General features: G+C 50.3%; 79 protein-coding genes and 3 non-coding genes across 82 annotated transcripts; 42 read left to right on the top strand and 40 right to left on the bottom strand.

Annotated features, from left to right (window-relative positions):
* Positions 1-1,375: 1,375 nt before the first annotated feature.
* On the bottom strand, positions 1,376-3,792 carry BCR38DRAFT_115445 (P-loop containing nucleoside triphosphate hydrolase protein). The gene is made up of 7 exons (XM_040853419.1): positions 3,147-3,792; positions 2,930-2,997; positions 2,627-2,822; positions 2,314-2,575; positions 2,161-2,238; positions 1,986-2,096; positions 1,376-1,928 (listed from the first exon to the last, which is right to left on the bottom strand). The coding sequence occupies exons 1-7, from the start codon at positions 3,508-3,510 to the stop codon at positions 1,439-1,441; spliced, it is 1,569 nt and encodes a 522-aa protein (XP_040710222.1). The 5' UTR covers positions 3,511-3,792; the 3' UTR covers positions 1,376-1,438.
* A 123-nt stretch (positions 3,793-3,915) lies between these two features.
* On the top strand, positions 3,916-5,307 carry BCR38DRAFT_355761 (Brix domain-containing protein; the record flags this gene model as incomplete). Its single annotated transcript, XM_040856975.1, has 1 exon — positions 3,916-5,307. One exon carries the CDS (start codon positions 3,916-3,918, stop codon positions 5,305-5,307), a length of 1,392 nt encoding a protein of 463 aa, XP_040710221.1.
* A 2,496-nt stretch (positions 5,308-7,803) lies between these two features.
* On the top strand, positions 7,804-8,820 carry BCR38DRAFT_461601 (mitochondrial carrier domain-containing protein; the record flags this gene model as incomplete). The annotated part of the gene is made up of 2 exons (XM_040862545.1): positions 7,804-7,908; positions 7,969-8,820. 2 exons carry the CDS (start codon positions 7,804-7,806, stop codon positions 8,818-8,820), a joined length of 957 nt encoding a protein of 318 aa, XP_040710220.1.
* Positions 8,821-9,895: 1,075 nt separating this feature from the next.
* BCR38DRAFT_450810 (uncharacterized protein) lies at positions 9,896-10,750 on the bottom strand. The gene is made up of 2 exons (XM_040861409.1): positions 10,396-10,750; positions 9,896-10,339 (listed from the first exon to the last, which is right to left on the bottom strand). Exons 1-2 carry the CDS (start codon positions 10,712-10,714, stop codon positions 10,170-10,172), a joined length of 489 nt encoding a protein of 162 aa, XP_040710219.1. The 5' UTR covers positions 10,715-10,750; the 3' UTR covers positions 9,896-10,169.
* A 2,255-nt stretch (positions 10,751-13,005) lies between these two features.
* BCR38DRAFT_450805 (necrosis inducing protein-domain-containing protein) lies at positions 13,006-14,228 on the top strand. Its single transcript, XM_040861408.1, has one exon. The coding sequence runs from the start codon at positions 13,129-13,131 to the stop codon at positions 13,954-13,956; it is 828 nt and encodes a 275-aa protein (XP_040710218.1). The 5' UTR covers positions 13,006-13,128; the 3' UTR covers positions 13,957-14,228.
* Positions 14,229-14,439: 211 nt separating this feature from the next.
* On the top strand, positions 14,440-16,376 carry BCR38DRAFT_379230 (pectate lyase C). Its single transcript, XM_040857384.1, has 6 exons — positions 14,440-14,828; positions 14,887-15,031; positions 15,088-15,190; positions 15,247-15,506; positions 15,566-15,713; positions 15,770-16,376. The coding sequence occupies exons 1-6, from the start codon at positions 14,674-14,676 to the stop codon at positions 16,237-16,239; spliced, it is 1,281 nt and encodes a 426-aa protein (XP_040710217.1). The 5' UTR covers positions 14,440-14,673; the 3' UTR covers positions 16,240-16,376.
* Positions 16,377-18,852: 2,476 nt separating this feature from the next.
* BCR38DRAFT_450794 (Lipocalin-like domain-containing protein) lies at positions 18,853-19,699 on the top strand. Its single transcript, XM_040861407.1, has one exon. The coding sequence runs from the start codon at positions 18,964-18,966 to the stop codon at positions 19,519-19,521; it is 558 nt and encodes a 185-aa protein (XP_040710216.1). The 5' UTR covers positions 18,853-18,963; the 3' UTR covers positions 19,522-19,699.
* A 234-nt stretch (positions 19,700-19,933) lies between these two features.
* BCR38DRAFT_490526 (kinase-like domain-containing protein) lies at positions 19,934-21,240 on the bottom strand (the record flags this gene model as incomplete). The annotated part of the gene is made up of 2 exons (XM_040864532.1): positions 19,934-19,990; positions 20,047-21,240. The coding sequence occupies 2 exons, from the start codon at positions 21,238-21,240 to the stop codon at positions 19,934-19,936; spliced, it is 1,251 nt and encodes a 416-aa protein (XP_040710215.1).
* Positions 21,241-25,768: 4,528 nt separating this feature from the next.
* Positions 25,769-27,355, top strand: BCR38DRAFT_450791 (uncharacterized protein; the record flags this gene model as incomplete). Its single annotated transcript, XM_040861406.1, has 1 exon — positions 25,769-27,355. A coding segment is annotated over exon 1 (908 nt), but the record flags the coding sequence as incomplete, so codon positions are not given.
* A 398-nt stretch (positions 27,356-27,753) lies between these two features.
* Positions 27,754-28,410, top strand: BCR38DRAFT_478679 (uncharacterized protein). The gene is made up of 2 exons (XM_040863116.1): positions 27,754-28,085; positions 28,115-28,410. The coding sequence occupies exons 1-2, from the start codon at positions 27,838-27,840 to the stop codon at positions 28,329-28,331; spliced, it is 465 nt and encodes a 154-aa protein (XP_040710213.1). The 5' UTR covers positions 27,754-27,837; the 3' UTR covers positions 28,332-28,410.
* A 2,333-nt stretch (positions 28,411-30,743) lies between these two features.
* Positions 30,744-31,802, bottom strand: BCR38DRAFT_461598 (pectate lyase A precursor; the record flags this gene model as incomplete). The annotated part of the gene is made up of 1 exon (XM_040862544.1): positions 30,744-31,802. The coding sequence occupies one exon, from the start codon at positions 31,800-31,802 to the stop codon at positions 30,744-30,746; it is 1,059 nt and encodes a 352-aa protein (XP_040710212.1).
* A 4,645-nt stretch (positions 31,803-36,447) lies between these two features.
* Positions 36,448-38,881, top strand: BCR38DRAFT_504973 (dipeptidyl-peptidase V; the record flags this gene model as incomplete). Its single annotated transcript, XM_040864910.1, has 4 exons — positions 36,448-36,576; positions 36,639-37,061; positions 37,128-38,308; positions 38,365-38,881. The coding sequence occupies 4 exons, from the start codon at positions 36,448-36,450 to the stop codon at positions 38,786-38,788; spliced, it is 2,157 nt and encodes a 718-aa protein (XP_040710211.1). The 3' UTR covers positions 38,789-38,881.
* On the top strand, positions 38,750-39,315 carry BCR38DRAFT_115282 (uncharacterized protein). Its single transcript, XM_040853418.1, has 2 exons — positions 38,750-38,853; positions 38,909-39,315. The coding sequence occupies exons 1-2, from the start codon at positions 38,851-38,853 to the stop codon at positions 39,227-39,229; spliced, it is 324 nt and encodes a 107-aa protein (XP_040710210.1). The 5' UTR covers positions 38,750-38,850; the 3' UTR covers positions 39,230-39,315.
* A 421-nt stretch (positions 39,316-39,736) lies between these two features.
* On the top strand, positions 39,737-41,460 carry BCR38DRAFT_478675 (aspartic peptidase domain-containing protein). Its single transcript, XM_040863115.1, has 2 exons — positions 39,737-40,607; positions 40,667-41,460. The coding sequence occupies exons 1-2, from the start codon at positions 40,004-40,006 to the stop codon at positions 41,209-41,211; spliced, it is 1,149 nt and encodes a 382-aa protein (XP_040710209.1). The 5' UTR covers positions 39,737-40,003; the 3' UTR covers positions 41,212-41,460.
* Positions 41,461-44,572: 3,112 nt separating this feature from the next.
* Positions 44,573-45,049, top strand: BCR38DRAFT_490518 (uncharacterized protein; the record flags this gene model as incomplete). Its single annotated transcript, XM_040864531.1, has 2 exons — positions 44,573-44,797; positions 44,870-45,049. 2 exons carry the CDS (start codon positions 44,573-44,575, stop codon positions 45,047-45,049), a joined length of 405 nt encoding a protein of 134 aa, XP_040710208.1.
* Positions 45,050-46,083: 1,034 nt separating this feature from the next.
* BCR38DRAFT_115130 (uncharacterized protein) lies at positions 46,084-47,076 on the bottom strand. The gene is made up of 2 exons (XM_040853416.1): positions 46,727-47,076; positions 46,084-46,600 (listed from the first exon to the last, which is right to left on the bottom strand). The coding sequence occupies exons 1-2, from the start codon at positions 46,962-46,964 to the stop codon at positions 46,323-46,325; spliced, it is 516 nt and encodes a 171-aa protein (XP_040710207.1). The 5' UTR covers positions 46,965-47,076; the 3' UTR covers positions 46,084-46,322.
* BCR38DRAFT_115241 (uncharacterized protein) lies at positions 47,077-48,240 on the top strand. Its single transcript, XM_040853417.1, has 2 exons — positions 47,077-48,132; positions 48,198-48,240. Exon 1 carries the CDS (start codon positions 47,189-47,191, stop codon positions 47,783-47,785), a length of 597 nt encoding a protein of 198 aa, XP_040710206.1. The 5' UTR covers positions 47,077-47,188; the 3' UTR covers positions 47,786-48,132; positions 48,198-48,240.
* Positions 48,241-50,998: 2,758 nt separating this feature from the next.
* BCR38DRAFT_355499 (uncharacterized protein) lies at positions 50,999-53,857 on the top strand (the record flags this gene model as incomplete). Its single annotated transcript, XM_040856954.1, has 2 exons — positions 50,999-51,196; positions 51,380-53,857. 2 exons carry the CDS (start codon positions 50,999-51,001, stop codon positions 53,855-53,857), a joined length of 2,676 nt encoding a protein of 891 aa, XP_040710205.1.
* A 2,254-nt stretch (positions 53,858-56,111) lies between these two features.
* On the bottom strand, positions 56,112-57,247 carry BCR38DRAFT_115101 (uncharacterized protein). Its single transcript, XM_040853415.1, has one exon. It carries the CDS (start codon positions 56,951-56,953, stop codon positions 56,180-56,182), a length of 774 nt encoding a protein of 257 aa, XP_040710204.1. The 5' UTR covers positions 56,954-57,247; the 3' UTR covers positions 56,112-56,179.
* An 803-nt stretch (positions 57,248-58,050) lies between these two features.
* BCR38DRAFT_414376 (ubiquitin-conjugating enzyme/RWD-like protein) lies at positions 58,051-58,736 on the bottom strand (the record flags this gene model as incomplete). The annotated part of the gene is made up of 2 exons (XM_040858928.1): positions 58,051-58,644; positions 58,710-58,736. 2 exons carry the CDS (start codon positions 58,734-58,736, stop codon positions 58,051-58,053), a joined length of 621 nt encoding a protein of 206 aa, XP_040710203.1.
* Positions 58,737-65,635: 6,899 nt separating this feature from the next.
* On the top strand, positions 65,636-66,718 carry BCR38DRAFT_450752 (uncharacterized protein). The gene has a single exon (XM_040861405.1). It carries the CDS (start codon positions 65,714-65,716, stop codon positions 66,434-66,436), a length of 723 nt encoding a protein of 240 aa, XP_040710202.1. The 5' UTR covers positions 65,636-65,713; the 3' UTR covers positions 66,437-66,718.
* Positions 66,719-67,691: 973 nt separating this feature from the next.
* Positions 67,692-69,224, top strand: BCR38DRAFT_450749 (uncharacterized protein; the record flags this gene model as incomplete). The annotated part of the gene is made up of 1 exon (XM_040861404.1): positions 67,692-69,224. A coding segment is annotated over exon 1 (642 nt), but the record flags the coding sequence as incomplete, so codon positions are not given.
* A 142-nt stretch (positions 69,225-69,366) lies between these two features.
* Positions 69,367-71,525, bottom strand: BCR38DRAFT_355564 (major facilitator superfamily domain-containing protein; the record flags this gene model as incomplete). Its single annotated transcript, XM_040856959.1, has 5 exons — positions 69,367-69,968; positions 70,051-70,490; positions 70,612-70,832; positions 70,912-71,109; positions 71,157-71,525. 5 exons carry the CDS (start codon positions 71,523-71,525, stop codon positions 69,367-69,369), a joined length of 1,830 nt encoding a protein of 609 aa, XP_040710200.1.
* Positions 71,526-74,039: 2,514 nt separating this feature from the next.
* On the bottom strand, positions 74,040-75,996 carry BCR38DRAFT_450741 (uncharacterized protein). Its single transcript, XM_040861403.1, has one exon. It carries the CDS (start codon positions 75,654-75,656, stop codon positions 74,328-74,330), a length of 1,329 nt encoding a protein of 442 aa, XP_040710199.1. The 5' UTR covers positions 75,657-75,996; the 3' UTR covers positions 74,040-74,327.
* Positions 75,997-77,023: 1,027 nt separating this feature from the next.
* On the bottom strand, positions 77,024-77,798 carry BCR38DRAFT_490509 (uncharacterized protein; the record flags this gene model as incomplete). The annotated part of the gene is made up of 2 exons (XM_040864530.1): positions 77,024-77,290; positions 77,487-77,798. 2 exons carry the CDS (start codon positions 77,796-77,798, stop codon positions 77,024-77,026), a joined length of 579 nt encoding a protein of 192 aa, XP_040710198.1.
* Positions 77,799-79,563: 1,765 nt separating this feature from the next.
* On the bottom strand, positions 79,564-80,628 carry BCR38DRAFT_461591 (transcription factor; the record flags this gene model as incomplete). The annotated part of the gene is made up of 1 exon (XM_040862543.1): positions 79,564-80,628. The coding sequence occupies one exon, from the start codon at positions 80,626-80,628 to the stop codon at positions 79,564-79,566; it is 1,065 nt and encodes a 354-aa protein (XP_040710197.1).
* A 3,364-nt stretch (positions 80,629-83,992) lies between these two features.
* On the bottom strand, positions 83,993-85,307 carry BCR38DRAFT_450738 (uncharacterized protein). Its single transcript, XM_040861402.1, has one exon. It carries the CDS (start codon positions 84,925-84,927, stop codon positions 84,250-84,252), a length of 678 nt encoding a protein of 225 aa, XP_040710196.1. The 5' UTR covers positions 84,928-85,307; the 3' UTR covers positions 83,993-84,249.
* Positions 85,308-85,792: 485 nt separating this feature from the next.
* On the bottom strand, positions 85,793-87,330 carry BCR38DRAFT_355630 (CoA-transferase family III; the record flags this gene model as incomplete). Its single annotated transcript, XM_040856965.1, has 4 exons — positions 85,793-86,298; positions 86,360-86,991; positions 87,043-87,074; positions 87,169-87,330. 4 exons carry the CDS (start codon positions 87,328-87,330, stop codon positions 85,793-85,795), a joined length of 1,332 nt encoding a protein of 443 aa, XP_040710195.1.
* Positions 87,331-89,951: 2,621 nt separating this feature from the next.
* On the top strand, positions 89,952-91,300 carry BCR38DRAFT_114902 (glycosyl hydrolase family 61-domain-containing protein). Its single transcript, XM_040853414.1, has 2 exons — positions 89,952-90,146; positions 90,194-91,300. The coding sequence occupies exons 1-2, from the start codon at positions 90,014-90,016 to the stop codon at positions 90,994-90,996; spliced, it is 936 nt and encodes a 311-aa protein (XP_040710194.1). The 5' UTR covers positions 89,952-90,013; the 3' UTR covers positions 90,997-91,300.
* Positions 91,301-91,501: 201 nt separating this feature from the next.
* BCR38DRAFT_355781 (major facilitator superfamily domain-containing protein) lies at positions 91,502-92,713 on the bottom strand (the record flags this gene model as incomplete). Its single annotated transcript, XM_040856980.1, has 1 exon — positions 91,502-92,713. A coding segment is annotated over one exon (1,212 nt), but the record flags the coding sequence as incomplete, so codon positions are not given.
* Positions 92,714-93,692: 979 nt separating this feature from the next.
* BCR38DRAFT_355607 (uncharacterized protein) lies at positions 93,693-93,851 on the top strand (the record flags this gene model as incomplete). Its single annotated transcript, XM_040856963.1, has 1 exon — positions 93,693-93,851. One exon carries the CDS (start codon positions 93,693-93,695, stop codon positions 93,849-93,851), a length of 159 nt encoding a protein of 52 aa, XP_040710192.1.
* Positions 93,852-95,055: 1,204 nt separating this feature from the next.
* Positions 95,056-97,281, top strand: BCR38DRAFT_450731 (fungal-specific transcription factor domain-containing protein). The gene has a single exon (XM_040861401.1). The coding sequence runs from the start codon at positions 95,217-95,219 to the stop codon at positions 97,017-97,019; it is 1,803 nt and encodes a 600-aa protein (XP_040710191.1). The 5' UTR covers positions 95,056-95,216; the 3' UTR covers positions 97,020-97,281.
* Positions 97,282-97,340: 59 nt separating this feature from the next.
* Positions 97,341-98,786, bottom strand: BCR38DRAFT_450729 (uncharacterized protein). The gene is made up of 2 exons (XM_040861400.1): positions 97,757-98,786; positions 97,341-97,675 (listed from the first exon to the last, which is right to left on the bottom strand). Exons 1-2 carry the CDS (start codon positions 98,389-98,391, stop codon positions 97,513-97,515), a joined length of 798 nt encoding a protein of 265 aa, XP_040710190.1. The 5' UTR covers positions 98,392-98,786; the 3' UTR covers positions 97,341-97,512.
* A 617-nt stretch (positions 98,787-99,403) lies between these two features.
* On the top strand, positions 99,404-100,399 carry BCR38DRAFT_355736 (putative aromatic ring-opening dioxygenase LigB subunit; the record flags this gene model as incomplete). The annotated part of the gene is made up of 3 exons (XM_040856973.1): positions 99,404-99,803; positions 99,881-100,082; positions 100,150-100,399. The coding sequence occupies 3 exons, from the start codon at positions 99,404-99,406 to the stop codon at positions 100,397-100,399; spliced, it is 852 nt and encodes a 283-aa protein (XP_040710189.1).
* A 450-nt stretch (positions 100,400-100,849) lies between these two features.
* On the bottom strand, positions 100,850-106,418 carry BCR38DRAFT_504917 (polyketide synthase; the record flags this gene model as incomplete). The annotated part of the gene is made up of 4 exons (XM_040864908.1): positions 100,850-102,179; positions 102,255-105,677; positions 105,733-106,036; positions 106,099-106,418. 4 exons carry the CDS (start codon positions 106,416-106,418, stop codon positions 101,316-101,318), a joined length of 4,911 nt encoding a protein of 1,636 aa, XP_040710188.1. The 3' UTR covers positions 100,850-101,315.
* Positions 106,419-107,722: 1,304 nt separating this feature from the next.
* BCR38DRAFT_490499 (S-adenosyl-L-methionine-dependent methyltransferase) lies at positions 107,723-109,192 on the top strand (the record flags this gene model as incomplete). Its single annotated transcript, XM_040864529.1, has 6 exons — positions 107,723-107,853; positions 107,913-107,922; positions 107,979-108,102; positions 108,169-108,292; positions 108,356-108,795; positions 108,879-109,192. The coding sequence occupies 6 exons, from the start codon at positions 107,723-107,725 to the stop codon at positions 109,190-109,192; spliced, it is 1,143 nt and encodes a 380-aa protein (XP_040710187.1).
* A 2,057-nt stretch (positions 109,193-111,249) lies between these two features.
* BCR38DRAFT_414361 (uncharacterized protein) lies at positions 111,250-112,563 on the top strand (the record flags this gene model as incomplete). Its single annotated transcript, XM_040858927.1, has 2 exons — positions 111,250-112,243; positions 112,301-112,563. 2 exons carry the CDS (start codon positions 111,250-111,252, stop codon positions 112,561-112,563), a joined length of 1,257 nt encoding a protein of 418 aa, XP_040710186.1.
* A 3,784-nt stretch (positions 112,564-116,347) lies between these two features.
* Positions 116,348-117,888, bottom strand: BCR38DRAFT_461582 (uncharacterized protein; the record flags this gene model as incomplete). The annotated part of the gene is made up of 4 exons (XM_040862542.1): positions 116,348-116,502; positions 116,558-117,370; positions 117,433-117,592; positions 117,865-117,888. The coding sequence occupies 4 exons, from the start codon at positions 117,886-117,888 to the stop codon at positions 116,348-116,350; spliced, it is 1,152 nt and encodes a 383-aa protein (XP_040710185.1).
* Positions 117,889-119,350: 1,462 nt separating this feature from the next.
* Positions 119,351-120,896, bottom strand: BCR38DRAFT_114860 (uncharacterized protein). Its single transcript, XM_040853413.1, has one exon. The coding sequence runs from the start codon at positions 120,768-120,770 to the stop codon at positions 119,421-119,423; it is 1,350 nt and encodes a 449-aa protein (XP_040710184.1). The 5' UTR covers positions 120,771-120,896; the 3' UTR covers positions 119,351-119,420.
* A 2,384-nt stretch (positions 120,897-123,280) lies between these two features.
* Positions 123,281-124,406, bottom strand: BCR38DRAFT_528410 (Cupredoxin). The gene is made up of 2 exons (XM_040865428.1): positions 124,026-124,406; positions 123,281-123,899 (listed from the first exon to the last, which is right to left on the bottom strand). The coding sequence occupies exons 1-2, from the start codon at positions 124,266-124,268 to the stop codon at positions 123,501-123,503; spliced, it is 642 nt and encodes a 213-aa protein (XP_040710183.1). The 5' UTR covers positions 124,269-124,406; the 3' UTR covers positions 123,281-123,500.
* A 1,044-nt stretch (positions 124,407-125,450) lies between these two features.
* BCR38DRAFT_315905 (mitochondrial import inner membrane translocase subunit Tim54) lies at positions 125,451-126,674 on the top strand (the record flags this gene model as incomplete). Its single annotated transcript, XM_040854700.1, has 1 exon — positions 125,451-126,674. A coding segment is annotated over one exon (1,224 nt), but the record flags the coding sequence as incomplete, so codon positions are not given.
* A 311-nt stretch (positions 126,675-126,985) lies between these two features.
* On the bottom strand, positions 126,986-128,297 carry BCR38DRAFT_114789 (N-terminal domain of NEFA-interacting nuclear protein NIP30-domain-containing protein). Its single transcript, XM_040853411.1, has one exon. It carries the CDS (start codon positions 128,113-128,115, stop codon positions 127,252-127,254), a length of 864 nt encoding a protein of 287 aa, XP_040710181.1. The 5' UTR covers positions 128,116-128,297; the 3' UTR covers positions 126,986-127,251.
* Positions 128,298-128,635: 338 nt separating this feature from the next.
* Positions 128,636-130,936, bottom strand: BCR38DRAFT_114826 (major facilitator superfamily domain-containing protein). The gene is made up of 5 exons (XM_040853412.1): positions 130,272-130,936; positions 130,110-130,223; positions 129,297-130,049; positions 129,022-129,239; positions 128,636-128,833 (listed from the first exon to the last, which is right to left on the bottom strand). Exons 1-5 carry the CDS (start codon positions 130,639-130,641, stop codon positions 128,762-128,764), a joined length of 1,527 nt encoding a protein of 508 aa, XP_040710180.1. The 5' UTR covers positions 130,642-130,936; the 3' UTR covers positions 128,636-128,761.
* BCR38DRAFT_t358 lies at positions 130,798-130,900 on the top strand. The gene has a single exon. It is a non-coding gene; the product is annotated as a tRNA-Thr (tRNA).
* Positions 130,937-135,274: 4,338 nt separating the features above from the next.
* Positions 135,275-138,137, bottom strand: BCR38DRAFT_504889 (glycoside hydrolase superfamily; the record flags this gene model as incomplete). Its single annotated transcript, XM_040864907.1, has 8 exons — positions 137,966-138,137; positions 137,826-137,908; positions 137,610-137,773; positions 137,421-137,554; positions 137,150-137,351; positions 136,970-137,099; positions 136,744-136,910; positions 135,275-136,673 (listed from the first exon to the last, which is right to left on the bottom strand). Exons 1-8 carry the CDS (start codon positions 138,090-138,092, stop codon positions 135,275-135,277), a joined length of 2,406 nt encoding a protein of 801 aa, XP_040710179.1. The 5' UTR covers positions 138,093-138,137.
* Positions 138,138-144,427: 6,290 nt separating this feature from the next.
* BCR38DRAFT_t359 lies at positions 144,428-144,530 on the top strand. Its single transcript has one exon. It is a non-coding gene; the product is annotated as a tRNA-Thr (tRNA).
* A 6,344-nt stretch (positions 144,531-150,874) lies between these two features.
* Positions 150,875-151,972, top strand: BCR38DRAFT_355580 (uncharacterized protein; the record flags this gene model as incomplete). Its single annotated transcript, XM_040856962.1, has 2 exons — positions 150,875-151,111; positions 151,208-151,972. 2 exons carry the CDS (start codon positions 150,875-150,877, stop codon positions 151,970-151,972), a joined length of 1,002 nt encoding a protein of 333 aa, XP_040710178.1.
* A 2,403-nt stretch (positions 151,973-154,375) lies between these two features.
* Positions 154,376-155,876, top strand: BCR38DRAFT_355505 (ZIP zinc transporter-domain-containing protein; the record flags this gene model as incomplete). The annotated part of the gene is made up of 3 exons (XM_040856955.1): positions 154,376-155,342; positions 155,428-155,527; positions 155,618-155,876. 3 exons carry the CDS (start codon positions 154,376-154,378, stop codon positions 155,874-155,876), a joined length of 1,326 nt encoding a protein of 441 aa, XP_040710177.1.
* A 1,178-nt stretch (positions 155,877-157,054) lies between these two features.
* Positions 157,055-157,547, top strand: BCR38DRAFT_450709 (uncharacterized protein). Its single transcript, XM_040861399.1, has one exon. It carries the CDS (start codon positions 157,092-157,094, stop codon positions 157,302-157,304), a length of 213 nt encoding a protein of 70 aa, XP_040710176.1. The 5' UTR covers positions 157,055-157,091; the 3' UTR covers positions 157,305-157,547.
* A 248-nt stretch (positions 157,548-157,795) lies between these two features.
* On the top strand, positions 157,796-158,921 carry BCR38DRAFT_450708 (uncharacterized protein). The gene has a single exon (XM_040861398.1). The coding sequence runs from the start codon at positions 158,115-158,117 to the stop codon at positions 158,628-158,630; it is 516 nt and encodes a 171-aa protein (XP_040710175.1). The 5' UTR covers positions 157,796-158,114; the 3' UTR covers positions 158,631-158,921.
* Positions 158,922-163,449: 4,528 nt separating this feature from the next.
* Positions 163,450-164,041, bottom strand: BCR38DRAFT_414351 (uncharacterized protein; the record flags this gene model as incomplete). The annotated part of the gene is made up of 2 exons (XM_040858926.1): positions 163,450-163,947; positions 164,012-164,041. The coding sequence occupies 2 exons, from the start codon at positions 164,039-164,041 to the stop codon at positions 163,450-163,452; spliced, it is 528 nt and encodes a 175-aa protein (XP_040710174.1).
* A 2,241-nt stretch (positions 164,042-166,282) lies between these two features.
* BCR38DRAFT_414350 (uncharacterized protein) lies at positions 166,283-167,732 on the bottom strand (the record flags this gene model as incomplete). The annotated part of the gene is made up of 3 exons (XM_040858925.1): positions 166,283-166,462; positions 166,785-167,654; positions 167,721-167,732. The coding sequence occupies 3 exons, from the start codon at positions 167,730-167,732 to the stop codon at positions 166,283-166,285; spliced, it is 1,062 nt and encodes a 353-aa protein (XP_040710173.1).
* Positions 167,733-168,917: 1,185 nt separating this feature from the next.
* On the bottom strand, positions 168,918-170,424 carry BCR38DRAFT_490485 (uncharacterized protein; the record flags this gene model as incomplete). The annotated part of the gene is made up of 2 exons (XM_040864528.1): positions 168,918-170,019; positions 170,117-170,424. The coding sequence occupies 2 exons, from the start codon at positions 170,422-170,424 to the stop codon at positions 168,918-168,920; spliced, it is 1,410 nt and encodes a 469-aa protein (XP_040710172.1).
* Positions 170,425-173,270: 2,846 nt separating this feature from the next.
* On the bottom strand, positions 173,271-173,373 carry BCR38DRAFT_t357. The gene has a single exon. It is a non-coding gene; the product is annotated as a tRNA-Thr (tRNA).
* Positions 173,374-175,584: 2,211 nt separating this feature from the next.
* Positions 175,585-176,891, bottom strand: BCR38DRAFT_355652 (heterokaryon incompatibility protein-domain-containing protein; the record flags this gene model as incomplete). The annotated part of the gene is made up of 2 exons (XM_040856967.1): positions 175,585-176,335; positions 176,395-176,891. Coding segments are annotated over 2 exons (1,248 nt in total), but the record flags the coding sequence as incomplete, so codon positions are not given.
* A 6,787-nt stretch (positions 176,892-183,678) lies between these two features.
* Positions 183,679-184,316, bottom strand: BCR38DRAFT_114640 (uncharacterized protein). The gene has a single exon (XM_040853410.1). The coding sequence runs from the start codon at positions 184,128-184,130 to the stop codon at positions 183,765-183,767; it is 366 nt and encodes a 121-aa protein (XP_040710170.1). The 5' UTR covers positions 184,131-184,316; the 3' UTR covers positions 183,679-183,764.
* BCR38DRAFT_490482 (Serine/threonine-protein kinase cot-1) lies at positions 184,127-186,172 on the bottom strand (the record flags this gene model as incomplete). The annotated part of the gene is made up of 3 exons (XM_040864527.1): positions 184,127-184,427; positions 184,492-184,965; positions 185,028-186,172. The coding sequence occupies 3 exons, from the start codon at positions 186,170-186,172 to the stop codon at positions 184,127-184,129; spliced, it is 1,920 nt and encodes a 639-aa protein (XP_040710169.1).
* Positions 186,173-187,884: 1,712 nt separating this feature from the next.
* On the bottom strand, positions 187,885-188,974 carry BCR38DRAFT_114536 (uncharacterized protein). The gene is made up of 2 exons (XM_040853409.1): positions 188,624-188,974; positions 187,885-188,571 (listed from the first exon to the last, which is right to left on the bottom strand). The coding sequence occupies exons 1-2, from the start codon at positions 188,838-188,840 to the stop codon at positions 188,132-188,134; spliced, it is 657 nt and encodes a 218-aa protein (XP_040710168.1). The 5' UTR covers positions 188,841-188,974; the 3' UTR covers positions 187,885-188,131.
* Positions 188,975-190,448: 1,474 nt separating this feature from the next.
* BCR38DRAFT_114451 (putative aldehyde reductase) lies at positions 190,449-192,518 on the top strand. The gene is made up of 11 exons (XM_040853408.1): positions 190,449-190,675; positions 190,748-190,835; positions 190,895-190,908; positions 190,964-191,045; positions 191,105-191,124; positions 191,177-191,249; positions 191,310-191,439; positions 191,495-191,691; positions 191,756-191,853; positions 191,906-192,072; positions 192,135-192,518. Exons 1-11 carry the CDS (start codon positions 190,629-190,631, stop codon positions 192,212-192,214), a joined length of 996 nt encoding a protein of 331 aa, XP_040710167.1. The 5' UTR covers positions 190,449-190,628; the 3' UTR covers positions 192,215-192,518.
* A 9-nt stretch (positions 192,519-192,527) lies between these two features.
* On the top strand, positions 192,528-194,108 carry BCR38DRAFT_450659 (D-isomer specific 2-hydroxyacid dehydrogenase). The gene has a single exon (XM_040861397.1). The coding sequence runs from the start codon at positions 192,840-192,842 to the stop codon at positions 193,782-193,784; it is 945 nt and encodes a 314-aa protein (XP_040710166.1). The 5' UTR covers positions 192,528-192,839; the 3' UTR covers positions 193,785-194,108.
* A 2,658-nt stretch (positions 194,109-196,766) lies between these two features.
* On the bottom strand, positions 196,767-198,088 carry BCR38DRAFT_114420 (uncharacterized protein). The gene has a single exon (XM_040853407.1). The coding sequence runs from the start codon at positions 197,964-197,966 to the stop codon at positions 197,226-197,228; it is 741 nt and encodes a 246-aa protein (XP_040710165.1). The 5' UTR covers positions 197,967-198,088; the 3' UTR covers positions 196,767-197,225.
* Positions 198,089-199,077: 989 nt separating this feature from the next.
* Positions 199,078-199,803, top strand: BCR38DRAFT_414341 (uncharacterized protein; the record flags this gene model as incomplete). Its single annotated transcript, XM_040858924.1, has 2 exons — positions 199,078-199,164; positions 199,426-199,803. 2 exons carry the CDS (start codon positions 199,078-199,080, stop codon positions 199,801-199,803), a joined length of 465 nt encoding a protein of 154 aa, XP_040710164.1.
* An 878-nt stretch (positions 199,804-200,681) lies between these two features.
* Positions 200,682-202,622, top strand: BCR38DRAFT_450651 (uncharacterized protein). The gene is made up of 9 exons (XM_040861396.1): positions 200,682-200,849; positions 200,902-200,931; positions 200,987-201,200; positions 201,258-201,373; positions 201,428-201,563; positions 201,618-201,645; positions 201,697-201,790; positions 201,888-202,027; positions 202,106-202,622. Exons 1-9 carry the CDS (start codon positions 200,786-200,788, stop codon positions 202,196-202,198), a joined length of 915 nt encoding a protein of 304 aa, XP_040710163.1. The 5' UTR covers positions 200,682-200,785; the 3' UTR covers positions 202,199-202,622.
* Positions 202,623-202,626: 4 nt separating this feature from the next.
* BCR38DRAFT_490476 (cora-like Mg2+ transporter protein-domain-containing protein) lies at positions 202,627-203,612 on the bottom strand (the record flags this gene model as incomplete). Its single annotated transcript, XM_040864526.1, has 4 exons — positions 202,627-202,672; positions 202,727-202,890; positions 202,957-203,247; positions 203,307-203,612. 4 exons carry the CDS (start codon positions 203,610-203,612, stop codon positions 202,627-202,629), a joined length of 807 nt encoding a protein of 268 aa, XP_040710162.1.
* Positions 203,613-205,202: 1,590 nt separating this feature from the next.
* BCR38DRAFT_450646 (cholinesterase) lies at positions 205,203-207,461 on the top strand. The gene is made up of 7 exons (XM_040861395.1): positions 205,203-205,523; positions 205,579-205,675; positions 205,733-205,822; positions 205,869-205,995; positions 206,058-206,551; positions 206,620-206,844; positions 206,910-207,461. Exons 1-7 carry the CDS (start codon positions 205,257-205,259, stop codon positions 207,140-207,142), a joined length of 1,533 nt encoding a protein of 510 aa, XP_040710161.1. The 5' UTR covers positions 205,203-205,256; the 3' UTR covers positions 207,143-207,461.
* Positions 207,462-207,521: 60 nt separating this feature from the next.
* BCR38DRAFT_504835 (Alpha/Beta hydrolase protein) lies at positions 207,522-208,246 on the top strand (the record flags this gene model as incomplete). The annotated part of the gene is made up of 1 exon (XM_040864906.1): positions 207,522-208,246. Exon 1 carries the CDS (start codon positions 207,662-207,664, stop codon positions 208,244-208,246), a length of 585 nt encoding a protein of 194 aa, XP_040710160.1. The 5' UTR covers positions 207,522-207,661.
* Positions 208,247-209,603: 1,357 nt separating this feature from the next.
* Positions 209,604-210,178, top strand: BCR38DRAFT_450627 (uncharacterized protein). Its single transcript, XM_040861394.1, has one exon. It carries the CDS (start codon positions 209,757-209,759, stop codon positions 210,015-210,017), a length of 261 nt encoding a protein of 86 aa, XP_040710159.1. The 5' UTR covers positions 209,604-209,756; the 3' UTR covers positions 210,018-210,178.
* A 4,874-nt stretch (positions 210,179-215,052) lies between these two features.
* On the bottom strand, positions 215,053-215,682 carry BCR38DRAFT_355773 (uncharacterized protein; the record flags this gene model as incomplete). The annotated part of the gene is made up of 1 exon (XM_040856977.1): positions 215,053-215,682. A coding segment is annotated over one exon (630 nt), but the record flags the coding sequence as incomplete, so codon positions are not given.
* Positions 215,683-219,849: 4,167 nt separating this feature from the next.
* On the top strand, positions 219,850-221,275 carry BCR38DRAFT_402198 (uncharacterized protein). The gene has a single exon (XM_040857767.1). The coding sequence runs from the start codon at positions 220,324-220,326 to the stop codon at positions 220,810-220,812; it is 489 nt and encodes a 162-aa protein (XP_040710157.1). The 5' UTR covers positions 219,850-220,323; the 3' UTR covers positions 220,813-221,275.
* A 1,872-nt stretch (positions 221,276-223,147) lies between these two features.
* On the bottom strand, positions 223,148-223,790 carry BCR38DRAFT_490470 (uncharacterized protein; the record flags this gene model as incomplete). Its single annotated transcript, XM_040864525.1, has 2 exons — positions 223,148-223,641; positions 223,730-223,790. 2 exons carry the CDS (start codon positions 223,788-223,790, stop codon positions 223,148-223,150), a joined length of 555 nt encoding a protein of 184 aa, XP_040710156.1.
* Positions 223,791-226,528: 2,738 nt separating this feature from the next.
* Positions 226,529-227,012, bottom strand: BCR38DRAFT_114313 (uncharacterized protein). Its single transcript, XM_040853406.1, has one exon. It carries the CDS (start codon positions 226,812-226,814, stop codon positions 226,560-226,562), a length of 255 nt encoding a protein of 84 aa, XP_040710155.1. The 5' UTR covers positions 226,815-227,012; the 3' UTR covers positions 226,529-226,559.
* Positions 227,013-228,267: 1,255 nt separating this feature from the next.
* Positions 228,268-229,899, top strand: BCR38DRAFT_355764 (chromatin remodelling complex Rsc7/Swp82 subunit-domain-containing protein; the record flags this gene model as incomplete). The annotated part of the gene is made up of 2 exons (XM_040856976.1): positions 228,268-229,376; positions 229,428-229,899. The coding sequence occupies 2 exons, from the start codon at positions 228,268-228,270 to the stop codon at positions 229,897-229,899; spliced, it is 1,581 nt and encodes a 526-aa protein (XP_040710154.1).
* Positions 229,900-240,963: 11,064 nt separating this feature from the next.
* Positions 240,964-241,941, top strand: BCR38DRAFT_461567 (uncharacterized protein; the record flags this gene model as incomplete). Its single annotated transcript, XM_040862541.1, has 1 exon — positions 240,964-241,941. One exon carries the CDS (start codon positions 240,964-240,966, stop codon positions 241,939-241,941), a length of 978 nt encoding a protein of 325 aa, XP_040710153.1.
* Positions 241,942-245,687: 3,746 nt separating this feature from the next.
* On the bottom strand, positions 245,688-246,767 carry BCR38DRAFT_355566 (2-dehydropantoate 2-reductase; the record flags this gene model as incomplete). Its single annotated transcript, XM_040856960.1, has 2 exons — positions 245,688-246,529; positions 246,584-246,767. 2 exons carry the CDS (start codon positions 246,765-246,767, stop codon positions 245,688-245,690), a joined length of 1,026 nt encoding a protein of 341 aa, XP_040710152.1.
* Positions 246,632-247,437, bottom strand: BCR38DRAFT_114156 (uncharacterized protein). The gene is made up of 2 exons (XM_040853405.1): positions 247,323-247,437; positions 246,632-247,264 (listed from the first exon to the last, which is right to left on the bottom strand). The coding sequence occupies exons 1-2, from the start codon at positions 247,325-247,327 to the stop codon at positions 246,853-246,855; spliced, it is 417 nt and encodes a 138-aa protein (XP_040710151.1). The 5' UTR covers positions 247,328-247,437; the 3' UTR covers positions 246,632-246,852.
* BCR38DRAFT_114152 (uncharacterized protein) lies at positions 247,276-249,443 on the top strand. The gene is made up of 3 exons (XM_040853404.1): positions 247,276-247,450; positions 247,520-248,603; positions 248,657-249,443. The coding sequence occupies exons 2-3, from the start codon at positions 247,611-247,613 to the stop codon at positions 249,167-249,169; spliced, it is 1,506 nt and encodes a 501-aa protein (XP_040710150.1). The 5' UTR covers positions 247,276-247,450; positions 247,520-247,610; the 3' UTR covers positions 249,170-249,443.
* BCR38DRAFT_504820 (uncharacterized protein) lies at positions 249,444-250,340 on the bottom strand. Its single transcript, XM_040864905.1, has one exon. The coding sequence runs from the start codon at positions 250,140-250,142 to the stop codon at positions 249,858-249,860; it is 285 nt and encodes a 94-aa protein (XP_040710149.1). The 5' UTR covers positions 250,143-250,340; the 3' UTR covers positions 249,444-249,857.
* A 738-nt stretch (positions 250,341-251,078) lies between these two features.
* Positions 251,079-252,635, top strand: BCR38DRAFT_461565 (cytochrome P450; the record flags this gene model as incomplete). Its single annotated transcript, XM_040862540.1, has 6 exons — positions 251,079-251,162; positions 251,232-251,327; positions 251,376-251,494; positions 251,531-251,873; positions 251,920-252,053; positions 252,128-252,635. 6 exons carry the CDS (start codon positions 251,079-251,081, stop codon positions 252,633-252,635), a joined length of 1,284 nt encoding a protein of 427 aa, XP_040710148.1.
* A 4,786-nt stretch (positions 252,636-257,421) lies between these two features.
* Positions 257,422-258,758, bottom strand: BCR38DRAFT_355684 (isoprenoid synthase domain-containing protein; the record flags this gene model as incomplete). The annotated part of the gene is made up of 5 exons (XM_040856968.1): positions 257,422-257,724; positions 257,784-257,817; positions 257,875-257,964; positions 258,040-258,477; positions 258,544-258,758. 5 exons carry the CDS (start codon positions 258,756-258,758, stop codon positions 257,422-257,424), a joined length of 1,080 nt encoding a protein of 359 aa, XP_040710147.1.
* Positions 258,759-259,315: 557 nt separating this feature from the next.
* Positions 259,316-260,596, top strand: BCR38DRAFT_379134 (S-adenosyl-L-methionine-dependent methyltransferase). Its single transcript, XM_040857383.1, has one exon. The coding sequence runs from the start codon at positions 259,395-259,397 to the stop codon at positions 260,400-260,402; it is 1,008 nt and encodes a 335-aa protein (XP_040710146.1). The 5' UTR covers positions 259,316-259,394; the 3' UTR covers positions 260,403-260,596.
* A 743-nt stretch (positions 260,597-261,339) lies between these two features.
* On the top strand, positions 261,340-263,638 carry BCR38DRAFT_450595 (heterokaryon incompatibility Het-C). The gene has a single exon (XM_040861393.1). The coding sequence runs from the start codon at positions 261,504-261,506 to the stop codon at positions 263,523-263,525; it is 2,022 nt and encodes a 673-aa protein (XP_040710145.1). The 5' UTR covers positions 261,340-261,503; the 3' UTR covers positions 263,526-263,638.
* A 547-nt stretch (positions 263,639-264,185) lies between these two features.
* On the bottom strand, positions 264,186-265,910 carry BCR38DRAFT_355639 (amino acid permease/ SLC12A domain-containing protein; the record flags this gene model as incomplete). The annotated part of the gene is made up of 2 exons (XM_040856966.1): positions 264,186-265,353; positions 265,462-265,910. 2 exons carry the CDS (start codon positions 265,908-265,910, stop codon positions 264,186-264,188), a joined length of 1,617 nt encoding a protein of 538 aa, XP_040710144.1.
* Positions 265,911-266,266: the final 356 nt, after the last annotated feature.

The following is a 266,266-nucleotide window of genomic DNA, read 5'->3' as shown; positions in this document are numbered from 1 at the left end:
GACGACAGGCGTTTCCTGTCATCGATTCCCTATTATTCGTCTTGTCCCAAGTTCACTCCGTCCATGTGGTTGGCCGGAAGCTGCGGTGTATTTCCCTGGAGCTCTTTGCTGCCAGCAGCTTTCTCAGGCCGCCGGTATCAATATCCAAATAGGCTTCGTTTCAACGCCCTCATCCATCCAAATAAAGATGAAAACACCAATTGATAGTACCAACCCAAGAAAAATCTCAATACTTCAACTTCTGCCCGTGGGGCGAGGCACCGCTCATTTTTACCTATCTAAGACCCTTCTGGTTACAGTACAATCCTAAGAGGACTCCCGAGAGATGATCACATTCAACGAAAAGATCATTTACCGTTACAGACCATTATCCCACGCCAAAAGTGAAGTCGACGTCGGTTCCAGCATTGTTGATGGTATCTTATTAAGGCTCCTTACTCATACACAGGACAACGGACGAAATGCTCGCCTTTGAAGATATTCCCTCTTTATCTGACTGGTGTCATCTCTCATTAGATGAAAGCCTCCGGGCTCGATATCCGCCTTAGTGCCCGACTCTCCAGGATCATCTTATTGGCTTCGTGTCAATTTTCAAAGTCCAACCTTGACATCCGTAAGACTTATAAGATTTCCTGTGATACATAGCCGGCGTCTTTCACATAAAAATGTCTGTCATATATTCTCTTTTCATTTTTCTGTGGCTGCTGATGGTAGGCACAACAGTCACCAGGAGGATTGAGACCTTGAATATACCCATTGTGTATGGGGTGAGAGGTAAGTGTGCAAAGAAGAGGAGCAACTGCAACTTTTCTGGTGACTGAACGCTTTTCTTGAAACAAGTTCAAGCGCATTTAATTGTGTTGGGTGGACCAGGTCGTGCCCAAGCCGCTGCTATGATTGTAAGCCCTGCCTTCCACTGCAGCCTTCTAGTTTCTTCCCTCTATCACCACCGCGGCCAATATATGCTATATTGCCCACAGTTTGCTATAATTCAGATGTCTCTCAATTCGGGGGTGCATTTTTATTGACACGTATGCCGCTAGAGGTGTGGCTCCTCGCATATAGATGTCGATCTTCTGTCACTACCACTCTCAAGCAGACATCCCCTTCCCTCAGCCAGTGATGATCGTTTGATTTATACAACCTTCAATGCGGTAAGTGTTATATAAAGTATCTGCTTTCTCGAATCTTAATTTAGTTGGTGACCATTCTCCTTAGGCTAGGTTCGTGCGATTCACCTAATGTTACTCTTCTGGATCTTAGATGTATTCATCTCTTTGAACGAGAGCACCGTACTGTAGTGCGTTTTCCCATTAGATGACCTTCCTGTGAGCTAGCGTCATGAATACATTTAAGTCTCGAATAATCGAATCAAGCAAGGTATAAACTGACTTCCATTATACTACCTCATAACACTGTTTCAGCGCACATAGTTCAACTAGCCCTCTTCTGTATCCATGTGATCGCGTCCCCTCTTACCATTCTTGGGCTGGAACTTGCCCTTGCCTCTCAGGGTGGCACCTCTGTTTCCACGGTCTTCGATCAGCGTCTTCATCTCGTTCCGCGCATGCCGTTGGGCTTCCTCTACTCTCGACTTGAATACCATCACTTCATCCTTGTCCGTCTGGTACTCCTCCTGCTTCTTACCCAACGCGGCCTCGATGCGGAGCCAAATTTCCAGGTCGTACTGGGTAACCAGACTGATGGCCCTTCCGGACTTTCCTGCTCGGGCGGTACGACCCACACGATGGATATAAGTTTTGCTGTCCTGTGGTAAGTCGTAGTTGAAAACAACATCGACCTTCGGGATATCCAGACCACGGGCAGCAACATCTGTGGCCACCAAGATGTCTCGGCTTCCGGCTTTGAACTTGCTTAGGGCGCCTAGACGTGCTGATTGCGAGAGTTGGCCGTGAAGTGGGATGGCCCTAGTCGCGCTTAGCACACATTTACTGCAGAGCTAGGCAACTGAATCAAATACTCACCCAAATCCGAGCCCTCTCAATAAGATCGCTATTCTTTGGGTTTCCCAAACTGTTCTAGTGAAACAAATGGCGCTCTGACCCGCGAATTCATTGGTCAAGAAAATGAGGTACCTAGACACACAATGTTAGCAAACACTTGAACATTTGCCTTTGGGGTTTGATCGTAGAGTCTTACGTGTCTTTGTGGATATGCGGGATGAACAGGTAGTTCTGCAGCAGTGTCGACACGGTCTGATACTTGTTGGTTGTAATGCTATTCAGCAGTCAGCAATCGATCTCCAAGCACGCGAGCAATAAGTCGGGGGCGAAGGAGGGTGGTGGAACTGACCTGACTTTCAGCGGATCGCGCAAACTAGCACGCTGGAGACTCTCAATCTTGTTCGACATAGTAGCTGAAAACAAGTATGTGCGTCTCTCTCGCGGCACAAACTTAAGGATCTTGTCGAGAATGGGGCCGAAATCCAAATCCAGCAGTCTGTCTGCCTCGTCCATCACCAGGTATTTCAGCTGGCGCAAACTAAATCCCTTGGTTTTTTCGAGATGGTCAAGCAAACGACCCGGCGTGGCCACGATGATATGCGGCTTTTTGGCTTTTGAGAGTTAGCTGCCACCGTGCTCGTCCAACCGGAAGAAATACAAACCTAAAGCAATTGATTGTGATACCATGTCTAGACCACCTACAATGACAGCACATCGTACTGAGATGAGGGAGCCCAGAGCTTCAAAGGCTTGACCAATCTGCGCGGCCAATTCACGCGTCGGGGCGAGTACAAGGCCAAACAGTGGTTGGGGTTTGGCCAGCAGCTCTTGAAGAATTGGAAGGGCGAACGCAGCGGTCTGCAAGAAGCAATCAATCAGTTCTTGATGTTCTAGAAGGTGTCGGATTGAGGCAGTCATATATCATGTGTTGAATGTATACGGCCAGAAAGATTCGTTATGCGTACCTTTCCAGATCCTGTCTCTGCCAGACCGATAATATCACGCCCTTGGAGAGCCAACGGGATAGACTTCGCTGTTCAACGGCATCAGCAATCGCTTCCGGGCAAGGCGCCAGGAGAAAGGCTTTGGTTCTTGTCCCGCGAGCTTGAAGGCTTCGCACAACGGCGCGGGGCCACTTATGCTCGTGGGCAGACCTGGGGAAGGGTACTTGAAAGCACGAACCCTGGATGGGTGTTGGTTGCGTGTAGCCTAACGATTCGCAAGCATCGCAAAGAGCCTCGACGACCCCAAGCTCCTTGAACGTTTTAGGGACTTCCTCCTCTGTTTCTTCAGAAGCCGCGGCGTCGCCATGTTTTGCGTCGCTCCTAGGATCGTCTTGCGTAGTTGGTTCTGTGGGCTCTTCATCATCACTCGCGTCTGAGTTGGCAGACTCTTGGTGTTCGCCTTTGGACGATTCGCTGTCGCTCTCAGGCTCTACGGGGACCACTTTCTTCTGGATCTTTGCTGCCTTGAGCTTCGGCTTTGGCGCATTCATCTGGAACTTCGGCGCATCGCTCGACAGCTTTCTTCGCTTGACGGACGACATGTTGGCTGCTTGGAGGGTTGGCGGGGTCAAGTTGCAATTGAAGAGGATCGCGCAAACGGGGATGTCGATATGCACAAAGATGCTCTCAATGGAATTTCAGGATCCTGGAGTTTTGTGTGCCTTTTGGTAGACTCTGAGTGACTGAAGCAAGCGTCCTTTTAGCAGAAGGATTGGGCCAGAGATCGAGGGACTGATTCTAATACAGGTGAAGCTTCAAGGAAAATTTGACCGCCTTCAAGGCTTATCGGGCTAAGCGGCTCTTTATCTCACCCAAAACTTTTTTTCTGCCATTACAGCGGGGAGCGTGCCTGGCCTTCCCTGAAAATTTCCAGAGCTGTTGACAGCTTGAAAGAAACATCGAAGGTATTGCCAATTCAAAGTAATCGCCCAATTGACACGCGCAAAATGGCGAAACGAAGAACAAAGAAGCGCACCCATGTTGGTGCCAGCAACCCCGAGACCAATGCCCCGGGCCATGCGACCGCCAAAAATCCCAAGAGCATGGTGATCCGTATCGGCGCAGGCGAGGTTGGCTCCAATGTCAGTCAATTGGCAAAGGATGTCCGTCAAGTCATGGAACCTGGTACCGCAACTCGATTAAAGGAGCGCCGTGCGAACCGCCTACGAGACTACGTTACAATGACCGGCCCATTGGGCGTCACCCACCTGATGCTCTTTTCGCGTTCCGAGACGGGCAACACGAACCTGCGCATGTGTCTGGCGCCGCGAGGCCCGACCCTGCATTTCCGAGTCGAGAAGTACTCTCTGTGCAAAGACGTCAGGAGGGCGCAACGGCATCCCAAGGGCGGCGGAAAGGAGTTCATCACGCCGCCGTTGCTGGTCATGAACAACTTCTCCACGCCCGGCGCCGACGCCAACTCCAAGGTGCCGAAACACCTGGAGAGTCTCACTACCACCATCTTCCAGTCGCTGTTCCCACCAATTAACCCAACGACCACCCCGCTGAAATCGATACGACGAGTCCTGCTCCTGAACAGAGAACCCGCAAAGGACAAGGACGATGGGTCCTTTGTCATAAACTTCCGACACTATGCCATTACCACCAAAACCGCTGGCGTGTCCAAGCCTCTGAGGCGACTAAATGCTGCTGAGAAGCTGATCGGTGCCAAGAAGTCACGGAAAGGTGGTGTGCCGAATCTGAGTAAGCTGGAGGATATTTCCGACTTCATGATTGGCGGCGAGGGGGGTGATGGGTACATGACGGATGGCACGAGTGGCAGCGAGATGGACACGGATGCTGAGGTTGAGGTTCTCGATAACGCACCAAGGAAAGTGCTATCATCCAAAGCGCGGGCTGCCGCTCTTCAAGCACAGAATGGAGAGGGAAACGACGACGTGACCGACAAAGTGGAGCGCCGCGCCGTGAAACTGATTGAGCTGGGTCCGCGCATGAAGCTGCGCATGATGAAGGTCGAGGAAGGCATGTGTTCGGGCAAAACGATGTGGCATGAAACCATCACGAAAACCAAATCGGAGGAACAAGAGTTGGAGAGGAGGTGGGAGAAGAAGCTGCAAGAGAAGGAAGCAAGAAGGAAAGAGCAGAAGGCCAATGTCGAGAGGAAGAAGAAGGAACGTGCTGCCAGTGGCGCGAAAAAACAAGATGACGAAGAAGATGAGATGGACCTCGACGGCAATAATAGTGATCTGTTTGACGAAATGATGGAAGATGGGTTCGACAGTGAAGGGCTGGAGGGGGATGCTGAGGAGGCCATCATGGCTCAGTCGGCAAAGGGACGCTTAGAAGAGGAGCAATGGGAAGATGAAGATGACGAATAGCTTGGAGGTCTGTTGAAGTGGATCCCGTGATCCCAAAATCGCTGTATCAAGAGGCGTTAGGCGTGTATAGGGATACATTATTCGAATCTGTGAATATACCTCTGATCATCCTTGGCACTGGACGCCGGGACTAATGAATATGATGCAATTTTCGCAGCCTCAACCATTCAAATACTCCGCTTTATCTTATCATGCCTACAGTATACATACTTTCTCCACAACGATCCTCCATAAGAACCTTGAAACCTCATGCCTCCAATGCCTCCTCGTCCAGATCCGACGATAGTACTTTTGGGTGAGTATCGCAACATGTCTAACCTGCCACGGCTATGTTTCCCTATCAGCCGGAATATATCATTCGGCATCTTTTGGGCGTCACTTGATGCTGCTCTTCGTTTCTATCGAGATTTTCTGCCAGATCCATCGTTGCCTGTTGATATGAGTGGCACAAGGCCACAATTTCAAAATTTCTTCCCAATTTTCTGGACTTGTTTTCTTTGAAGTACCACTACTTTGATCTTACGTAGGCTATTTCCCAGTCTGTGGACACCTACTGAGCTCATTGGATTTTGTCAATATGGGTGAACAAAGGTTCTGTGATTTGTTGATTCATTTATCATATCTCACTGTAGGAATCAAATCCGCCACTAATATAGCATTATTATGATCATAGATATGCCTTAACTCTTGCACATGAGCCACATCACAGTCGTCATCCACCCAGTTTTCATGTCGGCCGTCTCCTTGGCTCTCAACTACGGAGGCGCAGATACGACTTGGATGGGTTATTTCCGGCTTATGTTCTTCTGTCCCGGTTTCATCCCACTGGCTCTTGTTGGCTCTCGTTTTTACAATGGCTAGGCAGACTCGGCTGGCAGCCATTATGTTCCCGATCCTTGGCCTCTTTACGGTTCTGACAGTCTGGCTGACCATGGCCCACTCGTTGTACGGAAATATCACCCTAGCCACAATAGAAGCCAGCTTGCCAGCTCCTTACAGCGTAATTGAGCCATTCTTCTCCCCTGCTCTATATTGGTTACAATATCTTAGGACAATCAATACACTTGCGATTGGAGGAGTTCCTTCGCATTGAAGTAACGGACAAAGCACAACTATAACATCTTAAGTTATGTAACTGATGTGGGAGTTGATTCTCAGGATACTGGTATTGCTCGGTGAAATATCATGGCATTCCAGTAGGAGAAACATGAGTTTATATGGTTTACCATCACTCTATCCTAAAGCATAATCTCAGATCTTTGTTTATATAGAATATTGGCGGGAATTTATCAGTTGGCTAGCTTCCTTTGTACTTGTCAACCAACATGTATGGGATGAGTCCACACGCGCAAAACACAAGTTCAAGTAACACAAAGGCTCGACTTAGTATCGTGTACTTATTAATACTCTTCTAGTGCTCATACCATCATCCCATCTCCGCATCAGTCACTATCGGTTCTGTTGGTGTGGTGAAGACGCGCCATTCCATTGTCATCACTCCTTGTTTGGTATTGGCAGACCGGGAAGACATGTGTCCAGAAAAGTTCGCGACGCCTCATTAGTCCAAGGCACTTTGGTACATATTCTTAATAGCCTCAGATCGAAAGGTGAATATGCAATGGCTCCGGGTGATGCCTACGAGCACAGGGTATCTTAGTCTGCATAGAACGTGTACTCACCTCCAAACATGGTATTGACCCAACTGAAAATCTTGAGGTAGCTTCAACTGATTCTGTTTTCTCATTGTCTAGATTACAAGTCATTGCAGCTTTGAAGAAAAGATCGAAGGGGCCCTACACAGTAGGATGGGCTGTCCAAAGAATCAGACGATCTCCTGAGCTAACATGGTTCATGCCTGCAAGCTTTTCCAGGCTTCAGGTGGGAAAGTCAGATTTCGCCGAAGCGAACTTCAACACATTTATGGACAGCCTTCTTGTCGGCCATTCGCGGTGCGGTCTAGTCACGAGGCCCTATAAATCATGGTTCCTAGTGTCGTTAGCGGGATGCTCGGAATGACGTCACGATTTGCGAATGGTTGAGCTCAACCTAACAAGAGTCGAAATGTCGCGCCGTACTTGGCTTCATAAATTCAAGAATTCAAAAATATTGCAATTGGTTCTTAGGCATCTTCTTGTACCTGCTAGTTCTGCTTTCAGCTTTTTCAGCTCATATTGTCCGATTTCGTAAGATACCAGTCAGAACAGAATCGACACTTGGACACAGCAATCCATCGACCGACGTCACTGGTCAGAGGTGTGCCAAGATTTTGGAAACAACCATCAACCATACAATACAGGAAGCTGCTTTCTGCACACTTGTATAGTTTCTCTCAAGCTCATTTTGAGATCCACAAGACGCGTCTTGCACCACTGGTTAAAGGGTTGCTGAGTCGGGACTCGTTACGAGGACCGAGGTACAACGTCCATCGTCAACGGACGAACTAGGGTCTCATCTAATAACAGCTGCTCTCGAGAGCACCCAGAAACAACCCACATCATGGCGAAAAGATCTCAAGAAGAGAAGATCACTCCTGACTTTAGCATCTCCGACTATGCCAAGTTCTTCGGCGCCGGCGCCCTAGCAGCGACAGCCACCCATGGTGTACGTCCCCCTATCCTCCTCCTCTAATCCTCAGCAACTTCGCCACTAACCACCCTACAGGCCGCTACACCCATTGACGTAGTTAAAACCCGCATCCAGGTTGACGATGCCCTTAAAGGCTATAACATGTTCCGCGCGGCGCGACAAATCATCGCCGGCGAAGGCGCCGGAGCTCTGCTCACCGGCTTCGGCCCAACGGCCGTAGGCTACCTGGTGCAAGGCGGTGGAAAGTTCACCGGGTACGAGTTCTTCAAGAAGCAGTTCATCGAGATGACGGGGTCAACTGAGAAGGCCGTTGAGCACCGCACCGCCATTTACCTGGGAGCCAGCGCGACAGCTGAGTTCTTCGCTGATATTGCCCTTTGTCCTCTCGAGGCGACGCGCATTCGGCTCGTGTCGCAGCGGAACTTCGCCTCTGGTCTGGGATCCGGATTCATGAAGTTGGTGAGAGAAGAAGGGTTGAGGGGTTTCTACTCTGGATTCGTGCCATTGCTGTTCAAGCAGGTCCCGTACGCCGTGGGACAGTTCTCCGTGCACGAGGCGGCGAATGAGATCATATTCCGGGCCATGGGCCCCGAGAGGAAGGCAAAGCTGACACATTTAGAGAATACGGGGGTGGAGCTAACGTCTGGTATGGTGGCGGGTGTTGCGGCGGCGGTCTTGTCGCACCCGGCGGATACGCTGCTATCAGCTATCAATAAGGGGGCGGGAGATAAGAGCCAGAGCACGACTAGTCGAATGTTTACGCTTGCGCGCGAGTTTGGGCCCAAGAGGTTGTTTACTGCTGGCTTGGGACCTCGTATTGTCATGACGTGTGGACTTGTTGCCGGGCAGTTCGTCATCTATGCGCAGTGCAAGACTTTGGTGGGCGCTGCTCCGGGGATTGAAATTCATAAGGAGAAGAGCCTGTAATAACTAGATAGAGGGTTACCTATGGTTTACAGATCGGGATGTAACAATTAGAGAGGACAGAATGATACCATAGAGCTCACATAAATATAGATGCTTGGTTTCGTACGAATTTCTAACCTTACCTGGTAAATCGGCGAGCACATGATGTACCTATTTCGGCTTCACTTAAACCTGCCACTACTATGCTCTCCTTACTTTGATTCAAAATCGACGAAGAGCCTTTATGGAGACTGGGAATGGGTTGACTGGCTCGACGCTGTGAAGTCAACTCCAAGCAGATTGAACGTTTATTTGCAAGGCCAAGGACCTGTACCTATCACACTTCAATGCCAAGACTGCAACATATAATTAATTCGCTGGAATATGTTTACGTGAGGCTGTGAAGATGACATTATCAACTCCGCTCTCCTCTTGTCTTTCGCTAACAGACAAGACACAGTGCAACTGAGGCGGATGCGAATGCCGCACGGGTGCACGAGGGCCAAAATGCACCATTCAAGTGCGGCATCGTCAGGGGTTCATAAGAAGACTGGTGAATTGATTCACACAAAGCTCTGTCTGAATGCGATTTACCGCGGTAGGCTGTCAGAGGACGAAGATTCATCGACTGCTTCGCTAGTTGTCTTGAGCTTTGCAGTAGCCAGCCAATATCTCGAACGGACATCATCACCACGGCCGGAGGTGAGTTCCCACGGGAAACAAACAACAAGGTTGAAATTAGCCAATTGAGGAGGAGTTGTTGTAGCGTTGTTATACACAGTCGCTGCTGCAGGAGATTCTTAGTTTTATGTTAACAGCCCGCACCTGCGACGATGTCATCATGGCTGATAATAAGGTCGTTCTCCTAAAGTTATGTTTTCGTCTCTTGTTTGCCTCTTTCTTCTCACTGTTAAGTGTTCTGCAAACTGGCCTAGGTGGAAAAATGGAGGAATATGTGATAATAAGTGTAAACTACAACTGCAGCCAGCAGAATGGGCATGGATGGACAAGTGACTCAGTCGAGTTTGGTTTTTCTGACTATCGCATGTCGGGTAGTGGACGACGCTTGAGATTAGTCACAGGAAGAACTTTGGGATGCGAGTAATTATAAATTTACGATTTCTCCAGTAGTTATTTAACAACTATGCAGATGCACCTCCAGCAATAAATATGTTCTCGCCCTTCCGATAGATTGGTCCAGATGTGACGGGCTCCTATGAACCCGTGCGCTCAGTCCCATCAACAGTCTTATGCAAGCGAACCACCCTCCAATGATATCTTCCAACTCCTTCAGTAACCAAATAACGCCAAAAGACAAAGGCAATTAAGATGTAGCCCCGCGAATGCATTTTTTCCAGGGTTTGACCACTCTATCCGAGGAGGTTCAACATGGTCTTGCGTGGGTCGCCCATCGTCTCGACTTTCAAGTCCCGTTTCCTCGCTGCCTCGACCTCAGGCGTGTTTTGCTGGGCGAAGATGCGGTCCATGGAGCTGGATTCATGGCGAAGTTGCGAGCGAACATAGCTGACCACGCCGTATACTATAAGTCAATGTTAATGGTGATGCTCTCTCTAGTAAGTGGGGTGTTTGGCCTACCAGCTCCTACAACAACGACACCAGGGAAAAATCGTGTCATTTGAGCAGTAGTAGCTCGGGGCAGTGCCTTGGCCGGGGTGACCCTAGAGGCGGTCTGCATGAAGCGGCGTTGTGCTGCGAGTCTGGACATGGCCATTGTGGAAGGTTGCATAATGACGATGAGGGTGAAGGTGGCTCTGGTTGGTCGAGCAAAGTAAATTGTTGATTGGCTGGTGTTTGGATGTGGTGGAAAAGCTTTCGAGTTTGGGATGTTTCGCTTTGGTGCTGATGCTGTGGAACTCTGGAGTAACTCGAGATAGAGATGCCAAACACGAAACATATAAACCCATTGCCTCAGCTATTGATCAACCCTGGTTGACTGCCAAATCGCTGCGACACCCATTGGCCCAACCGAGAAATTCCGCCTGCAATGCGAGTTCTCGTGTGGGGTGATATCCGGGGTTGACAGTGGCGCCATGTTGCACTGACGGGCGCCTCCGATCTGGTGATTTTTGGGCGGATTCAGACGGAGTACGCCAACATTGGGCGCCGACAGGGGTATAAGCAAGCCCAAAAGGGAACTGCGTCGAAAACCAACCGGCCAATTGAGGCCTGGTCATTCGCATCGTCGTTTACCGACGGAGATTCTGGGGATTAGCGACAAATCTTTCTGCCCCAGATTCCAATTCGCGTTCGATGATCGACTTCGAGACCCTGAATCTGGATTAGTGTGGGCTGAGCTTCCATCGGTGCACACCCGAAGGATTGGGAAACAGCTCAGCGCCGGCCTCCTGGCGGGCCAGGCCATTATGGCTGGTCAGCTCCGAACACCGTCAGCTTAAGCCTTGTGGACATCATTACCTACCCACGTGAATTATTCGGGTGCCTTCTGACCACCTAATCCAGTCATCGAGTCTCGACCCTTGAGCCGCTCAGCGCACGACATGGGGAAATTGGATCATCGGCCGCAGGTTTGTGTGAAAGTCTGCTAACTTCGACAGGAACTGTTTGCGCATTCCATTTCAGGCAGCTTTGCTTCGCAACGGACGTTTGTGGCCGACGTTCAGTCTTGCACCAAAATCATGCGCAAAGAGAGCATGCCTTCCAGCGCGGTCGACAGAACAGCGACGTGGATCCAAAAATGGCGCCATCGACGACTCCACTTGCCACGATCGCACTCTGAACCAGAGGGTATGAGGAGAATTCGACCAACATTTCCTAGACCAAGAATCGCCATTGATTCCAGCTGCCCGGCCCCATGTCCCACGTACGCATCGAGGAGAAACAGGAACCAACAGAAAGACGGAGTCGATTCACAAGAAGTGCGAATCTGACGGTCTTGCAAGATTCAGTGTGTACTTGATAGCAGCGTCCTGTAAATCAGCGAAAGAAAATAACAAGTCGATCGTCTTGTAGGTTCGACCTTTCAAAGCGGTGCACTCGATCAAAGCTGATTCGCAGTTCTTGCGCCGCTTTCTCGGAAGCATCGCTCTCGTCTGGGGTATGACGTGAAACCCCCAGTGGTATTCCCTCCGAGAACTGCGATCCTTGAGAAGAAACAAACCATTCTTGCCGACACACAAGATACTTAGCGGTCGCCGCTCATGTGTCAAGTCGCCAACTTCCGGATCCCCGCCGAACTCATCCCCCAACTTCACACTCGGATAACTGTCAAACCATTGCGGTAGAGTCACATATTCATGGCCGTGATTCATATCGTTTACACTTTGCTCAGACGCGAAACAGCAAAAATGGAACACTGAATCCCCGTCAGTGACTAAGTTGGACGCTCTTGTGTTTCTTGTTCTTTATGGCACCATCAGAGTCATTTGACCCAGCCAGCTTCTCCTTTGACAGAGATACTCTACCAAAGCGCACCTGTTAAGCCAAATAGTATATCCGGGATCTCCATTGGAGGTAGCTTGATGGATGCTCTCAGGATTCAGTTCGGTAGTCAACATTAACCCCCTCCATATGGACCTCTCCGTTGTCTAAGCTAAGCTTGGAAAGTCGATTCCTTGATGCATGTGGTGGAATCGAATGACAAAGCTCAGACAGGCCTTACCTTCATGATATGTGGACAGTGGCATCGATTCTAATTGCAACGTGCCTCCTTAGACTCACTTGAGCACTATGTGGAGACATGGATTTATCCTATGAGATTCATAATTTGTTCGCAGTGATACGCACGGAAATTACGACAAACGATATTCAGCGACGTGGCCTTTCTTCCTTCGGTCCACCTTCATCTCAGTTTTCGATTCCACAGTATAGCAAGACCAACAACTCGCGTAAATTTTGAGTTAGTGGCGAAAAAAAGCTTGTATACTTGTTGGGTTTGGCTGGCATTTGACAGGAGACGTGCATGGTTGGTATGTGCAAACGGCATGTTGTTTGGTTGGTCCTTTTTCCTGTTGGCCTCGGACTACTTATGCAGCCGTGCTGTACTAGAGGAATTGGGCGAATGTCACCAAGAGCCTTCAATATGCATAATTACAAAGCTATCTGTTGAAGAACAATTTGTCAGTAAGGAGCTGACCATTTCCGACGTAGCGTTGCAGACTTGCGAAAGTGGACAGAACAAACTCAACCAAAGGACAAAAAAGTGTACAGTATGGACTTTATTAAGATGTATTCAGAGTATTCTCTTCAGTATATTATTCCGTGTCCGCATTCTTCAATGCCAAACATCGGCCTCTAAAAATCGCGCTTGATTGCTGAAAGGTTTTCCATGTTGCTATTCCACAACTTCACATGGCTCCGTGGATAATCATCCTCATGGCCCTGTGGCCACTCACCCTCATCGGCCTCGCACCCAAGGCTTATGCCTTACCACTGGGTCTGTACCACGACCTCCTAAAACGTGAAGAGCCCCCCAAGGCTCTTGGATCCCACTCAGAAGCAGACTATCTCCGGTGGCAGCCCTCCCTCGACTTCGACACCGACAGCTGCTACAATGTTCCTGCCATTGACACGAATGGAAATCTAGCCCAGGGCCTCCCCGTACGCAACACCTGCAACGAGTGCGACTGCCGTGAAATGTCCGACCTGGACAACAACAATGTGTATGTGCGTAAGCGCTGCAACCACGGCTGGTGCGTATACCTATACGACTACTACTTCGAAAAGGACGTCGCCGGAGGAGGGAAGGGCGACGGTGGGCACCGACACGAGTGGGAGCACATTGCGGTTTTTGTCGACGTAGGCTCTCAGGGGGACACACCTAGGCTGGACATGGTGGCCGCCTCGAGACATGGGGGGTATGAGACTAGAGTAGCCGGGGATGTGCGCATGGATAGGACGCATCCCAAGATTGTGTATCATAAGGAGAGGGAGGGGACGCATTGCTTTCGGTTTGCGACGGAGGAGGATGAGAGAATCGAGAATCACGCGCGCCGTTGGTTTAGGGGAGACGTGGTTGCGTATGATATGTGGCCGAGTAGGCAGCTTAGGGACAAGCTGATGACGTATGAGTGGGAAGGGCCGGCGACTATGGCTATTAATGATGTAAATTTTAAGAAGGACATCGAAGTGGCGAGGAATGGAGGTGCCCCTGGGTTTGACAGCAACGTCGACCAGTGACCCCAACTTAACTAGGGAAGAAGGAGAAGCAGAGGCAGTGAAATAGGGGTTAGGTAATTTGGATAGATCGCTGTGGGCATAACACCTCCCTCTGGCTTACATGCATGGAAGAACTTTTCTCGCGTGCAAAGGCGTTTCAACGAACCATAGTCGCACCTTCACGGCGTCCTCATATGTAGCCGATATTTTGTAGTCAATCCATTCCATCACATCCGAAGTCTCTTACGATCTCAGACTAGTCGATTGCCAGGGGAATTATGGGTTGGATTGTGTTATGAACTGTACGAACACGATCTCCGTTCTGGCCTATGTGACATTTAAACTCGTACGACCGACCAGGACCAGGACCAGGACCCGTCCCTCAACCCTTCATCCCGCTTCTGCGGGCCACATCCCATGAACCGATCGACACGGCCCCGCAATTACCCCCGGGCGATGTTACCGAATTAGACCATGGAATGGTTCCAACATCCAATCGGGACCGCCCTTCATCGTGAAACAATTTTTCCATCACTTATATCAGCCAAGGCTATATCAAGATACTACCAGGAACGTCGTTTTTGCGGGGTTTCAGTTATAGTTGCTAGGTTCACCCCGTGTTAAGTTGTGCTGTGCATCTGGATTTAAAGGCACTACGGTCCCATGGCGAAATTCCCGGACTCTCTCGTAGTCGTTCACTTCTGATTTCCATCTCCCTCGCCCTGCAACGAAGCGACAATGCGTTTCTTCCAGTTCTTGACAGCAGCGTCGCTGGCAGCGCTTAGCAGCCTGCCAAGCGTCTCGGCACTCCTTGCCTTCCCTGGCGCTGAGGGTTTCGGACGAAATGCGGTCGGTGGAAGGACGGGATCAGTGTACCATGTCACAAATCTGGAGTAAGGCGGCGTACCCCGATGCGAATCTAGAAAAGGGGTGCTAACATGCGACACTAAGCGATGAAGGCACTGGATCTCTCCGCGATGCCGTGTCGACAACTAACCGCATTGTGGTTTTCGACGTGGGCGGCACCATCAATATCACGGATCGGATTGTTGTCTCAAAGAATATCTACATTGCCGGGCAGACCGCCCCTGGTGACGTGAGTAGTCTACAACCACCGGTTTCATCGAAGTGTATTACTTACACTATGTGCAGGGCATCACAGTCTATGGCAACGGATTGTCATTCTCCAACGCTGATAACACCATTGTGCGATACATTCGCCTTCGCATGGGAAAGGGCGGTGATTCTGGCAAAGGTAAATGAATCCATGCCACATGTTGCCTGAAATTAGTACGCTAATTCTAAGCTCAGATGGCGTCACAATCGCGGAGGGAGAGAACATGATCTTCGACCATGTCTCGGTTACCTGGGGGCGCGACGAGACATTCTCCATCAACGGCGATGTATACAACGTCACAATCCAGAACTCGATCATTGGCCAGGGCTTGGAGACGCATTCGTGCGGTGGGTTGATGCAGAGTGACTATGGCATCAGTCTGTTCCGAAACTTGTATATCGACAACAAGACTCGGAATCCCAAGGTGAAGGGCACGAACGACTTTCAGAACAATGTGCGTCCCCCTTTCTAAACGCTTGGTTCGGCGAATATTCCTTACTGACAACGAGCCAGGTTGTTTATAACTGGGGTGGAGGCGGTGGTTACATCGCAGGAGACAGCGCGGGCGAGAGTTTCGCGAACATCATCAACAACTACTTCATTTCCGGCCCCAGCACGAGCGTGACAGCTTTTACCCGCGGCAACGAAAACTTCCACGGCTGTACGCATAAACCCTTTGTAACCGCTTCCTTTCTATGCGCTAACTATCCCTTGCAGACGTCTCCAACAACTTGTACGACAGCGACCGCGACGGCATCCTCAACGGCGTCGTCCTCTGCGTTGCCACCACCTGCTACAGCCCCATGGACATCGTCACCACCCAATACGACTACCCCACCCCGACTAAGCTTCTCACCCCTGACGACGCACTGACCTACGTGCTCGCCAACGCGGGCAACACCTTTCCCTCCCGCGACGCTGTCGACGCGAGACTTGTGGATGAAGTCAAGAGCTATGGAAAGACGGGCGAGCTGATCAGCGACGAGACGGTCAGCCCTATGAACGGGCCGGGATATATCGCCGGCGGCACTGCGCCGACTGACACGGATGGGGATGGGATCCCGGATGAGTGGGAGACCGCGAATGGACTGGATGCGAGTGACGCGAGTGATGCTATGGCGATTGGAAGTACCGGGTATGCGAATATTGAGGTTTATGTCAATTCGCTTGTACCCTCTACTTACTAGGCGCGATGTGTTGGCGCAGTGACTTTAGGGAAATAAACCCATGCCATGTTGCAGCGGATAGAAACATGCAAAATATGCGGCCGTCTTCCCAAGTTCAGCCCGTCATTGATCTCGCAGTTGCGGTTAATACCCACGAGGTTCTCATAATATTGATTAGAAAATACCGGGTTCTGGCTCAATCAATTGTCAATGATATGTTCTTGGATGGTTGCCAGGATTGTGTCCATTGTGACGGTTGTCACGTGATTGACCTACACTGGTCTGAACAGATTGATAAGTGGTTGTAGATATCAAAGTCAGGGACTTTGGTATTGGTCTCTTTTGGTGAAGACATCTGGTAAGGTGGTGTAGTGGCAAGGATTGCAACCCCTAGCACGGCGTGACATCCATGGGCCTGGACGCCTGAATCCATATAAGGCGGACACGACGGCTGAAAATATGATGTACCCAAGAGAATTACGGTATGGATGGAATGATTTCTGTCTAGACTATCACAACCCTGCTCTTCATGTACCATGGGCATATCGTCACTGGGTTACTATAATCGATCCCCGGAAGACTCAAAGTAGTAAGCCGAGGGTCCTTGACACAGCTGCTGGCAACAGGCTCAGTGTCGTCTTACTTCTCGTTTCATCTGAGTTAAAATATTGCGAAGAGGAGATGAATATAATCCCATTGACCAATGATTTAATCGCAGAAGCCACGTTGGTGTGTACTTGTGAAGTTGCGTATCACGTGGTTGGCTGTAGTTTTTAGTTCTTCCCAGTCTTCGGAGGCAACCCTCCCTAATGCCGTAAGTACACTTATATGTATAGCTCTAAAGACGTTGCTCAAGGCCTACCACTTATCTCTTTGCAACTTGGAAAAACTAAATCATTTGCAAGAATATCCTTATACCAAATAAAGTCGAAAGTGAGCGACGTAAAACTGTTAAAAACAAAAAGCACCGCAACATTTTATGTATCCTCTCAAGTTCCTGGAGCTGCCGCGTAACGTGTAAGAGTTATTGAGCCTGTGGATATCGTCCGTGCTCGCTAGCATCTTCTTCCTGTCAGATAGGACACCTGGTTCCTAGGTTCAGAAATAATATGGCACTAGAGAAGACTAGTGTCACTTGAAGTTCAGACGGCGAAATGAACCCCTCTTCCCGAAAGTAACTCCGAAGTTACGGTCCACTTAGGGGTCAGACACCTGAACAATGCACCTCCGACATTTTCCGAAAGAATCCATAAAAGGCAGAGCAACGGGAGTTCGCGAGAATAGAACACGGACAAAAAAGACCTCATTCATATACAATCTTACGCACTGCTGACTACTCGATTGGACACACGTGATATTCGACACTTCCCACTAATTCTGGCCTCGAATATCCTAAGCGAACCCGCTTGGTTGTTTTCCTCTGGTGGCGGTTCTGCTACTTCTCGTAAAGCTTTCTCTGTTTTTGAGAGATTATCTTTCCCGGTTCGATACTTCTAGACTGCTCAACAAGATCCTGAAGCCTGCTCTTAGGGGGTGGATTTTCGGCTTTGACATGGCGACTCACCAGACTTGGGGCTATTGCAGGTGTTTTTGTTTCGATTCAACTCAGACTTCTCTGATGTACAACTGCATTTCTTGATAATGTACTTTATATTATTTCCCTGATCCTTCTCAGTTGCGAAGCTTATGTATAATTCGAAGGTTCCTTTTCCAACACTCCAAGATACATAGAGTCGAATATCATACTAGTATCGATAGCGCATCGACAATTATGCCGTTCTTTATAGGACCGAGCCTTCATCGTCACCAGCCTCTAAACTTTCCACCATTATCTAGTCGCAAGCCTCAATCGACCCATGACTGCCTAATTCTTATATACTGGGTACCCCGGGCTACACATCATCATAAAGTGATGCCAGTCACTCTTCAAATCAACGCCCAACCACTCGATCCCATCGAACCTCTGCAGCATCGTGACTGACACATATCCCGCCTCAGTCCAAGCGAACTGCGGACTAAAACAGATGCGCAGCCCACCGTTAAATGGGACATATAGCCGCGACAAACCGGGACAGCTCGTCTCTCCCCGCTCCAGCATCAACTGATCAGCGTCCTGCCCCCAAGCACAGAGACGGGCTGGTGCCATCGAGGAAAAACCTGTCGGCAGCGTCGTGTCACGGTCCCCTCACCGCGAGTTGAAAAGGACATCGGAGTGGAGGCATAGGTGATCATTCATGAGTCCTGTATGCCGGTTGGGTTTCGCAAATCCGATGCGCTTGGTGGATGTCCGGAACTTGCAGGTCGGGAACGAGTACAAATAAATACCAAATGTCTTCAGGATGTACTTTTGCATCTTTGTGGACGCGTGAGGCTGGTAGGTCTAAAAGTAGAAACCCACGATCGTCAGAAGCCCTGTCGTTGCCCATACTGATCATTAGGGGAATTGAAGTGAGTGCGTCTAAATTCTTTGATATTTGGTGCAGTATTACACTCATAGTATGTACCTCTATTATGTTGAACAAGAATAAGAGGGGGTTATGCGGCTTTTCCATATCTTGCGTAAGCGGCTTGTTCCGGGATTTTCCATGAACAGAGTGGAAATGGTTGTCCCGTTTATTAGTTACACACACACACTCCTCTCCCGGGAAAAAAGAAACGAGGCGGCCGGTATCTACTGCGCCATTGGCGTCAACATGCAGACAAGGGGGGTGTGATGTCGTCACTATAAATATCACCAATCCATTCATGAGCAGACGGGATCAGGTTCCCTTTTGCAATATATTCCCGAAGCAAAAGATAAGCACCATGGTCTCAACCCGCACCATATCCCTCTTCACCGGTGCCTTTACCCTCCTCAACATAACTCGTACTGAAAACGGCGCCATCATTAACGACAACACCGGCGGCAGCCATCCCACGGGCATCATCACGTACAGCACGAACGGCTACGTGTCTGTTCTAATCCACGCCACGGAGCCGGAATGGAGGCCCGAAAGTCTCAATATGCTCGACCAAGACGAGCGGTTTGATTCGCAGTGGGCGCTTGTGGGCAAGCACTCGGGTGCATACTCGGGGCCCTTTGGATTTGATGAAGCTGCGATGGTTGATGAGAACAATGGGGTTGTACTGCATGGGCCGCTGACGGCGGCAAGCTTGCCGGCAAATATTGGGAGGGTGCAGAGGAGGGAATTTGCGTTTAGTGAGGATGAGCAGTATTTGAACCTGGTGGGGACGTTAGGGGTGGGGGTTGTGGATAGTCTGTGGTGGAGGAGGATTGGAAGGAGGAACGTCACGTTTGCATAGTTGACGGTTTAGTTTGGGGTATGCTTCCGAACGTCTCAGTTTTTCTTAGGTTCACTGATGTACATTCGTCAATCAATTTTTACATGCTCGTTAAAGGTGAATAGCACTGACTGAGAGGAAGCTCCTGGAGTCTCTGGGAGGGTTCAATTTGAGCAGTGCATATATCTATAATTCCCGGAGCTATCGGTTCTTGTGATGTATATGACGTGCTCCCGATAAGTTGCCCATTTCCTTAATGCTTGGCACGCTTAATTTCAGGCATACTCGGGTTCTCCAATTTCTCTATTTCCGATTCATCAGAGTTCGTCGAGGCTTTCCTCTTGCTACCCTCAGATCCAGTTGATTCTGAAAGCGCTGTGTCATCCACCTCAATCGCACTCCCCGTACTCCAAATTCCAGGCCCATAGACCTCTTAGTAGGGTGGTCGCTCCCAGGAGAATATATCTTGACTCTCCTTGTAGTACGGCATCTGTTTATTGTAGGTCAACCAGCTTGAAAGCCATGCTTCAGAATTCAGCTACTCACGTCAGCGAAGTTGCTCTCCTTGGCTTCAGCATATTCTTCCGCATCCCCGAATATCTCCTCCTCGACCTCGAGATAGTCATTCTCAAACTTGGGCCATTCAGGCACCAGCCTCTCCGGAATCTGTTGGTGGCTTCGCCGTGTGATCCACTGCTCAATGTGTTTTTGGATAGAAGCGGGCGTGCATGACATGCCCCTCCGCTCAATCCACTTCTTGGGCCGAGCATTGGGCTCATTGAATCTCCTCTGGTAGTCGTGCGTCACAATTTCGTAGGCGGTCCAAAACACCTTGTCCAGATCTTCCTGGATGCTTTCCTCGGTGGCTACTTTTGCCAGACCAAAGTCAATGAGCTGGATGCTGTCCGTGGTCGTGTCGATCAGGATATTCGAAGGCCGTATGTTTCCATGTGCGACGCCCGCCGAGAAATGAAGGAAGTCCAGCGTGTCAGTAAGTTGTTTGAGGTACTTCAGTTTGAAGGACTGCTTTTGACCCTTGGCCAGATCGGCTCCGTCTATGTATTTGGGTTGGATGTATTTTGCAGTGAACCCCAGGATACGGGATGTGTTTCTGAGTACCAGTCGGTCCATTTTACGGATATGCTCGTGAGGCGGCAGACACTGAAGGAAGTGCATCTCATTCCATAGATCCTCGGCTCTGTAGTTGAGCAGCGCGTACTTGAAAATCACCTTCGATCCTCCTGCTGAGTTCTTACTTCCATCGTCACCAGGGTTTCCACAATTTTGAGGGTTACTTGGATTCTCGTCACCGGCAGGCCATTGCATAAGATCAAAGAACGGCGCTAGCCGATCGACCTCTTTCAATGCCGATATTCCAACTGTTTGCTGGCCCGCCAAGGTAGGCGCTGAGGAGAATAGCGGCATACGGATATCGGAAGCCTTGTCAAGCCCCGCCATGGTAAGGGGACTCGGAGGTCTTGAAGAAAAGCCCCAGACATCGCCGTCTTCATCAACACTTATGGTTACGGTATTCGGCTGCACTTCGTCAAGATTGTTGATTATCGCTGCCTGGGTGCGCATCACGTCCGTTTCGTGATCAGTCAGGTACTTACTCGGCCCCAGTACGTACCATTCGCGGCGTCGGTCCGTGTCAATGACGGTGCAACGTTCTTCGCCGTCGCCATGCATGGGGTAACTTATCGTACTCGCCGTCCAGAATCTGCCATTTGGGTGGATCATGGTTGCAGGAGCTATTGATAGAGACGAGACCCAAAAGAGAAAGAAAAAGGCGTTAAATAGGTAAAGGTATTTGAGTATTTATCTTCGGAGCTAGCCTTGCTCGCTGGATATCTGGGGTCTTTACGTTGTGCTTCAGCCGAAGCTATTGTAAAACTTGGTGTGGACAAAGATGAAATGTCGGAGGGTGAAGAAATCGATGTCTCGGTAAACGAATGCGAGTTAACACTCGAACAAAGAGACTACCGCATTCGACAGGACTCTACACTATGCATTTTGTTTTAAATGAGTGCTAACTCTTTCTTCGAAATATAACAAGGTAAATGCAAATAGAACGAGGCTATACAGCTTTCAACCAGAATAGGCAAGGCCGCACATTTGATACTCTTCAAAGAACCAGAACAGTATAGATGCGACATAGATTTCTATGCCCGCAAATATGGGAGCTCAAAACACTACGCGCTACCTGTTACCTTCGACGACTTCGTTGTGTACGCTTCTGACAGAATTGTTGGACCAAATTGACCGTCAAAAGACGAGGGACCCACTCGCTGTAGAATGAGGTATTTTTGGTAGTTATAAGGTCTGACAAGAATCTCCTTGCCGACAAAGTACGATAACCGCGAGACTAGCGGAATCATACTGAACCCGTGCTGTAAAATGAATCTGATTCAGTCAGCTCAGCAACCAGCACCAGAATTGATGATTCCAAACAGGGGAAGACATTATGCTCGGGAAAGACCACTGACTCCGGATGAAAGTCCCTGCGGCTGTGGCAACCTCGCACTGATATCTGCCAGATGCAAAGGAGAGCATGTTTTTGAGCGCTTCAGGAGGAGGTGTGGTAAGACTAAAGACAAGAAAGGCTCCGAAATAAACTGCCCTAGTACGCCCAAGAACATCATATTGATCAAAGAGGTGCGGGTGGATGCCCGCTGCAAGGAGTGCATCGGAACCCCAGTAGAGCTCGCGTAGGAGAAGAAGAGGAGGGAGGTTAGAATTGAGGAAAGAGAGCAGAACAAGGAAAAACGGCAAAAGGTGAAAGTGGCAGACGATGAGGAGCCAGAGTTGGCAACGTCTCGACAACCTGTGATCGAGGTGTTGGATTCGAGACCACGGGGTTCTGGAGTTCAGTACCAGGTCACTATGTCGTCCGGTGACACAAGTTGGCTCATCTCTTGGGATGATCGTATGCCTAGAGATATGTTACGGAAGTGGCATGACGACAACCCAGGAAGACCCCGCGGGAGAGATGTCTGACTGAAGTCATCGCAGGAAGTATTAGCACACAGACTAGATATGTGGTTGATTGCGGGCAGATGTTCTGTAATAGCGAGATTACTTACGCACGTTGCACACATTTCCACATCAAAGAAATAAGCTTAGCTTGCCTGAAGCGACATTTGTCTCATTTGAACAAGTCGTATTGTATAAAAGTTGCCCTGACGCGAATAGCCCACCTCGATTTGCCATTGGTAAGAAATGTGACTCTTGAAGTGATGAGAAGATCCATCAAAATTGCTGGGTCCAGTCAGATCTTTGCGCCCTTCGACCACCCAAGCTGAGAGCTTCCACTTCAAGGAGCTGGGCTAAAACACATTTTTACATCCTCATACGGAATATACCGGATCTCAGAAAAACAGGGTTTGAAGATTACATGAAAGTATGCTGGGGATATCAATAAGGTAGGCTCGCGGTGTTCGCAACTAGTGTACTTTTACTAGGATAAGTAGGGAAAAGAGAAGAGTAGGAAAGGGAGTCTAGGAATGCTAGCATCTTCTAGTGCGGTGCCGCAATCGGGAATACTGGCCTGAAATTGGCCTCTGACCACATTAAACCGCAATGGCTCTAGCCCCGTAACAGTATTACCTCTGGTATTTCGATCTTTTCATAGTACTACATAACTCCTCCTACTACCGACCTTCCTTCTTGAACGCTATCCGAGAGATTTCGTAAGTTAGCTTGTCATATTTTCTTCTACAATTATAAGTATGGTTGAATTATATACTTCATACTAATTTATCGCGAGGGTTCGAGGCTTCCTTCGTCGTGAAATTAGAGGATAGCCTACACTTCCTATAAATATCTTGTGTGTGGCTGGGTCTTCGACTAAGAATGTCTACTCGCCCGTTTTCGATAATCCTAGGCTTGTGACTCACATCTCACAGTTAGGGTTCGATAAGAAGAACAGGTATACTGCATCTTGAGATAAAACAGCCCTATACAATTGTGTTTGAGAACCTGTTTGATGCGTGCACCTAGGGGGGAGGATGCTATAATGCAGCAGTGCGCAACGTTATAGTATCTGATTGAATGGGATTCACCTAACCAGTGGGTCCCCCTACCTTTTGGTATCACTGTTGTATTGACTGTGATATACGGGATTCGGAGAAGCTATAGCTAAAAGGCCTCTTGTGGCTACTAAAATCTATAGTCCGTGTCCTAAAGCTGCACGGTCCACCATACTACACTTGTTGTGGAGCACAAAGGCGGCACAATATTCCATATATCTGTGGTAAGCTGTGGCCTCACGTACAGAGGGATACAAGGTAGGCAGTCACGAATTGTAGTATTTAGGGATCCCTCAGGGCCAAATTGAGATTGGGCCTCTACGCAGCTTCGTCGTACCAGTACAGCCCCCGCTGATTGGAATCCGACAATATATAACATACTCCTAGCGCAATCTAGTCTAGCCACATATGCAAGACTGTCCTAACCTAGCATCAAAAGCAAGGCTTCCCACATACTACCAGATTTATATAAAGGCCAAAAAAAAGATGGTTTTTTTTTCTATGATGGTTACTTCTGGTTTTGGGGCGGGGTTTTGTAGCCCTGTACTTGGCCGTACCTTCCCACCTATACTGAGCATTGTGAAGCGGCGGACGGACAAAAAGGAGGGACTACGTCATTAACTGCTGCCGCTCACCAGCCTGAACGAGGGTATCATCGGCTGGGAGAGTCAGGATTATCCCCAGATGCCCTGAAATTTCCCAGGACGGCACAAGTGAATGTGAGTTGGGCTCTTGTCCGCCATTACCCTGCTGACTCCCTTCGCGTCCTTGATTTTCTCCCCTGCCACTGCGAAGTTAGTCGAAGAGTTCGACAACGACAACGTCATTGTCGGATCCATGACAGTCAGCATATACTTACTTGGATACGTCGTCGGCCCGGTATTTATCGCCCCTCCTCTGTCGAAGATATAAGGGCGCAAGCCTGTCTTGGGCATGTCCAATTTGTGTTTCTGTCTTGGCAGATCGGGTGTGCCTTGGCTCCTTGAGGTTCTCATTGTGGCTCAATTCTTCCGCGGTGTCGGTGGTGCTGGCTGTTGGGTAGGTGTACTCCGTCCTGCCTTATTTAGATTAGCCGACTGATCCTAACCTATACTATCGGGGGCAGCATCATTAGCGATCTGTTCCGCCCCGACCAACGTACCTTCGCTATAGGCATATGGAATATTGGCCCTCGCTTGGTAATTCGCCATTGTACCACATATTCATGTTATGTCATGACGTGCCATGCCGGGCCATGCCGTGCCGTGCCGCGACATGCTATCCTGAAATGAAACTACCTATTGCTAACTCTCAACAAGATCCCACCGTCGTTCCCCTACTCGGCGGGTTTTGGGCCGATACTATTGGGTGATGTTTCGACTTCGGATTGTTTTGGCCGTTGCTGCTGTCGTCGCAGTACTCATTGAAGTGCTAAACAAGGAAACGGCACAACGGCAAACGGTACACCTCCGGAAAGAACTTAGCCGATATGGCCTGGAGAGCTGCGACGACGATTCGGGCAACCGAAGCACAACCCTGGTTATCCTTAACGGGTTAAACAGGCCGCTGGAGCTGATGTACTTTCTTCTCTCATGTTGTTCCTCTCCTGTACATCGCGTTCGTATTTGAAGTCGTCTAGCTGCTCTACGCGACGATCCCAACTGTTTTCGAGGAAACACACAGATTCGACCTCGGTAAATCAGTGCTTGTATACCACTCCCTGGGCCTGGGAAATGTCCTCGGATGGCTAGTAGTCACCCTGCTTTCGGATAAGACTATCATCCGACTTGCAGAGTCCAATGACGGCGTTTCGGAGCCTGAGATGCGCCTCACCATAAGGATATGCTCGGGGGTTTGCCTTCCAATCACTCTATTCTGGCACGGTCGACGCTCCTTCTTCATACTGGATGTCCTCGGTTCGCCTGCCTGAAGTCCTGAAACTCATAGTGAGCCAACTGAACTTCGGTTGAGGCGGGTGATTCAAACGAGATCGAAACACGGAAAGAACGATTAAAGGGGAGCTGCACATCGCCATGATCTGAGTTTAGTGAATACCAAACAACAGCCTTCTTTTTAAGCTGGTTGCTTGTGCTCATTTGACAAATTGCAGCGCAGGTGAGGTGCTCCGTTTGTAGGCTGCAAACGGAGTCTAATTGCAGCGGGCCATTCAGCGAAAGAACAGTGGCTGGTGCCGTGCCGTGGCTGGTGTTACGGCTGAAGTCTCCACCTCCCAATTTTAAAAGGGGTCAACCCTGCACCAACGACAACTCAATCTTCATGTGACCCAATATTGAAATTGCGAGCTCGCTGCTGAGCCAGCAATGGCAGAAAGCTATCGCCCCTTGCTGAGTTCTCTCATCGATATCAACATCTTCTCATTACTCCGAGAACCGACGACATCAACCCAATTCTCCTTCTGATCTACGAAGGGTTACCAACAGCCCTGTACTCGATAGGTGGCTGCTGGCGACCCTCATGATTCTGAGTGATTGACAGCGATTGAGTTTCACGTCACTTGCGAGCTGCATACCGGACGGACCGTTGGACGCCGCATCGCAACACACCCACATGCGAGTCATCGTACCGGAGCCCGCGTCTCGCTCATCCAATGATGGATTCGTACATGAACACACCAAGTCCGTCCCCGCCGTCGGGAGGCCGGGCGCCTCATCAACGACACAAGCCGCAGCAGACCTCGCTGGGCTCGCTCTACGATGCCCTGGCCGACATGGACGAGACGCAGCTAGACTACCTCATTCAGGAAATGAACCACACCGCCCCGCAGAACTTCGCCGTCTCCCAGGCTGTCTCGGCCTTCGAGGCCGAAAATCCCACTCATTCCCTCAAGGAGGCTAGGAAGAGCATGCTGCCCCCCACTATGGAGCGACAGCCATCCAGCAAGTCGCTACGCGGCAAGCTGAGGGTGCAGACCATGTTCAGGAAGTCATCGCTGAGGCATTCACAACAGCCGCAACCGCAACCGCAGCGGATGTCAAGTCAGGCCAACAGCACCAAATCCGAGAGTGACCATGATGGCCACAGCGCCAGCACGGTTCAGACCCCGCCCAGTGGACCCAAAAGGACCCCCACGTACAGGCGGATCGAGCGGCCGGACTTCAAACTCCCGCCGGGCATCACCATCGGGGACCTGCTCCTTCTCCTGCAAGCGGAGTTCATGATAAGTGCTTCAAACTCACAGCACCTCTCTCCCTCGCCGTCGTCACGGCCGGAGTTTTCACTTTCGCCTTCGCCCGTGACGCCGAGCTCGCCTGGCCGGATACGCAGACATCGCTCGAAATTGGACTTGGCGCTGGAGGCGGAGCGCTCAGCGTCAGGTGCGGAGGAAATTGCGCTGGGGATGTTGGAACCGAGGCCGTTGACGCCGGCTTGCAGGGCGTCGAGTAGTGCGAGGGATAGCCCGGTTACGTCGATGCTGGATATGGGGATTTTGAGCGACATGCCGCCGCCGGCGCCTTCGATGCTGATGGAGGGGATTTTTGAGGTTTTGGATAATAAGTAGGGGAAGTGTAGATGCACAAGGGGACATTTGGATGGCTCGAGATGTAGAGAACAGGATTTGTCTATCGGCTTGGAGGAATGGATTTAATTGCATATAGCGAACACTCTTTGTATATACTTGGTTGGGTCAGTAAGCGTGAGGCGGATTTTGGTCTTATTACCCTTTGATGCGGTCAGCAGTGCAAAAAAATGGGCAATACATGTCCTATATCCGTTCCATGGGACTAATGCAAGCATTAGACGTGAGGAAGGCTGGATGAAAATCCCCCAAGTTTCCTCGACAAATCATTCAAGGTCATCTTCGCTGTCCCAGAATAGACTAATTGAGCATGATAGTTCCATTATCATAAGATGAACGCTTGATTGGCGACTTGGTATCGCTCCCATGTCGCATATTTCCTGGCTCCTAGCTTGTCTCATATGCCGTGATCCCGACAGCTACCATACTCCCGGGCGCACTATCCATCATCTGACAAAGCCCGGCATATACCATGGAGCGCGATTCAAACCCAGGGGTTCGGTGAGTAATGACTGAGTACTTTTTTCGTAGCCTCGTTTGGAATCGACTAGATCCAATCTAATTTAGTTTCTCGCTCTCCAATATGGTTCTGTCATCTTGGTTACCCCAACACTCAAAACCTGCGCTCGAGAGACCTTATAGGGCGATCTTGTGCGACTCTTCATTTTATCAATCACGCAGTAGTGTCTACTGGTGCACTCCCCATCCCGGCAGACTTCACATTTTTTCACTCCGTAAAAGCAGCACCAAGGACAGTCAAACAGGACATGAGAAGCGCAACACGGAACTTCCATGCCAAGGCATCATTCTACGCAACGTTCACATCGTCCTCGTAGCGGGCAGGCACGACACCACGTACACGGCGGTAGTACCGGCAGCGACGACTTTGGAGTCGACATCCTCGATGTCGAGTTCAGCACATTATCCCCCGTGCTAGATAGCACAGCCGGCCCGAAATTCTGGAAGAAAATCATCATAGCCAGACCCATCGGCACGCCCTGCAGCGGCAACGCCGTCTGGGCCGCGATCTGCAGAAGCTGGTACACGCACCCACTCTGAAGCCGTGTAGGATCTGGTCCCCGACCCGCTTTCCCTTGTCGGTGTCTGGCGTCAGCGTGGTGACCAATACAGATGAGCACGATACAGGCATGGACGAAGGGCATGTAGTGGCCAAGTTTACGGACAAGACCGCCGACCAAGATGACGCTCGCCACGTTGGAGAGAATGAGGGGGGTGCGGGAGATGGCTGGGTCGAGGGGGGACATATCCCTGTTGCTTGTAAGTAAACGGGGATAAATCAGATCTGCAGAAAGCAACTGGAACAGAGGCGGAAGGTCAAGACGCTCGAGGACCAAATTGTGCGTTGGGTGCCGATACGGGGAGGGTCGGTTGTGCCGCCCCACAGATATACCATGTCAGTCAATATCAGAGACGAGCCATGCAGATTTGGGGAAGGAAATGCACATATCTGAAGAGCTCTGAGCACAGTTACCTGCCAAGCGGCTCGCTACACATTCCAAGAAGTCAGGCTGTAGTGGTTGGCGCATATTGTCAGCATATGCTACAGGATTCTTGATATGTATGTCTGGTCGGGACCTACCGGAACCATACCACCCAGTATCCTACAAACCATGGAACTCGTCCGAAATACGAGGGATGGCCGTGGCGAAGGTAGCGATACATAGGGCGAATATGGTGAGGGTGAGGCCAAGCTGGAAAAGTGGGACGACGGGGCACCGATGTTCGAGGGTGACTCGGAAGATGGACCTCAAGCCATGGGTTTGATTTGATGCCCCTGTTGGGCGTGCTCTTGCGTGGGTGGAGCGAATGAATGATGGTTCCGATAAAATCTTGAGATATTCAGCTAGAGAGCGATATGAACAGCCTAGAGTCCATTTTGCAAGAGTCATCGAATTGCAGTAAGTACTATATGTGTGACAGTGAACATTGCTTGGGATGACTTAAGTAGTACAGCTTCAAGAAGCACCTCTTCACACCGACGGGTCCACACAATCCCTGTGCAAATAGAAAAGGGGCGCGTTCCAGATGTTACACCGCTGCACCCCGGATTGTTTATCAACATTTGGCTTGTTGAGCCTTTGCCCCGCTGGAATGTGCTCGTATGCTGCTGTTTCGACATAACGGCCTATCATCGTCCGCCATTTGTAGCCGATGTCTATCCCCGTTGGCCGATGGGGCCAGACCAGCCATGCTTCCTGCATCGCATTACCATTGGACACATCAAGTCAAGCAAATTGTTTGAGCTGTCTGTCTTGTGGATGGGATCGAAAGAGTACCATTGGACATATTGCAAGCTATAACAAAGCATTGAATTGAATGCGTCCTCCCTCCCTCCCCGGAATCTCAAAGAGCGCAACAGGCTATAAGGGCCTTTAAGTACATGAAGTCATGCAACGATCCCAGGGTACGCACTGCATCAGAGCAGATAGGACAGAGTAATCAGTTTGGCTGAAGATACCGGAAGATCCGATCAATTAGTTGTTGCAGCCAAGAAAGCTATAATATAGTCGTTGGACACCCAAAGACCCAGAAAAGGGCTGGTGTAATCCGACAAATACAGATACATAACTCATGATGTTGGAGTTCACATCTAACGAAGATGTTTTTTTCTGCGCCGAGTTAGCAGGAATTTCACTCCCGAAGTTTCAACTAAACGCGGCAGGTTTCTACCTAAGCAGCATTCTTCTTGTGACTCACGTTGCCAGAATAGCCTGCGACGACGTTTCTCGAGGGAAGGCTTCTAGTAGATGTCGAATGGAAGTAGATATCTAGATTCCAACCGAAATTGCATACTTCTAAAGAAGGCAGAATATGTACGTAGCAGTTCTTCCGCATAATACGACCAACATCGGACTTGTTGTATTGACAGAAAGTGCAGAGCATCAAGTTTCACCTTCCATACAAAAGTTCAGCCCCGTTCGTCAGAGTTTCTTTTCTCACTATGTTCCCTAATAGCAATCAGCAAGATCCGACCCTAACTGTGCTCGAGTGCTGGCTCTGAAGCCACGCATCTAGACTGGTGTAGAGACTCTTTACACTATTGGCACTAGAAGGTCATTATTGTTGTGATGGATCCGAGGCTTGGCCGGCGATAGGCTTGAGAGTGACGACGAGGTCGCCGACGGCCCCATTTCGTACAGTTAATATCAGCCAGTGTCAATCAGTGCAAACCAACCATTTTGCCTACTATATAATTTTCCACCAATCCGGGGGTGCTGGTGTGGTTGGTTGGGTTGAGCCGACCCTGGGACCTCAGTGCCCTATCCGTATGCTGAAGTTTTAGCTTAGTTAGCGCTTGTGCATGGTTCACCCGGATTATGTAAGGTCAAGTCCATAATATTAGGCTGACCAAATACGAATAGTTGACCCCTTGGCTCAGGCTCAGCTTGAACTACATAAGCAATGGTCATTGGGCATAATACAATACATCAAGTCAGATAGTAAAGAGCAAGTCGTAACGGAGCAGTAAATTTTGAGTTAAACTATACGGAAAACCCAGCGTATATACAAGAATAAAATTGTTTTCCCTCCTCCAGCCTGATGAGTTCTGACACGACCAACAGCACACACAACCTGCAGCCGTCATTGTACGACGATATCTCAATCGGCGGGCAATGCCAGACGTCATTGGTTCAAGAGTGAGCACCTACCCTTCACTCGGAAGGGTAAGAACCTCTTTATAAGGTCTGGCCAGCGGTGGTGGGGATGGTGCTGGCAAGCGCATCAGAGCCAAGGGGCTCAATGGTGTCGTAGGGGAAGTCGCTGAGGGAGATGGTTCCCTCAGGAGCAGAGTTGGAACTACTACCAAGGTCAACATCGTCAACGACGGCGTAACCGGTCTCGTCGGAGTCCTCAAAGGTGATGGCCTCATCGGCAGAGTCAGCGAAAGCGGAACTCTCGACGTAGACCTCGGTGCCCATGCGAGTGTTGATACCGGTGGTCAAGATACCCTCGTAGTAGTTGTTGATGATGTGGGCGGTGGCGAAGCGGAGCGAGGGGCAGCGGCTGTTGATGTTGCTCCAGTAGTTGTTGGCGTAAGTGATGTGGAAGGTGCCAGTGTCCTCGTCGGCGTTGCTGTCGGAGTGGCCGACCAACGATGCCTTCCAGTGGTCGTGGAAGTAGGTGTTGGAGATGGTGACCCATTCGGAGGCGTGGGTGACGTCGACGAGACCGTCGTAATCATCCTTGCCGGCGCTGAGGTCGCCAGACACGTCGCAGTGGTCAACCCAGACGTTGGTGGAGGCCTGGATGCCGATGGCGTCGCCGTTGTCGGCAGGCACCTTGGCGATCTTCAGGTTGCGCATGATGACGTTGGACACCTCGCTGATATAGAAGCCAACGCCCGTGATGGAGCTGCCCGACTCGCCGTAGATGGTCTTGTCGCTGCCGACGCGGATCTGGGCGGATCCGGAGATCTCGCCTGAGACGATGATGGTGTAGGCCTCGTCAGCCTCGGCGTACTCGGTCAGGCTGTCGAGATCGGTGACAGTGACGGTCGTTCCGGCGGCTCCACCGGTGGTGCCGCCATTCTGGGTGCAGTAACCGACGTCGCAGGCGTCAGTGGCAGAGCCAGTGGAAGACCCAGAGGTAGACCCAGAGGTAGAGCCAGAGTCAGAGCTAGTGGAATTGCCACTGCTGGCGCTGCTACTGTCACTGCTACTGCTGCCACTGAGGCAGACGGGGGAGGCGGAGGCAATAGTCGCCAACAGCGCTGTGGCAGCAATGGTGAACTTCATCTTGAATGTAGGTAAGGAAGGGATGGGCGACTGGCGCTAGTGTGGAATAGAAGCTGATGAGCAGGTAGTACAAACAAGAAAAATAAAAAGAACAGGTGCTGTCACTTAGAAAGAGTGTAGAGACGCAAGCTGAAGAACGAAAGACTCTATTGTCAGTCGATGGAAATCCCGAGTCTTATAACCACGACTTGGCTCCCCGCGTATGCTAGCCTCCTCATCGGCAATCCTGCATATTTCTCCGGAGGGGCACCTCGAATAGGGTGTCACCAATAGAGTGCCATCTTGATTACCGGGAGGGCTCGTGGATAGTTGCTGGAGTCCGCAAACTTCTTCGATGCCTGCTCCCCGTGAGCAAGGAGGGCCGCGTCAGTAAAAACTTTCCTCAAATCGCATCGTCAGCTCTGGCCAGCCCTGTCCCAACAGTGGACCTCACTATCAGATTTCATTTAGTGGCTACACGGTGGCGCTAACATCCCAGATGTCGTCGGGCGACTCTGCGGCTCTTTGCCCATAGTCACGCAAAAATGGGTAGGTCCTTGCGTGATCGTGGACTAGATCCCATTCCAGATAGATTAACAGAGCCTGTTAAGCTTGGCGCCAAGAGCTTAAACGGACGTCGAATGAAGGGGGATCGTGGCGCGTCATAGGCCCCGTGAATTGATTTCATCTTGGCAGTGGATGTCGGCGTGTGTTTCGATTGGATGCTGTGACTCCCCATGGGTGTACCTGCGCGGAATAAATAACTTTTGTGGGGTTCTAAGTGATTGAAACAACCCCCCTTAATACTCTAGGATATGCGTAAGAAAGCACCAAACCGGCTACGCGGTGGTCCTCTAGGCCCCTCTGGGCCTGTTGAATGCAGGTTATGGTAACCTCGAAGTCGCGCTGAGTAGCAAACGATGTACGAAGTGCTCAGACGGGCATGCTATATTCGTCGCAAGCCACACGTCATGAGAGCTCACGGCGCCGAATCATGTCACCGTCAAACAGAAGATGGATGGGACTATGCGTGCAATCCAGAATGTTACAAGTTGTTCCGCTGGTCTCGCTGCTACGTATTGGAAGGGCTAACTAGCGCAGGGCAGTTCATCAACAAGCCCAAAGTGGCTCCAGGACTTCTCATCTGTCATCAATCCAAACTCCGCATCTAGATCATGGTAAAGCCGACCGATACGATAGGGTTACATGAATTGCTTGGAATTGACATCATGTGCCCGGCCGGAAGCCCAACAGGGTTCCTACATCCTGAACTCCTCACTTTTGGCGACGCGGACAACATGCCGTGCATGGAATGCACCCGTCACTTGCACATTCATCCTATGACGAAGGTCACAACTCGTCTAACCACGACTTCGTCTGATGTCTTGGTACCCGACAGGAGATCGTTTTCATCCGATCTTTGGCTCCGCCCACAAAAAACCTTCAACCCGAATAGTTGGGCCCAATGCTGGACGCGTATCAATATGTGGATCGCCGTTATGATCTGGAACGACTATCCCTACCGTCCTTCGGATAAGGATTCCGTTGATACTATTCTGAACTTGGATCCAGTTCCAGGTACAGTGGGGAACGGTAAAATGAGCAATCATATATCAGGACCAGTCGACGATTTTTCAAGCGCAATGAGAGATGCAGTTGACTACTTTAAGAAAGACTCCGGAAATCAGTATCCATTCATTCCTAATTTGTTTGGAGTGAGGCCACGTACAAGGATTTTGGCTATGGTGTCGTGTAGCGCTTTGTAGTCTCTGGCGAGATACCGGTATGGAGCTTCTAGAACCAAAAGTACAGGCATGTATTATTTGCCAGTTTCTGGGCAGGAAATCGGGGACGCATACAACTACTTGTAGCCCGACCTTTTCTCTTGAAATTCATCGCTTTTCACTTATTGAAGATGGGCCTGTAAAATCCAACTTGGGCGCGGTAAACCCCAGTGCACCATCACTTATATTGCAGCTGAGGTCAACCTTATGTTAAGGGACAGGACCATCAACACTGCGAGTATCGTATTACTCCAGCAGCTAATCAGGAGGTAAAAACCCCATTATGACTGAAAGCTTTGTTGGCGGCCAGATGCCGTGGAAAACCTATTCTATTTGGACGTGGTGTTGTCGCTGCCAGTCTACCAATGTAGAAATGCGCGCTGTTTGAACTTGATTTGTCGATACTGATGCATCTACATTTCATCTGAAACTGCAATGATTAGTGTATTCCCTTGCCATTATGAAGTGTGCGCTAAATGCCGTAATGGCAGGAGCAGCTCAGCGCCACTACTGAAGCCTTTCCCGACAAGAAGAAGCTATCAAACTGGCAAAAGGCAAGCTTCATCTCCTCCTTGCCCTGGAAGAAACCACACTTTTACCAATACGGTCTTTCGCAACGGTTCGAGAAAGCATCCCATTAGGCCGTTCACGGAAGCACAATCTGTCCCTAGGGATCCTGAAGAAGGAGCTCTACCGTACCGTAAGTCACGATGTGTAAGTCATGATGTGTCACCACAGCTTAGGCTTTGTCAATTTCTAATATTTCTAACCATAATTGATTTAGCTGAAACACGTGATCAAGGGGTTCAAGCCAGTGATATTTCAGAGAGCGGTCTTGAGGTGCAGCACGAATTCACCGAGATACAGCTCGTCTGCATGTTCTTCGCCATGCAGAAGTTGGCGTGTGAGTCGAGAATACCGTGTGCTTCCGGAATTGATATCTGATCACTTCGTGATAGATGCACCTGCGAGCAGTGAGCAAGCTCAACAAGAGATGAGGTCGCGCCGAGTTTGGGCCACGCCACACATTAGCAGAATGGTACAATAGCAATGCCTTGCGGCAGAGATGGTGACATTCTGGGATGATTCGACTGCTTAGCTAATAGCTCAGTCAAACATCGTCTAGAGGGGGTAGAGAATGTTATGGCCTAGATACTCGTTTTCTTATGTTTTCATTATACTCGACTATTAACTAATCCGACAAGTTATCCCCAAATTTCGTAGTCCTCTTAAACTGTTTACTTAACAGATAACGTAAATAATAAGCAAGCGACGTGCTTAAACCTAAACCATATGACTAGAATCGTAATAATTTGACCACGGCATAAATTGTCAATCAAAAGCAATCTCAATCTTCTTCTTCAGACGTATCTGTATCGAGTGCACAAGTACGTGTAGGAAGTTGTAGCCGGTATGGAGGGATAGAAGGAAGGCAGGCAGGCAGGCACGGATTGTAGTATTTAGGGACCCCTCAGACGCTAACTTGGGAGTGGTTCCCCAAGCGCCTTTATCATACCAATGCAGCCCCTGGTATTGGAATCCAACAGTTCGTACCCTATAACGCTTTTCTTCTACTTTAAGTCTCGTCGCGCTCTCCTATTTTCATCTTCTTCATGGTGTCCCTACTTCTGAGCATCCTTGATTCGCTACTCGAAATCATCGGCAGTATATTCCACCGGACCAGGCATTTTGTGTGAGGATGTAGAATAATTGCAAAGTGAATGAGTGACGCATTATTGTTGTGGCCGTATAATCTTCCGACAAATTAGAGGTGCATATAAGAAGGTGGTCAATGCGGTTAAGACTTGTCGAGATTCGTGGGCCTTTAACCATCAGGTAGGAAATACGGCTGTATAAACCCTAGGGTCTGTCTATGTCTTTTAGTAGAGAACAAGTATAAGAAGAAGATATTACTTTATATCTGTAGCTGACAGGTTGAAGCCACAGGACATGTGCCACAATAGATCTGGACCCTAATATTTACGGTGTTCACCGTAATAACCTTTAGCGATCGTCGCACAACCGGTTGACCGGCTTCGAATGTAGGCTACCCGGGGTTATAGCAGGTTATATCTTGCAGTTTTTCTTGGCTGCTTACGCCTATCGCAGAAGCTACTGGAAACGGCAGCTAACAACGACATAGACAGGTATTGAATCGTGATGTATTTTACGTGGTGGGTTAAATGGGTTGTATCTTCCAAGCTCTGCAGGAAAGGTCCGGAGCTAAGCGGCTGGTAATCTCAGCCACTCCACACTAATGGCCATTTTCCCACGACCCCTGTATCTAATAATATGCACCTACCTGCTTTCACCAACCACCTGCCTGTCCTTGGTTGACATGTAAGCACCAACAATAATTGACTTCATGTCACACTGGATTGCCAAGCTCTCGAGCTGTCAGCTCGGAATAAGGTGTAAACACCGATTCCCTATTCGGTACGATACAGAACTACGGGGAGAATTCGCCTACGGTGCAGCGTGACGATCGCAAGGGGCCTTCCAAGAAAAGCTGGGTTCTGAGCTACTCCAAAAAGATGAGCTCACGAGCATCGAGGTGAGCGAACGGCACAGCCGCATGCATATACTTCTAAACGACGGGAAAACAGTGACCCCACCGTTGACTCGGACAATGAGACTGGCGTACGATTGTGTGACGGGTTAATTCACCCAAACGAGCAGGTCGCAACGGAATGCAGGCTTGGCCAACGAAGAGCGGAGAATGGCGCAACGCGAAATCGCGCTTGCTGCCTACAAGAATGCAAGGCGTTCAAGAAGTTAATAAAACCGCAACCGCGGCGCACTCTTCTCCTTGTCCCCTTGTGAATGCACTCTTCAGCCGTCATTCAACTTTTGCTCAAGTCAGTTGAAGTCTGCATCTCAAGATGAGGCGATTCCAAACTCAGACGTGGGCAGTCGCGGCCTTGACAGCCCTATGTGGCGTGACGGCAATCACGCCAGAGGGGATGCTGGCGGCGAATCGATACTCGGATGCACTGCCTAACCCAAGTGGCGTTCGTAGCCCAATTTCCTCAAGTCTTTGCTGCAACCACAAAACTAACCTTCTCCATGACAGGACTTTGCGCTATTCACAGCGACAAACTACTCGTTTGAAACTGGCGAGGCATCCACCGTATGGAACCGGCTTGATCTTGAGTCGGGAGACATTTCTGTCTGGTATGCTGGGGATGACATCTCGGAAATTGTGTTTGTCGGTTCCAAGCCTACCAGCCTCCTCTACATCAATGGCACCAATGAGGAGGAGGATGGCGGCATCAGCATCTATTTCGCCGATGCGGAGTCAATTGAGGGTGCCACTTTGATCGCATCCTTGCCAGCGCCGTACTCCGGTCTGAAGGCTGTGCTCACGTCAGACGGGAACATCCGGTTTTTGGTGTACTCGCTGGCGTACCCGAATGGGACTGCGTACAATGAAGCCCTTGCCACCGAGCCTGCGAGCTCTGCGAGGATCTATTCCCAGATTTATGTTCGGCATTGGGTGAGTTTATTCAAGCCGAAACTGGACAATCCATTCAAAGCAAACGGCAGCTAATGGAACCGCCAGGATGCTTACCGCACCGAGAGGCTGAACGCTGTCTTCGGCGGCACTCTGAAGAACAACAACGGGTCGTACTCTTTCGACGGCCAGCTTACTAACTACGTGACTGGCATCCACAACGTCACGTACGCCGAGAGCCCACTCGACCTCAATGGAGCCGACGACTACGACCTGTCTCCGGACGGCAGCAAAGTTGCCTTCTTGACCAAGGACGTCAACTTGCCTCTGGCTAACTTCACCAGCAGTCAGATCTACCTGGTCGACTTCGAAGGCACTGCCTCGGATGCCGTGCCCATCAACCCGCGAGACCCCAATGGCCCCTACCCCGATGCCCAGGGCGCTTCTTCGGCCCCCAAGTTCTCCCCCTCCAGTGAACAGATCGCCTACTTCCAGATGAACGGCATCTACTACGAGTCTGACCGTACCATCTTGTACGTGGCCAGCACCGACGCCGCCGACTTCAACGTGACTCGTCTAGCCGGGGACTGGGACCGATCGCCCGACACCGCGAAGTGGGCATCAGACTCATCCACTATCTACGTTTCCGCGCCCGACCTAGGCCGCGAGCGCATCTTCCCTATTCCCCTTTCGGCAGATGACTCCTACGTGCCTAAGAATATCACCGACGAGGGCGTTGCCGCCGGCTTTTACGTCCTGCCCAACTCCAACATTCTCGTCTCCGACTCCAAGATCTGGACCAGCCGCGATATCTACACCGTGACCCCGACGGGGGAAGTCGATACCATCTACTTCCAAGCCAACAAAGTCGACCCCGAACTCGCAGGCCTAAGCCCCGAGGACGTGTCTGAGTTCTACTACAAATCTAACACGTCCGAGATTGAGCAGCAGGCCTGGATTGTGTATCCGGCAGGGTTTGACGAAAGCAAGACGTACCCGCTTGCCTTCATCACGCACGGTGGTCCCCAGGGCGCGCACTTCAACAGCTGGTCAACGAGGTGGAATTTTAAGGTCTGGGCCGATCAGGGTTATGTGGTCATCGCGCCCAATCCGACGGCGTCGAGTGGCTGGGGGCAGAATTTGACGGATGCGATTCAGGGGCAGTGGGGGTCGTATCCGTATTGGGATGTGGTCCATGCGTGGCAGTATGTGAATGATACGCTGAAGTATGTTGATACCGCTAAGGGAATCCATGCGGGTGCTTCGTTTGGAGGGTACATGTCGAATTGGTAAGCTTTCTTTCCTTTCCTTTTCTTCTCGTTGGCCGTTCTGACAACCAAAATAGGATTCAAGGCCACGAAATGGGCCGCTGGTTCCAAGCCATCGTCACCCACGACGGCTCGACCTCGACGCTGAACCAGTGGGCTAGCGAGGAGCTCTGGTTCATGGAACACGACTTCCATGGCGTCTTCAACGAGTCCAGCCTGTCCCCGGGCTCGCCTTACTACGACTGGAACCCCATCCTGTACGTGGACAACTGGCAAACGCCACATTTCGTCGTCCACAACGACCTCGACTTCCGTCTTCCCGTCAGTGAGGGAATCTTGCTCTTCAACCTGTTACAAGTGAAGGGCGTGCCATCCAAGTTTTTGAATTTCCCGGATGAGAACCACTGGGTTTTGAACCGGGAGAACAGCAGGGTTTGGCATGAGGAGATCTTCAAGTGGATCAATTATTACAGTGGCATTAGCAATGCTACTAACGTATAACCCCATCTTTCCGGCCACCCACCTTTCCGTAGTGGTGTTGAGAGAACTTATAGGTGCTAGAGATGGTCAGTAAACGTATGTCATAATTCCGTTGCACGTATGTAACCGAGACATTCGAAGCTGGCCTTTTTACAGCGTTACAGAGGGGCTTTCCCCCTTTTGTTAGTCTATTGTAAGCAGATTTTCATGTGCCGATGTTGGACAGTAGTTTATGGAGTGATTATGAGGTGTAAAGTGTTGACGCGCCACATCGTACCCGTCTTTGACGACAGTTATTCCAACCCTTGCTTCGCCCAGGAATACCAAACATCACAAATTAGTTCTCAAGTAGGACTATTCAGAATAGTACCGATAACAGCAAAGTTTCCCACGCAAAATTCATGGCTACTATGCGATACTTATCTATCACCATGTATTGGGCCTTTCGAGTACGAAATATAGTTCGTGGACTGCTTGCTACTCGGGAAAGGGGGCCAAGATTTCAGCTTCTCAATTATCCAAGCTTACAAACCAGTACACATGCTAAGCGTCAACCAAAGACATAAATCGCAATTCATTGGCCAAATGCTGTTGCATTACAAGTACTCGTGTTCTCATGGGGCTAATTTCAGCCTCACGGGGTGCCCTTATTTATGTTAGCCGCTTACTGCGGCACCTGAAGACGACATGCATATGCTTCTGCTGTAACCAGTCCATATCTTCATGAGGTTCGGAAGCATGATACAATGAATTCTGAAAGTAGTTATCTTACTACTTTGCTAGAGATTAGTGGGCGTTATGTCCTTGGGCTCCTGAACCTTGACTTCCAACTAGAGGCAGGAAAGGCTTTCTCCACTCTGATGGGTGGCCAAAAGCCGGCTATTGCGAGAGAATTCCAGTATCCCTAACGGTGGCATTGGACCAAACTCAAAATACTGGAATCGCGCACCGTAACGTTCTTTGCAGCCAGGTTCGATAACCTTTACCAAATATTTCAATGGAGATGGGAATCTTCGAGTCTCGTATATTACTTTCGCCAATAGGGTACCTCCGACTACCAAACTTGTTATTAACTTAAAGAATCTTTCCACATATAAAAGGTAGCACTCTTTGCGAAACAAGCTCATTATCGGTTACAACTTCACCGAATAATATCTAAATTATCTCGATCCGACACTGCGTCGAGCAAGCAAGCAATTCCTATTACTATCTAAACCCAACTTTCACACGAAAATTATGGCAGGCTACTTTGTTATTGCACTGGCCGCCCTCGCCATCCTAGCTCCTGCGGCATCAACTGCACCCCAAGTCGAATCCTTCGCCCCGCTTCAGCTGGACCGCCTCAATGACACCGTAACGATATCCCCGGTGCTGAACGGCTACGAATTTACGGAGCACACGATACTTGTGAGCATCGGCAATCCTCCCCAGGTCTTGAACATGAAACTCAGCACAACTCACGCCGACTTTCGAGTGTACAGCGATGCCATGCCCAAATATCTGGTTAGCCATCATAAGCTTTATAATCCCGATGACAGTAAGAGCGCCGAGTGGATTGAGGGTGCCTACTGGAACGACTCAAAACGAGGTGGTCCTGTTTATCGCGACAGTGTTGAGGTGGGCCAACTTATCACGCCGCACCAGGTCGTACAAACGGTGAGGGAAATTGTTTTGACGGAAAAAAGCCTACGGCCCGATCGCGAAGGACACGAAGGCGAACTGGGACTCGCCTTCGGCAGCCGCAACCTCGTGGAGCCCGTAAAGCAGAAGACATGGTTGGAAAACATGACTGGAGATTTGGAAGCCCCGACATTTACGGTGGAACTCTACCACGAAAGACGTCAGTTTGACCCCTTGGCGTGTTTTTCACTACGTAAGATTTGCTAAATATCGCCACAGCGGGAAGATTTACATTTGGCGCCATGAAAACACCGTCGTATATAAACGGCATCACCTACACTGCGGTCGACAACGAGGCGGGATTATGGGGTTTTACCACCACGGGTTGGGCTATCGGTGACGGTATCGTCTACAGGAATGAAGATATACCCGCTATTATCGCCCTGGGTAGTCCGTTCACCATGATGCCCGAAGGGATCGTCCGCCGGTACTGGGAAAACGTTGATGGTGCAAAGCGGGTCGGCCCGGACAAGCATCACTTTCCCCTGGACACGGATGTGTGGATTTACCCTTGCAATTCGGAACTTCCCGACTTTTTCTATGGTGTTGAGGACATCAAAATCCACGTTCCCAACTATTTGATTGGCATGAAGTTCAAGCGGGACCACACCACTGAATGCGTCGGCGCGCTGCAGTCCCATCGGGACGATAAGACTGTAGTCCTCGGAGACTCATTCTTGAAGCCAGCTTTCGTCGTCTTCGACGCTGCCAACCCTCCACGCATTGGTTTTGCCCCAAAGGACGCTGTAAACCGTGCCACATGAGTGGAATAATATGGGATACATTCGATATTCCAGTGTATACCACGTGCAACTCGTAGTAATACCACCTGATTGCAGCTATGTCATTTCTTTGTTATGTAATTAGGGTTTTGGAGGGACCAAGGCGGTGATGAAAATGGCAATAGCAGTTTGTCTTGTGGCTTTTCCGAGGAGTGACGAGGGTTGAAGGTCTTGTTCTTATCACACAACATAGACACCTGACGAAGACAACCCTAGGGATATAGAATACTCACCATATGTCAGAACAAACCTCCTTTATATCATGATGTACCATGTGTTAAGCCGTCTTCTATCATCGACAAAGCCAGTAAATGCAACGCAATGGCGTCCTAGCCGACTTGGCCATCGTATATTGACCATACCAGGACCCGCTAGTATATGTGTTTTGGATGTGTCATGATTATGACTTTTAACAACTCTAATAGTGTTATATTGCACATGTGGAAGCTTTTCCATAGCCCGAAACTTTCAGCTCAATTTGTGATTAAGTGTGTGGGCTTGGCCCCTGAGTAGTGTTGGTGAAGACTTTAGTGAAGTAAGAATTTATTTACAAAGCAATCTTCAATACATCATATAACGTATCCCATAAGCAAGTTGGACACTTTTTCTTAGCACCGCGCGAACTACATCTCAACTAACATCCTTACACACACCGGGATAGGATCAAATTAGAAAGAAAGCGATATAATTCTAGCGTGTCAGGCGCTTCAATCGCAACCCGAATCAAGTATCCGACGCACTGACTGACTGACTGTATGATGTCCCTCGTATAACTCTAGCTAACCGAAAACGCGGAATACTACCTCGACGCGATACTCGATAATCTATTTACAATCTTTCGGAATTAGGAGATTCGGCGGTCGTACGATATATACTTACCTTATACTTCGAAGGGCTGATTAAGAGCTAAGCCGTCGTTAGAGGACTAAAAACCGATAGCTATAAGATAGAGCATCTCTTAGTTCACGAGACGCTTGGGACTTCTAGTCTTAACGGGAGATTAAACTGTAGCTACAGAATAATATACGTGTAAGTCGTTGTATGAGAACGGCCGAACCACGCTGACGGCGCTATAGGATCTGCGGAGAGCCCAGAAATATTGCTCGTGCTTATTATAATGAAGAGGCGTACGAGGAAGAGGATTCCGATTGGTTTAAATTGAGTTTTTGGTTGTACTTAAGTTATTGAAGTTGTTCGTACGGTGCCAAGACAATGTAGCCAACTTGATTAACGTCCCACACCCACATCCGGGACACCCCCACATGTGGGACGCCTAAAAATGATGCTGTATATTATAACCATTGACTTCAACCTTTTTTACACTTATTCTGATGCGACTACAATACAGCTTTCACCATCACTAGGGTTTTCAGACTCTCTAGACTCATCTGTACTACCCTCAATTTCACCAGCCTCGATTTGAGCCTTCCGAATAGCCTTGATATTAGTAAACTTCGAATTAGGGCTCATCTTGACCTTCCTCCGCTTCCTAGCCCTACTAGCCTCAAGCTCTGCCTCTATTGCCTCAATCTTTTGCTGTGCGACAGCTAACTGGTAGTCCTTCTCATAAAAGCCCTTTTGAACTTTCCGAAAGAGTAGCCGCTGGGTATTTGGATCATTATCAAGCTTGCTGAATAAGCTGAGTTGATCTTGGAGCTCATCTCTCCTCTTAGGCGTTGACCAGGCTACTGCTGATGCCTCTAACGCCCAGTCCTGACTACTAGAGTGCCCTTTGCAAGTCTGACTAGGCTGTTTGATTGGTGCTGACGTATTCTCAAGGAGCAGGGGGCTCATAAGGGGTCTAGCTATGCTCGAAGGCCAGAGACCAGTATATTTCCATCCACTGATAATGTTCTTGATGGTCAATGCTGCTAAACGTGCCTTTCTATAGCAGAGGAGAAAGTTTCTCTTCCCTACGACAGTAGTAGTATCCCATTGGTTAAGGTAACCAAGCTCTTTCTTATAGGCTGCCTTGAGGGATCCAAAGACTGACTGATCGAGAGGCTGGAGAACGTGGGATGTGTGTGGCGGTAAGAAAAGCAAGTGTATCTTGTTTATGAAGCAGAGGTACATAAAATCTGTCGTTTCGTGGCTACTATGCCCATCTAGGATAAGTAACCTAGTCTCTTCAGGGTCCTCTGGTTGAGTCAAAGAAATAAAGATCTTTTGTAGCCACTCAATAGCCGTAGAGTCTGACGTCCACCCATTCTCTGTTGCTGTAAACCTCCAGGCTTCGTATGGAGTCAAGTCTAGAGGAAACCACTGCTGCTGTACAGACTTCCCCTTGTATATCACAAGTGGGGGTAGTGCAGTACCAGTCGCAGAGATACACTCTATAAGAGATGTCCAAGCTCGAGATCCAGGCTGTTTCTTCCGTATAGAACGAGTCTCAGATGATCCTAGAACAAGACAATTTGATCCTCTACCTTCTAGAATACCTTGTCTCATCCATATTGTATCGATTCGAGGCCTTAATAGCTTTGATCTCAGGGATAGCGAGGTATTTGAACCATTGCCTGATCACATTAGCTGAGGCTCCATTAATACGCTGGGAATCGATAGCTCTGTTTCTCCGGACCTTGACTGAAGGATTCCTCTTGATAAAAGCCTGGACCCAGTTCTTTCCAAGTGGTTCGGTGTCTCTGTGGATCTGTAGGATACGCTCGGCGAAGTCTTTGAGCTGTTGATGGGTTGGTGGGAGGCCTAGGGCAGTCTGGAATCGAATCCATTCAGCCAGATGAGATTACTGGGCTGGAGAGAGCCTCTGGTAGTCAGCGAAGGCTATATCTCTTGACTGGGCTCCCTGAATCCGTCGTGAAAGAGTAGACCTTGGGACACCATGCTCATATGCTGCTTTTCGGAGGCTTTGACCGGTAGCTATTGCTTGAAGAGCTCGATAAATATCATCTTCGGTATATTGACTCATATTAGTGTAAAGAAGACGTACATAAAATTTTGTAACGATTGAATCGATATTTGTAAAGAAAAAAGAGGTTGAAGTTAGAGGCTAGCGGTGTTGATAAGGCATTTTTGGGTGTCCCACATGTGGGGGTGTCCCGGATCTGGGTGTGGGACGTTATGGGGTATGGGTACGCTAAATATGCTTCCAGTAATATATATGGTCTGGACTTTTTGAACTACAACAACATACCCTGCGACGGCAAAACAATACGACGTTCTCTGAAGTTGCTCCCTCCCATGCCGGCCATCTCCGACCAGTCCATTTCTCATCTGTCAAAACAAGTAATACACCACGCCAAATAAGCTGATAGGACCTACCCAAGCATCTCAAGCCTCTACTAAAACATGCTTAAGTCTTCTTCTGCCTTGAAGAACAGCCACCATGGAAATTCACCGTAGCGCCATGGCGTTCCTCAAAGAGGACGGCAAAATGGTCTGCCCCTACAAGCCTCATCGTGAAGACGAATACGAGAACTTCGACGCAACCACGCAATGTAGCACACGAAACCTAGCCAGCCGCAACCTCGCCGAGCTGGACGACGTCCTCTGGCCAGCTTACCGCCCCAGCCTCACCCAAGCCCCTGATTCGCTTCCGCCCAACTCGTACGTCAAATTGCCTAAATTGGATACCTGCCAAGACAACTCACCGGACTAGACGCGCCACAATCTAAAGTGAAAGGAAGTGCAGGTCGGCGAGGTGCTGAGGAAGAACCCGCAGCCGAATATCGTACGGTACTTGGGCTGTGTCGTCAAGGGAGGCAAGATCCGGGGTCCCCTTCTCGCCAAGTACGCCGAAATGCTCTACGAGCGGTGGCGTACAGAGCTTGCGCTGCCTCTCGGCATGGAGGTGTATCGCTAGGGCATCGAAAATGGAATCAGAAACTTGCGGGGCTGGATCTGTCGCACGACGATCCGAATCCCAACAATGTGATATTCGAGGGGGACCCGCTCGTGATCGTTGACTTGAACGCGTGCGTGCCGGAAGGGGAGGAATTGGGAAAGGGGGGTGTGTCGATTTCTTGGACGGACCGGAACGGCCATGGCTCGTTCGAATTGTTGAAAGCCGGGAGAGGCATTACATGGTGTTGGAGGTTCTGCGCTACCGGCTGTCTCGTGAATCTGAGTTGGGCGGTGGTGGGAAAGCAGACGAGGAACGAAACGAAAAAGGTGGCAAGGAGAATATGAAGTCATAAATTGCTGCTTGAGTTGAATTGCCCGCGTCGCAAGTGCAAGAACACCTCAAGCTCAATCATCTCAATCCGACCCAGTCCTCGTCTACGGTCAACTGCCGCAGTCCGTCCACCTATCGTGATTGACCACCCGTCAGACCTATCAATCCAACGCTCAAAATCTCAAACCCTCTCCTCCGCCCTATAAGGATCCAAATCTGCATCCACTTTCATGAGTGGATCCCTCTCAGACAGGTCGCCGCATCCACTCATCCCATCATCGGGCCGCCACAAGGCCGCATTACGTTCGTCGCCCCCCCCACAGAGCTTATTAGTGGCCAACCAACCATAGAGAGAACAACACTTGCAGAGGAAGAGGTCGATTCGACGACGCAGCACTGTGACGAGTGCGTGGGGATGTAAATGTGGGGTTTGAGTTGCAAGTGGTCGTAGAAAAGAGAGGGGCAATGTAGCCAGCCCACACATAAAAGGGGAGACCAGACCCGCGATGATTAATTGAGAATTGGTTCGAGTGAACCAACTTCAACGTCTGAATACATGGCCCCTTGAGCGGCAGCTTATGCTTTCTCGTAGCTCGATGAGTCTCACGGTGCAATGTATTAAGCTCTTGTGGTCTGTTCCTGTCTCCATCAGTGTCGACTGTGAAGCAGCATTGTGATGGTATGTATGATTGATTAACTTGTTGAACACTACTATCAGCCGCATCTAGCGGCGTCCCCTTTTATACCCGTCCGTTTGCCGTCGCCAACACACTATCTGGGAAACGATAGCTCTATGTTCTTGAAGCAGAATCAATGGGTGTAGATGACGGTATAGGAAATTCCACCAAGGAGGAGCAAATCATGGGTAAGACGGCATAGACCTCTACGCACGGCGAAGATTGATAGTGTGTTGGAGCTAGAAGGAAGTTGACAAGATGAAGGAGAAATGTTGTGTGATGCGTCACTCCTCATCGTCGCCGCCGAGGCCACTAGCAATGACCTCGTCGGCTATCTTCTCCTCGGCGACAGGGGCTGCGACCTTCACCTTGATAGACTCATCGGCGCCCTCTTCTTCGGGCTCGCCCTCATCATCAAAGCCATCTTCTTCTTCTTCGCCTTCGCCCTCAGCCTCCTCATCGAACTCCTCTTCCTCCCCATCTTCCTCGCCGTCGTCGACTGCGGGGACAGGGTCGGCGGGGGCCTCGACTATCTTTCGCTTCTTGGATGGAGGAGCTTTGTCTGCTGGCTGCTGTCAGTCCATGGATGATTGACCAACGGCTGTAGAATGGGGCATCCGAAGAACGAAAGTGATGTCGGTTGATTGAGTCCGGCATTTGAGCATCGAGCTGCTGGTACATGACTGACCTTCGACGCCATTGGTTCCCTCTTCCTCTGGATCAGCTTCTTCGTCGTACTCCTCATCGTCGTCGTCGCCTTCTTCCTCTCCGTCTTCCTCGTCTGAGATGTATCTATGTGCATCATTAACAAGTGTCATTGGCATCGCCTTAGGACTCTGTGAGTGACAAGCCGATGAACATGCTCGCGCTATGGGAGGCGATCCTTTGCGACCAAGGAACTGGCAATGCGCTACTGTGAGGTGCATGGCCTGTGTTGGCGCATTGAATGCGATACCTGGTCAGATCGAGCTGGACACACCATCACTCGATGGCAAGAGTGGCAGAAAGGAGGAATGCGGATGCTGGACGGCACTTACTCCTCTTCCTCCTCGCTTTCGTCACTGGGAAGGGCAACGAGCTCGTCCTCGTCTTGCTTTCTCTTGCGCGATGACATGGCTGGAACAGGTTTTGGCGGTGCAAATCGAGGTCAATGGGGCTTCAGGGGTGTGATTTTCGCGGGCGAGGGAGAGAAAAGCGATCAGTGTCGTTCCCTGGAGGATGTGTGAGGGAGAGAGAAAGTAAGGGGGAAGGGAAAAGCTGGGGGGAACGTTGGGTGTTGCGCTTGAGAACGGCTACTGAGGAAGGGGGGAAGGGCCAAAGGTGGGAGCGAGAGGTCCGTAAGCTGGGAGCTGGCCAGCAAAGAGAGGGGGCGGAGGGGAGCTCTAAGCTTGCTTGCGTGCGACGTCCGCCCATTGTGCTGGTTGCTGCTCCTCGCTCGTCCAGCTGGCAGCGAGCACGACTGGGGGAAGTAGGCTGGCAGGGTGGGCCTCCCTCTTGTCATTGTGGGTCGCGCTGGGAGAACCACCAAGCTGCGGGTGATGAGTGTGGTACTCGGATCACTTGCTGGCCAAAGCTGCGATCTGGGCCGAGAAGCTTCATCGGGAATAGACACGAAATGACGATGGCTGGTTGGCTGTCTCTGCGGGAAGCGAAGAGCTCAGACCTTCCCACGAGCTTATCCCTGCAGGACGCAGCTCGCAGCAGCCTTGCCCTGAAAAGGGATCCCAAAAAGGAAAATCGAGCTTGACGAGCTCTGGGTTTGCGCCAAAAAATCGGGGATAGTCGAATCCGATCCATCACGTGAAGAGTCGTGGGCGAAGGTGAGGGGGAGCGGTGGGGTTTCTTCCTCTAAAATGATGGCCGTCATCACAACTGGAAAAAGCAAACGGCGCAACGGCATGCTCGCAAGCGTGCCCTTCGCATCATCCCTTCCCTTCCCGTGCCGTCGTCGATCACCAATCCGCAACCAACCCCCAGCCTAGTGAAGGCAGCCCTATTTGCACAGTCGTCGTGCGAATGAGGATTCACGATGGAGTGCGTCCATAATCATCAGAGGCCTGCTTGTTTTAGCAAACGGAACAAGAGGCCGTGGAAGTAAGTAGTTTGCAGTACATCACAGCGGGGAGATTTCCCAGACTGCGGGTAGATTTCAACCGGAGTGACTATTATCCTAGATAGTGAGCAACGAGCGGCGTTTTCGACAACTTTGATAACGACTCGGCCGCATGCAGAGACAAGTATATGCTACTCGTCGTCTGCATCGGCAAAGCAGTCGCTAAGACGAAGGACCAAATGATTGCTTATACAGCGATCAAGAGGATCGCGGGCATATGGGAGGATGAGCGGAAATAGCGTCTCCAGGCGCGTCGCGTAGAAGCAACCACGCGTACCAACAAACCTGGCAGCGATGTTGCACCAGCACCGAAACTTAAAAACCAACCTTCGGGGGTTGCCCCGAGCATGGGACGTAACTCTGATGATGCTGTGAAGCGCGTCTGGTGAGGGGAAAGGCGATGGAAATGAGATGACCGAAAATGAAAGAATATTGGAGAGTGAGGGCCTTTTAACGACGATGCAATTGGCATCGCCAATTTACCAGGCAGACAGATACCTCTGAGTAGCAGCTGCACGACAGGAGAGAATTTGCAGCATAATCGCACTGGTGTATGAGTCTCTCTCGACGTGAGACTTTCTGCGCAGCTGTTTGGCTGGGCTTCCTGCTTGGGAGATGTGCAGCTCCAGAGCGATTAAGGGCGTAGGCATCTGTTTGGCAAGGCTGGCTTGCTGATCAATATCTAGGTCCAAGGTCATGGTTTCTTGGCCCGAAGATATCGGGTATCGCTTGTGAGGCGGGTGCAGCTGACAACCAACGTTGGACTTGGGCATGACTGACTCGTCGACGATAAGAGAGCTGAAAATGAGAGAACATAGTCGACACTTACCGTTGCAAACAGAGACAGACCGCTCTGTGTTGTGGTCAGGACTGCCTGTTTTTGGTAACAAAATCATCGAGATCTGTTGACAGCAGAATTGTGAAAAGAGATGAGGATGCGACATGCACAGAAATCCGAAATTCTAAAAATGCCCCAAATCTCGTTGGGAAGGAAGGAATGCAACCCCATTTGTAAGAACTAGACCCCAAATGGCCTTGTGGGCGCTAGCGACTGCCCCGAACCCCGAACCAACCCCTTGAACCACGGCAGTGGACCACCAAGTTAGAATTTGGGCATGGATGCTATCAGGCCTTGTCAACGATTATAGCATTGAACGGTCTTGTTGGTAGATGCTCAACCCAATAAAGCCAGTGACGGGAGGGTCGGTAATGATGACTGTGCATTTGCTGACAGATGAGACTCCTTTAAAGTACCGTTGCAATGTGGGCTATTGTTCTTGTCTGATGTAAATGGAAATGAATTGGGACGCTGAAGATTGGACCTGCGGACTGCTGAGGAGAGCTGTCACAAAATTGACATCATCGTGGAGCAAGGGGTGTGGTAGAACTATTGATTTGTTCCTGGTGCCTTCCTTTCGGTTTCCTCTTTTGGCCCGTCTCGACCAATAACACAGCCGACTGGACACGCACAAGGGGCGGATGGACGAGCCGAGCGTGACATCCCAATCCGTCTCATGTCCGCTCAGGCACCACAGCGGCCCATTCCAATCCAATTTCAGCACTTTGCAGCGATTCGTCCACGGACTATCGTGCCATTGTCAAATTGTAATTTCGAGTGAGTCGGCTGAGCTCAGCACAGCCAAAACTAAGCTTGCAGGTTGACATCGACCTGGTGTCCAACTGGTGTCCAACTACCAAAACTGCCAACAAATAGGGCTGCTCATAGTGTTCATAGGGTCCCTCCGCGTGTGCCTCAAAGTGTTTTCACTTGACCACTATCCAAATGCACTGCTCTATTGTATAGCTGCGAGATACATGGTAGCGCTGTCTCATAGTCTGAACTTCTGTTGGCTGTGGCTGAAGCCGGGAAGTCCGGACTGCGTCAACGGCTATCTTTCTGCCCCCTCTCAACTCATACACGACCCTGAGGAGGCCGGCCGTTGAAACAGACGCCGTGGTTGTAATTCGGTGGAACCTGCCCAGTCCAGTTGCTCAGCAACTTTGTGTTCCGAACGGCGCTCGTCATCCCTCAAGCCGCAAGGTATGCAGCGAGACCATCACAACGTATGCATATCGACCTGCATCCTCTATCCTCTATCACGCAGGTGAAGACATATTACCGTACGAGGATTGGCCAGCTCGCATATGCAATCCCGAAGTCAGACGATAGCGCCCTTGTAGGTGCCGCATGCAATTCTGGGGCGGTATGATCCATTGCCCTGCAGGACATTCGGCTGCACGATTCTAAAGCTGCATTGGCGCATTCTGGCAATCCAGGTTCTCTCCTTTCCCAGAGCTCTCTAACGTCCGTCTTGAGGGTCCCAGCAGATCCAATTCAACGCGAGCCGTACACCTCGCCTCATGTTCACGCTATCTTGTATTGCTATCTGGGATTACAGCAATTGCCGTTAAAATTCCGACTGTCCGTCTATCTGTCTACCTAATATTTCGCTCGACACCAGCACTTTCGTCTGCACCCGCGTATATAAAGCGGGCACTGGCGGCGGCCGTCTAGCGTCCGTCCAGGCGTTTCGCCAAGCAATTACAGCAGGGAATCTGTGCTGTGCTGCGAATTTTGGGAGGTGACGGGCCACGGCCCCGCCAGCAGAGAATTTCCCGCTAAGTACTTCGTACCTGCCTTCGATTGCTCCGTCCCCACTGTCTTCCCGCTTGGGGTGAAAGTCAAGACTCGGGCCTTGTCACTTGTGGATGTCAGCTTGAATTGGATTGAACGTGTCTCTCATTGTCTTGACCGTCCTTTCAACGTGGCCTATATCTGAAGCTGTTTTTTTGTTCCTTTACGAACCTGATGCCGCCATGGCACAAGCAATGGCCCCGTCGGACGAGATGGAAGGAGGGCCATTGTCAGGGCCGTCAGGGACGTCAGTATTCGAGGGGGATCCCGGCCAGTTTTCTGCTGCAACGTCTGTTCGCGGGCCAAGTGTCAGACGAGAACGGAGCTTGAAGTTCAGGGAGTTTGGGCTCTATGCCTCAAGAGTACGCACACAGACACCAACGTCGTCGCAGCCCTCGACCCCCGTGACAGTTACCAGCCCAATGTCAGACCTCCCCAGTCCCGTCGATGAGGAGGAGGATCAAGAATACCAAGAATACCCAACATCATTACATCCACCATCTCGACACTCACCTTTGCGTCCGCAACAACATCCTAATTTCTACCGTCCCGGCTCCTCGGCCACCACCGATCTCGACACACCCTCGGCCCAGTACGACTTCGGTCCCCAGCCACCGCCCACGCCGCTCTCACCCGTCGCTCCCCGCTGGGCATCTCTCGCCAACAGCTCGACTAATCTCTACGACAAAAGGTCTGCTTCCCCTGCAAACCTCCAATTGCCATTGACGGCTACGACTGCCCACTTCCCTGCACCAATAAATTCACACGGGGAACGCAGCCATAGCATTGATTCCGAAACCTCGGAAATCAGAGATGATTGCCCGCCATTGAGCCCAATGATCAACATGAATTCAATTGAGAGTCGGCATGTTGTCGGCGACCCGATGTTGGTGGACAACTTCTCGAGGCCGCGGAAGCCAAGCCTCAGCCTGAAGCAATCATACCCCGAATCCCTCCGATCTCGATATCCTACAAACACGGCGTCTACAATCTCCGACCCGACCCAAACCGACACCTCTCACAACCCACATCTCCTGTGGCCTCGTGAACGAAATCACTCTATCTCCTCCAACCGGTCCGCCGCCACATTCGCATCCCTTCCCGTCCGCCCTTCGCCCGACCTCCACTCGCGCGATAGCGTCCGCGGCAGGAGTCGACAAGCAAACCCATCCCTTACCCGACCACCCTTGACCTATGAAAATGGCGCCTCTTTGACACGAAACCCCCTACGGAAAATGGCATCAGCCGAAGACCAGCTAAGATCCAGCTACCGCTCCCAGCTGTCGGCATCGACGGCCCCAGGAACCCAAACAACCGAGAGGAGTAGCTTGATGACCAAGACCAGCTCCATTACTTCGATATACGGGCAATTGGACGACGGCCTCAGCGTTGACGATGTTATGGGCATGTACGCTAAGGGGTTTCGCGACGACTCGCCCGCACCGGGTGAGCATCACCACGACGATTCGAGACCAGCGACCGCCTGCTCAGAACGCAGCCGCAGGAGGAGCGCCATGCTAGAGGCCATGACGGACGCTCTACCAATTCCCGGCGCCAGTACCAGAGCCCCGCAAGTTGGTCCGGCTCCTAGCCCCAATGCGGCGGTGCGCGATTCAGTTGCCGTGTTTCGCAACTCGGTTATCTCCACATCGCCTGCCATAGAAATCAACGCTGACATCGCCCATGGAACAAAACACGACTCAGGCAAGCTACTAGACAACCACGACGACGATATTCCCATGTCGAGGCCGCGAAGGCAGTTTACGCATCTGACAACCGACACGGACATGAACGACGACACGCGAGATCGATACGGTTTCCGCAAAGAGAACCAGTATGTTACGAAAGAGCAGTACGACAGTTGGAACAGTGGCTACACAGATTACATGGCACGGAGGAGGAAGAAATGGACAGCTTTCCTCAAAGAGAGCGGGCTCATGACAGACGATCCAAATCGATTCCCCCAGCGATCAGCAAAGACGAAACGCTTTGTTCGCAAAGGCATCCCCCCGGAATGGAGAGGTGCGGCATGGTTCTACTACGCAGGTGGCCCCGCCATCGTGGCCAAGCACGCAGGAGTCTACGACAGCCTATTGAAGGCCGAGGCCAAAGACGTCGACGACGAAGCCATTGAGCGAGATTTACACCGCACCTTCCCCGACAACATCAAATTTCGATCTGGGAAGCCATCCCAGGCACCGCCGAGCCGAAACAGCCAGCAGACCGTGACGGAGCCGATGGGCAACGCAGCTCGACCCGACGAAACCCCCATGATATCCTCACTTCGTCGCGTTCTCCACGCTTTCTCCATCTACAACCCCCGCATTGGCTACTGTCAGTCTCTCAACTTCCTGGCCGGTCTGCTACTCCTGTTCGTCGAGTCAGAAGAACATGCGTTCTGGTTACTTAACATCATAACCCGTGTGTATCTTCCTGGTACGCACGAGCTGAGTCTAGAAGGTGCCAACGTCGACCTGGGCGTGCTAATGGAAGCTTTGCGCGATGCGATGCCCGCTGTCTGGACTAAGATCGGAGGGGAATTGGACGGATCAGACGCAGCCAGACCCAAACGCAGAGCCCGCGGCAAAAACCGTGTTGCCGAACTGGGACAGCGGCTCCCCCCCATCACGTTATGCATGACGGCCTGGTTCATGTCGTGTTTTATCGGAACATTGCCTATCGAGACCACGCTGCGTGTTTGGGACATCTTCTTTTACGAGGGTAGTAAGACGCTGTTCCGCATCGCGCTGGCCATTTTCAAGACAAGCGAGCAAGAGATCAGGAACGTGGGCGATCCTATGGAGATCTTCCAGGTCGTGCAGACGATTCCCAGGAGGATGATTGACGCCAATGCGCTGATGGAGGCGTGCTTCAAGAGACGAAATGGCTTTGGCCACTTGAGCCAGGAGGAGGTGGAGAAGAAACGAGATGAGCGGAGGAGTGCCGTCAAAATTGAGCGCGAACGTGTGGCATCGGGGCTAGGATCAAGTGACGAGGCATCGGACGTCAAGAGGAAAGGTACCCTGTTCGGACGGCGGAGAGAGAAATCGAGGGGGGACGAAACGCCTTGATGCCTTGTCGGGAGTGGAGTATGCCCGGTTCTGAAGCACGAATCACTATTTGTTCCAACCACCAACCCATTCACGTCCAAGTTCCAAGCGCCCTACCACGCGACTCCCGGCACGCGCTACCCACCCTACGGCACCTACAGGGACACACCACTGGGCATGAGCACATATCGCCTCCTCCATGGCCGGCGCGGCCGGCACCTGCGCCGCCTCGAAAAGTACAACACCATATAATGACGAATAATGACCCGAGCTTCCTTTTTGACGGCCGAAACAACTTTGTAACTAGACTAGATGGCTAACACTAAAATGGGCAAGAAGAAAGAGTATCTGGGTAGATCATAAAATGCGCATCAATGCAAGCATACTACATATAAACCTTACACATGGACTTGGATGAGGCTGTCACGTGATGTGAGACGCGATGAGCGAGCGTGTAGAGTTGACAAAACCGAGAGATGTGGTCATTTTCTTAACCAGAAGTTGTCCTTGTAGCGTCGAAGATAGATCGAATCGAAAGCAGCTGGATTTCGTCATAAAGACCCTCTAGTAGAAACTAGGCTGGCATGGCTGTCGTGGTTGTGCTTGGCTTTGGCTAAAGATCGTGCATGGTACATCTCGGGTCGTTGCACACCAGTCATTCAGCAGAGAAGTACTCAAGGTCAAGATGACTGGCAGGCTACGGACGTCGACGATGGCCAGTAAACACCTCCAGATGTGGGTTGGCATCTCTTGGGGGAAGAGCTTCTTGGATCTGGACTGGCCGAAGGGGATATTTCTAAATTGACGGTGAATGGAAGGGATACTTGATGTAAAATACTAAAGACTGGAGAGCCAGTCAGTTGGCTCATTGGAGATTCAACTCATTAATTAGAACCAGTCTACATGGCACTATGGCAATGGCGGTGTTTATCCTTCCTGTAATACTTAACTGATCTCTGTGGGATTGAGCGCCATGGTTATGCCCTAGGCCGAAGGCGGTGTAGCGGCAATTGCACAAATGGGGTCAAAACCCTTCCTCATAGATAAAATAGCTACACAGAAGACACAACAAGAGCAGATAGATAGATCAATCAAGACAGGATCTACGCAGAGTCATCAATAGAGGATTGAATCCCTCAATCTCTATAAATTAACAGTTACAACTAATGACCCCCTTGAGGACCACATTTTCAAGTTAATATCCTATGCGTTTGCAAACTCGACCCTCAGGGACGTAGTAATAAGCTCCTCCACATGTTTTAGTGAAATTCCACCCTGACTAACTACCCTGGCGGTCCAGGCTAGGATGATCAAGCCGGTAAAAAAGGGGACCACTTTATGGGGACGCTTAGATAAGACGGGTATTCTAAATAGAGCAACTGATGGTCAATCGGCGCTAAAAGTAAAATGTTACTATTCCACGCCACTCCATCCCCAGCTACAATGACGTCTTGTCAGGACAGATCCGAAGTTTACATCCAATAGTATGACAAAGGGGCAATAAGGCCTACAGCTTCCCCAGGTGTTTGCGCCTGCGCTCGGAACAACACCTACAAAGCACTTGTAGAAGCGGACGGGACACTGAATCGACGCCATGGCTGCGAATGACCTCGATGATATCGTGGCCGAAGGCCTTAGTACCGCTAACACCGTGGGCCGTCCGTACAGTGACGGGCTTAGACCTGCCTGTCGTAATGCTTACTCTAAAACTCACCGGAATAGACTGGAAGGTTGTTTGGAAATCAGAAGTATAGGTAAATTACTCTTATAGTGGTACTATCTCAACTCTAGGCGCCATGGAGAAACAAGGCTAGCAAGATATTTCGTGATTCTCTCATACCACTCCAGCCCTACTTCATGAGAGACCAAAGCATCGATTCAACCGAATCAACGGGCATTCGCCAAATAGCATACTACTGAAGAGAGGAACAAGGAGTCCTGGTTCCGGGCCTAGTCCGTTTGCCACGACGGAAATACGCCGTTCACAGCGACGCGATGATCCATAGACTAAGATGCTTGATTTATGTCGATCATTTCTACTGAGCCGAGTGGACAATATATTGCTCTTCAGGCAACTGATGGAGTTCTCATTCATGGATGGCGTGGTAACGTGAACTGGTCCCTTTATTCTTCATGGCATTGAGCCATCTAGCCGAACTCTAAAATTCCGTTTCTTCAGTATACATCTGAATCACTCTACTTTATAAACACGGCTATCTTATGTCACAAGTATTCATATCCCATGGCATAAGCAAGCTGTAATTCCTGTATTGTGGCCAAGCCATCATATACGTAGCCCTTTCTATTGTTATGCAAGTCCCCCCTTCGATCCTTCCTTCCAACTCAAGTTCGTTCCTTACTTAACTTCTCCATATCCGAAACACTAGTCACCTCAATCGCCGGAACCCCAGCAACGGCCGTGCCGGTCGACTTCACACAGGGCGCCTCCAAGCCAGAACCTCCGTAATTCTCCAACGCGGGACCGTCTTCAAATCCCGCCAAAGCGCCCGAAGCGAGCGCCGGGCCGTCCTCTCTGTCGTGTGGCCCCTTCGAGGCGGCGCCGCCTCCGCTTCGCCGAAACGGCTTCTTCAGCTTATCGCGGACGCTGCCTCTCAACGTGGTTGCCGGAGCCGCGCAGGCCAGGGCCGACATAACGTGATCCGGGGTGCCTTGGATCCGGGCTTGGTCTCTTTGCTGTTGTTTGAAGGTTTTGTTGGGGTTGTTATTATTAGCGGCATTGCGGCTGGCGAGGTGGTTCAGCTTGGATTTGACTTTGGCCCAGAGGGCTTTGGCGCGGTAGTTCTTGGTTGGGGGTCGTTCAGAAGGGCCTGGCATGGTGTAGGCTGGAGGGGGTCCCTTGCTTTCGATGGCAGAGTGCTCGGTGGGCTCCATTGTCATGTAGGAGTCGCTGGAATTTGCTCCATGGTTGTTGTGCTGCACCGGACTCAGAAATGAGGATCCGCCGGTCTGGTTCGAGGGGTTGCCGTTTGGGGACGAAGCTTCGTCATTCTGAACCGAGTCGGCAGGAGGGTCGCCATTCTGGGAAGGAGATGGGTTATTGGATCCGTTCAATTTGTCATTGGGGTGCCACTCGGAGGACAAAGCCGAGGCGAGCATGGTGGATGAGGGGGGAGTTTGCGTGTCTACTTCCGTGATCGCGAAGTACGTTGATGATTCTGTGATGCTGATCCTGTGTGATGTAGATGAATGCTGATGAGAGAGCAACGATGATGATGTAGCAAGCTGATGGATGGTATCGACCAAAAAAAGCGAGAATACGATTGCTCAACGATTAAGTGAAGAATGAAACAGAGAAGATGGAGATTTGGCGAGAGCCCACAGGTCGTCTGCGTGGGCTGGTCCCTGGCCATGACGATGGGTTGCGACTGCTTGCCTTGAGCGCTTGAGCTGGTACACGTGAGAACAGCCAGAAGGAATCCGATATACGGAAGCTACTCCGATGAAGCCTGCTACGAAATAAGCAAGCGAGACTGGACTGTAGATGGCATAGCAGACATTATTACAGGATACCATGGGGTAACATGGGATAAGTTCGATCGTACGTGGTACGTCCCATGAATGAATGACCAAGATCAGTCATTCTATGAAGTCCCAGGGGAATAAACTGCTACAATGCAATGCATTACACTGGCTTAATAGACAATAGGTGACGGGCTAGGAGCTTACCTGTAAGTAGGGTTGTTGATGAATGGAGTGATGCTGAGCTGCTAGGTGTTCGTATGGTCTGTGTGACGACGCCTGCCAGTCTCAGTAGTCACAGCGAACCACCGTGGCAGCCAAGACTGGTATCTTAACCAATGAAAGAGTCAAGAGGCCCAATTACATCCGAAACTGTCGAGTTGACTTGTCCTAAGGCCCTATCCATGAATGTTGATGAAAAATGCGGTTGATGATGGCCAATCCTTCTCATTGACACGGGCGTTGGGGACCAGAGCCTATGCCAGAACTCTCTGTATGCCCCCATACTTGGCGTGCCTTCCTCGGTGCGATTGTTCCAACCCCTTACGCGCAATTCTCAACGTCTGCCATGAAAAGATAACTTTCAGATGCCCTTTATTCCAGTTTCTATCCCATGGTATCAAATGCAACTTGTGCGATGTTGCCCCCGTTCAGTACAATCAATTTAGAGATTCCCTGCCATGTACGCCACCTACGCCAGCCGGCCGATCCATCATCGGAGGTTGTTTCCATACTCAAACCTTGGACGGGGCGTTCTTCAGAGTCTCCTTCTTTGTGGTGGTCTTTGAAGAGTTCTCCTTCAAAGTGTCCTTCGCGTATCGCTGCACATAGCTCTTGGCGTTCTTCTCAAACTCGGCCCGGTTGTTCTTGTATTCTTCGGCGATGCGCGTCTCGAGGGGGTCGTCGGGGTTGGGTTCGATCAGCAGCTGTCGCACCGCCTCTAGTACACCCTTGATCTTGCTGGCGGGCTTCCAGACGTCCGTCTTGATGAGCGAGAGGCAGATGTCGCCCGTGTTGTCGTTGGTCACGTTGGGATGGTAGATGCGCGTCGTGAAGTTGATCTTGGGCGGCTTGAAAGGGTAACCACCAGTACCGCTGGGAGCGGAACCTTCAGGCAGCTCCATCTTCAGCTTGAAAATACCACCCTCGTAAACTGTGTTGGCAGGACCCTCAATCCAGATATCCCACCTGTACATGTTGCTATTGTCGGCCTTGGCCCAAATGCCCTCCATCGTGGTCGGGGGGAGGATGGCCGCTCCGTCCTGCAACTTGACCTTCGACATGTCCTTGCCCTCGGGCGGCGGAGGACCCTGGCATTCAGTGAGCTCCTAGAAGCTAGATTAGTGGTCATGAGAGGGCAGAATTGAGACAGGATTGGAAAGGCGCAAGCTACCTTGCTGACTCTCCTTATGCCAGACATGATGTAGGGTGTGGAAGTGGATCGAGACGTCGGTTGGGATGGATGAGATAACCTTTCTTGTTGATAATACCTTTAGGTGGAGCCGGGCAGAAGTACCATATGTTGGATGGAAGGAGCAGGGCAACTTAATGATGGGAAAGTCATGTCGGTGCAGTCTTGGAGTGACGATGTCTCAGGCAGGAGCACGCGGCACACGGGTCTAGTGTGGGGCAAAGCTACCCCGCCGCCATCAAGGTTGCCGGTCGTCGGATGGCTCTTGCCGCTGTTAAACTTGGTGGAGTATGTCTGCGAGAACCAATCATTTTCTTGTATTAATTGGTGGGATCCAACATTTAGAGTTGAGTGTAACCTGCATCTACATCTACACCACGCCAGGCATCAGCTTGTTAGCATGGGAGATGCCTCTCGTTTAGAGATTGATCAATACACACACATTCTATGGGGCTTTAAGTACCTCCTTCTCTGGACAAGGGAATTATGACCTCTAGCGCAATAAAAATCCAGTAACAAACCAAGCATTGTGGGGGCTATCAGTTGCTAACAATCAGCGTGCCTGGAGAGGTGTAGGTCAACCTATCCTGGAAGTACCTTTGAAGTACCTCCTCTGAAACTCCGTGTCTCTGTCTCCAGCTGAATGGGCGTATGTTGTTGCAAACCATCATGCCAAACCACACTGGTCTGACTCAACACGCATGTCTTGCCAATCTGCAGCTCTTCCAAAGGGGAAAAAGCCATTGTTTAAGCACATAAAGATGAACTTGTTGGAGAGCCAGTCAGTTTCAGAATTCCCCCATACTGTAACATGTTCATCACCGGGGCACACTGGAGTACTGGAAACTTCCCAAACCTAGGATAATGCGACACATCGGTTGTCATCGTGTGGAATCAAAGATAATGAAATCTGTGTTGCTTTGATCAGTTGGTCTGTTGATCAGATCAGATTTGGCTGAGCACGAGGCAAGCAATAGTTGTGTTCTGAACCCTGAATGCCTGAGGCACTGGAGAACGACCAATGTAGCCAATGAATACAGCGTTCCGGCCCTACGTTATGTGCGTCCACCCATGATAAGGGACGACAATTGGAGTGGCGAGATAAAAAATTGAAAGGGTATAATAAGGTCTTGCAGTTTTTGTAATTATTGCCTTGCGGCTGAATTCTTGCGGCTAGCGTAAGGGACGAGACATTCGATTTGTGGGATACTGCCTCGGGAGCTTGCCTCCTGTTATATGACAAGAAGGCTACCTCATTCCTGGCAAGTATTGATCTGTCTCCTATGATCGATGCCGACAAGCCGTTGAAGTATACATGCGCTCGACTCTCATCTAGGGGCCAGGCTATTGTCGCATTCGCTGACGGTAGTCAGGCGTGGGAAGTAGCTCTGGAACTTGAACACTGGTTATAGGGTTCGGCTGCTACAGAACCTTTAGTTAACTAGTAAAACCTAAGCTATGGAGCCGTCTACATCAGGGAGCATTTGGGCTCGGGGATACTCTAAGACCATGATGTACGATTAATTGAAACCCCTTCTAGTGCCCGATCTGTTACTGGAGGCCAGTTATTCCGCGCTCATCTTAATGAGTTTACAGTGCTGGCTGTTTCCAGGTACTCTCATCATGCAACGAAGGCGCCTGGAGGTGAAGATGACATGATCATTTTCTGAAGCACTGGAGGTGGGCAGCAGCAACTGAAAGCATGCTCCCAGGACATACGGCGGACACGTTCGGATTGGACTTCTCAGCTGATGGATGCTGGATTACCGATCCCGATTGGCCGTCGGCGGCGATGCCATAGCATTCGGGGCTGACTCTACCTAGTTGATCATAGGTTGTGACTGCCACCATATTGTTTCAGTTTGGGATACCGCCTCTGCACAGCTTGTTAGGTCCTTTGGTCCGGGTCATGACTATTTCATATCCTCGAAAGCAACATCGTCGGATGCAACAACACTTGCCATTTTGGGTACAAAAGAGAAACAAAGCCGCGACTCAACAATATGGGGCGTCCGTGGATTCGAACCGACCCTTACGCGACGTTGTTAAGACAAACATGATCAAATAGGCAGAAGAAAGATGAAGCCACTTGAAGCTGAGCCCACCGTGCCGGTTTCTCTATGAAATTAGCGCCGGGCGGATTACCTGTTTCGACGGCTCGAGGGTTATCCATATACCGGTGGAGTTCCAGCCCAAATTATTTGACTGTAATGAGTTCCCCCTGATTTCGGCTCATGACACCGCGGGACGGGGCGATAGGGTTGAAAGGGTCGTTTGGGTCAATATCAATTGCGGGTGCGAGGAATCGGCAATCAGCAGACGAGTTGTTCGTTGGTCCTTTCTTAAAAACTCTAGGTCAATACTAGGGATATTTTCACCCTTACTGCTTCAATAGGGCCCTTAACTAGGCTACTGTAGAAACTGCCCCTATTTAAGAAGAAACATCCAAGCTTCGTAACACTTCTCTCCTGCATAAATGTGTATTTTAAGTGGGAAACACCTAAATTTGCCTTAGAAAATGCCTACTAGCCGTAGAGAACAGGCCCGGACTCTAGGTGCAGCGGGATCGTATTTAATTACGTCGATATAGTACGTTGGATCTACTGCAGGTAACCTGTTATTAAGATATTTTATTTCGTTTGTGACATATCTGGTTCTTTAAGCTTTGTTAGTTCTGCGTTGTAGTACCCTATTAGCCTCTTGAATATCCCAAGCGAACGGTGTTAACAACAAAGACTCACAACTCATCATACTGCAGCAGAGACTACCAGCTATGGTTGTAGGCTGGACTGGCGTAGAGTGACGCCTCTCCTGCTATATTGTGATAGTGATGACACTGGTAAGAATGAAGTACATAGACTTCTACCCCCCTCTGAGAACCCTATTTTTGCAATTTTATCCTTCATATCAAGCATCAACGTCAACATATAGATCTTGCGTGAAGGCCGAAAATAGATGTTTTCTTTTTCCCTCTTGCCTGATGGCTACTTCTGGCTTGATGCGGGGTTTTGTAGGCCTCCGACCTTGCCCTTGGCCGTACCTTCCCATCTCATGTAAACTTATCCTTGGACGTAGCAACAACATAACCAACTCATTCCTGACTGCGCAAAACTTTTCAGACACTATCTGTTGGTTTCCAGGCCGTGATGAATCCATCCGATCGTTATGATTTCACCCATAAACTACCGTAAACGTGAGTTGGTTTCATTCTTCTTGGAAAAGCTGGAAGTTTTCTTGAAGTAGATTTTGTTTATGAGGAATAATTAAGTACGCATTCTGGTTATCTTCCTTAGGGGGGTGACGTTTATACTAATGTAGCGTTTACAGCTATTAGCTTCATTGTAAACAACAGGTGCTATAATACCTAATCTGAAACAACAAACTGAATAACGTACCCCACAAGCAAGTTGGCCACACAAGCAAGTTGGCCACTTTTTCTTGGCACCGTATGAATAACTTCAATAACTTAACTAAACTAAAAAATAATAACTCAAACTAATCGGAATCCTCTTCCTCGTACGTATCTTTATCATTCTCACAAGTACGAGCATTATGTCCGGGCTCTCCGCAGATCCTACAGCGCCGTCGGCGTGGTTCGGTCGGTCTCGTACGACGACGACTTACACGTATATTATCCTGTAGCTGCTGTTCAATATCCCGTTGAGACTATAAGTCCTGAGCGTCTCGTAAACTAAGAGATCCTCCATCTTGTAGCTGTCGATTTTTAATCCTTCGACGACGGCTTAGCTCTTGATTAGCCTTCCGAAGTGCAGTGACCTCATCCTCAAGTAAAACTAACCGGTGCATAACAGCCGTCGCACCACGTGAAAATTGGTCAATAGCCGTAAGTATTGTCGTCGGGGAGCTATTCTGATGCTGTACGATTCTGTTTTTAACGTATTCAGACTGGGATTGCGCCTCGGTTGAGTTATTTGGAGTCTTTGATTCCTAGATTAAGGGGGCGCCAGACGAGCTCCCAGGAGGTGTAGGCGTATGTAGCTTAATATCCAGCTGTGAAATCACATATCCCGGGTCGTACGGAATAAGTCCTGTCCCCCTGAAACCTGCCTGGATATTCGACTTAGTTATAGTCGTACGATACGCCCTATAGAATGCCGAAAAGAAATCCTCCTTCGAGATATGGGTTATATGCGCCCGTATTAGGTCTTCAATTTCTTTGCCGTACGACCTTTTCAAAGCCCTAAAACAGCCTACATCGAGAGGCTGGAGCTTATGTGACGAATGAGCAGGCATACTAAGTGTAATAATAGTATGCTCTTTGCAATATAGCTCGAAGTCAGTCGAGTGGTGGCTCTCATGCCCGTCGAGGATAAGAAGACGATAAACACCCTTCGTACCATCCTTCGTATAGCGATCAAAGTGCTGAATCCAGTCTACGCCTCGCTCATTTATTGTCCAACCGTTTTTGGTTACAGCGATTACCCAGTCGGACGGGAATGGGCTATTCTCGTACCAGGATAAGAGGTGGTTTTGACCCGCGACAATAATATACGGCGGGATAGCCCAGCCGGACGAATTGATACCCTGGATTACTGTAGCCCATTCTCGATTGCCTTGATGGACTGTACGAGGCCTTCCGCGTCGTTCGGCACTTGTAACTACCATCTCGGATGAGATTAAGCCCATCGCGAACCCTGTCTCGTCGAAGTTATAGATATCCGCCTCTTGGATACCATATTTCGCAATTGTATTTCGTACGAGCGTAAACCACGCGCGATACGCGTCAGGGTCTTTGCAATAGGCTCGTTGGTAGTCTATTCTTCGATTAAAACGCGTCCGAAGGTTTGGTTGTCGTCGTAGGAAGTTCGAGGCCCAGTTGACGCCGACGCGTCCAGCGCCACGGTCACGGAGCAGTCGGTTAGCCATAGCTTCAACACCATGGAGCCGGGGAGGAAATGATCGCGAATCTAGGTCAAGTATATATTGTACGACCGCTAACTCTTCTGATTCCGTAAGCTTATGACTAGATTGTCGAGTATCGCGTCGAGATAGTAGTCCGCGTTTTCGGTTAGCTAGAGTTGTACGAGGGACATTGTAGAGTTAGGCAGCGCGTCGGATGCTTAATTAGGGTTTCGATTGAAGCGCCTGACACGCTAGAATCATGTCGCTTTCTTTCCAATTCGATCCCATCTTGGTATGTGTAAAGATGCTAATTAAAAGGTTGTTCGTACGGTGCCAAGAAAAAGTGGCCAACTTGCTTGTGGGGTACGTTAGTCAATCATATAACCGAGACAACTAGGACATGTACAGATCTGCGAACAAACCCCGCGTCTTCTCACTGACTTGTAGGACGAGGAACAAGACATAGGAGCACGCAAATAGTTTAGTTACACTACATCAAAATTGAGACGGTCCTTTAAGACATACGGGCAATACGGCGGTAAAGGCAAGGAGGGCGCTTCTAGAGAAACCCTCGTCGAAATACCGGAAGGTCTGTTCTAGTTGTCCCGATATGTATGTTAGCGTTCCCATTCTCGTGGCGCTGATCATCGTAGCTTGTCCTGGAGATGTGAGTAACCAACCCCTTCAAATTTCACATTATCCACCCATCCCCGTCGAAACTAACTTACCGTCCATATATTAGTCATCACGTACACCGGCCGGGATTTCCTCCAAGAGGGCACAGAAACATTCTACCGGATCTAAGAAAGCGCGGGCATGGATGCCTTGCATAACAACACCCACTTCAAGGGCGGTGCTATCCAACTCCGACGTGTCGTGCGAGTGGCGCGACAGCAGCCAGGAAGACTACAACTCTGGGCGCTCTGCCCAGCCATGGGCTGGGTCGACCAGCTGTTCCAGGTGCAAAGCTATGAGGAGAGCCTCAATGAGGGGTATTTCGATGTTGACGAGCGCACCAAGTTTTAGCATGACGATCCGAGGTGGATGTCGTTCCAGGTCGTAAATCTTACAGTTGAAAGCCAATGCCAATGCTTATAGGTGTATTGGGAAGTGAATGCGCCATTTGCATAAAATATCCCGGTCAGCCACCCTCATAGGTGGATTTATTTCCTTTCTTGGTAAAATCGGTCAATAAGGGGGCGCAAGCGGCTGTTACGGGTAGAAACAAAGGACGATGCGTTCTGCGGTTAAAACACTAACTTCCTCTTTCTCTTCTATACTTCCGTTGAAATGAGGAATAGACTCAACATTATCCACATATATGGGTGCAACTCGTCGATCGGCTCATTAAAAGGGGCGGTGTGAGTAGTATGAGGGCCCAAGATATTACTTCAGCAGTAGCTGCTCCGATAGTTCAAGTTTAGGTCTACAATAGCGGTCTTCTTTTTTCACACCGATTTACGGTTACTTTCTGTGATACTTAGAAATCTATTGCTTTTTGACACCTTGTCCTATGATGAGCACATCGCTGAAGAGCTTGACAAGCTGAAAATATTGAGGGCGTTTTGAGATGCCCTACGGATATTCTAGATGTTCGGGTAGCAACTGTGGCTTTTGGCTGCAAATACCACAACACAGGTGCAGAGATCGTTCGGACCTACACCACAATTGGCACCCCGGGGCTGCAAACATTACATAGAGCTTTTGAGAGTGCTCGTCCGATCTTTGCGCTGTCCTTGGCTGGAACTGGTCAGCAACGAGGAGCGTTTTGCGTCATGGGAGCTTGGACACCTACACTACCTTCGGAGGAAAGAATCGTGTGATGGAAGACATGAAGGTATTCGGTTCTACTGAATGTCCAACTCTACCGGATCCGAATCTGCGACAGAAGCTGTATTGGCCAAGCTCGAGCACAGACTTCATCGCCAGGTAGGTGGTGACGAAACTAAGACCAATGAAACAGCGTCCGAACAACGAAACTCTGAAATACGCATAGATGAGAGTACTATCAAAACAGAAATCTTTATTATGATATCAATCGATTCCTTTATTTACACTTCTAGTTATTCTTCGAAACCCAGTCTAAATCAATATCCACACGAAAGCCAGCAAACAAATCCAAAATGTTGCCAGCAACTGATAACCATCCATTCCTAAAATACTCAGACGACGACCCAACAATAGACGAGGCCAACTGTTCCTACCAATATGGTAGGGATCGTACTGAATTCTTCAAGCACCGCTGGAGCTCAATGTCCCCTCTCTTGTCCCATTCCCTCGTCTTCATCCTCAGCTCCTTTCTCTGGATCCTAGTCATCATCTTCACCACACCCAGCTGTTCTGCAAACCACCCAACTCCTAGCCAGCCAGCCACCAATTCACCCTCAACCCCCCACAACCTAACCACCCACGCCCACCTTACCACCTGCGGCAACTCGACCGCAGAAGCCCGCGCCGCTGGCTGCAAATACGACATCCTAATCAACAATTGGGTTCACCCCGCGTGCATCGACCAAGAGTCCATCGATGAATACCAGGAAGACGGGACGTGGCAGGGGTACACGGACTTGAACCGTACGCAACAGCTGCCGAGCATCGAGGCCATGTCCGAGGTGGACTTTTACTACACGTCCACGCGGGATCACATTGTTCACTGTAACATGTTGTGGCGGAAGCAATTCAAGGCGTTTTTTGACGAGAAGAGCTTTGATGCCGTCATTGGGAGTTTTGGGCATACGGAGCATTGCTCGCAGTTTCTGATTGATGTCACCGATAAGTATGCGGAGCTTTGGGAGGAGCCGATTAGGACTGAGGTGGGGTTTTCGGGGTGTTGGGTTAGAGATTGAAGATTTCAATAGAGAGTTGCGGAGGTGAATTTACGTACATAGTGGAGATCGTTTTGTTTTTCTTCGTGTCTGGATGTGAGCGAGTGACAATTAATCCATTATTCACACCTGACTCTAACCAACTCTGCTCCATGAAATTTGTCTTTCAATATGCACCAAAGGGTACATATAAAACGGGTCGCATTCAGGTGGGTATACATCCGACGTAAAAAGGTTGCCATGAACGAATACGTAATTAATGGCAGTAGCCATGCACTATATTGAAAGGCGTAGGTATTTACGTCCGTTCGTGTCACTCATATTCTAGGGGAGAGACCCCCACAAATAACACTGGTGTTTTCAATATGCTTTCGTATACCACAATGTAGAAACCTTAACTTGGGAGCTCAGCCCTCGAGCCCTGCTTATTACTAACCTCGCGACCTCCATGTTAACGACTACAGGACCGCAAGATGGCCCAATGAAACCATAGCTAGGAGAATTGCAACGAAACTTGTTGTTGAGTATGTTGCTCACATGTCGACCCGTTGTTTTGATGTAGATTTCTGCGTAGTGTGTGGGAAACCGTCGTCCACCTTGGTCCCTGACTCAGCTTGAACCTGACGTACATTCTAAACAGGATGCTGTTACCCGAGTAAGGTGGGCCATGCGATTGCACCTCGGCCTGTGGCCATCAGGTGGCGTTCAGGACTAACTTTGATGTTGTATATCACCGTGGCCCGTGTAACGACTGGGAGTTGAGACACTATTTCCCCCTGGGCCCTCACCCCCTCCCCAGAAGTGACAACGCCAACAACCACTTAAGCAACCTGCATAAGCAAGCTGACCATCGTAACCACTGCGCAGAGTTATTAAGTCGTGTAGCCGGATATGTTTAACTATTGAAGTCATACAGTAACCGCGCATTACTGTGGAGCTCCGCATACTTCTAGGTGCTTCCAGCGGTCTGTTAGTTGACAAGCAGTTTCTGCGTCCGCTGGGAGAGGGCTTCGATCGTGATGTTGGTATGCCATCCGAGCAATTGGATTGCCCCTGATAGGGCGAGTCAAACTGGAAAAACACCTTGGTGTCATGAATTTTCACATGTCATCAAGACCTCTGGCTCTGAATTCTCCACATCTAGTTGTGTCGTGTCCCTTATTTGAGCTACATAGGAAAATGTAGGGTCAATTGCTGGGGTTCGGCGAGAGTCGGAACCCCATGCTGCATGGGGGTCGCCCAGGTTTCCCCAAGCCAACCCGGTCATTTCCGATCATACGACTTTCAGCCCCTTGATTCGATTTTTCCACGCCATTCGGAGCCCGCCTACGACCACCGGAACAGCGCAACGACCACCGGAACAGCGCATCGACCGTCGGACAAGCCCTGCGAAGTGTAATGGCTCGAGACAACCTGGACGAGTAGGTTTCGGGCGAGTTAGGCTGACGGCTCCAGCTGCTTTGGGTCAGACAACTAATTTCCATCTTTCTCGTACAGAGCTTCTTCATCAGGCCACCTGAAAATTCCGAGGGCCATAATCCGGGAGGTATTACTATGTGGTCAATTCTTGGCTTGAGTTTATATACGCTGAAGCCCAGCACTCAATCGAGACCATCTGGATTCATCATCAGACAGCACAGTCACAGCCAATAGCAACGCACAAAGCAGCACATCCTCCAATCACATTCATATTCGAACACAATCGCAACCATGCAAGGCGACATCTTCCATCTCGACCAACTTGCCCTCCAGTCCAAACCGGTCGCAAAACCTGCCGCCATGAAACCCAAAGCCAGCGACAATGACTACAAGAAATCCAATACTCCTCAGGTCGCCATCTACAATGAAGACGATCTCTCAGAGCTCCTCTACGTTGAGTCTATGCACCCGGCCGACCACGCCGGCATCATCATGATCAACGACGTCTCGGCGCATCGCCACTCGCCCCAGCCCACTTTTGAGCCACTGACCCCCATATCCACGGGTTCGCACACCCCGCTCTCAGAAAGCAACTCCACTTCCTCTTCCTCGTTCGACCTCAGCGACTGCGAGATGGAGAGCTACCTGTTCGACCCGCCGCATAAGCATAATCACCACCATGAGGAGCACAAGGTGGCCATTTGCGGCGAGGAGGTCGACTTTCCTGTTTTCTTGGGACGCCAGGACGATGGTAGGATTACCAGCAGTCCGAGGACTACGCACCAAAGTACGCAGACGACAGGGCAGGAGACGAAGAAAGCCATTAAGTTTGTCATGCCTGAGTACCACGTTGGCGCGATAGAGGGGCCGTTGATGTCGTGGTGGCCGGCGCCAATGGACTTGTTGGAGCATGAGTGGATCGAACGGTTTTACGAGTAGAAGACGGAAATCCGCATAACATGTACCAAAATGATGTATGATCAGTCTATTTGGAGGACGGCGTACATGGCGTTCTGGGTATCGGGCATGGGAACGGGATCCAATGGTATACTGGGAAAAGTTTTGGTGTAGTCTAGCATTGGATATTCCCACGGCATAGCTTCGCATCTCGCATCTGTCAAGGAGAAGGTTAGGTTAACAACCCAACACATACAAAATTACTAAACAAAACTTCAGTCTATGTTTGTCTTGTCCAAGTAGGAAATACACCTAGCTCACAGATCCCATGTGTGGATATTTTCGACGGCATGCTTTTACTAAGCGAACAAGTCGGGGACTGGCCTGTAAGTGGAGATTTATATGAAGGCCAAAAAAGGATGTTTTTTTTCTTTTATGATGGTTACTTCTGGTTTTGGGGCGGGGTTTTGTAGCCCTGTACTTGGCCGTACCTTCCCACCTAGTGGTAGCTGTGCAGATGAACAGAGTATTCTATCCCCCCCACCCCCAATAAAGGATCGTGTACGGATTTAAGTGTTTGTATATAACCGAAGACTTCATTTTTTCCCTTCCCGGAGACGAGCCGTCTGTCAAACTCAAGCAGCACCACCCAAATCCTTGACAGCGTTCGGATTCAGCCTCGCAAAAGGCATGAACAAGCTTACCACAAAAGAAACGCCCACCGAGCCAATGCCCATACCGAGAGCGATCCGAATGCCATGCATGTACGCCAGCAGAACCCCGGGCAAATCCGCGCTAAATACTTCCCTAATCATTGTAACACCCGTCGCCAGCAAATCCGATGGACTCACAGCCGGCGCCGTAATCTGCACCCTCTGAATCAAACCATTCGCAAAAGCGACCTGAGCAGCCGAGACAAAAAAAGCCCCACCGATGGTCTGGAAAAACAGCAAGATGGCCGTGACAGAACTCAAGTCCGACGGGTCAACACTGGCCTGACCGATTATAATGGGGATCTGTAGGCCCGTGCCGAAGCCCGCACCAGCAACGACTTGGTAGCCGATCCATTTCCCGGAGCTGGTACCGATGTCCAGGGTGAAGAGCAGACCCGAGCCGACCATGCCGATGGCCGCGCTGACGAACATCATGGGGGCGGCGATGCCGGTGGCGCTTATGAAGAAACCTGCGCCAATAGCGGCTAGGGTCACGGAGAGGATGAGGGGAAGGTTGCGGATGCCTGTTGGTCACCTGGTATAAGCACGGCATCGGTGGAGCTTCCCGCGAGCCATGCCAGGAACTAGGGGCTGGTATCAACTCACCTGAATCCGTAGGACTAACCCCATCAATAGCCTGGAAATACAACGGCAGGTAATAAATCAACACAAAATAGGCCCCATCGAACCACAAAATGTATATGGACGGCACGAAAACATTTCGCTTCCCGAATAGTCGGGGCGCAATCATGGACCGCTCGCCCTGGGTGTATTCCCAGATTCCAAAGAGAATGAGAATAACGCCGAAGCCGACGAGCAGGCCGATGACGTCGGGCGAGTTCCACGGCTTTGTTTGCCCGCCCCACTGCAGGGCGAGGATGTACGAGATCACGGCGCCCATCATGATGCAGGCGCCCACAATGTCCATCTGCAGGATCTTCTCGAGTAAGGTGGCTTCCTGGGGGCGGGCTGCCGAGGGCGTTTTGAAAAAGAGGAAGATGGCGAGGACCGAAACGCCGCCGATGGGAAGGTTGACGTAGAAACACCTGGCAGACAGTCAGTTTTCGTCTGAGTAGGACGAGTGAGGATGTCAAGTCATGTGTGGTAAGTCAGATTATGCGTGAGGTGTGCTCAGTGGAGCCCGAAGGGGGGAATGGGTTGACTGACCATCGCCAACTGACCTTGTCAGCAAATGCACCTCCCAGTAGCGGCCCAATGACACTTGCAATACCATACGACGCGCCCAGAATCCCCGTAAACACAGGCCTCTTCATCGGCTCAGTCGAAAACCCCACAATGGTATAACAACCAGACCCAATGCCGGCAGCCCCTATTCCCGCAATGGCGCGGCCGACGATGAGAGCCGTCGATGTGGGAGCAGCACCACACTGCGAAACAGGGAAGGGGAATTGTTAGTGCCAGCAGAATTGGGCCAAGGGATCAACTATATTGGAGGTTAAAACGTACAATCAGACTCCCCAGCTCGAACATGCCGATGGAGAGGAGGAAACTCGTTTTCAAGGGGAAGTACTTGTAGGCCTTGCCCCAGGTCGACTGGAAGCCACCGGTGGTCATAAAGAACGCGGCGCTGTACCAGGACACGTCGGCTAGGCCGTGAAACTCGTCTGTAATTTTGGGAATTGCTGTGGCGACGATGGTCCGCAACTCGTGTTAGGCACGTTTAAGTCAGGGGTAGGGGCGGACGGGCTCACCATGTCTAGGGAAACGAGGAAAATACTGAGGACTAACGCGACAACGACCATATACAGGCGGAAGCCGCTGGGGTATTCGTCTGCACTTGCAGCCTCACCCGGCGCTTCATCTCCATCCTCGGGGTTTGATGATTTCAGTCCTTGTTCACCAGTGGATTTCGATTCTCGGATCGCCTTCTCATAAGCCGACTCGGAAGAGTCAACGAAAGTGTCTACGTTTTGGTCCGTCACGTCCAGTTCGGCGGTTCTTGTACTTTCCGTGTCAGATATCAACGCCGGCTGTTGAAGGATGTCAATTTGGGACTCGTGCAGCTCCGCGAGAATGCCAGAAGCATCGCTGCGACGGTCTCCTCGGTAGAATTCCAGCATGGACGGTATTTCCAGGCGATACGGCGGCAGCTGTAAATTTAGCGTGTACCGGTTGCTGTCAAGCCTGGCCATTTGTTCGCGACGGAGGACTGAAGAGCTGCGCCGTATTGATGCCATCGTGAGTGATCGTTTCTATGTGGTACTACTTTGCCAAACGTAGTTCTACAAGAAAACTCGACCAATGGCATTAACAACATTTGCATGGGGACCTATCTTATTTTTAATGGCATAGAACAGATGGATTTGGTGTTGGCCCGCGGGCTGGAGCAGGCAGGCTCCTGTTCCAACACAGAAACGCCATGTGCATGTTAGTGCTACCCATGAGGGCGAAGCAAGCACGATCATGTCATGCTCGTCCATATGCGAATTTAGAAAAAAAGCGGAACCTCGTCATACATGGGGCTAACCGCCAGGATCCCGACGCCTTTCAGCCCACGAGAACTTCCAATGTCCTTCTGGGCTATGGGGAGTTGGCTGCGAGACGAGTGGGCGTGTATCCGAGACCATGGGTTTTCGGGATTTTAATTTGACTAAACGTAGACATGGTGTCGGTGCGCCAAACGTATGACAAGAAACTCAAGACTGTGGGATCAGATTAGACAGCGTAACGATGATTTGGCTTCGGTGAAGCAAGTATAAGCTGTGTATCTCCCGATGCCTGCTCGGGAACGTCCGCGATCCTCAATTTTATAGTCGAGAAACCTTGTCGCGCTCGGGTGGTCCAATAGGAGGTTCATCCGGAACGGGAGCGGTTGATATGCACATACCGAAACCTACTTCTCGCGACTTGAGAACCACGCGGTCGGGTTGGATGTAACAGTCCGAGAGCGATGGCCCTGTCGATTATTAAGTTCGAAGGGAGATAAGCTTACGATGGTGACGACGTGGACAGCCAGACAATCTGGGACGAAATTCTCAGATGCGCTGATCCTTGTGGGCGTGACTCTATCTCACCCCATACTTGATCAACTTCGAGAGAGGGCCCACGAGAGCTCCCGCCTCGGCCCTAGGCCCCATAGTCTGCTGCGTATTTTTTAAGAGCCGACGCAGTGCATCTGTCAAGTTCGGGGAATTCCGAAATTGTGCAACATGCTGCACGGCATTTGCACGGCAGCTCCGCTGGTAGATCTACAACGTCGATGTGTCATTTCGATCTCACAATCCATTGCACTCGGAATGTCGCCGCATGCGGAATATGCTTGCGTCACCAGATGAATATAAGGGACCCTAGTCTCGAAATCCCATCCCATCTTTAGTGTTGCGCGGAAGGTAGAGTGACCGCAAGGAAGACCGCGGTCGTTAGAGACATACACGCAAAGTTTGCGTCGCGAACGCAAAGTGCAAGCTGTGGAAAGCTCTGAGATCTACCGATTATATCTCATGTAATCGCGGCTAGACAGGGCACATTTTGTCACGAATGGCGAGCTGCTATACTTCTCGTAGATCCCCATGGTGGTCAGACTGTGGCCCACCATGTCAGCACAGTGGTCGTGCAAACCATCTGCCAGCTGATAATTCGTGCTTACTAGAGAATCAGCTTAGATATCAGTGTTGTCTAGATGCTGTTATCGCATCCTGCTTATCGTAACGCAGCTAATTATATGGTGCTTCTGATTTTATTTAGTGAGAAGAGACAACGCCCGTGGTAACTAAGCTAACAATGCATATATCTCTGTGACACACACCCCTATCATGGCGACAAGTTGCGACGTGCTTTTATTAAAGTACCTCAAGTATAGGTTACACAAGTACAAACTAGGTTCCGGCTGTAGTAGTATCCAACAGCCTGTTACTAGCTATACGCTCAGAAATCCTTCTCCAAGAAAATCCTTTGCGTCGATCCAAATGTCAGTGGGGGCTAGAAATACATACTATAGAATCTCACCTCTCCGTCCATTTGTTCCTACTGCGAATTCCAAATCAAACCTCCATATCAGCCACGCCGAGATGATATGTCATTGGCACAGCCGAGGACTTTTCCTATGCACCCTAATGGCTAGTGTCACATGACTGGAACGCGTCCTTTACATTCTCGGCGTACTTCATGAGCCTTATCCCAACAATGTCCGAGTATGGCAACTCTCGGCGTCTTTGAAGTGGTTTCCTCATTCAACAACTGGGTGACTGGGTCATCGAAATAGCAGTGCGGCGGAAAGTCACAGACGACGGATGACATAATTGCATGGCCTCATCAAACTTGGGTTGGGCGTATTTCATCTCAGATGCTGCAGACCAGAGACTATGAGCACTAAATCTTCGATCGTGACGTAAATATCACCATCCGTTGGTGCCTTCCAGGGCTTGTTATGGCGTAGCACGAAGGACGCGTAGTTTATGCGATTCCTCTCTGAGATTGTCAAACGCTCCTTAAACATGTCTGCGATCTTGCAAATTTGGATTTTTTCGGCTTGCTTGCAACACTTTTGGTGAGTAACCTTTTGCGCCAGAACCCCATCCATGGAGGCTAAGGAGGCTAGGACGGACAGGGAAATGTATTATACGCAAGGATAAACGGTTCGTCATGTCGAAGAAGAAGCGCATGCAGATAACGGTTAACATAGTCTGTAGGTACGTTCGATTTCTCCGTCCTGTTCCGAGGACCAAGTTTCTCCTGAGACACCTAGAGACAGACGAAGCGTCTCACCCGTATTGCGATATGCTAGTTATGTTGATTAAGTGGACCATGACCGGGTTAGATCCCTTCTACGAGAGTATGATGTAACAAGAGCAAGCTGTAAGCTCCTCCAGGTGCCCTTCTATTTGGTAGGGCAACCGTCCGTCTAATGCCAAATAGTCAAATCCTTACGTTCTCCTCCAGAACTTGCGTACAGCCCAGCCAATCTGGATGTAAACCCAGAAGTAGCTATACACAAGCGCAACAACCGGCGCCGATCCCAGAAGTCTCACGAAGAAGGAGGGGCTGTCACCTGCTATGGTTTTCAGCATATCGCTGAAGAGTCCAAGCGGTGCATTAGGCCCCAACATGGCGTCCCGGTAGAGTATAGTCTTTGCCTGCAGCTTCTCAGCTCTGGGAAACATCAACTTCTCATAGCGCAGGACCGCTTCATCGAGCGTGAGGTCATCGTTCGGTTCCTGGCTCTTCTCGATTAATTCAGCCAGTTCGAGTGAATCCTTCATCGCCTTGTTGACACCCTCTCCACTAAACGGTGTTGTGAGACTCGCCGCATCTCCTATCAGCGTGAACCCCTTTTGGTGGTCCCACTTAGAACCGACAGGTAATTCGTACAGCGTCATATGCATCAACGAATCCAGGTCCCCGTGTCTGAACGGCTCCGTCATCTCTGGCGCCCACGTCGCGAACCTCTCCAAGATTTTCTCTCTCGTCCCTTCCTTTCCCAACTTGTTCAGAGTCTCCTGGGCCTCGGTCTCAGGGCAATAGGACCAACTCCGAACCCTGATGCTCCCGTCTCCCAGCCGCTGCGCATTCAATGACTTCCGATCTGATAGGCCGATGAACATACCCTGCCCTACCATCTTATCAACATGCGGACAAGTCTTTGTTGGCTCAAAGATGGCCACCTCGTATCCACTCACACCCGAGTACCTCGGCGTCACATGCGGCATCAACCGTTGCCGAACTCTACTCCACGCCCCGTCCGCACCAACAATCAAATCAAACGGTCCTTCCTCCTCCGCGCCTTCAGCCTTGACCTCACCACCGTTCCCCTCAGCCAAGACATCAAGTCTTACCTTCCCATCATCCGTCACCGTCCTAACCTTCCTCCCCCAGTTAATCCAACAGCCCGGCACTGCGTCCAACAGTATCTTCCGTAACCAGACCCGATCAATCTCGGGTCTGTCCTGCAGCGTCGACGTAACGCGTTTATGCACCAACTCCGTCGCATTTTTGTCCATCAAAATTACCTCTTGGCCGTCGTAGCGAGCGTGCTTCTGGAATTCGTCCCAAAGACCGCATTTCTTAATCGCGGCGAGACCCGTGTGGGTATGCAGGTCCAACGTGCCGCCTTGTTCTCGGCGCGAGGCAGGAGAAAGGTCACGCTCCAAGAGAGTTACTTCGAGCTTGAGGCCTGAGACATGGAGGAGGCGGGCGAGCGTCAGGCCTGCGGGGCCGGCGCCGACGATGGCGATTTTGGGGACGACGGAGGTCATGGCTGTGACAGCTTGTGGTGTGGGTATTACGTTCTGTGACTGCTAACTTCCTGAAACATTCAGGTTGATCGCTGGTTCAAGATCTGCAAATGCTGTCCATCATTCCGTGAAAACGTTTGGCTTAAATAGATTTTGGTCTGGAGGTGGTTCAATCCACCATCCCTTTTCTTCTACTGAGGCTTGTTAGTGCGGGACGGAGACGGTCCGGTCTTACAACACATATATTGACAGTAATATGTACGTAAGCGATGCCATACTGTTGTGACGACTTGAATCAATGCGTGGGTTAAACAGAATATTGACAGCAGGTGGTTCAATACACCATCCACTTTTCTTCTGCTGATGCCTCATAGTGCGGGACGGAGATCGTCCGGTCTTACTACTACGTACACACATATTGTCAATATGTACATAAGCGAGATAAAACTGTCGTGACACCATGAATGAACGCTCGGATCGTTCTGGATTCGACGCTAAACGCGCCATGCAAATGAGTCCAGTCCTGCTCAGGTAGCAAGCAGCGGTTCGGCCCCGAACTCGGGCTTAGAAATGCCGAAGTCACACGTCGACGGAGTTGGCGTGCCCGCTGGCCTTTCCCCCAGCATAGTGAGCAGATTTTCAGGATCAGGACTCCATAATCTCAGTGCGACATCTTCATAAAACGTCTCTGTATTGCTACATGATAACCATATCAAACGCCTCGGGTTCATATGTAAAAGTACAGCACCTGATCCCAAATCACGACACCACCAAATAAAACGCCGCACCTCTACACCGACTCAAACCTACCTTTAGAATATCCGGGTAACTTATCAGCACTACTATAATAGTATGCAGTATGATGGGATAAACGTGTCGATCAATATAGGCTTATCCGATATTCCAGTGTATTAAACTTGACATAAAGTAGTCATTCCGGCTGGCTGGTACTGGAATATGCTAGGATGAAATAATGCCAACGGTGTGCGCTATGCATCCCATACCAGTTTGACGATCGTCAATCCTGCGGATTTTGCATTTCATGAAGATACCACCTCTTCAAGAAGTTACTTGTATTCTCGAATGATGCTATCGCAGAAGCACGCTGCCTTTCCTGGGGCGTTTGTCCTTTGGTTATTGTACCATTACCACGGTCGTGAAACTAATCACCAAAGGCATCACACACTTGCAGATTCGGTATTACAGACCGCATTACTTTTGGTTGTGACCTTGATTAGGACCTATCTCATCAGACAGAATTGAATCTGTTGATATCGTTATATATGCAAGCCTGTCCTCTAGTCTTCATATGTCCGTTGATTTAGGCATCGATCACATCAGTTGCCCTGACCTACCTTGCGAGCTTGAATTCTCTTCACTTCGGCCGTCTAGAAAGCTTTTGTAGTCAAGGTCTCGCGTTCCTCATCGCATCCGGCTTGCTTGTGGGCCTGTTCTGGTCCTCGAGACTGGCGCTCAAGCTTTTCCAAGGGGTCATTAATGCGTTCAGTCTCCATCGGGTCTGGTGATTCCTCGGATATCTCTCTTCCCTCATCTCCATCAATGACGTCGGACCAACTACCAGAAACCGTGTGGATAAAGGTGGCCGGCCCGCCATGGCCATCTCTATCCAGAAGCTCCACTGATACGTTGTTGAGCTGGACACTGTGTCTTTGCGAAACCCGTTCCACAGCACCCTAACCTCGCCGCTGAAGTGAAATTGCCATGTGCTGGTCCAATTGATGGAGGCGCTCCAACTCGCAGCGGGCCAAATATTGAAGGCAGCGAGCTCTAGCATTTGCGACGTTGCACTGATCCGTGGATCGTAGGACTGGTATTCTCTTGGCCGCTTACCAGCATCTTCCAGGAGGCCCTACAATGCACCGATGTATCCGTCCTCAGCGATGAGGTCGGAGGGAGGTTGAGATTTTGTAGATTTTCCGGGGTTGGCGGGTGTATAGGAGGCACAGCGGTCCAAGATGGCTTGAAGAAGTGCGTGGCGTCGACTACGTAGCTGACGGCGAGCGCCTCCAGATGGTAGCTCTGCCGCGCCAACTGCCGGCGAACTGCGCGTTTGCTTCTTTTCTCGTCCCAGATATCGGTGGTAGAGTTCAAGGCGTCGCAATGTTCAAATATGCCAATCCTTTTGAACGAGCTGGGCCACATGTCAAGGTTATGGTTATGGGACCAAACCTACGCTCCGTATTGGATGCGGACATATCAGGGTCACTGACACACTAGAGACTTCGAAGATCCAACAATGGCTGATATATCATAAATGTCACAGTCAAACCTGAAGGTCCTTCTGACTATCTATATAAGCTTTAGCTCTTCTTCCTTCCATACAAACAATACAGTTAGCAGTCATTCATTCCTTCATTTATACAACCATATTAGAATGTATAAGGCAAGGTGTAGGACTGTTATTCAGTTGACTTCAAGCCTCAACTCATCAAGTCGCCCGTCAACTCCTTCATTTCATTCCCCTGATAGCAATCAGGACACTTGGGCATCAAATACTTAGCTCTAGACTCAGAATAGAGCCGTTTCTCGCCAATACCCGTCTGGAGTTCCACTGATTTAAAATAGATTTTCAGCTGCAGGGAAGAAAACCTTATGGTTTCTGTCAAATCTATCCCTTTCTCCGATTAAACTAGAGACATCATCTAAAGAAGAGTCGATATAATCGAAGGTATAATTTCGTTCTGCCGATGGCGGGACCTCATTGCGTAAGAGAAACTTGAGTGCCTCTTGACGGATTGTGTCGTCGTGGAATAGCTGTTCAAATTCTACGAGGCTACGCGACGTCACTTCCAGAGCCAGTGCCAGAATATGGGAGATGATAGCGACAATGAAGACTCTTTGTCAATTATGCTCATCATATTCGGATTTGACCGAGAATGACATGTCCGTAATCACGTCCAAGCCCCATAGCAGTCACAAACTACAGATTTATTGGAGAGGTACTAGCAATTTGGTGCAGATTACAGGTATTCGGAAGTACCGTCAAAAATGACAAATAGATGACCGGTTGTTTTTAGGCTTGACGTGTAGCTGGCCTGGTTAGGTACAAATCTACTCCGGATCTAAGAACTATAATAGAGTTGCTTGGATATTGGAAAAAACTTCAGTATGATCTCGGTGCTTAAGGCACCCAGGTTTTAGAACACGAACAAGGAGGTGGCAGAATACATGGCGCATTAAGGGCGTGATAATATGGGCTCATAGGTAAGCATGATACCTATGCACTTTTGTCACAACATTGTGGTCCACAGGAATAACGTAGAGGCCACAGTATGCATCTATATTACGCCGTTGTAACGCACGGGAATATTGTGGAAGCTGGGGGTATCATGATGTCTATTATTCTACGGTAACATCTCCAATCCTGCACACTGATTAGCGACTTCAACCAATGTAGGTTACCTTCAACACAGGAGTTCACAATGGATCAAAGGCAGTTGAGTCACAACACGAGGTACTGCAAGACCAACCAAGATGTCAATGATGCGCTGAAATTGCATCTACGACTCGTGAACCAGTTGCAAAGTCATCGCCAAGAACTGACCAAAGCCTGCCATTTGGCCGACTTTGACTCGCAGAACCAAAATGCCATCAGGCTAAAACCATGCCTGCCATGAACGCCTGTGTATATCGACTTTCCCTGCCAGCCCTAGAAATCAATGTCGTCAAATTCGGATTCGCTGAGTATGAATACAGGTTTTTGATGTAAGAATGTTGATATGGGGTATCGAAAGTTGAGGTATGGTGTCAACCTGAAGTATGCGTCGCTTTATCTTTCAAGAGCACAGTTTTTGTCTTCCGAGGGCCAAAGGATACTCCATGACCGTGCGCTGTCTTCCAAGAGCATCTAGACCCAACCGCGGCGTAGTTGTGCAACTTTCTTCGGCTGCAAAGGTCCCAACTTTCCCTAGTTGTTTGGGAGCCTGCTCATATCACCAGCGATCTTGCCTGTGAGCCAGGCCTGCTCGATGAGGGCATTGCGCTCAGCGAGCAAGAACCGGTAGGCTGTTTTGATGGTACCATCGCTCACACCGGCCACCAGAGCGATCTCCTTGGTGTTCTTGGGCTCGCCAATGAGGTGAGATGCCATGTAGATGCAGGCGGCGGCGACAGAGAGGGGAGAGCGACCAGCCAGATCCTTGATAGAAGAGCTCTTCTCGGCCAAGGTCTTGGAGATCTTCTCCATGCGATGGGGGTTTGTGAATCCGAGCTGAGCGGAGAAGCGTCCGCAAAGCTCGCCAGCACTGGTAGATCCGGTTCCGTTGTCCATGGGCTGTAGAGACAAGCCGGCAGTATTTCTCTCCTGGATGGTCTGCAAGAATTTCTCCAGCTGTTTGAAGGTACGACCAATCTCCTTCTTGGGGACGCGGGTGAGTTGGAAGATCTCCTTGAAGGTTCGGGACTGGTTGGCCTGGCGACAGGCAATGAAGATGCAGGCGGCGATGACGGACTCCTGGGGCTTGCTCTTGAAAAGCTTGGCATCATCGGTCAGCTTAAAGATGTGCTTGGCTCGGTCTTGGGCGTCCTTGTTGATCTGCATGGCGTCGCAGAGTGTGGTGATCTCGCGGTAGGCTGAAAGCAGAGTCTTGGTGGCCTTGTCGTTCTGCGTGCGGTTCTGGGCGCGCTGGAGTTCTCTGGCGCGCGATCCTTCTCCAAATCCGATGGTCGTCTCGAGCTGCGAGCCGTTCAACAGCGGGTTCATCGAGTCACCGACACGAGAAGGGTCGTCATTGCCTTGATCGTCGTTCGCAAAGGTACGCCATTCGGATCGAGTGTCGATGATGCGATCGCCTAGGACAAGGCCACAATCGCCGCAGACCATGTCGCCTGAAGAGAACTCCTCGACGATGGTAGGGGGAGTGACGCGACAGTCTGGGCACATAAGCACCTCGTTCAAATTCTCCTTGTACACCTCTTTTGCGGCACCAGCGGCACCAGCAGCACCGGGGACACCATGGGAACCGCCCGACATAGCGGCAAGGATGTCGCCCTCGCTCGTTGTCGTCGAGGGCGCCATAGTTGCACGAATGACAATGGCTGACGTTGAGGTTGACAAGGACAGAATTGCGCTGGAACTTGAGATGCACGAGCGACTGATGTACAGGTAAGTGATAAGTGGGGGCCCCGCCAACGCTAAATCGAAAAATCTTAGTCAGCAGAGTTTTCACCGATTGTGCTAGACTCACCATCGCAACTGCTCTCTATGGAGATTATATAGGGGAGGGTGTCTAAAGGAAAGACGATCGAACGCAGGGTATGAAATTAGATAGAAAATACTGCCAAATAGTACCGAATTAAGCATGAATTAGTAGTTACTTGTTGCTGGGGGACTTTAGGAAGAGAGGTGGTTGTGTTTGGGTGCGACTGCTCAACCGGAGGGCTTCTGGGCGTTATTATTCCACGGCTCTTTGTGCTAAAAACTTTGCTGCTTTCCTCAAGTCACCTTTCCTTGTTGATGGGAGTCAATACTGCCTTCGCCGGCTGTACAGACCGCAACTTCGCGCTCAGACCAAGATATATCTTATTTTTTATTTCACTATTTGGGTCTCTATCGCATTGAGCAATCCCGTCAACTGCGGACGGAACCGTCAAAACGCATCGCTATGGCGCTGGCTTCTACCATATGATCTCTGATGTCCTATGATGATAGAGAGACGGCCATGCACATTGCCCATCAATGCCGTCACTCCGACTTTTATTATAGTGTTTCCTGCCGAAGTCAGACACCAAGAGTAGTCGGACAACACTACCTTCGACTTGCCTTCGAATCGCACCCTTTCTTGTGCTAACCAATCGCAGTCGTCAATTTCGAAGTTACTCATATTCGGAATTCGGACAATAAATCGCGACAGGGAATACCACATTCAGGAGGCGAAGGAAGTCGTATAATCGGGCGGTTCTGTGCGGAAAGCGGCCCAATCGAACGGCGTTGTTCCTTCTACCCTGTAAGACCGCGTCTGTAGCACGAAAGAACGGTACCAAGTCTACCAAACTGAGTAAAAACCATGCCCTAATTAAGAGCGTTTTATAGTATATTATTTGCTATTGCCCTCGCGGACGGCAGATCTTGCTAAGGATCTTGTTGTCTGTCTCCGTCATCTTCACCTTGAACCTGCGGGCACCCACTGCCCGTCGTCAAAATTTATAGTCCGTAAAACTATAGCTAGGTTCCGCGTGTGTCAACTGCTCTACCTTTGAGGGTAGAACGGTAGCTGGGTCTGTGTTAACAGGTAAGTCCTGCTATGAGCTGTCTGAGCAATAGGCGTCTGTCGGAGCTGGGTGCCTATGGAAAACCGAATTGTATGTATAAAGTCGAAGCTGATGGTAAGGATTGATAGGCATTACTAATGGGTTAGATTGATCCTTAGCTTGATCACCGAAGTAGAGACATACCTGGGGACGTTGTCACTTGTATATCCATCCTCTCCTTTACTGATTCTCCGGGATCACTCCTAGATCGTTTCTAGTGTAGTGATCCCTTGGTGAGGCTTACGCTTGGATTATAAGTCTTCGTCTCACCCTTGGATTATTGATTTCTCGTGATCTATTACATGACCTCGAATTCCGATATCAGAGCTGCCCGCTTTTCTGCTTTATCCCGATCGTAACGTTCCTTTCGTTTCTGTTGTTCTTTCTAGTTTCTCTTGCGTTTACGCTTGATAGGGGTTAGATAGGGTGCTGGCTAATGTCCAGCTCCTTCTGATACTAGCTGGGTTGTCTTGTAAGAGTTGTCGTATCCAGATCGGGACATAGTTCTTCCTTTTCGTAGCAGACTCGATGCAGGTCTGCCAATGGACCTGTTAGGCTGTGTTGAACCAAAGGTTCGAACACCGCGGTATAGGTATTTAGCCACTCGATTTAGTAAATACAACTGAGTCCGTTGGTAATGCTAGGGTAAAAAGATAACTAAAGGCCTGTTGTAACGAAACCTCTAATAGTCTAGCTGCGTAAACCACTAAAGAGTCTGTAAGGGTTTGTGCTAGTAAGTACGTCCTGCTACGGAGTCCTTTAGCAATAATATCGGGGTCTGACGTATGGAGTATAGTGCTTTGGGGTAACTGAAGTATTCGAGTAGGGTAACTGGGAATAGAGTCGTCAAGGCAGTTTGCCTCACCAATGGGTTAGATTGATGCTTAGATTGATCACTGAAGTAGAGACTGTCTATCTATGAAATGCCTGGGAGTCCTGTCCCTTATATATCCATTCCCTCCTTCACTGATAACTGGGGCCATTAGATCCTTCATGGAGACTATTGGTCCTAACTGGATATTTTGGATCATTCCATATCCAAATGATCCTTTGATTGATTGATTGATTGATTGAAATTTAACGTGAATGATCCTTTGGATATGTTGGATCATTTCATATCCAAATTATCCACCCTTGTAAGTCACGTGACTTGTGATCCTTGCACTAGCTGGCTCCTCCTGCAGCTAGCTGTCAGGATACTGAACGCAGGACACCGGTAGGCCGCCGGAGGGGTGTTTCGGACAAAAGACTCCCGAGTCATGATTACAATCTATGTGAAGCTTTGGGATGACGAGAGTCAAGATCCTCGGCATCGCCGACCCTGCTGTTATGCCGAGTCCAAGCGGCGGCCTAGCTATCTGTCACGGGATTTCAAGTGCAAAGTGAAGGACGAGAGTGCTCAAGCGAAACAAGCTGCTAGTCACCAGGTAGGTACCAATAGCGTAGTATAGGGGACTCAATAACGACAAGTTAATCGCTGCCCTCTCTAAAAGAAGAGGGTCACAGCAGCCTAGTTATACATTTCCGACCCCTGTCCAGGCCAAGCCACTGTGGCTTATTTGCACCTGACACTATCTATATAAGGACCATCTCGAAGTAGGATAGGGAAGGAGTAGAGATCAATGCATCATCGTGGGCACCCCTACCTGAGACCACCAGTGACCACCCGGTGCTACGTAGGAGGGACGCCCGTTACTCCCCATCACTCTGTACTATTGCCTTCGGCCTAGCCGTACCCTGACACTAGCCACTCCTGTGTGACTTTCCCCTCCTTCTTTGTCCTGTATCCACTGGGCCTGCCATCGGGCCTGTTGCATTGGTTAGAATCGTAGATTCGTAACACCTGTCTAGAATTTTAGATAGCCAGAATATATCGCGGTTATGACATATTTCGGCACACAAAGAACGCAAATAGTATATATTTAACTAAGAACACTGCTCGTTTATAGGTTGCTTTATAATACTATCTTCTATACTATTAAATGTTTTCTATAAGCACTAAAATAAGCAAGTATATTTCTAAATAGACTTATATTACTCAACAAACGGGTCGGAAGAAGCTATTTATAGAACTTAAGGCTATTTGAAGCAAAGTAACTTTTATTTAGGAGCAAATTAGGAAGAATAGAGAGGTTAAATACAGAAGAAACCGCTAGATTATAGCATTATAGCTATGGTTGTGCTTATTATAGCGACTTGTACTTGTGGACAAACTTCGGCAGGAAATGCTACGTTGGTGATTGCGCGATCTTATTGAGCGAGAAAGAACGCCCTTAGTTCCTGGAATGAGCCGGTGCAGCTCGCCAATTCCCGTTACATGATGAATCAGGAAAAAACCAACCAGTCAGCGCGCGTGAGCAGGCGATTCGTCTGCAGGTCGTCCGTACTGCGGTGGCGCCGGCGGTAGTGGCAACCGCGGTGACGACCTGCCCGGAGCCACCATCGTTGCCGGCGATGGACCCCGAGATTGCTGAGGTATTGCAAGCTGCTCCAATGGCGGCGACAATGCTGGGTGCCCTTGTCCAAGCGAGTTCGTCCTCTGCTTCCTCACCCGAGCCTCCCACTCCTTCCAATCCTCGTTGAGTCCCCCCGTTTCTCCTTCAGCTTCTTCCGCCGGGATATCATCAAGTAGATGGGAATTCCGCGGGCTGTTGAGGATGCGCGAGCTGCCGATGCTGTATGATGATGCGCGACTGGCTAGCGACTTGCGGATCATGACGGATCGCTCCAGCTCTTCTGCCTCTGCTTGATCGGCTGCGCTGGGTTTCCGTCGTCGAAAGCCTTCTCGCCGGATTGCCATTGGGTCTGCTTGTGCTTCCAGTTCTCGCGCGCGCCGCCGTTTCCTTGCGAAGTACAGCGCGACGAAGACGACGAGGATGACCACTAAGAAGACACCGATGATGATGAGGATCATCATCCAGGGATTCAATGGCACGGCCATCTCATTCCTGGCTTGGAGGACATGCGTGCGTTTGTCTTGCGGTGCAAAGAGATCGTACCTCCTGCCAACTGCTGGCGCCATGATAGTTTATGGGGGGCAGGCAATGCTATTGAATTCAAGACTACAGGTATGATTGTTAACTTGGGACAACAACCCAAAATAAGAAGACTTGAGCAGAGCGTAAAGCATTCATCACGAACAGGTGGGTTCTTTTCGTGCTTAATATCTCACTACCCCACCTCGTACGCTGCAGACAATTCCACTCGTTGAGCCTACCTCGAGTTGCATTGTCTCTCGAACTGCAGTTGGGGTGAGCACCAAGATCTGTTGCGTTGCTATTATTGGCGCAACATCAATTAAAACATTCGCGGCACCTGCGAGACTCCGTCAAGTGTGGTAGTATCGGAACGAAAATGGCATTTGGGACTGTCTGCGGCTAGGCAGACATGACTAGGATATTGTCAGCTCGCATCACCAGTCTCCCACACCACACCCAGACAATGTATTCGTATTGCGGGACTAGTTCACCGAAAGCCGGCGCTGCGCTCAGTTGAGTGTAACCCCAGGTGGGCAAGGGACCCGGGACTATGTGGAATTGCTGCTGGTGCAAAGGTTTCCGCTGCATAAAATACCCATGCTGTCTGGATTTGCGAGCGCCCCGTTCCGTCCATGTCGATTGCCAACTACGGAGGGGCGCAGTACGGCACTGCAGCTAATTTGGACCTAACAACTGCAAATATTGGCATGTCATGGGTTGTTCTTCGTACAAACACTAGAGCATCTTAGGAGTAAACTTAGTAAGCTTTACACATTCAAGATGCCGTTCGAGAATGGCGCCTTGCCAACATCACCGGCGCCCCAACTTGAATGTAACTTGGGGGCAGGAATAGGGCACTCTTTTACCGTTTTGACGTCCGCCTCCCGTCGCCTTCTCGATATCAACAAACTACCTGACGGTGCCTTTCTGCTTGAGCGTCTCAATTTGAGCAGGATCCAACCCCAAGACGCCACCCAGGACCTCGTCTGTGTGCTGCCCCAACGTCGGCGGCACACTGCGAATGCTCGGTTTGCTGTCGCTGTACTTGACCGGATGATTGACCATCTTGATCGGACCACACTCAGTATGATCCATCTCAACCACCATATTCCGCGCTTTCGTGTGCTCGTGGTTCAGCGTCTCCTGGACGTCGTTGACAGCCGCATACGGCATGCCCTTACCCTCAAAGACATCCAGCCACTCTTGTGTCGTCTTCTGCCTGGTGAGCGCCTCGATCTTATCCTCGAGCTCGACACGGTTTGCCACACGTTGCGCATTGATGGCGAATTTGGGGTTCGTCTTCCAGTCTGGCCGACCGACGCCGTCGCACAGGATCCCGAAGAGACGATCATTGCCCCCACCAAGCAAGACATCACCATCCTTTGTCTTGAATGACTTATAAGGCACGATCGACGCTACCTTCATCAGCCATTTGGCCACAGTAATATGTGAAAACAAGTTGATCAGGTAACTTACGATGTGCCGTGCCCCATCTCCCCGAATCCTTCTCCCCGCTAACCAAACAGCTACTTGCAATATTGGCCAGGGTCGCCGTCTGGCAATCACTCAACGCGACGTCAATCCATTGCCCCTTCCCCGTTTTCGCCCGGGCCAACAGCGCGGCCATGATGCTATTACTCGTATACAGCCCCGTCGTCAAGTCCGTGACCGCCACGCCGACCTTGACGGGAGGCCCGTCGCGCGATCCCGTAATGTGCATCAGGCCAAATTCAGCCTCGACCATCACGTCGTAGCCGGCCCTGCTGCTGTAAGGACCGGTTTGCCCGTAGCCTGTAATGCTCGCGTAGATCAACTTGGGGTTGAGTTTGTGCATTGATTCAAAGTCCAGGCCGTACTTCTTCAACGAGCCCGGGAGGTAGTTTTCCACGAGGATGTCACATTTCTCTGCAAGCTTGTACAGAAGGGCCACGCCTTCTGGGTCTTGGAATGAGAGGCCTACAGACTTCTTGTTACGGTTTACAGCGAAGAAGTATGCTGATTCTCCGGGGCCATTGAGCTTCGAATCCGAGTTGTACGTCGCATATGGAGGACCCCAGGCGCGCGTGTCATCGCCTCGTGTGGGATGTTCTATCTTAATTACTTCTGCGCTGAGTGGTCTTAGCTATTGTGGAATTGACGGGGTACATGTTCTGGCTTACCCCAGATCTCCCAAGATTTGTGTGCAATATGGCTGAAGCAGTGTCAGTTGAAGGGCTCCTCCCAAGTCCGAAAAATACACCCTCGGAACGAGGCATTTGGTGACTCTCAGCTATCCATGAACTTACACCAGCTAAAACTCGTGTCATGTCAAGCACACGGTACCCCGCCAAAGGAAGCTTGTCCGTCGCGGTCGCTGTGGAGTACGAGTGCCGTATCACCTCAGCACGGTAAGCACTTATCCTTCGTGAAACACCATGGCTCGTACAAGCCAGTGTGCGGGCGAACATATTGGGGATCGGCAACATGATCAATCCTGATGGATATTACGACTTCGGGCCCGAAGAAGTGACGTCAAGGGAAATAGACCGAGGTTAAGCGCACTTCGACGGATGAGGAACAACCCGACGAGGAATAATATAGCGAGGAGTGCGAAATTAAGACACGAGAGGTTGGAGGTAGAACTTTACGCAACGAAAAGACAAAAAGAGCAGAGATGAGTGAGGCCATCGCGGATGTAGGTTTCAGCAACGTGGTTACGAATACCTAAAACCCATTCTCTTCCCCGCGAACGCCGAGAAACGGATACTATTCCCGTTAGATCTTAGCGGCACGGCAGACTGGGGTGGTGGTGGAGAGCAGATTTGATTCTCTTGATGGGGTATTTTGCAGCTTCCAAACCTCTAACGTAGTCCACGGTCCAATTGCACACTTTGGCAGACCTTATACGACAATGTATAAGTTAATTCAACCACAACGCCTATCATCAATTGAAACTACTCAGAATCGTTATCTTCAGACGTCTCTACATCATTTCCACCACCAATTTGACGAAATTCGTCATGTAACTGCCCATCAACCTCTCGTTGAGACTGTAGGTCCTGTCCAGCTTGTATACGAAGTGACCCTCCACTCTGTAGCTGTTTTTTCTTCGCACGGCGACGTCGACTTAAGGTCTCATTTGCCTTTCGAAGTGATTCGACCTCGCCTTCTAAAAGGGCAAGCCGATGCATAACCTTCGTTATACCTCGCGCAATCCGATCTATTCCAGCAAAAATTGACGTTGGTGAGCTATTTTGATGTCGTACAATCCTATTTTTCACATAATCGGTTTGTGATTGGGCTTCGGTTGGGTTGTTCGGAGTCTTTGATTCCCAAGGGACGGGGAGACCAGCCGAGCTACCCGGAGGTGTTGGCGTATATAATTTCACATCGAGCTGTGATATGACATAATCTGCATCGTACGGAACTATTCCTACCCCTCGGAAACCTCCTTGGATATTTGAAACCGTGAAAGTTGCGTTGTACGCGTTTAAAAACGCCGGTAAAAAGTCTTCTTTCGAGATATGACTTATATGTGCTCGCATGAGATCTTCGATTTCTTTTCCGTACGCTCTTTTTAACCCGCGAAAACAACCAACATCAAGAGGCTGGAGCTTATGCGACGAATGAGGAGGCATACAAAGCGTGACGATATTGTTAGCTTTGCAATATACCTCGAAATCGGTCGAGTGATGGCTTTCGTGACCGTCGAGGATCAATAGGCGATGAGTACCTTTCGTACGAGACTTGGTGTGATGATCGAAGTGCTTTATCCAATATTCACCTCTCGTTCGTAGTCCAGCCATTTTGAGTAACTGCGATAACCCAATCAGGCGATAATGGGCTGTTTTCGTACCATGACGAGAGGTGGGTTTTGCCGGCGAAAATGATGTACGGAGGGAGGGCATAATCGGACGACCCAACACCTTGAATAACTGTAACCCATTCCCGATTTCCTTTCTGGGCTGCTCTAGGCCTTCCGCGCCGATCAGAAGTCGTCACGACCATTTCGGACGAGATTTGGCCCATCACAAAACCGGTCTCGTCGAAGTTGTAGATATCCTCCTCCTGGATCGCGTATTTCGCAGAGGACTCTCTGATATTCGATCCTTCGATTTAAACGCGTCCGGAGGTCTGAGATTTATATGAAGGCCAAAAAAAGATGTTTTTGTTTCTTCCTTTATGATGGTTACTTCTGGTTTTGGGGCGGGGTTTTGTAGCCCTGTACTTGGCCGTACCTTCCCACCTGTCTGGTTGTCGTCTTACGAAGCTCGAGGCCCAGTTGACGCCGACGCGTCCCGCGTCGCGACTTCGAAGTAATCGGTTGGCCATATCTTCAACACCACTCAATTGGGGAGGAAATGCTCGCGAATCTAGGTCGGTTATATGTCGTACGATTGCCTCTTCTTCGGAAGGAGTCGACTTTTGCGTTGGCGATCGCGTAATCGCTCGAGCGGTTTTACCGTCGCGTCGATACGCAAGGGTTCTAAAAGGTACGTTATAGATCTGGCCAGCGCGACGTACACTTAATTTTGGATCAGATTGAAGCGCATGTAATGCTAGAATCATATCACTTTCATTCCAAGAACCAAACATAGTTATGTGGTGAAAAACCGCAGGTCAAAGTGGTAGCGTACGAAAATCTGCCGAAGTGTGCAATTGGACCGTGGACTACGTTATTGAGAAAGCAATCGTAAAGACTCCAAAAGCAGAAAGAAGTTCTTCAAGCAGAAGCCATGCTATTAGGATGAAGTGCATAGGGAAACGAAACGAAGTCAAGCGATGAGGAAGCCTTTTTTTTTTTTTTTTTTTGAACATGGACCATAGCTTGGTAGTTTTAACATGTCCGAACCATTAGCAAATGTTATCCATAGGTTGCTTCAACGGCAGGCTAGCAGCCTCTTAAATTCAATAGTGCATAATCCTACGACCACTTCTTCGTTGGATCTGTGGTCCACCACCATGCGTTCTCCTGTAATTAGATTTGGCGACCGGAGTTCACTGTGAAATGTGACATTGACAATGATATCGTTGAACCGGTCAACTGTGGTTCCAAAAGTTGCCGGCAAATGTGCCCAACTACTCGCCACGAACCCAACAAATGGTCGGTCCCTGCATTTACCCTAATTACTCGGTGAGTTGACTTCCCAAATGGGATCAAACTTTTATATTGGTAGCTTCCGAGTATGCAAGACGCAGATCTCTCGTTTGTTTTTACAGTCTAGGCTCTCTACCCGAAAAGCTTCTGGTGGATATAAACGCAGTTGTTCGTCCTTAGCTACTTGTAAGTAATACGAAGACTAGGACTGAACGCTCGTATTGAACACTCAGACCACCACAGCGCTTCCATGAACGTCATCAAGATGAAGAAACTCCTGTCTCTCCCTACCCTCCTCGCGACCATCACAGTCCCAGTCCTAGCCCACTGGAATTATGACACCCTCATCGTAAACGACACCCCCATCGGCTCCCCCTACCAGTACATCCGCCGCACCAACAACTCCAACAGCCCCCTCGTGCTCGTAAACTCAACCGACATGCGGTGCAACTCTGGGGCCTCCTCGGGCATCACCACAAACACATCCACGTACCACGTCGCCGCGGGCTCCGAGGTCGGTTTCGGCATAGCCTCTACCTTCGGTCACCCCGGCCCGCAACAAGTCTACCTTTCCCCCGTGCCCGCCGGCCTCACCGCAGCAGATTACGATGGCTCAGGTGAATGGGTCAAGATATACGCCGCCACTACACAAGCAAATACCACGCTGGGGCCGCAGGGCTTGGTCTGGGCTACGCATAATGTGCATTCGTTCCGATTTACGCTGCCGGCTGAGACGCCGGCCGGGGAATATTTGCTACGCGCAGAGGGTTTGGCGTTGCATGCGGCCCATAAGCTGGATTGTGCGCAGTTTTATGTTGGGTGTGCACAGATTCGGGTCACCGGGGACGGGAAGGGAGTGTTGGGGCCGCTGGTAAGGATTCCGGGGGTGTATAATGACACCGAACCTGGGGTGCTGATTCCGGAGTTTTGGTCGTATATGACGAATTATACGCTGCCCGGGCCGGAGTTGTGGCCCGAAGGAATGGAAGTGCAGCATATGGTGAAACAGTTGTCGAGTAATCAGAATAAGGGATGAGGAGGAACCGATGACGGTCATGGGGACATCAATGATGTAAATGTGGCGAACTGCGAAAAGCTCTGAGCCGAATGGTCTTGTTATGAGAAACAATTTCCAGTCTAGGAAAGGAAAACCAAACTGATGTGAACCGGTGCATTGGTACAGGAAGCGACCGCAGGTGCTGCATTAGTCCTGAGAGCAAATCGGCAATACCTCTCTATGGTACAAAGTCTTCGACAAATCCGGTCTAACTTGAGTCCGATATGCTAGCTTTGTAGGACGATGAAGTTGTGTGGTGATCATAGAGGTCCCTAAACTTATGGAGCCTATGGATTGTCTACTCTGTTGGTACACCAAATGTCAGATCACAGAGAGAACCTACAGGAAAGGATGTTGCGGATTTGTGAATTGATCGCATGCGTCATCGTCTTCCGCGTTCATAGCCTCTGTGGACTTCCATACCAAACAGTAGCGCGTCTCTGATGCGGCGAACGAGCCAGAATGCATACACAGAACGGCGCTATCACACCAAATGCAGCAACCCCATCCACTTCCACACTATGCCCCAACCCCCAAACACAGACGAGAGCCCCGTGAAAATAATAAGCGGCCCATAAGTCGTCGCATACCCAAACCCACCAATTGCCGCCCTACTCCCCGACTTCAGCAACGGCACGCCCGCCAACCCTCCACTCACATACCCAACCCCTCTAGCACCATTCAACAGGCCATACACCATCCCCGTATCAATCGCCTCATTCCTTTGCGAAGCTTCACGTTCAAGCTCATTAATGACCCCTCCCCACGTGGCGCTGTATCCGCCGGCGAAGAAACCAAAGGTAATGGAGAACAACACCAGCAATGCCATGCTGCCCTGCGACGTGAGGCCCCAGATCAGAAAAGCGGAGAGGGCCGAGCTGACGGCTGAGATGGCGGTCACGGTCGTGGCGGAGAGGGGGAAGTGCTTGTTGTCGCTAAGATAGCCGAAGAAGGAACTGGATGCGATGCCAGGGATGTTGAAGACGGTGAGTAAGAGGGTGGCCGACGTTTGAGAGAGGAGAGTGACGTCGTGGGCGTACTGGTTAAGGTAGGTCTGTGGTATGCCGTAGCCGCAGCTTTGCAAGATAATAGCCGTGCTGTAGATGTAGAAGCTCTGATGTTTGAGGAACTCCCAAGGGTTCTTGCGGGCTCGGTGGGTGCTTGTGGACAGGAGGATGCTGGAGGGGTGAGTGGGTATTAGAAAGATGGCGGGGATGCTGGTGCCGGTTGCGATGGCGGCCCAGACTTGCAAAGTGGTGCGGAAGCCGTAGCGGTTGAGAAGCACGCGGACTAGGAACGGACAAGCTGATCCGACGATATTCTTGCACGACAGGGAGACGCCGTATGTTACGGCTCGATTGCTCGTCTTGAACCATTCGCCAAGCGATAGTGTCGTTGGACTGTAGATTAGCGCACACCCCAGCGCTGCCATGACACCTTGTGTTGCCACCAAGTGCCACACATGGGTACTGAAGGATGAAAGGACGAAGCTGATGCATGTCAGCGCAGCCCCGCATAGAGCCGCCATCCTACGTCTGTGAGCCCATCGTCTGGTGAATAGCGCGAAGAGCAAGGGCATGGATAGGTACATGACGCCATTCGTGGTCGTCCCGATGATACCGGTTACTTCGCGGCCACCTTGCAGCGTCCAGTTATCAAAGTAGTATTCTTGGAAGACGCCGTAACTCATGGCAAAGTCTGTGTATCAGTAAGTAAGTAGAAGTGTATTGATTAGCATGGTGGGGATCATGTACCCCAGATGGGCATCTGCAGTATCGCTGAGCCCAAGAGAACGCATGCTCTCTTTCGATTGGATCCCCACTGCCTTGAGACGGCTTCGTCGAGATTGTGTGCATCTTGTTCAATGTTTTGGGGCTCTTGCTCGCCGATCTCTGATAGGGAGAAATTTCCATTTCGAGTCATGGTAAATTATATCCAATTTGACTTAGTAGAAGAGTCATGAAGTCGTTCTTCAGGTCAAGTTGGATGTATTAGTTCCTAGGAAGCGAGGTTCGAAGGAGGTAAATGTGAACTTATGCCCCGCGTGCGGAGAATATCGACGATCTTCACCCTCTCCGACAAGAGCTGACCTCTGTTGACTTGATGATTCGAGCAGCAGGTGTTTAAGGATAACAGGATATTTGGTTGAGAGAACATGTAGCGCCGGGATCGGCATGTTGAACTACGAAAGGGCGCGCATGTGCCCTTCATTAAGGTTGGACGTGAGGGTCGATGCTCATGAGGTTGCTGCTCGTTTCTGGCTTACACCTTTATCGGGGTTACGAGCCGTGTTGATTAACATTGAAAGACTAAGCACTTGGCGTATCGAACGCCCACTCGATGTTTTAGCTCTGATGACAGAAAGGTTTTGTGATCATGAATTCCCATGCCGATGCAAGAATTGAGTGCTTCCCAGTCACTGTCCGCACTTGTAGTATCCACGAACAAGTCGGCGGTTAGTTTACTTTCCCAGCATGTTAACGTCAACGAAGAAAAATCCGTTAGGCTAGAATTTATCCGGCTGAGCGAAGGTCTACGTTGCCTCTGACTAGAATGGCCTCGTGTGAATGTAAGAAGGATGCTGCCGAACACATCAGCAACGAAAGAGACAATAAAAGCATCGACAAAGCATTAAGAAATATAGACCATTTAGTACACCCCGTCAAAACTTCAAAATGCCCGTTTGGCAAGTCTTGCACCCCAACACTGTTCTCACAGACGCCACCAAAAAGGCATCCCTGGACAAAGACATCACGGCTCTATATACCAATGGTGGACTGCCAGCCTTCTATGTGAGTGTCTACTTCCACAGCCTTTCAGGAAGCGACATCTAGCACGGTGGGGAGCTCCTCGAGGCCGATATCCTCGACCAAGAGCAATGCACAAGTCCGTTTATTCACTTCTCCAGTGACCATCGGGTTGTTCATATCAATGATGTTCAAATTGGTGCGCCAAAGTAGACTGTGAACCGTATACGACGGATAAGGGGTACGATTGGGAATTGCATAAAGACAGTACCTAACCCTCGGGCACTTTGGAAGTTCAATAGGCTGTATGCCCCGCCATGGAAGAGTGAGGCGGAGAAGAACTGGTTTGACCAAGGGAAGCCGTCGAAGTGGTAGGAGGAGGAGATTTCGGTTGATGGCATCTGATTTTTAAGTTGTGGGATAAGGTGTTTGAACCATGGGTAGTATGGAGCCCATTTACTCCCTAGGTCTGATCACAAAGCCTGGATTCCAGTCTTTTCAATTTCATCAATTGTCACCTAAGTACAAGCATGGATATACATATACAACAGGCCAGCCATATTTTCCACCCAAGTTCATTAAAAAACAGCAACTACCACTGTTCTTGCTCTTGATTAGTTGGGATAATCATACTGCTATTTGGCATGCGACTTTTGCCGCAATACCGACCTATGCATCCTTCAAGAAATTTTGTTCGGCTCAAGTGCCCGCTAAGAGTTCTTATTAATCTGTTCGATCATTTTCGCACTTTAGAGACTCTGCTCGCAATTTTCGCCTATGTTTGCATTCTCAGCTATCCTTAGCTAAGAAAATCTCTTCATCCTCTTCAACTCCTTGTGATATTGCACCGTATTCCAACAAAACCTGCCGCTGTGTGTGTCGGAAACTGTAGATAACTTTCAGCATATCCGTCGCGAGTGGCTCATAGTACTGGACCCGTGAAACCATACTAGCTTCGTCCTTCAGGAACCAATGTGCTAGGTCGATTGGACAGATGCTCTCGCAGAACAGCGGCCATGGGCTCTCGTAATCCTCATCTCCTGTTTAATTCGGATCCGCGCCGGCGTCTAATAACAACCGAAGCATCCTTTCGCATCCAGTGACGACACAATACTGGAGTGCTGTTCTAAAAACATCGATACAGTTCAGATTAATTACTGCTTGTACGAGTCGTCTGGGATGGGCTGGGTTCGTCATCGTCTTCTGGGCAATGGTGGAGTATATAAGTAATTTAAATTGTACGTCGAACTTGAAGGTAATCTAAACTCGGCGTTAAGTCTGCTTACGGCCTTGCTTATATAATCATAGGTGAAAAAAGACACCGCAGGTTGTACGACCTACGTCCGTACATCCCGCGTGTCCGGCGAGGCTACAGGATGAAACGATCCGCCTTGAGCAACTCTAGAGACCCTAATTTATTCTTACTATTTGGCAGTCGTGTTGCGTAATATCATGAGTATGGACTACTATTATCGTCCTCGTCACATGAAGATCTCCAATGGCTGTTGGACCTGCCGACTCCGGCGCAAAAAGTGCGATGAGAATCACCCCACATGTCATGTCTGTCTCGCACTCCACATCACCTGCTACTTTGACAAGGCGAAGCCGGAGTGGATGGATGGCGGCGCCCGACAGGAGGAGATGGCCGAGCGGCTCAAGCGCGAGGTGAAGGAAAAGGCCCCCCGCCGACGAGGGGAGCGCGCGGTCCAAGACTCTGGCGACCGTGGCTTAGAGACGGAAGCCGATCTATCCATGGCAAACCCGGACAACGACATCCACAACGATGTGATACAAGTGGAAATTGAGCCGAGCCCCGGCTTCAAAGTCACATCCGCTACTATCAAGCTCCCGCAGCGCGGGGCTGATTGCAAGCTTAAGCAGGCGCGCGAGAGCATAGCCTTCGGCAGGTCTGACACTATCCTCCTCACGTTCTATCTCCAACACTTGTTCCCCTTCTTGTTTCCGTTCTACCAGCCCTCCCTCCTCCACCAAGGCGGACGGGCATGGGTCTTGGAGATGATGATCAGCAGCCCAGTAGTGCGCCAGGCCACGCTATGCCAGAGCTCGTACTTCTTCTCTCTGGCGCAGGGAATGGCCAACTGGGAGGCGGTTCTCGCGCAGACCCGGGGCGCCTTTGGGATACTGAGGCAGTCGCTGCAGGTCATCGACGGCTCGGGCAACATCACCGAGCATCTGCACGGCGCCGTGCGCATCATGGCGGGCATCATGCAAGTGCAACGGTTCGAGATTGCCGTTCTGAGCTTCAACAACTGCCAGGCGCACCTCAACGCAGCGCTGGCCCTTTTCCGACAACTCCTCGACAGCGGCAGTACTGGCGCTGTCGGACTTACGACCAGTTTCAATACGAACTTCAATGACGTTCTCTGTCGCCTAGGGCCATCGTCGTGGATTCTGTCTGGTCAGGATATCGAAGTCCCGAGCGCTGAGCAGGCCGCCTTCCGCTTCTCGTCCGCGCTTTTGATCTTTGATGACATTATTGCCAGCACGGTACTACAGGAGCAACCCAGGCTCTACGATTATTATCGCAGTCTTCTGGGTACTGTCGACAGCATCTACGAGCCCCCCATCAATCTCGAGGCTGTCGTAGGGTGTCAAAATTGGGTATTGCTGCAGATCGCCGACATCGCCGTGCTGGACGCATGGAAGCAGAGATGCAAAGGGGCCGGGAATCTCGACGTTATGGAGCTGGTCCGCCGCGCCACGGCCATCAAGGACTCATTGGAAATCCATCTCACGCGGCTTGAGACTGATCCAGTCGTTCTGAGCGGTGCTGGTAACAACAAGGGCAGCAGCCTGCTGGATGTCTTCACAGCTGGCAGCGACGATCCAGGAACACCCGCCAGCCAGAGGTCCTTGGTCACCCGCGTCTGGGCTCATGCAGCGCTCGTCTATCTATTCGTAGTCGTGTCCGGATGGCAGCCCGCAAGCGCCGACATCCGTTACCACGTTTCTCGCATCATCGAGCTGCTGACGCGTCAGATATCGCCGCCGGCGTTGCTGCGGACAATGGTGTGGCCCTTCTGCGTGGCGGGCTGCCTTGCGGAACCGGCGCAGGAAGCCCATTTACGTGCCATAGTAGAGGTTCTACAGCCGCCCAGCGTCTTCGGCACGGCACGCAAGGCGCTTGAGATCATGGAGAAAGTGTGGCGAAGCCGGGACGCTGGAGGAGACCTTGCGAGTCACGACCTCGCTACGTGCTTTAGGAGCCAAGGGGATCTGGTGTTGCTTGTCTAGAAGGCAAGACATGTGGCATGTGGAAGTTGGGGGGGACGGGGTTCGGGCACGTCTCGTGTAGAACAAAACTTGGGAAGACACCTCTTCTGGAGGGCAAATGAGAAAACACCTCTGTTGTATTTACGGTCTATTAGACATGATATTGGGATTTTACAGATGAATCCTTGCGAATGATGTTGGACCTTCAAGGCTACTACATCAAGACTGCTAGTCTTGGAGGGACATATGGCCACGCACCGTACGTTATGGGCCAATATGACCACCACCCATCGAACCACACAAGGCCTGCCTGTGGGACGGGCATCAGTCATTACTGTCTATATAAGGCCCTTATGGCCGCCGTTCACTTCATTCAGGACTCTCTAGAGATCATGACACATTCAATACAAGACCATTTGCCCACAATCCAACAAATGGCATTGAATTTGTATTCAATGCTTTGCTAATAATTGCGCACTCTTTCATCCCAGATTACAGTTCCAAGCTGGAAAGTTTACTTGAATGAGACATAGCCCTTGTCCTTCACGAAAGTGGCCTGCCACGGCACATTCTCCGGATGGCTGGCCAACTGCGGGTAGAAATCGCCATGAGCGGGGCCGTCGAGCGCCATCCCCTTGAGCTTGCCGTCTGCGTGGCGCTCATCGGCATAGAAGAACCTGGGGCGAGCCGGACATATTAGAAACAAACAGGGTGTGCGGCGCTTGTTTTTTGTTTCAAAAAACATTGGAAATACTTACCGGAAGCCCTTGGCCGCGTACGTGGTGTCGGCAAGGCCGACCCAGTAGGCCGAGGCCGACTTGCCGATGCCCAAGTTCTGCATCAGCGGCACGGGGATGACGGCTTGGTTCAAAATGTTGCCCGTGTAGATGAATGTCTTCTTTGTATCAGCGGGCAGCGTCTCCCAGGCCTTGACAGCCTGCTGGGCGGCGACGTAAGGGCTGACGACGTTGACGTTTAAGTCCGATACAACGCTGTCGGCCGAGATGGAAAGGACGGACTCCTTATCGGGAGGAGGCGACAGTGCTGAAGCGTTGTAGATGACGACGCTGGGAGCGCTGCCGAGCTCGCTGTTGACTGTATCGAACAGGGCTGGGATCGAGTCGGGCTTGGTGAAGTCCGCCTTGAGGGCGAGGTATCCTTTGTCGTTCTTGGAGCCGGTCCCGCTCCGTGACACCACAGCAACTTTGTAGCCACTGCTGGCGAACTTGTCAGCGACCGAGGCGCCAGTTCTGGGCCCAGCTCCGAGGATTAGTACGATAGGGGCCATTGTGCGTGTGATATTGGGTTCAATGGCAGATGTGGACTTGGACTGTTTGGGTTTGGGACCACAGATGCAATGAGCTATGGAATGGAATATGTTGGAAGAAGGCATCTTGGAGCCGAAGATACCTTTCTATTTATACCGAGTGAAGCCTCCGGAAGGCTCGGGGTCAAATATTAATATATAAGCGGAGTCTACAATTACCCATTCACCAGACTTTTGGTCCTACCAGCATTCTTCGTGGATTTGTAATCGAACTCTTTGTTTGCACCTGCACAATAGCATCGCATCGATCAACGACCAATCAGTATATGCGGCTTAATTGCCAGAAACTGGTCAATAGTCTATTAGGACCCACAAGACCAGCGCGCGACGATCACCAACCCCCCCTGCACCCCAGGCCGCGCGCGATGAGCCCGGCAATTATGCAGCTTACAACGCGCTTACACCGCGCGCAATGAGCCCTCACCCTGCAGATGGTACACAGGCCAGGCGCCGCGCGGGGCCCGGTGGCACTTGGATTGGATACGATCAACGTCACAGTTGCTCACGCAATCAATGTACAACTTTGCAACGGACAACTTTGGAACGGAAAGGGGAGACATGTGTGGAAGCGGCGTTCCTGTACGAGGGAACGGGCGTTTCTGGGTGGCCAATATTCAAGCCTGAGCACATGCAGAGAAACCCTCTACCGCTTTTCCTACATGTAGTTGAATTCGGCCGCGCGTGGGAATGGCTTCCTATCTGCAAGACGTTGCTTTTCGCGAATATCGAACACAGGCCCCAACGATTCGCCCCGAACCTCCATTTCGACATTTTTCTGGGATCCCAGCTTCCTCTGTACGTTTGGCCATGGGTTTATCAGCTCGTACGTGCCCAAATGATTGCAGCCATTGATAAGGCTGCATCCCCAAGACCCCGGTTGGTCCTTCCAAGTTTCCAATAGGCGAGGAGATCAAAGCAAAGCTGTAAATACGAAGTAATGCGCGCCATGTACACGGTGCCGCTATCTCAACGTCCAGTTATCCGTTCAAGGTACATATACTTTGCCGTTCTCCTTGGGTGCCTTTCCATCCCGCTCGTCTACCGGGCTGCCCAGCCGTACACGAAATCTGCAGGCATCATGTCTAATTCATCCTCTCCAAACAATCCCTCGCGGATGCCCGTCTACTTCCTCGGCATCGGCGGGCCCAACTTCATGGAAGCCACGGATCACCCCGCCTATGCGAAACTGGGTGAAGTCGGGCGCGAGATCACGACAAAAGTCAAACCCAAGGCCGTGGTCGTCTTTTCCGCCCACTGGCAAGAAGGCCCGAGCAAGATCGGGATCAATGTCGCCGAGAAGACGGATCTCATCTATGATTTCTACGGCTTCCCGCCGCACTACTACGAATACGACTATCCGAACAAGGGAAGCCCCGCTGTTGCCGAAAGGGTCATCGAGAAGCTTGCGGCTGTCGGCATTGAGTTTGAGAAAGTCAAGCGAGGCCTTGACCACGGCGTCTGGGCGGGTTTCATGGTTGGTAAGTGTATTTCCCATGTATCTTGGTCGTGTCATATTCTCAGCGTTTTGTTTCTGATACACTGACTGTGCAAACAGCTTTTGACCCCAAAAAGAACCCATTGAATGTACCAATCGTACAAGTTTCGCTGTTCAACAACGAAGACCACGATCAACATTATCGTATGGGGCAGGCACTGGAGAGCCTGCGAGATGAAGGCGTTCTCATCATCGGCGCGGAAATGGCTGTTCACAATCTTCGTGATTTTCGGGCCACAAGGGCAACCGGCCAGACACAGCCGTAAGTATATCCTGCCCCGGCTGGGAAATAACGAGTCGATTGTTATTCTCTGCTTATGCTTGTCCAGTTACGTCTTCACCTTTGACGAGGCACTGAAAGAGGCTGCCACCGCAAAGCCAGACGAGCGTCGAGCTAAGATGACGGCATTGATGAGGCGCACTGACGCCAGAAAGGCGCACCCGACCTTGGAGCATATTCTTCCGATCCATATCTGTGCGGGTGCTGCAGGCTCGGACCTTGGCGAACGAATTTGGACTTTTCCTGAGTTGAGTTTGAGTTGGGCACAGTATCGGTTTGGGGATGTTGCATCGGGGTAGAGTGGTATTGAACCCGAGTAATTCAGCTGGACAGAGGAGGGAGATGTTTTTCCACTTTAAGAAACATAGCTATGTAGTAAAGACGTATAATCAGACCTTGAACAGCCATAAGAGGCGTGCGTAGCTCGATTATGAACAGCTACCAAGTATGAGACTAAATACACCCAAAAGGTTTTGAGAGAAGGTCAAGTCAGAGGTCAAACAGGAGGATGAGCTAGGTCATCAGCATCTATTCAGCTCAAGTATCTTTTGCGCAGTCAAAATCGGCAGGTGATTCGAAATACTGCCAGGGCGTTCCGTCAGCTTTCTGTCAGATAGGTGGCCAGGGTGCAGCAAATGGCCATTGAAAGCACAGGTTGAACTGTTTGTATTGAAATCTCTGATTTTCCTAATTTGTCATATATGCGTTGGAACTTTTGGTCAGTAACAGGATGCGAGCATGTCGAAGACGCTTTTCGCAAAGCCCTCTCGCATTCCTTCAAAGGCCAACACAAAGGCAAATGCATTGTTGAAGTACGAATATTCCAGGCAGGCAAGCCAACCAATCGATTGTACCACCTCAGGGTGGTAGCAGAGGACCACGGCTTTTGCCTAAATCAATGAAGCAATTTCTTCAAGTCTTTGATGGTGGCCACTTCCAAAAAGAAGGCATCCCTGATCTCGATGCCCAGTTCCTCCCGAAGTCTCTGGGACATGACAAGGGACATGAGTGAGTCTAGCCCCAGGTCTGTGATCTTGGCCTCATCCACGAGCAGCCCGATATCGACAGCGAGTTCCTCGGCGATCAGGACAAGGGCGCGGGACGTGATGTCGTCTGATGCTGATGCTGATGCTGCTGCAGGCAAGCCTCGCGAGTCCTGCTCGGAGTAAGGCGTGGATTCTCCAGTCGTCTGCGAGTCCTGACCGCCGCACGAAACTACAACGAGTGAGGAGCTTCCCGGGCTGGGCGGCGTGAAATCAGGCGCGGCGGGACGTTTTGGTGCGAGAAATTCGGGTTTCGCAGCGGTCGCTGGGACCGCTGCTGCTGTTGTTTTCGCCAGAGCACTGCTTGCATCAGGAGCTCTGAAGAAGCGGTTGACACGTCGCCGGCGTATGAGTGGCCGTCAACAGGCACCATGCGCACATAGGCCAAGTACCGGCCGCCGGCCGCCAGCGGTCTGGCGAAGCGCATCGACTTCCAGCTCGGCGTGATGAAGAAGTTGTTGGTGTTGTCGAAGTGAGTGCCGCCGTTGAGGATGAAGCCCGACAGCGAAACGAGGCCGTCGATGAAGTGCGGCGGCACGGTCCAGGCCCCGCTGGCGTCGGCGGGAAACACCACCTCGGCCACAGCCTCGTCCTCGTTGAGGATCACCGACTGCATCGTCTGGTACAGCTTGCTGTAGCCGACAAGCTTCCCGAAGAGACTGTAAGCGAGGTCCGTCGTCAGCTTGCTGGCCCTTCCGGCGGCCGCCATATCATTGAGCGCGTCTATGCGACTCGACACCAGCTTTACGTTGCGCGCCCACGTGGATAGCCAGGACGAGGGTTCCTCGTAGAGGACGGTGGCGTGGCAGTACCACAGCTCCTTGGCAGGGTTAAACCACTTGACTTGCACTTCCATCTTGTCCAGGTCGGCCTCGGCGGCGACTAGGATGGGCTGGGCGTCGCTCGTTCTTTGGAGCTTGACGACGGGCTCGTGGTACTCAAAATCAGCGATATTGATGCCGAGAGAGGCCGAGCCTGGTAGCATTTGGGAGATGATCCGGCTTGCTAGTGTGAATGCCATGTCAGCGTGGAGGAACTGCATATGTGGTGTTAGAACAATGCCCGTTCGAAGATTTTGGTGACGTTTCAGAGATTTTCAGAATGAACTTACAGAAGAAGCAACTCCATAGCCATTCATGGCATGTCCATCTACCACGCCCTCGAGTGACGGGTCGGTAATACTGGTTTCGGCCGACAGCTTTGCCTTGGACCGGCTGTATTCTTCTGATATAAGCCGGTGGATGCTAGACGTTTGGAACCGATTTGCGCCCAGTGTGGGTTCAGGCTCAGGTGCGGATCTTCCCTTGGTTAGATTCCAGTCTCCACGGTATTGGATCCAGTAATTCTTATTGTTCCATGCGTAAGTTGGGGCGTCGACTAGTCGGAGCGCTCCGGCCAGCTCGAAGGGCCGGTGGTATTCGTTCCAGTCAACATCCATGCCGGCACTGTACAGGGCACTGAGAGTCTTGGCCAGGTTCGTCCAGTTGTCGCTATCTCGGTGCAGACTCGAGACTACCAGTCGGGTCGAGGGCAGCGTCCGGGTTATGAAACCAGTGCAGGTGGGATGGTGTCCCACCTCGAGCCAGATGGTGGGGTTGGACACGATGCCAGACTCCCACGCAGCCTTGAGCGCGCCGGCGAAATCCACGGTTTCTCGCGTCGCAGCAGCCAGATATGATACATCGACCACGTCATTCTGGTTCAGCACACCGGCGTGCCGAGGTGAAATGATGGGAATGCTAGGCTTCTTGCAAACCACCGCCTGCGTCTGCGTAACGAATTCGTCCAGGAGAGCATCCATCTGGCTGGTGTGGTAGGCGTGTGCGACATCCAGTTTCACGCTCCTGTGGCCAGCTAGGGCCAGAGCGTCTGAAAGGGCAGCAATGTCTGCGAGCTTGCCGCCGACAACTGTTTCATTGGGTCCGTTGATACAGGCAACCTCAAACGGAACGTCGCCTGCCGCTTGCGCGACATTTGCCACGGATGTTCGGACTGACAACATCCCGTGAGTGTTGGATGTACACGTAGAAGTCAGCAGCATGGCACGTGTGCCGACGAGGAACACGGCAGTGCTATCGGACAGAACCCCGGCCACAGCCAGTGCAGCGTATTCTCCCAGGCTGTGGCCTAGGACGACGCTTGGCTTGACACCAAGTGACGTCCATAGTCGTGCCAGAGCAATCTCCACGCACACTATTGCCAGATGCATGGAAACAGTCGAGACATCTTCAGGACGGCAGGTCCCCATGATAATGGACAGGAACGAGACGAAGTTCTGTCGTCGTGCCAGACTGTCGAGTTGGTCGAGCTGCTGGCGGAACAGGGGAGAATCTCGATACAATTGTGCGCCAATGCCAATATAGAACGTGCCCTGTCCCGTGAAGGCAAACACCACGGGGGCTTGCTTCCCGAAATGTGGCGCCTGGTCCAGCGATGTTACAAGGTGAGGTCGAAGTACGTCGATAGCTTCAACCCGCGAGGAAGCTAGAACGGAGACGCGGTAGTTATAGTGATTCCTCCGGCCTGACAGCGTATATGCCAAGTCCGCGATGGAGATATCCTCTCGTGCTTCCATGTAGTCCACGAGACGTTTGATATTTTCGTGGAGGGAAAAGGCCGTCTTTGCCGAGATGGTGAGGACCTGTGTCTGTCGCGTGTCCTCGCCCTTCCTCGGCCGCGGCGTCGCCTCTTGCACGATGATGGACGTGTTTCCGCCTGCGGCTCCAAAGTTGTTCACCATGGCCAGCCTCGTCCGGTTCTTGTCCGGTGCCCAGGAAGCGGCCGTGAATGGAATGAGCACGTTTCTCTTGTCCAGATCCCGCGGCAAAGCTGGATTGAGCCGCGTCTTAACCCCAACGTGAGGAGGTATGATGCCTTTCTGGAGGACTAGCATGGTCTTGACAAAGGCCATGATGCCAGCAGCTGCCTCCCCGTGGCCCACATTGGATTTGACAGTTCCAATATGGAGAGGCTTGTCCCGTGGTCGGACGTGGCCCTGGTCAGCGCTGGGAGCAAAGACGCTCGTGACCGATCTCATCTCGGTGCCATCGCCTGCCTGAGTTCCCGTGCCATGCATTTCGACATAGCCGACAGCAAGGGGACTAATTCCAGCACGTCTCACGACCTGGTTGTACAGATGCGCCTGCGCCACATCGTGTGGATGTGTAATGGACACGGCCTCGGCCGAATGATCCGTGGCCGCAGACAGAACCACGCCAAGAATGTTGTCGTTGTCGGCCTCGGCGTCCTCCAGCCGCTTCAGAACCACGCTACCGACGCCATCTGCACGGCAGTAGCCATCCGCTCCCTCATCCCACGTTTTGCAGTTTCCGGTGGGGGACAGGAAGTGGCCGTTGCTCAGCCCAGCGTACACATCCGAGTTTGTGAGGATGTTGAGACCGCCGGTGATAGCCATGTCGACATCCCCACTCCATAGCGAGGTGCACGCGGCTTGTATCGCCGCCAAGCTGGATGAGCAGGCCGTATCGACGCTGAAACTCGGTCCCCAGAATTTGAAGAAGTAGTTAATGCGGCCGGGGGCAAAAGCTCGACACCCCCCGGGAATGAAATAAGTGCCCACGTCTTGTCCCGAGTTGACCTCACGATAGTCGTCGCTGGCATGTCCGTAGAATGTGCCGACACGCCGCGCATGTATACCCCGGCGATGCACGTAGCCCGAGCTCTCAAGAGCCTCGTAGGCTGTCACCAGGGCAAGGCGATGCATTGGGTCTGTTTGCTCGACCTCTCGCGGCGACATGCCGAAGAACATGGCGTCGAACAGGCCCGGATTGTCCACGAAGCAGCCGTAGGACGTTCCAGACGTGTTGGGCCTTTTGCCCGTCGGGTCGACGTGGGTCTCGATGTTGAACCGATCGGGCGGGATGTGACTGTGGACGTCTCGCCCCTGCGCCAACAATGCCCAGAACTTTTCCGTGTCGTCGGAACCTCCCGGAAACCGACACGCCATGCCCACGACGGCAATCTTGGACGACCTGGCGTCCCGGGGCTGGCTCGTCCCGAGCGGGAGGTTCATGACTGCCGTCATCATGTCTTGGGTCGAGTGTGTTGCGGTGGGAATCTCGACTCGCCAGTGGTCGAGGAGGCTCTCAACGTAGTGTGACGGCTGGATGGAGATCAGGTGGGTGGATTCGGGCGACTGCTGGCTCAATAACTGGGTGATGCCGTCAATGGTCTTGTCCCAGCGAATTATCTGCGTCAGCATCTCCTCCATGATTTGCTTGAGCAGCGACGTGGCGTTTGTGGGCTCAAGCGGTTGCCCGGTGACAGGGGAGAATAAAGGGAGATGCAGCTGGTGTGCTTGATCGATCTTGGGCACGATCTGCTGCACATGCTCTGTGCCGTAAATTGTGCCCTGGTGCCACATTCCCTGGACCTTCTTCATCGGCACGTTTCTCGTGTGCCGGAAGAAGTCAGACTCGGAGAAGAGGGCTCGGAGAGTCGACGGCGGGCCGCCGATGCTGACGGACTTGCCGTCGACGTTGAACACTGCCGCCATGCTTGTCTCAGGGTATGCCTAGGGAGACGTGTGTGTTAGAATATCATCATTGTAAGGATGCGTCTTGACTTACCTTCTCCGCATTGAAACGAGCAACTGCTTGGGTAGCTTCCTTGTCGTCGACTCCATATGAGCAGTATATCCAGGCACCGTCGGCATTAATCTCATCTGGCGAGACTTCTAGCGACCGGCAAACCTGATCGACGATCAGTCCAAATCGGAACGCGACCCTGGTGATGTCCTCGGCGATGCTTGGGATCATGGTCACGCTGGGTGAAAGCCCAATGGCTGCCGCCGAGAGCAGGCCCGGACCTCTTGCAATGAGAGACGCATTCGACGCTTGGAAATTGTACTCAAGCGGATAAACTTCGTGGTATCTTCAATGAATTGGTAAGTCATCTTCGTCTGGAGACCTTTGTGTATGCTTGAGGGTACCTACGCAATGAAGCTGCCCAACTGAAATACGAGGACCAACACCCGCTCAATGGCTCCGCCGAGCGGTGACTTCCTCAGTTGGAAGACATGATCAGTCAAGTCGAGGACGCTCTCAAAGGTGGGTATCAGATCCCTCTGGGTCCGACTCAGCCGGGTGCATTCCTCTCTCAATGCTGAGGTGACCGAGGTAAGGAAAGAAGCTAGGATGGGGTGGTTCTTCTCATTGCTGAGGAGGTGTAACTTTCTGAACAAATCCCGTTGGTCGCCCTCTGGGTCTCCCTGGGGGATCTCACCTGAAAAGTAGAGAACCTTTGCCCGTGTCATGTTAGTTAGGTAAGCAAAAGCGGTTTTGTTATTTTCTGAGAGTTTAACACTGTGATGAACACACAGTAGGGATGACAGATTTATGTTTATTTTGAAGTCTTTATGGACAATATTTACATGAGCGTTGATTATGCACTCATGTGCCTATATCTGTTTTGTAGAAGCCCCTGGCCTCGGCTTGATCCATGATCCTGGACACCCTTTCAAGCAAAACTTCGGCGGCGCATGTTACGTACCTTAGGTACATAGATTGCTAATCCAGAACTGCATCGACGATCTCCCTATGGCAAAGAGCGCCTTTCGGCTTCCAGAGCATTACATGGTACTAGTCCCACATGCAGAACGGGAGACTGAGTCAGATTTAGTTGATTCGCGCTTACTGACTTACAATTCAAGCCCTCTATCGGCGGTAGGTATTCTCAACGAAAGAGGGTTGGTGGGGGGTGAGGTTTGCCAGAATAATAACCTGTATCATCAATGGCGTTTATTAGATTGTAGTGTTCCCTCGCTCACTGCACATCCAGTCGGACTCAAAAGACAAATATAGTTCTCAAAGCCATAGTATACCCCCGGAATAAGGTAGTCAGGGTACCATCATTAAGCACACCTTTCGTGGTTGGCACCGATAGGCAATTATTCTTAGCCTTGCTCCATATCCTATTGCTTCTTATATAACTCTAGCCTGCAGTGTTATTAAAATCTATGGAGCTGAATAGACCCGAGAGACCCAGCCTTAACGCGGAAACAATCGCCATTTCTCAGGTCCTTCGCTCATAGTACCGCGCGGGCTTCAACTCGGAGTTCGATCCAATATTATGCAATGACGTTTTGAAGTAACGGACCTGAATTTGAGTAAGCTGACCGATAAGGAGCTTTTGTGTATCAGTTTTACTTGAATGCGGCATACAAATCCAGTTGGACAAGACATATACGGCTAACACATAATTCGAATCCTTCTAAGAACTTGATGTCATCTCATTAATACAGCCTGAAGTCATCGCGTCCTATAGGTATCGCGGACGACACCGTGGACCCACCATGAACGCCACCGTAGTACTCATCGGAACCACTCACTGTAAGCAATGATGCGGGATTTTCATTGCCGCGTTGGATCAAATGTCAGGAAGTATATCCTTGTGACGCGAATCCTTTCTTCGGCAAGTCTAGGACCTCAGGCTTTGCTCACATGAAGCAGACTTATGTTAAGCAACTCATAGTCTCAGGAACTTCCTTCAACATAATTTGGAAGAGCGCGGTGCCACTCCCTTTCTCCATAGCATCTGACCATCATTAACTAGAACAACATGTCGAATCCTCTCCAAGATGTGAAGCAGCTTTTGGCGTCAGCAGAGGGCCCTTCCCGGAAAGCCTTACTGGGCCAGTTACACGAGATTATTATCTCTATCGAGACGCCTGAGGAAACTGCTACACGCATGTAAATGAAAAACTCCCTTCCAATACCCCAACACAAACAGTCTTACTGATTTGCCGCAGTTCGCTTTATGTGAACACAATTATTCCTACATGCGTCTCCTCATCACCGCTGACCACTCTTCATAGCCCTTGCAAACTTCAGCTGCAAGGATTGGTCAGGACCTGAAGATATTCCAGACCTTGGCGAACTCGGGACCCAAGAGCCTCCAAGAGCTACAGGACATCACGAATGCTCATCCTATCACCCTCGGTGCGTCTAGTATCCACGGAGACGAGACTTTCCAGGGGACCGTACTGATTACTATGTGCTTATCAGGACGCCTGCTGAGATACATGGCTTCGGTGGGACTCATCCGTGAGGCCGCCATCAACCGGTTTGAGGCCAACAAAAAATGCCAAAATCTTGCGATGCCAGAGGCAATCACCATCTTGACGCACTTGTAAGTTGATATACCCCTCATAACTCAAGCCATTAATGATCAGACGATGATGGATTTGCATAGCTTTGAAAATTGCTGTCCTCTGTTCCAGGAAATGCCCGCCTTCCTGCGCAACAACAACTACCAGGACGTCACCGACGGAAAGGCCACCGTCTTTCAGCCCGCGTACAAGACCGACTTAGACACGTACACGTGGTTCTCCCACAATCCCGAGCACAGGAGTGCTCTCATCAAGTACATGGCCATGGAGCAGACGGTCAGGGGTCGATGGCTGGATGAGTATCCCATCGAGCGCGACACGCAGGGCTGGGATCCCAAGCTGCCCGTCTTCGTCGACATCGGCGGCAATATCGGACACTACTGTGCCCAGTTCAAGGAGCGTTTTCCTGAAGTGCCTGGCCGTGTCGTGTTGCAGGATTTGCCCGATACCCTTGCCCATGCCATGCCGACCCCGGGTGTCGAGGCTGTTGCACACGATTTCTTTACGCCCCAGCCTCTGAAAAGTGAGTGAATGTTTAAATTTAATTGCAGCTCCCTGCAAAAGACTGCTTGAATATGTTGGGACTACGTGCTGATGGCTTTCAAGATGCCAAGTTCTATCATCTCGGTTGGGTCCTTCACAACTGGAACGACGAGAAGTCAAAGCAAATACTACGCCAGATCAGATCGGCCATGACGGCGCATTCTGTAATTCTGATCAACGACATGATATTGCCGGAGGCAGGAGTACCCGCGTTTCCGGCCTCACTAGACATGGTCATGCTGGGCGCTTGTGGTAGTCGGGAGCGGACCATGAAGGAGTGGAACGAGATCTTCGGCGATGTCGGCTTGGTGGTCAAGGAACGCATCATGTATAATCGCGAGCTTTGCCATGGTATCCTTGGTATAGCACTGGCTTGAGGGCTACTGAAGCCCCTAGATTATTGCCTCCCATTCCTCGAATAGACCAATATAGCACTTTCTCATGGCCAACTACGAATGGCAGTGTCCAGCGAAGCTCGTGGATGGCCCAAGAACAAAAGATGCAGCTAGGCACCTGGAGACATGCTCTCCCCTGTGAACTTCAAACTTAGTATTTCGAAACGAATTATGCCGAGAACGTGAGAAACATCCCGCATCTTGAAACCGTAGCTACCATGGGTTACTCCATTTTCGCACACCCCCCTTTTTCGCACACCCCTACTTTTCGCGCAGCCAAACTGAAGTGACACCACCGAGAGATTAACAAATGAAAGTTTGACGTGACATATTTACTCTACATTGGGAGCGCCGGGGGCTATCTCAATGAGGCCTAGTTGTATACAAAACCGCCCCATGTGACTCTAGATCATGTGCGTCGACGACAACGTCATGCTTTAGTTCTTCTTGACCTACAGGCGGTTTATTCAAGTAACCAATGCGTTGCATAGTGACCTGAGATCCTTCCGCTTGTTGAACAAGGATGAAGCCAGTTTACGAGCCAATTGTTAGCGATGTTGAAGAATTGGCCGAAGAGCCAGTTGAGCAATGTGAACCGTAAGAATCAGAAGAGGAGGGGTTAGTTATCCAGCAAATTGTCATCAGAAGTGGTCGTATTGTTAAAATGACCAACACATATTGATGATTTATTCAATTAGCTACATAATTATACTGACCAATCGTTGATCGCTATTTTGTTCAATTAGTTATGGTATGGTGCAGTTCTGGTCATTTCTTTGGTGGCCACTGCGAAAATTGGGGGTGTGCGAAAAGGAGGTGGCACATGGTAGAGCTTGAGTGATTAATTGGTTCATCGTACCGAGCCGTGCATAGTCTATATGAAATGCTGGTGGCTCACGCTATAGGGGGGAAAGCGACTATTACGGGTGGGGCGTGGCACGGGTAAGTGGTGTATATAGCGTGGGTTGTGTAGTGATCGGCGTTGTTGTTAGCACATATGGCCGAATAAGGGAAGTTTAGTACCATTGTCTTTTGAGGCTTAAGGGATAATTTGCCTCGTTTACAGGCATCTCACACTAGTCAGGCTTTTGAAGCCTGGGTGGGTGCACGTAGTGCAGTCTCACAGAGCGTCAGCAAATGCATATGAGGCGTGCTAGGGTAGGTCTTCTGGGTAGCTTCCGCTCAGAGACGCTTAACATTGAAAGACTTTGCGAAGGCAACTTCGGAGAGATATTCGGTCCTCACAGTAGCATGGCATGTTTAGTTTATTCTGCTTTACTTACCACCGCCAGGCTTATTCCGCGCTGAGGTTTGCATGTAATCCCGATGCATCCGGAAGGGCGCGCTGACTGCATAAAGTACTAGTGATAAGTGGTGTAAGAACCACGGATCAGACTACAGCATAGCAACGCGTCTATCGTACTCACGGCCTCTTATTTCCATTGAAAGCTTTGCATCTCGCCCCAGCTGCTGCACGTCGGATCCCTCAGTGTATTATATTTCATCGAAAAAATGACAGACCAGCACGGCGAGGCGTGAAGGTGTATGGGTATTGAGAGATGAAGCAGCTTAAAGTTGGTATTGATTTGTAAACATTTCCCGAACCCGGAGGTCTAGATCGCGGCGTATAGGGTATGATGGGTGCCCAATTCCTGTTACACCATCACCAGCTCCTACTAGAGACAGGCTAAGCGCGTTTTGCACTTACAGGTTGTGTATCTTTTCTCCAAAGATCTATGAAACCAGAAATTCCTTACGTCTCTTACTAAGTCCCTGAGCATACCGCGCGGTCCTCGGAATCTTACCATGAACTACACACCGCCAGTATTGTTCTGAAGATCACGGGCTATGGCAAATGCAAATCCTGATGTAGCCATTCACCATTACTGCATGACCTTGCCTGGCCAGCATTTATCTCTTGACTCAAAAGCTTTCAGAATATTTCGTAAAAAATAATCACATCATATCTTGATAAATTAGGCTGAGGCCCAGCTCATTGCGCATCTCACACCTAAACAAAAGAGCACTCTCGGCGCGACATGGCTACCAAACCCTACCCCCACATTCTCATCATAGGTGCTGGCATGAGTGGTCTCACGCTTGCCCATCAGCTCCGGAAGAACAACATCTCCTTTTCCATCTTTGAGCGTGACCCGACCACTGACTCCCGGACTCAGGGCTGGGCCCTGTCATTGTTCGGCCCAGCCCTCGCGGACCTGGAAGCCTCGATGCCTCTGGGCGAGTTGGGACCCGTTGACAAGACAAGTCATCTGCTCCCTCTAGGTCTCCCGGCCCAATTTGTCTTCTACGACATCACGAGACCCGAGCAACGACTTGGCGTCATCAGCGACGACAGCGGCAAGATAGTGCGTGCCAACCGGCAGAGGCTGAGGGATTGGCTGCTCCAGGGCATCAACGTGCAGCTCGGAAAGCGACTAGTGAGAGTCGACGAGGACGATGACCAAGTCACCGTGCACTTTGCCGACGGCACCTCAGAGTCCGGTGACATACTGGTGGGCGCCGAAGGGACACGCAGCGTGGTTCGGAACCACATTCTGCGCGGCCAGGACGTCATGAAGCCTCTCGCGCTCGGCTCGCTCGTGGGCGAGGTCGAGCTCAGCGGCGACGACTTTGCGCACCAGCTCACCCTGGCCCACTCGGGCTACATCGTCATGAACTCTACCCTGGGCAGTGATGATCAGAGCGCCGTCTTCGCCGCCTTGAACAAGGTCAGTGACGATGGGAAGACTGGGTACTACTACTTCATCCTTCTCTGGGTTGACAAGCAAGCCCCCAACACTACCGACGATAATCCCACCTGGACGGTCGGGGCGTCACAGGAGGAGCTGGCTGCATTTGCTCGCGAGAAGACCCAGGCGTACCCCGACCACCTTCGCGTGCTTGTGGACAAGGTCCCCGTCGGGGGATACAGAAGCCCTGGATTCCAGCTCCAAGGGGTGCAGCTGACAGCCGACCAGCTGCCTGCTGGCAAGGTCATGGTAATTGGGGATGCAGCGCATTCCATGACACCCTGTAAGTCTTGAATTGGTCTAGTTAATTTACTGTGAAAGTCTACTAATCATTTCCAAGTCCGTGGCGAGGCTGGTGTCTGCGCCTTCACTGACGCACTCAAGTTCGGGCGAACCCTCACCCGGGTTCGAGATACGCAGTCCAAGGTGGAGGAGCTCAAGAAACTCTTGACTGAGTTTCGCGATGATATGCTCGTGCGCGGAGACTGGGCTATCGAGGTGTCGAATCCAGTTTTGGAGGATTACGGCAGATACAGCAATTACAAGTTTGGCACATTTGGAAAGGATGCCGTGCCAATGGCAAAGGAGAACATTGCAATATAGCGAGAAACAGGTCGACTGGAAATAGCTACGCAACAGAGCTAATACAGAGTGTCGTAACAATGTATCTGCGTTTGCTCACCCCAAAGGCTCAGGCGCTAGAGTATATACATATATACTTCCACTTCGTTATACACGTCCTGCTTACACTACAAATACGGCTAAATATAGCACTTGGCTGCCTTGACCTCGACGCTTATGTCATAGGTATCGCCCGTGTTCCAAACGATGCCGTGTGTGTGCCACTTGTCAGCGCCCAGCTCATTGCAGTCCTCCTTGAGCTCCCACACGTCATCGGCGACACGGTGCACCAGCGGGCTGTTGCACTAGAGGCCCTGGTTGCACAGAATGATGGCGCTGTCAAGTCGTGCATGTGTCCTGGTCCAGGTCTAACGTCGCATTAGCCGGCTTCTCGAGTAGGTTGCGGATCCCGTACTCGATTGACGCGAGGTAGGCGTACCCGAAGTCGAGGGGCGCCGTGCTTGGAGTTAGTTTTGTTGTATTATTATCTAGACAATAATACAGGTCCTCCAGTAACAAAGTGGATTCAAGATGCCCAGAGGGTAGGTCGCAGGTAAGAGAGAGATTTGAATTGCTTTGCGTTCTTCGACGATCTCGAATCTTTAATGTGTCCTGCAGAACCCTTCTGGTATCTTACAAGAGTCCTGATACGTGACCCCAAGGGGGCTTACCCTGTAGCCATAGATAAGATAATTATATAGCAAATAAGAGCTGCAATAGCTCTGCTAAGCCAGAATATCTGACGTAGCCAACCTTTCCCAATACAACAATTCACACATATGCACTCGCATCGAGTCCTATGCTTTGATGAGCAGAAAACTCCTAAAATACAGCGGAAGTGCCGCAACTTATATATAGATATTATGTCTAGAGTAATGTTAAGATTCTTTTTGCGAGCCTCCAGGACGGTTTTTAATGAATTTTGAATTTACTATTTAGAATCAGGCGGAAAAGAAACTCAAATGTTCTAGGATGGTATAAATATAGAATATATTATTATTATCATTAAATACGCCGTAGGCTCGAAGCTGTGACGACTGACACATGGACGATAAGCAGGGACATCCTGACATGGCCTGCCCTGATCTGGACGAGCGCGTTCCCCTTATAATAGGAGAACGGCCAGACATACTTGTAACCCTTTCCTTCTCTTTCTTCTCTAGTTTAGTATTCAACAATAGAGATGCACTGATATGCAACCTTGATTCGTACCTATGTGCCTCTGCCTCGTTACAGAAGCCCCCGGTACCTCTACAAGTGCTCCCGTATGTCAAACCGTGCCCTAATGGCTGGACTAAATACATACGCTGCTACGTAGGTTCGCTCTATTAGCTACTGCGTTACGTCCACCACAATACTATGTTAGTGTTACGAACCGTTGGCTCTAACCTGGCCAAAACCAACCCGACAGGCCCTACAATAGGCCATGACGGAACCCCGCAGGAACAAAGCCCCACAAGGACGGAAAGGAACAACTAGGCCCCCGACTAAAGGAAGAGGTCACGTGATAGGGATCACGCTTGGCAGAGTGATCCCCTACTTGGGATCACCAGGAGCGACGTGATCCAAGTGATCCAACGAGATCAGTGAAGGAGAGATGGATATATAAGGGACAGGACTCCCAGGCATTTCATAGATAGACAGTCTCTACTTCAGTGATCAATCTAAGCATCAATCTAACCCATTGGTGAGGCAAACTGCCTTGACGACTCTATTCCCAGTTACCCTACTCGAATACTTCATGATACGTGACCCCATGGGGGGTTGCCCTATAGCTAGAGATAAGATAGATAAGAGCTATAAAAGAGCTCTGCCAGGCCAGAATAGCTGACCTGGCCATCCTTTTCCGATACAACAATTCACACCCCATATGCACTCGCATCACTTCAGTTACCCAGAGCCCTATACTCCATACGTCAGACCCCGATATTATTGCTTGAGGACTCCGCAGCAGGACTTACTTACTAGCACAAACCCTTACAGACTCTTTAGTGCTTTACGCAGCTAGACTATTAGAGGTTTCGTTACACAACAGCTGCGAAGTTGAGAGTGCGTACGGAGACGCAAGTGCCCCTAGCAGCTTAACTACGTAAGAGCTGGCACATAGCTCTACCCCCTTTACGTTATACCTCACCCCTATACGGCACGGTCGCATATTAACGTGGAATTATCAACAAGACCTAAACTTGGAAAGAGAACGTGAACAATTAGTCGAAAAGTTCATCCGCTGCGAGAGAGTTACTGAAAACTCGAAGATATAGCTCTATACCAAGCAATACTATTCAACATTCGCTTAGCGACTTATAGACAGCCCAGAGGGGATTTTCACAGCCGTTAACGAGCCATTTTTAAGAGGTTAAGGGCTGCTCTATCTATTCCGGCCCCGTGAGCACCACGGAAAGCGAGTTCCCGTCGTTTCTAAGTTTGGCGAGTTATCAGCCAACGCGCTCCTTAACGTAAAATATGAGGTAAAAATCTCGCGGTACTGTTCGTTAGTCTTTCTAGTCAGTTCCTTTCTGGAGCAGTACTTATGATCGCCGTACTGTCGCTAAGTGGTGATGCGAGTGCATATGGGGTGTGAATTGTTGTATTGGGAAAGGATGGTGACGACGGGCAGTGAAACCCCCCGCAGGTTTAAGGTGTAAGATGATGGCAACGGACAACAAGATCCTCAGCAAGACCTTACTATCCGGGAGGTGGAAAGAAATAACAAGATCAAGAGCTCTTGCCCTGATCAGAACAACAAGTACCTCAACAGGTACGAACAACTGGAGCCTCAGCAGGCTGGAGAAGGAAAGGAGCCTCAACAGGTCCTTTATCAATCACCCCAACAGGTGAAAGGCGGGAACAATGGCCTCAACAGGCACAATCAGATCTATAGGGGCAACAGAAAGTACCTCAACAGGTACGTCAGACATTGAATGCCTCCAAGTAAAGAGAAATTGGTTCAGATTACTGTGGAAAAGGCCGCTTGAATTCCTATCTTTTTCTCAAGAGAGTGACTATGTACATAACGTCTTAAATACCCTTCAAGAACGCGCTTACATAACTCGTCTGAAACCGGAAAAAACGAAAACGAGCACCCAACAACCCTAACCCCACGTCAATGGCCAGGTCAGCTATTCTGGCCTGGCAGAGCTCTTTTATAGCTCTTATCTATCTTATCTATAGCTATAGGGTAACCCCCCATGGGGTCACGTATCAACATTATATGATGCGTACGTGTTTGTGGGGAGTGAGTCGCCTGTCAACTATTGCTGGTCAAGGATAAGGACGGATTCCAAGGAAGGGAGTTGGTGGAGGAGTGTTTCTTTAACGACGGAGAAGGCGAGTAAGAAAAAGCACAAACACAAAACAAAACAAAACATGGAATCTGCTATATACCAGCATGAACTGTTGTGGGCAAACTCGCGGTAGCTCTTGTGGTTTAAATTGCCCCGTAGTCTTCAACTTGGACAGATTGGAAACATAATCTAATCCGAGACACTGGAAATACTAAGTGGGTTATTGAAAGACCGCATGCTAGAATCACATATAATCTAGTGTATGGGATTGGCATATGCTAGTAGGGGCTGGAGCATAGCTTTGCCTACTCCGACTGAAAAGGGGCAGAAGTGCTCTGCGTTACTGTCAAAAGCTTCCTATTTGTGACTTGAATACGGGTGTTTCAATGTCTAGGCAATTGAATAATGTAAGAATTTTTACTGTACTAAGTCTCATTTTGGCCGATCAATGTAGCTCAAGACCTCGTAGTAAGCTGGACACATTACTGGTCGTAATCCCCAGCGTATAGTATATTATCCTCAGCACACCCATTCATCTCCTGCCAAACAGCCCTCAGGTCTAGCCTCAAGCTCCTCTTCGCCTTTTCAGGAACATCGACGCCCAACTGTTTTTCATAAAACTCAGTCGCCAAGGCATCTACGGTCACATTAGCTCATACTCCCACCTGTCTCATCCATCAGAATCAACTTACCATGAATATTAACCGCCGCCCTCTTCCCCGTATACAACGCATGTGGCACATTCGTCGAATTATCTGAATTTGCATCCCCCACCGCATAAACTCCCGGAATATTCGTCACCAACCCTTTCGCATTATCGGCCGCCAGTCTCCCCCCATATAGCCAAACTCCCATGTCCTGCCCCAGCGTCGACCTCTGCCTGTTTCCAAACTTGGCCAAAAACGCCGCGCGTTCTACCGACGGACCTTCCGTAAAGTCAACCCGAAATAAATCGTGCTCTGGCCAACTGGGCAGACTCGGATCGACGCCCTCATGCGCCCCGCCGTTCTGCATCCGGATAATGGCGGCAATGGTGCGGTTTTCGATGGTTACGTTGCGCATTCTTAGGAATTTGGCGTAGTCGGGATTCGCCTTGTTCGCGGCGGCCTGGACGGAGGGGACGTCAGTCCCGTTGACGAAGAGCATGATATCCGTGTTTAACTCCAGCATGGCGGGGACGGAGCCGACGATTTTTTCCAGACTGCCTAGGATGCCGAGGGATTGGTCGGCGTGCTCGTGTCCATCGCAGAAGGGACACCAGAATATGCCTTCACCCCAGTTTTCCTTGAGACCTGGGGTGGAAGGGAGAAGGTCCATTAGCCCGGTTGCAAGAACTATTTTGCTGGCTTGGATGGTTTCTGTGCTACTGGAGAGATTGGTGGTCACGGTAAAGGTGTTGTCTTTGGAGACGGTGATTTTTGTCACGGTGCCGTTAGTCATGGAGACGGTGTCGTAGTGCGAGATTTGCTCACGGGCGCGGTAGCGGAAGTAGGCGGGTGTGACGCCTGGGATGAATTAGTTTAGGAGGACGGTTGGTGAAAAGGGGCTTTTGGAAGGGTTGCAGTACCATCGGAGCCAATTACGTCGTGGACGTGTCTTGTCTCGCCATTGCGGTATTCGCCAGAATCGATGAGGAGAACGTTCCGGCGCACGCGGGCGAGTCCGCTCAGGGCACTGAGGCCTGCGGGGCCGCCGCCGACTATTATGGCATCGTATATTACGCCGCTCTGATATCTAGGTATCACAATAGTTCTGCCGAAGGAAAGTGATGGAATTATGGTAAGAAGAAGATAGAAAATCATCATGATAACTTCAGTGTTTGCAGGCGACAACTTCCTGTGACTCAACTTGGATGTAGAGGCAGACAACAGAGAAGTCATTCCAATGCTATATATCTCCTCTGATCCCGTATCAATGGGATGTTCTCGATTGGTCCATGCCGTGGCAGGAAATACTATTGGTCCTTAGACGGCTGCCCAGCAAAGAACCATCTACGTACTGCCAGGTCTTCGGCTCCAGCCATGTCTTGTCAACTCATACATACAAACTTGGGCATTGCCATGGCCTTGAGATTTCGCTCTACTGAAGGCCTTGGTACAATAGCTGTGAGATGGCCAATGCCGTCAGACACAAATAGCGCCAACTAAGACGCCAAGAAAGCAGCAAGCCCCGTCAGCCATTCACTGGCGGCGCATTTTGCGTGTCCTTCCAGGCCACATTCTAGACCCGGCAGTGCCGAATGATGACGTGAACTGATTGAGCCAATCTGTTGGAGTCGTTGACCATCTCTTCCGTCTGGGGATCTTGCTGTTTGCACAACTTTCCTAGCTCGCGATACCTTGGGCTTTCCAAACTGGAGTACTTCGCAGCGTTTGAAGACTTGACATTTCATTAGTTTTAGCCCAATCGATTCGACGTGCAGTTTCCTCGCTGCTACCAAACACGGATCAATCCCACGGTGGGTTCTCTGAAGAGATAAGCTGAAGCAATTAGGCCCAAGACTTAAACTTAGGCGAGAGCCCAAGTGGATGGGACCGGCCAAGCCCATAAATGCCTCACTCGGAGCCGCACTAGACTATGCGGCAGACAGAGCTACGGGCATACCCGTTCAGAGCGACGCCATCGTGGCTTTCAGGCCATTCTCGAAGAGTTGCTATCGACGCCGTACGATATGACATGACAATGCCCACGCCAATGGCTATGGAGGCGTGAGTTTTGATGTAGCGGGCAAAATCAGATATCAATGGGAAATTCTCCAACATTTCACTTGGCTCCGCATCTCGCAAATAAGTTCGACTATACCTCATGCCCATTGGCATTACACTTAGGTATAGGTTAGGGACGAGTCCAAACGATTGCATAGGTCTTGTCCAAATCAATATCACGTAGGTCTGACGGATCTATACATAATGAGAGAGATTCCTAAGCACATGTGAGAAGAGTCCAGACTGTTCGCTTTACCTTATCTCTGACAATTATATCAGGTATTTGAAGTCTCACGTCCCGTTACCTCGATGAATCGCCACTATTCTCCCACACGTATTTTGCACAAACAGATACTGGCCCTTTCTGGTATGGGGAGAGAAATTTGTTTACTAAAACGGTATGTTTTTGCCAGAGGCATGGTCAAAATTTGGCTACTACGGAGATATGACTTGGCCTCTACCAAAGAACGCCTATACTACAATGTACTCGATCCGCGGACGACGATAGAATACCAACACGACACCACAAATGGGGGTTGGAGGGTTCATGTTAGCCGTAGTGTGGATTCTGCCCGTACTGCTGGTTGGGGTTGTAGTCGTGACTTGGGTTGTACGGCTGACCCTGACTGTAGTTTTGACCCTGGTCGTAATGTTGGCTCTGGTCCTGATACTAACCCGGTTTGTAGGATTGGTCATGCTGTGAAGCACTAGGGTCCGCCGCTGAATACTGGGAATACCTCTGTGATGGCGATGGTTGAGAAGCATACGCAGGAGCACCATAAGCCGGTTGAGAACCATGACCAGGAGGGCCGCTGGGGTATGGAGATTGACTCGGGGATTGGCCACCAAACTATTGGGAGGATCCACCTGACGGTGGCAAGTTCATATTCGTCTGTGGTGCGCCGACACTCACGCCCTCGTTTCCAACATCGTCGGGCACTCGGATCCTGACATCAGGCAGATACTTGCGCACCTTCAATTCCACCTTGTCCTGGACAAACAACCAACTAGCACGCTCGAACTTACGATGTCCACCGTTGACCATGGAGAGAATGCTTTCGCGGAGAGTTTCTTGGACCTTGCGGACAAGGCGGCGGATTTTGTCGACCAGCTGGCTTTTGATGTCATCACCAAATCCTCGAGAGCCCGCTTGCGCAGAGCTGTTGAGGGACGAGTCGAACGGGTTCCCACCAAGCACCTTTTCCAAGGGGCCTTGGACGTCGTCGGGAAGTGATTCGAAAAGACTCTTCTCGATGCCGCCCAAAATGGTACGGAACTCGAGCCGGACTTCTCGGTGGACTTTGGCCAGACCTGTGCTCAATTTGTTGCTGATCATTCCCGAAATGCCCTTATTTCCAGTTTCCTCGTTCTCGTCGCGATCTATTTCTCGCGTATTGTCGTCGGATTTGCTCTTGTGGCTGAACATTCCAGCAATGCCGGAGACCAGATCCGAAATCTCGCCCTTGAGACCATCGCCCAAATCGCGGGTGGAGGTGTTTCCGCGAAGCCATCGCTTTATATGGTCCAGAGCGATCCGAGTGAACTGTTCGGCAAGGGGGGCATGTTGCTTGCGTAGAATGACGCCTACTTTTTCCTTGATCTCTGGACTGATGACCCGAGCCTTTTCCTCGGGGTTGCGGGAGGCTTCCTTCACCCTACTGCTCAGTACACCTAAAAGTCCGTCCAGTGAGACTTGCTGGCCGCCCTTTCCTCCAGATCCGGGCCTTGTGTGTTCTGTAACGGCTTCAAGGGCCGCTGAAAGAAACCCTATGGCGCCATGGTGAGACGAATCGCCCAGTTCTCTGCCTCGATCAGATTCCCCACCCCCCTCAGTCAAGTCAAAAATCCCCCGGAGATCATCATCAAATCCGTCAGTTGCTTTGGAGAGCGAACGAGTAAAAGCAGCAATCTCATCAGCAAAGGGAAGTGACTCGGTACCGTACGAGTCCGGGGCCGAAGCGTCCAGAGATCTCGAAGCACCTCCGGAAGATTTTCCATCGTTACCTTTGTTGAAGAGCGAACGGAAGGCGTTGACAATCTGGTCGTCAAGACTGTCGATGGTCTTCTGCTGGAAGGTGTCAATTTCGGTGGCAATCTGCGGCTGAATCTGAGGCGCAAGCGAGTCGACGTATCTGTCGATGTGCTCCATCACCACGTCGGGGATGCCATGCTTGCTCTTGCCCAAATCGGAACTCGACATGACTGCAACTTGACTTCGATCGTGTTATGTCTTTCCAATGTACTTCAAGTTAAGTAGTTGACGACGGTTTACACAGAGTGTGATGCCAAAGTCGAAGTCGCGATGGTTGGTTTTGATGTTCGTCATTTAGACGGCCGGTTGGCAGCTTTATGCTTGTTTGCCCCGCGCCTTGCTTGATGCACTCATCTCCTCGTTTACACGGAATAATGCTTATACAAATTCGGGATATTACGGTACTTCTCTTACAACGATTTCGAACATGGGCATTGCAAATTCTAGATTGACATGAACTATTAGATACTGTTTGATTTAAAAAATTTTAAGCTAATAACTAGATGGCAATAACGAGTAGTGCCACTGGTTTTGCTTTCAGCAGTACAGTCGTGTAAGTGGATTCTCCATATTACAGCAATACGACATGAGCTACGATATTGTTCCTTCAAGGCACGAGTAGAGCCTATGGAGTTATTTTTCTACGTTCAAGTTTGGTTTCTCTGGTGTTCTTTCGATATAGATTGACTGCTGGCTGGGAGACCTAGGCAACGTTATACTCCAAATACTGAGCATCTGGGCATGGCACTTCGACAAGTCGCAAGTCTGTAGCGGCAGTCGGGTTATCGAGGATCTGGACGCGCCCTTGTTCTGGGCCTATATGTCACTGTTCTACTCGGCCACTACCATTGGCTCCACGAACAGGGCAGCGCACCTGGATTTCTTCTGTGTTCTCACCATTAACTGGCAACTAGGTCAACACCATGACCAAAATGCGGCTTTGTATCGTCACCCGATGCGGTCACATCTGGAACCTACAGAGAAATCTGCCCGGTTCAGCGAGGCGCCAACCTGAAAAGTTCGAGATTCTGTTTGAAATGAAGTAATAGTTGCTTGCTTTGTTGATTATATGGAAAAGAGAAAGGTAAGCTTGCATAGACGGCCAGAACGATCTTAAAGGTCAACTTGTCACGGCCTCTAATAAATTAGCCATATTAGATCTTGTGGAACAACATTCAAAGTGTCGGCACTCTTGATAATCTCAGACATACATGATCAGCGTTCCATCCAGTTTGGCCCTATAACCTGGACATGTTCCCTGGTGAACCACGCCCTTGCGGACTTCGCTCGCGTATAACATCTCTCACGACCTGAAAAGAATGTTGATCCGCCAGTGAGCAGATTTCATGGACGAGCTCGGGTGCAACGCCAATTCATATTCTCGCAACCAAGGCGGCTCCGGCCTCGGACATGGAGCTCCTCTGCTAGGAGGGGGTGGACGTAAACGCCGTCGACAAACACGGCCACAGGTCCCTCATGGCAACGTTGTTTAACAACCTCAAAACCGCGAATAATTGGCGGGATTACTCAAGCACAAGCACCAGCCCAACAAACCGCATCCATAAAGATATCCTCGCCCGCCGAAACCAATAATCAATTATCACGCCCGACGACACCGCCACTACACAATTTCTTCCAAACCTTCCCCACGAGACGCCTCACCGAGGCTGACTGGGCAGGCATAATCAGCTTCCTTGTTCACAACTTCAATGCACCAGACGCCAAGCTCAGTAAGCTCCTGCACTGGGACGCCCTAGCGGCGAACCCGGAGCCGACGTTCATGTACAAAACTGGTACGGCCATAGGGCGCTGCATCCTGCGTGCTTCTTTTACGCGTTTGAGAGTCAGCGTGTAGACTGCTGCAGCATGGGTGGGGCCTTTATAGAAGGAGTCTTCATGTGCGGGGATGGCGTTGGATTCAGAAGAAGGATCATTGAGTTGTTGCTCAACTTTGGGGCTGATATGGACATCCATGATGAAGAGGCACGGACGGCGTTTGACTGGGCGAGGGAACTGTTATCTATGCGTTCGTTGTAGCGCGATTGAAGAGCAACGGGCCGCTGAAAGGCGGAGCAAGCCTTACTTTCCGCAGTTATGGGTCTGATATGAAGGTCAAGTGGATGCCAAAATAAATCTCGTCATATAGCTAGACTGGAATATCGGGCTATGCTATATCAATTCAAATGGAGCGTTAACGTGAATGTAAACCGAGCTGGCCATGACACCGAGCTGGCCACCCTTACATAACCTCGCATAGAAAATTTACGATAGTAAAACCACAACGCCGTAAATCAATTGAAACTACTCTGAATCTTCCTCTCCAGAAGATGGCAATGCGATCTTACAAGTTCGCGCATTATGCCCAGTCCCGTTGCAAATACCACAGCGCCTCGGGCGCGTTTTTACGCGTTTGGAGGGTGCTTCGGGGGACTTGGTACGTTTTTGCCGCTTGTCGGAGACCAAGTTTTTGGTCATTTTTGAGAGCTTGAAGGGCTAGCATTAAGTCTGCTTCGTTGTATGACTTTGCCATAAGTGGTTGTTGAGAAAATCAAAGATTAAGTTGGCCGGTCGCGTTGGCGCATGAAAGTGACCAGCTCGGTGTACATTCACGTTATACTATCCTACTTTAGTGTATAATTTGACTCGCGCACATGGAGTACACCTGTGCTTCGTTGGCATACCTTTTGAGATACAAACTTCAAGTAAATGAGCAGAAACTTGACGGATCGCATGTTCCAAAATTGAAAGATTTACAGATCACACAATGTGTAGCCATATACCCCACCTGTCACACAACTGTCTCTCTCGAGAACACCACCTGTACAGATAATTTGCGAAGACAAAACTCCCAACAAGGAACCCGTCCTCGAGCACCTATCTATCTTGTTCGCTCAGCATTCAAGCCAAGCCAAATACGGCCAGCCCCAGAGCCCCCAACACTCCCATGGTAGCAACTTTCACATTTCCAGCAGCGTTCATATTCATTCCCGGCATGTTACTCATGCTCGCCGACGGCGTAGTCACGGTGTTTGTTCCCGTGCCCGACCCCGTGCCGCTTCCCCCAGTCGACGTACCCGCCTGCATAACCTCACCCCCAAAAGCCATCATGGCGTCGCCTGCCATGCCTTGAAAGTTGGCAGCGGCGGATTTGTAGGCAGCGAGGGTGTTGTTCCCACTGGTCCCAGATGGGGCGTTCACAACGCCCACCATGCCGCCTTGGCAGTGGCTGTGGAAGTTTTGAGTGCAGTAGAACCAGATTGGTTCGGTATCGTTAACGGTTACACGGAAAACCGTGGGCTTTTGAGTGTGCTCAAATTAGCAATTGACACATGATTGTTTGTACATCATGAGATCAGATAAGGAGTCTTGGGTGACATATTTCCCAGAGATGAGACAGTGGCTAGCAGAAATGATAACTCTTACAGACTCGGTATCCTTCGTTGCAATATATCCCGAGAAGAAACCGCCTGATGTAGGCATCTGGCACGGGTTGTTGAAGTCGCCTTGCGCCACGCTGTGGTTGATGGGCAGGAAGTGGAATTCCAGAATATCGCCTTTCTTGGCGGTAATATCCTCGGGTTTGAACACCAGTCCTGGTCCTGAATCGATGCGGATCGTAGCGGCGGCAGCCAAGCCGGCTGTAAAGGCAAGATTGAGGTACTTCATGATGGATGGTCTCGGTCTGATGTTGTGATTTGAAATATACGAGTTATACGAATGCTTCGAACAGTTTGATTGTTTTGTAAAGTTCGAAAGAGGCGGGAGATATAAGATGGCGAATAATTGTCATGGCCCGTGAGTAAGCGCCGTATGGTAGAGAGAGGCTGAAATAGATAAATATATATATATATATATATATATATATATACAAACCCATATAGTCCTGACTGGTCCGTCGCAACGCATGGCAACTAGATGGACGTGATAATTTAGACGATTCTCAAGGTTGCCTCTTACACTAGTTCTGAGTCAAAACTTCCTATATGGGAATGCAAGTACCCCACGAGCGGCAATGCAGTGCAATGGGTACCGTAAACAAGACGACTACGCGACAATCCATGACGACATGCTTTGGGCACATGAATAACACTACCTGTGTAGTTTGTTGTCGAGCTGAACTCAAATGTTGAGAATTATGTTGGGTAGAGGGATCATCCCACAAATGACGGCCCTTGTTACATCGGTGAGACTGTCGATTCTATACCGAGTGTGGCCAGTGATGGATGGGACAAATGGTGCCAGTGAAAGGGGCGGAGGTACAGATCGGTCTTGGGAACACAAACAGTGCTTGTTTCAACTATAGTTCAGAGATTGGCTCGGCAAGAACAGTACTTCAGATCGATGAACTTGGCAATGCCGACATCCGGGGATCCATCTCCACACTCGGAGGTTTGCTTCATATGGTCCGGCGCTGGGGAAGATGATGATGCTCTTTTGTTTCATTCTCTGTCTCTGCACGATTCGGTGACATCTATACCCGATGTGACGACATACCCTTTGACTTTTGTCAATATCGCGGACCGTGCCTTGTCAACGGGCAGAAACATCCAATTTTAGAATCGCAGTCGCGCTAAACGTGATAATGCGATAGGCGATACTTAGTTCCGACCCGACCAAATTTTGAGCTTCTCCAATGAATGGTTGGACTGACTGTCGGAGATCTCGAGTCCAGGCTCGTCTGCGATCGTGAGATATCATTTTCATACGCCAAGCCTTGTCGAAACTACGGCAATGGCCGACCCTATACCACCACCGCAAGCGCCAGCAGCAACTGGGGCACCAGTTGCTCCAGTTGCTGCTGCTGCTGCCTCCTCGACCCCGGCAAAGACATACAAAGCACCCGCCCCGAATCCCGTCCTGCGAATGATGGGCTTGCCCAACTTGCCGAAGAAACTTCCTTCACGTAATTGGATGATATTTTGGGGGATCCTGGGAAGCTTTTCGGCGGCCATCATCTACGACAAACGAGAAAAGAAACGCGCAACCGCTCGGTGGAGTCACGCCGTATCGCATCTTGGCAAAGAGACGCTCAAAGATCCCCGTCAGCTTCCGCGAAAACTGACCATCTACCTTGAAAGCCCGCCGGGCGATGGATTGAGGGTCGCCCAAGACCACTACTCCGAGTTCATCAAGCCCATCTTGGCCGCAAGTGGTCTTGACTGGGAATTTGTTCAAGGACGACAGCAGGGCGATGTGAGGGCCGCCGTGGCCGAGAAGATACGGAGAAACAGGCGGGAAACCGAAGAGCCGGCAGCGTCTGTCAAGGATCCGCAAGAGCTCACTTCAGATGAGATCATACACATTATGAGGAAAAACCAAGGCACGCCCGAGTGGACGGGGACTCGTGGCGATATTGTGGTTGGACGACATGCGTGGAAGGAGTACATCAGAGGACTACACGAAGGATGGCTAGGCCCTTTGACTGAACCGCCGCGACCCACGCCGGAAGTCGTGAAGATGGAAGCCCCTGCAACACCCGATGGCGAGTCCGCCGAAGGCGAGAAGGAGGAGATACCCAAACCTGAAGAGAAGCCCTCTCGGCCACCCCAACCAGTACCCTACAACACCACGAACGACTATCCCACCTCTTCGATACCGATGCTGATACCCGCCGAGTTTTCTCCTTCCACACCAATCCCGTTCCCACACGTCCTCGGCTTTCTGAACACACCCACCCGACTCTACCGCTTCCTCAACCGGAGAAAGCTCGCCGACCAGATCGGTCGCGAAGTGGCCGCTGTCTGTCTGGAGGCGTCAAGAGAATACCGCGATGGACCAGCCTCGACCGATTCAGACTCGCAATCTGAGTTTCAGACTGCGCTCGAACACGAGGAGAAGGACTGGGTCAAGACAGTCTGGAAGGAGGAAGTCCTCGAGGAAGGCGAAGTAGCACCTCTGGTGCCCAAGGAGAAAATCTGGGCCAAGCCGATAGTAGTAGACCCGCGGATTGCAATGCGCATGCGTCGTTTCGAGATTCGACCCGAGGACGAAGCCCGTGCTAGAGAGGTCAAGGTGCCCGAGGAAGAGGTCGAGGGCTGGATCAAGGCAAGCCTGCGAAGCATGTGGCGCTGGGCCATGTCAGACCCAGAACCGAGACCCTACTATTCCGATGAGTGATTCGACAAGCACTCGATTGAAGATCTTGCAGCATTCCCGGGTAACGAAGACTTGTATATTAGACTGTGGAGAGATACCATTATGCATTGCGGTCAGGCTGGTGATTATATATTGAACATTTGGGTGCATGGAAGGACCGCGAGTCTACCTGACGCCAGTTTTTGCAGAGGCTGAGAGCTACTTGAGTGTCGCGGCTCGGCAATACGAGCTACGTCTGTCTGTATAACCAATCACAACTCTATCTCAAGAGGCAATTGTCAGTGATCACGCATCCTTGGGTATAATAATATCGACGGGACTCTCTATCGCCTCTCAAAGCGTCAGTCTACGCGGCCACGCCATGGACGTATTACAGTCTCACCGTGTGGACTGGACTCCGAGGAGTCTTAATCCATGATTTGGATGCTTGGTGTACGCCGACGAGGCAGCGTCCAGACTCATGCCGTTGGGGCAAGATTTAGCCAACGATGTCCAGCATCGATTTAATGGGCATCCGGTGATAGGATAATGAACGTGAAGACGAGTTCCTGCTTCAGTCATCGTCATCAGATCCGTAATCCATGAGGCCAAGCTTCGGCTTTGCCACTGTTGGAGACGGTGCGGGCGCTGGTGTCGCTTTCGTAAGAGCATTAGTCTCCGTCAAGGCCTCGCTCGCATTCGCCTCGACCTTCCGCACGCCTTTTTCACCACGACCTTCACCAGAGATGCCCTCCTCCTTTGCCTCGACCTTGACTCCCGAACTCACCCTCCTCTTCAACCCCTTTATCTTCTCGTCCTTCTCCCTCTTCCTCTTCCGTCCCGCCGCACCCTTACTCCACTCCAATCCGACCTCATTCTCCCCTATGCCCGCCCCTACTTCCCCTTCTTCACCCTCATTTAACCCCCTCTGCGCCTCCTTGAACCGCCTCAACCTCTCTTCCGTCTCCCTCCGTATCCTCTCCTCTTCCTTCCGCTTCTCCTCCTCCACCTCGTCCAAGAAATCAATCTCGTCGTCGTCCAAAGCCCGGAACTGGTTCCGCAGCCGACTTGCTTCTTCGAACGCGGCTTGTTTGGCGGCTTTGTTGGCTTGTAAAACGTCGTACAGACTGTTTTGGCTGTTGGTGCCTTCAACGAGGGATTTGCGCGCGGCTTCGCGGGCAAGACGTTCGGATTGCAGACGGGATTCGACTTCGGACCAGGCGGATGCGGTGGTCGGATTGGGTTGGGGTGCGCTGGTGGTGGTGGTGGTGGGCGTGGCAGTGCTGAGAGTGCTAGAGGTGGATTTGACGGTTGACGAGGGTGCTGCTGCTCCTGGGGTTATGGCTGAAGCTGTCGCGGCAGTACCAGCTGGAGGAGGTGGGGCTGGTGAAGTGCCGTCGCCGGGGATGATGCCGCCCGAGACGAAGCGCGACGACATTGCGTGTGGGGTGTAGGTATCAATCGGAAGCTGTAGGAGCGATCCTCCAGCCAGAAATTGGCGGCTGTGGGCGGAATCGAGTGCTGCGCGTTGAGATTGCGCGTCTTAAAATCCTGGTGAGAAAGTCGAAGTTGTGAAGTGGTGAGCTCTTGAGCTCGTCCCTGAGGGTCTGGTTACAGCCCCACCCACATTGGCTTCCCGATAATTGGTTGGTACGTACTCGAACACTTTCATGTACGGGGAGTTTCTTCAAAAATCAAATTACATCAATATTGGCATGTGTCGAGGAGGGGGATATCAAATTTTCTCCTCCCGGTACTACAAATGCGCCGTAGCTGGGGTGGGTTTGAGACGAGTTGCGACACTTACAGCCACCAACAATCAACTAGCCTAAGCTCTGGTTGGGCTTCGACAGGATGGTGACCTGTGAACTGTGAACAAGAACGAATACACGGCGTTTTCGCTCTCTCGTCTTTTCTCTGCTTCCGAGTGGTATGGCCAGTTCTCGCCAATTCAAGTTCGCGTCTAATTGTTGGCATGATCTGATAGCTTTGCATCGATGCCAGAGAACCCCAGGGTACCCCAGAGGTCTCGTCCACCCTCCTTCCCAACCAGATTCCAATCAAAGTTCTGATTTACCTTCTCATTATCCCCGTTGCTGACTTCTGGGTTCGACTCGAACAAACCTCCAAGCCAAGGCGCCAGCACCAAAGCACGACTAAAGCACGTCGGTAAACCATGTCAGTAAACCATGCCAGTAAACCATGCCAGTAAACCATGCCAGTAAACCATGCCAGTAAACCATGCCAGTAAACCATGCCAGTAAACCATGCCAGTAAACCATGCCAGTAAACCATGCCAGGAACTTGCAAGCAGAACATTAGGCAAGGGGAATGCTTTGCTTACAGCAGCCACGAAGAAAGGCAGACCCTGCCAGAATCCACCTAGTGGTATAGATGCAGCGAATATTCTCAACAACATCGGGTCCGAGGCCATTCTCCCCGTGTTCTCGAGAAGCTGAGCTATTGAGAAAACTCGAGCCCGCACATTGTCGGTTGTCCAGGATGACACTATGGACAGGACTGCAACACGAGTACCGTACCCAGACGCGAAAAGAAGCACCGCTGTACATAATTAGATGCTGCGTTTCGATCACACATCTTCTTCTCAGAGGCACTTACCGGGAACAAGCATGTACATCGACGGCGCCAAACCCATGAGCAGAGCACCCAAGGCCAGTATGCAAAGACTTGCACGGACGACCTGATAATCAATAAGCTGGGGGGGGATGTGCCGCTTGGTGGTCAAATATGCAATTACTTGCGGTAAGAGACCTAGGAACAAAACGATGTTCATAGCGGCAATAGCAGAGACCAGGATCGCGGTCCGTGAAATGGGCCAGCCGAACCGAGCGGCGGTGTACTGGAGAAGGACTGACACCGTGGCAATCCTGAATGCGCCTACGAAGGACACGATGAAGGCGATGATTAAGTTCCTCTGTTTCAGGATGGAGAGGAAGCTCGGCGAGTTTGAAGTAGCTCCGGGCGTTCGCGAAATCAGTGGAGCGGCCTCGGGGTCATGGTCGTCAGTTTGTCCATCCGCTCGAGACTTGGGCAGGGGCTTTTTGTGCCTTTTGTGAGTCTCGGGCATGATGGCCAGGATCGGAAAGCAGAGCACCAGACACCCCAGGCCCACGCCGAATGGAATGAGGAGCTGCTTGTTGATTGTGACGGACGCCAAGGCAGGTGCAACCAGCTCACAGACCAAGAAGGTCGAGTATAAGTAGTAGAAGTACTGGCTTCTCTTCGAAGGGGGACACGAGTCTGCAGCAACGGCGTAGAGGGTTGCGTTGGCAGATGAGAGATTCCCAAAGAGGAAGAAAAGGGACGACCACCAGATATTGGTGATTTTTCCACCTCCGAGACCACCCAGACCTGATCAGATATCAGACAAGAACATTGCAATTCGCTGGGTGCGATGCACGCGGTACTCACCGACCAAAAGTATCCAGGATGTAGCAGCTATAGGCCCAGCTATACTGCTTGCGATGATCTTCTTACGCCCAAATCTGTCGGCAAGAATGCCCATTGGTATTGCGGTCAAGAGCACTGAACATAGTCAGATGAAAGAAATGCAAGCAGATGTAAAGCACACACCCGCAAGTCCATCGTAGAAAGCCTTCCAGCCTCTCAAGTGAGCAAGTTTCTGCTGCACAGGCGGAATCTTGCACAGAAACTCCGGAACCAACTGCCCTGGCCCAATAACGGAGGGATCGTGGGCAGAGTAGTAGCTGAGGCATATCGACCGTTCGAAGAGCGCGATCTCGGGTACGATTCTGACTTGGTCGTACATCTGCGTCAAAAAGTCGACCAGGATGCACGCCAGCTTGACCCAAAGAGGTTGATATCCTCCATCATCTTCGGAATCGGTTGTCGAGACATCATCGACGGTACCGGCCGCATCGAGCCTTGGTGTTATCTGCCGACCAGCATCGGCACCATAGTTGTTTGCTTCCGCAGGGCTCATCTCTGAATGATGGCCTCGGTGCTAAAACACAGCTTGTGGGATGCGATGTCAATGAGGAAGGCAGTAGTGGGTGGTTATTGGTCCTAAATAGGATGGATGGGGGATCCCGGAAATCTCCGAGCTCGGATCGTTGCCCCGCCTCATATATATAACGCTGTCGGCTGGTGTAGTTGGTCACTTCGCTGGTAGATAAGTCCCGATTTGAGCCTCGCCCACTTGGGTCGGTGACGAGTCGCGGGTTCGAATCCCGCAGCTGACACACAAGGGGGTTTAGTCAACCCTTACGGCGCGCTGCCCACCTTGTTGACTTCGCCTACCTAGCGATAATAGGGAGATTGGTGCAGTTTAGGATTACGAGCATCCTAGCCAGTCGACCGTCAAGCACTACGTCGGCGGAATATAACTCGACAGCCGGTCCAGAATTCGAATCGTTAATCCGACCCCTTATCGGACCTCGCCTATCCGATAACGCTCGTCGGCGAACCCGTCCCCTCACGATAGAAGGCGCGCAGCACGCCCTCTCGCCGCGATTCTTGCGAGCGTCTAGACCACGTTGCGGTCTATCCACTTGAGCGTATGGTTGAGATGTATACGCTCGACGAGAACCCCAATTAGCAGATACTACGACTTGTGTTAGATATTCACGTATCTTGCAGTATGACCGTGATATGACGGTTATATGAAAAGAATAATTTGGTGGTTATGGTTAGGTCACCGTTTTTTCCATGCTCGATTCCCTCTATCTGTTCTGTTGGCTGTGTGCATTGCCTTTAAGTAATCTGAAGGGTCCAGCCTTACTAGGCTACCTCTATCCCGCCTTTATCCTGAAGCACAAAGCGCTTTTATTCTAAGCATAAAGCGCCTTTCAACCTTAGGAATCACTGTGGTGCTCAATCCCACATTTAATATCAAACAACAGTCTAGACAAAGCTAGAACTAATGATATGGTGCTTCTATGCTCCAATACCATGTGACCCGCCGTTTTTGACAACAGGACTCCCAGGCATTTCATAGATAGACAGTCTCTACTTCAGTGATCAATCTAAGCATCAATCTAACCCATTGGTGAGGCAAACTGCCTTGACGACTCTATTCCCAGTTACCCTACTCGAATACTTCAGTTACCCCAAAGCACTATACTCCATACGTCAGACCCCGATATTATTGCTAAAGGACTCCGCAGCAGGACTTACTTACTAGCACAAACCCTTACAGACTCTTTAGTGGTTTACGCAGCTAGACTATTAGAGGTTTCGTTACAGTATATATCAGAGTATACTTCATAAACAGATGTCTTTGTATACCTCTTTACGTATTTAATCGGGAACTAGTCCGATTTATCAACGACGTAATGCTAGCTGCGCGCTAGTTGCGCCCGACGCTAAGCGCGCGTGGTCGCAAATACCGGTAAACATTACTCCTAGACAGGCTGGTGATTGGAGAGTAAGATATGCAGAAAAGTTTTCCTCGGAGTGTCTTCGTCTTCAATGGTTGGTGGTCGGTTGAAAAGTAGGTGTGATTTGGTGAGTTTTGATATCAACTGAGCGCATCAGGAAGTGGGGTACGTATTACTTTTTGGGTGTGAAAAGAACAATATCCTGTGACTGTCTACTCTCTGTCGCTCCTCCCAAGCCGTTGCAAATGGTCCAAGTTTACTTTTCACCACATGACCCCAACCCCCCTCCCCCATATGACCGCCGGAAAATGATTGTTCCCGACGATATATTTGTTATAGTTTTGTTTGGGTTCGAGAACAGCCTCCGTGAGCTCTTTGTCTTTCTGTGCGACTTAAAATCCAACCTGATCGCACCACTGACGTTTAGGTCACTTCTTTGAAGCTTTGATTTTCAGCAGAGGCGCTTTGGAAGTAAGTATAGCCGCCTCGACTGTTATTCACTTAGGCACCACTATCGGACTTATTGCAAGCTATAACATCGCATGGAATTTGATATGTCTCTCTGATCTCCCCAAATCCAAAGGAGTGAAGGTGACCATAAGGCCCTTAAGTACAGAACGTGTGCCTCTTGGCTGCTTACGCTAGAGCAAGTTTAAGACACTCTAAATCAGCCGTCGAGCACGAAAGAGAATGAAAAAGCTAGAAAAAGGGCTGGTGCGGGCCGGCACCACCACAATCGGCTTGCGGACAACTGGGTTGCCGGGTTCCATGTCGTGACCACCTTGCACTCTGAGCCGATCCTTGAAATCCCGAACGCAATGTTCCTGTGCCGGGCTATAGGATCCTGCTAGTTTTACCACCATCAGCCCATCCGAGTTGACCTCGAATTTGCGGTTGTTTCGTTCCCATTGCTGCAGCAAGCTCTTGGACAGTGCATTCTTCTCTCGTTGCCTCTGTTTCTACTGCGGCGGCCCTCCCTACTAGCTTGGCACAGCGGACTTAGCCTTCCTGCAAGTGTGTCTGGATGGTCAGCTGGAGACTTGTAGCCGTCTGTTTCTATCTTGTGGTACTGTAATATGGCGAATCGTATCTGCTCCCTGATCCAGCGGTGCAGGATGAAGATCAAGCTCTGCTTCCTCATGGTCATAACATGTTTATGTGTTTGCCTATTCTATGCCATCTAATCGGTAATTCGCCAATAGCGTCATTATAATTGCTTGGCCCACCACTGAGTCTGCTTCCTATCCCATGTTACCGCGGCCTATCTAGGCAACTTCCCCGCTTAGGCTAGTGATGATTTCTTCATGACAATTGACCGGTCTGAATGGGCTGATCTTAACAATAGAGCTAGGGTGAAGTTCTTGAAGGAAATTTGCGCACTCCTTATCCGTTAGGAGAATAGTTGTAGTTTCGGCGAACCTGAGGGACAAGAGGGCAATATGGACGAAAATGCAGAATGCTGGGGATAGAGAGGAAGACGGGTACGAGAATTGGGCATAAGACCCACCACCAGGACAAAGGTGTCGGAATTGTTAAAGTTGACTTTTTATGTAGGGTGAGAATTTAATTCCTAGGAGTAAGTAGGTATATTATACTGTTTAAAAGAGCTTGTATACAGAAAACTATTTAAAGATTCAAGAAATAGGAGTTGATTGTATAGTGTTCTTGGGATAGGTATTGGATTGTGGGCAAATGGTCTTGTATTGAATGTGTCATGATCTCTGGAGAGTCTTGAGAGAAGTGAATGGCGGCCATAGGGGCCTTATATAGACAGGAATGACTGATGCCTGTCTCACAGGCAGGACTTGTGTGGTTCAATGGGTAGAGGTAATATTGGCCCATAATCGTACGGTTTGCGGCCATATACCTTTCTCTTTGACTTGGCAGTCTTGGTGTAGTAACCTTGAGGGTCCAACAATAGGGATAAGAGCGACTCTAGCCTCTTAAACTCCCAACATAACATTGACTCTGGTATCCAGAAGAATAGAAAGCTTACTTAAAAGCTGATGTCTAATAGCGTTCACTGGAACACATCGTAAGGGAGTCTAAATCATCAAATGGCGGGCTATCATATTCCGAGGAGATGTACGCGGGTTATCCCCCAGGAAGGAATCGCCCCCTGTCAACATCGTGATAAGTTCCTACGCATACATGCCCTCAAACATTTTACACAGAGATGGACATTATAGCGCTTGAAAGGATACCTGGTGGCTCTATCCAGATCGTGTTGCAAGCTTTCGCGGAGCAATATCGCAATCCAAGCTTCTCAACATGCGGCACCCCTCAGCCTTGAGCCGTCACCAACGAAGGTTGTGACTTTGTTGCGATAGTGACCTCCGAAAATATGAGAGTCAATAAGTCGAATACGTACTCCAATGAAGAAGGTGAGCTTGTCAGCTAGTCGGGGGCTAAGCAAGAGATGCAAAAGGTATTCTGGTAAAACATAGCCGATTCAATATGTTCATTCTTATTCTTACATGCCAGGAGAGCTGATCATACAGGACTGAAATACATCGGCTAAAAGTCACGCGCAAACCTTCCTTGGATGAAACGTGATCATTGTTGAAATAAAGCGGTGAAACATGTAACTCGAGCCAAAGGACTCGGATGTTCTACAGGTTATACGAAACTATCACAGTTTTTAGAGAAGTGAGTGCACTGCACTTGTTCCACGTGGAATATTCATTATGATCCATCAGTTGGTGAAATCGCTTACACGGCATATCAGATGCTCAAGGGTTCGTTGAGCATGGAACAAATCGACTGCGATATGCTTGCAGAACTACCTACGGACTCATCAGTAAGACCGCGATCTCTAAAGATCCATCTGGCCAATTGATCATTGCATTTATAGGCATAGAGACTTCGCTAATCCCTTCAAGCAGAGCGAGATGGACATCGCATCCCTATTCCGCCGTCAATCACGGATAGTGAGTCGAACGAAGGGACGATTACCTCGTGGTAAATGTGACGTTCAATCCACATCTCCCTAGAGAATTAGATGAATGCAAATGCGACACTTCTCATGGATATCTTACGAACTCATGGTTGAAGGTGACCCCTGAGTCTCATTATTATACTGTTGTACGAACAATGTCATGTCTCCTGTCCTTGTTGTATTACCTGGTGAAATGTTGACTAACTTTCGTCATTGAAAAAGTAGATTGTAGAATCTTCTTAATATTTCCGGCATTACTTCGATATTAAATTACAATTATACTTTGTCTTTACTGCCTCTCATAGCGTCAATGTACCTTTGAGTGGCAGGTCTCGACTGCTGCTCCCCACAAACAGCTGATACTCCCCAGCTTGCAACTTCCATATCTGTGCCGCAACATCCCACACGCTCAAGTCCCTCCTCGTTAGCGGGAAGTCGACTGAAATCGTCTCTCCGACGGCAATCAGGGACTTTTCGTACCCTCTCAGCTGTTTCGCCGGCACATCATCCCCCGGAATACCCACGTACAACTGCGCAATCTCCTTTCCGTCTCGATCCCCCGTATTCGACACCTTAACCGTAACATGCGCAACCACATCCCACAAATCCTCCTGCCCACCCTCAACTACATCCCCCGTCGGATAAACCTGCGTCTGGACATCCGTCTTGACCACCTCCAAATCCGCATACCCAAACGTAGTGTAACTCAACCCAAACCCAAACTCATACCGAGGCGTGATATTTAGCGAATCGAAATGCTTGTAATCAATAAACACCCCCTCGTCAAACTCCGACTGCGGGAACTTCTGGTACCGATCAGTAGCAAGCGTCATATCCGCTTTCAACAGCGCCCCATAATCTGACTCGTTCTTCGCAACTGTGTACGGCAGCTTCCCGGAGGGGTTGCTTTGCCCGTATAAGATAGAGATCAAGGCTTTCCCACTCTCCTGGCCCGGGAAATGCGCAAAGATGACCGCCGTCACGTTGGGGTGGTCGATAAAAGTGTCAACCATTCGTGCGCCCGCGTTATGGAACACGACGATGGTGTTTGCGCACTGGTCCGCTACTGTCTGGATCAGGCCGTCTGTGAAGTCATCCCGCAGGGAGGGGCGGTCGTAACCCTCGGTAGCCCAAGTGTTCCCTATGACAATACATGCGTCGGAAGTGGGGTTCACGGAGGGGTTTCCGGATTCGAAGTCCCAGAACAAAGCGGTGCCGTCTTCATGCGCTTGGGCAACTAGGGCATCGTAAGGTGCACTAATGAGGTTCTGCGCCGTAGATCCCGAGCCACCACCGGAGACGAGGGTCCCATTAGGGGAGATGCTCGCGTAGGAATGGCTCAGGTTTCCGAAAAACCCGACGTTGAGCTCTTCAAGGTTGCCTGATTCTGCACCCATGGGCCAGGCACTGAAGGACGCGTCTCCGGCGGGGTCTTCGTAGTTGTTTTGGTTGGGGGCTTTGGCAGAGTAACCGAAAAGGGAAATAAGTTTCATCTTGGAGGAGTCCAGGGGAAGAGAGCTGCCGGTGTTCTTGACGAGAACATGGCCTTCGACTGCGCCGTCGAAGAGGGTTGACTTTGCGCTCTTGTTGCGGGCGTCGACGACGTTGTGGGGAAGTTTAAGGTTTAGGGGCATTCCGTAACCGGGTTTGGGAAAGCCGGATTGGTCTTGCTTTAATTGGTACCATGATGTGAGAATTCTGAAAGATGTGGGCGGTTAGGAACTTGTTGAAAAGTAGGAAGTTGGTAGGTTTCAGGGAAAGAACTGACCTCGTTGCCATGTTGTCAAGATGAGACTCGGTGACAGAACCATTGTTCACCGCTTCCACGAGATATTCTCCCCAGAAACCGTCGGAGTTGGGCATGGCTACGTCAAGACCAGCTAGTGCAGTTGAAACTCCTCCGTGCTGGGCGTTCCAATCAGACACAACCCAGCCCTGGGAGAAGATTTGAGTCAGTACTCGAATTCAAAATCCGGTGTCCATTTTGCCCTCACCTGGAAGCCCAGTTCCCCTTTGAGTAAGCCGTTGAGGGATTTGCTGTTTCCGCAAGCATAAGAGTTGTTGAGTCTCTGTAGAGAGCACATGACGCTCCCTGTTCCTGCACGAACAGCGTCATAGAAAGGCCTGAAACACGATTAGGATTTTCAATGCTGAAAATCACAGTGACATCTTACCATAAATAAAGCTCATGCATCGCCTTGTCATCAATGTTGGAAGAAACAGCCTCGACGTAATCACCAGAACTGGAGGGAATGCGGTGAGTCTCCTGTTCCTGGCCGATGAAGTGCTTGGTGCTGGTCATTACTCCGGCGCCCTGGATGCCAGACACCGTCTCGTATACCAAGCCACCGGATAAGTAGGGGTCGACTGAGAAACCTATAATTTTGATTCATCAGTGCTCTGGCAATACGCATAGTTGCTTGGGTGCAGGCCACTATCACGCACCTTCCCAATTACGCCCACCACTGACGACTCGACCAACGGGCCCCACGCAGGGTCCCAGCAAGACGTTTACACCCTTTACTTTGGCCTCGCTGCCGATGAAATGGGCTCGTTGGCGGGCGAGTTCTTTGTTCCAACTGATTGCTAGCGTTAGCGGATATGGCAAAAACCTGCGAATATCAGATTACTTGCCTGGCACCAACATGAATGCCAGACGGCCAAGAGCTGACATAGTCTGTTGATCTGACGCCTTGCCCGGCATCTGCGAGACACAAGCCGGGGAAGCCTAGACGTTCTACACCGGGTATGAACCCTGAGCATCCCGTCTCGGAAGTGACGCCACCGGTCAAATTCACCTGTGAAGCGGGGTTAGTCCATGCAGAAAATATGGACGACTCGTATGCTGACCTTTTCTTCCAGTGTCATCTGGTCGACCAAGACCTTCGCTTTGCTCATCGCATCGCCCCATGTACCATTCTCATCCATACCCGCTGGGCATGTGTCAGCCATCGTTGAATTCCAGAAGGATCATCGGAATGTGTACATACGAGTCGGATACACTGCCGGCGAGTCGCCGTAGAAGAACTCATCACTTGTGATCACATCGTCCTGCGCGCTGACTGTCTTACCAAGGACAGCCAAGAAGGCTACGCCCAAAATCGAGGACGAAAACATGGTGGGAGGACTTGGACGTCAAGACTCAATATTGGATTAAGAAACGGTCGAGATCGCGCATTACAACAGCCATTATTTGGGGCGAAGTCTACCAAACTTATAGTCCTGGAGCTTGTGGTTCCACGTAGACGCGAATCACTCGACCTGGTAGCTTGATTTTGGTCTTGAACCGTTAAGATAGGGATGTACGAACTCACTAACACTACTTTGGTTCGTCCGTTGTCCACCAGGCAGGGTACACCCCATCGAATAACCTATCACGTCAATCTCGCACTGGGAATGGACATGCCGTCCGACCAACAGCGACTCCCAGCAATCCACACCCGCGTGCCAATTTCCCTATTTGTGAATGCCATCGGAGTAACGCCGGTCATAGTTGATGTTGCAAGCTCCGATGCAATGGAGATTCGGCCCTTCTTCCCCACAGTCTAGAGCATTTTTCATGGAGGTGGATTTGGCGACCCCGGCCGAGATGCTCACCGCGTCGTTGGGCCAGTGAGGAATAACACAGACCATGCTAGATGCGGCGGATAATGGGGTAGTTTGCGGAGATGAAGGTCACAAGGTCGTATGAACGTGATTCCAGGGACAATCATTTAGCGAGTCCCGTATCTACTGTATTGGACGCCTGTTCGTGGCATTGCACCACGAACTGTGTGTGTAGGCGGGGTATAAATACTCTATACCCCTTTCTCAATGTGTACGAAAGTCAACATAACCACGAGGCATGGTGGGTGAAATGCAGTCAGCCCCTAAGAAGACGCAGTTCTCCAGGTCTGCTCCGCATTTTCATCGGTCCATGATCGAAGGCCCGAAAACAACTACCGATACGCACCCCGGACTATTATTCTCCACGGGGCTGGCGAAAAACATGGAGAAAATGGAGCTGAGTGGATGCCCCGACCTTGGCTTGCGGGGAATATCCATATCGGGAGTATTAATCATGGATCTGGAGTTCATCATCGGCAGATTTCCGGCAGCTTTTGAGATGGAACAGCCAATAGCATGTTAGGGCTGGCTTATATATTGCTCTATAGCTCATAATACTCCAACAATGCATTACTCGCCTGGAGACATTTTCTGTAGGTCGAAATTAACCCGCACCTCGGGTTGAAATGAGGGGGCAATCGGCTGGCCATGGAAATTAGACATTACGCAGCATGCTGGTGCGTAGCTAAACTTCGGAGATATCACATCTTGGTCTACTTGGTGCCAGTTGCCACCCGTGTGGGCATTTGCAAATCTGCATGGTCTGCCTCATCCGTCCACACGGTTGGATGGTGAGGGAGTCGTGGCATGGTTCCCAAAAGTGAGTAATGCCCGTGAACTCGTGAACCTATATCTGTATTTTGGAAAAGTCTCGCCATCCGCAATTACTTGCTTCGATTACCGCCAATCATCTCGATCTATCTCTAAAATGAATGTGTCGTACTCGGTGGTGACGTAAACGGCGCCACGGCAACCTCCCTTGAGCTTGTCTTTGGGGGCGCATCTTCCTCAAACCCTACCGGGTGCACCTCGAGATGGATTGGGCATAGCAGGTTGAAGATGGCACGGCACACCGAACTAACTGAGAATAGTTTCAATATCATAGAGACTGTGGATTCTAGTCGTTGATGATTGTATTTGAGAGGGAAAAGCCAGCATTTATTGGCTGTGAGGATGAATACTCCCCATATTTCGTGTTGAATTTCTGTTAGCAGCTTTCGAGAGCGGTGGAACGTTGGCAGCGACGTCACATGGGAAGATATGGGGTGTTCTAGCAGGCGAACACTGAGAATCCTTATGAATGCCGGCATTTGCACAGGATACTTCAAGATAATGCAGCATCCCTTACATCTGATGACGCTAAGTTATATACATCGGCACACTCGACTGTGCTGCCAAAGGAGATAGTATACGTATATGTAGCAAAAGTATGTTCTTTCTGTGTGATCTTGTCAGCCTCAAGTGCAATTTCCGCAATACCAAGCCTAACAAAACATTGCTCGTCACTTCGGTCCATGCTGTCGAGCTTTTTCGACAAATGGTTAGTATGAAACAATAAGGGAAGCTTAACTTGATTCCCTACAGGGACACAGCATATTGAAATTGGTCTAGTTTATCCCTAAAACCTGGCCTGGATTACATTCTTTCAACAACAGGCAACTCAAACGCTCGGTTATTGGCTTATTGGGAATCGATGAAGATCTTCAATAGGTATGGGGCTATATGGAGTCAGGATGTGTTTCCTCTGCCGCCCGGTGGTCAGCGCAGCCCTCAGTTCACAATTACGCACTTTCTATGATGTCTGTCTGTCTGTTCTCTCTCACCCAGAGGACTCCGAAGGCTTCTCGTTAAATATTTAAGGAGTTATTGGTTCTGTCATTTCAGTGCGAGAAAATGTATAACTGCCTGTTTTTATCATCCTCGCATGGCTTTACACCTTGTTCAGTATATCCATCGTAAGTCGGTATCTACTTACGTTTTCACTCTGACATTCAGACCGTGCCAATCCAAAAAGATCCCGTCGTCGAGTCCAAACTCCACAGAAATTTCGTATCCAGCCAGTTAATCAGGAACATGCCAAAGGGTACAAGAACCCTCGCTGTCGAATAGGTTGAAAAAAACAACGGCCTGAACTCGCCCTGCCGCCTTCACTTCTGCCGATGTAAAAACCCGACTTTACGCCTGTCATGGAGGGCAATGTCGCTGTTTTCAGTTCAGATGTAATGAAAACTGCCATGAAGTATATAACACTGGCCCCAATTTGCAAGGTTATGCCACATACTGACGTTGATGGTAACGTAACAGAGACTCAGTATCAGAGCGATGTGAATCAGCGCATGCACTACACTGCATACGGTCTGGACAAAGGCAATGTTATTGAGACGAAACACCTGTTCAGGAGCAAGAAAACAAAATTGATCAACAGAGACAATGTCTCTTTAGCGTTTTGCTTGCATAGCTTGCCTCCTCATAGCCTTGAAGTGCCCGTGTGTACATCTCCTCCTGCCTTCTTTAGATTGCCTTGATCCACGTAGAGGAGGCCCAAGTATCGAGTATCGACGTGCGATCCGGTCCAAGTGCCTTCTCAAAGCGTTGAAGTGCCCGGATGTATATCTCATCTGCCTCCTTCAGCTTACCTTGATTGGCAAACAGGAGTCCAAGCCAATGCACCCCATGGATGCTTCGGCTAATATTAGTCCTGTTCATAGTCCTGTGTGCTTTTCGCAACCGCCTATAACATAAACCTGTATGTGGGAGCAGCCGCTGCTGAATAACCCAGTGCTCCTGAGTTGTTCATTCAAATGATACTAAGAATCCGGGTATCATTAAGGCCAGCTGTGAATACTCCTTCTATTGGCGCGTATTTTGTATCGACCAGGTCCATCTATGTGTCACCCCGTGTATTGTATAGGCGCTATTCACGTCTTCTTAGGTCTCGTCTTTAGCGTCGGCACGAATGGGACAAATAGGTTTACGAATATGACCATCCTTGTGACCATATTTTATTAATACGCAGAAGTTACTGATTGCGACGTAGTATAGGTTGCCGAGAACGTTGCTGACCGCCGCGAGAACTAGAACGATAGTTGTCTTTTCGGAGAACAGTGTTCCATGCGCCTTAATAAAGGCTGCTGTTGTGACACGGCAGAGGCACTGCAAGTTCGAATCAGGGTTGCGACATCAGTCTATCTCTGTTGACGAATACTAAACTGAAGAAGAGAGAGAAAGAGATCTAAGTGCAAATGCTCTTTCCTACATTATAAAGAAAAGGGCAGCGCGTACAGGTGGGACACCTATACTAGGGTGTCCCTGTTCGTCCAGGGGCCTAGGGGTCAGGCATCGTGACCGGCGTTACATTACCCCCCTCCCCCTTCGGAAGAGGGACGCTCGCGGCCCTCGAATCTCAACCGTATCCTCACTTCTTCGATCTACGCCGACGTTGTCGGTTAGTTCCCTTCTGGAGCGGCTTGTCATCCTCGGGGTGATCAGGGTCATCGTAGCCCGCTTCAGAGGCCTTCAGCCAATATGCTAGCCCGTGCCGGTGGTCCGGCGTTCTCAGGGTACTCCGTATGGAATTCGCGGAGCTTAGACGTGGCGTTCTTAAATCCTCTTGCGTTGTACCATGTATCGTCCGGATCGGCGCCTAGCCAATCCACTATGTACTGTAGTTTGCCTCGATAGAGTCGTGACGAAATGATCTTCGATACGTACCATTCGCGTTCGCCCTTAACTACTACCGGTAGTGGTGGTTTCCGTCGCTGGCCCGGGACTGGGTTGTCCGGATCCTTCCGCAGGCGGTCGGCCGAGAATTGGTTATGGATCTTAAGTCGGTTAGGCAGCTTCAACTCGTATGAGTGCCCGATTCGACCTTCGACTTCGAAAGGGCCGTCATTCGGAAAGTCCAGTTTGTCCGAATGGTCGATCAGTGTTCCAACCCTTCTTTGATACCCAGACTCGGTCGCCGACGCCCCAATCAGGCTCACGCCTTTTTTTATTCGCTTGTCCGGCCTGGCATTCTTGGGCTTTAGCCATCAGTCGTCTCGCGAATTCTCAACCCTTATACATCCGTCCGGCTACTGCGGCGGCTTCGTCATGTGTAAGGCGATCCCTAGGCTTCATCTTGTCCTGATTAAGCCTAGCTGTAACGTCAAAATGCATTCTTGGTTCGTATCCTAATTCTAATCGGAAAGGGGAGAGTCCCGTCGATTTATGTGGCATTGTCGCCTGGGCCAGGTCTAGCGCAGGTAACATACGAGCCCAATTGTCCTGGTACCTGTTCACGTATGGCCTTAGGCGCTGGTCGATGTATTCGTTCATAATCTCTACCTGGCCGGAGGTCTGTCCATGGTAGGCCGAAGCTAGATGGTGCTTTACGCCGGCGAGTCGGCAGAGCTCATCCCAGAACGCGGATATAAACTGAGGTCCCCGATCGGATATGATCGAGTCGGGCCATGCGTAAACTCGCCACACATAGTCGTAATAAAGGAGGGCTGCATCCCTGGCCGTCACGGTCCGGTAACAAGGCAGAGAGAATGCTCTTTTGCCTAACCGATCTATAACCACAAAGACGTTATCGAATCCGCCCTGATCAGGGGGAAACTCCTTGAAATCCATCACGATATGCTGCCACGGTCGGTCCGGTATTGGGAACGGGTGTAATAGTCCGGGTGTCTTATCGCGAGGGACCTTACTAGCCCGGCAAGTCCAACAGTTCGCACAGAATCGATCCACAAAGCCATGGAGCCCTGGCCAGTAACACTGCCGGGAAACCAGACGTCGGACTTTATTCTGACCCGGATGTGCCATGACTAGCGGGTCGTGATGTTCCGCTACGAGTGCGGTTCGTAGGTTATCTTTGTCGGGGACGAAGAGGCGATTCTGGTACATCAGGTACCCTTCCTGTAGGCTCCAGTCTATATACTTGTCCTGATCAGACCGAGCCTGGGTGCGCCAGGCCTCTAGTTCCGGTAAGGTACGGTTATGATGTAAGATCTTCTCGACCACCTCGTATCCTCGAGGTCCGTCTGATTCACTTCTGATCAGGTCATCACTGTCTACGGCGTTAATACATAACTGCCTCGCTGGCCCGATGCTACATACGGGGGTGAATAAAGCCCGTTTGTGATCTGCTTCCTTTACCGCTTGCGCCGTACTTCTTCTGCGATAATACTCCAGCTAACACATCGTCCGATGCGTCCGTTTCTATCTGGGTTTCCCAGCCCTCGTGGTAATGGGCGAGGACGGGCGCCGATAGCAAGGCCTTTTTCAGACTCGTAAAGGAGACTCGGCATTCCTCGGTCCATTCCCACTTCTGTCCCTTACGGGTCAGCCTTGTTAGGGGTCGGGTTAAGCGGCCGAAATCCCTGATAAATTTCCGGTAGAAGTTACAGAACCCAAGGAACGATTGAACACCCTTGACTCGATCGGGGGGTTCCCATTCTTCAACGGCTCGTACCTTCTCTGGGTCGACCGCGATCCCTTCGGTGCTGATAATAAATCCCAGGAACTTAGTCTTCGTAACGTAGAATTCGCACTTCTGAATATCGGCCTGGAGGCCATGCTCCCGTAGTCGTTGTAACACTTTATTCACGTGAACCTCGTGTTCCAGTTAGTTATCTGAATAAATCAAGATATCGTCGATATACGCTGCGCAGAAGTCGCCCAGGTAGTCTATAAGTGCGTCATTGATATAACGTTGAAAAGTCGATGGTCCATTCGCTAACCCGAAGGGCACTACCTTGTACTTATACGACCCGAAACGGGTCCGGAAAGTCGTAAGGTCTTCAGCCTCGGGGTCCATGCGAATCCGGTGGAATGCTTGTCGGATGTCAATCTTTGTAAAGATCGTCGGCTGGTGTAGTTGGTCACTTCGCTGGTAGATAAGTCCCGATTTGAGCCTTGCCCACTTGGGTCGGTGACGAGTCGCGGGTTCGAATCCCGCAGCTGACATACAAGGGGGTTTAGTCAACCCTTACGGCGCGCTGCCCACCTTGTTGACTTCGCCTACCTAGCGATAATAGGGAGATTGGTGCAGTTTAGGATTACGAGCATCCTAGCCAGTCGACCATCAAGCACTACGTCGGCGGAATATAACTCGACAGCCGGTCCAGAATTCGAATCGTTAATCCGACCCCTTATCGGACCTCGCCTATCCGATAACGATCGTCGGCGAACCCGTCCCCTCACGATAGAAGGCGCGCAGCACGCCCCCTCGCCGCGATTCTTGCGAGCGTCTAGACCACGTTACGGTCTATCCCCTTGAGCGTATGGTTGAGATGTATACGCTCGACGAGAACCCCAATTAGCAGATACTACGACTTGTCGCGACAAAAAATAGTCGAGCATCTTCTGCACATCAGCAGCATCCCACCCCTGAGGACGAATTTAAGTGCCACATTACCACGCTTATCGGTAGTTCAGGCAGGGGTTGTAGCACAGACTTAGGGAGGGACAGGAGGTTTAGTAGTCGTTTGGCTACAAGTTTACCTGTATAACCGCCCGACGCGGCTTAAGGGCCCGCTATATCATCTATAGCCCCTTAAGGGAGTACTTGTAGAGGTACCGAGGGTTAACACCTACGGCGTATTTAATATTTTTTTTTATTTTTGTAAAGATCTTCGCGTGGCTAAGTCGGGCTAATGTTTCCTCAATCAGGGGCAGGGGGTATCGATCTTTCTTCGTTACCGCATTCAGCTTTCGGTAGTCAACGGAGAAGCGTAGTCCCCCGTTGGCCTTAGGCACGAAGAGTACAGGAGACGCCCAAGGTGCTGAGCTTGGCGCGATAAACCCCTTCTTTAGATTTTCCATGATATATTCGTGGACAGCCTCAAGCTGTTTAGAAGTCATATGGTATAGCGGACTGAAAGATAGCTTGTGATTCGCCTCAAGTTTAATATTCATGTCGACACCAGGGCGACTAGACGCTAGCGTGTCCGACTCGATCTTAGAGAAAATACTCCGCTCGTGCTGGTACTGTCTTGGGACCACTTCGTCGACCGTTCGGCGTAGGGTCGCATCGTCATATCGGAGGGGGTCCTCGTCAACCCCCTCGTCGCGCCGTCTTTCTTCGATTGTACGTTCGATCTCATAGATACTGGTCACGCCCACCTGATCAGGGGATCGCTTTGTCCAGGCGTTGAAAGCCAAGGCGTTAACCAAGGCTATGTCAATGCCCAGCTCGTCCTTCTGGAGCACTGTTCCCTTGTCCTTCTTCCGGGGGTGGAAGTTAGGACTAGGACGGGGATGGAGCTGCCTGTCCATACGTTCGAGGTTCCGGCGTTGGCCCTTGTCCGTAAGGTTCTTACGGGTTGGCCCCGGGTGACACAGTTCTGGGGGGTGCGTTTGGAGGGGGGCTGGATCATTCGAAGGAGGTACTCCCGGGCGTTCCCTGGTTTGTTTAATACCCTTCTTGCCCTGATCAGGGCTAGATATATCTTCCGGCGGTACCCTGTTGTCAATGGGTAGGGTTTTCGGCCACCGTAGTCTGTGTCTACGGCAGTCAGGGAGGACGTCGTGCTTAGCTAGCCAATTCCGTCCAAGGATAACTTCGTGCGTGCCCCCAGTTATAATCAAGAGGAACACTGTATCAGGGAATGTCCGTCCGTCGAGCTCCATCGTGGTTATAAGGGCCGTTATTATCCATTGAGTCGGGACACCGTCAAACCCTCCACACGGGACGGGGTCGAAGTCGTTGATAATCTCAGCCCCAAGGGCCTTATAGGCCCGTCGAGCTGTCTTCAAGTCCATAAAGGCGTAGCCGCCTGCTCCAGTGTCGATCAAAGAAGATATAGGAAGAGAGTTTCTTCTATTCGTGAGGCTACACGGTAGTGACAGGGACTTTCCCCCTAATAGGGATACTAAGTCCAGTGCAGCAACAGAGAATCCATATCGTTCAATAGTCAACACCTTACTCCAGATGGAGGTATCTTTTCTGGAGTCTATTCTTTTCCCGAACCTTCGATTTCCTCGCTATTTGTATCCATCTCAACGACCCGGTGAGCTCTTGCCCGAGAGGATAGGGTAGGGATCCTTTTACTGGTTGTGGTCATAGCCGCTACCGCTGCGGCGAGGGATTGTTGGACAATAGCTTGAATTGAAGCCTGGATATCTTGATTGGGGCCCTGATCGGGGCAATCGGACATTAAATGTCCGGTTTTTTTGCACTTAAAGCATGCTCCGATCCTTATTAGTCGTTGTCGTTCCTCGCTGGTCGGACCTGTAGCTTGGCCCTGGGTTCCCCCCAATCTTCTTCGTGGGGTGGCAGCAGGGTCCTTCTTGGCCTGATCAGGAGCAGCTGGGGTTGCTCCTGTAGACTCCTTATTGTCCTCCTTCAAGGGGTTCTTCTTCCGGCCTCGCTCTCGTTCTTCATAGATTCTTTTCTGAGCGCTTGCCTGCCTTGCCGCTAGAGTGACGAACTTGGTGAATCCGGTGTTCGGGTCGTCGTAATCTCGTATCATTTGCAGTTTGACGCGAGGGCATAGGCGTAGATTGAACTCGTACTTATACGAGTCAGAGGGTAGGAGGGATTGCCCTGCTAGGCCATAAACGTTGTCTTGAATAAGTGGAACTCCTCCTTATCGCTCATACGGAGTTCCCGGAAGTCGGCGCGAGCCGATTCCAACTGGTCTTCGTTATGATACGACGTGTACAGGTGATCTAGAAGCTCCTTCCAGTGAGTAATACAGTAGGCGTTATTTTCGTGTAGGTACGGCATCAATTCCCTAGACGCCGCACCACCCAGTCGTTGAGTGATGAGGAGCATCTTGTCCTGATCGGAGGGTCATTTTGTTGGGTAAAGTTCTATCGCCTTGGTTAGGTTATAGTACCAAGGATCGAAATAGACCTTAACCCTGCCGCTATCATCGTCGGTGAAGATGTCGGCGTCGGAGACGCGCGTTGCACCCCCGCTTTGGGCCTGGTTCGTTCCCTGGGAGGCAGTTCTTCTGTTCAGTTGAACGATGTCCTCATTCAGCTGGGCTTTATCTTGAGCCAGCTCTCGAACTTGCTGTTCCAGTAACGAGGCGCGGGTCGTTTCTTCTTCCCAGAGCTTGGAGTATCGGGCCTGTCTCTCGTCAAGCTGGTTCAGTAGGTCGCGTAACATCGCAACCTGTTCCCGGTGTGCCAGTTCCCTCGCTGCGAGGTCTCTGACGTACCTCACAAGGGTACCCGTCTGATCGGCCTCTACTAAGGCCTCGATCGAAGGCAAGTCTGCAAGAACGGCGTCTTGCCTTAGGTCTTCAGGTGTATGTAGGGCAGAGAAATCAGCAGAGATATCTACGCAACTGCCGTCAACAGTCGAAATCTTTATCATGTGGTCCGAGCGATTCTAGCTAACAATCCAAATAACACCGAGCTATACAACCTGTACTTGAATTGGAAGGAAAAATACGACCCTGCCTATACGCCGGGCTTCAGTCTAATTGGAAGGACCGGGCCTTTACCCTTGAATGTCATTCCCCCCTCACCTTTACCGGACCTCAAGAAAACCTGTATAAATCGGTTAGAGGAAGAAAAAGGGAGGTCAATCTTTGACTACGTTGCTGCCAACCAAATCAGGCTGCTTAGTCAACGATCGGGAGTTAATAACTACATTCAGGAGGTTATTCCGATCGACCGCCGCATCGTGGATGTGACTGAGTCAAATACCTCTGGCGAAGATAGGGCAAAGGGAAACGTTTCAATAAACGCCAATGAACTCAAGAGGAGGCGTACGGGTCGAGCATTTGTTGATGCTAGCCCTGATCAGGACAAGAACACGTCTCAGCCTACGGAAACCGTCGAAGATGATCAACCTGAGCATGCGCCGAGTACCACTAGCGCACCGACCAGTCAATATAGGACTCCTACAGTCACGGAAGATACTACTGATACCACTTCTAGCCTTGATCAACGCAGTGCAAGTCCAGCAGATGGCGTGTTCTAAATTCGACCCTTTTATCACGCCGAAATTCTCAGAGATCGATCGAGGCTCCAGATTAACAGAGGATCGTCTTCAGAAAATTCTGGAAACTTGTCAGTCTACTCTTACCAGAGAGGAGATAGAAGCTTTCACACACCTTCTGTATAACCGAGAAGCATCCCTCGCTTGGGACTTCACGGAATGCGGAAGAATTCATAGTGACGTTATGCCTCCCCAGGCAATACGAACTATCCCTCATAAAGCCTGGCAAAGTCGCTCGGTCCCTATTCCGAAGCCTTTGGTCGAAAAAATCGTACAACTTCTCCGGGATCGAATCAAACGGGGAGTCCTTAAAGAGAGTCATGCGAGCTACCGTAACAACTGGTTTTTGGTCCAAAAGAAGAACGGCGGCTTGCGCTTAATCAACGACGCTCAAAATATAAATAGAGTCACTATCCGCGATGCGCTCATTCCTCCTAGAGCGGAGGAATTCTCAGAGGAATTTGGAGGATGTCTTCTCAAATCACTGCTGGACCTATTTTCTGGATACGATCAAGTCAGCCTGGAAGAAAAGAGCAGAGATTACACGACCTTTTCTACACCTATTGGTCTTTATCGAATGTGCACTTTACCGCAAGGTGCTACGAATTCTGTGGCTCAATTCATGAGAGCTATGGTCCGCCTCCTTTACGACCTTATTCCTCATATCTGCCGACCATTCATTGACGATATATGCGTTAAAGGACCAAGGCACGATTATGACAACGAATTAGTTATGCCTGGAATTAGACGATTTGTCCTAGAACACCTCAGCAATATCGATAAAGTGCTACTCAACTGCGAACTGGCGGGATCCACAGTAGCGGCAGAGAAATCTCAGTGGTGTCAAAAAGAAGCTGTTCTGGTTGGATATTGAAACGGGGTCAGGCGGTCAGTAGGATATACCTACCACCTAACACACTGAACAGACGGCTCCAGTACCAACAGATCTATCTGTTGTTCTGATCAGACGAAGATCATGGTACTGGTTGGAAGAGCGAAGCTCTTACACGTCTGGTGCGCGAGTTGGTCGGATATGCCTCTGATACTCGTATCGTGATAATAGGATCTCGAACGTAAAGATAAGCTGAATAACTAAAATAACTAAATAACTGACTGAAAAGCGAAGGTGAAGATATAGATAAAAAGGAGATGATGATATGAAGATGAGGATGATGATGCGTGAAGATGGGGGACTCGTGTCCTACTCTGCCTCTGTGCCTCTTAAAGAAGAAAAAATAAACTTTCTCCTAGCCCCGTAACCTATTTCCCTGATGTCCGGCCTTACCCCGTTACAATATCTCTGTACTCCGTATGGACGTCGTCCTGATCAGAGCAAAGTCTTGAAGATTTTGGAATGGAAAGAGTGTAAATGCTTGAGGGATGTCCGTTCTTTCATCGGTATAGTTGGATGTTACCGCGTCTGGATTGACCAGTATGCTATTACTGCTTTACCGTTATTCAAATTAATGAAGAAAGGCGTTGGTTTTCTTTGGGACGATAAGTGCCAAGTAGCACTACGAAAGCTTCAAGAAGGAGTTACATCAGCCCTCTGTTTAGCACCTCTTGTATTTGATGACGAACGCTATGGGACTATTTTTCTCGTGATCGACGCGAGCCTTGAGGGGTGGGGGGCGGTTATTGAACAAATCGGACCAGACGGTTGTCGACATCCTTGTCGCATCGAGAGTGGCATTTGGAATGACGCAGAGAAACGATACGACGCGACAAAAAGGGAACTCCGAGGGCTATTGATGGCCTTCAAGCGCCTGAGACGCTACCTTTATGGCACTCACTTTGTTATCGAAACAGACGCTATGGTCGTTGTGCAGCAACTTGCGGGGGCCCTAAATGATGTGCCAGGAGCCTTACTTCTTCGTTGGATCACATGGATAGGATTGTTCGACTTTGAGGTTAAACACATCAAACGATCCAAAAACACCGTCGCGGACGGACTATCAAGAAAACCTGCAGGACCTTCTAATCTGTTGGAAAAGGAAATTGAGGAAGACATTGACGACTACATCGACACTCAGATCTATCATGTCACCCCCGAAAATGTCCTTCAAGGAGATTGGACAGAACAGTCAAGATGTATCACCTATTTCTTAACAACACTAGAGGAGCCAATTCATCTCCCGATCAATCAAAAAAAGCATTTAAGACTAAATGCTTCAACTACCTGGTCAAAGAAGGAATACTCTGGATAAGAGCGCAACATTCCAGGCTTCCAAGACGAATGGTGGATTCCGATACTGAAAGGCGTCAGATCTGGACGAAGTGCCATGAGGAAGTCGGTCATAAGGGAAGAGATTCAACATACGCAAGGATAACTCAGCATTACTATTGGAAAGGGATGTACACAGATTTCGAAAAATGGATGAGACGGTGCCTACCGTGCCAACAGTGGAACCCGCGACGATTCAAGGAACAAGAACAGTACACTGTACCAGTTGGGCATCCATTTGCGAAAATCCATCTTGATGTACAACACCTTCCCCTTCATCAAGGCATAAAGTATCTGCTGGAGGGGCGATGCTATCTTACTGGGTACGTGGAAGCAGAAGCGATCAGGAAGTGTACTTCGAAGGCCGTGGCTGGCTTCCTGAAGCGATCCTTCTTTTACTGATGGGGATTGTGCCTTATCTGTGTTGTCGACGGAGGGTCGGAATTCAAAGGCGAAGTAAAGAACATACTGGCGAAGCTTAACATTCAGCAAATCACTACCTCCCCGTACAATGCCAGAGCGAATGGTATTAACGAATCTGGGCATATCTCTATTGCCAGCAGCCTGGCAAAAATGACAGACGGTACTGGGAAGAGTTGGAGATCACTGCTACCAGCTGTGTTATTCGCTGATCGAACCTCGATCCGATCTACAACAGGAAAGACTCCTTTTCGACTTGTCCATGGATATGATCCAATCACTCCAATTGAGATGGATCTTCTATCATGGCGGATACTTGACTGGCAATCGATAATTCCTCTGGAAACTGGAGACAAAATCAAGGATGCTCAAGCTGCCCATGAGCTTCTCAAACTCAGGATCCAGAGCATGGAAGACAGAGACCTTGAATTCAAGGATATTGCTATGAAAGTCGGTCAACCAAGACAAAAAATGGCAGAATGGAGGAATGCGAAGAATAAAAGACTGCTCCGACCAAAGATAGGAGAGGTCACAATTGGAGATCTTGTTCTGGTGTATGACAATATCAGATCTATCGATATGTCATTAAGCAGGAAACTTACGTTCAGATGGCGTGGACCATTCAGAGTCAGGGGCATCAGTTCGAAAAAGGCTTACTACCTTTGTACCTTGGACGGGATTCAAATCGAGACGCCATTTAGCCCTGATCGAATCAAGAAGCTGTACAGTATCAACGACGTACTACTTCGAGATGACGAATTACCACTTCTCACTCAAGAGCCGCTCGAAGAACAAGAAGTTGAATAATTCGCCCCGGGACGACCAGCCAATCAAGCACATCAAAACTCTTCACCCGATCAGGATCCACTTGAGAAGTTCAAGAAGAAAGGATGGCGACTAGAAGTTCAAATACCACAAAAAGGGCCCGACGAATCCCCTAATAATACAAATGGGTAGTTCGTGAATTGCAAGGTGCGCCTGTAGCAATTCACAAAGGGAAGTAGTATGACGTGGGGTTAGGGTTTTTTTGGGCGTTATTTTTTTCGTTTTTCTTTTTCGATATTCAGACGAATTATGTAAGCGTGTTCTTAACGGGTATTTAAGACCTTATGTACATAGTCACTCTCTTGAGAGAAAGATAGGAATTCAAGCGGCCTTTTCCACAGTAATCTGAACCAATTTCTCTTTACTTGGACAGGCATTCAATGTCCGACGTACCTGTTGAGGTACTTTCTGTTCCCCTATAGATCTGATTGTGCCTGTTGAGGCCATTGTTCCCATCTTTCACCTGTTGAGGTGACTGTTCAAGGGCCTGTTGAGGTTCCTTTTCTTCCCCAGCCTGCTGAGGCTACAGTTGTTAGTACCTGTTGAGGTACTTGTCGTTCCGATCAGGGCAAGGAGCTCTTGATCTTGTTATTTCTTTCCACCAAGGTCTTGTTGAGGATCTTGTAAGATGATAGTAAGCCATCATCTGACACCTTAAACCTGCGGGTGGTTCAATTGCCCGTCGTCAATATATCTCTCCGTCGCTAACAAGGTATCAGAACAGGCAAGAAAGTCGCATTGGTGGTGGTGATGATGGTACTAACTTCCAAAGGCTGTAGTTGCGGAAGGGCTATCTACAGGCGGCTAAGCGCTGCACGTTGCACATAGGCGGTAGATTTATATGAAGGTCAAAAACAGATGTTTTTTTTTCTTTCTTCTATGATGGTTACTTCTGGTTTGAGGCGGGGTTCTGTAGCCCTACACTTCGCCGTACCTTCCCATCTGCGGTATGCCTACGACACGCAACTTAAGGTTGCTCAGGACTTGGGGGTCTTCGCAATTTCTCAAACTCTGAAGGAAGATCTTGAGCCTAGCGCCACTATTGCTTGGCACATAACTAACTACAGCCTGCCCCAACCGTCAACTTGGTTCGTGGATTTGCCTATTACTAGTAGCTAATTATGAAAAAAGGCAAAGTACTTTTTAACCCTAACATACTAAAATATGCATCTTTTTTTAACTCCTGATCGTATCAACCTACGTCAAGGCAGAACTTGATATACACAACTGCTACCTCATGATCTAAATCTCCCATTCCCCCATCGCTCAACGCTACTTGGGAATTGCCTGAGCGCTGATTCTTGACCAAAACCTAACGCCAACTTAACAGGGCACGGTACTCATCTCCATCAACGAGACCGACTTAGATGCCCCATACCTCTGTAGCGGACTATGCTGGTCTACTTCACTGGTTTGGCCGACAGTGAGGATATATCGAAATTATCGCAAGCTATAACCAAGAATCGAACTGAAGGTGTCTCTGTCTCTCTCCACTCAAAAGAGTGAGGGTGGTCATAAGGGCCTCGAGTACAGACAAAGTACCTCTTGGCTGCATATTTTGAGAGTGCTGGTCACGTCTGAGCATAACAGTGGCTACTATACCAGAGGATTTGATGCAAAGGGTGCCAATATCCGGTCTCCTGGCTGTTGGAGCTGGAAGGGGGAAAACACCGGTTGGGGGTCAAGAGCTGGTCCGGTCCGACAGGACAGTCAAAGCTCATAAGCTCCTACCAATTGTCGAAGGAATGATTTCCAGATGAATTTTCCTACTAATAAGCTAAGTCCTGCACAGTATATATCTAAGTAGATGCGTACCTAACCTTCAACGTTTGTCCAGCTTTACTTTTACTTTTACCTGAGGATCTCAACATTTGGTCAGGTAGCCAAATTAATGAGTTGCCCGAACCTAGTACTACATCATTGGCTTATAATGATCACGTTATGAAAGGACGTGCAAACTTTTGTCCAGCTCTACTTTTGGTTTTAATTGAGGAGCTCAATGTCTGGTCAGGTAACCAAATCGCCGAGCTGCCTGAACATAGTATCATATTACTGGCTTAGAAGGATCATGTTGCGAACGGACGTGCATTTCGGAACAGTTCGCGGAATCACGGCCTTGGCCTTGTCTTGGCTGCTGGGTAGACACCCCGCTAGAAAATATTTCCAATGCCCATTTCAACTTCATCGTGCGGTTCCACTCAGCAACTCATCCATTTTCATCCCCCCCTCTCCTTTACGACCAATTGGGAATGAATCATCAAAACCTCTCCACCTCCTGGAATCCGATGCTGCCACTGCTTTCACAAATCGAGCGGTTAGATTCGAAGCTCAACCAAGAGGTCTTGGGAAGCGGAGGATAGAAAGCGACGCCTTCACACCGACAGAATGTTAGGCATCCATTCCCAGAGACCCAGCGCGTTCTCGCGGGGTGGCTGGATGACATGGATATTCTCGGTCGTCGTGACTTCAGTCTTGATCAATCAGTCACTAGGATGGCTCAGCTCAATCTCCCATCCGGCTATTCATCCGCCGTCTGAACCTCTGTATCATGCGGGCCCGGCGTCTTCCAGCAACGACCATTTCGAACGACTGAGCCGACGAGCTGAATGCCAACATGGCGGCACAGAGGGATCTAATGACAATCTGTCTCTGCGAGTAGGTGCCGTCTTCATCATTCTTGGGGTATCATCGCTGGCCTGCTTATTCCCGATCTTGGCGGTCAAGTTTCCCGGACTCAAGATGCCAGCTGGCTTCTTCTTCGCGGTCCGACACTTTGGAACTGGCGTCCTGATTGCGACCGCTTTCGTCCACTTGCTACCTACCGCTTTTACCCTGCTCGGGAACCCATGTCTGCCCCAGTTCTGGACCAACGATTATCCCGCCATGCCTGGCGCTATCGCTCTCTCGGGTATCTTTATCGTCACTGTGGTGGAAATGGTGCTTCATCCTGCTCGAAAACTCACACCTGAGGTACAAGCAGCATCAACTAGAGCGCCCGCTGCAATGCAGGTGCTTCGGGGCAGGTCAATGAGCATTGGTCGGGGTTTATCGCATATTGACTCAGTAGCACGGAGAAATGACAACGGAAATGGGGATGGAATCGAACCGACGTTGCGAGAAGAAGAAAGCAGCACACCGGAGCCCAAGCTGTATCTCGAAACTGGTCTCGATGGTACAGCGGCGGAACCACAGGCACTCCTGACTCCTGAGCAGAAACGTAGGAAGGAGGTTATGAACTGCGTGCTTCTTGAGATTGGAATTTTGTTCCACAGCGTTTTCATTGGCATGGCCCTGAGTGTCTCGATAGAGGGCAGCGAGTTTGTCGTTCTTCTTATTGCCATTTCGTTTCACCGTATGTACTCCCAACACGTCTCAAGGAGGCCCTATTCTGGAAAAAACGAGACACCAACCGTACTAACAAGACAAAAAATAAACAGAAACATTCGAAGGATTGGCTCTAGGTGCCAGAATCTCAGCAATAGAATGGAAACAATCAAGTTTCCAACCCGTGTTGATGGCTGTGGCCTATGGCTGCACGTGAGTCTCTCCCACGCCGTTCTTTATCTAGCCTCTTTTTTATCAGCGTTCTCTCCCTCAAGGGCACAATTGACCAAACTTTCCATGTAGCACGCCTATCGGCCAAGCCATAGGGTTAGCCGCTCGCTCCGCGTATAGTCCCGATTCAGATGTCGGTCTCCTACTCGTGGGGATCATGAACGCCATTTCGGCCGGCTTGTTGGTCTTCGCATCGCTGGTCGAGTTGCTGTCCGAAGATCTGCTCACAGATGAGAGTTGGCGTATCTTGAGAGGTAAACGCCGGGTGGCCGCGTGTCTCCTAATTCTCGCTGGTGCTTTTGGTATGAGCTTGGTTGGTGCTTGGGCATAAGAGCGGACATAAGAGCGGAAAACGTAAGATATCTAAGAGCTCTGTAGGTAACGGAACATAATGGACATATCTTGCACGTGCGTCATGATAACAAAGTGAATTGGCCCTCCAAGTAGCCAGTAACTTAGTGTGATCTTAGAACTGGCTCAATATAGGTAATGCACGGATAATCCTGCCTTGATATGCTTCTGCAGCCCACTTGGCTTAGTGGTCCTAAGCTTAGTTGGTACATAAGCCGCTGTAACACAGACTAATGTCTGACGAGCACAGACGGTTCCAATCCGCCGGCGGTTTATCGGGACTACGCATGCCCACTGCGAAAGTGATGGCGAAAGAATCTAGTAGAGTTGGGTGTCATACTTCAAAAATTCCACAGCTCTACAACCGATACTGAACTTAACCTCTATGTTAAGTTCAGAAAGCTGATCGTGCGAGGGAAAAGCAATAGTTACGGTGAATATAAATTCGCGGTACAAGGACTGAGTAGTTTAGTCCGCTATACCTCGGGTCTTCGAACCTACTATCTTCATAATAGGCTTCCATAGGACAGTATAATAAACGAGATTAAAAAATGCTTCTGCTACTATGCCAACGTGCCGTAATTACGAATCTTACTAAACATGCTGGCCCATGCCGAAGGCTCATAACGAACCCATCCAAAGAAGAGAACAGACCCAACGACTCACAAAGAATGCATCATAATGAGCGTACACCGAAATACTCATAACGAAATTTCCATGCCGTTAGTCAGTCAGACTTTCAATAAACACTAACCCCCAGGGTTCTGGGTCTGGACATAAAGTCTCACTATTATCTCGTCACCTTGAAACTTCCCATCATGTTTCAACTACTGCTAGGAGGCACTTCGAATCAAAGTATGGGTACGTCTTATTCCCAAGTACGCCTCATTTCAATACCTCTTATGTTTCATAGCAATAAGTTCAATAAGTCTAGAAAGCACATAATTTCAGTCTACGATACATCGTACTCATAATGTGGATGCTTCGAATTTCGAATCCTCCTCTACACATAACCGCTAGCACCCGTTCCGGATCGAGTGGTATGAATGTATCAGAAACAAATACTTATCGCTTGATAACAACGTCTAGTACTCTATTCACCAAATTGCACAACCCGACCGTCGATAAACCGGCACTGATGACGGTCGCCAGGGACACTGCCAATAAATACATCCAGGGCCTTGAGCGAGAGACAATGATATACCAACACCTTGAAGGCAGAAGCATCTCGCCGCGCCATCTGGGCCATGGCATAGAAAATGCGAAAACCATCCAGTTCCTGATCAACCATATAGAAGATGTGACGGAACGAAACAAGGCAGATCTACCAATTTGCGCGAAAGCGCTGCGAAAACACCACGCAGGTAAGAAATCGACCACTTCGACGCATGGCCTACAATATTCTTAGTGCGTGCTGATGAAAGTGTTCTTTTGTTGACTTCGAATATGCGGGATTCGACAAGGGAAACTATAGAAAGCCCTACGACATGAAGCGCATGTTAAATACTTTTGACCGTTGGGCGGTAAATTGATTCTTCGACCATGAGCGCCGGGAAATATTCCCTGTCCAATGACGGATCAAGGAAGCAGGTGAGTTGCTTGAGATAGGCTACCCCTAAAGTTGTGCATACTGGTTGTAAGGTTGATTTCTAGGCTGACGGGAGCTCTAGCTTAATTGCTGCAAAGATGAAGGCGTTAGCGTACCAGACAGTCCGACAGAGGACAAAATGTGACCAAGTGTGACGTTTTACAAGTTTCGCCCAGAACGTGGCTGTGAGCTAACAAAGCATTGGGTCCTCGGTAACTGAATCCAGCGAAGATCACGCCAATCTTCCCCCTACCTAACAAAACGAACGAACCAATTCGGCAAAGTTGGTTTCTAGGCCTAGGAACCGAGACACAAGCTTGGAACTTGATGCCACGTACGACACGGATGTCGCCAAAATGAGCTTGCTGCGGCACAACAGGGCGCGGCATCAAATCCTGGAGAGATCTCTTGTCGGATCTGGAATCAGCCAAGATCACCACAATCCTACGAGGCGCAGGAAAGCCAGCTTGATATAACAGCAGTTTTATGCCTTAATCTAGATACTCCCGGTGGGATCTGCGTACTGAATCAACTTGAATCATTCACTTCACCGACTCCAAAAGGTTCAGACAATCCGATTTGCGTCTGGAATGATACAACAGTCTAAGCAGTGCAGCTTCATCAAACACTATGACAATGTCGACCTCGGCTACTGATGGGTTTGCTACCAGTTCGGAAAGCACCAGTCACGACGACACAGCCAATACAGTTAAGACGAGCTTCACCGCTATTTCGATCGGCTGGATCGTCGGCATCGTCGTTATATTAGTCTTCACAATCGGCTGCGTCGTTGTATTCTTCTGCGTAATCCACAAACGCAACAAAAGGAAGCGAGAGACGCAGGAACAAATGGCCAAGTTCAATCCACAAAACATAGCGATGTACAACAACAGCGCACCATATCAGTATGCGATGCAGTCGGGCACCACAAACACAACTGCAGCAGTACCTTCGCCGCAGCCGAGTCATTCCCTTGCTAGTGAATTGCAAGGACACATTGGACCCCCACCATCCGAGCTGCATTGTAGGGAGCTGCCGCTGATCAAGGAGGCTCCAAACAACGAGTTACACCCGCCCAGATCACAAGATGATGGTTTGAGATATGAATTGAGCAGCGAGAGTCCGCGTATCCAATTTATTGCATAATAGATGGCACGGCGTACTGTAATTGCGAGAAAACGGAAATGATATGCGTTTGATGTGTGCAAGGCCTCCATAGATTAGAACTCGAGGAAGCGCAGAGAGGGTGGCTACTCATTCGAAATGGACATATACCCGGGAGAAAGCTGTACGTCAACGGGAACTGCGAGTTGAGTTGGAAATTAATTACGTTGTAAAAATTTCAGTGTACTAAGGGGAAGATAAGGGCGCCGTTTGCATCTGATGGGCAAGCTTAAAGTTCTATAATCGACTAATATTGGCAACAATGTACTCTACAAACATGTAATAGCGACCTATGAAGTCTATGCCTAGTGTTTAAAGATACATTGACTACTTATCTGAAATATCTCGTTATATCGTGCCATCCCTCGGCAAATGATACTCTATTGATAATAACCAACCTAGGCTCCTCAACCTGCAGTACTGCTTTGCCTTACTACGGGCCCAAACTGTGCTGACGTGGTACACAAAGCACCATGAAAAGGCACAAATGAGCGCTACAATGGATTATTAACAATTTGATTCATTCGGATATTAGAGCTTTTTTCTCTACTACAACTAATTGGCCGGACCTCCCGGTAACTTCAGCCAAGATGATTACCCCGTACTATCTGGTCCGGTACAGTACGTACTCCTGCATCATTATATATCTTCATGTACTTCAACGGCCTTGTAGCCCATTTTGCTTATTAAAAGATTAAGCAGAGAAAATCTAATTCTATACTTTATTATAGATTGCAAGTAGTCCGATAACTGTGGTCACACTTATCCAACAAAGGCTTACATGAAGTCCATTTTTCTCACATTACAACAAACAGCCACACCCACCGTACCGGATCGCCTATGAATTCCAGAACGAATTCCGCATTAGATAAGCACTTGTGACCGAAAACCAAAACCAGTAATACCCCAGCAGACCCAACCACTATCAACTAGTCCAGAAAACACCAGAAGCAGACGATCCCTACGTAAGTTCAAACCTGGCCAGCTGCTAACATGCCTTCCAAGACTAGAGCCATGTCTTCCAACATTCACCATCGCTATGACGCACACACGTGCCAATGCACTCACAGCAGTTGTATGTGCACCGAACTGGTCAGCTCCGCTACTTCGACTTGCCAATCATGCAAGGACGGCTGGCATATTATGAAGCAGAAGCAAATGCTTCTATAGACAAAAGTGCGCGGACCATACTAGATCGTCAGCGCTCATGAAAATGTGAGTAATCAACGTGGTCGTGTAGGTAAGTCACAGAATGGTGCGGAAACAAAAGATGTATTCTGCCGTCTAGTCCCGAAGCTATTACAAGGATTCTGGGAGGTGTGTTTTTGTACTTAATCTTAACGTCACCCACAGGTCATTGCCCCACACGGGTCTTTGCCCAACTTTTCAAGAAATCTTGACTTTCCATCTTTACTTATACAATTCTTCCCTTCCACAACATGGCACGCAAATCTAGTGAAGCTAATCTTCAATTAGCCATCCAAACTAAACGACGCGATCCTCACCTAAGTTGGAACAAGCTTGGTAAAATCTTCAAAGTCGACCATAAGACATTGAAGCGCCGTTACGAAGGCGTACAACCATTACACATTACTAACATGTCCAAACGGAAAATGACCGAAACCGAAGAGAATACGATTACCCGACGCGTAATTGAGCTAGATTCGCGAACTTTTCCTCCCCGGCTTCGATACGTTGAAGAAATGGCGAATATCCTCCGACGCGACCGCGACGCGTCACCCGTCGGCAAGAACTGGGCCTCGAGCTTCGTACGGCGACAACCAGACCTCCGGACGCGTTTAAATCGTCGAATCGATTACCAGCGGGCATTCTGCGAAGATCCTGTCGCGTATCGCGGTTATTTTAAGCGTGTTGCGGACACAATAGCGAAGCACGGCATCCAGCCGGAGGATATCTACAACTTTGACGAGACGGGCTTTTTAATGGGCATGATCTCAACCGGCATGGTCGTTACGAGTACCGAAAGAAGTGGAAGGCCTATGCAAGCCCAGCAAGGCAATAGGTAATGGGTTACTGTCATTCAGGCGGCCAATTCCCAAGGCTGGGCGGTGCCGCCGTACATCATCTTCGCGGCCAAAGTTCACCTCGCTTCGTGGTATCGCGAAACCACATTACCGGGCAATTGGGTCGTTGATCTATCCCACAACGGATGGACAACGAATGATATTGGTCTCAGCTGGGCAGCTCACTTCGATCTGCACACACGCGATCGTACGAAGGGTGTCAAACGCCTCCTAATCTGTCAAGTGCAAATAAGCCACAGTGGCTTGGCCTGGACAGGGGTCAGAAATGTATAACTAGGCTGCTGTGACCCCTCTTCTTTTAGAGAGGGCAGCGATTAACTTGTCGTTATTGAGTCCCCTATACTACGCTATTGGTACCTACCTGGTGACTGGCAGCTTGTTTCGCTTGAGCACTCTCGTCCTTCACTTTGCACTTGAAATCCCGTGACATAATCCTTGACGGTCACGAAAGCCATCACTCGATGGAATTCGAACAATACTGCAAGGACCATGGCATCATTACCCTTCCTGTGCCTGCCCATTCGTCCCATAAGCTCCAGCCTCTCGACTTGGTGCCTTTTAGTGTTTTGAAACGGGCGTACGGTGTGTTTGTTGAGGGTTTGATGCGACGGCATCATACCCACGTTGCGAAGGAGGATTTCCTTGCCGGTTTTTTGGAGGCGTTTGGCGCTGCTTTTACTGAACAAAACATCAGATCTGGTTTCGAAGCAGCTGGAATTGTCCCTTTTGACCCCGACAGGGTTATATCTGCCCTGGGTGTCGCAGAAGTCGCGCGTACACCCTCCGCCGATCCAGAACTCCTACCCCCTATTTGGACTTCTAAGACACCTACTACCACCCTTGAAGCCGAATCGCAGTCAACGTTGATTAAGAATAGCGTTCAGAGGCATCAATACAGCTCTCCGACGCATATTCTTCATTCACTTGACTCGATTGCAAAGGCTACGCATGCAATGATGCAAGAGAATGTTATCTTGCGTCGCGAGAACGAAGAGCTTCGTGAGACTAACCATGTGCTAAGCAAACGTCGCAGAACCAAAACCAAGCAAATACAGTATGGTGGGCCACTTAATATAGAAGATGCACAAGTTCTACGGGCTATTAGGGGTGATACGGGTTTGGAAAGTGAGGAAGAGGGTGAAAGTAGTCGTCCTACAAGGAGGAGGGCAACGGGTGCTAGGCGCTGTGGCATTTGCGGAGGAACTGGACATAATGCGCGAACTTGTCAGGCAGATATAGAAACAGATAATGAAAAGAATTCTGATTAATTTCTTGGATGAATACGGGTTGTTGTTGATCTATCTAAGATTAAAGGTTGGGAGGTCGTGAAAAGTTGCGCAGAGACCCATGTGGGGCATTGACCTGTGGGTGACGTTATCGAAAGATCCAAGTACTAATCCACAAAACCCCACTCGCTCTAAATATGTAATTACATTATCGACTAATTTCTAGATCCAGCCCTTCTGAAGAGATAGCTGCTAGCTTCGTATAATTCTTGCAGTATATGCTGCCTTCTTGCCCTAAAAAGGACAATCGGGTTTCGAGCGGCATTGTTTCTATATCATTCACGGTCAATAGGCACCAAGCATGGTGGATGTGCCTCACTTGCAGAGTAGACGAAGGCGTCTCAACTTTCCCAACACAATATCTGATGGTGCTCAGGTGGTGGGCGCAGTACAAGCCGTTGCATGCCTTCGGCGCATGCATCCATTTCGGCCACATCTATCAACCCGCCGTCAGCAATATAACGGTGGTTGCGACAGCATGAAAGGGTGCTCTCTGACGTCTTGGGATATCCCTTGTACTAATTGCATTCGGGGGTGGTGAAGCTGCTGGATTTGTCGCTGTTGGGGCTGTCGATGGCCATGTAGTAGGGCGTAGGAAGGGATGCTGAAGGAAACTGCCGGCTACGGCTGAGAGATGAAGACACCGCTCAGCTTAGCTTGCTTATAACTCGCTACCCATATCTGCTGAAAGGCTCTGACCATGGTAATTTGGAGAGAAACAGGCTCAGAACAACACAAGAAATTGGAAAAGAAACAATTACAAGTCGCACAGCTTTCGAGCGGGGTCGCACTGGAGAGAGTCGATTCCAGACTGATTATACTACACTCGTCGTGACTGTGCTAATATGTTGCAACAGGCAAGAGATCCGTCCGGGATCACTGCAGCATAGTAGTCGCTGCTGCATATTGAGTAGCAACACGGGCACGAAACAGGAGGGGCGATATATGCAATGCGATGTGGTAGGGCAGGCAAAGAGCGTGTCAGGAATGAACCAATACCTCAAATATTATTGCAAATATTTTCCGGCTGCAGCGGCATGCATATAATTCAGATTAACACAAGGTAGACTGCGTTCTGTATCAAACCATGACGCGCCAGTTTCATTTATTGAACTTTGCAAATTTACCTCATCCGACGATGTCTTAAATAATGCAAATCGATAAATCCTTTGTGGTAGACCCTCGTTATTTCCCAAGATTCAAATGAATCTTCCTCGATGCCGCAGTCTTCTAGCCCTAGAACCCATGATGGGTCGTTGTATAGTGCCTAAGTCATTGCGAAAGAAACGGCATTATTTCCCTGTGCCTGACCTGGAAACGTAAAAATTGCCGTTGATGACTGCGTCAGGACCGTACACTCCCCAGCTTATTGATGTAGTTGGCAGAGAACCGCCAGTGGAACAAGTCAGTCCTGGAAAACCAGAGGACAAGTTCAATGGGGAAAACGAGCTGTATGTCGAAGAAGGGAAATCAGAAGAGAGTTTTCCTCGTGCTTGAGGGATGGAGTACCGTCTGGCCGATCGTAGACATCCAATGGGGTGCTGAACTGGTTGGGGCAGAAAAATGCTCCCATAGGTTGAATGATCTAGGCGTACTGCTGTTGAGCGCTTGGAACCCAATTTTGTCAACAGATTCCCAAGGAGATGTATCGATGGTAAATTTCGGACTCTCAGTTTTGGTTGAAGCTGGTTCGGGCAGTTGTTGGTTGGCCATTGAATCGAGGCGGCCTCTGCATCTTAATGCAGTTTGCCTCATCGGGTCTGCCACCTCAACGCGGGACAAACTGGACCTGGACGCTGGCCACTCTTCTTCCGTGATTAGCCAGCTGAATTGAGTAAGATGATCGTAAGGATCCACGAATGGTGATATTGGCTGCTTGACCCCTGGAAACAGCTGATCCCAAATCTCAAGCCACCTCTGCTTATTGCCTACTCTTGTTCTGCCTGCTTTTTTATCCTTTGCGTGTACCTGCTTTAGATGTTTACCTAGGGCACTGATGGCCTTGAATGTCTTGCCAAAATATGACACGTACCTGTGAGGGTCTCTCTTGTGGTATTCGCATGCAAGGCGGGGTGCTTCAGGGTATTCAGTGCAAGGGCGAGACGTATTTGAATTTCGTCGTTTTTTATCCACGAGCTGTTCTTCGTCTTCTAGAAGTCTCTTTTTATGTGAACACGACGTTGTATCATTAGATATTACTAAGTCGTTGCTGTTCGTGTCAACACAAACTGTGGCTTGGATGTTCAGAAGGCCGCCGGGGGACAGGGTCACTTATTCTGTACCGTCACCGCCACGGATTTTCGTGGAGCGATCTTTGCGCTTTCCTTCGATGAACTGTCCAATAGTAAGCAATGTTCAAGGTTTCACTTCATGCTGTGGTAGAGATAACTTACGGTTCCCACATCGTCATCCTCTGGAATGACCTTCGAAATGACACAGTTGAAATATATTCTTTTAGAGCGCTATGGACAATGCGCGTTGACGGAGACCGTCACTGGACCGTCTCCGCAGAAACACTACGCCAAAATTAGCAATAGAAAACATGAGTCCACGGCCGTCCTGCGCAAGATACTTTAAGTACACAGAATCACAACAGATTTGGCGGGGCCTTTTGCGCCATGCTGCATGCATAGGTCAGCCTGACCATTCACCAAAAAGTGGTACTTTCTAAATCGGCAAAACAGGTTCCGCGATAAGCCAGGAGTATTGCGCTTGGTAGCAAGTTGGTGCGATGGCATGAGCAGGCGACAGCCTTGTCGGCAAACAAACTTGCAAAAACATAATCAGGCTTGCAAACGCAATCTTGAGATAGACAACGACGACGTTAAATTTGGTATCAAACCAGATGGATTTACCTGCCGTATCACGTCGAGGGCCTTCACCTGCAAGTTCTAGGTCTGTATGATCAAATTCGTGATCATTGGGTTTAATGCCCAATCAAACCCTTGCCCAAGGACTTTACCCTGCGAAGAAAATGCAAGTCGAAGCCAACAATTTCATTAGGCGTAAAATAATCTAGCTGCATGAGCTTCTTCCGACCTGGAACTCGCATAGTGATACTGTCTGAATCATTCAACCATGAAAGCAAGCCAAGGATCCTCATTGATTTGTTGGATCAAGAAGCGAATAATGTGTTTTAATCACTAGAAGCCTGATCGAAATATAGCGTTCAAAACACGACTGCACACATGATTCTGATCATGATCATGATTATAATCAATAGCGCTGGTGATCAAAAACAGGATTAAGCCATCGGGACCGTCAGTGTTACGGAAGTTTTGATTATATAACTTGCCAATGATTTCGAATATTTGCAATCTCCAGATCTGAGCTTCAAATGAAGTCGATAACCTTTCCTGGGCGTGTAGTAGTCAATCACCCTGAAGATGACGGCAAAGATGGCGGAGAAGCCCACGGACGACCGTTCTCATCTGACCACCTTGTCCGGTCATCCACTGTGAGTTTACAGGATAAGTCTTCTAACTGGACCAGCACTAGCTCCTGCAGCCCTCACGATGATAAAAACGCCAGTGCAACCTCCACAATGCTTGATAGGTTCATCCGCAGTGGGCCATCAACGATTATTGAAAGACTTTCTGCCGGGGATATATGCACCAGAAATGGGGACAATGATATGGATAAAACATGGAAGTGAAGATGGAGCTTTGGGATAATCGCTGGCGAGCTGTATCGGCGTGGATATCTCTTCTAATTCCATAAGCTTATAACTAAATGAACGAGTGGTACTTGCGCCTTTCCATACATATGAGCACAAGACCGCTATCACATCACTTTTCTTCTGAAAAAGGCGAGCGCTCACCCATTAAAGGAGAGCTTCGCTTCTAATGTCGTCTGAAGTATCAAAAATCAATGTTATATGGGGAATTCTGTCGCCCTTCGTGACATTATTCCGACCATCAGGGCCTCACATATCCTCAACATCCTTCTGATTACCGAACCAACGTTGCTCTTGTGCGAGTATATCATTGCACATGCACCTATCAAAGTTAGGATGCCACTTTCGACCTCTCCTGTGTCCCCGTTTTCGACGAACATCATTTCCGCAGACTTTGGACGTGCAGGAAACGTTGTCTTCGAACGACATGCCTCCGCCAAGACGGTTGAAGTGCCTATCAAGGCATGCCCAGTACTTGAAGGTTCTCTTCGCTGGCTCGGCAACGTTCTAAATAAGGGTGTCCATCAGCTTCTCTCCCAAAAGCCGGCAAGGTACCGATGCGGACCTGATTTTAATTATTGGAGCCTGGTCTTCATGTCATTGGCCAATCCAGATACGGCAACGAGCTTATCGCTGGTCACAGTCAATTTCAGACACGCAGAATAGCTGACCATATGGACCACTGGCATGTCTCCGATCCGGCGCATTCAATAACTGCTTCCAAGGGAATGGATGATGCTGTGACTTTTGATCTGCTTCCTCCTCTTTGTCATCGTTGTCATCTCGACAATTATAGACGCTCTGAGGCTGTGTCTTATAGTAATTTCCTTTGTCGCATTCCCAAAATACCTGCTCACGTACGAAATGCAAGGTAGACTGCATTTTTGGGTGGATAGGAAATATAAGCTAGTACTGGTGGGCTGGATCTAAGTGGTGGTGGCTACGTACAGACTATCTCGGACATTCACTACACCCAAACTTCTCCTCGCCCCCTCTGTCCACTTCTACCTGCATTTGACCATCCTCTATCCTCGTTAAACCAGGCTCTTTCTATTCCAACTATCTCAACAAGAATTTCATTAATGCCTTCATCCTGCTCCAGTCCCTGCCCATTTCTGTGCACACTAACCGACCTGCGTCCTCGACTTCTACTCCTCCCACCATCCTGTCTCACCCGATCAGGCACGTAAAATCGCCTATCAAAACGTATTAACGCATATGTGAAAGAAACCACAATGTCGATTCCAAAGTTAAGCACATAATAACAAGCCTTGTTATCGAACCACTCCGGGTTTTCAGCAGCAGGCGCGGCGTAGTTAGCACCAACGCGAAAACCAGCCCCAAGCGTTAATAGCAACGAGGTTAAAAGAAGTAAGCGGACTTTCACGCGCAGACGACCCGAGCCAAACTTCTTCACGCGTTGGCTGAACAGTCCAGCGGAGAAGAAGACGATCGGCGCGGGGAGAAAGGCCAGAATAGCGAGTACGGTACCTGCGAAGAGCTGGATGGCGTGGTCGATTTCCCGTGCTTGGTTATCTAGAGTGTAAGATATGTGGATGGTGACGACGATGAGCATGATGATCATCATTATCACCCATAATACCGAAGACCGAAAAAACAGATGAACGAACGCCTTATCTCCAAATGCTGGGTGATAAGCGCGGTTCACTCGCTGGGCGAGGAACAGGTTGATGACATAGATCATCACAACTCCAACCTGGGTCAAAATTGATGAGGCGAGGCCGATTCTGGTGTTTGTGGCCCGGGTGGCCCAGACGATGCGCATGACGAGAGCAGTGATCCGAGTTATGCTGAAGCCAAAGCATAGCGTCGAGAAGACGAACTTATGGCCACGGCGGCGGTTGCGCTGGAAAACAGTCATGTGCGTTGCGGCGGATGCAACAAAGAGGGCTAAGAAGCAGGATGCTATGGGTATGTCGGGGAGGATGGAAGGGATGCCGCCGACTTGGGCGATTGATGGAGGGTATGGCGGGCCTGGCTGTTCCGGGTTAAGCTTGTTAGTTGTCAATTCTCACTGGGATGATGGTGAAGGCTGTATACTTACTGAGTCCGCCATGGTAGGCTGATGCGTCTAGTCCCAAGCCAACACTCCCAAGTACAATTCCACGAATTCGATGGTCACTTTCAAGTTAGGGAGAAGTGTTGCAATATTATGGCTTCAGTAGTCGCCTACTTATCATCAACACGACCGGCGATCTCAAGCCTCTGATGATATCCTTGTGTGTCCTAATATGGGCAGCTCCCAAACGCTGATCATATTGGCATCCCGAAGCGCAAGGAAGTTACGGCTCATCCACGATTCAACTATTTATGTAATTGCTATCCAAATGAAATTCCATACTAAACATGTCGGAACAAATTCCAACCTGCCGGCTCTTGTCATAGACTTTGCTACCTGAATCATGACATGCAGTTCTGGGTACTGGTAAGCATGGCATCGAAGCGTCGGTTCAACCTGATTGGCGAGTTGGCATTTCGTGAGCCGGTTCATCCACTACAATCGGCAGTTGCGGAATGCATGTCATTCTCAGCTATCAAGAAAGGGTTTTGCAGTGGTATACTAGGCGGGCTAGACTGACCCATCTGCGCGACTAATGCAACGATACATGCTTAAGTGGTTGGTCTAGGCGAAATTTTCGGTGTGCCATCTCTAGTTCTAGAAGCCAACTTTAGAGGAAAAAAACGACTTTTATCATGGTATCGTCGAACTTAAGGGTTCCTCTAGGTGTAGCAAGTTTGACGTGGAGGTTCTGAGACCTTGCAGACTGAAACGGTCAGAGCTGAACCCGGTATTTAGGATCAGGGGCAGCATAGAAGCCATGGTCGAACCAGCAACGTAAGTCTCGTCTGTAATAAGCAGTTTACCATCTGATTTCGGCAGCTTCTAGCGAAAATTCGCATCATGTCCACGAGTTGCGACTTATTCTCTAGTCAGCGAGGCACGTGCATAGTAAGATATGTATGTTTTTAGACCACACACTTTCGACCATCAGGCTAAGTAGGCAAAACTATTGCCCAGAAGTCCTTCGAATCTCACTAAGATGGTGTGGCTTCGATAACGACCATCTACCTCGAAACATAAGCATACACGAGTAATAAAGTTCACGAGTTGTTTAAGATCTCCAGTACATCACTATAAAGCTTCATAGCAACGAAACAGGCCATCAACACATGTATTCAAAATCAAATAACTCGAGGCAGTTCCCAGATGGAAAACCGTGTATACACTCATGCATTCGTCCTAAGACGCAGACACAGTCGTCTTTTGCGGTGGCAAGATATCCGCCGGCCGAAGCAAGAACTCCATACACGGTGAGCCGACATAAATGGACTTGATTGTCCCAACAGCCATCAGCCAGTCCGGAAGCCGTGGCAGGATCAATCGCCCAAAGGCCCAATATATCCAATTCGCCTGCGACTCCATGCGTGTCTGATGGCCCGAAATGGACATGGCCCACTCCGCGCGCGGCCGCTGCTTTGTCTCGTAGTTGGTAAAGACTTGGGTGATTTCCCCACTGGATGGGCTGGGGCTAGTCTTCAGGAGCTCCACGAGACCGTTGGTTAAATTACATATCCCTTCGAGAGCTAGCTGGCCGCCGAGACCGGTGTTGATTGTGCACTTGGCAGTCTCAGTACGCTGCAGTTCATCAGGGGAAATAGGGGGTGTATTTACTTTGTGCACTGAGTCCCCCATAAGCACAACCCGTCCCCTGCTCCATTTCGTTTTCATCACCCCTTCCTCCAACGCCTTCATATTCGATGACACCCTCGCATCCCACAGGTCTTTAAATGTGCACTCAGGCCCGACATGAGCGCCACCGTACACACGCATCGCCTCCTCGGCATCCTCTTCCCTGTACTTGGGGATAAAAGGAGTGTTGGTGATGTCAGCAGACTTCAGGTAAAAGAACCAGAAAAGCTGCCCCGGCATACCGGCTGCGACTAGTCCGCAATGGTCCTTCCCACTAAAGTCGGCCACATTTGCCTCGGGCATAATAGGCTTGCCGGGCTGGTTCTTGTACTCGTTCTTCGATGTGGCAAAGATGCAGTGGTAATGCGCTGCGAAACCCTCTTTCATCTGCTTAGCCGCTTTAGCATCTCCGTCGACCTTCTCGACTTCATCTGCCACGAGGGACCGAGTGATACTATGGATTCCATCGGCTCCGACAAGTATGCTGCCTTCGAACGTCTCGCCGTTGTCTGCTGTGACGACGATGCCTTCGTCGTTTTGTGTGTAAGAGGCAACCCCTGTGCGGGAGTGAATCTTTCTTTGGTCTTTGATGTGGCTGTGAACTACCTGGAGCCATGTTTGTCGCGACATGAGCAATTGCGGACGATTTGTACTAATGCGCAACATTAGTACAAATCGGATCAGGAGTTGGCCACTATGGTTCGCAAGGTACACACCCGAATGTAGAGGAATAAATACACTCGACTTACACTTTCCTAATTTCAGGTAATATCTGAGATGTATAAAACAGTGTTCCATCCGCCTCATAATGCCCATAATCCTGCAGCGGGTTGATGATAGCCCTGATGTCATCCCAGATGCCCATCTGCTCCATAATTCGCACACCATGGGTACTGAAGCCAATTGATGCACCCAGCTGCGGCGCAATGTCACGCTTTTCAAGGAGAACATAATCGATGCCAGCTTTTTCCAAAACCAAGGCCAGGGACAGTCCGCATATGCTACCGCCGGCGATGATGACCCGGAAGGGCTTGCAGGATGGCGTTGTCACCGTCATGATGCACTAGGTCTTCAAACAAATATAAAGCGGGAAACAATGCTTGATGTCACATTCATGTGAAGATGAGCTGAGGCGAGAAGATGAGAGACTACTTAACCTAAGACGGCCCCTCCCATTTCTTGTTGAACCAACAGCTCTGGTCCCAAGGGGGGGAAGAAAAAAGTCCACTTGCGTGCCCCAAGTCAGTCAATGACGAGATAAGGCCACAAGAAATATGTACGCAGTACACCCAATCAGTGCTCGGAGAGATGTTGCTAAGGACTCTAGGTCGTACAGTGTGGCCGGTTCCGATGTCACCATACCTGAGAATTGATAGGGTGGCCTGTCGGGAGTATTGCCCGCTCGTCACAGCAAGCTAGGTAAGTCAATAACCGGGGTACCATTCCTCATAAGAAGCAATGATCGGGCCGGCATGGGATTCGAGTGGACGGACAAGCAGCGTTTTGGGACGGGAAAACCCCAGATGGAAGCACCAAGATTCGATGACTCCAATCGTGGTGGATCAAAGAGAACAATAGCGAAAGAGGCACATCCTTATACCGTTGGGTAGAGAATCTAGATCGAGTCCAGTACTATTCGTCCTGGATGTTGCGTATGGTCTATCAATTTTTGGCCTTCTCAACTCTGCAGTGTGGCATGGCCTTTTACGTGAGGCACAGCCAGGGGTCACGCGTCACGATGGTAGGAATCATTAGACTGCGGCGAGTGCATGCTGCAGCAGGGCTCACTTGCTTTCGACTATCGATCGGCATCCCGGTTTGCCGGCTGATTACTGGCATACGAGCGAATTTTATAAACTATTGCGCAGGGTTCAGATGTGACTAGTCACATGAGTATGAGCGTAAACTGACCAGGTACAAAAACCAAGTTCTTAGCAAAAGTTCAGCAGGTACTTAAAACATAACGCGCTCCGAGGTTCAACATATGTTGAACTTAAGTAAGGCCTTTTTTCTAAATTAAAATAAACGGTAACGTGGAGGTGGGAAGGTACGGTCAAGTACAGGGCTACAAAACCCCGCCCCAAAACCAGAAGTAACCATCATAGAAGAAGAAAAAAAACATCCTTTTTTGGCCTTCATATAAATCTCGTGGTTTAACACCGAGTCGCGCACTTTTTACCACACTATAATTTCAAGTTCAATTAAAAAGCCACAACAGACTAAAGTTTATTGAAATTTATTCAGAGCTATATACATCTGACAATTATAGTTCGACCTGACAAATCTTTACATTATGTCCGGTCTTCTTACACTTACTACATCGTCGTACAGTCGACGGACCAGCCTTTTCTTTACCCCCCCTAGAGCGCTTGTCCTCCTTTACCTGGGCCTCCGCGTCCTTCCGGGCCAAAATGTCCAGGTCATCCTCGACAGTAAGTGCACCTCCTTGCCGGACACGCGATTTTTTTGCCCTCCGACGCTTGCTTAGTGCCTCATTTGCCTTGCGAAGGGTGGAGCACTCAGCCTTCAAGAGGGTGTTCTCATGGACTAATCGAGTTATACCCTTCGCAAGGTGGCCAACAGCATCGAAAATTGGGGTCGGAGAGCTTCCCTGATGTCTGGCGATTCGGCGATTGACAAAATCGGACTGCGAGAGAGCCTCTGTCGGGTTATTTGGCGTTTGCGAAACCCAAGGGTCAGCATCTAGAAGAGAGGGGCTAACGGGTGTAGGCGACCGAATCCTAACATCTGTCACGACCTGGGTTGCATCGCATTGGTATAGACCTCGATTAGGTGCTATCGACGAAGATTCTACTCTAAGGAGCGAAGGAAAGAAGATGACAACTTAGGTTTGAGGGGGGCGCGACTAAGTCGTCCACGCTTGGCGGGGCTCCTGCAGGGGTTATGATTGGCTTCCCACCTGGCACTGCCATGGCAGGTGTTCCAGCTGTATCACCTGGTTGTAGTGAGTCTGCGAGGGTTGACCTTCACAACATCCAGCTTCGAGATAACGGCTTCAGGGTCGTGGGGGACTAGGCCGGCCCCTCGAAACCCTGCCTTGATGTTTTTGTCGGTTATTGTCTTTAAATAAGCCTCCTTAAAGGCGATAAAGAACTCGACCTTAGTAATGTGGTTAATATGGGACTTGATAAATATATCAATCTCTCGACCGTATATACGTTTCAAGACCCCAAAGCACCTGACATCAAGTGGCTGGGTTAGATGAGACGAGGGCGGGGGCAGACTGATAGTAAAAAAATATTAAATACGCCGTAGGTGTTAACCCTCGGTACCTCTACAAGTACTCCCTTAAGGGGCTATAGATGATATAGCGGGCCCTTAAGCCGCGTCGGGCGGTTATACAGGTAAACTTGTAGCCAAACGACTACTAAACCTCCTGTCCCTCCCTAAGTCTGTGCTACAACCCCTGCCTGAACTACCGATAAGCGTGGTAATGTGGCACTTAAATTCGTCCTCAGGGGTGGGATGCTGCTGATGTGCAGAAGATGCTCGACTATTTTTTGTCGCGACAAGTCGTAGTATCTGCTAATTGGGGTTCTCGTCGAGCGTATACATCTCAACCATACGCTCAAGTGGATAGACCGTAACGTGGTCTAGACGCTCGCAAGAATCGCGGCGAGGGGGCGTGCTGCGCGCCTTCTATCGTGAGGGGACGGGTTCGCCGACGAGCGTTATCGGATAGGCGAGGTCCGATAAGGGGCCGGATTAACGATTCGAATTCTGGACCGGCTGTCGAGTTATATTCCGCCGACGTAGTGCTTGACGGTCGACTGGCTAGGATGCTCGTAATCCTAAACTGCACCAATCTCCCTATTATCGCTAGGTAGGCGAAGTCAACAAGGTGGGCAGCGCGCCGTAAGGGTTGACTAAACCCCCTTTGTGTGTCAGCTGCGGGATTCGAACCCGCGACTCGTCACCGACCCAAGTGGGCGAGGCTCAAATCGGGACTTATCTACCAGCAAAGTGACCAACTACACCAGCCGACGACTGATAGTAATAATGCCGTTAGACTTGCAATAAGACTCGAAATCAGCCGATGTATGACTCTCATGCCCGTCCAATACTAACAGCCGATACACGCCTCTTTTGGTCGAGATAGTGTGCTTGTTGAAATGTTTGATCCAGTCTAGACCAGTCTCGTTGTTCGTCCACCCGTTTTCGGTCGGTTTGACTACCCAATCGGCTGGTAGGTCCCCCTCAGTATACCAATTAGCAAGGTGATAGTTCCCTTGAATTACCAGAAATGGCGGGATGTCGCGACCCTCCGAATTGACACAGGTAATCGCCGTGGCCCATTCCCGGTTACCTGGCTGGACCTTCTTGCCTCTACCATTACGTTCAGACGAGGTAACGACCATCGAGCGTTGAATAACGCCCATCATAAAGCCCGTCTCGTCGAAGTTCCACATATCGCAGTCCTGGATCTCGTATTTGGCCCTCATATTCGATACAAGCCGGAACCAGTCCTCAATAATCTTTGGATCCTCGCAGAGGGCCCTCTGGATGTCATACGAGCGAGAAAAACGCGTCTGTAACTCTGGGGTTCGCTTTACAAAGCGATGCGCCCAGAGCTTGCCAACGCGTCGGGTACCCCGCGTCGCAAGAATGGAATTGGCCATATCTTCCACGCCCTCTAGCCGGGGAGGAAACCCTCTCAAATCTAGGTCAAGTACATGCTGAACAATAGCTCTTTCCTCTATCTTGGCGAGTAGTGCGCTATTCGGCCAGATTTCGGTACGTGGGGTGCGACCGTGGATTCTGTCACGGAGTGAGGACTCGGGTACACCGTATAGCTTTGCTGCTCGACGTTGGCTCATATTTTTGGTCGATCGGATAGCTTCGATGGCAAGGTTGATTTTGGCTTCTTGGGTTTGAACTGACATGGTGTTGTTGTTGAGGAAATAAGTGTTGAAGTCAAAAGGTTGGAAAAGTTGAAAAAGTGCGCGACTCGGTGATATGCGCGACTCGGTGTTAAACCACGTTATTTAGACTGTATGCTCACTACCTATAACTAGGTTCAATCCCTATCTAGTAGCTCGCGGAGGAGTAATCCTATAGAATCCGGATATAAATAGATTTCGATACTAAACGTAGTACGCTACTATCTTCCGTTCTGAGGAAAGCAGCTAGGGGCGAAATAACAACACAATAGGTAAGCGAGTCATGGAGCGGCATATGCCGGAGACATACTGTAACGGGGTAAGGCCGGACATCAGGGAAATAGGTTACGGGGCTAGGAGAAAGTTTATTTTCTCTTCTTTAAGAGGCACAGGCAGAGTAGGACACGAGTCCCCCATCTTCACGCATCATCGTCTCCTTCTTATCTATATCTTCACCTTCGCTTTTCAGTCAGTTATTTAGTTATTTTGGTTATTCAGCTTATCTTTACGTTCAAGATCCTATTATCACGATACGAGTATCAGAGGCACATTCGACCAACTCGCGCACCAGACGTATAAGAGCGAAGCTCTTATAACTAGTACCACGATCTTTGTCTGATCAGACCAACAGATAGATCTATTAGTACTGGAGCGGTCTGTTCAGTGTGTTAGGTGGTAGGTATATCCTACTGACCGCCTGACCCCGTTTCAATACACGGTATAAACAGCAAAGCTTGTGAGAAAGAAACGGCGATAAGAGCCAAGAACGGCATGATTTCCATAATCGCCTATGTTTACCACTGTGCCATCCCGAAGCTATCTGTAATAACCCTCCATCGATCCTAGGAGGCAAGAGGATCCGACCATTTAGAGTACCCCTGACGCTCGCATGGCCCCTTTCGGCTCACCATAATATTCTGAAAGGATTAATATGACACAAGGACAACTGATTCATGCTTATGATGCCTGGGCAATCTATGCAGAATTAATTTCCGTATGGGGCCAGGGATGAACCGGTCATAGTGCTTCCAGGGCTCGGGGGCAAGGACAAGTAGGGCAACATGTCATGTGCGGCACGACCGTGTCTGCTGACTCATCTAGTCCTCCTTCCAGTCCACATTCCTCTTTTTGTTTTTCCTTCGTGAACCGCGTTTTCCGCTTAGCACCCCCTCCGTTTTCTAAATATCAGAACTTTTAGTTTGGGGTATAGTGGGGTCTCTATACTGTGTGGCTAGTGTATAAGAAGAACTGGTTAGTACTTGGCGAAGCTTCTGTAGCGCCGCAAATGTATCTGTACCGAAATAGGTCTGGAAATCTCAGTATATATAGCCCTTCTTCACCTTCTGCCTCAAACCACAGTCTTTCCGGAGCATACCAATCCCGAGTCGCTCGTATCCATCCTGGTTCAAGAAAGGCCTGACAAACAACACAAAATACAAGTAGCCATCCACATGGACCCTCTTTCGCTTGGCAACAACAACTACGCACTGTACCGTGGGAAGGCTATCCTCCTCACCAATATTGATCCATCCTTTCTTCGACCCTATCGTATCTACAAGTTCGTGTCGCACACCATCGCTCTTCTCTTCGATCGTCATACCACTGTCTGCGAACTCCCACACAGTGGCCATCAGGTATTCGACAGCGGCGGTTGGGTTTTGGGTACTGAGCTCAAGGCCGTTGATCAGATCCAAATCACCATATTTATCGTGCACGAATTCGACAGGCCATTCGAAAGCCATCCAAGACCATGAAGGCACCTTAGAAGATGTGTACTTAATCCTTCCCGTCTTCCCCGTCTTAGGGCCCGGCGACCGTTGCCAAAGAAGGGTTCTGTGTCGATACCACTCAATAATGCCGTGATGTACCGAACATGGTAGCGACTTTCCGATCCGGAGCATCAACCCTGAGATAGCAACGGCTCTGTCGGTTGGTACGGATATGTCACACTGCGTGTAATCCTCGATTAAAGATTGAAGTAATTTCAAGATGGCATCAAAGCTCGAAGAACGAAGGCGATCCGGAAATTGCGGGTCAAGCTTGAAGTAATGCTGCGTTTCACGCTCACTAAAATGAGATTCAATGGTTAGTATATCCAAGTGTTGAGAGTATGAATTTATTCTTACCACATTAGAAAGATATTCTCTCCTGCGTAGACCCCTTTCCCGTATTCCCCATATATTTGATTCCTACTGAAATGAATTGTTCGTGGTGAGAGCAATCGCTCTTGCATTATCCAGGCTCGACGGTTAATATTGGCTTCATTAACATCGTTGTCAAAGTCTGCTAAATTTGCCGAGACGTAGGTATATTGCCCTGGTTGATGTTGAACATAGATAGCCTGGTTGTTTACAGGTTTATCCAAAAAACCAGCGTCGGAGTTTTCAGCCGATGTTGCAGCTATCGTGCAATATGCCGAGGCGAATACCTGTTCCATTCGTATAGACTCTTGCTCCCAGTCGCTGTCTGAATCTTGGAGGATACAAAGCGAGTCAACCCAAAGATACTGGACGCTAAGCTCACGAGTGACCACGACGGCATCCTGGAAGGTCTTTGGGAGTTCGCTTATTTTGAATCCTTTTTGACGAGTTCTAAGGTTATCCTTAGTTGTACAATGTTGCGGAGTTCTGTTAGGATCAGATTCACCCCAGCAATGAGACAAAGCAATATATCGTGGTTGCCCTCGTATTTTACCCTTGGGGCCCTCCGGGTTTCTAAGCTTGTATTCAACTTGTTGAAAAGATGGTCGGGAAAAACTATCAATACGTAGTTCGTCCAATTTGCCAGATGGATTAACGTTGAGAAGGCGTGTCGGTAATACGAATTCGCTGTGGTAATTCTGAATCTGATGCTGTTGACATTTATGGTCTTGATCGCATTTGGCGAGCCAAGCTTGCAGTAGTTGAATAGCTGAGACGTTTCGGAAACGGGCGGGCGTGCTTCCTGATTCTCTGAGTCCTGCAGCAAAAGTGTGATTAGCTGGTAAACAAACTGAATATGTAGAGGAGGGGGAAACGCCGTACTCGGGTATAATCGAAGGATAGGTACAGATATGGGGGATCCATTGGAACACAATTCAATTAATGAATTTGTGTTCCTGACGGATATGTCTGATAGGTTGGCTTCGAATTTTCTGGCTTGATTGAGGACTAAAGCGCACAAGGGACACAGATCTGTGCCATCGAGCAGGTTTGACAGTTTGATTAGTCGGTTAAGGGTTAGAATTGGTTCGCAATTAGAGCATATATTCTTCGGGAAGGGGCTTTGCCCCGACGACCAGCTCTCTTTAAAGGTGCGACAGAACTCATCATCTACGTAATAAGTCCAATGCTCTCTGGGGGTCTAGTACAAAGGCAAGTGTCAGTCCATATGCCACAGCTCGGGATAGCCAGGCAGCTACTTACATTCTATTCTCATTAGATAAGCACGCGTCAGTCTATATCCTACAGCTCAGGATAGCCAAGCAGTTACTTACCTCCCATTCCCATCAGATAGGTAAGCGTTAGTCTATATACTACAGCTCGGGGTAGCTAGGCAGTTACTTACACTCTATTCCCATTAAAGAGGCAAACATTAGTCTATATCCTAGAGCTTAGGATAGATAAGTAGCTACTTACGTACTATTCCCATCAGATAGGTAAATATTAGTCCATATTCCACAGCTCGGGATAGCTAGGCAGTTACTTACACGCTATTCCCATTAGACATGCACGCGTTAGTCTATATCTTACAGCTCGGGATAGCTAGGCAGTTACTTACGTTCTATTCCCATTAAAAAGGTAAACGTCAGTCTATATCCTATACCTCGGGATAGCTAGGTAGCTACTTACGTGCTATTCCAATTAGAAAGGAAAGCGTCAGTCCATATCCTATAGATCAGGATAGCTAAGCAGTTACTTACTACCTGTTCCCATTAGATAAGTAAGCCTTAGTCCACATCTCACAGCTCGGGATAGCTAGGCAGTTACTTACGTACTATTCCCCTCAGATAGGCACGCTTAGTCTATGTCCTATAAATCAGGATAGCTAAGCAGTTACTTACTAGCTATTCCCATTAGATAAGTAAGCCTTAGTCCACATCTCACAGCTCGGGATAGCTAGGCAGTTACTGACACTCTATTCCCATTAAAGGCCAGCGTTAGTTTATATCCCACAGCTCGGGATATCTAGGCATTTACTTACGCCCTATTCCCATCAGATAGGTAAACGTTAGTCTATATCCTACAGCTCGGGATATCTAGGTAGTTACTTACATCCTATTCCATTAGATAGGCACGCGTTAGTCTATATCCTATAGCTCGGGATAGCTAGGTAGTTACTTACATCCTATTCCCCTCAGATAGGAACGTGTTAGTCTATATTCCATAGCTCGGGATAGCTAGGCAGTTACTTACGCGCTATTCCCATTAGACAGGCACGCGTTAGTCTATATCCTACAGCTCGGGATATCTAGGTAGTTACTTACATCCTATTCCCATTAGATAGGCACGCGTTAGGCTATATCCTATAGCTCGGGATAGCTAGGTAGTTACTTACATCCTATTCCCCTCAGATAGGAACGCGTTAGTCTATATTCCATAGCTCGGGATAGCTAGGCAGTTACTTACGCGCTATTCCCATTAGCTAGCGTTAGTCTATATCCTATAGCTCGGGATAGCTAAGTAGCTACTTACGTACTATTCCCATTGGATAGGCACGCGTTAGTCCATATCCTATAGCTCGGGATAGCTAGTTAGCTACTTACGTACTATTCCCATTAGATAGGCATACGTTAGTATATATCCTACATCTCGGGATAGCTAGATAGCTACTTACGTGCTATTCCCATTAGCTAGCGTTAGTCTATATCCCATAACTCGGGATAGATAAGCAGTTACTTACGTACTATTCCCATTAGACAGGCACGCGTTATTCTATATCCTACAGGTCGGGATAGCTAGGCAGTTACTTACTAGCTATTCCCATTAAAAAGGTAAACGTTAGTCTATATCCCACACCTCGGGATAGCTAGGCAGTTACTTACGTACTATTCCCATCAGATAGGTAAACGTTAGTTCATATCCTACAGCTCGGGATAGCTAGGTAGCTACTTACGTGCTATTCCAATTAGAAAGGAAAGCGTCAGTCTATATCCTACAGCTCGGGATAGCTAGGCAGTTACTTACCTCCTATTCCCCTCAGATAGGCCACGCGTTAGTCCATATCCTACAGCTCGGGATAGCTAGGCAGTTACTTACACGCTATTCCCATTAAATAGTCACGCATTAGTCTATACCCCACAGCTCAGGATAGCCAGGCAGTTACTTACGCCCTATTCCCATTAGATAGGCACACGTTAGTCTATATACTACAGCCCAGGGTAGCTAAGCAGCTACTTACCTGCTATTACCATTACATAGGTAAGCGTTAGTTTATATACTGCAGCTCGGGGTATTTAGGTAGTTACTTACACGCTATTCCCATTAAATAGGCAAGCATTAGTTTATATCCCACAGCTCGGAATATCTAGGCAGTTACTTGCATCCTATTCCCCTCAGATAAGCACGCATCAGTCTATATCCTATAGCTCGGGGTAGCTAGTTAGCTACTTACGTACTATTCCCATTAGACAGACACACGTTAGTCTATATCCCACAGCTCGAGATATCTAGTTAGCTACTTACGTACTATTCCCATCAGATAGGCATATATTAGTCCATGTACTACAGCTCGGGACAGCTAGGTAGCTACTTACGCGCTATTCCCATCAGCCGGCGTTAGTGGATATCCCACTACTCGGGATAGTTAAGCAATTACGTACTAGCTATTCCCATTGGATAAGTAAGCCTTAGTCCACATCTTATAGCTCGGGATAGCTAGGCAGTTACTTACGCGCTATTACCATCAGACAGGTAGACCTTAGTACATATCCCACAGCTCGGGAGAGCTAGGTAGCTACTTACGTACTATTCCCATCAGACAGGCACGCGTCAGTCCATATCCCACAGCTCGGGATAGCTAGGTAGCTACTTACGCTCTATTCCCATCAGAAAGGTAAACGTTAGTCGTTGTCCTTCAGCTCGGGAGAGTTAGGTAGCTACTTACGCGCTATTCCCATCAGACAGGCACCCGTCAGTCCATATCCTACAGCTCGGGATAGCCAGGCAGTTACTTACGCCCTATTCCCATCAGACAGGTACACGTCAGTCCATATCCCACAGCTCAAGATAGCCAGTGAGTTACTTACGTCCTATTCCCCACAGATAGACACGCGTTAGTCCATATCACACAGCTCGGGGTAGCTAGGCAGTTACTTACGTTCTATTCCCATCAGATAGGCGCGTATTAGTCCATATCCTACAGCTTAGGATAGCTAGGTAGCTACTTACCCACTATTCCCATCAGACAGGCACGCGTTATTCCATATCCTACAGCTTAGGATAGCTAGATAGCTACTTACCCACTATTCCCATCAGACAGGCACGCGTTAGTCCATATCCCACAGCTCGGGATAGCCAGTTAGCTACTTACGTTCTGTCTCAAGCAGGCAGCCTAGCGTCAGTCCATATCCTACAGCTCGGGATAGCCAGGCAGTTACTTACGCCCTATTCCCATCAGACAGGTACACGTCAGTCCATATCCCACAGCTCTGGATAGCTAGTGAGTTACTTACGTCCTATTCCCATTACGCGTTAGTCCATATCCCACAGCTCGGTGTAGCTAGGCAGTTACTTACACGCTATTCCCATGAGACAGGCAAGCGTTAGTCCATATCTCACAGCTCGGGATAATCAGGCAGTTACTTACCTCCTATTCCCATCAGACAAGCACTCATCAGCATAAGCCATACTTGATGAATTTCAGATCACTAACTTCCTAATCACAGGCTTAGATAAAGGGTTGCGTTTTGTAAGTCTTGTACATCGTACATTCTACGATATGGTTGTCAGCTTCGACTTTGTAGACTTTATTTGAATAGGGGAACATACTTGGAACAGGTCATCACTTAAATTGACCATCATATTATTAGATGAGCCTGGCAGTGTCTCCATGTTTCCAAGGGCTTAGGTATTTTGATCTTGGTCCTTGTTGTAGAACGATGCTAGATCTCGACGAGTTGTTTCCTTCAAGCGCTGAGGACAAGCGGCGTAATCCATGCTAATTATTATCGTTGGACAAGTTCTTCGTCGCCTGAGGCACCCATACAGAGTGCCATCGGAGGAAGGGTTGGATATCCCGAAACCCGCATCCTGGACCGGGTCATCACGCGGCGAACTGTAATGGAGGTTACAGCATAGTTCTGTTGTAGGTCAGTATCGCGACTACAGTGCGGTCATGGCCACAGACTAATTATGCTGTTTGTGCCTCAGGCTGAATAGTTCCCGACAAGGCTGCTATTAGTTCAGTTGGAGCGGTTCGCCGGAAGCCAAGACCTGCACTGTGTGTCATATTTACCCCGTACTACGCCAATTTTGAAACCATTTGTAAGCCTGATTGTGGGACACTACATTCGGCCCTCACTATACTGTACATACCTGGCTGTAGCGGTCCATTGTCACCGCCAAACATGCGTCGCGACAACTTGCTAAGGACTTACTATTACTTCTCATGTATCAGCTAGGCACTGTGTAGAGACTACTGTTACCCAAACTACAACCTCTGACTAAAACCGATCGCTGAACTTGAACCCTACTGTCCTCTGCCGCATCATTTCGCTCGTTCTTGTTATCTTCGGGAGACTGGACCAAACAAGATGATTATCTAACACATATAACTATGGGCACTCCTCGAACTATCCCTCAAGCCCCCCACACTGGTTCCCCGTCGACTGCTGCGCGACCTTGAAAGTCCTCGCCTTCGCTAGTTCAAGATATCATCACCAAGTCTCTATATATCGTGGCATCGGCTGTGAAGAGGGCGCTACTTTCGGGGCTAAAATTGGCAATAATGAACCCTTGTTATTAAAGCCGTATGTTAATAACATTGCCTTCATGTCTTCGTCCCGACTCCTGGGATTTGATCTCGACTTATACTGCCTTAGTTCTGGCATACTCAACTAGCTAAGCCTCGGCCTATAATGATACGTTTTGCATTTGAGGAGGAATGCCGTAACGTTGCGTTGGTCGAAATGATTACGTCGGCCGAACAACGCGCCCGTGATACCAGGCTGGTCATAATCTTGGAGGGCGACGTAAAGACCTAAGAAGAGGCCGAAAGGAACATAAATGCCTTCAGTGATGAGGCATGTAATGGTTAAATACCCTAGACGCGCTGCGGCAGCCCTGACCCCTGTTACTGGAGGACAATAGCCGACAACGTTGACTAGCACTGGGCCATTATCTATTAACATTTGCCTGCAGTTAAGACGGATGTCACCCTTGATCAAATACATCCCGATTCCTTCCACGCCACGTGCTTCGATGTGGAGGTTTACAAGGCGTATAACTGGCTTGGGGCAAGTTGGCTGACTTTGGCGATATATGCCCCCCTTGTACACCGTATCAGAAGAAGAAACTACATCATCGGCGAGACGCTGAAATTTGCTTTCAAGCAAAGAGCATTAGCGTGCCAGATACATCATACCTGCTTTGTTAACAGGGCTAGGGTACATAAGGAGGGCGCTTTGGCGGGCGAGTTCGCCGGCTACGAACCCGTTACCCTGATCCAGGGCGATGTGGTTCTTGTCAGCTGCCATGCCACGGCGGGATTTACGCAGTTCTTGTATATCAGTGGAGGTGCGGATGGGTTTGACATTTACCTGTTGTCCAGGGCGGTGGAGTGGGAGTATGCGACGTACCCTACGTACCCTGGGTTCAGCGAGCAGTAATTCCTGGCGATGACTGGGGATACTGCTTATGTGACTGAAGAAACATCCGACTTGCATATTTCCCAAGTTTGCCAGCCCCCTAGCCCCTGACTTGAGTCGGAATGCTCCTAACCGACCAGCCCGAGTGCCTTTCACGGCATCCCCGCGCGAAACCCCTTCCCTTTGTTTACACGAGCCGCAAGCCGCATGAAACCATCTGCCGATTTTGGGAAACGATAATACCCTACATATATATGTGGAATATGCCACATACCCATTGGTGAATATCTCACAATGCCAAGCCGCATGAGGCCGCTTCTCTACGAGAGTGTACCATATGCAATCTATATCAGCAACAGCCTTTCCGTCTGCTTGCAGATACCTGCGATATCGCCACGATAGCCTGCAAATGTTTGCTCTGTAGGGTTGAGGAATCCTGATATGTCAGTGCAAGTCGACCTCGTACGCACATTATCAAAGCAATCACCAAATCGAATCTCGGCGCTGGAGCGCAACCACAACCTCACAGTTTGCGTCATCCTCAAGACTATGCACCGTTCAACTGATCAATTGAGCTCAACGCTACCTAGTCTCATTGCCAGTTGTCCATTATTTTACTGCCCGTCATCTCGGGTTTCTTGGTGGCCACAATGCATGGTACAGTTGAGCAAGGAAGCCAACCGGGCCGCATACCATTTACTCCTTGTGCAATCAGTCATGGGTGCGCTGACAATGGCACGCAATGAAAAGGCGGGCAGTTCCATATCTCAGATCGGCAGCGGGACCAGATGCAAACATACGTGAGACCGGCCTGGCTTCGCTCCAGGGTATTTGACATCCGGAGCAACATTCCAAACGAGACAGCAAGACACGAGGTCTCGCAAGACCAAGATGATGTTGGCCATCTTTGTACGATCCGAAGAAATCAGGGGGTAATGCTAATAGTGGCCAATACGGGACAAGTCGATGCGGAGCCCAACTGCTGCCAATGCTCAAACCCCAAGTATCCAGACATTCACTTGTCGTGCTGCAGACAGCTACCGATACAAGGACCAGGCAGCACTGCGACATGATCATCGGAAGTTGTTGTCGAACCGCTTGAATGTGTAACCGATGAAGGGCAAGCTCATCTCGGGCGTCTCCTCCACAGCCTTGCCGTTAGCAATGGCCTGGGCCTTGAGCACCGTCGCGTTGTCCGTCTGGTCGATCTCGTCGGTCGGGAAATACGTGGTATCGATAGCAGATGTCAGGCGAGGCTCGAACGGCGCCCTTATGCGGCGCAGACTGTCGAACTCGACTCCCCGGAAGAAGGAATGGGCCTTGATATCCTGAGCGCCTTGTTTGCCGAGTCGGTTCTCCGTGTTACAGATTAGACTGTTGTGGGGTTAGCGCAGGGGAAGGGGGCTTCATCATCATGGCGAATTGGGCCGAGACTCACCTCCTGATCAAATGCTCGGCCTCAACACCCAGTGTTATATCGTCGGGAAAGTAGAGCGACTGCCTCCAATTTACGATCTTGCGGTAAGTGTCGTGGCTGTCCTCGGCGCAGAAGGGGGGCCAGCCGACAAGACACTCGAACATGATGGTGCCCAGGGACCACCAATCGCAATCAAACGAGTATCCATGGCCTGTGAAGATCTCCGGGGCGATATAGTCCGGAGTGCCGACGGTCGAGTACGCCATCAATCTTCGAGACCGTCTCCAGTCGTTGATCTGGGCACGATTGCTGACGGTGAGGTTGATCTGGTCAATGGCCACAGAGCTCCTATCTCTCGGCCGGTTTGACTTGCCCTGAAGAAGCTGCTGGTAGTAGTTGTTGTCATGAAGCTTGTGGAAGCCAGTGGACAGACCAAAATCAGTCAGCTTGACGTGGCCGCCCCGGTCGAGAAGGATGTTGTCGGGCTTGATGTCACTGTCATTGCGGTCGGTCAGACGTCGTCACTCAGTACGTTAACGCGCGTGGCATGTACTAACCGGTGGATGAAGCCCAACTTGTGCACAGCTTCGATGGCGAGCACTATCTCGGCAATGTAGAAGCGTGTGATGTCCTCCGAGAAGATCTCATACTTAATAAGCATAGTCATCAGATCTCCACCAGGCAAGAACTCCATCAACATGTAGAGGAAGTTGGCGTCCTGGAACGTAGTGAACAGCTTGACCACCCAGGGACTGTCCGACTCGGCGAGAATGTCTCGCTCGGCCCGCACGTGGGCCAATTGGTCCTTCTTGAACATTTCCGTCTTGATGAGCGACTTCATGGCGTACACCTGGTTGTCGGCCCTCTTCTGCACCAGCTTGACCTCACCAAAAGCGCCCTTGCCGATGATCTTGATGGTGGCGTAGTTCTCGGGCTTGTCCTTGGTGCGCAAGAAGCGCAGGTACCGACCCTCCTTCTTGCCCCCGTTCTGCCAAATCTGTTCGCGCCTCGCCGCGTTTTGGTTGGGGTCGCTCAACTTTTGTTCCATCTCGCTCTGCCGAAGGTTGCGCTCGCGGGCTCGCTTGACGCTGTCCTTGAAGAAATCAGCGGCCAGCTGAGAACACTTCTTCTGGTTGTTATTGGCGTTGGTGCCGTACTTCTCGGGGTTTCGCTCGGGTGCCGGTTGGAAGTCGGGCTGGCGCGGAGTTTGGGACGGCATCGGGGCGTTCAGGTAGCTGTTGTAGCTGGCCTGCTGCTGTTGGTGAGCCGACGAGCCAGCCGTTCGCGGTCGCTGGGCGGGCGAAGGACCTCTCGCACCGTAAGAGGCAGCGCGGGCGGCGCCTCCCAGGTTCTGGTGGGAGAACTGGTGAGCAAGACCAACATTGGGATCATTGGTGCCCGGAGTGCTGGATCGGCCCTGGTATTGCTGGCCCTGGCCGTAGTCCTGGCCCTGGGGCGGGGCGTACTGCGCCGGGTACTGGTTCTGACTCTGGCCCTGGTTCTGCATGAAGTAGTTGGCGTTGGGATATCCCCCTTGGTATGGCTGGCCGGACGGCTGTTGCTGCTGGGCAGAGCCCGACTGCTGGTTCGGGAAGACGGGCTGAGGAAAGGTCGAGGGCGTCGTGGGATAGGTTCGATCCGAGGCAGCGAGTCGGTCGTTGTTGTTCCCAAAGTTGAGGTACAGACGGTTGTTGGGGTCCATGGTGTCCGCGGGAGATGGGACGACGGCTTATCGCTATCAAAACCTGGACAGGTTGAAGGGGGGGAGCGGCAGTTGTGACGGACAGCAGAGTCGGGTCGAAGGTTGGATCGGGGCGTGCAAGTACTGCGAGGCGCAACGAGTCAGGCAATCGAGCTTGCGGTGACTTTGACTTTGATACAATTCGTTGAATGCGAATGCGAGACTGAGAACCGTCTCCCCGATTTTGTCTGGGAAGAAAGAAAGTCAACAGGGAGAGGGGGGAAATGCGGGCCGAGCGTTGTTCGAGGTTGAGGTTGGTGCCCAGCAGCAGCAGCAGCAGCGGGGCAGAGAACGTCTCAGGCTTCGTGAATTGGTGCTCAAATCATGAAATCGTCCATGGAAAATACATCCAAGGCTGGCTGGAAAAGTCAGGTGCAGGAACCAAAAAAAAAGAAAAAAAAAATAAAGACACTAAAGAAAAAAAGCTACCGATCTGGCTCCAGTCCTGAAGAGTGAAGAGAATTGACCGGTTCAGTGTTCACCGTTCCTGGTTGTCATTGAACCCCTGAACTTCTAAGTTGCTGTCCCTGCCATGGGTCCCGAAGTCATTGGAGCGATGGTGCTGCTACGGTGAAGGCGCCGTGCGGTGAACTTGACATTTCAAGTGCTGTCAGCTGTGCCCCACCAACATCCAGATGCCGTGCGCATTGGGTTGGCAGTGCCAAGATCCCCTAAGCACCACTAGTGCGGCACTAAGGAGTCGGGCCATCCCTTGCCCCTTTCTGTCCTTGATCTTAACCGGAACCCGGAGGTATGATTGTGTTGTCACCTGTTTGGTGAGGCTGTCAAGTTCGCTGAGACGAGACTCACCAAGCTCGCTGTCATTGTTCTATGTAAGTGATCCAATTCCTGACATTTTCCGGTACTCCTTGTCATTGTTACTACTTTAGTGTCCCCCCATCGAGCAATAAGAGATGCCAGTTTTTCTCATCGTGAGTACTAAGAATGCTGTTTCCATGACCAGCCCTGAGCTGGCTATGATCTTTACCTTCTGCCCTCGGAACTCCTCGTGCGCAAGGACTTGTTTTCAACATGGAGTGAGACTTCACTTTGGGAGACGTTTGGGATGGCATCTGGCTGGCTCAATCACGATTCCTACCATCTCTGGCCAGGTTTCCCGGTGTTGCCATGCGGGACCGATGCTCAATTATCACGAAAGGAACTGCCTCAGTGAGTATACTCGTACCTCGCTCGATGTGTGCTTCTACTTGTGATTTAGATGAGAGTTCCGACTCCAGTCCCTGTACAATGAGCATGTGAAAAGCCAAAAACATGCGTGCCGCATCTGCAACATGGACAACATCACATCCATTAACATTAACAGACAGATCTCCAGTACCGAATTCCCGATGAGTTTGACTGGACGAACCTTGGCGTCTACAGATACCATGACACCGTCGCTTTGCATTGAAAAATGACAATATCATACGCTTGCACGTCGACAATGGCCGCCTCGAGCACCGCTCAAACCCCAACCCAATTATTCCAGCTGACTCCTCGGTTCATCTCCTGCCAGTTCAGCCCTATTTCCATGACTCCCACTTTCCAACTCATTCTGCGGCCGTCCCCCGTCCTCTGGTATCGCCGGAACCTCGGCCGGTCCCGCCCGGATCGGCGGCATTAGCAGCGTTTTCTGACTCTCAAAGTAGTGCTCCTCCTTTTCGCGGTTATAGAATCCACCGGCACTGCTAACTTCAGCGACACCATTCTGATGGACCGTTCCATTTCCATGCCCATGAACATCGTGCCCAGCATGTTGCATGCCATTCCCGCGCGCATAAACACCGTGGCCACCATGGTTCACTCCATACCCGTCCCCATGATGAACGGGTCCGTAGTCATGGCCTGTTGGCGCTCCATCCGCTTCGACGGCGTTGCTCTGAGTCTGCTGGTGCTCGCCCACCCGCTTCCTCCTTCGCCTCATGATGAAAAAAATCGCAGCGGCGATAGCCAGTACCGCAGCGGCGGCGCAATACCAGCTCCTATGCCCGCTCTAGCGCCGGTACTGAGCTCTCCTTGGTTACTGGTGTTGTCATTATTACCTGCGGTGCTGGAGGTCCCGGTGCTGGCGCTATCGCTACTGCTGTCGCTGCTCGTCGAGTTGCCTTCCCCTACTGTGTTGGTTCCCGTGGCCGCTGCGCCGGTCGGGTTGGGCGTCGATGAGATGGTCGTCGCAGACTTGGTCGTTTGTGTCGCCGCGGACTTACTCTGGATGAAGAACCCGGGCGACTGGAATGGCGCACCGAAGTTGGTACCATTCACGATGTATAGCCAAAACTCGTCGTCTTTGGCATCGGTGAATCCGTCGCGTATGGCGTGAACAGTCCATGTGTATGTCGTTGGATAGTTGGGCGAGTTTGCTGTCCCGCATTGTTAGTTCAAATAGCTTCCGAGTGGATGCGACGTGCATACAGATGAGCCATGTTATGGTCTGGTTGGTATATGAGTAGTAGCCCAATGACAAAATCGAGTAGTCGGCCGTCTTGTCCCACTCAACCTCCACTTGTTCGCCCAGTTGGAAAGTGATGGTGCCATTCTGCTCGTTCGGCTTCGTAAAGTGGCCGGTGGCGACGACGGACGGGGCAATTGTCACGAAAAACCATGGCAGCAGCGGAGCGAAGACGCGCATGCTGGGCTGCTTGTGGCGTGTCCACGGGCCGGTCGTATTCCAGCAGATAGAGAGCTGGGGGAAACGCCAGCAAATATCAAGTCAAGATCTATAAAACAGCTGATGGAAGCAATGATGATAAGGAAAAACTGGACATTGATCTGAATAGCGAAACCCCGGGCGAGTTCATTTCGACAGGTGACAGACACTGTTTTGGTCGTCCATACCCAAATGCCTGCCACCCCCATCGCATTAGGGGATCGACCAACAAGACCTGCAAAGACTGTGCCATGACTCCAAGAAAGCGAGGCAGGATTCTCTCGTATAGAGCTAGGTCATGGGTTTTGACATATAATGTGCACAATTCGTCTGTGCTCCTCCAAACATTGGCCAGCACACAAGGGTGGGGCACTGTCTGTTGCAGATCTCAGCCACGATCGGTAGCGTTTATTAATTCGCTAAATGCATTAAACTGGATTGAAGAGTAAGTACAAGGAAAGGTGAGGTGAGCTAGGGTTGTCGTCAGCTGTCAGGAGAAGAAAGCATTCCATCGGCCTGGTTTGATGAGGTCAGACTAGGTGCAGACCACATGTCTGTAGGACTTTCAGCAAGCGTGCAGGGCTGATGACGGCGCCATTTTCACGTTTCTCGGTTGGCTTGCTGGTTGCAACTCGCTCGCATCGCTTGATAACCAATTCGATTATAGAATAGTCGTCGCAGGGGTTGCCTGCGACCAATTTACCGTCGCCACGAAGCCGGCACCGAAGACCCATCAGCTGCATGACAAGAGAGTAGTAATGTCGGCGGTGCCTTTTCAGTTGGTACGCGGATTGGCTCCGTCTTGCCTAATTCTAGGGCAGACAGAATATTCTCAGGGTTGGGGTCGGGTTGGGGTTGCCGCAGGCTTATAAGCCACCCCCCTCCGCCTCATGGAACTTTGAGGCTGCCGGAAACGAGCTGAAATTGAGAGAAAAGGTCAGCTTAATGCGCAAGCCGAACGCAATGCCAACCACTTGCCGGCAGTAGGTACAGAGCATGCAAGCGTACTCGACCGGTAATGGCACACTCTACACCGGGACCCCAGCAGACATTGGCGGCATTGCGATTGATATGCAGCTGCGGATCGACCGACATTCAAGAGAGGGCGTATTAACCATCGGGCAATCCCCAAAGTTGTGAATCGGGCGAGGTCCTATCCAGATGACGAGCCCACATCGCCGCGCACCTGCCTTGGAGTTGTGGTATCCGGCGAGTGTTCACAAGTCCTCCGCCTTAGCTCCGCCTTTGACGCTGTGCCGTACCCACATGCTGATTGGTACGGTTAAATGGTCGTCGAAGCCGGGCAAGTTGAAAGTGACCGGCAGCCTGGTAGAAACTGGGGTCGAGAGCAAAGACCCTGAGGGATATCGCATCATAAGCCGGCTTCGTCACGAATCACGCTGTGAGTGAAAATCCCCCCTGGTCAGAGAATCTCCAATCTGACGTCTGTGACGCAAGAGACCGATCACCGCAACTGTGTGCCAAGAAGAGATGTTGGTCTACGTAGTACCTGCACCGGGCTTCCACGGGCATTGGGCCGAGTAGTTAGTCGTCTCAGGATGTTTTGGCGGGGCAAAGTGTTGAAGAAGGTAGCAGGAGCTATTGCGACTCGTGGAATTACCCCTCCCCCCGTTTCACCCCTCATGTTTTCACTACTTACTTATCCCGAGCTGAAGACATCACGACATTTGTTTTTCTCTTGTGAACCATCAAATCTTCTTTTACCTCAATTGCGTACTTTGACTTCCAGGATAACTTGAATTCACCACCATGTCGTTTGGAAAGACCGTGAAGCTCAACACCGGTGCCGAGATCCCGTGAGATACTTTGGCCCAACTCCATATGTCTGTATGCGAATGGAATCACTGACGTGTCCCCCCACCTTCCAGCCAGCTTGGATACGGCACCTGGCAATCTGCACCAGGTGAGGTCTCGGTGGGTATTTACGAGGCTGTCAAGGCTGGGTACCGTCATCTCGTACGTTTTCTCCTCAAACCGAATTACATTCTCGAGTCGAACTAACAGCTCTATGCCAGGATCTTGCAAAGATGTTAGTGTCGTTTGCTCACATCAATGTTTCGGACTTTTGTTGACCGACTGAAAAGCTACGGGAACCAGAAGGAGGTCGCCCAGGGTTTCAAGACGGCTCTGAAAGAATTTAACCTGAAGCGAGAAGACTTCTTCATTGTAGGTAGTCCAGCGGCTGTTGTCGTACGCGAACATCAATCAGACTGACTTGGATTCAGACCTCCAAGCTGTGGAACAAGTACGTCTGGCATGCCCAGCTTCTGCGCGCCTCGATGCTGACCATTGTTCAGCAAGCACCATCCCGAGGATGTCGAGGGTGCTCTTGATGAAACCTTGGCAGAACTCGAACTTGACTACCTCGATGTACGTCTACGGTTTGGAGACGCGATGAAGGAGTGCGCCTGGCTGATTCAACCACTATAGCTGTACCTCATCCACTGGCCTATTAGTTTCAAGCAGGGCGACAACCTCTTCCCTCTCGTCGAAGGGGCAAACCAACCTGACGGTGATGTTGCCCTGGATGACAGCGTTTCTTTGGTGGACACGTGGAAAGGTAAATCTGCCTCTTGGTGTCTGCATGTATAATTGCTAAGCTCGCCTGCGTATAGCCATGATCAAGCTGCCCAAGGAGAAGGTGCGAGCAGTCGGTGTATCCAACTTCAGCGTCCCTCACATCGAGGCCATCGTCAAGGCCACTGGCGTTACCCCGGCCGTGAACCAGATCGAGCGTCATCCGCGGTTGCAGCAGCTTGACACCATCATCCATTACGCCAAGGACAAGGGCATCCACATCACCGCGTACTCGGTTCGTCACAAAGGAAAACTCAGAAACTCGTTGAGTATTTCGTTGGCTAACGTGAACACGGCAGGCATTCGGTAACAACTCGTTCGGCCTACCTCTGCTGGTCCAACACCCCGAGATTAAGGAGATTGCCAAAAAGAAGTCGGCTACCCCGGCGCAGGTCATGTTTGTATTCCTTCTTCACCAGCCCGTCTACATCTTCTAACAAATCCTCCAGCCTGGCATGGTCCATCATTGGTGGTCACAGCGTGATCCCCAAGTCAGTTACCCCCTCGCGAATCATCGAGAATTTCCAGCAGATCGAGCTTTCCGATGATGAAGTCGGGATCATCAAGAGCATTGGCGAGCAGGAACCCAAGCGCATGAACATTCCCTACATTGCCAGTAAGTTGCAACCTGACGTGTATGAGATGCATGGTGGCAATGTCCGTGCTGATCCTTCACAGACAAACCTCGCTGGGATATCAACACCTTCGGCGACGAGTCGGAGACACCGGCGACACACCAGGTCATCATTGGTGCATAAGTTACGAACTACCGAACACCGCTACGGTTGTGTCCTGCTCAATGAGGGTGGCTGGGGTGCAAAAACAGGAGTAGATATAGAATATGGTTATCCATTTAAGAATACTCGTCAGTCCCAGCTCTTTGGGTGTGAATGCGCACAAATTTGTGGTGCAATCTGGACTTCCCTGCCCTCGGTGGCATCAGTCGAGCCTACCGACAGCCAGCTTTTTGTTCGTATTTGTCAGTTTTCGCTAAATCCTACATGCTGGAGCAAATGGTTTTGTGCGGCAGCCGAATCTCAGCAACTTAGCCAGCTTCGCTCAAAGTAAAGTCAAAATATGGCGAACCAGGGCCCTCGGTGTTTTGCACCCCGAGACGATAAGATGTAAAGTGACGTCCCTCTGGCTTCGACCCACCCCCAACAAATCGGCGCGGCAGCGGCACCTCTCGGAGTGTGCTCCGACCCCACCATCCATCCCATCACCCCGCGATTCCCGACTGGTCTTTATAACCAAGTCCTACGCAGTCCAAATGTGTGCTAAGATGTATCATTGACTGCAAAGCTGAGAAAGCCACTTCTCCGAGTCTAGCACCATTGATTTCTCCGCGCCACTTCTCAATTCTCCTCGTCACCGTTCTCCAAAATGAAGCTCCTCTACCCCACCTCCCTCGAGCTCGACATCAAGTCCCTCGAGGGTTTCTCCGTGAAACTCCAACCCTACGACGTGAAATCCCCACTACCCGATTCCGACCTCGACGCCGACATCCTAGTAACCTGGACCAACTCCCCCTCAAACCTATCCGACGCCGCCAAGCGTCTCACCAACCTGAAATGGATCCAATCCCTCGCCGCAGGGCCAAATGACGTGCTCGCCGCGGGCTTCGATCCAAAGAAAGTCACCATCACCACCGGCTCGGGCCTGCACGACCACACCGTCGCCGAGCACACTCTGGCGCTACTGCTCGTCGCCGCGCGCAAGTTCTACGAGATGAGGGATTTCCAGGTCCAGGGCAAGTGGCCCGGTCATTTGGGTGGTCCGCAGCCCGACAGACCGAAGGGGAAGTTCACGACGCTTAGGGATGCCGAGGTGTTGATCTGGGGGTATGGAAATATCGCAAAAGCACTGCAACCGCATTTGACATTGCTGGGTGCCAAGGTGAAGGGTGTAGCTCGTTCGGCTGGTGTGCGCAACGGTATCGAGGTGTATGGTGAGGACAAGTTGCCCGAGCTGCTGCCGAAGACGGACGCGCTGGTTATGATTCTCCCTGGCAGTGACAGCACACGGCATGCGCTGAATGCGGAGAGGCTGAAGCTACTGCCCAAGCACGCATGGGTCGTGAACGTAGGTCGCGGGTCGGCGCTCGATGAGGAGGCGCTGGCAAATGTGCTGGAGAAGGGCGAGATTGGCGGCGCTGCATTAGATGTTTTCGAAAAGGAGCCGTTGCCTGAGGGTAGCAGGCTGTACAAGGCGCCGAATTGTGTCGTTAGTCCGCATGCCGCTGGCGGCAGGCCACAAGGGGCCGAGGCATTGGTAGCGGCTAATTTGAGGCGGTTCTTAGCTAATCAGCAGTTGAGTAATGTCATTTAGAGAGAACTTGATAGCGGAACCTGGTAGCTGGGTGGTGGTATGGAGGGGATTCGGGAATGTAGATACGATGTGCCAAAGCTGGCTATATAAAAGTAACGGGCATATAGCACGACACGCCTCAAAGCTTGGGACGGATCCTTGGTGTAATGCATTCAATATCCCATCAGCCGTGCCTACCCCGTGTCATATTTTAGAACGAGATATGAGTACAACGGCTAGGCCTGCGTTCAAGTTATGTTGATAAACAAATATACACGGCCTTTCATAGGTCCTTGGCCCCCTGTCCTGGGCTACAATTTGTAGCATCCGTGTATTCACCTAGAGGAAATAGCTTTTGTATGTCAAGAACTTGATCATGGTTCAGAGTTAGATATAACAAAATATGTAGACCAGGAATATGTCCTTAAGTAGAGACTCGACAATGGTTGTAGATGCTGGCTGTGCAGTGTGTTGAGGTGATACATCTTCCAAATAAAGCATAATGGAGGGAATAATGTTGACCACGATCACCCTTTCTTTGCAGTTTTTACTGAACATGACATTCTGGGTATTAAGACGTCTCCCATGTGATGAACCCGTTATGCCTAATCCAATTGCACACGTTCCACGTGGTATGGCGCAACTTGTAACTTATAATCAAGTGGTCCATTCAACTCCAGAAGCGATGGAAGGACGAAACTGCCATGCACCAGCAGAGTGCCGGCTTGGCACTCTGCGCTCAGCAACGGCACGGACATCATTTCATTTCACCACACACGCTTCGTCACTGCCCACTGCTTGATTCGATTATTGGCAAATGGAGGCAAGTTTTCTTGTTGGGCACGTTCTGTAAATCTTGAGTGCCAGATTCTTTTGGTGTTATTCATTGTATCAGCTTTCCAAACCTGCAACATTTATCGCTAACAGGAATCCAATACTCACTGAAACAGGCCTGATAAAATCATTTTATTATCATTTTTCTAACGCGAAACAAAATATGGACTTCATATTGGCGATATGGGCCTCTTCTCAAAGATAATACACAAGGCGGAAGAGAAGCTGAGCGGCCACAAGAACCAGTAGCAACACGCATCAGACCACTACGGCGGCCCTTCAAATAACATGGGAGGTGGCGAATATGGCGGAACACCAGTAGGTGGCAATGGCATGGAAGGAGGCTACGGTGGGGTTTATAGAGCATCATAGCGGTGGAGGACACATGGAAGGTGGGTCTTCTGGTGATATGGGAGGAGGGCATCATGATGGTGGACATCGCGGCGGCCCACGAGGTATAGATAGTGGTATAGAAGCTTCTGGTGGCCATCAAGGAGGTGGCCATGGGTGACATGGTGGCGGACATGGAATTGGATCGGGGGGGTGGGGGGGGGGAGGGTGGGGGGCTAAGTCACAACATGAAGGGAAGCATATTAGGGCCGGAATTTTGACGAAGTTGATACCCATTAAACAAAACAATGCATCTAAACATGTACGACGCACTTCAACTTCAATTTCATCTTCACTCCGAAGTGAAATTTCTTTACGGCACGACCAGTTATACCGAATAAATTCGGCGTTAGTATAGCCGCAGACGCTACCATACTGTTGCAGAGCAACGCCCTCATCATCTCACCATCGTGAAGCAGAGCGTCTTTCAGAAGGTCTCTGAATTGCTTTCATGTGGAAAATCCTCATTCGGCAACGGCAAGTCTAGAAATCGGCACAGTGGCTACCAGCCGTCCTCTGGCTCCCACCCGAGCAGTCGCCCCGACTCAGTGACACCATCACGGACCAGAGCGCAATGCTCCTTGTCAATCTGTAAGCCTTTTCGACAATGATTATTGCGGAAGTAGAAATCCTGCATGCAGTTCCAAATAAAGAATGTTTGGTTATATGGATTAATTTAGCCCAAATCAGCAAACGAATACTTGAGTATCAGGTAGGCAGGTCCCGAGTGAGGGGGGCTAAATGCAAGCAAGCTCACCCGCTGCAACTTGCACGAACTCTTGGTCAACGTGGGCTAGCAACCACAGCGTCCAATTTTTCTTGAATGGAAGTATTTTGAGTCCACAACGCCCACCACTTATCGTCGGGCCGCTTGTTGAGAATGACGAGTGTTTCGGGCTAGGCCTCGATCAGGTTGAGGGAGAACATGGCGGCGGAACTATCGGCGCGGCCTGAAAAATAGGTTTGAATTTGATACGATTATTGCAAATGATGGATATAACGTACGCTTGACCGTCCAGAACCTGGTCGAAGTCTTCCAGGGTCCAAATCTTACCCCTATTCTGAAACTTGGACAGTACTGCTTTGTACGACAACAAGATGTGTCATGGGTTCGCAGTTGTATGCCACTAATTTCATTGAAGCACAGAATATCAGTTACGATTTACTCTGCTGAGGATTGATTTGAGGCATTGGTTGGAACACTCAATCTTGAAGTGAAGCACTCACGCCGTGGTATGTGGGTCCTCCCAGCTCTGTTAACGCAATGCAAAAGCTTTCAGTACCATTCCGGCCCATGCCCAAGCACAATAATTTCATGGTAATCGTCCGCCTGTGACCCTGAGGGTCTTAGGAGATGTCGCTGGTGTCAATCCTGTTGGTATGTAATGATATTCGGCAACGGTCTCATTTGGTAGAGTGAAGGACAATGTTCGTTCTACCCGCCGGGCTTCTTTTAGATCCAGCTCAAGTATTTCTCATCGAGATATGTATCGATCCTGATGGATCCATCTGCGTATTTCTACTTATCCTGAATCTGACAAGTTTCTATGTAGTGTCGTGGGCAGCAATAGAGCGCCATTACAGCGATGTATATCCCAAAATGGCAATGGTTCCATTAGAACACACAGTTACCGCAACCCCTCGGTATCTCTACATATGGTGGTTGAACGGCGTCTTTCCTCGGATGTCTCATTGTAGCTTGCCGTCATCTGGCTATCCTCACATAAAGCTGGTGAACTAGGCCGCGCTTCGTGAATGACAGCCGTAAAAACTTGGCAACAGGAACGAAATGCCTAGAATGCTACTGCATGGTGGATTCATTCGGTAAAGCAGACAAGATTAATTTTAACAGCATTAAGACGAACATGGAAAAGACGTGAAGAACCAATGACGAGATGCATTTCCCTCTTTCTCTTTGACAGGGCAAACTTCACGAAAATCAACATTGGCGAGCAGATGATATGTCCTTGGGATGATATTGTTACATAAGTATTCGTGCTGCCTCAAGAAGATGTTAGAGCTGACCCTTGCGAAATGGTATCGCCTGTCTACTCACAAATTAGGCGACAGTGCTCAGATTTGGTCTTCATCGCTGTGGCAAACGCATTGCCAATCCGGGCCAGTGGCGTCCGTGGTTATCTTCGCAGCTGTGGTCGAGGTATTTGTCCGGCCAAGTGATCCCAACTCAGTGGCCAACTCAGTGGCCAACATCCAGTATCCATATCACGACTGACGACACTATCTCCGCCCTGGCAATCCAGGCACGCCGGCATATCTCTCCTCTCTCTCCGTCATGAACATGACCTGCACCCAGAACTCCTTCAGATCCTTATCCCACCACGTCCAATACCGCTCCCCACTGCGGTCGATTTCTCGCGCCTGCAGCTTGAACCCGCACGTCTCGTACGGTTCGGCCGCAACCAGCATGTATTGGTAATCCTTGTCTGGCGGGTCGTCGACGCGCTGCTCAAATGCGCTCATGAAGCGCACTTTAGGGGTGACGTCGTGTGATATCTCCGGGTATTGCAACTGGAACAGCAATCCTTGTTGCCGTGTGACCGGGTCGCGCACCTTGGTGATTTTGTACCCTGGCCGTCCGATCTTGACCACGTTCCTCCTCACGCCTCCCAATCCTAACGCGCCAAACCCAGCACCGACCACGCCCACAGGCAAGCCCGTCCTTTCGTCGATCTGTGACTTCCCTTCCTTCTGCTCTTTGGCGGCGCGGCGCGCGAGGTTGGTTTGATGCTTCTTGCCTTGGGTATGGGCTAGGTAGGAGCCATCGTTTTGGTGTACCGTTAGGCAAAGCCGGCATTCAAAAGAGCCGACGTGATTCTTGAAGAAGTAAGGATCCTTGTCTAGGTCGATTGTCTCGAGGGCGAGCTTCTTGAGTCGCTCGCGTCGGTCAGCATTGGTTGCGCTTTGCGAGGCGACGCCGCCGCCGCCGAATTTGGAGCCGGCGCGGTTTTGGTAGTCCATCTTAGATTCAACAGTCCAGATATTGCAGATAGAGCTGCGTAGATTTATGCGCAAGTCTTTTGTCGCAGAACACTACGTGTTTTGATGCGGGCGCGTTTTGAGTATGAACGACGAACCTGCGGTCGCAGATGGATGGAAGCTGTGACCAACTTAGACTCAGAGAAGTTCTGGAGCTTCCATTGTGGCTTGACCATGCACCGCCACTTCTGGCTCCCCTGAACCCGACAATGATCGTGGATCCAAGTTTGAAAAGGAACAAGAGAAGGAAAGTTAGTAACAGCCATTAAGCGACGCCAAGATGCTGCATTTTTCCTTTTTCGAAGGGCTCACCGACCAACTGCTGGCTCACATGCATATCTAGCGAATTAGCAAACGGGTCGGCCAAGACAGTTCTCTTTTCCCATGCATGGCCATCAAGCCAGACTAGTACCACTCGAGAGCCTACCAGTTCTCGCACGCCATTTTTGGAGAACTGAGATCTCCTGCAAGACATCCTGTCGAGGTACTAGGGAATCATTCACAAACGATGGAGAGAAAGATCCACGCCTAAACCTACTGAACGGCAAAATAAACGGCGTGCTTGGGTCGGGTTATCAAGTTAAACCAAGTCTACTGCACTAGGATATCAAGCTATCCCGTATTAATACGTCTTTACTGTACCGTTCATTTGGACAACTTGGAAACGGCGTGAGCTGTTCCCTGCAGCGTGGCTCGATATCTCTGCCGTGCACCGGCCTGATATACTACACCTTGACGACAATCGGTTCCATTCTCTCCAACAGCGCGCAAAGAATCGGGATGTGCATCTGTGGTCACGCTTCAATCTCGAGGACCTTGGAGAGTAAGAATTATTCTGCTCCTTGTCGCCTCCAGAGGTCGACATCATCCCGTTGCTTTCGCAAGTGCTGACGTGGACTCGAGCAGCTAGGGCCGCACCACCGGTTCACTCAATCCGCTTTTTCTGAACATGTTCACTACTATTTTCAAGTATCACAATACACAAGCAAACCCGCACGGCTCAAATTTTCAAATCCTAACACGAACAGAGGAATGCCATCCGCTCTGAGAAGAAACTGCTGAGACTATCAGTAAGCCCTGATTTGGCTCGACAATGCAGCAACTATCCATGTTTCTTGTAGACGGAATGCGTCACTCGTTCGCCGCATCGCCGCCCATACGACCGTACTTCCAGGCTCCTGTGAGTCATGGTATAGCTCTGGGGCCCGGAGCGAACCGATTCAAGAAATTGAAGACGTGCTGTGTCATGACCAGTACCGAGTCATCATGGGGCTGAAGAATATCCTATACACCACAGAAAATCACGTTCAGCACGATACAGAGGTCAAGGGGATGGTCTCATCATACGTCGAGGGGAAAACAGCAGATCTGGCAGTTCCTGTCGAGCGACTCTACTAACTCGAGCTTTACCCAGCCGTGGGCAGCTTAATTCGGCGATCAGATGGCGGAGCACGCAGACCGACTAAGTAATGATTGCGCAGGAACTCAGAAAGTCACCTCAGGGGATAAGCACAGAAACTGCGAGAACTTGAGGGCCGATGAGAGATGCCCAAGCCAGTCTCACCATGATGTGGAAGCGCTAGAGCGAAATATGAGATCAAAGCAGGCCTTGTCGCTTAGAGTCAGAAGTGTCATCCGCCGCCAAGTCGAAAAAACGCCCAAATGGGTCGAACCAGCAAAAGATTTGGCTGGCAAAGCTGGCAAGGTCGAGGACGGCAAGGTTTACAGATGTCAGGACCGGTACAAATCCCAATGCCGGCTATTCTGGCCTGGCACGGAAGACCAAGTCCAAGACGCGGGGCGCAGTGCAGGAGATTAGGCAACGACTTGATGTGTGAAATCAACCGTGACTACGACCAATCCCGGGGATGACGATGCTACCGTCTAGCCCCCGTTCGAAGTAGAACGCGCGCTCGAGGTGTTCCACAATATCTTCTTCATCCTCTCGACCTCGGCCCAGCCTGAAGAGGTGGCCCGGAAAAATTTCCCTCACGCTATGGGCTCCGTCGTCTTCATCATTGAGAAGCTCTGCGGTCCCTCTGGTAGTTCACACCGATGGGCCCGACGTGGAGCGCGGTATACAGTTCCGCAAGCCACACCAGGCTGATGTTGACTTAAAAGGTCTGCCACCATCAGCCTTCCCCGTGGTAGGGATGCTAGTTGATGGGTCGGTCCATTTTGTGGCATTATGGCAGCCAACAGGTTGGAGATCAGTGTCTTCGAGGTTCTGACAATGCCTGAACAGGGTCTGTTACCCGGCTTCCAGCCACCTTCTGCCGCACTTGGACTTTTCATGCGGTCATGCGTAAGCAGCTTCGCCTAGCTTCATCAGGGGCTTGGTGGGGGAATTCGCAAGCGTGAAGGGCGGAAAAACTCGCATTATTGAATACTCTGTACGAATCATCACATTACTGTTTCATGTATGAGCAAATACAGAATTAAAACCGACAACCGGGGGAAGAATTCCACTTATGCATTCCCTGTAGAGCATAGCCTTTTATGTTGGTGCTGATGTGTGGCAATGAGGGCCTACTGGGGATATCAGTTGAGCCAACCCCTATTTCGATTCCTGCACAACATTTGTTTTGCCTAATGCCTCGAATGCCGGCTTCGGGTTTCTATTTTTCCGCACACTGCCCCAGTTAAGTAGGATTCCGCACACTCTCTCAGCCGCAGAACGTTTGTTCCTCCTTTTCACTTGTCAAGAGAAATCTGGATTTGGCTCATATGGTCTTTTTGGGTTGGCGCTTCAAGAAGAATCAAGTTCTCACGCCATTGCTACTGCGCTTCATCGCTCAGAAATGACTTCCTCTCACCCCCTGTCCGTGGCTTCCCTGTTTTCAGTGAAAGGATGGATTGCAGTCGGCAAGTATCTCGACGACTTGCCTTCCTAGCCGTGGCTAAGTGATTATCATAGTGACGGGTGGTGGAACTGGACTCGGCCTTAGTACGTCTTCATCGCTCCCCCTTGGCAGCGGGACACCGATCTAATCAATTCACAGCGGCTGCGAAGACTCTAGCTGCCAATGGCGCCAAGGTCTACATAACGGGTCGCCGAATCGATGTCCTCGAAACCAGCGCTCGCATTCACGGCGCACCAGAGAACCTTGGTGCCAACGGTGGTTCTATTGTACCCATCGCCATGGATGTTACGTCCAAGGAGAGTATCAAGGCTGCTGTCGACACCATTATCCAGAAGGATGGCCATGTCAATCTGTCAGTCTCATTGTAGAAACCTCATCTCGACTTTCATTTCTGACGCATATCTGGAAGACTGGTAAATAATGCCGGCATGTTCGCTGGGCGAGCCGAGTCAAAGGCCGCAAACGGCGCTGAAGCTTACGGGGACGCAATGTTTGCGGAGAGCATCGACGATGGCTGGCAGAAGTGTGCGACTTGGTGAAACCCGCGCATCCGTGGAAGTTTTGCTGATGTGTCTGAAGCGTATCTCACCAACTGCACTTCGATTTACTTCGTCACAGCTGCTTTTCTTCCCTTGCTTGCCAAGGCCTCCTCGAGTCCAAGTGAGAAAGTTGGATCTGTTATTAACATTAGCTCCGTCAGCGGTCTGCTGAAGATGTTAGTTTCCCCGCACAAATCTACGGTATGGCAGCTGGCTTATTAGTGGCATAGATCCCAGGATAGCCAATATTCGTACAACGTAAGTGATCTGCCGCAATCTTGGGTGGACTTATTGACATGTGTTATCCAGTGTAGCAAAGCGGCCACCACCCACTTGACTCGCCAAATGGCTCTGGAATTGAGCCATGAGAATATCAATATCTGCGTTAATGGCATTGCACCAGGTAAGAATAGCGGGGAAAAAAGGGGGGGAACGGCCACTCTTAGCACCTTTTCATTTTCAAAGGATCTGAACCTGATGGGATTTGTTGCACCATACAGGATACTTCCCATCGGAGATGACCGCTGGTCCCTCCGGAGACGATAACCAAAGTTCCGACCCCGGAGAGCCATTCCGCCATTTCATGTCGACTATGGGTGCAAAGGTCAAACGAATGGGTAGACCTGAGGAGCTGGCCAGCGTAAGTTTACTCACCGCACCCATCGCACTTCCCATTAAAACCCCTAGTCTAGGAACGAAAATTAACTATTCTTGTTAGGTCATATTGACGCTGGCAACCAATGAGTATATCTGGGGCGCCATTGTTCCGGTGGACGGTGGATTCCTCCTTCAAATGCCAGGAGTTATGTGAGGGTGACAACATATAGGCACAGTACTGTATGCAACCTGTGGTCGAGCATCTTGTCGCAATTAAAGGTAAACATGCTATGTGCGACTCCTAGAATGTTCCAAAAAGAACCCGACGTGGAATACCCCCTGATGTGCGTGAATCTTGCGTATCCAAGCAAGCTAATCACCTCTACACCTCTGCAAATTCTTTTTGAAATTAACGCACCGCCCACACAAGGTGGTGTGCTTTGCCAAGGGTCGCAATAGCTGCTCGCCGCATGTCTTTCTGACTTGATCAAACCATGTACTGCATTTCCTTGCGGCGGTTTGCTCGCCGACCACATTGCTGGAAGAAGACGCAAGCCAAGATGACGAGTGCCATCTATCAGCCGGGTTTATATTAGTCAAATAGTCACTTGCACCTAATATTGAAGCAAAATAATGCGATAACTAAGGGTCAACCCTACTTACCAGAGGAATGGCAACAACGAAGTACCTAGGCCATGAGTCAGTGATTATGATCGTTTATGGCTGAATATGGAGGCCTTACCATTTTATCGAAGGATTGCCCGCGAAGAGGTCGATATTCATACCGAATAACCCCGCGACGAACGTTAGTGGCAGAAAGATGAAGGTGATCCAGCTCAGCCGCCACAGGCTTTCGTTCAGCTGGAGAGAGTATCGCGCGTCTCGGATGGCCACCCTTTTGTAGATCTACAAGTTTCGGTGGTTAATTAATCGATGTGTTCCTGTCAAGTTGTCTTAGAGAAGTGGAATTACCATGTCGAGCAAGTTCGTGGTTGGGTTGATCAGAGCTTGCGTCACCTGGATCTGGTGCTTCTTGAAGGACAATGGGTTTCTGTGAAACACATTGCTGACATCTTCACGCTCAATGTTAAGCCCAAGGCGATTCTGAGAGTGGACAAGAAATTTCGCGGCTTGGGCCTGTAGATATGGCAGCATTCTGAGGTGCAACGATAGCACTCGGTCAAAAAGAAGCCAGTGCCTCGAACACAACCAGAGATCGTTGCCCCAAGCGTCATCTTCCGGATTGCCATAGATTCTATCTTCCTGTAGGTGGCAAGGTCAGTAACTCAAGTGACTATGAGAACTCCGTTGATTTTTCGTACTAGGCCTGTGATATGAGAGCTTGACTTCTCTATTAAATCGAACCATTCTTCATTGGCATGCCTTATGATTTGGTATAATACATGTTGCAGAAACCTGTAAGTGAATCTTCGAGGATCGAGCTTTTTCTCTTGACGCCAGTTCACGTTGGCGTTGATATTTAGGAACGGCTCCACGTTGCCTGAATCCTCAAAGATGACAACTGTAGACAGGGGCTGCCGGGTCTCCGCCTTCCATATCGCATTACTGGGACGGCCGATGTGGAAGATGGCAGAGAGTCTCTGCAGACATGCTGACCAGGACTCCATGTCGCCATTTTCCTGATTGATGGGGTGGAGAGTGGTCAACGGTCTGCTGCAACAGACATGCGAGAGATTGGGCGCCCTGTGGATAACGGGATAGTCGAACGACAATTTGAGCTCTGTATGGTCTGGGTATCGCTTCATTTCAACAGGCCACACACGCTCGCGTGGCGTGAGGTTCAGATTTCGCAAGGGGTTTCTCGTGCGTGCGGTTTCAGGTACCCATTTGCGAAAGTCGCCGTAGCTACCATTTCGAGCTCTTTCAATGGCATCAAGCGCCCATGGTGCGTTGAGCGCATGTCTACTTACGCAGGGTTAGAATCAATCTTGTTTGCATACAGTAGGCCACGGTCTACCCACAAGAGACGGGCGGTTGAGCGTTCGCAAGGCTACGTAGATGTATATACTTCATCAACAAGCTGATCAAGTGTCGCTGGCGCAAAGAGGACGCCCAAACCTTTTCAAGGAATTCAAACAAGGATTCGTTGTCTTCGAAAACGAGTTCTTGTTGGGTATATAAATGAATGGCTCGCCTGCAGTGCATCAACCTACAGTTAGATTTTCGGAAGAAAATATGAAACAGCTTCGCTTGGGAGATTCTCACGAGAGTCTTCCGATTCAATCACCCAATGGTCCACGGCAAGGACGCATGAGCCTTTGAATAATGTACGCGAGGCGACTTCTTGCCCTGTGAAGCTCTGTATTGACAGTCAATGGCCCTGGGCATTCTAAACGGCTCTCGATTTCTTCGTATCAACGCACAGTGATCTCGATTTGGTCAAGGTTTGTTCCCGAGAACACATCGGGATGTCTTTCTGACATCTTTAATACCCAGGTAGTTGACGAGAGCAGCTTGTGCTGACACACCTTTGCTGATACTAGGCACAAAACCTGCGATTAGCCACGGTGCGGCTGACTTGATACGCAGCGTGACTGTTCGCGTGGTGCTGCCTCATTGGCTGTCTCCTCTTATTCCTGGCATTACCACACTCGTAACTGCCAAGTGCCGCAACGAAATATCCATCATAGACACATCTGATCCATACTTGAGATGTTACATATGCTAGGGGGGCTACTTGACCTAGCATTCTCCCCCGAGAGGGTAACAGCAGTAGCAATCGAGACTTGGTGGGTTTATTTGATGAGCTGGTGGCAGCAGTCGTGCAGAATGCGGGGACTCTCCTGTATTTCTTGGGTGCTCGTCATTATTGGAGCTTCGGATTAGCACCGTGATAGCAGATCTGCAGAACTGCATATTTCTCCACACCCCCACACTCCAGTTGCACCCAGAACGGTAATGGTTGCATTTTTCGCTGTATAGGAGATCGTTCTAGGTATGCAATGCCATGATGTCGGGGTATATATCCCGGATCCAAAAGGTTGGTACACCATGTCATCGGTCCTATATCCCTGTCCACGCAACTTTGGAACGACTTTCAACTAGGATATACTGGGAACGCGCTTCGTTAATTGGATGATGCCGGGGGATACGGGCTTGGGAGCTTGACTAAAGCTGCTTCGGAGTTACGAACCATAACCCAACCCCTCTCACACGGAAACTTGGAATGCCGCGTTTTATAAGACTTCCAACCCGCATGTCTAGATACTAGGACAAGTAGATGATTCCCTCTCTCACTTTCACTTTACAAGATGAAACTCGTGAAATCTTCTCCAGCCCTCTGGGGTTTCTTCACCTTGGTGAGAGGTATCTCCTCCGCCGGCCCGGTAGCCAATGTCCTCAATGGCAGCTATACTGGCGTGTACAGCAGTGAATATGGTCAAGACTGGTTCCTCGGCATGCCATATGCGCAACAACCTCTGGGGGATCGGCGATTTCGCAATCCGCAGTCACTCAACGAAGCCTGGACGAAAGCGCGGAATGCCACGGAATATTCGCCGGCTTGCGTGGGCTACGGGGTTGGTGGTTTCAGCCCTCGTATCCTACTACCATTCATTAACATTATTGCCATAGTCAGATCAACTTTGGTACCCAGTAGGTGAGGATTGTCTTACACTGAATGTCATTCGTCCTGCGGGGGTCGGTGCCAATTCAAGCCTTCCTGTCGCTGGTAGGTGCCCTTCAAGGATCATCTGCTCACCAATCCGCCACTAAAATACGGGATTAGTCTGGATTCACGGTGGTGGATTGAGGCAAGGAAGTTCGAGAGACCAAAGATACAATCTGTCCTTTATCGTAGATCACTCGGTTAAGATAGGTGAGGTTCATCAAGGGATCAGCAAGTTCTGAGCTGAAGCAACCAGGAAAACCATTCATTGGTGTCAGCCTGAATTATCGACTAGGACCATGGGGGTTCCTCTACAGTAACGATGTGTTGGGCAGCGGGGACACCAACGTGGGACTTCGCGATCAACGACTTGCCCTCCATTGGTAAGTATTCAAAGGATAATGAGTTCCAAAGACAGCTCGGATCGCTGATATACTTGCTACAGGATCCAAGAAAACATCAGAAGCTTCGGAGGTGACCGAGCCAAAGTCACCATTTGGGGTCAATCGTCAGGGGGGACCTCGGTCGGAAGCCATATGGTCGCCTACGGTGGCCGCAACGACAACCTCTTTCGAGCAGCAATCCAGGAGTCGGGAGGTATCTTGAACGGACAGCCTTTCGACACGACTAAGTACCAACCTATATATGACAACCTGGTCATTGCGACGAATTGTACCGACGCCATCGACCGATTGGAATGTCTTCGATCCGTACCGTACACGAGGCTAAATGGCATTTTCAACGGCACGAACAACACTGCGTACAATTCATTTGTACAGGTGCCGGATGGGGACTTCTATCGCGGATGGGGCTCGTACGCGCTCAAGACCAATTCGTTGAATGCCGTGCCTCTTCTCATTGGATCAAATACCGACGAGGGCACTAGCATGGGGCCAACTGGGATAGACACGGAGCAGGAGTTTTATCAATATCTCACCAGTAAGGACCTCTCTAATCACGCATATTCTCTTAGTTGAAACAAGTTAGGGCTGACTAATATTTAACAGATGGAAGTGCCGGCTACAAGCTTCCATCCACGACAGCTCGCCAGATGCTAAAGGTCTATCCCGATGACCCATCAATCGAAATTGCCGCTTACCTCGGAAACGCGAAAACGCCCAACGAGGGGCTGCAGTGGCGTCGAACGTCAACCTACACAGGTGACCTCAGACAACACACGGGGCGCCGTTGGCAATGCCAAACCTGGGCTGCTAACGACATGCCCGCATATTGTGCGGCTCTCCTGATAGTCCCATATGACCCTTCATCACGGTTGGGTAGCTGACTAGAGTCTCAGGTTACCGCTTCAACGTTCACTCCAACGATGTACCATGGATCAACGGCGCCGCCCATTTCACTGAGGTTGCCTTCGTCTTCAACAACTTGGACGGGGTGGGCTACCACAGCGGTCTTCCATTCAACCAGACGCCGCCCAGCTATGTCGCATTGAGCAATATGATGGCGTCCATGTGGGTGAGCTTCATTGTGGACGGAGACCCCAACTCGGCCGGCGTCAACACAAACTACTGACCAGTGTACGACTTGGCCGACCCGACTGAGTTTGTGTTTGATGCCAACGTCACTAGTTATGCGTCTCCTGATACTTGGCGAGAGGCAGGAATCGAGTACATCAAGAAGATTATAACCGTCTTTAGCAAATAATTCAGCGTTGTAAGTCAATTTCAATAATTGACGATTCGAATAACGATAGGAATGTAATTATAGCCGTGGAGGCATTCTAAAGCAGCTATTACCATTAGCCGGTACTAGGAGAGTGTATCATTACATGGGAGACTGCACAAGCCATGATTGCGTATCTCAGTTTCTTCACCTTACAATTTGCAGTACCAGTCTATTCCATTCCATATGCAGCAGGATATAGTTTTCGGGCCATGCATCGAACCCCGCATTCGGATATTGCTCATCGATATGCCGCTTGGCAATCTTTGCCCGGCATCGTGATTCTTCTTCGCAGCTTCGAGACTATACAATGATCACTGCACCCATCACACGCATTTAGATGCAAAAAACCTCTATCTTATTCCCACAATGTCTCAAACACTCGCGAGAAACCTCCCGAGCGTGCCCTTGGATGAATCAACATCAACATGGCCAACTCCGACAGCGGGAGAGTTTGTTCTCACAGACTTCCAATTTGATTCGGGAGAAGTTATTCCCACGCTCAAGATATCTTACCAAACCATCGGCACCTTGCGGACTTCACTGGATGGAGAAAGGACCAACGCAATCCTGATAATGCACGGCACAGGCGGGTCTAGCACCCAATTCCTCAACGGTAGCTTCGCAGGCCAACTCTTCAACAAAAGCCAACTCCTCGACTCCGAAAAGTACTTCATCATCCTGCGCGACGGCATCGGCCATGGCCAATCGAGCAAGCCCAGCAACAGTGGTCTCCAAGCCAGGTTCCCCCACTACCGTTATGGGGACATGGTCCGGGCCGACTATCGACTGCTCACCGAACACCTAAGTATCCATTACTTGAGGCTGGTTATGGGCACTTCGATGGGAGGAATGCATACATGGATGTGGGGGGAGACGTACCCCGAATCCATGGATGCCTTGATGCCGCTTGCGTCGTTACCGATCCAGATTTCGGGGCGGAACCGCATGTGAAGGAAGATGCTCATGGATTCGATCCGATCTGACCCGGCCTGGAACAACGGGAACTACACTGCTGATTTCCCACCTCGAGCTGGTCTCACAGCAGCACTGGATCTCATGACTATCATGTCATCTAACCGCATTGACCACCTTTTTGCATGCACCCCCATTTTGCAGGGAATTTCTACGCCTCAACAACACGACGTCTCTCAATTTACCTCGCAATTGCTCCCTATCTACGTACAAAATGGCTAATCCAGTGGATAATAGTCTGGACGATTTTGAGCAGCGAATCGAACGCGCTAAAGAGCTTGTCCGTCAGGGCTCTTCCCAGGCCGTAGCAGCCCATCGGTACGGTATCAAGGGGACTACACTGTCCTACCGTATTCGTCACGGTAATTCGCATCGCGACGCGGCCTCCAGGCAACAAAAGTTGACTCCATAGCAAGAGGAGGTTATCGTGAACTGGATCCTACACGAAGAAGTGTGTGGACGGGCTCCTAGCAAGCGTTATGTGGCCGACTTCGCTGCCGAAATTCTCCTTGCTCAAGGGGATAACAATACACTCGGCCAACACTGGGTGGATCACTTCGTTAGCCGCCATCCACAGATACGTACCAAAATTGGGCGCGTCGTAGATGCTAGCCGAGTTAGATCGTCCGATTCGACCAAGATCCGAGACTTTCTGGCTGGCGGAAGACTGGTATATGGCCCCTAGGCTCCGAAGGACTAGTCGACGTATCTTGTGATCCTCCGGAGCCTCATACACCAGATCCTCCGCCTCATATATCACCACCTTTAGTTGATTTTACTCCTCAGAAAGCGCAGCAACTATCTAGCCAACTACAGTCGATAGAGAAAGCCGAGGGCGGGGTATCTCGTAAGATTCGTACCCTAGTAGGCAAGGCGGGCAAGGCCCTTACACTCCAGGCCGCCGAGAATGCCAAATTACGTATCGAAAACGAGCAACTATATAAAGAACTCGATAAATACGCTCCAGATATACGCCAGCCCGTCGAGCCAGACCCGAATAAAGTATTCGTTAACTTATCAGCGATCCGAACAGCCCAGGACAAGAGAAATAAGCGAATACGGCCTATTTTACCGGATAAGCAGTTAGAAATTGATACTTTTCTCGAAGGAAGGGTCCATCCTAAAAAGAGGGCTCGAAAGAATATATCTAAGTCTTCGGACACTTAAATTAAGTATGTTCTGTATATAAATAATATGGACGAAGTATTTAGATTGATTCAGTTAGACCCTGCAAAATGGGGGTGCATGCAAAAAGGTGGTCAATGCGGTTAGTCCGCTGCAATATCAGCATCAATGCCCCACTCGAGACTCGGCGGATCAGTTTCTCCACGAAAGAATCAGCTCGGGTGTTGCCATTACAGATGCGAATGACTTGTTGTACGCTGTCGATGCTTCCTGTGAATATGATCCGAAGCCTTATCTTCATAAGATCAAAGCGCCACTAATTGCTGTCAACTCGGCTGATGATCAGATTAATCCGCCGGAGCTGATGATTTTGGAGCACGAGGTCGAGCATGGGATGAAACTTGGGCTGGGAAAAGCTATTGTTTTGCCCATCACGGAGGATACCAAAGGGCATGGGTCACATACTATTGCGTCTCTCTGGAAGGGATATCTGGAGGAGCTGCTGTTGAAGACGGAGGATAAAAGCAACAGCTGGGTTTCAGGGATGTGTGTTATGGATGGAATCGAGCGTTTGGACATATCACTGGATCTCGATCGTGAGCATTGGCGAAACAACGTATTGTAGTATCGTTACAGATCTCGCCAAGAGAGTACTTCGCTCGCCCAGCCGCAGTTCAAACAACGAAACCCAGAGAGATATCATCCACTGGTGAAAGCAAAGGCAAATCCCTTAGCATCCGTACATTTGTAACAACATCACCACCACAATCAATATGGATGTCTGCTCACTTCTGGCCTCGTCATCATCTGCATGAGTTCGACGTAAAACCTGGTCCTCGATCCCAGTCAAACCAACGTAGATCTGTGAGACGACTGACCCGAGGATTTGAAGGGCAATTGCGGCATAATTCAGTCTTACCAGGAGATTGAAGTAATGTTGTGGATGCCATAACAGTGTGTGATACATCGCAGGAGTCGTAAAGCCAACCATGGAGGCGGATAGTTAAATCTCACAGATCAGCCCATCCCTTCGCGTCGCATGGGGTTGGTTTATTTTCAGTTTTATCGGCACCAGTAGGATGTATATAGCGGTGATACTTGCTGGTATTCGCGGTCCCGCTGACTCGGGATGACTTTGGCTGACGCCCGGGCCCCCGACACACATACGGGGATATCCACGTCGTCCCCCTAGTTAGGGGAACGTGGATATTCGTTTATCTCCTTCCACCATACATGGCGGCTGACGGCCCCGCTGGCGACCGCCTAGCTTATTGGCTACAGGCCCCCTGCCCCCTGAACCGCTAGGCCTCTACAAGGCCAAGTGCCGCTGACTGGCGCCCTAAGACCCCTCCGACCCCACCCCCCCCCTCCCCCCTCCCCCCCTCCCCTCTCCCCTGGCCGGCTGCGATACAGCGCTTCGTCCAGTGTTTAGAGCCGCTGGAACGATAGGCCTAATACTGCTAACCTGACCGAATACAAATACAGGGGCGGCACAAGACGATGTACGATGTAAGTTGCCCCGCGCTCTCCCCTTTCCCTCCTCTCCCCCCGGCGCCTCACCGCTCTCCTACCGGCTATCCGGCCTCGCTACTTATTTGTCTGTCTGTCTGTCTGTCTGTCTGTATATGGCGAGGACGAAGGAGACGGGGCGCGTTGCGCGTCTCGGAACCGATGCCGTTAATAGAGCTGAGTTACGGGCTAACACACAGAGGATCCTATCGCTTATCGACCAGTCCAGGCCGAAGAACACTGTTATAGCGTACAAGCCGAAGCAGAAGGAGTTCCAGGTATGTTGTTCGCTTACCTATCGGCCCCGTAGGTTGCCCGGTACGTAGCTAACGTCTTTATATATAGGAGTTCTGCCGGCGGAAGCAGTATGAGGATGCCGATACGGTTACGGAGGACAAGCTCCTCCTCTTTCTTGTTGAGGTCGTTACCGACCGGCCCCTGAGAGCCTGGAGCCGGAAGGCCGACCAGGGCGTCCCGCAGGAGGAGACGCGGCTCGGGTGGCGCTCCGTACGGAGCTATATTACAGCTATTACCGACCTCTATCGGACCCAGAGGACTTTAGGGATGAACACGCACCCCTCCCCGCGGGAAGACCACGTACGTGAGTACGTCCGGTCTCTCCAGCGGCGGGATGCGCAACGGGAGAAGGATCTATACGCGGATAAGGGCCGGGAGACCATCTTGGACGGCTATACCGAGGAGCAGTTCGAGCGGATCTGCTACGAGCTTTGGGCACATAGCAGCTCCTCGCCCGAATGTCACTTTCGGACACTCGTTGACCTCCTTCTCGGCCATTATATGCTTACTCGTGGCGGCGATCGGAGGGCGGCCGAAATCTCGGACCTGTTTACGTTTGAGCTGCAGGGCGAGGGCTCGACCCCTTGTATGCCGGTTATCCTAACTACCCGTGCGGGGAAGCAAAATCAGCATGGACGACTTGAGACCGCAGGGGCACTCCGCAATAGAAAACCGCTTATCTGTATGCTAGGTGGCCTTGCTTTTTACCTGCTGTACCGCTGGGATCTAACCGACGAGCCCTTCCCGGACCTGAGCCGGCGGTCGGCCTGGTACGATATCCGGCTGATCAAGGGGAGCGGGGCGGATCGTACAACAGCCTTCTCGTATAACGCGCAGCGGGACTGGGTTACTAAGGCCTTCCAGTACGCCGGGGTAACGTCACAGAAGAAAACGCATATCGGCCGCAGCGCTGGGGCTAAAACAGCTGAGTTGAAAGGCGTAAGCGAGGAACAGATACGACGAGCGGGCCGGTGGAACCAGGAGCAGATGGTCGGGTGTTATCTCAGCTCGTTACCCCGGAAGTTTATGCGTGTAATGGCCGGGCATCCGCCGCAGATGGGATGCTTCGAGGTCCGGCGGGCTACTATCACGCCCCCGGAGGCCCTGCTTAGGGAGATCTGGCCTGAGCTTGACAGCTGGAGGGATAGGTTCGGCCCTAGCCAGGACCAAGTTAGTGACCTAGCAGCTATGGGTCTAGTCGAATTACTCTTCCACCTCCGGAAGGTTATCCTACAGGACTCGGCCCTGCTACAGGAACAGTTCCCTAATAGCCCTATATGGGATCACCGGGTCTTTCAGCATAAGGCTTACGCGCTATTCGCCCGGCAGGTCCGAACTACAGCCCAGGAGGAGGAGCGCCCTAGCCAGCTAGCTCTCCTGACTCAGGCTATGCCGACGCTAGCTGACTACCTGAGGTCGATCGACGTACGCCACGAGGCAAGGATAGCTGAGCTTCAGCAGCAGACGGCGAAGCTTCAGCAGTCTCTCGATCAGCTCGTACACTCAGACCGTACCCAGTCTACGCAGCTCCAGAAACTCACGGCCGGCGGCCTTACCTTTCGCCTTGAGGCTACTCCAGTAACAACACCTGTACCTTTACCTACAGAGGTAACAGTAGTAACAACAGTACCGACAACAGCATTAGCACCGGCCATAGCAGAGGGGCAGATACCAGTATTACGTAGTAATCCCTCTAACCGATCGAACCTAGCACCTACCGGGCGACCTACTGAGCGTAGTTCCCTAAGTCCGCAGCCGTGTATCTGGGCAGGAAATCCAGCGCCCCCGAAGCACAGTATGTGCCGTACGACGCGTACAGTGGAGGGGCTATGGAGGGAGTGGACGATCGGGATCCATGGCCAGCCGTCGGTTACCGAGTTAGACAGGCGTTGGGGCAGCCGGTGGAGATCTGGCCGCCGGAGCGAGGTACAGTGGTACTCTTTACGGGGCGAGGTTATCGTTGAGATTAGGAGGCAAGCACAAGCAAGGCGATGTAGCGAGGAGTCGGCGATGTGGATACTTAATTTGCAACAGCAGCAGATAGGCTGTTCTATAGACCAGCTATGTAAACGGTTACGGGCCGGGAGGAAGGCTCGCCTAGTATAGTAGGACCTACCCTAGCGGCCGGCCTTAGCCTACCAATAATACGTATATATTACGGGTACGAAACGGGAATCGACGCCTTACCTAGCTTTGTATTATATCTTTTACCCCCCGGAGCATCTCTCCTACCTGCTAGTTTGGTATCCGGACGTCGCCGAGCGGCCGGCCGTTAGGCCGGCCATCCGATGTGGTGATATTTGGGATATTCTCACCTGCTGACTGCACGGACGGTGTTTCGCCCTAGTGTGGCGCTCAGCCGCTGAATCCGCCCGCCAAACACCCCTGAAACGCCACCGTGGATATCCTATTGATATCAGGTGGGAGTAGATGTTGAAAGTTTCGTTATGTAAATATCCGAAGCTGTTGAAGCAGAATTTGACCCAATGTGCCACCTGCCGGTATCGACTGTAGATTCAGACCTAGCCATACCATACAGGGACCTCCTAGTTGAGAAGCAGACTGGCTGTCGGCAGTGCATGGTCTTGGGTCCGGGTCTGGCGGGATTGGGTGCTCAAGCACTGCTGAGCTCTTCGTAAGTGCCATACTAGAGCAAAAGGAAAGAGTCCAGACGGGGCGAATCCGGCAGAAGACATGCGTGTGCTCAAAATCAATGTGCTCGCCCGCCTAGTAACGCAAGGATAGTGGACGCTCCTTGAGGCTGTATGTTGCACGATCCTTGCCGTGGCATTCTTTGCAACATGGCAAATAAATAGGCACCTTTGGCGCTCCGTACGGTGAAGAAGGATAAGCCGAGTTAATAGGAACGATCTTCTCGATGTTTTGACGGATTCGTATTATTTTGTATTAATCCTACCGAAATCATGTACTCGCACGTCTTTCTTCTGCCCCAACCCAGTACCTTTCCTACTTCACTCAAACCACACTCATGATTTTTCCACGTCTATTAAGTCTATACAGAAAGGAGAAGCCCATTTCGGAATGCCAATTCAGGATCAAGTAAGCTTCGTAAACTCATGCTGGTCGCATGAAGCCATCCTAGCATCGTCGAAAATCGCTTCGGGGGTGTATTAGACCATGGATGCAGCGTGAAATTTTATTCCAGAGCTTCCCAGTCCATTTAATAGCATCTTTAAACGCCTCCCTGCCAATGTTAGTGTGGGAAATACAGGCAAGAGCTGCATTGATGATGATGATGAGACTGGCTCCTAGGAATCTGTAGTCGACCCGAGCGCTGCACCTAGTACACAACACTTAGTGATCCATGCAATACAGTTTTGGAGCAGTCTTCATCAGAGCCCTTCATCATGCCAGACATGTTGCGTAATGGCAAAATGTCTACGCTCAACTGGTTGCTCGAAGCATTTGCCATATCTTTCCGTAGATGTACTTGTACAATGTAAGGGGTTTAGCGAGAAGGTGGTAAGAGAGAACCATGACAGCTGTGGTGGAATTCCACCTGATGCTGCCGTGCATTGAGCTTTGGTCTCTCTCCTTCCATTGTCCCATTTTTTCATTTTGTCCTTTTTGTTCTGCGTTACCTTGTTCCTCGCAACTTCCATTCTCCTTGTGAAGTTGTTCTCATGATGTAACTTTGACGTATCATGAGTTTCTCATGCTGCAAACGCTCATGCAACGTGAGTAATAAGTCAACGAGATGGTGAAGTTAACAAGAAGATGCAGTCGGCAAGAAGTCGGCGAGATGATGTAGTTGGCAAGAAGAAGTCGGCAAGAAGATTCAATCAGCGAGAAGAAGTCGGCGACGGTGTTCGTCACACCTGCTTAGCGAACCTCTAATGGCAAGGGTCAACTCCATGGCTGATCTGAACCTCAAGCCACTTTTCGCTGCCCTCATCACGGCTAACCATGGCCCAGCGTTTCCAATTGCGCAAGTTCAGCATGGCCTTTTGAGCCTGAGCTCGGAAGGAGCTGAAATGGTATTCCATTTCGCAGCTGTCCTCATTCTCACGGCAAACCATGACGACGTCCAGGTCATAGTAGAAATCAACGAAGACGACCTTCTCAAGATACTGGCGGTTTACTATCTCCTTGGGCCCCGATATCTTGACAACGCGGGAGAAGCGCATATCCTTGTCCTTCTGTGCAGCCACTCTCACTCGGTTCATACGGACCATGGGACAGTATTTTCCCACTGTGAACTCGCCCAGTCGTGCTTTCTTAAGAAACCGTTCAGTGCTCTGACGATCGAAGAACACCACCTTTGCGGCCGCAGTGCGGGAGTCGCTGTTCGGAGGGTTTATGTTGCACGAGTAGATCCTTCCACAGTTGCGAATGCTTCCCAGCAGGCTTTGGATAGAGCAGTTGGGGGGGAGGCCCGTGATGAAAACGGAGCAATTCTCATCGTGAGAAATATTCGCGCTTAGATTTTTCGAGTTGGTAATGTCTCCGGCGTAATTATCTGAAGGTATGCTCAGCTGGTCGGGTTGGCCTGGGGTGCTTTTGACTTGGGGTGGCTGGCCGTACGTCAGCCAGGTCAGCGGGTCTGGGATACTGTTTTTGTGCTGCAGATACTGTGTAGGCTGGGCATAAGCACCGTCGTTCTGGAACTGACCATAAGACGGTGGGCTGGACGCGCTTGAGCCAGTGTTGGATATCCACGACGACTGACTGAGAGGATCCAGTATTCGGTTGTCCTGGAGCAGGCCTTGAGACAGTGGGCGCGGTGAGTTCGATAGGTTGTGTAAGAGCCACGGAGACTGTGTGACTGGATTTAGAAGGCGGTTGTCCTGTAGCTGGCCTTGACTCGGTCTGTGTGTACCACGGTGAAGTTGGACTGGTCCTAGTACATTCAAAGTGGCGTCGTATTGAGCCTGGGCAAGGTCTTGTCCTCTCAAAGCGCCGATGGGTTCAAGCGGGTCTTGTGCTCTAAAAGCACCAACAAGTTGAAGCTGAGCCCGTCTCAGCATGTCCGAATTGCTGTTGGACGACTGAAGTTGACTCCGGTTCGTTGCGTTGTAAGTGCTACTCCACAGAAATTGCGATTCGTCTTCCATTGCCGACTGGAACGTATTGCGGTTATCATCCGATGCTTCAACTTCCTGGCTGTGGGCAACATTGAGGCGCTCGAGTGCCTGTGGAAGTGTCATGAGGTTCCGGGAGGGACGCGGTTGTTGCAGATCGAGTTGTCTGCCACTAATCTCTCGCTCTTGTTCTGTAAGCCCCACGGGAGAGAGATCGGAAGCTGAGGGGAAAGAGGCAGTCACTAAAGGTGTGGGCGGCTCTTGGTTGGTAGGATGAGGATTGACGTCGCCTGCGACCGCAGGTTTCGAACTCTTGACCATTGGAGCAGCGCGGTTATTGTTCTCACTCTTGAGTTCACGCCTTTTCTCTTCACCTATTTCCATGAGTTAGTGGTTGATAATGTGCAGGGATCGGTGATAGAAAAGAAGAGTCAAAGTTGTGTCAAAGAAGACCCGATGCCAAACAATAAGAGTCAAAGTTGTATCTTAAAGATGGCAGCGACGGAAAAACGTAAAGGGATCAATGGTTACCAAATAAGGCAGCGACGAAAATTAATAACAGCCCAGGTTGTGACAAACAAGGCAGCGACAAAAGTTTGGAAAATTGTATAGTCGCATTAAATAAGGAAGCGACGAGAATCTGGGGGGACAGCAGCCATGTGAATACAAGGCCAGCGACAAGAAAGGGGGGAATAGTCATTACACACAAATATTGAGGCGCCGAAGATATCGAGAAGGATAGTAAAGTGCTCATGACATGTAGTAGAAACACGATAGAATTGGAATCGGCTCACCATACTGTACCGCTCGCCGCATTCGCTGCTGCGGTCCCAAAACACCAGCCGGGGTGACATAATCTTCAGATGCCATTGTGTTGGTGGAGATAGAGATCACGGGCAGAGATTGTAATGTTGCAGAAAAAGTTTACTGTTGAGGTTGTGATCCTTAGATACCAATCTTGTTGCTAAATCTCGGGCTTCGCAAATGGTTGCGCCTGTTGATGAAACTGGCATCAATGAAGAACAAACTGATGACGTGAAGTCGGTTGTTGAAAAGTTGAAGAAATGTGAAGGGTCGGTGAGTTTCAACTGGGTGGCTGTGATACTGCTGGTAAATTTGCAGGCTGATGGTTACCAGATCCCCAAAGTCGCTTGTGTTGGAAGGGTAATATAGGGCCGCTCAACCACAAAGTGAACCGTGTTAGCAGGTGTAACGTCAAGTCTCTTGACAACAGAATTTATCCCTTTGACTTGCATATCAACAAGGACGAGTCTTCTGGCTTTCACCTCTTCGGGATAGTTGCCGTCAATGGGATTTTTACACCGTCGCCCTATCCTACATAGCACACATTTTCAGCAAGACAAACAGCCTAATATCCCCAGAACTATGCCGATTCATGAACTTTGCATCCGTAGGGTGAATCACTACTATCCTGTGCCAGGATATCTCATTTCACACAGATTTCACCTACTGCATTCAAGTCCGCCAGAATATCCTAACTGCGCATGCACCACCACCCTAGTAGCCAGCATTTTCACCCTTGATCAGCTTTTATCTGCTGTGATGGATCTCAATTCACTACCTAACTAGTATAACCCCCACGTATGGATCACACTGTATTGACCCCCCTTTGCAAGTGGAATAACATCGTCAACACAACCTCCTCAACTTCAATCTCCAATTTCTCAACAACCACTCGATAAATCATGCTTGAGCCGGAGTTTTAAGTAGAGTTTTTGATCAGCACACTATACGTACTATAAAATTTATCCATGAATGCCATCACTAGGCCGTAGTGGCCAGCCGATATGACGTACAGCCATCCACTCTGTCTAGGCGAATGAACAACGGCCAATCGTAGCGGGGCGGAGCTACCTATCTGCAGAAGCTGTTAACAGAGTAAGAATAGATTATCTTCAACTCGATTCTATATCGAGAATTATACGGGCGCCGTATTAAGGTATTGAGGATGCGTTGGTTACTCCTTGGACCGTGGCACACTTGTGTGTATTAGAGCGGTAAGAAGCTACAGGCCTAAACTTTTCTATTTAAAATGCCGTAGAGTGAGAAACCGCTACTGTGTACTATAAAGGGCTGTAGTAATAGAGTTATCGCTAACCGCTTGTCACGGTTCTATCCGCGCCATTGTGGAGCTGACAAGGTTGTTAGCCCTTGCCAGCTGGCACCCCTACACTACACGAGATCTCACGATTCCTCAAGGATTAGCTTTGGACCTTCAGGCAATAGCAATCAATTTACCTGACCGAGTACTACGACCTTGACACCGCTAGACAGACCAAGTCTTCTTACTAGAAACTAATCTAAGAGCTACCGCTCAGCAGTTATTACTGCTAGACGGCTACCTAACATACGTACACCTCGGGTTTACATATATAGTTTATTTACCGTCCTACAAGGGTAATAACATCACTACTTAACATCAGTGTCTTTTCACTACTTAAGACATACTATCGTTGTGAGCTTTATAATACGCTTTAAATAAGGCTGCAGCACTAATTTATAAGTAACGCGCATTGCAAGCCTACTTGATGGCCTAATAAAAGGTCTTTTGTAATTGAATAGCTAGTAGAAATAGACATCTTCACACAGGGTGTTACTAGAGAAAGTCTGTAAAATGCACAATTAGAACGAAGCTATTCTGCCGACAAGAAGTTGTCTGACCAGGGGTGAATACACTCGAGGTAGTCCATGTCAGGTTGCATTTCAAGAATATTGACTCTGCGTTAAAGGAATGGAGCACGAACTAGTTGTCTGGAGTATTTAAGAAACAATCGACACAATGAGTGCCATTGTGACATGGTGCGACAGAGGCTGCCTTGACTTCCCTGGCAACCAGAAACTCTTCTGCGAAGATGATATTGGCAATGGGCGCCTGCATGTCCTACTGAGAAATAATTAACAGCGTCAGGTAATTAAGAAATGTCCGTGTCGAACCTCTCTGAGCGACAGTATCCAGTATGAAGTAGCATGGTAGCAACAGCCGGTCATTCGTACTGGCACATTTCCAGCATTACTGGATGAACATGGCCCTGGACCCGGCCCAGTAGCGGGAGCAGGAACAGGACCATGAATTAATGACGAGTGTTCTATAAAAAGTGCCGGTAGTATAGGTAAACACCATAGACTTATTGATATGAGATGTTGGAACTGAATAACAAGAGAAAGCCCAATCGCAAGTGCCAGTTACTACTTCAAATACGCAGTCTTCTGAGATATTGACAGAATGAACTCGGGTATCCGCTTTCGACATGTTGCTTTCTGCCAGCTTTGCCGTCGCACGAAACATGGAGCAAATCGGTCAGAGACACAAGAATGCGTGGATAATACTAGGTGTTAGTGTACACAGTCCGGACTTTAATCCGAAGTCATTCTAACCTTAACGTGAAAGATCCATGCGTATATCTCCACTTTCCCAAAGTTGTCAGAGGTCAGAGGCTCACAGGACTTTCTTATTTAGTGGTTCGTGAATGGCCGATGGGCGCTGAGGCCCGACCAGCAGGCCATGACGTCGCAGCGCAGTGGGGCTGGCGAAGCGGCTGAAACGAGACTGCGCTCAAAGTGTCCTAATTTCCATCCTCATCTCGAACATGACAACTTCAAACCCAGCCAAGCGAAGACCACAAAGGTTGACGAGAGGTGGCCGACGAGAGGCCACGGACAATCTGCAGACGATCAATTCAGCTTCATTGAAATCTCAAGCGCCGAAACTTGTGGAGCCGTTCCCAAATCCCACTCGGGACACCCAACTGGCCCAAGTAATGGCCACAGGGGCGCCGGTCTCTCACCTGGGCATGTCTCAAGTCTTGGCCGCCGCGGATCCCCCTGTTTCGTCCGACCCGCCATGGCGTCTCATAAGCTTTCTGCCGTGGTATATCGTCTGGACCCTTCCTCTGCACACCGTCCCAAGATGGCGAGTTGGTTTTACTCTCTCCTTCGTGATTCTCTTCATCCGATTTAATTGTCTCTTATTCTTTCCTAAGTGGCCGGCCACTCCTTTTTTATTACTAGACGCTCTTTGAATTGTTTCGCCGAGAACAGTATAATATCAGTCAATCATCCAACATGCAGAACCTTTTCTTCACTCTCGTCCTCTCGGTGCTCTGCGCCAGCGCATCTGCCATCGCAACCCCAGAACACTTTGCCGCCCACCTGGTCGCGCGCCAAAATGTCGCTCCCGTGGCCATCCCCGCCAGCGCCACGCCGCAATGCATCGAGTATTCCCAAATCGCCAATCTGTCCACCATCAGCGCCAACAGCACGTACCGGTCCGCTTTCCTCCAGGCGTCTCCCGTGGGCACGAAGTACGACTCGGAAATGCTCAACGCGGCGCAGGCCAAGCTGCCTGCCCTAACCATCAACAAGGCGCTCAATGAATTGTGCGGCAACCTGACCACAGTGGCGCTCACCGCCGCCGAGGCCAACTTCACCCGGGGCGTTGTGGCTCAGTTCTCCGGCATTACCACAGAGGCTCTCACAACTGGGCCTATCACTGGGATAGTCGTCTTGTCGATTATTGCCATTATGGGAATTCCGTGGATGGTGGCTGAATGAGGAAGAAGACTTGGAATAAAGGGGCGTAGAATGGTTGGGGTCGCGTTGAAGAAGATGGACAGAGTCGTCACTATGCCACGTCGGAAATGGCTGTTCGGGGTGCATGTTCGCAACATCGGCATCGAGCACCACTGCCTGGCTACGTGAAGACATTGTTCGGGGTCCCGTAGGAGGAAGGAAGCGATCACCTTGTGTATGTAGTAGTCCAAGTCGGTGTCGCACCGCAACAGCCAACATGGCCACTGTTACCGTATTGGGCTATTTCCGGCTTATGGACAGAACACCCGCCAATTGCATAGACTCCCGGTATCTCGATGAATGATCACTACTCGATTTTACGGCTCCGAATGTACTTATCCTCGTGCTAGCTACGTTGTAGCCTGTATTTAGGCCTTTAATCCCCCCCCCCAGTATGATAAGGTCCATGCCGATCCTCCACATGCCATAGCAACGGCTACAGGAGAAACACTTGGCCATAAGGGTATTTCTACAGGAAAGCGTGCCTCTTATCTGCTTACACCAGAGCAAGTTCAGAAACTTCAATCATTCACCGAGCACGAAAGAGCTAGGGAAAAGGCTGGTGCGATTATAGCGGTCCGACACGAGAGTACTCCGATAGAACTGTCAGGGCTGTCACCAACATTCTAAGATTGCAAGATCAATACCTGTCTCCTCTACACTACCTACAGCCTGCGTAGGTCTCGTCTGCGTGATGTCTTTTTCGGTTATGCGATCTGGTCATGTGTGATTATTGCGCAGAATGCAGCTAGAAGGAGGAGAGGCGCAAGATATGCTAGGTTCACAGGAGGGGTCTGGCTGTGCCTAAGCCTGACATGGCGTGAGTGAAAATGTTACTAGTACCCTACAGTGAGTAACTGCTGACCTGTTAGTGCAACAACAACAAAGTTGGGAATGACTGAGAGTAAGCAGTCAACAACAGCCTACCACCGCGCCTTTGAACAACATTTAACCAAGCATGCCATCCGCCCGCCTTGTAAATCGCAAAAGCCCGACTTAGGAGCATAAAGGCGGCACTGGCGGTCCCAAGGCCATCGCCCTTGCCCTCTCGTTTCTCTAATGGCGCATCCAAGACCTTCCTAGAGATTTCTGGTCAAGCTAAAGATGAAGAAGACATCAAAGTGTATGTGATTCCGGCCGGTACGGGCATTACGGGTAATACGGTCACGATAGCCGTATTGGTAATACAAGCTGGTTAGAACAGGTTTCAAATTTCATAAATCTAATAATTTCTATGCCCTTGTTTTCAGCGGAGTTGTCAGACCTTATAACTACCAAAAATACCACATTCTACAGCGAGTGGGTCCCTCGTCTTTTGACGGTCAATTTGGTCCAACAGGAGTGAGGGACGGACGAAGTGGAAGAAGGTTTGTTATATCGATTTTATTTTCGATAGAACTTACGGTGTCCGATTGGATTGTAGAATTGTCAGTAGGCGTACATATGTTAATTAGCTGGTCAGAGATTCGGGGCCTGTCCATTAATCGGCTGGCCGGGGCTTGACGGCTTGTTGTACTTTCATTGCAGTTGGCACGTAACCGGTTGCACTTCCTGATCCGCACAAAAAATCACCGAGAGAGAAACGATTATACATCGCGGGACTTTAAGACGAGTCGTTACTCTGACTTTCGTTTTTATCTGTTGGCATATTCGGGAAGTGTGTGCATTTTCAAGAGCAATAAACAAATGTCCAGATTTTGTGGAACGTGATGCTCTAGATGTGTCAAAAACGACGGGTCACATGGTATTGGAGCATAGAAGCACCATATCGTTAGTTCTAGCTTTTTCTAGACTGTTGTTTTATATTAAATGTGGGATTGAGCACCACAGTGATTCTTAAGGTTGAAAGGCGCTTTATGCTTAGAATAAAAGCGCTTTGTGCTTCAGGATAAAGGCGGGATAGAGGTAGCCTAGTAAGGCTGGACCCTTCAGATTACTTAAAGGAAATGCACACAGCCAACAGAACAGATAGAGGGAATCGAGCATGGAAAAAACGGTGACCTAACCATAACCACCAAATTAATCTTTTCATATAACCGTCATATCATGGTCATACTGCAAGATACGTGAATATCTAACAAGATGGCATCGGATCAAACTGCAAACAAAGGAGGCAAGGGGCCCGTTTGACTCAAACAATCAGACAAATAATGCAACAGTGGAAACATGAATCTATTTCTGCTATATTATTTCATGCTCGCTTGATAGTTTCCAAATATCCGCTGTTGATCATCCACAGTTTCCTAGTGCAAGAAAAGAAACTGTCAACCTGCTAAACATACAGTCGAACTAACACCAACAGCTCCGTATCTTGCCGTCACTCCCCAAACATCTCCAATTCTGTCTTTCGCCGGACTAATTCCATAACGCTATCCATTTCACCAGCTTCGGAATCGCCCCTACAAATGAATATCTTTCTCTCCACAAAGCCGTTGCCGTAGGACTTCATCAGGATGTAGGTCTCCGGAAGTATCGAGTCCTTGTTGCTACAGTTTTCTGTCGCGATATTGAGCTTGATGCCTCTCATCCCAGGGAGTTGCTTGATGATGGTGTTTCCTTTGATAGGCCAGGTTTCCTGGGTTCCACGTACCAAGGGCCAGGGACGAGGGTCGGTAGAGATTAAAGTGACGGCCAATAACCAGCTCATTTCAGTTAGGCCGTCATCATGGTCCAACCCAGGCTCTGTTATCTGCGTTATTTGATCCACGCCCATATCTTGGTTTGGCATAATGGTGCTCTCGGGCTCTGAAATACTGCTGGAGCACTTGATCAAGTGCTCTCGATGTCCAAGGTCTACGGTCAGGGGTCGAGCTAAGAGATAGCCGGATAATCACATTTGGCAGTGTGATGTCAGTATGAGACGCTTTGAAGAAGGCAATATATTCTGGAGATCACACACACGGCATGGCCCCGTAGTACGTCTTGTCAAAGATATCCTCTGTACAGTCCCAAAAGTGCATGTCTGATGTTTGATCGTATTGTTCAAGGGCTCGAGAAAGGAGCTTCAGCGGTGGGAGGAAATTCCCATCGAGCAGTAGCCCATACCATCGAGTCCGCCAATCTGCATGGCTAACCAATTCATGTAGGACGGCGAGCTGGGGATTCCGAAACTGACGTGTCGTCTTCCACGGGCGGTAGTAAGATTATGTCTATGCCTTGAACCCTGAGTTTCTAGTACAGGGCGTTGATCTCGTTTCCGGCCCGTGACGGGGATTCCCCTCGCTCCTTATAGTCAGCAAGGACGACTAGCAAAGTCGACTTGTAACCAGCCAACCAGTCCTTTGTAACGTCTAAGGAGTCGAGGAGACTTTCATAGCTGGCAGTGAGACCGAACATGATATGAGGAAAGTCTCGCACTCGGGTGTAGTGCGGTAGCTGAGTCACCTGGCTGTATGATCCCTCTGCCGAAAGAGAATCGAGGCCTTGTTGGCTAGGGCCGCGGATTATTGTCCGCCGACGAGAAAACCAACATTTAAAGTTGCTGGGCACGCCACGTCTGGTTTGTCAATGGACCAGCCAGGTGGAAGCAAAAGGGCCGACATAGATACCCGTATAGATGAAGCTGTCGGCAAGACCAGCTTCTGTCCATTCAGTTGGTTGGCGAAGAAACTGCAGTTCTGGAAAGTTTGGGTCAAACACCGGGGTCATTTTTCGGTGCTCTCCCGCCATGGAAACATTGCCTCGATGCAACAGTTACGGGGTATCATCGTTGGACTCTGAAATCAAGAGTTGCACATGTTGGGAATCTTCGAAATCGACAACGAGCGGAAGAAAGATCACGAATAGACTTGTGCGGGCGGACCTGGCACCTATTTTCAAATTGAAAAATTTTATATGTAGTGGAGGGCACATGTTTGGATGGATGACAGTCTGACGGAAGGCTATAGAAGGTGCACTGAGATCAAGAGAATGAAGGGGAAGAATTGAGAGTAAAATTTTGACGCCAAACTTTAGAGGAAAAGCAGATCCTGTGCGTAATGAATGTCGTGTTCGATATGTTTGATTGATTGATGATTCTAGACAGTGATATGAATGGTTCTGGAGATGTTGTTTGAAGATGCTATCAGTTTGATCGAAGGTGGTCGATTGACGCACCATGAGAGACTTTTGGGTCTTGGAACTCTTCAGCAAGTGCTTGCTAGGGTATGTATCTGTTTTACGGCAGTGACTATGGCTGGAACTTGTCGCAACAGAAGGTAGATACCGAAGCAGTGCCTTCCCCATTCTGAGAAGCCCGGTGCAAGGCACCTGGATCAACTGTCGGGTGCCTTCTGACCTTTGGTAACTTTACTACGGTAACTTGAGCTCTCAAGGTCTTTTGTGTCTGGGAAATAAGTCTCGCAATTATCTCGCCGGCTGCCTATGGCATATGAAGGCAAACGTAACTGCTATTCCCAAGACTCTGGTTCCCCAGGCGAGTCAATTACCTATCTGTGGATTCAAGAGCGATTGCTGGACAGGGGTATCTTCTTCAATAATGATTTTGATCTTGAGGCCCTCATTTTGTAGTCCAGGGCTTCTTTTAAGGCGCCCACGAGCTCCAGAAGGTGACGCTGAGCCCAATTACAGCGATGAGACGGTCACCAGTATCAGCTACTGCTTCAGTGATTCGATGTTTGACTTAGTAAATAAATGCTTCGGCGATTTGGTACCTAACTCAGTAGGCCACCGCTTTGCAAATATTTTCCGACGTGGCACTATGATGGCTTATTGGCAGGCTTTCTGTGGGAAGGTAATGGAATGAACAGAAATGGTCTCGATCAAACACAATGAGGTAGGTACTTGCGTTTTGTGCTTATGAGGCACTTCGATCGCGCATGCGTGTGGTGATATCAGCGGTGTCGAATGGCGGCAGATGTGAGTGTGACTTTTGATAATCAGCAGTCGTGAGGGCTAGAAAGTGTCACTCCCTTTTGGCCAAATATGTTGAGGGAATCATGATTTGGTACCCGGCTCTTCCGGTTCGTTATTATGCGGCAATGTCAGACCATGGCAAGCATGTTGAAACAATATAAAAGTAATCACAACAGAGTGGTTAATGGCATGGAAACCAAACATAAAAGGAAAGCAATTCCAACCTAGGTTTCGTTGGGGGGTTCAGGTGGCTGCAGTGGCAGGCAAGCTCGAATCCCTCTAATTTTGGGCAACAGTACAGCGCCTTATTTTGGCACCAGGACGAATATATTGCATCTCTAAGTAAAACTTAATCCACAGCCCAGCCCAGCTAAAGGCCACAAAATCTTTCAAGTGCCGTTAGTGACACTGGGGGCAGAAAATTCTGGTGTTCAGTAGTCTGTGTAGAATGCTCGCTGCAAGAGTGTCGTTGACGGCTCTTTTTCTTCTCCTTGAATTTGTCAAGCTTCCTCGTTCAAACCTTGCCATGGGAGGACATAAGATTCCCAAATAAAGTTCTGGCACGGTTCAGTTGTTCTCCCTCGCCGTGTTCACAGTGATGGTGCAAATGCTTGATGGTAATCGATAGCTGAGTAGGTTGCGGGCATGTGCAGGCACTGGAGTAGTGTTTGTTGTATTCGCTATGTTTGCAGTGATCAAAGTACGTGTCAGCACTTTTCAAGAGAGCTTCTGAAAAAGAATAGCTCCCCGTCAGACACGGGTATACACCCGTTGTCACTTGTCCTCTTCACTTTTTATAACTGCTCACCTTAGCCATGGCTCTGACTGAATGCTGATATTGATTCCACGAGGTCACCAGTGCCCCATGCTATCTGCTATTCGGTTGTCATTCCCTCCATCAAGCCTTCATGCTTCATTCTACGGCTTTTGACATTGGAGGCACCAAAAACATCATCAATCCGAACACAGCTTGTCCAATGCCATATGCAACAGGCAATCAAGCTCAGCCAACCTCTTAGACGCAATAGGGGGGCTGAGTCACTTTCGAATTGACACGACCATCCACCATAGACATAGCCTGCACCATCATGGACGCCCCAGAGGCGAAAGCAGATGAGCAAAGTAGCCATTATTCTCCGTGTTGACTCGTTGTTGTACCAACGATAGCTTGAGGCGGCGAGCGCGAGGTTCAGTCATCGATCGTAGAAGTAGGCGTGTTGGGTGAGGTCTCGGTCTTCGTGGTGGTCGATGCAACCACAGCCATGAAGACGAGAATGGTTCTAATTGTGGCATCCATGGTGACGTTGATAATGAACCGGAGATATACGACTTCGGAGCTACTTATTGAGGTGGAACAGTTCAGTCGAACACGACACGATGACGGACTAAGACGTATGGAAAGATTAGTGGTTTGAGCGCTAGGTAGATGAAGTGAGAGGTGAAAGGCGTGAGGTTGCATTACGTCTAGTATTTGTTTCTTTTTGGTGAGACGAAAGAAAGGAAGCCATTCATCTTTTCCTCGGACGGAGCAGTTTGCTCAAGGTAATAACAGAAAAATGAAAATCCTTCCGATGTCATGTGCAACCTGAAATACTGGATTTCCGTCATTCGTCCCAGGATCTCCTGGGTAAACAGTGAATACCGGACAACTGGCAATAATTTGGCATAGCAGCAAGCGAATGATGATATATTGAAGCCATTAACTGAAAGGGAACCTGACTGAGAAAATGGGCGAAAACCCAGCAAGACATCGAGGTATCTGTTACGGTACTTGAGTACATGAAGTAGATCAGGCCCCAAGGGAGAATTAAAGAACAGTCTACCATGAATTGTCAAGGGTTCATAAGGCAGCCTCAGATAGCCTTGTAAACAAATACATTAGCCCTCGAGGGGTGGATCAGAATCGATTCACCTAACTCTCCCTCGAAGCAGTTCCAGCTCTCGAGGCACAAACAAAGGCGCGGGTGCATGCTTGCATCTGCAAGCGGTTTCAACGGCGTATTTGAGCAGTGATGGGGGTTTCAAGAGGGAGGTCAAAGGCAACGCGCGGATTTCTTGGGCGACACTGCCCACTGCTGTTCGTGTTGCTTCATTGTTGTGTTCCCAAGTTGATCAGACGTAATTTGGCATGAAGGCGGTTCGAGATCTGCACAGGGATAGTTATGACAGCTGTTCTACCCTGGGCCAATGATGATGGCCCGGACAGAACTGAGGGTCGGCATCCGGATTAACTAAAATCTGCGATTCCGAAGATCCGCCTTTTACTCGTCGCGTGTGGAGAACGGTGGCGCGGCTCTTTGGCCCAAAATTCAACCAGCCTTGTCGCCTCGTCAAAACCGCATCACGGAACTGGCCCTTGGCGATACATCCAGATATCAGTGTGCTTTAGGTCAGTACATCACCTCGGCGCCAATAGCACCTCTCCTTCGATAATCCCTCCTGAATTCGACAAACATCACACAATTTGCAAAGATGGGTCGTCGTTCTGGTCGGGCAGCCGCTAGGCGCGCCGCTGAGAAGATGGGTAAGTTGTAGTTGTGGTCGTAGTCACTGTCGCACATGTCAACAACTCCAGCCATGCCCATGGCAAGCTTGCGGTCAAGCCCTTGGTGTTCTCGGCGTCTCATATGTTTCTTGATTGCTAATCATGTTCTCCTACGTGTAGAGAGCACGCCGAAGACGTTTGAGGAGATGGACGACGAGCCAATGGCTGATGCGGATGGCGACCAAGATGCTGAGCAAGACGGTTCCGATGCTGAAGCGCAACTCGACGTGGAAGACAATGATGGGGACTCGGTAGCTGAGCCCGAGGAGGACAACCAAGAATCTGATGCTCAATCTGTTGTCAAATCGCCCACCCCACCGCCCGTCCCCGTCATCAGAAAGCGACGCCTTGGTCGTCCACCCAAGAACCGACCACCCGATTGGGACCAACTGCCTATCGAACGCCCCGAACGCGATCCTAACGAGACACCCAGACGACGAGGTCGAGGTGGCTACCGAGGTCGCGGAGGACGCAAGGGCCAATCTTTTCAGCCCACGCAGCAAGCCATCGACAAGGACGGCGCCATGGCCGACATCGTGGATGACGAACTCGCTCTGCCCGAGGATGCTGAGGGAGAAACCAAGGTCGACCGAATGGGCAATCTCCAAGGCGGTCGCGAGTACCGCTGCCGCACCTTCACCGTGCAAGGTCGGGGCGATAGACTGTATATGTTGTCTACGGAGCCAGCGCGCTGTGTCGGCTTTCGAGACTCCTACCTGTTCTTCACCAAGCACAAACGCCTCTACAAGATCATCGTGGACGAGGAAGAGAAGCGCGACATGATTGAGCGCGAAATTATTCCGCATTCTTACAAGGGCCGGTCGATAGGTATCGTCACGGCACGATCCGTCTTCCGCGAGTTTGGTTCCTTCATTATTGTCGGCGGTCGCACCATCATTGATGACTACGAGGTGGCTGCCAAGAGAGCCGAGGGGGTTGTGGAAGGCGAGATTGCCGACCCCAACGACAGAATTGTCGACGGCGAAGAGTACAACAAGAACCAGTACGTTGCCTGGCACGGCGCCAGCTCCGTATACCACACTGGAGCACCTTCGGTCCCGGTTCCGAATGGCAAGGTCGATGTCAAGAAGAAGCGTGTCACCGTCACCGACTCGAATTGGCAGCTTGAGCATGCGCGCGCTGCAGCGTAAGTTTTCTTCTCTTCGACCAGCATTCATCCTGCTAACCACGACGACAGCCAATTCAATGCTGAGATCGGCGCTATCCGCCGCGCCAACCTGAAGGGCGTCTACGACATTCACACCAACATGGTGCAATTTCCCACCTCGATGCAGCCCACACGCGCTCGCATAGAGCAGGTGGCAGACTCGTCGGCGCCTACCGACAGCAAGGTCTTTCCCCCACTGGATCCCAAGGTGCCGCGCAACTTCAAAGTAGTCGACACCATCATGGAGCTGCCGCCGGCCGGTCTTGCGCCCGCTGCCTACGACCAGAACCACAATGTGCCCGACTTCCTCAAGCCCTTCCAAGGTCTCAGCGCTATTTCTGATGAGATCAAGGACCTCCTTCCGCCCGAGTGCAGAAAGCCGTTTGAGGATGCGCTGGCTCAAGAGAAGGCGTGGAAGGCAGGGAAGGGGCCCGAGAGCGAGACGATGCATCGACGGCAGCCCATCATTGACGCTTCGGTTGTTCCCTACCATAAGACATAATGTCCAGTTCGGCTACGAAAGAACACGTCTCACAGCCTCTTGCGTTGTTCCGACCTACACCATCCCAATTTTGCCGCCACAATTATCGCACCTTCACCGTGGACCGCCTGGCAACTCCCCGCTGGCACCACGAACCAAACTATACCCCAACCTTTCGACGCTGCCATGGATGAATGGACAGCTGTGTACGAGTAAAACCAAAAGAACTATGAGAGAGCTGGTCAAGCAGCTCATTGCCCGGCGTTTCCGGTTGCCATTGATTGCCACAGGGAGTTTACAGGGCCCCAGGGAGTCGAGGCTTGATTTCATGGATCCCCCGGCTGAGCAAGCTTGCAATGCTAATAGATGATGGGCATATATGCATCGCGTCATCCCTTGCGCTGGACAGGTAGAATCCATACCCGTAGTTGCTTCATTTAGGGGTGAGCTAAGATAGAGAGCAATACTCTGATTTCTGAATTTATATTTCCATTTTGATATGAATGGCTGGGGGCATCCGTGAAATAAGTGGCTCTTGTTGTCTTAGGCGTATTTGCCTCTTTAGATTTCATGGCGAAGGTTGCATGCTCGCACGTCAGCCACCTGACTGGACCGCCGCAGCCAGCTCAGTATCACTGCCGTTCAAGGGCGGCCCCTTTTATAGGACTAGACACTGAATCGTGGGAAGAGGACAGCGAATTCCACTTGGCGAACGTGTTCATACTGGTAGGCATACCGCTTCCTCTAACACTGTTGACCATTCGCGGTGCTTCTCGTACAGTTGTTCCATTGCTTGAACTAGACACCGTTATGCCTACCAGTCTCGCAGTACTTACTGGCTCTCCATGAATATGGTTGGAGACGCATACCTTGAAGGACTCATTAAGCTGAATCCAAATACCCCATGCTAATCCCGAGCCAATTCAAGATATTGCTGCTATCCTGGTCCTAGTGCAGCCCAGAAAACGCAGCAATTTCACCAGAAATGAAGCTTCCAAAGGTGACTCGCGACGTAGAGGCCTCGTAGCAGCTCACAACAGCTGTAGATCCGTGCAGTGCAGGCACCGTGGAGACTGGAGAAAATGCTGTTAACGTGCGTAAGGCTTCTTGCAATAGGACGATCTCTAATAACCCGCCTTCCACCCTATCCCTTCCACCCTATCCCTTCCACCCTATCCCTTCCACCCTATCCCTTCCACCCTATCCCTTCCACCTATCAACCCTCGACGAGAAGGGTCCATTTTCTGTTGAAGGAGATACTCTCATGATATCTTGAACAGGGACTTGAAACTCTGGCGTCTACTACCTCGAAGCAAAATTGAACCATCGATCAGTCCCATCCGAGGTAGTATCAAGCGGCTGCTGAATTCTTTTTCCTCAGTAGGGATGAGCCATCTAAATAAAGATAGCTGGTTTCCGTACCATTTCGTCTTCTTCTGTTTCTAATTCAGCAGTATAGCCAAGTAAGCTAACGAGTATGATTGGAACAGGGAACAGAAGTTGATGGGATACAAAGAGTGCACGTTTCTCAAGGCTCTAACCCTGAAGGCAGAAAGTTCTTATCTTCCCATTCTAGAAGAGCAACTAAGACGTCAAACCGGAAGCTTGCTGAGGAGGAGTACTGCTTTGCAATAGAATTTTATGTTCTTCAGAATGGAGAGGCCACGATTTGCCCGCGTGGACTCCTAAATGTCTCAACAAAGAGGAAACGCCTTCGTTCCGGGAAAGGCAGAGGAACCGCAACCTGAATCATCATGGATGAAACTAACTTGGCGGCGGATGGCTGCTCTCTTTCACAGAGCACGAAACTCGAGGCCCGAAATTTCCCGTCAGGAGCTCATGCGTGATGTATCAACAATGAACATCGGCCGGTTAGAGATCCCAATCATACCGTCTCAAGCACCGCTGCTGTCTTGGTTGTTAGGGAAAGAGGGCTAGCGCGCGACGATATTGTTCTTCCCTGGTAGCTGCCGTACCCATGACCACCTCGATTGAGTAATGGACCCCAACAATAGTGCTTACATCACATTCCAATGACCAGAGGTCATCAGGTTACAGCCAGAAGCGATGGTACTGGGTTACGTCCCGCAAGAGTTCCGTTGGCGTTGAATTGCTATTTTTACGACAGCCCCAATCTGTCGAATTTGAGTGAACCGTTACCAAAACCATCAGAGAGCTCGCTTTTGGACCTGATCCTGTCGACATCTCTGCATCCTTGGAGCACTACAAATATCTCCAATGACGACTTGTTTTCCTGGATGAGGAGATGTGTCACTCCGCTTGCAGACGCGGTATTGGGATTTACTCCATTTCCAAGAAAGTACTTTCACGTACAGTTACTTTCTTGTAGGCCTATGTGGGCAAGATTCAATCTCATGATAGTATTTCCCAGGTTTACCGCCCTGCTGACGACGTGGACAACTTGTGATGTTTTCAAGTGGTATTTGCCTCTCCAAAATGACCTATGAAGCGGGATAGGCGTCTTCTGTGAGTGCGATGCTCACAAAAGTGTACGTAACAACAACAGCTGTGAAATGAATCCAAACCGGATCTCAGAGCTAGGTACGTCATGTTAAACAGGAAGGTAGTCGGAGTATATGACAAACCGCATCACAAGAAGGACCGGAACCATAAACTAAAGATGTGTCCAGCGCTTTTGAAAACGTTTCGGGGGGTTCGGGATCCGCGCAACCTCGGGAAGACCACGCTCGACCATATTAGTTGCACGATTACTACCGTAGAGCTCAGATACCGCCTGGCTCTCATGATGTAACTATTCTGACTAATTTTCCTGTCGCGAATAGGGCGCTATTCCTCATATTGCAGTTAATTACACAGCACAAGGTCTCGCGATTCGACCGTGTGCATATGCTCATTCTACTTAGGTGGGTCTCCGTTCAACTCTGGCGATGGCCCCATGACTCGATACAACGCCCTTAATCTCCTGTATTAGGTCATCGAACCGGACCTACGGCGAAACTTGAGGAATGGGACCGACACTGTCGTAGTGTGCTCATGGCTTTCCAGGCCACCAGAATCCCGAGGCGTGGATGCATTCCACAGCCGACCAAATAAGGCGTTGCGTTAGGTAAACTCCAGTTGGAGAGACAACGTCAAGGTGACATTTGTCTGTCCACAACTTCAGCCTACAAGTGTTGCGTCATATGGATGGTGGCGCCTCCCTAAACAAGGCACGATCCTCCCCGGGTTTCAACCTATAGATATCTGGAATTTCAGCGAGAAGCCTCCGTATCATGGTTGAAGGAATGATTTCACTTTGCGCCAAATCGGCCTTGGTGGTGGTGGTGGTACCAAAAACAGCATGTGCATGTAGAGAGCATATTCGCGTGGGGCGACACCGTGACGGAAACATGGAAATAAGTAACGAACGTTGGAGAATTAATAAACAGACACGGTGATCTCAAATCATTACCACGGGAGGTAGCAGCTGTCCTTGATGGTGGCGAAGCTTCCATCCGGCTATGTCGTCAACCTATTCAAACGCCGATGATCAACGGAGTTCGACGTTGTCGGGATACAACGGTCCATGTCCACTGCCCACCATGCTCGCTTGGGCAGCCATTGCATCATAACCCGGGGTTGGAGTCGACAACCCCCCGATCCCCCCGCCCGCCTGGACCGTTGAATGAGCGTGCAGAGCAAGTTTTGCCTATCGTCTTTGGCCACACAGAGCCTAGTTGGTAAGCTCCTTTTATTAATCGCTAGTTGGTTGTACTGTCACTTCAGATCTGACCGTTGCGTCCGGTGGAGATGTATCGGGAAATGTGGCTGCACTGCAGTATCGCGGGTCCGTCGTCTGATGTCAGCATTTCGCCTCGCACGGGTAGTTGTGGCAAAATGACGGGCTGATCCGAGCTAGGGTAGCCTAATCGATCATCGACGAAGAAGCCAGACTTGCGGTTCTCTTTGTACAGGCACCGAAAACCCGCAAGTTCAGGATTCGTTCTCTTCGGCCGAGACGCGCAAGGGAACCCAAACACGACTAAAGGATTTGGCGCTACTGCAACCACTTTAGCGAAATCCCGCATGTGGCTGGTGTTCTGGATGTCTACGCTTGCCATGCTATGCTCCCGTCTACTTCGGATATTGTGGGGTTTGTGCCATGTTCCTCACCCCCGAGGATCTGGGATTGTTGAAATGGGAGATGATATATTGCTCCCCGGTACTACCATTAGGACCACCGAATTTAGAGTCCGCCAGTCATCATCATCATCGACCGCTGAGTATTGCCCATGGAAGGATGATACGGTGAGGGCAACATTCATTAACAATTGAGCCTATGGACGATCGCGTCCCTTTTCGTCTCGCTATTTGGGGAAGGATGGCGAATACTTGTTGGGGTAGACAGCCAACCTGCTCTTTCAAATGGGTTCCGGGTCATCCTGCGGACGCCACGGACTGCAAACAGCCGGCCAGGAGAACGGTGCGTTGGTGGTCAAAGGCTGACAGAAGTTCTGGCCGGGACATACAGGCGATGAATTACTTAGTGCAATTGGTAGGCAAAACCGGGCTTCTCGAAGGCCACCTTGGCTTCTCAAGACATGATTCACGACTCACTGTTCAGCGTGGCAACGCCGTTGCTGTGCGGCGTGAACACAAAAACCCAAGTGAGTGGCCGCAGTCGCGTAGAAGGAATCACCAGTCATAGTATTGCTTACGTTCTGGAACCGACTATGAGCTCATAGCTCTCATTCGCCAGCGTCCATTTCTTTTTTCGTCTGCACTAGCAGTTAGTCGGAGAGAAAAAGCGTATTGTCCCATAAGATTCTGCAAATGAATCGTGGCGAGCGTGCGTCATTGAGATACTGGTCTGTTGCTGGAATGGTTCGCCTGTCTTGGACAGGAGCCTAGGCCACTGCACTGGCTAGGCTGTATGTAGCCAGGCGTGGGAACTTCGATACAATTGTCTGCAGTCATGCGTGGTACTCAGCGCAGTACACTGCAGCAGCAACTGTCAACGGTGATGTTGGGAGACAGTCCTGGATTGGATGCCGAGTGTGAGCGGGGCGCCAAAGTTGCGGGTGTGGCAAGCCACTCAGTCGAACACCTTCGCCTGCTCGTCGAGATGCCTGGTGGATACAACCCCTCTATGGCGGTGTGTGAGAGACCTGCAGGCGCGAACGCGACGGCGTGTCTTAGTACCAAAGCAGCTCGGCTAGCCTGGCAAGCTGTCCAGGAGTAGGCAGCGGCCCGGTGATAGTTTTGGAGCTCATGTTGTGCGTGATTTGCTGAATATGCGTACCACCGACTTCGGTGGGGTTTTGACTGAGCAGTGAGATGCAGGCTTTAGCCGCGATTATTTTCCTGATTCTCTTGCACCCAGATGGACCCCTAAATCGCTGCCGTCAATGATGAAAGTGGGCTGACTGACCAAAATTTTGCGAGTAATGCTGTCGTGGTTGAAGCTGTGCACATGTGGTTGCAAGCTTTAGTGATCAAACATTCCTCTACTAGCGGTTGTCGCGGTCATGACGGAACTGACAAGATGTTCTACTGCTGGTCTGGGGAATTATCGTCCTCCGTTCACAATCTCAGTGACTGACAAGACTAGGTCCGGCGCGTGGCGGCAGCCTTGTATATACAAGCGTAAACCCCCTCCAAGTTCGTGTGCAACGCGGTAAGAACGAGCTGGCTGTGTGGATCTGGATCATCGACAGTCCTGAAAGTCATGGGATCCTCAGGTTTCTTTAGATGCGGTGAACAACATCAAGAACACCGACAAAATTGCCGATGGTGACCATTGACTGGCTGACAGAGTCACCCACTGCATTTGAGCATGCAAAGCGCCCCAATTCACGCAAATTTTCTGAATGTTACGATTCGGCTCTGACGCCAGAAAGAGGGGAAGAGTCCCGGGCCCGTTTGTCCGTCTCGACGCCAGCAGCAAAACTCCCAGCGTTGGCTCGTGCTTTCCGATGCATCGTGACATTGACTGTGGGGAACTGTCATCTGTTTTTACGTCGTACCATTCGCACGATTATGCAGTTTCCACGAGAAAAGATCCTCGTCAGGAATATGGCGTAGCTTGTGTAACTTGTAGAAAGTCTGATAGTTCTCCAGGACGGAACGCGGTGTCGTTTTGACAGCACGCTCCGTCCCGCATCGAGGTCGCACACCAGGTCAAAGTAAACAATAGTAGTGATGACAATACTCTTCTCGAGTCAACATGTAGCTGATCCATGCGAGTACTGTATGCTTCTAGCCTTGGGTACGCAGATAGGGCACCAAGGAACCAGCGGTGCTCTAGCCTCGTTAGCTGGCGGCTCTAGCTCGGTCATTGGGTAAAAACTGGGTCGCGGAAGATATTCATAGAACGGGCGGTGTTGACGAATGACGACCGCGGTCGCCAGGGTTGGTAGCTAGCTGGCTGAATTGGAATTGCCACCACGACACACCATCCACAGGTGAGGAAACTCCGACTTCTGATGCCATCAAACTGCACCAAACTGCCCATATCGGTATGGTAACCAGGGCTGAATCTTTGTGAGTCTGTCTTCATCGACGCAAAGCTATTAAATAGGAGTAAGCAGGTCGGAGTCGGTGGTAGTACCGCTTGAGTGACTGGAAATCGACTGGCCACGAGCTGCCATAAGCAGCAACACCTTCCTCAAGTCATCAAGATCTTGAACACGAGGAAAAGAGCCGAGGGCCGTTTGATGCGCGCGGTGGACCCCACAAAGGCTCCAGCCGGCGGAGGGCAATGCGATTTAGGAAAAAGGCTCATCGGGCACGAGCCTAGGAACGCTCCTTGCTGCAGTGATAAAGGTGTGGAGATGAAAGCGGTTCGAGGAAAAAGAAAAATTGTTTGAAATCTCGAATTTCTGGATCTAGTCAGCTGTTCCTTGGTTCCCAGCGTCGCTAATTGAACGTCCCAAAGGGTGTGAGTGCGTCGGAAGGGGTGGGGCAGGGGTGAATGCATCACCGCAAAGCTCAGGGGGTTGACAATACTGTTCTTCCGATAGGCCACGGCCTTAGTACTCGAAATTTGGTACAGCAACAGCTTCATGTGGTGTCTGCCTTCAATCTCATAAATGTGGACCTGATTCGTGTGTCAAAAGTTCGTCAATATCTGGTGCCCTTGGTCTGCCTCAAACCCTGCACGTGTGGTAAGCAGCTTCAGGCTTCAAGCTCCGAGCTTGACTTTCGAGAATGTAAGAACCTCGGCGCCGTTCTGTGTAGGCCGTTATAATGCTAAACCTATGATGTAAAGTTGGGCTATGCTCAAGGCGTGTACGTCGGACTAGTGAGCGCAGATATGGCAACGCTGATCAGTAGCAAACTGGTCATTGCTCAGAAATTTCAAGGCCTATGTCTATGTGCATGTTATTCGGTACGTATAGATGCGAACTTGTAGTGTCAATACGGATGGATAGTTTGAGATACTTACTAAATCTGACGCGTGCGTCCATTTGAGGTGATTTGCCCCAAACTGATGCACGGTTGGTACTTCATCATCGTATTGCTAATTTTGTAAGCGGTGACTGAGACCATCATCGAACTGGTGTTAGGTATCAGAGCTTTTGGTGGCCGAGTCAGCAACACTTGCAGATTGGAGCGGTCGAGATGTCGCTTGTTCACGATCGGCAATCGTCGGAACAACACAACGCGATATGACAGCGGTTGCGTGGGGCACAGGCGGCAATTAACAAACAACATCGTCGCTATCTGCCTCGCCTCGCAGTGACAATGTCGATGGCTGGCTTTGCAGGCCTTGGCAGGCATCCCGATTTGAATATTTTATTCAACCTGGACTGACGCAGCAGACATGGCATTGTCTTCACATGCAATATTGTCAGACGGATGAGCTTCCCACCAACACGATTGTATCAGGTCGTCAAGGCTGATAGCTGATGCTATGGTGCTGGTGCCGACGATCTAGTTCCCTTAGCGGAACTTGTGCAGTTGATTTCAAGCCACACCCTTGTCCTGTTGCACACCAGCCCATGCATAATTGCTTATGCGATTCCCGTCTGGCAACTGGCTGTGCTGACTTGCACGTCCACGCACATGCGGCAGACGAAGTCAAAATGTCTTGATCTCATACTTATTAAGGTACGGAGGAGCGGAAAGCGCTTCAGTAAATAAGTCATGAGGCAGGCTTGGCTGGCTGATGTTATGGCACAGCCTTCGGAACGGAACGTGTCTGATGATGGGTATAGCCATGACCAAGAATGCTTCATGGCTTCTCGGATGACGAGAAAGCAATGTCATCCAGGCCGTTGTGATGAGTCTGAAGGTTTCGTACTTTTTACGAGGGAGTGGGAATAAGCGTTGATTGGAGCAGAGCAGAATATCGAACAAAATTGAGGGTTTTGGTGTCATGGCCCAAGCAGCACGTGATTGGCACAACTGGAACCTCGCCACGAAGTCGTCGTTCCGTTCAACCACGGTCGTTTATCCAAATATGTCTTTGTGTATCGAGCGTAACATTGCGAGCTCCAGCCAGCATAGCCAGGTCTCAACGCGTCATTTCGCTGGCTAAAAGAACAGGAGGAGTTGCTGTTGGTGGCTCCGAGATGAGTAACCTAGGTCCGTTCCACGAATCAAAGGTTCCTTTTTCATCCAGCAGGTAGTAGTAGTAGTTGTGAGTGGGACAATCTGATTTACCAGATTCAAGGAAAAGTTGTTGATTGTCTGTGTTCGACGGATACTGGCACTCCGTGGGGAAAGTTCGGCACACGCCCGTACCTCCTCCACCTCGACGAACTGCTGCTTCCTTTTTGGGTCAATGCCTCTCTCTCAACATGCTTTTGCGGTACTTCCACATGCTGTTCCGAGAAACGGCGTGCTCTGGTAGGTCTTCTGGGGTAAGGCCTGCAGCAGAAGAAACGGGAACGTGAGGTGGAAGGTGCACCCTGCGAAACAATTGGTGGTGCCTTTGGAGCGGTTACGCTAAGCCGCAAAGGAACTACTGGTGGCCCAATATCGACTGGAGCCCTGTAAGGCATGGGAATTTGATTGTGTGAAATTGTGCATTCAAGATTTCCAGGGATTTGTACCATGCAGCAATCAATCTGAGTCGCCCCTAAACACGACTGATGAAGGCCGACCACCTCCTCTGGGAGTACTACCTCGTTCGTATAGTTCGTGGTGGCTGTCAACTGCGACTCATGTGCAATCATTGTACTGGTTGCACATCGTCAAAGTTATCATAGTTTGTGCCTGGTGGTGATCTGCTCCATACTGCCAAGCCAGAGGTCAATTTGGTAGAGAAAAAAATAACTCGATGGCGCGTGAGAAGCAAGACCAAGAAGTGGATTTTGGGCAACCAAACTTCCACAAGCGCACAGTTTGTGGGGTGGAGAATGAGAAATGGGAGCATGACACCTCCGTTTTACTCCGTTTTTGCTCCAGGGGGGGGGCTGCTGGCGCTTGATGCACCTGCGCAGTGACCAAAGTTGAGGGAAAAAAATTAATGTCGGTCCGCTTTCTTGTACCTTTTTTTTTGCCAGGCGTGCACCACCCAGCACACCTAACACCACCATGGAGACGCTTCAGGGTTGTTGAGCAAAGTGTGTCAATGTCACCCCGGCCCAATTGCCCCCCAATCCCACACGCGCCGTTCAGAGCTTGGAGCAGAATTGGAGCCCTGGTAACCTGGTCGGTGGCCAGTGGGTCATTCCTCCTCCACCCACTAAAGCGCAGTGCTGGATGGGTCCTTCGCTCTTTCTTCGCCCTCAAATCAGTCCACCATCATCATCCTCAACCACCACCGTTTTTCCTATCTTCCTTCCACTACCTCCTCCTCTCCCGACACTCTCCCTCTCTCCCCCAGTCTCCCCAAACACCTCGATATCCGCGACTCGCTTGTCAATACTTCATACGCGACCTCGACCAAAACCAGCTTTTGGAGGTCGTCGACGTCAGGATTCAGGTTCCTACAACTCGCCTGCTCGGAAAAAACGAAAACAAGCAAGCAACAAGGAGAGAGAGCTCTTAGCCCGTTTCGGACTTTCACTCAGACTCGAGACATAGACTCAGCCGGCTTCTGGTTGTTGTGCTCCCGTGCCAGAAGAGTGCCTGTGCTGTGTGCAGTGCCTGCCAGTGTGCGAGCGTCTGAAGAGTCCAGGTCGACTTGGAGAAGGTCCGTAGCGGTCACCTACAAGCGACCACGAACCAGGTCTTTCTTTGCCTGCCAAAGTGCTCTGCTCGCCCAACATCACGATCACTTTCGCAACTTCAAAAGCTCTGCACATTTGCAGCCTCCTGGACTGGGCAACTTTCTTTCCTGCATTTTTTTTTCCATGACTTCAGGTTAGTACTTTCAACTCTTCACCTCGTGTCAAAACCGTTTGCATTTATGAACTCGTCATCGCCCAATGGACGGATTCCCTCTGCTATTCAAACCACAAAAAAACGCTGTCTAGTCCTGGACACGGTACAAGTTTCCGACTGTTTTGACAGATGGCATCGCATCCCGGTCATCAAAAACGCATCAACCCTGGCGCGCCTTCGCTCAATACAATTTAAGACAACAAATGTTTCCAACAATCGTTTGCCGTTTGACTGCAACTGCATAACATGATGATTGACCATCCTCACATTCTCCAAACCTGGACCATGGGATGTTTTTCGGCTCGCACCTCCGACTCGAGTCCATGTACCCTCTCTACATTTTCCACAACAAAGCTCCGCGTCGCAGGCCAGCGGCACAGACTTGGTTCAATTCATTTTTAATTTGCAGGCCATAATAAAGCCCCCCTACTGACTTTGTACCGGAACCGAACAGTGCTTTAGAGTTTTCCCACCAGCAATACCCTACGAGTTCATTCTTCCCGCCCTGCCGTTGCAGCGGCTTCCCTTCGAGGCTCGAGACGTCGAGGATTAACTCCCATCTCTCCACGACAACATCACCCTCATATGGCTCGAGCATCTCAATAAACTCCACCGACCACTCTTTCGCTCGCGAAACCTCACATCAAGTCCTGGGCCTTCCACAGCAAGCGCGTCGCGATTGATCGTTCTCGCAACCGTGCGATCACAATCCCCACGAGCCCGAAGCCGATTCACCTTCTCCGACAAAGGTAACGGCGACCTTTGACGGAGTATCCCCCAATCGACAAAATGCCAGGCGGCGTTTGTGCGGTCCTCGATTACGAGGTAGAGCTTATGGCCGAGTATGTCGCTGAGATGGCTATGCGGATTGTCCTACCAGATCACCCCTTGGTTACTGGTGCATTCCGGAAGTTCGTCTCCCAAGTTCTCACTTCAACCAGACTCCCAAGCACCACGATTCTGTTGGGTATGAACTATCTTTCCAAGAGAGTCAATCAGCTCCAGGCAGCGCCTGCACCATTCAAGCCGAATGAAGGACAGGTCTGGCGAATGCTCACAGTCTCGCTACTCTTGGGCAGCAAGTTTCTCGACGATAACACCTTCCAGAACCGGTCCTGGTCCGAGGTCAGCGGCATTCCCGTGCAGGAGCTCAACACCATGGAAAACGGTTGGCTCCGGGATAACGACTGGAGATTGTATGTCAACCTGGACGAGAGTGGTGACTACAAGGCTTGGCTCGCGCACTGGAAGAATTGGCAGAGTGAGAAGAAGCGCGAACATCTCGCCCAGCAGCAACGCAGCGAGAGACTCACGCCCCTTGTTACATCGATGCGTCACCATCCTCGCGCGTATGAAGGCTGGACGCCCGAGGAGATAACCGATCACGAGCGTGCTCGATTGTCCCGCAACAGCAAGTCATACCAGTATCAGAATTCGTGGCAAGCTGCACCATTGACACCGCCCGACTCTGGTTATGGTACGCCCGACTACCTCAACTCAGCAGCGTCGGTTAATTCCCGATACAATGAATGGTTCAACTCAGCTGTCGCGGCCAACTACAATCGAGGCTATCAGTCTTCCAACAACTTCAATGACCACCGAGGATCAGCCCATTACCAGCAGCCCTTCTATGGTCAATATGGCGGTCAAAACTCATGGGAATCCAGCGTTGCCGACTGCAACTGTTCGCAGTGCATGGCGACTCTCCACAAGAACCCTCACTACTTCCATCACCAACATCACTATGGTCAGCCCGTCATGGGCTGAGCGCACATTTTCGAGAAAGAAGAGGCAGCCATTCACTTTCTTGGTGTGTTCCATCTTGACTCCGTCAAGCCATTCGGCACACCATCGTCTCTACTACGTGTGGACAGTCGTCGTTCACGCTACCACTTTTGATGGCTTTCGTCCACTTGGACATTTTCTCCGGCATATTCAGGAACATACATTTGACATTCAGATACCCCTCTTAAAGTTCCCGACAGACATCATCAGGATCGACATCCTTCAACGAGACTAATTCGAGAATCCCGTTATTCTTCACTATTCGAAGTCGACTTTCGTGTCCCCCGGAGAACCTATTTCGCGAGTCGTCGCTGCATCGATAGGATTGTTTCGCGAACCCATCGTTTCGACCACGCTCTGGACTTGCGTGACCTAATGACGTCGACTTCCTTCCTGTGATTTACGACTTTTTCACTTTCAGTAATCATTATAATCGGCGTTAATCGGTTCCGGTAATTCCCCAACGGCCAGGAGTTTGTTTTTCCTCATCATTCCAATAGATTCAATTGGTTCGCATTTTTATACGGTTGGGTGGTAAAATTGTGGATTTGCAAGGCGTTTAAAAAGAGATGGGCGCATCTTGTTAGCACCGTCGTCCAGTCGCTCATCGTTCTTTTTCTTTGGGTCTCCCGAGCGACGGAGGATAGACCCAAATCGGCCATAATGTGGCAATCTGCCCATTGTGAAAACGCTACACGACGTTGGCCTTCACACCGTTCGTCCTCCGACCTCCTAGTCGTTATATCGCGCGCAACAACGACTGCTCGAACGATCATTTCTGTTCACTTTACAATGTGTTGACGCCGCCACGAAGAATTTGTTCACTTCATCCGGTGTTTCTTTTTGAATGGCTTGGCGGCTCGGGGTTGCAGGAACCTTGGCATGTTATTGAAACACTGGGCAACACATATTTCGACATGTGGAGGAATGCCTCATTTTTGCCGTTTGGTTTTTTGGGCTTAAGAAAGGAAAACCAGTCGGCAATCGGCCGCACAGCATTGAGGACGCATGCATAGGGTTGGGGACAAACACTGGGGATGTTGCTTTGTTTTGCTTTGTTCTGTTTCGCATTCGACGTGGTCATTTGGTTTGCGATCGAAAAATGTACGATGCTTCCGTGGTATGATCCAAGACGCTCGTCGGAGTTGGCCACGAGGTGTCCGGGTCTCGTCCCATCGCCACCTGAACGGAACTAGAATGACCCTTTAGACATGTCATCATGGTTCTGGCACGTAGAAGAAAAGGGGCAATTGGGTTGCGGGCTTTGCGCTTACTGGTTTCATGTTGAGGGTGGGTTTCTTGCGTTTCTTTCCACTTGTTCCCGACCAAGATGGGCGCTTTTCTATTATTTCTTATGACGGCATGAAAACCAATACGGAGGATGGATTACATTATGGAAATACCTGCAAATTGACACTGGGCAAATGCAGAAGAAGAATGATGGACTATGGGAAATAGTACTGGCACGTGCTGCGGCAGTAGGCGCCATGGGATATGTCAACGTTTGAGAGGCTACTCTTGCTCGAACTGACGTTCTCATGGTCAGTAGCACCCTGCAAGAGAGCTTCATCCGACACTGATGGCTATGGGGGCATGGCATGGCCTAACTTAATCGACAGCCTGTCTCTTGACAGCTGCTGCCGTGGCTAGATTAACAATAATAAAATAAGATTGACATCGCAACTACCACGTCTGGTGGGAGAACCAAATAGGAACTACTGACAGCTGCTTGTGGGGTCGAGGTGGCGGCGGCCCTGTTGGCTTGCAACTGGCTCAAAGTGGGTGGGATCACTGGTTGATTGACCTGTCACATGAACCTTGTGGCATCTTGTCAAGATATGATGTGCAAGCTGGGTGTGTTCTTTCAAGTGTGTTTCGTCGTACTGTCTAATTAACTCTTGTTCTGTTCTGCTATCTATCACCAGGTCCTTCATGGCACACCTCTGCCAAGTTGCTCACAACGGCTGACTGACGTCTGTAGATGTTTTAGTACATCCTTGCCAACGTTCCCTGTGCAACGATACTGCTCAATGCTGGGAAGATTGGAAGGGAACGAGGTGAATACTATTGAAATTGTAACTGAGGAAAGAGAAGGCGAGGAGCGGGACGAAGTGTTTGGCTGTACCCATGGAGTCACAGAAAGGACGAAAGGTTTCTCGGCTACGTGGATGTCAGCTTAGGCAAGGTTGGCTACTCCGCCTTGACAAGTGAAGCAGGAGGATATTTTCAAGTAATGAAGTTTTTTTTCAAAATTGCATGGAAGGGAGGCTAATCTATGCGTGGCCTTCGTTTTCAGAGCTTCTACCTGCCTTTAGTTGAGCGCTCGCTACTATGCAGCACCTTTCGATGAATATCACGGATAATATCGTGACCGTACATCAGTTTGACCTATGTCATTGGCAAAATCTGGTGGCAGCAGATAGTGAGGACAAGAAAGTACGGTAAGAACAGGAGAAGTTCTAGTACGACGTAAAGAACAACAGTGAGAGGCATTCACTGGTTTAAGTAATAGTTTCAAAGGGTTCTGTGGACTATGCCGTGAGATTCATTTGCCCGAGACTACAAGAAGCTACATAAAATTCATGTAGCGGCGATGGCGATGGGTCTCACAAATTTATTGATGAGCAGCCTAAACCTTCCCTTTCCCAGCAAAGAACCCGCGTCGGGGACAGCCACCCGGCTGGCAAGTCCACCAAGGTGTTTCCAAGACACTCATCTTTGAAATAGATGCCCGATTCACTTGAGACTTGACGGATAAAGGCCATAAATCTGATATGAAAGTCAAGACGAAACTGGAAGCTTGCCCATGGGAATTCTCGCGCAAAAGCTCTATCGATAATTTATGGCGCAAAGGAACCAACTTTCTTGTCGAAAAGATTGGATCGTAGCTCTGTATGACTCAGTCGCTGGCAAAGGGGCCATTGATGGCGGAAGTGCGAAAGGGGAAAATGGATGCCGATCAAAATGGAGAATCTTAAAGAACTGAATAACTGATTCTAAAGCAGGGGGTTTACGAACTGTTCTCGTGAGATACATTCTCGTGGTAATGGGTAGGCTTCGCAGTTTTGAAACAATGATGCATACCTTGATTCACAAACTTGTGCGTGCACACATAATATTTGCAGCATAAAAGACACATATTGCTACAACAACATGAAAGATCATGAGGAAGGGTGGCAAGAGTTGTTTGCGGCCATTATCACAACGGTAACGACCTGACACTCACTCTGACTTGAGTGAGTTCGGCCAGATGGCTGGGAGATGGTGGAACCCAGAGAAGAGGAAGCATCGGGAACAGCACGAACAGGGGAAGCCACAAGAGGCCCGAAAACGAATGAAAGTCCGAGACACCGAAGAAAGGGAGCAAAGTCAAGTGCAGAAAGTCGAATCAGAAACCAGAGCTCAAGCCAGATAGTAATACGGGCTTCAACAGTAGTACCACGGAGAATGTGATGATTGTACGGAACGGACGAAGATTCCCACGCGATCATAGCCGAGACCAAAGTAACTCGGAAACATGCCCCGGAGCCCGCACTATGACTTTGCACAGCGGTCGGCATGCTGCTAAGCAACACAACACATTCACCCCTTACTCATACGAATTTCAAGCAGTCTGCTTGCATAATCTCATTGAGGCAACGTATATTTTTCAAGCTCATCGGGCCAGTGCCGACCCTGAACTCTTTCCTTGGTGCAACTTTCTTGTCCTCGGCGTGTTCTTTACGGTACTACGTACTCAGGCGGGAACGCTCTTCCAAAGTCCACAACACCACCTTTAACATGTCATAAACCCCTGACAAAACAGGTGTGTTGACGCCCAAATCAACCGCAATTCTCAAGGGAACTCCCAATATAATCTCCAACTCGAACGGCCTGCCGTTCTCAAAATCAACGAGCATGCTAGGCCGAAATGGGCTGCTTTCCGGTGTGCCTCGTATGGTCTCCTGGATTATGTCCTCGGTCACGTACTCCCCGTACCCTGCGGCGGTGGCAATGGCGGCCATTTCGTGGATCGCAGCCTCGAACAATGAAACTCGTCCTGGGCTACGCAGCAGTTCGCCGACCGAGATGCGCAGAAGCGTGCACAGGGTGTTGAAAGTGCCGTTCCAGAGGAGTTTACGCCAGCGAGCGCCGACCACATCTTCAACCAGGATGCATTCGGCGCCTGTATTTCGAGTTATGGCGTCGGCTAGGCCGAGGTTGTAGAGACCGACAAAGTGACGTGCGGCGTCTAGTTGCACGGTACGTGGCAGGGATTCCTCGTGATGAAAATAGGGGCCCAGCTTGAGAATATCGGGGTCCTCGTGAAATATGGAAGATGGAGACGTTAAGCGCGAGCCAATCATGCTGACACCAGACAGGATGATTGTCTGGGAAAATGCTGTCGCAAGAGGCTGTTCGATATCCAGACCGTTCTGGAGAAGCACAAGGGTAGTATTCTCGGCTATGAGAGACTTCAAGTCAGTGACCAGTGGAGGGACTGTGTCGGGGAGGACTTTCATTGCGAGGACAACGAAGTCATACTGTTCTTCTGCTTTGAGTGGTGCAGCAGCGGATATCGAGGGTAGGACTGAAACGTTTCGAATTAGTGAGACAGGCGGGTTTGACGAGAATCGGGGTGTACCTTTGGCTGGTTTCCAGCCCTGGATCTTTCCATGGTCTACTGAATCAATATCAAAACCCTTCTCCTCCACAGCATCATAGTTGGATCGCAAGATGGCCGTAACACGGGCCTGTCCTGATTTCTCTAGCACGTAGGCTGCGATGGTGCCTACAGCGCCACAGCCGATCAAACAAACGTTCCGCATTATAGCTGCCAGAAATCACGAATCTGCAACACAAAATCGGGCTGCGTACGGCGCAGACACGTATACTGGACGCGAAAAATGTAGCTTATTGACATGAACCAGCGGTTGTGCTGAGTCGCCCTCCGGAATCTGGAGTGGGGAAACGGCGTCGGTTCCGACGTTCGGCGTAGTTGATTTTTGGAACTTGGTTGATTGTGCTTTGAACCAACTCTAGAAGCATACTGGTCCTCGATAGTCGAGTAAATAGTCTCCAGCTCCCAATGTACCAATTGCCGAGCCTGCGCAGCCTGTAAATACCCCATTGGGCATTGCTAGCCTCAGCCTCCAGGCATGATTCTTCCGATTGTCGCCCGTAACTTCCAAACCTCTCCCTAGTTGCCATCATCGCTGGCAATCCCACATTGCTGCTGCTGATCGTCTGTCCAGCACGTCTGTGATGATAACGGCTCAAGCTAGAAAGCACGTTGGAGGGAAGCGCCGTGGGTTCAAGGGCGAAGCTAAGAACAACAGCGTCAGAGGTATCACGTGAATATCACGTGGAAGGGCAATTTCAACCTCATCTTTAGCCGTTTCTACCACGTATCTTTCTGCAAACAGCATCGTAATGAGTGGATAGCAATTCTGCCTTCGCAAATACGTCAGTGCAAAGTGGTGCGCATTGCAACTGGATTGATTGGGGTGTGGTAAGCAACCCCTGACTGCCCCAAAGCATGGGAAGCGAAGGCACAGCTAACCATTTCCCACACTCCTAGGAGCCAGCTCGGCCGTGACAGTTCGCCCACACAAGTGCAGCCGCATGCAAACCTGAAGATTGAAAAAACACATGGTCGCATCTCTTCTAAAATGGCACCAAGCAACGTGGATGAACCATCGACGGGTAACAATGGCGATAAGACGCCCATCCCTACCCCCTTGCAACAAGACGACCAAATTGTCATTGCTGCGGGTGCTGCCCCTGTCGTTACCGCTGTGCCAGCCGCGTCAAGTCCAGCACCCAGCTCGACCGGATCCCAGGCCCGTCCCTACGTGCCTCAGTTCTCAGCCGCTACCGAGATGATCCTCAAGCGCATACGCCAAGGGGAGACGAGCAGCATCAACAGCGCCATTGCCACCGCCTCGGCCGCAGGTGCAATCAAGCAGTCCACCTACGAAGACGCCAAGAGGCGCCTCGTCATGAACATGAACACCACGCTGACCATGCCCATGCCCACCGTTGCTGTCCCCCTTGCTGCACCTTCAGCGCGCCTGTCATCGTCTTCGTCTTCTGGTCTGCTCACGAGTCAGAGCGGTCTGGGGGTATCAGCAACGGGCTCGGGCAACGTTGCTGCTGCGAGAGCTGGCCTCCAACCCGTCAAGAAGCGAGGACCAGGCAGACCTCCCAAGCCGGGCGGCCCCAAGCGCAAGCGCATCAAGGAACAGGACGATGCATCGGAGCCCGAGGAAGTTGACGATGACGACACCTACCAGGACCAATCCACCCCCACCATGACCAAGTCGGGCCGCCACATCCTCAAGCCCACCCAGTACAATCCGGCCACCGCCGCAGCGCCGGGCAAGCGGAAGCACTACAGCAAGAGGACACCCGAGCAGGCACTCTGCAAGGTGTGCACCCGAGGACTGAGCCCACTGAAGAATCAAATCGTCTTTTGCGACGGCTGCAACTTCTGCTGGCACCAGCTGTGTCACGACCCTATTATCGACGATGAGTTTGTTAGCGATGAGACTCGCTCTTGGTTTTGCCGCATGTGCGCGTCCAAGAGGGAGAAACATGCGGCCAAGAAGAAGTCGGTCGATATTATTAGGGCGGTGAGTTGGGCGGCCAAGAGTGCGGACCAGGTGAGTTCCTGCATCCTGACCATGCTTCACGCAGTGTCTTCTGACAAGACCAGAAACGGGCATACCTGTCCAGCCTTCCCCAAGGACAGCTGGTCAACCTCGTCATGTACAGCCTTGAGCTCCACCCCGATCTTCCTGTCTTCCCCGCCCAGGATCCCGGCGCATCCTTGAAACGGCCTGGTTCCTCCACTATATATGCAGGATCGGGTGCCTCCGAGGGCTTATTTATTGGACCTGAGCCAAGCCCCGGGAGCGGCCCTATCAACTTTAGCCACTCGGTAGCAAACCCTGATACCCCCTACCTGTCCAACGGCCGCTCGGACGGTGGAAACCGGATATCGAGCACCAAGGCCGAAGCCGACGCACAACAAGCCACGCGCGAGTCCTCAACCGATTCCGTACCGCCCGCCTGGCCTAAGGTCGGACATGGCGTTTTGGCAGGTCTCAGAATGAGTGAGGAGGACCTGCAGGATAGGTCCGATTTTGAGTCGTTCAGTGTGGCGACTTATAATGCTGCCGGACACAAGATTATGGAGAATGGCATACCTGTTGCGAATGAAGCTTGACATCCATCCTCCTGGCAGTGGGAAAGGTACCAGCCTCACAACCTTCGAATTCGCAAGGGTTACGAATTGCAGAGGCTCCAGTTTCTCCAGCCCGTCGGCCGGATTTGCTACCTGTTAGCGCTGTGACGCCAGCCAGTCTCCAGCGATATATTCGCATTGATATCCGGTATCATCATTCGAACCAAGATAAAGCCATTCAATTACCTCGCGTGGTTTCGCTGCGTTGTCATTCAGTGAACGCTTAAGTACATGGCCAAGCCTACCATGCTAGTCGCTAAACAGGTGCCTTCATTGTTTCACTGCCGTGTCACTCATTGCTACAAAACATCGCGTCTGTATTGAACCTAGGCACTGCCGGAGAATACTTCGGCCAAGGTAACAAGGTGCCATCTCCATAGCCTACTGAAGTAGTAGCTCACAGAATCAGTCGCTACTGCAGGCGTGGCTTGGATGTGAAGTAATGACCCCACCACGCCACAGCACTATAAAGTCAGGCATCCCCCTCCTACGCGATTGAAAGCGCCTTTGAACGCCATGCTACCATAACCATGGAACCAGTCGATGAGCGCTCCGACAAGGAGATCCTTTCTGATCTCGCGACCTTCATATGCCTTATCCCCACTGGGAGAGCGAGTCTTGATTTGTATAAGCTGGAGTCATCTCCCCTGATGAACTATCTTTTTACGTATCAGCCACCAAGACAACTGCGCTCACACTGCCGGTAAAGTCCCAACAACGACATGGCGCCCCAAGCCAGACAGTTTCCTCTGGGATACTGTAATATCTTGGCATAAGCACCCATGGTCACGCCAACCCTCAGTACAGCCCCCAGAAATAATCGCTGGTTCACCTGAATGCCACCAGACCAAGTTATAACCAAGCCTTTAGTTTTCAAAGCAACGAAAATGGCTCCCATTACGACCATGAAAAACAGCGTGTTGCTCTTGCAAAGTCTCACTGGCAGTGTCCTCATGCCGTCGCTCGCATCTTCCACGATGCATCACATGCCGTCTCGCGGAAAACTGGTACGGAACACTGAGACCGAGACTTCTCGCGCGAAGAGAAGACTCGAGGCACTGAAGATGGTCCACTTGCTGTCATGACAGAAGTAGAACATGTTCGTGTCCGCTGTGATGTATCCCATGCACACGGCGACGAGTGATTTCGCCTCTCGAAACTGTGTAAGGTAAGGAGTATATCCAAACCCACCAAATCCACCATCGTGGGCGACTCGCCGCTGGGACATCTCTGTACTTATCGTAGGCTGGGTACGACTCGCATTGTCAGTAACCATCACCTCGCAGTTGTTGAGAACGATCAAGCTTTACTTTTTATTATCTGTAATCGCTGCAAGGGCCTATGCGAATTCGCAAAACGAAGCTAGCAAGTTGGACATACGTATTCTGTAGAGGATGTCCGGACTGCAGTTATCCCTCTGACTTCCCGTGTCAGGGTACAGCTAGGCCGCAGGCAATAGTACAGAGTAAAGGGGAAGAAACGGTCACCTCTACTGCTGGTCACCGGGTGGTCACTGGTGGTGTCAGGTAGGGTCACCCAGAATGGTTCATTGATCTCTGCCCTTCCTATCTTCCTCCGAGATATCTCCCTTACATAGATAGCTAGTCCCCGTATTCGGAGAAGCCGAGCCCGGATATCGGACCAGCAGGGTACTAGGTCCTCCGGTTCCTTAATATACCAAGACTTCTATATTAGGTCATGTCTCCTGAGTCTTTAGACCGGCGTCTCACCGGCGCCCAACCGGTGCCTCTGTATCTAGCACTCTAACATCCCGTCAGCACGACTAGCAAAATCCTTCGCGTCGACTGTGAGAGGCGGGAAACACAAGCATCTAGTCTCCCCGAGGAAATCCAAATTGTTCCATGCTGTGATTGTGTCAAAGTCTGATAAGATGTCTCTGTCATTTGGTAGTCTGGAGATATGGCAAGTCATCATACCATGGACTGTGGCTTACGCTACAGCGGCGATGGTGGTAGTATGGCTGCTGCATCTTATGGAACCTGCATTGTCTGCTTTGTTCTCACCCATGTATGAAGGATTCTAGTGGGTCAAATGGCAGCGGGGACTCCTGCAATTCTTCTTAGTGGCATACGAGTGCATATTCCATGCTGGAGGGCTTTTCGTGGCAGCGTACGAGAAGGTGAGCCAGTAGCCTTCATAGGGCCAAGCGAAAACCGCTGACTAATAGCTATGTGTAGGTTGCGAAGTCTTCCTCATCCCATTCCCGCACTTCAATACTGGATTAATGCTCCTTCTTCCTCTAGAGCTCATTGACGAGTACGCAAGACAACCTGAAAACGTTGTATCGTTCAACACGTACGTGTGAGACGTCATGCACGCCAGGTATACACTTTTCGGAGACAAGGTGCTCGACAACAACACGCAGAAGCCCATCGTCTACCGTGAACTGTTTAAGAAGCTACCCGTCAAGATGGTTATGATGAGCGAGGAGATGATGGCTGCCATGGAGGACGTGCTGAAATCGCAACTTGACGAGAACAGCGAGATGAAGATCAACATGTGGGCCACAGCCACAAAGTTCTTGTCACGAACTAGTAATAGGATCATTATTGAAGAGCCGCTATGCCGCAACCACGAGTACATGGATGTGACGGTGCATTATGCGGTGAATATATTTTCGCTAGCCGTGTATATTCGTTTCATTCCTGCGTTTCTTCGACCGCAAGTTTCCCAATCTAGCTGCTTCAGAATGTACACTGGCATGGTTGTAGATTGCTGACCCTTTGGGTAAGAAGACCACTACGAGAGACGGGTATATAGCGGCCAAGAATGCCATTCGAGTCATCAAAGAGCGGATGCGGATGCTTGAAGAATTAGAGAAAAGGGGCTCAAGTCCAATCTACCGGTATGTCCCCATTTTCCCATCGCTCACAAAACGGCCGGCCCTACGTCTAACATCGCATTGCAGAACAACCTCAGCACAGCCATCAAAGTAGCCCACAAGGACCCCAACGCCCAACTCGACTACACGCCTCGAGGTCGTGGGGACTCGTTCGTCCGCGAGAGTCTCCGCGCTAACCCCATCCGCGAGGTTGGCTTCGAGCGCACCATCATGAGCAAGGATGGAATCACTTTATTCAATGGATTGCACGTTCTCCGGGGTGCGACACTTGCCGTCCCACTCAAGGCCATCCAACACGATGCCAAGAACTATCCCGACGGGTTCAACCCCAAACGGGCGCTGCAGGACCGGACCAGGCCCAAGATCACCACCATTTTCCCAGATTTCTTGAGCTCCGGGCTGGGAAGACCAGCGTGCTCAGGACGGTGGTTCGCGTCGAACCTGCAGAAGGTTGCGTTGGGGCATTTGATTATGGATTATAATTTCGAGAGGGTGGAGGAACGGCCACCGGGCATGAGAAAAGTCACATTGGTAGAACCGTGCGGTAGGGCCAGGATTATTTTGAGGAAGCGGAAAGTTGGATGATGGGTGGATTGTCAGGGGCGTTGATCGCAGCAGTGTCTTCCCGACAATGATCACCCGGACACGAGGGGAGGTATCTTACGGCCGCAAGCGGTACCCGGCTTTTGTCGAGAACAAGCTGTTCCGATACGACAGCAAGGATAATTACAGTTTGATGCTAGATATTGGAACAAATGACCATCAAAAGATGAGGGACCCACTTGTTGCAGAATGTGGTCATGTTGGTTGTTGTAAGGTCTGACACCAGCCTCTATCCATATTCCAATCCTACGTTAACTTGGAGTTAGTAGTAATTAGCTAGTTAACTATCCCTTATTCATAATAAAATTAATATGGAACTGTCGGAATCCAAGTACTAGGGGCTGTATTGGTACTATGAAGGTGCGTGAAGGACCAATCCCAAGCTGGCCCCGAGGGGTCCCTAAATACTACAACGTGTGCCTACCTGCCTTGTACTCCTCCACACTGAGGCCACAACTTCCCACAGGACCTACAATAACTAATAAAATAAACTTCACTATAAAAGCGGTATATATCGGGTTTTAACGACCGGGGACGGTATTAATACTACGAAGGTGCGTAGGGGACTAATGTGAATTCGCCTCCAAGCGGTCCCTAAATACTACAATGCGTGCCTGCCTACCTCATACCCGAGTACTCGCTCGAACGGCAGTGCCACTCGATCGCAACAAGTTCAAACATCAGGACTTGGCCAGAAGCGCTCCGGCACGCACAGCGTCCACAGCTTGCAATCCTTTCATGATTTCATCGATGAAGGGGCTGCCCAGGCCTCCGTGACGAAATTCGAGGAACCGCCGCTCGAAAATGCAGTTCTGACGCATGCAACGGTGAACGACCTGGTGACTTTCTAGCTGTCACGACACTAGCTACAGTTAACATGGGACTCCTATGAGAGTTACAGATGCGAAGATCGTGTGAATAGAAACTTTTAACGCAAGGCGTCCCTCTACGAACCGTGGCATTGCAACGAGAGTTACTTTTACGCTTAGAGAACTCGACCTTCTCATCTATCTGATGACTCAGGAGCTGCTATGGAAGAATATCTACATGTAGTTCACTGAAGCCTTTCCGCAGAAAGAGTGAATGTGGGAGCGCTGCAGGTTCGATCGATACGAAACAAAACTGAAATGGAAACAGACGAGCGAGGGGGCCAGTCATCTATAGGAACGAGCTGAGCGCGCTTGACGCTAAAAATTGCCAGCGGATTTTCATCCATATGCGGCCAATGGTCAGTGGTGTTGTACATGAACCATGGTCTTTGCGAGAATTAGGAGAGGGACATAATACTCTTATACGAATGTCAGAGGTACGCGGTCCATCCAACTAGTCTATTCGTACATTTAAATCGTGCTGAAACCGAACAAAACCCTGTACGCTGCCCTTGTGTTACGCATCGTAGGCGTCCTCCTTCTGGTGACCACCTTGCTACACCGATTCCTCATCAGCGGATTCTCTCTTATGTGTGTACAGGAGCCTCGCTAAGGCCAAGACAATCTTAGAGCGGCTCGACGCATGTCGCAATATTCCCAGAGCCACCTCTTTCCATGGGCAGATCGGCAAGGAACAGATGCCAATCAAATGTCGGATCTCCAGACTTGGCTCTAACGACTTTTGACTACGATGAGCTCAAGACTCTGTCGCCTCTCGACCACAGTATGACGTATCATGGCCGGGACGGCTGTGGGGATCGGGCTTTTACGTAGACTCGAGGAACACAGGGAACAAGAACTGGCCTGGATGGATTTATCAGAGATATTAATTCATCCAGCCTTGCTCAGTCCCTGTCTGCTGGGATACGTCGCCTCATGTTAAGCCAATTCAGGCTCGTGTCTGTAAAAGGCCCACGGCTGTAAGAAGCACAATAACTTGCTCGGAAGCCTCGGTTCTAGTAGATCCTCATTCCATCTCTCTCTCTCTGGGTATATGATCTATTTTGCCGCCAGCGTTTTGTAAACACAGTCGATACTACTAAATGGCTATTCGACTCATCTATTCGTAAATGCCGAATGTCCCCTCTGTCGAACAGGCCTGTATTAAGACTGTTCACGAATTTCGGCCTACCACTTTATTCGAATGAGCCCACGTCGCGTGCTGCACCGGGCTCTGCTTCAGCACCGTATAGCAGTTTTCAGGCGACAGCTTAACAAATCCAGATTTCAGCCTCGGCCGCACGATTACGGAGGCAGTGGTCCACAAGCTCCCAAAACCGACTACTCTTAATATTGTAATCCTCTGCGTTACCGGGAGCGGCCGAGTTCCGCGCACATTGCGCCTGGACGAGATTTCGGGGTAGTGTAGACTTTGAGCATGGTAAAAGTTAACAACCGAGAAGGTGTGTCGTTCCATTTATAGCGCGACATGTTCTGAGCTACCAATGATTCATGCCGCCCCGCCAAGATAGGAACAGCTCCCCGGGGGACTCCTTTGGCGTTAGGGACGGCCCGCCTTGAAAACCAAGTAGCTACTAGTGGTCTGTGCCCTACTTGCCCATTTCACTTCGTTCAGGGACGTCAAAACTGCCACAAGTTGAAACCAACCAGACATAGACGCACGCTATGAATAACCCAATCTACAAGGCCTAACACTAACTGCGTGAGGTGGCAAAACAGATCGGACCAAGGTCACGGGCCTGTCAACCTGGCCACACTGGGCCTGGGAAGTCATGGACTTATCGATTGAGTGCTTATTATAGTGCCAAAGGTGATCTAACCGATTATTTGAAGTGGAGCAATGGCTCTCGGCCCTTTTGGAATCGTGTCGTCTCGGCCACCCTGCATCGGTCACGTCTTGAAGGAGCAGTATGTTGGTATTACCTCTCCAAGCACGCCTCCACTGCCGATCACGGTGCCAGACTCAAGGTTGGCGCAGTCAGTTATAACCAGTTTCGGTGACTCAACATATGTTGTACCCTAAGTAATTCTGGTGGGAATCATGGGTCTAGAGAGTTCGATTAGCCGAATCACGGCAATCTCGTGATCGCCAACAACACAGCTAATTCTGATATCAGTCTCATCAGCGTTCCAATCATCAGCCGCCGGAATGCATAATCTTGAACTGTCAAGCTCCGGAGCTTGAAATGGCCCAGCATCCAATGACATTGCTCTTGTGAAGTGAGTTGGGAACTGAGTTTTGACCGATCCTCATAATATTCGTTCTTGAGATCTTTTAACGGGCAAAATTAAAACACGGTGGACATAGAAGCGCGGTTTAGCGCGATTTGCTAACCAAATTGTAGGTGGGCCCATGATGTACCCTCCACTGCGTGCGTGCAGTAGGCTAGTAGGCGCCACGTGTCAAATGTCAAAGCATTCAGGGAAAGCCGGTGCAGAGCTGTGGGATTTAAGGGGAGCCGATGTCTCCTTTGGTCTGGTACTCGGGGATACGGGCTATTCGCAAGTGGAATTACGGTTTTGGATACCGTAAGCCCCGCACTACGTGGGATCAGCCCTGCGAGTATATCGATGCATTGACGGAGATTTATATGAAGGCCAAAAAAAGATGTGTTTTTTTCTTTATCTATGATGGTTACTTCTGGTTTGAGGCGGGGTTTTGTAGCCCTGTACTTGGCCGTACCTTCCCACCTGACGGCCACCTTCATGTTCCCACAAGAGCTGCAGAGTTCACTGCCTCGGAGCAGCCGGCATAATAAATCCACTTGCAAACTCAAGTGTGGAAAGTGAGCCAAAGTTCGTCCAGCTGCCCAGCGCAACCGCATTTTACTGCCGCTGCCGCCGCCGCCGCCGCCGCCAAAATGTCACGCGCAGGTCCGAGAGCCATGGAGTGCAAGGCCCTTTCCTACGATCTCCAAAACCCTCTAAATGGTTCAACTCCTCTGGCAGATCTACTCCTGACTCGTAATGTGACAAATGCCAGTTTCCATGCGATGGTTGAGATCGCCGTCGTCATTTCGGGCACATACTCTCTCGAGATTGATGGCGGCGAGAGATCCCCAATAGACTCGCAGACCCTACTCACGCCAAGCGAAGGTGGGACGGTCAACTTAACGGCCTGCTCCTGCGGTCTCATATATAGCAAGAATTCCATACATACGACATCTTATCAGTTCCGATGTGCGATTCTTTGCAGTTTGGTTTAGGTCTCCCTCTCACCATGATCACGTGTAACATGGCCTCTTTCTTTAAATGTGTAAATGTGGACTCCAGTAAAGCATTCCTGTAAGCTTAATTCCGTGTTCGCGTTATAACTAACCACAGTTGTGCCGTAGTCACGTTATACACACTCCACTATGTAGGTTGAAGCAGCAGCAGCACCACCGGCACACCCACGAAGATCAAAATCTGTCACAGTTTTGGTCTAATTATGCAAATTGTATTGCATTGAAAGTATGATCGTCTCTGGAAATTCCCAAAGGAGTGAAATGTGGCCATACCATAGTAGGTAGAAACGAACGATGCCTGCCCCACAGGCAGAAATTGTATGGTACGATGGGTGGTGGCACATTGGCCCATAACGTAACTTACGATGGGTGGCCATGTGTCCTCGCAAGCTGGCAATTCGGGTTTACTAGCCTTGAAGGTTCAACAACAGGCGCCAGCCAAATTCGGCGACCGCAACCGTGATATCTCGACATAATGGGTCAGTTTTCGTAAGTCATGTCAGATTCCGAACATTAGGCGCTGTATTGTTATTATGAAGGTGTGCGGGGACGAACTGCCCAATTTGCCCCCCCGGGGGTGGGTCCCTAAATACACCAGTGCTGCCTAGGTGAGTTGTAAACCCTATACCTGAGGCCACACTTGCCCACATATCAAATGGTAATAAGCAGTGAGCCATCCGTATGCATCGCTTGACCAACGCCGTACCGACTCGTATTTTTGTGCCAGTACTGACAACCCGACTGGACAGCCTGGAAACAGCTGATAAGCTTTTCCGTATCCTCCTGAATGGCTGAACTGAACCCAGATGCCAGTTTTCGCAGCTCTGCCTCTGCCTTGTCGAATCGATCAAAACACGCGGCCCATTCTTTCACGGCCATCTCGACTGCAACTTCCAGGGTCACGTTGTACTGTTTCATGAGGACGGGGACGAGATGCAAAAACTCGCCATCGGCCTGGAATGGTTGCTAATAAGTATACGTAATTACCACACATAGATGGTTGGACAACTCACGATTTCCTTTTTCATGGACAGAATGTCATTTGAGCTGATGGTTCTCGTTAGCAATAGGCCAAAGACAACGAGGCTTCACGGCAAATCTCACAATGAAATGTTCTTGTTGACCTCAATCCAAACGGCTCGCAACTGCGGCGAGTCCAGAATTTCCTTGGGCAGCGATACGCCAATCATCCACCTGAAGGGTTAGAAATACCCGAAGAGTAGATGAAAAGCGTACTGGCTCTCCATAGGGAGCGGAGTAACGACTCACGGAGCGAAAGCACAATAGGTATACACGGCACTGCCGCCCATTCGTAGGTTCACGTAATCGTCGAGGGGAAGTATCTTGCCGGCCAGTTGACACTCTTGCTCCCACCCGCAACAGCGGATAAACTCGTTGGTCTCGTGCAGGAAGCGAGCTGCCGTGTCCCTGTCGGCAGTTTTTGTCAGGATCTTTGCGGCCATGGCAAAGAATTCCAAGTATGGGTTATCGTATGGTGGCTCGCTGTCACCCTCGGTCTGGAAGCCAAGGTGATATTTGACGTATTCGTACGACTCCTCGCGATACTTGTTACCAAGTTCCAAGCTGTTCGCTACTTCCGGATGCTCCGAGCCGTCTATACGGTCGACAACATCATCCCAGAAGAACAGCCAGATCGTGAACATGGCACAGAACTCGAGCCTTTCCAGATCCGGGTCCGGCCATTGGCTTGGAAGTTGACTCAATATTAGCTCGCCACTACCATGAACGAAATGGTCGGGTTGCACAACTCACGCCGCGACAAATACGTCAAAGGCTGAAGCTTTGGCGCGGCGTAGATCTTTTTCGTTAGACGCGTATTTGTCAAGAGTAGCATCCACGGATGGAGTGAGGTCCTTGAGCAATGGACTGATGGCATGGCGATAGCGGTCATAATACGATTGCATGTTCGGGACTTTGACTTGACCACCCCGGATTTGGGCCAAAATGGCTTCTCGATCCCCGTCCATCTGCATGTTGCTTGAAAGCTGGTTTTGAAAGTGAATTTGACGTGTATGGTATATATTCACGGAGCTGTTGCCGTCATATGACGAGGACCGGTCTGTCGCTTGCGCATGGTGTGATCAACCTTTATGTACTTGGTCCCCAAATACCACGATTATATCCAACCTAGGTTCGGCTTGACAGTCAAGACAGGCAAGCGCGGTTATTTCACCGACTATTCCCACAGACATTGCAAGGCTGTAATTGGGTGCCAGTTGGGAGCCCTGATACCAGCTAAGCGGCCCGACCCGCTTGACACGTTACAACACCGATAGCAGACCCACTATACCCAAGCAACACATCAGTAGATTGACCTCTCTGTCCCATTTGGGATCTTTCAATCTTCTTTTGTCGGCACAAGAGCGTGCTAGCACGACAATCACACCCTTTTTACCATGCAGGTAATTTCGCGTGGATGATAAACTGCTCTCTTAGTCTTGTCCCCCCTCTGTCATGCCGAAACTTTGACCCTAACCGTCTTCAATTTGAACTCCTCTTTGGAGTATCTCCTCATGGCGTGGGACAAGAATGCCGAAGGTAGCGCCAAGCTAAATTCACGTGAACTCTTTGTTTCCAAAGGATCACGCGTGTTCCTAGACGACATGGACTCGACGCTAGTATACCCACTACCTGTTGATGTAGAAGAAACTGACCGCCAATCATTGTGGACGCTTCTTCTGCTGGAAATCTACGGCACTCCCATCCTATCCTATGAGTTGGCCCGTAAGCCACCACGGCGGATACTCGAGGTAGGCTGCGACACGGGGTTTTGGAGTATAATGTGCCACAAGCATTTCCAGTCAAAAGGAATCAAAGTCTCCTTTGTGGGAATTGACATCAAGCCGCCATCCCCGCCGGATGCGAGCTATGCCGAATTGGACATGGATTGGCAGTACATCCAGCAAGATATGCGGGAGGCGCCATGGCTGTTGGAGAGTGGCTCGTTCGATCTGATCATGGCCAAGGATATGGCCCTGGTCTTCACAGATATTCAGTACGGGGTAGTCATGGGGGAGTACCTACGCCTACTAAGACCTGGCGGCACTCTAGAGGTTTGGGAGCGGGATCTCAGCGTTCGTGCGCTGAAGCCCCAGGCCTCAGGGACCACCACGTCCACCAACGACATGACATCACTCGGGGTGTACCCTGTGGACGTCAGCACTAGGTTAGGTCCAGCTATGAATCCGTATCTGGTTGAGTACAACGTCTGGCTGACCAAGGCCCTGGCCAAATTCGGTCTCACCCCTGTACCGTGTGCCGTCATCGGACCAGCCTTGGGGGGCTTCCTCACCCCAGAAGCCGAGGCTTTGGAAGGCATGATTTCCAAGCGACTTGCGATACCTCTGAGCGAGATTAAGTGGGAATGCCAAAAAGGAGAGCTGCGAGTGTTGAGTCCGCACCAAATGGCTGTCCGGGATACCGCTCTCGAATGTCTCGTCGGGCTTATCGACGCTTTCGAGCCCTTGTTAAAACCTGCGAGCAATAAGAACCAGGATGATTGGGATCAGTGGTTTAGCAAAGCGAGAACAAATTTGGTCCGCGACCGAGGTGCTAATGGGGGCGAATGTTTGGAGATTGGCATATGGAGTGCTCAAAAGAAGGCTTGTTGAAGTCACATTCGACCATTTGGAATGCCAACCAAGGGCATATTTTCTGGCGCTAGTAGTTGGAACTTTGGGACAAATTCCATTGAAAGTAATTTTGAGGAATTACTCACTGGTGAAATAGGTAGCTAGAAACAAGAGAAGCCACAATGGGCACAATGAGGGCATAGGAAGTATTATGTGGGTATATCAACTCAGAGTATAAGCCCCCTATATGCGCAGTTGCTCAACCCGATCGCTGTCATCTTAGCACAACTGCGACTAGCTTGAATTTCAAGGTTATGACAATGCCCTAACTGTACGTTCCCCAATGACAGGACATAGACAAGTACCGATTGTGAATGGTTGAGGGACGTAGGGCAATGTTGAAGAGCACACCCGCTTTTGACAAGGTCTTCGACATTAGATAGCTGCGTTCGTTCCTCCTGCTTAAGCCCATCGAAGCCCTTAAAATTAGTAATGACAGCAGGAAGCATGCACTTTACTGGACGAATGTCAAACCGGACGGGGTGTTGCACTAAATTACCTGTTGACCCCACTGGTTTATGACCCTATAATTTGAGGTCACAAAAGAAAAAGGTTACAATGGGCTGTAAGACGTACGAAAACGTTCTAATCCGAGGCTGCACGGCGTCATTTCGAAGCGAGTCACCTTCTAAGTCTGATGGCTGTCTTTCCATTGTAGTGGTTAGAAATCAGAGGCGAATGGTATGGCAGATAGCGATGGACCTGAATCTATTCAGAAATGTCACTATGCTACAATCCTACCAGATCCTATAGTTCTATCCGCGTGTTGGAGCTAGTGTTGTTGAATTTCTTCTCTTTTTTCGTGGGAGGGGGAAAGAGGGGGGAAGAGGGGGGGCAAGGGGAAGCTTGCCACTGTATGTAGGCACAGTGCTACCTGCGGCTGATCGCCCATAAAGTTTTATTGGCCCATGGAACCGAACCCGAATGGGGGCCCTAACTTTTGTCGCCTGACAGTTTTGCAGTCCATGCCATGTGATGGAAATATAACAATTGATTCAGGTCCGACCGCCACTTACATGACCACAGACTACATCAGACCAACTCTGAAGACGCCGAAGCTGCACGCGATAGCTTGTGAGAATGCCCTCATCCACTCATTTTGTATTGGTGATTATCGTCTGCTTACTCCTCCTCGTCGGCCCAGCGTCAGCATTTGGAGCCGGCGAGGTGCCCGGGAGCAGCGAGTTCAAGGGTTACGTGTGGCGCCATGGGGACATTACCGAGGTCATCAGACACCTCCCCTTCAGCTTCATCACCAACCACCGTTTCACTCAGCTGCAGCGCAAGCAAATCTACTTTGGGAATTGGCTGCGCGACTTTTCCCAGGTCATCGACACCACATGCCTCGAAAATGTTCCCGAGCCCATTCTGCGCGCTATTGTCTCGGTAATGGGGTTCATGGAGTTTGGCTTTGCGACGGATGAATTTGACGTTACCCGAAACCGACTCGGCTGCTACACCCATGTTGAGCACATAGACAACCCCAGTGGTTATGCAGACAATGCCAAGGATGTTGACGAGCGCCTGAGAGGCCCCGTAGATCCAAGAGAGCTGGAGACCGACCCCAAGACGGGTATGAAGAACTACATCGCCAAGTCGGGCCATGGATGGGCTACGTCTACCGACTACATCCGGGACCAGCTCGAGCAGTGCATCACGCTGGGACGGAAAGGGCGTCATAAGGATTCGGCCGCACAAAAAGAGTCCTTCATCCATCTTGGCGCCGCGCTCCACACCCTCGAAGACTTTTCTGCCCATAGCAACTTCACCGAGCTATGCTTACTCGAGCTTGGAATAGACGAGGTCTTTGCCTTTGTTGGTGACGAATGCAGGGTCGAAATTACCGGAAGGACAGGGAGGAAAGTGCCACCCATCGTCACGGGGACATTTGGCATGCTCGACATATTCCACAGTCTGCTTGGCGAGGCTGACGACATGGCGATCTTGCAATCGAAAGGCTCCCTGGGTGAACTGGAGAAGAAACTCAACTACGGTGGCAAGGCCTTTGAGCAATTGTTTGACCTTGTCAAGGCCGCCATTCAAGCCGTCAGCAATGTTTCCATCGGCGAGAACCCACTCCTGAAACAGCTCGAGACCGTGGGCATGATCTTCAAGAAGGCCAAGGAGGATTCGTTGACGTCGGATTCTGGCAACGGCTCCGGTATTACGAATCCCAACTTTCTCTGGCAGTCCATCGAGCCAGTATTCTACCTCCATGATCGAATCTCGAAATGGCTGCAAGAAGGCGACGAGACAACCAACGAACCCACATCTGACGACTCCAACAGCCAACTTGGAGAGTACACCAATCAATTAGTCTACCGATTTCTTGGTCTGATGGTTGAATCTTCAGTTAAGGAACTGCGAAACGCCGTCAAAGCGGCCAAGAGCAGGGTTGACGAAGAAGCAGCCAAGGCGAACTCGGCAGCAGTCTACGAAGCTGGGTCATCCGCATCCGACCCGAGTCATTCAGATCTTTCCAAGGACCATTTCAGCAACGTGCTAAACCAACCTGCGGGCCTCGTGGCCACCGTCACAACCAATTGGACCACGCAACAAATCGTCAAATGCTGGGACAACCCTAAGCTAAATGCCAACAAGACCATTGACGAAATCCTCACGATTCTGCACCATCCCGCTTTTGTCGAGAAGAAGACCCCTATTCAGCAATACATGTTCGAGACGATCGAGAAGTGGTGGCGAGACAACCTGCCAGATGAGCAGCAACGGCTCCGTAGCAAACTCACCAAAGGAAGCGTGCAGGCCAGGGGTCACGAGAACCACAAGCTCACGCTCAAAGATATCGAGGGGAAGCACAAGGGCATGGCTGAGTTCCCGGGATTTAGGCCCGACGTACAGCCACCGCCCAAGAAAATCTCCTTCCCGCTGAGTTGGGCTGTCAACGAGGCATTCAACGACTTTTACTGGCTGGTCGGGACGGCGCGTAAAAGTATGACGGACCCGCGGGGCGCTGTGGTGGATGTGGCCAAGGGAACGGGGGGCTTGGTCGTCAATGCCGTACGAATGGCGATTACGACTCCGGCTTGGCTTGCGAGGAAAACGGCGGGGGTCGCGACCAAGTTGTGGCCGCTTGGGAGGTAACGGACTCATTCGTATCGGTTGGAAGGCGATTCAGGCGTAGAGACACAAAGATACAGACAGAAGATGCATAGCGATAGATGTACTGCCACATAGGTTCCCTTTAACCCAACTGCTGCCCCTGTAAGTGACCTACATGACACTGCGTCTAATCTAGACATGTTGTGCTTCCGCAGTCATGACAACCTTGACTGCAAACCGTAACGGTTCTCTTTCTGCACATACTCAAAATATCTCCAACATCATTCCATATTGTGATGAGTTTTAACAACAAATATGGAACCCCACTCGCCACATACCAGAGCCCGCTGATTTGTCGTAGAGTAGGGCTGTGGAATTTCCACATTGTGTACATGTTCCCCGCTCAATATTTACCTACGGGGCCCCTCTGGTCGTCAGGAATCGTTTTGAGCTTTCCTTGGCCCAGCATCATTAACTCAAGCAAGTCAGTACAATCTTGTTTTGATGACAAGCACGTCTCAACGGGCTAGCTTCTGATAGGTCTACATGTCACATAGGTCAGGGGCTTTGCAGGGCTATACAGTTGAATTGCAATGGGTATCTCATATACATAGTGGAAGTTGATAGCATCGCAAAAGTCATGCAATGCACAAGTCGAGACTTGAGAGAGGGCCTATCGCCCTGCCGTAAGCATGTCATGATTTAGACCTTGTTCTGCTTCTTGTTGCGGCGAAATCCAAGAAGCTGGATCATTTCGGTCCAGAAGTGCGAGGGAGGCTGGACTATAGAAGACTCGTAGGCCTCGATGACGGGACGCTCCCAGACCAGATCAGCCTCACGCGACCCTACAAAGCGGGTGCGGTGGATGATCTTCCAGCCAATGAACAAAACAATGGCGAGGAAGAGCATGGTGTAGTAGGTGAAGAAATCCTTCAGACTCCAGGTGGCGATGGAGGAATAGCCGTAGAACAGGAGAACCAATGTCTCGCCGATGACGGCAACGTAGCCGCACCAGGGCTGCAAGTAGCCGTAGTAGGGGAAGGTCTTGCGGTCGATGTCCTGGACCTTGCAGGCCCGGTAGAAGAAGAGGTAGGTGATGCCCATGACGAGGAAATTGATGAGGCCACCGCCGGTGATGAGGCCGATCAGCAGATCGAGCACTTCGGAGGAGGAATCGCCCAGTTGCAGGAAGGATAAGAAAGGGAAGCACATGACGACGCAGAAGCAGTAGAAGGGCACGCCGTTTCGGGTGCAGTATGTCAGAAAGCGGGGCGCACGACCTTCGAGGGCGAGACCGTACAGACTGCGGGTGGATGCGTACGTGTACGTGTTGCCTGCCGAGAAAATGCTCGTGAGCATAAGGGCATTGGTAATGTCAGGCATGATGGAGATGCCGAGGTTGCGCATGGCGATTACGTAGGGCGAACCGGCGGCGGTGCCGTTTCCAGTGGTGAGACCAGGGTCAGTGTAGGGCACGACCACGCCCACGCAAAGCGCACCGAGAATGAAGAAGAGGCCGAAACGGATGTAGACGGTCTTGAAGGCATTTTTGATGTAGATGCTGGGGCGTTTGGCCTCGGCCGCCACCATGGCAATGTACTCGGGGCCCACCACGGTGAAGGAGGCCGACCACAAGGCGGCCAGAAAGCCCTCAAAGCGCGCCGTGTTGCCGGTAGACCCGTTGGCCGTGTACTCGGCAAAGGCGCCGGGGTCACGCCAGTACCGGAAGCCGTATGCGTCATGCTTGGGGTTGCCTCCGCACATAGTCACAAATGTGAAGGAGAAGAGCATGAAGATCAGTACGACCTTGCCACCGGAGAGCCAGAACTCGGCTTCTCCGTAGGCTTTGACGGCCAGCACGTTCAAGATACTAAAGCGTCACAGATAAGCATTCTCGGCCCGGGCGCATTGGAGGAGGGAGAGGAGTCACGTAGCCTGACACAAAACGTAAAATAACGTAGAACGGGGGATTTCTCACGCATATAGAACAATGCACACGCAGATGACGGCGGCGGGAGGGATATCGTCGCGCCAGAAAGACAGCACCACATTGAGAGCCGTGATTTCAAACGGAATCAGCAGCGCTTCGTAGAGGAAGAAGTTCCACCCGGCCATGAAGCCGAAGGCGTCGTCTACCCATTTACCTGCCATGCGGATAAAGCCACCGCTGACGGGCTGCAGCGTGGCCATTTCGGCCATGCAGTTGTTGACCGTGGCCAGGAGACAGCTGTACAGGAGGTAGGCGATGAAGAGACTGCCGGGACCGCCACTGGCCAGACCCGAACGGATGCTCACGAAGAGGGCGGTGCCGATGGAGCCACCGATGGCAATGAGCTGAATTTGACGGTTGCCGAGGCGACGTTGCAAATTGTCGATATTGGTGTGTATTTCGCCAGGCGACACGTCGCTGGAGCTTTTGGCCGTCATTGTGCCCACAGCAGTCTCTTCGAACTTGGGCGGTGCATCCGCATACTTCGGATCCATGTTGGACGACATGAATTCTCGGAAACGAGTGAGGGAATAGGGGCAGCAGGAACGGATCAGGAAAGGAATCGCAGGTGATTCTCCAAGAGTTGAGTCTCGAAGATGAATGATTGACCTGCGAGGTTCGTAAAGTCAAAATCGGGATCCATCGCGTCTTATGCGAACCCTGCGATCGGTTGCATAGTGAGTAGTTGGCCGTGTGTAGCCACAGTGTGTGCACATTGTGTGGGCAAGCCGCCAGCCCGCAATCTTTTCCATGGTAAGTGGACGGCTCTGCCAGGGGCATCCCAAATCAGCCC

Source organism: Pseudomassariella vexata (genome assembly GCF_002105095.1).
Source record: "Pseudomassariella vexata strain CBS 129021 chromosome Unknown BCR38scaffold_22, whole genome shotgun sequence".
Lineage (NCBI taxonomy): Eukaryota > Fungi > Ascomycota > Sordariomycetes > Amphisphaeriales > Pseudomassariaceae > Pseudomassariella > Pseudomassariella vexata.
The sequence above is the reverse complement of the archived record's forward strand: the minus strand, read 5'-3'. Positions and strand labels throughout refer to the sequence as shown.

Coding starts and splice junctions, on each gene's coding strand:
- BCR38DRAFT_114152 (XM_040853404.1), top strand. CDS start 247,611: ATGGCACCAAGCAACGTGGATGAACCATCGACGGGTAACAATGGCGAT. Junction 248,604..248,656: donor CGGCCAAGAGTGCGGACCAG/GTGAGTTCCTGC, acceptor TGACAAGACCAG/AAACGGGCATACCTGTCCAG.
- BCR38DRAFT_450805 (XM_040861408.1), top strand. CDS start 13,129: ATGGCTCCGTGGATAATCATCCTCATGGCCCTGTGGCCACTCACCCTC.
- BCR38DRAFT_450752 (XM_040861405.1), top strand. CDS start 65,714: ATGTTGCCAGCAACTGATAACCATCCATTCCTAAAATACTCAGACGAC.
- BCR38DRAFT_450595 (XM_040861393.1), top strand. CDS start 261,504: ATGCCCTCATCCACTCATTTTGTATTGGTGATTATCGTCTGCTTACTC.
- BCR38DRAFT_379134 (XM_040857383.1), top strand. CDS start 259,395: ATGGACTCGACGCTAGTATACCCACTACCTGTTGATGTAGAAGAAACT.
- BCR38DRAFT_450731 (XM_040861401.1), top strand. CDS start 95,217: ATGAGTATGGACTACTATTATCGTCCTCGTCACATGAAGATCTCCAAT.
- BCR38DRAFT_115241 (XM_040853417.1), top strand. CDS start 47,189: ATGGGGCTTCAGGGGTGTGATTTTCGCGGGCGAGGGAGAGAAAAGCGA.
- BCR38DRAFT_114420 (XM_040853407.1), bottom strand. CDS start 197,966: ATGGACTACCAAAACCGCGCCGGCTCCAAATTCGGCGGCGGCGGCGTC.
- BCR38DRAFT_450627 (XM_040861394.1), top strand. CDS start 209,757: ATGATTTTGGAGCACGAGGTCGAGCATGGGATGAAACTTGGGCTGGGA.
- BCR38DRAFT_450738 (XM_040861402.1), bottom strand. CDS start 84,927: ATGGCGCCAGCAGTTGGCAGGAGGTACGATCTCTTTGCACCGCAAGAC.
- BCR38DRAFT_114826 (XM_040853412.1), bottom strand. CDS start 130,641: ATGAGCCCTGCGGAAGCAAACAACTATGGTGCCGATGCTGGTCGGCAG. Junction 130,050..130,109: donor ATCCTGGATACTTTTGGTCG/GTGAGTACCGCG, acceptor ATATCTGATCAG/GTCTGGGTGGTCTCGGAGGT. Junction 129,240..129,296: donor GATGTACATGCTTGTTCCCG/GTAAGTGCCTCT, acceptor AATTATGTACAG/CGGTGCTTCTTTTCGCGTCT.
- BCR38DRAFT_450708 (XM_040861398.1), top strand. CDS start 158,115: ATGACAATGTCGACCTCGGCTACTGATGGGTTTGCTACCAGTTCGGAA.
- BCR38DRAFT_450794 (XM_040861407.1), top strand. CDS start 18,964: ATGAGCAGACGGGATCAGGTTCCCTTTTGCAATATATTCCCGAAGCAA.
- BCR38DRAFT_114902 (XM_040853414.1), top strand. CDS start 90,014: ATGGGATCAAACTTTTATATTGGTAGCTTCCGAGTATGCAAGACGCAG. Junction 90,147..90,193: donor TTGTTCGTCCTTAGCTACTT/GTAAGTAATACG, acceptor TTGAACACTCAG/ACCACCACAGCGCTTCCATG.
- BCR38DRAFT_115445 (XM_040853419.1), bottom strand. CDS start 3,510: ATGTCGTCCGTCAAGCGAAGAAAGCTGTCGAGCGATGCGCCGAAGTTC. Junction 2,239..2,313: donor CGCGATCCGCTGAAAGTCAG/GTCAGTTCCACC, acceptor ACTGCTGAATAG/CATTACAACCAACAAGTATC. Junction 1,929..1,985: donor TTGAGAGGGCTCGGATTTGG/GTGAGTATTTGA, acceptor AAGCGCGACTAG/GGCCATCCCACTTCACGGCC.
- BCR38DRAFT_402198 (XM_040857767.1), top strand. CDS start 220,324: ATGCAGAACCTTTTCTTCACTCTCGTCCTCTCGGTGCTCTGCGCCAGC.
- BCR38DRAFT_450651 (XM_040861396.1), top strand. CDS start 200,786: ATGACTTCCTCTCACCCCCTGTCCGTGGCTTCCCTGTTTTCAGTGAAA. Junction 200,850..200,901: donor GAAAGGATGGATTGCAGTCG/GCAAGTATCTCG, acceptor TGATTATCATAG/TGACGGGTGGTGGAACTGGA. Junction 201,374..201,427: donor CGACGATGGCTGGCAGAAGT/GTGCGACTTGGT, acceptor ATGTGTCTGAAG/CGTATCTCACCAACTGCACT.
- BCR38DRAFT_450646 (XM_040861395.1), top strand. CDS start 205,257: ATGAAACTCGTGAAATCTTCTCCAGCCCTCTGGGGTTTCTTCACCTTG. Junction 205,676..205,732: donor TTCAAGCCTTCCTGTCGCTG/GTAGGTGCCCTT, acceptor ATACGGGATTAG/TCTGGATTCACGGTGGTGGA. Junction 206,552..206,619: donor GTTTTATCAATATCTCACCA/GTAAGGACCTCT, acceptor AATATTTAACAG/ATGGAAGTGCCGGCTACAAG.
- BCR38DRAFT_114860 (XM_040853413.1), bottom strand. CDS start 120,770: ATGTCGAGTTCCGATTTGGGCAAGAGCAAGCATGGCATCCCCGACGTG.
- BCR38DRAFT_114536 (XM_040853409.1), bottom strand. CDS start 188,840: ATGCGCGTCTTCGCTCCGCTGCTGCCATGGTTTTTCGTGACAATTGCC. Junction 188,572..188,623: donor GACCATAACATGGCTCATCT/GTATGCACGTCG, acceptor AATGCGGGACAG/CAAACTCGCCCAACTATCCA.
- BCR38DRAFT_114640 (XM_040853410.1), bottom strand. CDS start 184,130: ATGATCATGTCGCAGTGCTGCCTGGTCCTTGTATCGGTAGCTGTCTGC.
- BCR38DRAFT_115130 (XM_040853416.1), bottom strand. CDS start 46,964: ATGCACCTCACAGTAGCGCATTGCCAGTTCCTTGGTCGCAAAGGATCG. Junction 46,601..46,726: donor GGGAACCAATGGCGTCGAAG/GTCAGTCATGTA, acceptor AGCAGCCAGCAG/ACAAAGCTCCTCCATCCAAG.
- BCR38DRAFT_450659 (XM_040861397.1), top strand. CDS start 192,840: ATGAAGCTCCTCTACCCCACCTCCCTCGAGCTCGACATCAAGTCCCTC.
- BCR38DRAFT_450810 (XM_040861409.1), bottom strand. CDS start 10,714: ATGTTTCGTGTTTGGCATCTCTATCTCGAGTTACTCCAGAGTTCCACA. Junction 10,340..10,395: donor TGTCGTTGTTGTAGGAGCTG/GTAGGCCAAACA, acceptor ATTGACTTATAG/TATACGGCGTGGTCAGCTAT.
- BCR38DRAFT_450729 (XM_040861400.1), bottom strand. CDS start 98,391: ATGCCTTCTTCCAACATATTCCATTCCATAGCTCATTGCATCTGTGGT. Junction 97,676..97,756: donor TACGCGGCCAAGGGCTTCCG/GTAAGTATTTCC, acceptor GGCTCGCCCCAG/GTTCTTCTATGCCGATGAGC.
- BCR38DRAFT_114313 (XM_040853406.1), bottom strand. CDS start 226,814: ATGGCTACTTTGCTCATCTGCTTTCGCCTCTGGGGCGTCCATGATGGT.
- BCR38DRAFT_114789 (XM_040853411.1), bottom strand. CDS start 128,115: ATGTCGTCGCGCTTCGTCTCGGGCGGCATCATCCCCGGCGACGGCACT.
- BCR38DRAFT_478675 (XM_040863115.1), top strand. CDS start 40,004: ATGGCAGGCTACTTTGTTATTGCACTGGCCGCCCTCGCCATCCTAGCT. Junction 40,608..40,666: donor GGAACTCTACCACGAAAGAC/GTCAGTTTGACC, acceptor ATATCGCCACAG/CGGGAAGATTTACATTTGGC.
- BCR38DRAFT_478679 (XM_040863116.1), top strand. CDS start 27,838: ATGCCAAGGCATCATTCTACGCAACGTTCACATCGTCCTCGTAGCGGG. Junction 28,086..28,114: donor GCCGCGATCTGCAGAAGCTG/GTACACGCACCC, acceptor GAAGCCGTGTAG/GATCTGGTCCCCGACCCGCT.
- BCR38DRAFT_450741 (XM_040861403.1), bottom strand. CDS start 75,656: ATGACCTCCGTCGTCCCCAAAATCGCCATCGTCGGCGCCGGCCCCGCA.
- BCR38DRAFT_450709 (XM_040861399.1), top strand. CDS start 157,092: ATGATATACCAACACCTTGAAGGCAGAAGCATCTCGCCGCGCCATCTG.
- BCR38DRAFT_115101 (XM_040853415.1), bottom strand. CDS start 56,953: ATGCTCGCCTCGGCTTTGTCCTCCGAGTGGCACCCCAATGACAAATTG.
- BCR38DRAFT_504820 (XM_040864905.1), bottom strand. CDS start 250,142: ATGAGGACACTGCCAGTGAGACTTTGCAAGAGCAACACGCTGTTTTTC.
- BCR38DRAFT_379230 (XM_040857384.1), top strand. CDS start 14,674: ATGCGTTTCTTCCAGTTCTTGACAGCAGCGTCGCTGGCAGCGCTTAGC. Junction 14,829..14,886: donor TACCATGTCACAAATCTGGA/GTAAGGCGGCGT, acceptor TGCGACACTAAG/CGATGAAGGCACTGGATCTC. Junction 15,032..15,087: donor GGCAGACCGCCCCTGGTGAC/GTGAGTAGTCTA, acceptor CACTATGTGCAG/GGCATCACAGTCTATGGCAA.
- BCR38DRAFT_528410 (XM_040865428.1), bottom strand. CDS start 124,268: ATGAAGTACCTCAATCTTGCCTTTACAGCCGGCTTGGCTGCCGCCGCT. Junction 123,900..124,025: donor CAACGAAGGATACCGAGTCT/GTAAGAGTTATC, acceptor CACACTCAAAAG/CCCACGGTTTTCCGTGTAAC.
- BCR38DRAFT_114451 (XM_040853408.1), top strand. CDS start 190,629: ATGTCGTTTGGAAAGACCGTGAAGCTCAACACCGGTGCCGAGATCCC. Junction 190,676..190,747: donor AACACCGGTGCCGAGATCCC/GTGAGATACTTT, acceptor CCCACCTTCCAG/CCAGCTTGGATACGGCACCT. Junction 191,854..191,905: donor GCTACCCCGGCGCAGGTCAT/GTTTGTATTCCT, acceptor CAAATCCTCCAG/CCTGGCATGGTCCATCATTG.